Source organism: Periophthalmus magnuspinnatus, chromosome 20, assembly GCF_009829125.3.
Source record: "Periophthalmus magnuspinnatus isolate fPerMag1 chromosome 20, fPerMag1.2.pri, whole genome shotgun sequence".
Taxonomy (NCBI): domain Eukaryota; kingdom Metazoa; phylum Chordata; class Actinopteri; order Gobiiformes; family Gobiidae; genus Periophthalmus; species Periophthalmus magnuspinnatus.
Window position 1 is genome coordinate 21,752,103 of NC_047145.1, and position 248,981 is coordinate 22,001,083.

The 248,981-nt window shown below is 40.0% G+C and overlaps 5 protein-coding genes and 1 long non-coding RNA gene across 7 annotated transcripts; 2 read left to right on the top strand and 4 right to left on the bottom strand.

The window, feature by feature from the left end:
- Positions 1 to 10,619: 10,619 nt before the first annotated feature.
- Positions 10,620 to 27,676, top strand: txndc5 (thioredoxin domain containing 5). The gene is made up of 10 exons (XM_033985725.2): positions 10,620 to 11,032; positions 13,203 to 13,355; positions 15,718 to 15,823; positions 15,908 to 16,004; positions 20,444 to 20,559; positions 21,598 to 21,684; positions 21,762 to 21,911; positions 23,104 to 23,186; positions 23,346 to 23,475; positions 26,197 to 27,676. Exons 1-10 carry the CDS (start codon positions 10,851 to 10,853, stop codon positions 26,317 to 26,319), a joined length of 1,227 nt encoding a protein of 408 aa, XP_033841616.1. The 5' UTR covers positions 10,620 to 10,850; the 3' UTR covers positions 26,320 to 27,676.
- On the bottom strand, positions 27,506 to 133,245 carry bmp6 (bone morphogenetic protein 6). The gene is made up of 7 exons (XM_033985724.2): positions 132,467 to 133,245; positions 73,176 to 73,368; positions 59,276 to 59,424; positions 58,885 to 59,085; positions 32,107 to 32,183; positions 30,217 to 30,327; positions 27,506 to 28,827 (listed from the first exon to the last, which is right to left on the bottom strand). The coding sequence occupies exons 1-7, from the start codon at positions 132,876 to 132,878 to the stop codon at positions 28,678 to 28,680; spliced, it is 1,293 nt and encodes a 430-aa protein (XP_033841615.1). The 5' UTR covers positions 132,879 to 133,245; the 3' UTR covers positions 27,506 to 28,677.
- Positions 133,246 to 134,876: 1,631 nt separating this feature from the next.
- Positions 134,877 to 139,722, bottom strand: LOC129457247 (uncharacterized). The gene is made up of 3 exons (XR_008649159.1): positions 139,302 to 139,722; positions 136,243 to 136,334; positions 134,877 to 134,924 (listed from the first exon to the last, which is right to left on the bottom strand). It is a non-coding gene; the product is annotated as an uncharacterized LOC129457247 (long non-coding RNA).
- Positions 139,723 to 141,897: 2,175 nt separating this feature from the next.
- zgc:101569 (uncharacterized protein LOC449822 homolog) lies at positions 141,898 to 180,138 on the bottom strand. The gene is made up of 7 exons (XM_033985730.2): positions 179,780 to 180,138; positions 178,283 to 178,453; positions 169,834 to 169,931; positions 166,111 to 166,255; positions 146,212 to 146,361; positions 143,678 to 143,793; positions 141,898 to 142,422 (listed from the first exon to the last, which is right to left on the bottom strand). The coding sequence occupies exons 1-7, from the start codon at positions 179,922 to 179,924 to the stop codon at positions 142,315 to 142,317; spliced, it is 933 nt and encodes a 310-aa protein (XP_033841621.1). The 5' UTR covers positions 179,925 to 180,138; the 3' UTR covers positions 141,898 to 142,314.
- A 1,062-nt stretch (positions 180,139 to 181,200) lies between these two features.
- On the bottom strand, positions 181,201 to 222,545 carry pdcd6 (programmed cell death 6). 2 transcript variants are annotated; one of them, XM_033985739.2, is made up of 6 exons: positions 222,302 to 222,545; positions 215,489 to 215,550; positions 189,353 to 189,397; positions 184,942 to 185,100; positions 183,348 to 183,457; positions 181,201 to 182,039 (listed from the first exon to the last, which is right to left on the bottom strand). In XM_033985739.2, exons 1-6 carry the CDS (start codon positions 222,382 to 222,384, stop codon positions 181,941 to 181,943), a joined length of 558 nt encoding a protein of 185 aa, XP_033841630.1. In that variant the 5' UTR covers positions 222,385 to 222,545; the 3' UTR covers positions 181,201 to 181,940. The 2 variants fall into 2 exon arrangements, with proteins under 2 accessions (XP_033841630.1, XP_033841629.1); XM_033985738.2 differs by having other exon boundaries at positions 184,930 to 185,100; positions 222,302 to 222,532.
- Positions 222,546 to 223,268: 723 nt separating this feature from the next.
- rec8b (REC8 meiotic recombination protein b) lies at positions 223,269 to 245,020 on the top strand. The gene is made up of 18 exons (XM_055230291.1): positions 223,269 to 223,354; positions 223,537 to 223,605; positions 224,681 to 224,823; positions 228,028 to 228,103; positions 229,003 to 229,120; positions 231,856 to 231,931; positions 232,623 to 232,690; positions 235,028 to 235,109; positions 236,199 to 236,262; positions 236,795 to 236,951; positions 238,168 to 238,302; positions 240,620 to 240,695; positions 242,130 to 242,269; positions 242,511 to 242,550; positions 243,300 to 243,360; positions 243,681 to 243,761; positions 244,552 to 244,658; positions 244,947 to 245,020. Exons 1-18 carry the CDS (start codon positions 223,299 to 223,301, stop codon positions 245,018 to 245,020), a joined length of 1,623 nt encoding a protein of 540 aa, XP_055086266.1. The 5' UTR covers positions 223,269 to 223,298.
- The last annotated feature ends 3,961 nt before the right edge of the window (positions 245,021 to 248,981 follow it).

A 248,981-nucleotide genomic window follows, 5' to 3' on the forward strand; every position in this document is an offset into this window, starting at 1 on the left:
CTTTATTAATTGTCCTCTCCGACATCTCTCCGTCCCAGATCCGACTCGGGGCTGAACGTGCCACCTGCCCCTCAGCCCCGCCCCCTCCTCCGCACACACCTCGGGCGATTACGAACATAAACAGACGCCCGCCGCTCCCACGACTCTATTAATCTGTCTATTTTTCCTCTTACGGCGTGTTATTTTCGCGCTCTGGCCAGATGCCCGCTCCGGTCTCATTTAGCACGGCCGTACGACAGGTTAGCATGAAATAATGATGTGTCCCGCCGCAGTAACAATGGAGTCCAGATGGGGGAGGTGTAGAGTTTGTGGAGATTTTTTTTATCCTGCACAAAAGTCAAAGAAAAAAAAGGCAGTGTATCGTTTTCAACCTGTGTGAGGAAGGACAGGTTTGATATAAGATCTGAAATAAACCTCGGCCGGAGGGAGTTGGTACATTCCAGAAAAGACGGATTTTCGGATTTGACCTTTATATGATCAGAACTGTCACAACATTTTAGATTAAATTACCTTTGAAGACAAACTCAAACGTAAAAAGACACAGATCGGCTTAGACCTGTCACAATAATGTATTTTGAAGTTGAATATATCGCTGAAGTAAATATAAACTATAAAAAATAATACCCAAAAGCACATTTAAACACATAGACTGTAAAAATGAATGGAGCTAACTTGCGACGCGATCTAAAACAGGAAGTGAGCATGTTCTCTCTTCCTGCGCCATCGACTCTGGCTCCAATTCACTTTCTATTGAAAAACTGCTGCTGTCAGATTCATCATTTTGTTCTTAAATGTTCGTATTAACCCTCTACATGATCCTGGGGTTTTTATTTCACTATTGTGTCTGTAAATCAAGATCTGAACATTAATAACAGACGAATCAGGCCCTTACAGTAAATAAACAGCAGAATGAAACACTTTAGTCGCTAGTTTGAGTCTGTATTAAGTCAGAGAAGTTATTCGTTCAATATTTTATTGCTTAAATCCGATTTTATTGCCAAAAAATAGGCAAAATTTCCCAGTAGTGCAAAGTAAAAGTGCACAGGATAAATACTGACCCCAAAAATAAAGTTCCATGTGTCATTTATAGAATCATGAGTGAATAAAATGATCAGAGAAAAGACTTTAAAGCAGCTCGGCCTGTGACAAGTCTCATATGACCCAGGACTAAACCTGGACTAAACCAGGACTAAACCAGAACTAAACCAGGACTAAACCAGGACTAAACCAGGACTAAACCAGGACTAAACCAGGACTAAACCTGGACTGAACCTGGACTAAACCTGGACTAAAATTGGACTAAACCAGGACTAAACCTGGACTGAACCAGGTCTAAACCTGGACTAAACGAGAACTAAACCAGGACTAAACCAGGACTGAACCAGGACTAAACCTGGACTAAACCTGGACTAAACCAGGACTAAACCAGGACTAAACCAGGACTGAACCAGGACTAAACCAGGACTAAACCTGGACTAAACCAGAACTAAACCAGGCCTAAACCTGGACTGAACCAGGACTAAACCAGAACTAGACCAGGACTAAACCAGAACTAAACCAGGCCTAAACCTGGACTAAACCAGGACTAAACCTGGACTAAACCTGGACTAAACCTGGACTGAACCAGGACTAAACCAGGACTAAACCAGGACTAAACCAGGACTGAACCAGGACTAAACCAGGACTAAACCTGGACTAAACCAGGACTAAACCAGGACTAAACCAGGACTAAACCAGGACTGAACCAGGACTAAACCTGGACTAAACCAGGACTAAACCAGGTTTTGTTTAAATCTGGATCATTCTTCCTGAAGATGGGACTCAGACCTCGACTTTGACAAAGTTTAAATCCAGACTCATTTCTGTTTATCTGTGACTTAAAGGGGTTTATTCTGCACTTTTCTCTTTTAACGTTCAGTTTATGATGATTATTCATGTTTTGATTTGTCGTTTTGTGATTTTAAAGTCTTTCTTAAATCCTCTCTTTCAGGTGGACGTCTGTTTCTTGGGCAGGTGCAGAGAATTTCAGAATCATGTGAAACTTTAGCTTTTTGTAAATAAAAGTTTCATTACATTTGGTTAAGTTTTTCAAGCTGTGGGTTTATTCAGGACGTTTGTGTTCAGCAGTTTCACTTCTGGAGTTTTTGATTTTTACATTAGTTCAATTACACAAATGAAAAGAGTAAAATGTGTGACTCAAAATGTCACAGGGAGGAAAAGTTACTCAAATAAAAATCAAATTATCACATGGAAAAATCAACTTAAGTAAAAGTAATAAAGCACCTGTTTAAAAATGTACTTTAAGAGTAAAAAGTACAAGTATTTCACACAAATTTTGTTCATTTGTTTAAGATTAAATGAAGAAATATTGATTAAAATGATTCATATTTTGACCAATAGTAAAAACACAAATCTTTATTTTTCTCATGAATTTTGTGCATTTATTTTTGTTGAAGCTTGACGGTAAAAATACCCCCTCAAACCAGATGAAAAGTACTTTTTACTTTTCAGTCCTGTTCAAAAATGTAGTGGAGTAGAAAGTACAGATACTGCTCTCAAATGTACTCAAGTAAAGTACAGATACCTAAAAATTCAACTTAATTTAGCACAGATTTCTTAAGTTAAAGTACAGATATTGGAGCAAAAAATACTACCGAAGTAAAAGTATCACATGAAAAAATCAACTTAAGTAAAAGTATTAAAGCACCTGTTTAAAAATGTACTTTAAGAGTAAAAAGTCAAAGTATTTGATGCAGATTTTGAGTCTTTTAAAGCTTCAAATGTGGTGATTTTGATAAAGATTTGAGCAGAATCAATATTTTTTCTCTCTGTTTTTATTTGTATATTTTTGTTTTGCTCAAATTATAAACGTGTTAAAAATAAACCCTCTGCCTTTTATACTTTTACTTTTCAGTCCTGTTGAAAAATGTAGTGGAGCAGAAAGTACAGATACTGCTCTCAAATGTACTCAAGTAAAAGTAAAAAGTATCCACTGTAAAATGTACTGAAGTAAAGTACAGATACTGCTCTCAAATGTAGTGAAGTAAAAGTACAGATCCCTAAAAACCCTACTTAAATATAGAACTTTACTACTTGTACTTCATTACTTTGACCCACTGGAAGTAACTGAATACACTTACTGCAAATAAGTATTCTGAATATTAATTTTGCATACCTGTATTCTGGTACAGTTATTTTTTCATGTGCCAGTATTCAAATTACAATTTTACTTTTCTAAATTCAAAGTACACATGACAGTACTTCATGTAATTTAGGCTAATAAAATAAACCCTCAGACTTTTATACTTTTACTTTTCAGTCCAGTTCAAAAATGTAGTGGAGCAGAAAGTACAGATACTGCTCTCAAATGTAGTGAAGTAAAAGTAAAAAGTATCCACTGTAAAATGTATTGAAGTAAAGTACAGATACTGCTCTCAAATGTAGTGAAGTACAAGTAAAAAGTATCCACTGTAAAATGTACTGAAGTAAAGTACAGATACATTAAGTGCAGTACTTTACTACTTTTACTTCATTACGTTTAACACTGATCTTTTAACTGGTCAAATTGGTCAAAATGAAACAGGAAGTTGAAACACAAGAGCAGTTTTTATTCCGGTAAAAAAGTCTCAGTGTTTTTATTCCGGTAAAGTCTCGGTGTTTTTATTCCGGTAAAGTCTCCATGTTTTTATTCCGGTAAAGTCTCCATGTTTTTATTCCGGTAAAGTCTCCATGTTTTTATTCCGGTAAAGTCTCGATGTTTTTATCACGGTAAAGTCCCGATGTTTTTATTCCGGTAAAGTCTCGATGTTTTTATTCCGGTAAAGTCTCCATGTTTTTATTCCGGTAAAGTCTCGACGTTTTTATCCCGGTAAAGTCTCGACGTTTTTATTCCGGTAAAGTCTCGGTGTTTTTATTCCGGTAAAGTCTCGGTGTTTTTATTCCGGTAAAGTCTCGGTGTTTTTATTCCGGTAAAGTCTCGATGTTTTTATTCCGGTAAAGTCTCGATGTTTTTATTCCGGTAAAGTCTCCATGTTTTTATTCCGGTAAAGTCTCGACGTTTTTATCCCGGTAAAGTCTCGACGTTTTTATTCCGGTAAAGTCTCGGTGTTTTTATTCCGGTAAAGTCTCGGTGTTTTTATTCCGGTAAAGTCTCGGTGTTTTTATTCCGGTAAAGTCTCGATGTTTTTATTCCGGTAAAGTCTCGATGTTTTTATTCTGGTAAAGTCTCGATGTTTTTATCCCGGTAAAGTCTCGATGTTTTTATCCCGGTAAAGTCTCGGTGTTTTTATTCCGGTAAAGTCTCGGTGTTTTTATTCCGGTAAAGTCCCGATGTTTTTATTCCGGTAAAGTCTCGATGTTTTTATTCCGGTAAAGTCTCGATGTTTTTATTCCGGTAAAGTCTCGATGTTTTTATTCCGGTAAAGTCTCGATGTGTCGTTTTTTCTGTCGTTTTGTGCAGTTCAAATAAAAATATTACAACTTTTGGACAGAAAAAACTCTTCTCAAAATCCTCCAATCGAGCCAGGAACCATTTGTCGGAAACATCTCCAACACGATCATATTTAACCTGCTCTGCTCCTTTGTCCCGTTCCCTTTGTTCTGCTCTTGTTCTGGTAAAAGCAGCAGTGGGAGATCCTTGTTTTTATCCGCGCCGTTCCAGCCGTTGCCAGGGAACCTCGGGAAAAAAAGTCCCGACAGAAGCCGTGAGAGCGGGAACACTTCATAAACACCTCGGCGGGCTTCAAACGGCCGCGGCGCATGGTAGGCCCATTCTCACCCACGTCCAACTTCCAACATCCAGAACCAAGAAAGACCCATCTCAGAGCGTTCCCATGATGCAACTCTTCACTCCGTTTGGATCAAAGAGCGGCCTTAACGACGACAAATGGATTTAAAAGGTTTCACGTACAGTAGAAGAGACGAAAGACGCGGAATGAAAAACGAGCTGACGTGGAACGATATTTAAAGATGATGTTACACAAAATGGACTCGTGTGAGGTTTAAACCATGTTCTGATGTGTTAGAATCATCAAAAACACGCCTGGAGTTGTGTTTTTGTTTCATTCACACATGTTTAACGCACAAACCCTGCACATTTAGGCTAAGAAAACACTCCGTTCCACCTTGTGATGTCATCAAGTGGTGATACGGGAAGTGCTCCGCTGTGTTTTTAAACTCCACACACCTTCATTTGAATCATTTGGATCATTTCAGCTTCTGGATTTATCAAATTTCTACTGAACTAAAGGTAAAAGGAGCTGTTCACTTGAAAACTACCACTTGATGACATCACAAGGTGGAACAGAGCGTTTTTAAAAGGTCTTATATGGCACAAAACGGACTCTTGTCACTTTAAGTCATGTTAGAAGGTTGTTAGCGCGTCAAAAACAGACCTAGAGTTGTGTTTTGTTTCATTCACACATGTTTGAGTAACTTTTATTATTAGTCTGTAACATCTCCAAAGCTCAAAATGCTCTGTTCCACCTTGTGATGTCATCAAGTGGTAGTTTTCAACCATTTTAATATTTTTACCTTTAGTTCAGTCGAGATAAGTGGCGATAATTCCAGAGCTGAAATGATTCTAGAAATGAAGGTGTGTGGAGTTTATAAACACAGTGGAGCACTTCCTGTATCGCCACATGATGACATCACAAGGTGGAACAGGGTGTTTTCTGCAGAGTTTGTGCGTTAAACATGTGTGAATGAAAAAACAAAACAAAACACAACTCCAGGTCTGTGTTTGACGACGAAACAACATTAAAACATCAGAAAATAAAGTAATATGGGCCATTTAAAACAAAGTAATATGGGCCGTTTAAAATAAAGTAATATGGGCCATTTAAATAAAGTAATATGGGCCGTTTAAATAAAGTAATATGGGCCGTTTAAAATAGTAATATGGGCCGTTTAAAATAAAGTAAAATGGGCCGTTTAAATACAGTAATATGGGCCGTTTAAAAAAAGTAAAATGGGCCGTTTAAAATAAAGTAATATGGGCCGTTTAAAATAAAGTAATATGGGCCGTTTAAAATAAAGTAATATGGGCCGTTTAAAATACAGTAATATGGGCCATTTAAAATAAAGTAACATGGGCCATTTAAAATAAAGTAATATGGGCCGTTTAAAATAAATATGGGCCATTTAAAAAAGTAATATGGGCCATTTAAAACAAAGTAATATGGGCCATTTAAAATAAAGTAATATGGGACGTTTAAAATAAAGTAATATGGGCCATTTAAAATAAAGTAATATGGGACGTTTAAAATAAAGTAATATGGGCTGTGTTTTCTATCTGGTTTTACTTCTCTTTTTTTAATCTTAATAACGACCGGGGAAAGTGATCTTCAGCGGTGGGGGAAATACTCAATCTTGTTACTTAAGTAAAAGTACAGATACAGAGGTAAAAAGTTACTCAAATAAAAGTATCACGTGAAAAAAATCTACTTTATTTACTCTAATCTAAGTAAAAGTATTGAAGTACCTGTTTAAAAATGTACTTTAAGAGTAATGAGTAAAAGTATTTCACACAAGTGCAGTTCAAATTATTCATATTTTGTTCAACAGTAACAATAAATAATAAAAATCCACTGTTTTGATGCAGCAACAGCTAAAACCAAAGGAACTACATGGACCATGATCCTTTGCTCCATTTCAGCGCAAATTAAGTAACTATTATTGTGCATTTTTAAATCTTAATTCTTCGGATTATATGTCCTCCAAATCCGACGCCATGGTTCTCAAAAAGGTGTTTTCCTTCTTCGGGTGGAGGAGTTCAAGTATCTCTTGTTGAGGAAACGGCTCGGGGTCCAACCAGAGGAGCTGGAGGACATGTCTGGGGTGGGGGAAGTCCGGGAGTCCCTGCTTAGACTGCTGCCCTCGTGACCTCGGATAAACAGAAGAAAATGGATGGATTATGTGTAGATAAATACAGTTTTTCTCTCTTCAGAAGATCACAATCGGTATCGTACCATGACATTTGGATCTTGCTATGTCCCTCTTTGTTGTATGACTTTTTAAAATGGTACAATTTTACCGTCTCTGCAAAAACATCATGGGGATAAAACAGGACAGGAAGTAGTGACGCTAAACAGGAAGTAGTGACACTAACAGGAAGTAGTGACGCTAACAGTGAGGTTGCCAGGTGCTAAAATGGTACAATTACAATTAAAAAGATGCTAGCTGTATTGTGTACTTTCGACTTGAAGCTCAAAGCAGAGGACTTGGACTAGACTTGAACTTGTCCGTCTTTAATTTGAGACTTGACTCGGACTTGAGACCCAAAAACTTCAGACCTGCAAAACGACGCCTCGGTCCCACCTCTGCGTTTAAACCCAAACAGCATCTTGAATCGACCTGATATGAGCCTGGAGCCAGTGCAGCCGGAGCCAGACTCACTCAACTTAATAAATCCTCTTCATTATTTTTTCCTAAAATAAAACTCCCACTAATTTCCAGTTAAACAAAATGAGGAGGAAACAGTGACTCAGCTGACCTGGCCCTCGCTGAAGTACAACCATAGACTGTAAATGTAAATGGACATAGCTAACCTGCTAGCGACGCGCTCCAAACAGGAAGTGATCATGGACGCACTTTCAGCTCCATTGACTCTGGCTCCGATTCACTTTCTATTGAAAAACTGCGTCAAACGGCGTCTCAAAGCAGAGGCATGAGGCTCTTTAAATATGTCACTGTCATTACGGTAATGAGCTTATGATGTCACTCGAAGACGACCAATCAGAGCGCAGGTGCCGCCGAGATTCTCCCAGTCAGTTATTTGATGCGTCAAAAGAAAAATTAGGATGGATTGAGGTGTAAAATAGAGGTAGTTGTGTGAAAAAAGGCAAAAGTAAATGCTGATACTTTCTTTAACGTGATTTTTATGGCAAAAAAAGAGGAAAAAAAGTTTAGGTGAGCTGTACTGGTCTGGCTCCTTAAAGCACCGGTGTCAGACTCAGACAAAATAGTGGCTTTCAAAGGGGCAGATGTAAACGTAAGGCAGTATAAATATAACCAAATGAAATGTAAAATAAATGTAATTATTTTTTAATCTTGTTAATTAACTGTTTCTGTATTTATCAGTTATTCAAGTTACAAATATTACATATGGATTTGCATAGATATGAAAAAATGTCTGTGTAACTGTGTATCTCCTGAAAAACTGATACTTTAAGACAGTCGTACCTTATAATTTACCCTGTCGAGGGCCACATAAAATTACGTGGCGCGCCGCATTTGGCCCACGGGCCTTGAGTTTGACACATGTGGCTTAAACAGTTAAATATAGACAAATCAGGCTCCTTCTTTCCCTGCTAAACCAATGATGCAGGAGAGAAGGGGCAACAACGACCTCTCTCCTGATTGGCTCTTTGGTTGCTATGATACTCATGGCCAAAATTCCAAATATGAAACTCAGCTCCAAATTAGCCGCTATAACTGCTAGCCTCGATTAGCTTCATTTGACTTGAGCTGAACGCTGTGGGCGACGTCACACTCACTTCGTCCACGTCTTTTACACCTTTATCTGAGTCCAAAAGACCTGCAGCTATTTCTTTACTAATATTTAAGTATTTCATAAAAGTCTTAACACATTTATAGCAGCAGTATCACCGTGAGGGCAGCCAGTCTGTGAGAGAAAGGCCGGTCTCAGGTGCGGAGGAAAAACGCCGCCGCTGCCAGACGAGAGCAGCGGACCGTGGCTCATTGGACCATTTCAAATCACTCAGCAAACAGAGGACCGTCTCTTTACGCGGCGCTAATGACGGCTCGCTTTAACCCGCGCGTTATGACCTCACTCTGTGCTCCTTTAATGTTGAACTGATATATTACTTTTAAAATCGTGTTTAACTTCAGATCTGTCGCCGGCTGAGTTCAGGTGTTAGCAAAATAACAAGCGACGTGTTGAAATTGTGACATAATTTCATATCGTTCGGCCTAAATAAATAAATACAGAGTGAAGTAGAGCTAATACTGTGAACATGTTGGTCTGATTTATCTTTAAGCAGGTTTATTAAAGACAGGGTTTTGTGCGCAGCCGTATGCTAGCTAGCTCACTGTGCCTCAAAGCTAACAGTCGCTAACAGTTTATTAAAATCGGAAAATATAAAATAAACAAACTGTTAAAATTCAAATTAATTAAAATAAAGACTTCCTGGTTGTTTTAATGTTTATCATGACTCAAAATTAGCATTAGCGTTAGCATTCAGACACAAACATGTCTCTTGTGTCGTCTCGTATTCATTTTATTTGTGTCGTGTTTAACATGTTGTCAGTGACGCCCACCTGCAGCTGCCTGTCCACCGTCTGACCCTAACCCTCTAACCACTGACCTCTGACCTATAACCCACCCGCAGCTCCCTGTCCACTGTTTCATCTTTAAATATTTATTCATGTTAGCGTCTCTGCAAAACCCTCATAGGGATAAAACTGGACAGGAAGTAGTGACGCTTACAGGAAGTAGTGACGCTAACAGGAAGTAGTGACGCTAACAGGAAGTAGTGACGCTAACAGTGAGGTTGCCAGGTGCTAATGTGCACAGAGCTAATTTAAACCAAATTTATGAGAACAGCTTTATTTTTGTTGCACTGTTTGGTTTGTATTTATTCAATTCAATGTATTTTTCACACTGTTCAACATTATATAATGTTGAACACACACACACACACACATTTACACACTCCACATGTTTCAGTCACATATTTATTCCCGGTGTCTGTGGAATCCCTCAGTCGTCCAGGTTTGAGCCACAGTAAAAGAAAAACAGTCACCTGGTCTTTTGGCATTTTGTTTCTTTCTTTTGCCACTTGAGCCCCACATAATATTGTTTTTGTGATGAATTTTTTGAATTAGGTGTTGATTTCATCTGCAGTTGCAAAAGTTACATTTTGATTACATTTTCTCCACTTTTTAAACCCACACCTCTCACTTATTTTCCCCGAGATGCCCTTTTGATGGCACATACCAAGAAGAAAAAAATATATATAATAAAATAAATAAATACACAATAAGTATGAATAAAAAGAAATATAACAAACATAACAAATATACATATAAATAAATAACTACATAATAATAATAATAATAATAATAATAATAATAATAATAATAATAATAATAATAAAAACATGCCTAACAGACAAAAGAATTATTTAAAAAAATGCTATTTTATAAAGGAAGAGGGTTTTGAAAGAGAAAGTAAAAACACAATAAAAAGAAAAAAAAAATTACAATTTGAATAATAATAAAGAAAAAATAAAATAATAATACAATGAAATAAAATTAAAAATAAAGTAAATTAAAAAAAATGTTTATGACTAAGAATCAAGACACATCACAGTAAAATGTACTTAAGTAAACTACAAATACATAAATCTATGGAACCTTTTCATTCATTATCTTCCACTTCTGCAGATTAAACTATTAAATTAAATTATATTAGTCTCCAAAATGTGAAATTGTTGCAAATCTTGGCTTTAATCAGTATTTCTAGTGAGTCTATTTCCTCAAATCATCTCCATTTCCATCCAAACGCCTTTAAACCTTTTCTCAATCGTTAAAAGCTTGCACCAGTCGGGCTTCCGTATGTGTCCAAAGACTGGCACATGTGTGGACCTGTCAGAGCGCGCGAGGAGGAGTCTTTACGCACACGTGTCCAGCGGCTCTATGCAAACCCGCAGGTGTGTGGACGTGCGCGCCTGGTCCAGCTCTTCTATCACTTTACGCACGTCCAGGAAAGAGGCGTGCACTCCTCTGTCCACCCTCCTGCTCACTCTGCCGCTCACTCTGCCGCTCACCCTCCCGTCCTCTTCCATTTCCCACCGGCAGGAAGCGCGTCATCCCGCACAGAGCTCGCCATGGCCTCCCCGGCTCCCACAGCTCTCCGCTTCAGCTTCATCCTGTGCACTTTAGTGTTTTGTGTCGTGTTTTGTGACGGGGACGTGGAGGAGGATGAACACGCCGCGCACACGTACACTGTGGACATGTTTAACGAGGCTGTGCCAACCGCGCCGCATTTTGTCATGTTTTACGCACCGTGGTGAGTCCAAATCCCTCCATAACGACCACATCTGCCAAGACAAAGTTACAAACAAGGCTGTAATGTGTAAATAGCGCCAGTTTTGAGTTGTATTTTGTTGTTTTTTTGAGTCTAATCCAGCGCGTCATGAGTTGGAAGCTACCCGGCGTTTTAGCCACCGTGCGCCACTGCTCCATCCAATCCAATCAACTCCACTGCTTAGCTCCTCTGCTAGCAGGCTAAAACATGCGAGAACGCGCTCAAAGCAGTTTAATCTAATCTAGCAGCTCACTACTTAAGGAATAATCTGGATTTGTTGACGCATTTTGCAGGGACGTGTGGATAAAACTCGGATTCTTTGGGAAAATGAAGTTTGTGGAGCAGTTGCGCATACGTGGCAAACGCAGACTGAGCCTTGGCCGTGCCCTTCAGGGGTCTCTGACAACTTTACACAAATATTACAATGAAAACTGACAGTGTGCAGGTTTAAAACAGAGCGGGATGCGTTTGGATGGGCTGCAGGGAGGGAGAGGGGAGCTGGAGCCAGGCCAAGGAAACGTGCTCATAATGGGACAAATGATAATGTACTAATTGTTTTTGTGGCACAGTCTGAGCCGGATCTGACGTTACTTTACTGATAACTTTTACAATCGGGTTATTTCACTTTGTAATGACACGTATGAGCAGGTTTGGCCAACATGATATTAACAAACTAATTATTGTCACACCTGAACCTCAGGCACCTTCAGCCAGTAAAAGATGAAGTGAAGTAAAAGTATTAAAGTGTGTACTTAAGGAGACTTTTCAGGGATCTGTGCTTTACTTAAGTGCATGTTTACAGTGGCTACTTTTTACTTTTACTTCAGTACAATTGAGAGCAGTATCTGTACTTTCTACTCCACTACATTTTGGAACTGGGCTGCAAAGTAAAAGTACTTTTTATATGATTTGAGGGGTTATTTTTTACCATTTTTGTGGAAACATCCTGACTAAAGTTTGAGTTCAAGCTTCGGCTTTGGAGAAAAACAAAAATAATTCATAAGAAAAATTAGAAATTGATTCATATTGTTACTCTAAACAAAATATGTCTCATTTTGAATCTATATCACTACATTTACACTTTAACAAATGAACAAAACGTAAGTACTTTAACTTTTTACATTTTTAAACAGGTACTTAAATACTTTTACTTAAGTAGATTTTTCATGTGATACTTTTACTTGAGTAACTTTTTACCTATACCTGCATCTGTACTTTTAACAAACTGTAGTACTTCATCCACCAGAGTACTTATGAATTTTGTGTATTTATTCAAGACATTTATTCCAAAATATGAAAAAAGTTAAATCTATATCACTACATTTACAAACTTAACAAATTAACAAAACAAATGTGTGAAATAATTTAACTTAATACTGTGACTTAAGTAGATTTTTTCAGTTGAAACTAACTTTTACTTGAGTAACTTTTTACCTCTGTATCTGTACTTTTAATTAAGTAACAAAATGTCGTACTTCACTTCACCAGCACTTTTCCTCATAAGATAAATATTAAAGTTATAAGCAAGTTACGGTGGAAAATTAATGAAATAAACACGTTCTGTTTTGTATCCTATGTAATCCTGTCACGCGGAAGTAAATATAAACGATAATACAGAGGGTCACTCGTTCTAAAAATAACCCGCGAAGTATCAGCTGTATTTTTTTTACAATTATTCTCTATGTTTTTGTCTGTAAAACCCCTCACCACACACTTTATACACTTTTCTCACACAGGCGTTAACATTTTCTCACATTTCTCTCTCGTTTAAACACAAAGTTCAAACCTTCGTAGGCGTCTTTGTCGGTGCAGAACGTTTCATCGACATTGTGGGTTTTGTCGGGGAGAAAACAAATGGCAAACGTACAGCACTTCAGAGTCACACATGTTAAAAAATCCATGAAATAGCGAAACCGTGAAATGTGAACTGTGATATAGTGAGAGACGACTGTACTGAAAACGGTTACGCAGAATTATATCAAAACATGTTCTAAATGTGCAATATAACAGAATAAATAAACAGTCCCGGTGGTTAGTTTGCGTCTATAATGAGTCGGTGCTTCATAATCGACTTTCTACACCTCAGACCCAAACTTTTCCCATAAATCGATAAATAGTGATCATTTTGACGGGTCTAATCTGTTCTCTCCAGGTGTGGACACTGCAAACGGCTCCAGCCCGCCTGGAACGAGCTGGCAGAAAAGTACAACGGCATGGACGAGCCGCCGGCGTACGTGGTGAAAGTCGACTGTGTGCAGAATACAAAGTTCTGCTCCAACGAACACGGCGTCAGGGGCTACCCCACGTAAGTCCACGCCGTCCGCTGTAACCCGTGTGTTCACTGTGGCACTGGGTGTAATTCGACTTTTGTGCTGATTCACAGTAGTCAAGTAAAAAGTGATTTCTGCTTCGTCAACACAGGACGATGATAATGATTGACAGAAACGCTGCTCCGCTCATGTGACGGGGGTTTGTTGTGGTTGTGGTTGGAGGTTTTATTCAGTTATGACATGTGTGTATATTCTTTTTTATTATGGAAACTAAAATACATTGTGAAAGTGCGCTCGCCTCTCCACAGAGCTGCACCTTGGTGTGGTTAGGCCTGTCATAAGTTTGAACAATATTTTTGGTGTCAGTATTTATAATATGTAGATTTTATTTGCTCTACTTTGTGAATTTTTTGTAATTTTAGTGGTTATTTTTTTAAGATTTAAGCCATAAAAGTTTGAATTATTAACTTCTAAGACTCGTTACAGACTCAAACTAACGACTAAAGTGTTTAATTTAGCTGTTTATTTATTGCAACTCATGATTTTTAACAATATTGTAGATTTATAATAGTTTTTGTGGTTTAAATCTGCTCTTGGATTATTGTTTCAGTGACATAAATTAGTTTCAATATTACCATTTATTGTCTACTTTAGTGATTTATATCGAAATATTACCAAATGCTTGTCTCCATGGAGCTAAAGAAGTTTATCATCATATTGTGGAATATTCCAAGTAAAGCAATGACGGATGGAGACAAAATATGAGGCGAAGTGGCGTAGTGCAGCTTTAATATTCATTTATCACAAAGCTAGAGCGTTTTTTAAAGTTTTTCTTTTTGTTTTCAGTGGGAGAAAGTTTGTCTTGTCCCCATATTTTAAAATAAATTTCTACATTTTTTGGTAAACTGCAGAGTGAGTGTTTGCTGAAAAGACTCAAAAGCTCAAATTTACAAAGTTAAAGCTGTTCATTAACAAACATGTCAAAAACCATGTCCAAAAACTGTCCTGTGCCACTTGCCGTAACTTGATGCTGATTGGATAACTGTGTATTTTACTAGTTCTGAATATTTAAGGATACGTGCTCATAAACTATAAGAAAAAAATGCAAATTCCCTAAGACCGGTCACGAATCCACATTTTTAAGCTCGATAAACAGTAATATTAGCTGTCCATAACCTGGCCCCACCTCACATCTCTCACCTCCTCCACATCTCCATTCCCTCTCGCTCCCTCCGCTCCTCTTCCTCTCTCCATCTCTCTGTCCCCTCTGTCCATCTCATCACCTTCAGCTGCTCTGCTCCCCACCTCTGGAACTCTCTCCCTCCTGACCTCCGCAACGTTGACTCTCTTCCACTTTTCAAATCCAGACTCAAAACCCACTGTTCACACAATCCTACTCCACATAATCAGTCACTCTCACCATCATCCAGTTTTATCTGTTTTATATCTGTAAATATGTGTTTTTAACTTTGTCTTGTACAGTGTCCTTGAGTGTCCTGAAAGGCGCTTTCAAATAAAATGTATTATTATTATTATTATATTGAAACTACTTTATGTCACTGATTAAGAGTTTTGCAAAAATGATGCAAAATAATCCCAGTGAACCATTTTAAAATTAAAATTCATTAAAAGACATGAGCTGCGACAAATACACAGCAGAATGTACCAATAATTATCTGTAAAAGTGCCTTATTAACCCCTCCACAGCTCAAATGTTATCCTATCACATTAAATTAAAGTCAAAATTAAATTTGAACTTGGAGGGAAAGTGGAGATTTTTCACTTGACATGAGATGTGTTTCTGGAGTTTCTTTGACAAACAGGTGAATATGCAAGTGTAGAGTATGTATCCACCCCCTCCTTTTATTTATTTATTTATTTTATTCATTTATTTTTAATTCATTCATTTTTATTATTTATTTTGTCTTTTAAATTTATATTTATTAATGTATTTATATGTATTTATTTTATTCATTTATTTGTAATTCATTCATTTTTATTATTTTATTTATTTTGTCTTTTTTATTTATTCATGTATTTATTCATTTATTTATTTATATATATTTATTATTAATTATATGTCCTTATTTCTGCATGTACTTTGTATATTGATTTCATTATTATTCTTAGTATTTTACTTTTTTTACTTTATCAATTATGCTAAAAAAAAAAACTTTAATAAAAAGATAATTTGAGAAAAAAAAACCTTAAATCTCCCAGCTTCACAAAGAAACAGTCCTCATAGTAAATAGTTCATTTTTTGTCATGTTTTATTGTATTTGTATGTTTTTATCTGATTTTTGTCTTGTTCAGTGTCTTGTTTTGAAAGGCGCTTTTAAATAAAATGCATTACTCTTAAATACCGAGCCCCTAAACTGTATTTTTCCTGTTTTTCAGACTCAAACTGTTCAAACCGGAGCAGGAGCCTGTGAAGTACCAAGGCCCCAGAGACCTGCAGTCCCTGGAGACGTGGATGCTCAAAACGCTGCAGGACGAGCCCTCGGTGAGTCTTATCGTTCGTACGTGTTCTCCTGGTGCGACCCGCGTGTCCCGACGGCGTGACCTCACTGTGCCGTGTCACGTTTAGGAGCCGGAGAGCGAAGAGGAGCCGCCCAAAGCCCCAGAGCCTAAACAGGGCATGTACGAACTCAGCGCTCACCACTTCAAAACGCACATCTCCAAAGGTAACACTGTTTGTCACTTTTCACACACAAAAAAACATGAAAAACCTGATTTCAGCTGCGGCGGAACAGAATGTGCTGTTCTGGATCATTTTTACTTTTACTTCAGTACATTTGAGAGCAGTATCTGTACTTTCTACTACACTACATTTTTAAACAGGACTGAAAAGTAAAAGTATTTTTTATTATAGTTTGACACCTGCGGAAAAGGCTGAGGGTTTATTTTTAACACGTTCATAATTTGAGCAAAACAAAAATAGGTAGCGCTTTAAAATAAGACCCGGGACTTATGGTGGTACTTTGTAGATACTTAACTGGTAATTACTGTGGTAGTTACTGTGGTACTTTTTCTTGCCAGTACGTCATACGTCTAACTATAGCGTATTTGTACATTTTATACTTTAATAAATCTATTTTCTAGCTGCAATAAAACCACCACTGTACAATTTCACTATACGCCTTAACACAGACCCGTCCAAACTGGGGTCCGGGGGCCAAATGCGGCCCTCAGACCCATTTTTCTTGGCCCATATTACCTTAAACAGTACTTTTTACTGTACATTTCTGAAAATCTACTTTAACAAGCCCATGTCAAATATTTAATGTGTCCCATTGAGGATGTAAGCGTGAGTAAAGGTCTAGTGGTTCAGTTTAACTTGTAGTAATACACAGATTTGAAGTATTCACTGTATTTGTGACCAGTTTATGGCTTTAAATCGACCCTGAGCTTTGTTTTATGTTTTATATGTGGCTCTTAACGAGAAAAGTCTGGACACTCCTGATTTAACAGATGTCACTGTAACTAACACTATAATTAACCTCTCACTTAATACAACATATTACTGTAAGTACCAGTACTAGTATCAATAACTATTAGTGTAAGTACCACTAGAAGTACTGCTTTACGTACCACAAAGTATCAGAATTAGTTATACTGTATAAGTCCCAGCCAAAGTACTAGTAACTATCAGTATAAAGCAAAATTACCACAACAACTACCATTGCAATTACCAGTCAAGTATCTACTAAGTACCACCGTAAGTACCTAGTAAGTCCTGGACCTTATTTTAAAGTGCTGCCCAAAATTATACAAATATAAACAGCTGGAAAGAAATATTAATTCTCTTGTTTCTATTGAAAAAAATCAGCTCAAATCTGTATCAAAATCACCACATTTGAAGCTTTATAAGACTCAAAATCTACACGAAATACTTTTACTTTTTGCTCTTTAAGTACATTTTTAAATGGGTATTTTAATACTTGCGTGTTTTATGTGATATTTTTCACTTTTTACTCTTTCCTTGAGTATTTTTTGCTCCGGGATCTGTACTTTTACTTAACAAAATTGAGTACTTCTTCCACCTTTGGATTTCAGTTACTGTTTTTTACCATAATCACCGTACGTAAAGTGATAAAAATAAAAGTATCTGCCTCGCCACAGCCATTCAGAACAAAATATATTTAAATGGTGAAAAGTACTCAAAATGGCGCCTTTGAACATGCAGTGAAAGCCTATGAATAAACCCGTTTTGCAACTATAGGCAAATGTGAACCGTGTTCTGTTTAACTTCATAATTTACATATATTTTGATTATTAAATTTGAATTCCAGATAAACTATGCAAAAAAGTAAAGACCTTGAGTATTTCACGTCCCCGTCATGTCGTTACGGAGCCGCAAATATGAGAAATAATGTCCCTGTTACGACTGAAACTGAAACGAATTTTAAAACCACATAAGCTGGTGCTGGTTTGACGAGTGAAACGCCTCAGTTCTCTGATTTTACACAAAGGAAACGCCACAAACCAGGAGAACAAACGGGGCGAGGGAGCGTCCGAGTGTCAAAGACGCACTCTGCCTTTAAATGTCATTATCGAATCTGTTTAAAATGACGGTGAAATGAACCCGTTTGTTCCCCTGTGAACACGGGACGCCCCAAACCCAGAAACCGTCCACCGTGTCGGGTCAGTCTTTTCTTTCATACGTGTGTTTGTCTCAGTTCCAGCAAGAAATCTGTCAGATAAAGTTAAATATATTTGGCTTTATGTGTTTTTTATCAAGTCTCATGTGAACTTCTGCCGTCCTGAGTCACTCCACGCAACGTTTTTTAAAATTGTTTGTTGGTTTTCGTTCAGTGGTAGAAGAAGTACTCCATTTTGTTAAGTAAAAATATATAAACCAGAGCAAAGAATACTCAACTGGATTTTTTCATGTGATACTTTTATTTAAGTAAAAGTATTAAAGTACCTGTTTAAAAATGTGCTTAAAGAGTAAAAAGTAAAAGTATTTCACAAGTTCAAATGTGGTGATTTTGTTCAAGATTTGAGCTGAATTTTGTTCAACAGAAACGACTGAATCAATAATTTTTCCATGTTTTTATTTGTATATTTATTTATTTTTTCAAATTATGAACATGTTAAAAATAAACCCTCAGACTTTTCAGCAGGTCTCACACAATAAAAATAAATACTTTTACTTTTTCAGTTCAAAAATGTAGTGTAGAAAGTACAGATACTGCTCTCAGATGTAGTGAAGTAAAAGTAAAAAGTATCCACTGTAAAATGTACTGAAGTAAAGTAAAGATACCTAAAGAGTTTACTTAAATATAGTACAGTAAAGTATAAGACGCACCTGCCAAAAAAATGCATAATAATAAAGAAAAAAAAACATCACATCTGAGTGTAAGTCGCACCCCTGGAAAAACTATGAAAAAGGTTTGGGAAAATGCAGTAAACCTACTTTAAAATCCAGAAAAAACTGTTTAAACAAAGTCTTATTGTGCTGTTGTGTCTCTATGGTTCTCATCTGTGACACTCATGGATAATTCTGTCATAATTTATACATTTTAAATCACAATATTCATCTAAAACGACTTAACAAAGGAAAGAATCCGCTGAATTCTGCGTTAGAAAACCGCGGCGTCCAATGGGAGCTGTCGGCGCCCCCTGTGGACAGCTGTGAAACTGGTGGGCGTGGACCAGTGGAGGTGAAAACGGGGATTTATCGGCAAAATGGCGTCTCGAAAATATTACTAAAACGTGAATCACTCCAAAAAACAACTTCAAGAGGGTCAACGAGAAGGAAACGACTTTAACTTTGACTTTACTGCGAAAAACAAATGTGAGTCGTGATAATTGTCCGCCCACGTGTATGACTCTGCGATCTGAAGTGTTTTGCTTTTTAATGGAAAAAGAAATGGCTTGTTTGGGGCTGAAGGACGGCAGGAAATGACACACGTATGTTTAAAATGGTGTTTATAAGTCCCACCTTCACATCTTGGCAACAGCGCTCCAACTCCATTTGTTTTATGTAACGTCCACATAAGGGCTGTATGTTTTATTTTACTTTTTCACTAATGTTGTAATGTTGTAAATGGAAATAATCAAAATAATTGGAGAGTTTTTGAAGTTCAATGAGGTCTTAAAGGTCCCGTATTACACAAAACTGGACTTTTTTGAGCATTAATCCATGTTCTAATGCTGTTTCCTCCTCAAAACCAGACCTGGAGTTGTGTTTTGGTTCATTTAGTAACCATTTATTATTAGTCTGTTACATTTCCAAAGCTCAAAACGCTCTGTTCCACCTTGTGATGTCATCAAGTGGTAGTTTTCAAAGTGAACAGCTCCTTTTACCTTTAGTTCAGTCGAGATAAATGGCAATTCCAGGGATGAAATGATCCAATTGATTCTAGAAATGAAGGTGTGTGGAGTTTAAAAACACAGTGGAGCACTTCCTGTATCACCACTTGATGACATCACAAGGTGGAACGGAGCGTTTTCTCCACAACTTCAGGAAACGGTATTATAACAGGTCAAAAAATAGTGTAATGTGAGCCCTTTAACTACTTTTTTCTTCAGGCTTGGGATGGATGCAAGTATTTGTAAAAAAAAAAGTTTGCATTAGGAAGGGTTTTTCTTTCAGGTCTCCCAAAAAGATCACAAGAAATTGCAAATATGTTGAAAAAAGTCATTGTAATATGATTTTAATACTGTTCTAATGTTGTTTCCTCATCACAGAGTTGTGTTTTTTTGTTTCATTCACACACGTTTAACACAAATAAACCTGCATATTTAGGCTGAGTTCTTCTCTCAAACTGAAAACGCTCCGTTCCACTTTGTGATGTCATCATGTGGTGATACAGGAAGTGCTCCACTGTGTTTTTAAACTCCACACACCTTCATTTCTAGAATCATTTGGATCATTTCAGCCTCTGGAATTGCCACTTATCTTGACTGAACTAAAGGTAAAAGGAGCTGTTCACTTGGAAACTACCACTTCAAAACGCTCTGTTCCACCTTGTGATGTCATGAGCTTTGGAGAATGAAACAAAACACAACTCCAGGTCTGTTTTTGAGGAGGAAACAGCGTTGGAACACGGTTTAAAGCTCATAAGAGTCAGTTTTGTGTGATATAAAACCTTTAAACGGCTCCGTTCTTCTGCAGGTGCACATTTTGTAAAGTTCTTCGCTCCTTGGTGCGGTCACTGTAAAGCCATGGCTCCGACGTGGGAGCAGCTCGCCGGCACCTACGAGCACTCGGATGATGTCAAAATAGGAAAGGTCGGTTTGTCACACACACGTTTTTACAGACTGGTGTCATTTGAATAGACTGAAACTGAAACAGTCAAATTGAGAAACTTTGTTCAAATCCTCAGGCCCCAGAGACGCACAATAGAGATTCAGTTTGTTTCTGTCAGGCCCAAAATCACAGCAGCCGTCGCCTCTTGGGGCCCGACGAGGTCATGGATTTATGAACTTCCTGTTGGTTAAATCCAACAGTGAAACAGGCACCGGTCAATGACAGATTAACCAATATCAGTTACTATATTGTTTTATCGGTTAAACAATAACCAATAAAACAAGCACATGGCTGGACCTGGACTTAAACTGGGGCCTTTAAACCAGGGGCCGTTAAACCAGGGGCCGTTAAACCAGGGGCCATTAAAGCAGGGGCCATTAAAGCAGGGGCCTTAAACTGAGAACTTAAACCAGGGGCCTTAACCCGGGGACTTTAACCAGGGGCCTTAAATTGGGGACCTAAATCGGGGGCTCTAAACTAGGGGCCGCTAAACCAGGGGCCTTAAACTGGGGCCTTAAACTGGGGCCTTAAACCGGGGGCCTTAAACTGAGGGCCTTAAACTGAGGGCCTTAAACTGAGGGCCTTAAACTGAGGGCCTCAAACTGGGGGACCTAAACTGGGGGTTTTAAATCGCAGGCCTTACACCGGGGGCCTTAAACTTGAGGGCCTTAAACCGAGGACCTAAACTGGGGGCCTTTAAACCGGGGGTCATAAATTGGGGACCTAAATAGGAGGACCTAACCCGGGGCCCCTTAACCCGGGGGCTTTTAAACTGGATCCATTTGCAGATAAAGTTCAAACCTGTTGGCCCTGGTCCCACTCAAGACTAAGGGACATAGGTGGGCTTGTCCAGAACAGGGTGGGGGCTCATGGTGACCCCTGACCCTTGTCCCTGGGGTCATGGGGTCAGGTGAGGGAAATGGAGGATCCGCAGTAACTCATTAGTTGTTTTTAATATTCAAATTCATGACTTCCTTTACTGTCGTATTTAAACACTTCCGTCCGTTTCCTGTTTGCAGGTCGACTGTACACAACATTATGAAGTTTGCTCTGAAAACGGCGTCCGGGGATATCCCACGTTACTCTTCTTCTACAACGGAGAGAAGGTGTGAAAGACTTAACACGTGTTCATCTGTCCTGTGTTGGTGTAATAACAGTTTAATAAATATATTTGCTCGTTTAGACAGAGCAGTACAGAGGGAAGAGGGACCTCGACTCTTTTAAAGACTTCGTGGACAATCAGCTGAAGACCGTCCTCGCCAAAGACGAACCGAAGCCAGAGGAGCCGAGCGCCAACGAGATCCCCACAGAAGAGCCGCCCAAAGAGGAAGAGGTAAGTGAACAGTTTATGCTCAGAGATGGGACAGAACACAGAGTACAGCTTTAAAATGATACATGGACCAATCGGAGTACTGTATTCTGAATATTTGGAATACTTTTATATTGAGTTGCATTTAAATTATTGTGTAGGATTAAAAATGGCTTTAGTTTCCCCTTTTGTTTTGAACTTACTGCCACCTGTGCCCTTAGAGTTTTGCATTTTTCTCATTAAAACGCTGCAGTTTGAACCTAAAATTGTGTGATCAAATACTGCAGATTTTAGGAAAGTAACTGTATTCTGAACAGTGGTGGAAGAAGTACTCCAGTTTTTGTTAAGTAAAAGTACAGATACCGGCGCAAAAAGTACTCTAATAAAAGTATCGCATGAAAAAATCTACTTGAGTAAAAGTACTTGTACTTTTACTCTTTAAGTGCATTTTTAAACAAGTATTTCGTGCAGATTTTGAGTCTTAAAAAGCTTCAAATGGAGTGATTTTGATAAAGGTTTGAGCTGAATTTTGTTCAAAAGAAACGGCTGAATCATTATTTTATTATTATTTTTCTAGCTGGTTTTGTTTAGTCGAATTTAGGAACGAGACAATAATTTATCGCGATAAAAAGGGTCGACAATAATCGTTCGTGGGACATTTATATCTTAATAATCGGCAACAAATGTGCAGAAAAAAATGACTTATCCACAGGGAGAGTCAAAGGGGGGGGAGAAATGAGTCTGTTGTTCGGGGCCCCAGGGTCTTAGGGGGCCCAGAATTGGATCATCTTCTAATTAATTTGTATTACAGGGGGGCCATGTGAGGCTTATTGCCCTGGGCCCCCAAAATTTCAGTCGACGGCCCTGCTCATCTGTTAAAAGTCCAAATTATTCAAATCCACAACATTTTTAATCATCATCGTGACATAATCGTTAATTATTTTGGCCATGATAATCGTCCCATCTCTAATAAAACTGTAATGAAAATACTTTTACTTTGTACTTTCTACTTCTCTATACTTTGTCTGTTTAACTTAAATATAGTACTTTACTACTTTTACTTCGTTACGTTCCACCTGATTCTGAAAACCACCGAATGCAGTTACTGGAAATGTGTATTTTCGGTACTTTTAGTTACTTCCTAACACTGTTTATACGTGTTATTATTATCATGAATGTCCCGTGTATGTTTTCTAATCTCTTTATTTTCCTACAGTCCAAAGTATTGGTCCTAACAGAAGGCAACTTTGACGAGACCGTAGCCAAAGGCCTCACCTTCGTCAAATTCTACGCTCCATGGTCAGTTCTAATCCGTTTAATAGCATAAAAACGCCATAGTGCAGCTCTTTGCTCAACTGCTCTTAGGAACTTGTTGCATGCGAGAAAGATATTTACATAGTTTGACATGTATTTACCCAGGCTCTGAGTGGGATAATATGATGTCATTGTGTCGTGTAGGTGTGGCCACTGTAAGAACCTGGCTCCGACTTGGGAGGACCTCTCCAAGAAGGACTTTCCGGGACTCACTGACGTCAAAATCGCCAAAGTGGACTGCACGGTGGAGCGCACAGTCTGTAACAAGTACTCTGTAAGTATACGTTTGTGTTCCGTACGATTTAGGACGCAAGTACAGAGTGTCCATGAAGAAATCTTAACCTCCTGAGACCCGAGCATCTTAAACGTCAGGCTTTTTTTAATTTCTCTTTGTCATTTGGGCTGATTTGACCTGATGAGTGTAGAAATATTATCTTTTTACATTATGAGGACATTCGTTCTACTTTTTAATGATTTTTTAGAACAAAATAAAGTCACATTTGAATAATAATTTGCAGAAACTATTTATTAAGAACCTGAACACAGCAACGTTTGTCCTGAGTAAAAACAAAATGAGAAACTCTAGGAACAGTGCGTCTCATTTAAAGTGTTAAACGCACATGTTTTTCTGCACCTGTTTGAGCCAAAGTCCATCTTGAATCTAAACTTTAAAGTGTTAAACTCTTCTGTCGCCTTTAAGTGACAGTTTAATGACCTCATATGTCGACAAAAGGACAAAAAAAATGTGTATTGTGGCCTAGAAAACCCAAAAATGTGTCCTTGTTCTATTGTACTCAGTGTTTTCCAGCGTTTTTACCTCATTTAATCCACCTCTATATTTGCTCCATCAGGACGGGACTGGATTTCTCGCCGTGTTTCGCCGCAGCAGAGTCTCATCTATGTTTGCGATCGCGTCTGTATCTTTTACTTTAGTTCAGTAACGTCCCATGTCTTTGCTCGATACGACGTCTTTAACACGGCCCCATAAAACCCACGACACACACTGAGAGGTTCTTACGAGTTCACTCAAAACGACGCCTCTTTAATCAACAGGACGTCTGAAATACAAAAATGCAGCGTGATTAAAAAGTTTTATAATCACTGAGAACAACAGAACTAATCTAATTAATATATCTCATCAGTTGCTTTTGTAATTAAACTTTAAAATTGTTAAACTTCATGGACACACTGTATATTTATATCCCACATGATTAAAATAAAAATAAAAAATTACAAAGAGGCTAAGCAGAATCCGTAAATCCCTTTTGTCACTTTAAAATAAATCTATAAATTTTTCTGATGCTTTTGCTTAAAATCTGAGTCATAGCAGTTCTATAGAAACATAATTACAAATAAAACAATTTAAAATACTTGTAATATACAGTAATGCATTCATGTGGTGTATGTGTCGTTAAAAATCTCCCCAAATTTTAATTCAAAACCAAATCGATCATCGTAAACACGTTTTGATCTTTCTCTGGTCTCTATGGCAACGATTCAACTTCATTGTTGTATAAAGCAAACTTTTATCTTTTAGGAGTGTCCCAAAACAAACGGGCTTAAGTCGTTTTAGTATTAGTTTGTTTACGTGTGTTTTACAGCCAGAGGTGAATCATTAATCCCATTAGTCGCGGTTAAAACGTATATTGACATTTGCCAAAGTTCATCCTTTGGCTTTAGTCACAGTTTAACCAACGCTCCGTCACTGTCATGAGTCGAGCTGCAGTTTCCACCCGAAATGCCATGTTTTTAATACAGAAAGCTGCAGGTGTTTTTCACTTCCACATTGTGCACTTCCCAAAAATGCCCTTTTAGTTTTTAATACGGCCTTGATCACAAAATCCAAACTGAAACTTTAAACAAATTCATTTTCTAGATTAAAAAGCACATCACGCGCTAGCACCTGTCACGTGTTAGCATAAACGTTTGGGGTGGGATGTTGAGATTATAATGATTTCTTGCTTAAAAAAAAAGGAAAAAAATCCACTTTGTAATAAAATAAACACTTACGATTTTAAAATTATTTCAAAATTATTTAAAAAAAAATCACAATCTACTATTTAGGTAACACTTTATCATAACTACACTTTAATTAGCCTGAGAAAAGCACTAAACAAAGACTTAACAGGCTCTGTGCACAGTAGCACGCTAGCTAGCTCACTGCGTCTCAAAGCTAACGGTCACTTTTATTAAAATCAGAAAACATAAAATAAACAACCTATTAACATTCAAATGTATTAAAATAAAGACTGTGCAATTATTTTAAATGTAGAATACTTCAGTTTCTGGAGTTTTTAAAGTTTATTTTTCCTCAAAATTTGTGTTAGCATTGAGACACAAACATCTCTCTTGTGTGTCTAGTTAAGTATTTATTTTACTTGTGCAGTGTTTAACATCAGTAACATCCACCCACAGCTCCATGTCCATGATCTTTAAATATTTATTCATTTTAGCATGACTCCACAAAAACCTTTTTATAGAGATAAAACTGGACAGGAAGTGGTGACGCTAACAGTGAGGTAGAGCTGTGCACAGAGCAAGTCATAAGAAGAAATAGCCTCAACCTCACCTTTAATACATTTGTTCATTAATTTAGAGTTGGTAACTATGTACTTGACCAGCTCCAATTCACTTTCTATTGAAAAACTGTGGCCCCTCTTTCTGTACCTGCTGCTGTCAGACTCGTCGTTTTGGTCTTAAATGTTCGTATTAACCCTCTACATGATCCTGGGGTTTTTATTTCACTATTTTGTCCATAAATCAAGATATGAACATTAATAACAGACAAATCAGGCGCTTTCTTTCCCCGAGGTTGCTCCCGGTAGCGTTAGCAACAGGTTTGATTGACAGCGTTGCTAAGTGCCCACCAGCCTCTCTCCGGATTGGCTCTTTGGTTGCTATGATACTCACTTAGTCGACTTCTTTATACAGTCTATGTTTGAAAGCTAATCTAATTCTTGACTATAAACCGATTCTTGTTCCTCTTTCGGTGCAGATAAGAGGATACCCCACCTTATTCATGTTCCGGGGCGGGGTCCAGGGCGAGGAGCACAACGGCGGCCGCGACCTCGAGAGCCTCCACAACTTTGTAATGAAGCAGGCCCGGGACGAGCTGTAATCGAACCCACTTTGCCACTCACTTTCTACCACTTTGCTCAATCGAACTGCACATCGGGCCAAAGGGACGTCCACCTTCGTCCCGCTTCGGCCAAATCCGATCTTTTTCCTCTCGGGATTCCCGGTCAGCGTCACACCGGCTGTCTTATTCTTGGATACTGAATGTTTTTCACTGGGGGCGCGCGTGTTTTTGAAGTTTCAAAATGGTGGTTTGGTTGTGTTTTCAGGTGGGTATGTGAAGCAATCAGGACGTTTTGTAGCGGGAAAAAACATGTCTCTTTTGTTTCTGATCAAATTCTATGACCCTGATGCCGTTTTAAAGATTAGTTTTACCGATGGGATCTGGGTTTAAAAATGTATTGTCATTTCAGAGATTGTAGAACTTGTCATTGAGCGTTAAGTTGAAGGTTAAGGTACTTCTCTCCATTGTGAAACTTAACTCTCAGGGATCGGCGTGGTGGCCCAGGAGGTGGGATGGAGAGCTTTTTACATATCAACCCTTTGTCTTGTCTTTGTTTTTTATTTTATTTTTATGTCTTTAGTCTCTTATGAAGTGTAACTGTGATACCGATCAGACTCCATCACATCTCCACACACGAGCGCTCACTCCTGGACCATGTGCGGTTGGTGGATTACTACCACAAAAGTCCTTAAAATTATCTTAGAGACCGTGTTACGCTGTTTTCTGATCTACGTTATGTCGTTTCCTCGTCACAAACAGACGTGGAGTTGTGTTCCACCTTGTGATGTCATGTGGAAATACAGGAAGTGCTTAAACTCAATACGACTTCACTGAAATCATTTGAATTAATTGTCTATCTGACATCACAAGGTGGACCAGAGCGTTTTGACCTTTGGAGATGTAGACAGACTAATAATAAATCGTTACTGAAACATGTGCGAATGAAACAAAACACAACTCCAGGTCTGTTTTTGAGGAGGAAACACCATTATAACATGGCTCAAATCTCACAAGAGTCCATTTTGTGTAATATAGGACCTTTTAAATCGTCCAAAAGTAGGTCTAATCCCTTCAGAAGTATGGCGTTTCTGTTTTGACTGAACCAAAACTGACAGTGGTTCTTTCAAAACTTCAGATTAGTAATGCTAATAGTGTTTTAAGCTCACGCCCGCCTGGTACAGTCACATGAACACATCATGAGGCACTTTCAGACACAACACAAACATTATTTTCAGTATGTTCTTTATGGGTAGCACATGGTCTAAGGATCTCCAGTGACAAAGTATTTTCTTTATACGCCGTGGGCTTTCATCGCCCATGCATTTTGTACAAAAAAAAGTGTTTAATGGCAAGTTGTAACATGAGATTTCATAATAAAACTTTTTTCCAAAAATAATTCTCATTTTGTTCTTGCATCTGCCTGGTAATAAGGAATGTGATACATTTATATAAAGGTGCAATAAATAAGCAGAGAATGTATTTACAGTCTTAAACATGGTCACACAGACAGCAGCTTACCAGAGGTATATTTGATGTTGGTTAGGCACATTAGGTACTTACTACTTGTACATAAAATAAGGTCCCGTAAAGAGTCCGTGTTGTTCAAAGCTCACAGTTACAAGTGCGAGTGGAAAGATGTTGCCACTGCACACAAAAACTCGATATAATTTTACCTTTGGGCTGAAAAAGCAGAGGGCTAATTTCAGAAGACTGGCACAGCTGCCCCTCAGCCAACTGTTTTTGACTGGCTAAATGTTTTTCCACGCTCTCTTGATGGGTTGTCAGAGTGGAAGCGTTTGTTAACTTTGCGAGTGCAGTTACATGGAAATGGGCCTTTGCGGTGTGTCCGGGGGATAAGGCCGTATTCTGGACGTCTTTGGAGGAAAACATCACTTCACCCACAACATGATTCACGTAGAGGCGGCTCGGTCCGTCGTGGCCTGCAAATATTGACACGGAGGAGATATTTGGAGCAGCACGGCACTGAAATAGACTGCGGTCACTTTGGTTGAGTCTATATTCTGTATTTCTGGAAGGCAAATTTGAGTTGTGATGAAAATACTTGAAGGCAATGGGTTTATCGCGTAGGACGGATTGAAATGTGTCAAAACCGGTGATATTGTTCAAAAATTGCGAGCCCGTTGTGTTGTTGTAATGTGAAACGTGGACTTGGAGCGGCGTTTTGGCCCAAGTGGTGAGAAAGTTCTTCATCCTTAGTTCATAGTCTCTCCATTGACACATAATACACAAAACCGCTCAAGAGGTTGTCCAAAGTCTCTTCTATAAATTCTTTCCAACCGTTTATTTCTCATATGTTTTTTATTTTCCGTAACGTTGAGGTTGTTTTGCAGCCCTTGAACAAAATAACGTTGAGATTTCGTAGCGTTTTCGGGGGTATCAGTGGCAGCCGCACGCCCGCACTACCATGTTCTTGTATTTCTTCAGGATGACGTTGGAGTTGTCGTCGAAGTAGAGCACGGAGATGGCGTGGAGTTTGGTGGGAGCGCAGCACGGCTTTGGGACGTTTTCAGGATTCATCAGATGCACCTAAGAAAAATGAAAACAAAAAAACAAGTCGGTCAGAGGTCAGAGGTTAGGGGTTACGGTTGGGTAAAGGGTTAGGGTTAGGGTTGGGTTAGCGGATAGGTTAGGGTATGGCTGTGGTTAGGGGTCAGGGCACGTGTCAAACTCAAGGCCCGGGGGCCAAATGCGGCCCGCCATATCATTTTATATGGCCCACGAGAAGATAAATTAAAAGGCATGACTTACATTTTAAAATAAGTCTATGCTGCTTTAATGTGTGCACTGACAATAAACTAATGAGATTTTCCCAACAAGTGACACTGAGAAATATTTGCAAATAATAATCACAAAATGTACATGAAGAATTGTTGGCATGGAAGGAAGAAAGGTGAATCCAAGTTTGTGCTTTGAGGAGAAAAATCTATGTTTTTTGTGTTATGAGGCGAGGTCGGTACAATCTACGTCGACATTTTGACACCAAACACAGAGCTAAGTATGAAAATGTTAGTCTTCAAGAAAAACAATAAATTGTCCAATAATTAAAAGGCTGTAAAAGGCCAAATTTGAAGCAGAGCTGAAGGTCTGTGAGGAGGTGTGTCCCGACCAGATACACACTTTTAAAAATGTCAGTTTATCACAGAAACCGTTATTTAACAAGTTAAAAAGTAATTACATTTATTTTACATGATATTCTGTTACATTTAGTGACATTTACACTGTCGCAGTCACATCTGGCCCCTGATGGCCAGATGTGACTGCGACAGTCACATCTCGCGACAGTCGGTGAAAATGAGTTTGACGCCCCTGGGTTAGGGTACGTCTGGGGTTAGGGTTGGATTAGGGTATGGCCAGAGTTGGGTTAGGTTAAGGAATGGCTAGGGTTAGGGGTTAGGCTATGGGTAGGGTTAAGGTTAGGTTAGGGTTAGTGGTTAGGGTTGGGTTAGATTAGGGTATAGCTTTGGATTAGGGTCAGAGCAGGCGTGTCAAACACAATTTCACCAAGGGCCACATCAGCAAAATGGCTGCTGTCAAAGGGCTAGATGTAAAATAAATGTAAATACTTTTTAAAATTGTTAATTAACTGTTTGTGTATTTATTACTTCTTCAAGTTACAAATATTGCATATGCATTTGCAAAGATGTAAAAAATATGTCTGTGTAACTGCGTATCTCCTGATAAAATAACATTTTAAGACCACCGTACCTTTTAATTTACCCTGTCGAGGGCCACATAAAATGATGTGGAGGGCCACATTTAGCCCGTGGGCCTTGACTTTGACACATGGGTTAGGGATTAGGGGTTAGGCCTCATAGATCATCAAGAAAACTGAGCATTTCCACTAAAGCATAACTGACTTCTGGTCCGACTTGGTGAAATCTTGTCTGTTTTGAAGTATTTATACTAAAGTCGTACCAAAGTCTGGACGATGGCGTGGTTGGTGGCGTTCATGTGGGCGTTTAGAGGGAACGAACACTCGCCGTCGCAGTAGTTCGCCGCGTAGCCTTCAGGAGCAATGATCCAGTCCTGAGAAAACAGCCAAAAGTGACAATGTGTGAACTTTTGTACTGCACATAAATCTATTTAAAAAGATAATTGTGCAAGATTAAATGTCTGTGAACAAGTCTGCATTATATTTTTATTTCTGGACAACAAGATAAGACAGATCAGTGGACAAACGCTCTACCAACTGAGCCACCGTCACCTCTCCACAACATGAATCGTACCAGGTGAGCTACTATTTTTTAATAAATGGAAGGATAGAACAAAATTACACTTATCCATCTTATTTATTCCATTAAAGGTGTTTATAACGCAAAGAAAATCTAAACCATTCTTGCTGTGGGGGGTCGCCTCTCCACAGACGTGACCTGTAACTTGTCCTGGTTGTCTCCATGGAGATACATGCAGTGAGTTGCCATAGTTTGGGATATTCCAGGCAAACCATGAAGACAGGCGGGTGGCGGACCGTCCAACACGAAATTTAAGCACAATTTAAACCAGATTGACAGAAATTAGCTTTTTTGTCCCTTTAGAGCCACCGTAGACCCTTAAACTACTCACTCCATCTTGTTTTTTTAAAGCGAGAAAAGTGCTACTATTGTGAGCTCGCTGAGTTTATTATTTTAGCTGTTGTAGACAAATTTAGTTTGACCCCACGTCCCAGGACAGATCCCTGCTCAAAGTCTTTCGTCTGTGGAATCACTCAAGGAAACAATCCTTCTCTCCTCTTTCCTTCCTTCCTCGTCATTCCCGCGCCGTTCGTTTCGCTTTGACAAATTCCCCGCACGTTTAATCCTCAAAGTGCTTCAGTCTGATCGTTCGGTCTTGGCTCCAGTCTGAGGTCTGGCCGTGTTCTGTGCTCCTGCTGCCTCCCGGCCTCTAGAGGGCACTGCAGCTGTGTCAGACGCTCTCAGTTATGACTTCAACTGCTGTTTTTTCCTTTATTTTTGTGATTAGTCCAAACAATATCATTTAATTTGATGTAGAATTTCAAATCATTTCGAAATGTCCTTTTTGTAAATGTTTGTTCTACATTTGTCATTGGGCAGAATTAAAATATGAATTCGTTTTTTTTCCACTTTTTCCTCCTTTTTTATTTCTTCAAATGCACACGGCTCATTTAAAGCTGGACTGTGTAACTTTTCTGGTTCAGTGTCTGCCACCCTCTTGTCTCCATGGAGATTTTTTTTTGTTCCTGGAATGTTACACAGTATGTTTTAAATTTACCTAACTCCCATTTATTTATTTATTTATTTAGATTTTATGTTTATTGCTCAAAAATCTCTTCTCCACAGATCTGACCTGTGCCTTGACTTGTACCTCACCTGCTCATCTCCATGGCGATAGGTAAGTTTAATGCTATTTTGCGACATATCCTTGGCAAAACAGCTCCGTGGAGACAAGCAGGCGGCAGAACCTCCGTCAGAAAAGTGACATAGTGGAGCTTTATATGAATGATGCTCATATCAAAACATTTTCAAACTGTTTTAAAAGTTTTATATCACACAAACCTGACTCTTGTGAGGTTTAAGTCGTGTTATAATGTTGTTCCAAAGCTCAAAACGCTCTGTTCCACCTTGTGATGTCATGAAGTGGTAGTTTTCACGTTAACAGCTCCTTTTACCTTTAGTTCAGTCGAGATAAGTGACAATTCCAGAGGCTGAAATGATCCAAATGATTCTAGAAATGAAGGAGTGTGGAGTTTAAAAACACAGTGGAGCACTTCCTGTATCACCACACGATGACATCACAAGGTGGAACAGAGTGTTTTGTGTTTGAAAGAAGAGCTTTAACGTGTCGTACCTGCCATCCCAGTTCCCTGAAGCTGACGTAGAGCTCGTGTCGTCTGCAGGCCGTCTTCTGGTCACTGCTGTTATAATCTGCAAAACACAAACGTAAAACATAAATCTGAATCATTTTAAAACATCAAATTGAAAACAGTGTGAAAAGTTTACTTGAATGGCACAGATTTATTTTATTTAGTTTATTTTTATTTCTACACTGAAGCCCCCAGTCTCTTCTTCATGGACGTTCTGTTCAAATACAAAAGTTCATTTAAAACATAAAAACAGGAGCAGCTGTGATGATAAATGTTTATCTCAGATCATTAAACTGCTCCAGTTTTACACGTCCTTGGGTTTCATTTTTGTGAAACGGCCAAAAAACGTTTTTCCTCGACGTTGACAATCATGAGATCTTGGATTAAACTCTTTATTAAGCACATTTAATAAACACATTTATTAAGCACATTTAATAAACACATTTATTAAGCACATTTAATAAACACATTTATTAAGCACATTTAATAAACACATTTATTAAGCACATTTAATAAACACATTTAATAAACACATTTATTAAGCACATTTAATAAACACATTTATTAAGCACATTTAATAAACACATTTATTAAACACATTTAATAAACACATTTATTAAACACATTTAATAAACACATTTATTAAACACATTTAATAAACACATTTAATAAACACATTTATTAAACACATTTAATAAACACATTTATTAAACACATTTAATAAACACATTTAATAAACACATTTAATAAACACATTTATTAAACACATTTAATAAACACATTTATTAAACACATTTAATAAACACATTTATTAAACACATTTAATAAACACATTTAATAAACACATTTAATAAACACATTTATTAAACACATTTAATAAACACATTTAATAAACACATTTAATAAACATTTAATAAACACATTTAATAAACACATTTATTAAACACATTTATTAAACACATTTAATAAACATTTAATAAACACATTTAATAAACACATTTATTAAACACATTTATTAAACACATTTATTAAACACATTTAATAAACACATTTATTAAACACATTTAATAAACACATTTAATAAACACATTTATTAAACACATTTAATAAACACATTTATTAAACACATTTAATAAACACATTTAATAAACATTTAATAAACACATTTAATAAACACATTTATTAAACACATTTATTAAACACATTTAATAAACACATTTATTAAACACATTTAATAAACACATTTAATAAACACATTTATTAAACACATTTAATAAACACATTTATTAAACACATTTAAACACATTTATTAAACACATTTATAAACTCTTTTCACACAGTGTTGTTCTCGTGACAAATCTCAATGTCCATGTGACTTCTTCGCCGCACACGAGTGAACTTATTGAGTCTAACGCTGTGTCAGTTCCAGGTTGCGTCCGTTGTATTTGGGCGGAGGCGGCGAGGGCGTCGACCAAACCCTGAGAAGAGCCAGTGTGGAGCTGAACGACGCTCATTTACACCCAGCACATTTGATCCAGGGCCTAATTCTACGGGACGGTTTGTTCTTAATGATCCTTCCCCCTGTGAGACGGGGCGGGGGGGCGGGGCGGCTGCAGACGGTCCCAGGTAGCGCTCGTGGTCGGGGAGGTCACCGCTGGCATTCGGATCCAGAGTGAGGTCAAGAAAAGTGACTCAAATTTTTCCAAACCGGAGCCGAGTTTCTTGCCTGCACAGACGCGTTTATACTTTTTGATTATTTTCCTCGTCACAAACCTCCCGTAGAAAGATAATTAAAGGGAGAGACGTGGCCATTTTGCGCTGGCGGACGTAACGCAGAAGTAAACGAGTGACACGGTGGCCTCGCTGGAACTCTCTGCATCTGAACCGCGGGGATTTAATTAGAGCTCTGTGTCTGTGAAGTTTCACACTGCAGCTAATTATAAAAGCGTTAACCAACTGTTTTGGCCCTGGACTGTTAGCGGTTAGCAACATAGCATAGCGTTTTTGTCCCGTGTGTTATTATGTCGACGACTTGGCCTCTGAAATCCGCATTTAGACCAAAAGAGCTGCTTCGAAAAGACTCGTAACTTTGCACGTTTTGCAGAAGTCACAGAAACATTTGGGAACGTGAAGAAGAACTTTGTTTATTTCAATTTTAAAAGTCAAATTTCAGCGTTCACGTTTGTTATTTTCTGCGTTTTAAAACAGTTTATGTCCTTAAAGGTTCTACATTACACAAAATCGACTCTTTGAGCTTTAAGTCATGTTATAATGCAGTTTCCTCCTCAAAAGCTGGACTGTGCAACTTTTGTGGTTCTCACTGCCTGCCATGTTGTCTCCATGGATTTTTTTTTGCCTGGAATGTTACACAATATGTTTTAAATTTACCCAAATCCCCCTTTTTTTTTTTTTTTTTTTTTTGATGTTTATTGCTCAAAAATCGCTTCTCCACAGATCTGACCCTAAGTTTAATGCCATTTTGCGAAATATCCTTGGGAAAACATCTCCGTGGAGACAAGCAGGCAGCAGAATCTCCATCAGAAAAGTGACATAGTGGAGCTTTATATGAATGAGGCTCATATCAAACTCTTTTAAAGGGTTTATATGACACAAAACTGACTCTTATGAGGGTTAAGTCGTGTTATAATGTTGTTATTTCCTCAAAAACAGACCTGAAGTTGTGTTTTGTTTCATTCTCCAAAGCTCAAAACGCTCCGTTCCACCTTGTGATGTCATGAAGTGGTAGTTTTCAACAGCTCCTTTTACTTTTTGTTCAGTAGAGATCGGAAATTCCAGCAGTGAAATCATCCAAATGTTTCTATAAATGAAGGTGTGTGGAGTTTAAAAACACAGCGGAGCACTTCCTGTATCACCACACGATGACATCACGAGGTGGAACGGAGCGTTTTCTTTTCCTATCGTGTTTGTAGAAGTAGAAGAAGACGACGAAATAGGTCAAAATATGGTGTTTACAGTTATATAATGTGTGTAAGGTTCAAAATGCTGCAAGAAGCTGATCTGAAAACGAAAAAAACTCACTATTTTTGTTGACTTTTATGATTTAAATGTGCGATAGAAATAAACTTGAATTAAACTAGTCAACAATCCCCGCACTCTTCATCGAAAAAACTCCCTGAAATCCCAAATCCAGCGGCGGACGAGGCTGTTCACGTCCTCGTAACGTTTGCATCATGCGACTGAGTTAGCATCTCCCGTCCTGTTTAATGTGAGTAAATTGCAGAAGACGTGAAGTCACACACAGACAGGGATTTGTCAGTTTGAGCCTCCGCCCAGTCACTCTACAGCCGCCATGTTTGTTCAGCTGTCTCTCAAGGACGCAGCCTCTGGGGCAGGACTGGAACATGACCGAGTACACGCAGTAAAAGTACTGTACTTTAGTAGAATATTAGGTGTCTGTACTTTACTTAAAGGGCTCATACGACGCTGTTTCTGATCTGTGTTCTAATGTTTCCTCGTCACAAACAGACCTGGAGTTGTGTTTTTTTTTTGTTTCATTTGCACATGTTTAACACACAAACCCTGCAGAAAACACTCTGTTCCACCTTGTGATGTCATCAAGTGGTGATACAGGAAGTGCTCCGCTGTGTTTTTAAACTCCACACACCTTAATTTCTAGAATCATTTGGATCGTTTCAGCCTCTGGAAATTCCACTTATCTCGACTGAACTAAAGGTAAAAGGAGCTGTTCACTTGAAAACTACCACGTCATGACATCACAAGGTGGAACAGAGCGTTTTGAGGTTTGGAGATGTAACAGGAGATAATAAACGGTTACTAAATGAAACAAAACACGAATCCAGGTCTGTTTTTGAGAAGGTAACAACATTATAACATGATTTAAACCTCACAACAGTCACTTTTGTGTCATATCGGATACTTTTATTTGAGTAACTTTTCACCCTGTATCTGTACTTTTACTTAAGTAACAAGCTGGAGTACTTCTTCCACCGCTCCTCTAAAGTTCAGGTGGACAAAATCATCAACGTTGTGTGACATTAGTGTGAAAGACGAAGAATTCTGCACTTGTGAGTCAAAAATGTAGGTATAAGTACATTTTACAGTGTGTACTTTTAACTTTTACTTCAGTACATTTGAGAGTAGTATCTGTACTTTATATCCCACTACGTTTTTGAACAGGACTGAAAAGTAAAAGTTTTTTTAATTAAAGCTTGAGACCTGCTGAAAACCACATTTGAAGCTTTATAAGACTCAAAATCTGTGAGAAATACTTTTACTTTTTACTCTTTAAGTACATTTTTAAACAGGTACTTTAATATTTTTACTTAAGTAGATTTTTTCAGGTTATACTTTTACTTTTACTTGAGTATTTTTTTGCTCTGGAATCTGTCTCTTTACTCTTCCTCATTAGCTCGTAGTAACAAAAGATTCATTTTCAGAAGAAATACCAGAATCTGTTCATCATTTAATCCTTCGTCTAATTATATGAACTCAAAATCATATAGAGTATACTCCAAACACATACTTTTACTCGAGTACTTGAGTAACTGTCGACGTCGCTATAAACCCCTCTCTCCCTCACTGTAAACACTGGCCGTCAGTTTAAAGCGCTCGTATAAAGCGTCCTGAGGTTTATGTCTCTGAAAACTCCTCATAAAAACACAGAATTTACACTGGACTTGGCGAATGTTGCACCGAGTTTCATCATCAAATCTGATTTTACTCAGAGCAGACGCCACGCTGCACAGACGAGAGAGAGGGATGAGAGAGAAGAGAGAGAGAGAGAGAGAGAGAAGAGAGACGAGGGAGGGATGAGACAGAGAGAAGAGAGAGACGAGAGAGGGATGAGAGAGAGAGAAGAGAGAGGGATGAGAGACGAGAGAAGAGAGAGAGACGAGAGGGAGAAAAGAGAGAGGGATGAGAGAGAGAAGAGAGACGAGAGAGGGATGAGAGAGAGAGAGAGAAGAGAGAGAGGAGAGATGAAAGAGAGAGACGGGAGAGGGATGAGAGAGAGAAGAGAGAGAGAGATGAGAGACGAGAGAGGGATGAGAGACTAGAGAGAAGAGAGATGAGAGAGAGAGACGAGGGATGAGAGAGAAGAGAGAGACGAGAGAGGGATGAGAGACGAGAGAGAGACGAGAGAGAAAGAGAAGAGAGACGAGAGAAACACGAGAGAGAGAGAGAGAGAGAAGAGAGAGACGAGAGAGGGATGAGAGAGAGAGAAGAGAGATGAGAGAGAAGAGAGACGAGGGATGAGAGAGAGAAGAGAGAGACGAGAGAGGGATGAGAGATGAGACGAGAGAGAAAGAAGAGAGACGAGAGAAACACGAGACGAGAGAGAGACAAGAGACGAAAGAGAGAGAAGAGAGAGATGAGAGAGAGAGATGAGAGAGAAGAGAGGCGAGAGAGAGATGAGAGAGAGACAAGAGCGAGATGAGAGAGACGAGAGAGAGAGATGGGAGAGAGACGAGATGAGAAGGACGAGAGAGAGAGATGAGTCAGAAAGAGAAGAGAGATGAGAGAGAGATGAGAGAGACGAGAAAGAGAAGAGAGACGAGAGAAATACGAGACGAGAAAGAGACGAGCGAGAGACGAGAGAAACACGAGAGAAACACGAGAGACAAAAAAGAGACGAGAGAAACACGACAGACAAGAAAGAGACAAGAAAGACGAAAGAGAGAGAGATGAGAGAGACGAGAGAGAGAAGAGAGACGAGAGAGAAAGAAGAGAGATGAGAGACGAGAAAGAAGGGATGATGAGAGAGAGATGAGAGAGACGAGAGAGAAGAGAGATGAGAGAGAGAAGAGAGAGACGAGAGAGAAGAGAGATGAGACGAGAGAAACACGAGAGACAAGCGAGATGAGAGAGAGACAAGAGAGATGAGACAGACACGAGAGATGAGAGACGAGAGAAACACGAGAGACGAGAAAGAGACGAGAGAGAGATGAGAGACGAGAGAGAAGAGAGATGAGAGAGAGGGATGAGAGACTAGAGAGAAGAGAGATGAGAGAGAGAGAAAGAGAAGAGAGATGAGAGAGACGAGAGAGACAAGAGAGACGAGACAGACACGAGAGATGAGAGACGAGAGAGAAAGAGAAGAGACGAGAGAAACACGAGAGACGAGAAAGAGATGAGAGAGAGATGAGAGAGAGACGAGAGAGAGATGAAAGACGAGAGAGAGACAAGAGAGAAAGAGAAGAGAGAAACACGAGAAAGAGACGAGAGAGAGACGAGAGAGAGATGAAAGATTAGAGACGAGAGAGAAAGAGAAGAGAGAGATGAGAAAGAGACGAGAGAGAAAAAGAAGAGAGACGAGAGAGAGATGAGATGAGAGAGAGACGAGAGAGAGAAGAGAGACGAGAGAGAAAGAGAAGAGAGATGAGAGAGACGAGAAAGAAGAGAGACGAGAGACAAGAAAGAGATGAGAGAGAGACGAGAGAGAGAGACGAGAGAGAAAGAGAAGAGAGATGAGAGAGACAAGAGAGATGAGAAAGAGACGCTAGCAGGAGCGACCTCAGGGAAAGATGGCAGCTGATTACCTTCAACAGCCTCGCTCCTGATTGGCTCTTTGGTTGCTATGACACTCGTGGTCAAAACTCGTCTCTAAATTCGCTGTAACTGCTCTGGCCTCGATGGGCTTCATTTGACTGGAGCTGAACGCTGTGGGTGACGTCACACTCACTCCTTTATACCGTCTTTGAGCTGGGCAGGGGACGGGGGGACGGGGACGGGGGGACGGGGACGGGGCGGGGGGACGGGGCGGGGGGACGGGGCAGGGGACGGGGCGGGGGACGTGAGGACGGGGCGGGGGACGTGGGGCTGGAGCTGTCACCCGGTGTGAGTAAATTAGACAGAGCAGTGAGTGAAAGACATAAGCCACTGACAGGTTTGGTCTGCTGCTCAAATGTTCAAGTGTTTTACAATGAAAACAGTGTGTGAGGCACAAACGGCACCATAAATACTGAGAAAACATCATAAAACTTTATGAATAATGGGCTCGCTGACCTTACGTTTGATTCCCAACACTGTAGCTGTGTCCTTGAGCAAGACACTTAACCCATCTAGACCCAGTGTACTAATAAAACGCCAATATTACTCTATTTTCTGATCTGTTTTAATGTTGTTTCCTCGTAACAAACCTGCAGATTTAGACCGAGTTCTTCTCTCAAACTGAAAACACTCTGTTCCACCTTGTGATGTCATCGAGTGGTGATACAGGAAGTGCTCCACTGTGTTTTTAAACTCCACACACCTTCATTTCTAGAATCATTTGGATCATTTCAGCCTCTGGAGTTGCCACTTATCTCGACTGAACTAAAGGTAAAAGGAGGAGCTGTTGACCTGAAAACTACCACTTCATGACATCACAAGGTGGAACAGAGCGTTTTGAGGTTTGGAGAATGAAACAAAACACAACTCCAGGTGTGTTTCTGAGGAGGAAACAGCGTTAGAACACGACTTAAACCTCATGAGAGTCAGTTTTGTGTGATCTCGACCCCAAATTGCCTTCAAATCCATGAACATCCACTGAACAGCACGGCATTGTGTTACTTAAGTAAAAGTACAGATACCAGGGAAAAAAATACTCAAGTAAACGTAAAAGTATCACCTGAAAAAAATCAATTTAAGTAAAAGTATTAAAGCACCTGTTTAAAAATGTACTTAAAGAGTAAAAAGTAAAAGTATTTTGCAGATTTTGAGTCTTATAAAGTTTCAAATGTGGTGATTTTGATGCAGATTTGAGCCGTTTTTATTTGTATATTTTCGTTTTCTTAAATTCTGAACGTGTTAAAAGTAAACTCTCAGCCTTTTCAGCAGCTCTCAGACTATAATAAAAAATACTTTACTTTACTTTACTTTTCAGTCCTGTTAAAACATGTAGTGCAGTAGAAAGTACAGATACTGCTCTCAAATGTAGTGAAGTAAAAGTAAAACGTATCCACTGTAAAAAAGCAGTTAAGTAAAGCACAGATACCTAACTTTTATACTTAAGCCAGTACTTTACTACTTTTACTTCGTTAAGTTTCACCACTAATACAATTATTATAAAATCTGTCTGAAAATACAGCTGAGTGAGGCTTTAAAGTGTTTTTTTTTTCCTCTTTAAATTTGATCTAGTGGCCCATTTTTGCACTCCCGTTGTATAATTATATGTATATTTAATTATATTTTAAGTTATGAACCTCAGGAAGACTCGTTATTACCATGGCAACGACTAATGTGGATCTAAATAAACAAATAAACAAATAAATAAAGCGATAATATTTTTTTAAGCAGCAGCAAACACACAGTTTTCATCCCAAGCAAGAGCAAATACAGCCGCCGTATAATAATAATTTAAAAAAAGCTTAAAAAAAATGAGGTCAAAGGGTCAGTGGTAACCCTCGGATACGGTCAGGTGTTTCCGTGGTTACGCCCTGTTCCTGTCTGATAGGAAACGCACGTCACCGATGTGTTTAATGTGGAAATGGAGCGTTTACGGCGGCGGTGGGAGCGAACGAAACAGGTCACGTCTGGAGTCCGGAGCCGATTCTTTGGGCTCCGATTCTTCACGTTCAGCAGAGGCCGGAGTCAAACCCGTGAAAAAAAAAAACAGCCCGCCCGTTTCCTTCGGGGGTTTACGGTAGCGCCGGCAGTGTGTGAACGAAGGAGAAGAGGAAACGGCGAGTGGAAGAACAAAGCTGACCCGACGTGAACCCGAGCCGGAGAGGAAACGCGCCGGACTCAATATATTAGCTACGAAAACATCATTCGAGACCAAACAGACGCGTTTCACAGAGTTTGAAGTGCGGACGATTCTCTGTGACGCTAAACTACTCGCCACAGCTGCCCTGGGTCAGACTGACAGAAACGAGGATTCAAAACTGCCCCGTCGGCTCCTCCCAACCACAATTATTCACTCAAACGAAGCAAAATGAGTCGAGTGTTTGGCCCAAGAGCACAACAACAGAACCCACTCCGGTACCTCGTATTGTTAAATAAAAGTACAGATACCGCAAGAAAGAAATACTCAAGTAAAAGTATTAAAGTATCTGTTTAAAAGTGTACTTAAAGCGCACATATTACTCTGTTTTCTGATCTGTTCTAATGCTGTTTCCTCGTCACAAGCAGATCTGGAGTTGTGTTTTTTTTGTTTCATTCACAAACTCTGCAGAAAACACTCTGTTCCACCTTGTGATGTCATCATGTGGTGATACAGGAAGTGCTCCGCTGTGTTTTTAAACTCCACACACCTTCATTTCTAGAATCATTTGGATCATTTTTTCAGACATGGAGTTGCCACTTATCTCGACTGAACTAAAGGTAAAAGGAGCTGTTGACTTGAAAACTACCACTTCATGACATCACAAGGTGGAACAGAGCGTTTTGAGCTTTGGAGAATGAGATAAAACACAACTCCAGGTCTGTTTTTGAGGAGGAAACAGTGTCAGAACATGACTTAAAGCTCACAAGAGTCAGTTTTGTGTGATATAAGACCTTTAAAGAGTAAAAAGTAAAAGTATTTGTGCAGATTTTGAGTCTTATGAAGCTTCAAATGTGGTGATTTTGATAAAGATTTAAGCTGAAACAGAAACTATTGAATCAGCCATTTTTTCTCTCTGTTTTTATTTGTATATTTTTGTTTTGCTCAAATTATAAACGTGTTAAAAATAAACCCTCAGCCTTTTCAGCAGGTCTCAAACTATAATAAAAACACTTTTACTTTTCAGTCCTGTTCAAAAACGTAGTGGAGCAGAAAGTACAGATACTGCTCTCAAATGTACTCAAGTAAAAGTAAAATGTACTTACTGTATTTTCTGGATTATAAATCGCACTTTTTTCATAGTCTGGGGGTGCGACTTATACTCAAATGTGATTTATATGTGAAATATTTGTTTTTTTCTTCATAATTATGCATTTTATGGCTTATACTCCGGAAAATACACTAAGTAAAGTACAGTATACCTAAAATGTATACTTTAAATACAGTACTTTTACTTTGTTACAGGTGGTATTTACATTGTTAACAGTGAAATCTATTGAACCAAATGAATTATTAGCATGGATTTATGAATTATTCTGATTATTCTAAGCTCATATTGACCTTTGACCCATCACAGTCGATCAGCTGCTACACAAACTACTACAATCCATCTGTGTAAGTGAACAGATCTGACCTTTACCCTCCCAACGATCCCTCCCAGTCCGCATAAACCCATGTGTTAGCGTCATACCGTGTTAGCTTAGCGCTGTAAGTCTCATATTAATCTGTGGAGGTGTTTTTCCGCTGGTCTTGGGGCTTATTTAAGAGGAATAACTCTGATATTTACTATGGGTTTCATTGAAGCTAAAGGCTCCGATTTGTGGAGCTCGTAAACCACGTCTCCCCTTCCTGCCTGTAAAAGTTTAATGCCTCAGAGCTACTGCGGAGTCCATCACGCTCCCGTTCACCTCGGTTTCCTCCAGCGACAAACACAACAGACGTGGGAAAGTAGGTTTTTTTTCCACAATTTCGATTTAAAATATTAAAATCTGCTCACGTCTAATCAGGAAGAACCACAGACTGTTTATATAAATGGACATAGCTAACCTGCTCGCCGTCGCGTTACAAAACAGGAAGTGATCATGTGCGCGCTTCCTGCTTCGTCGACTCTGGCTCCAGTTCACTTTCTATTGAAAAACTGGCGACGTCACACTCACTTAATCCGCTTCTTTATACAGTTTATGTTTGAAACTGTCAGCTTTCGTAATAATTTAATGACTTTTGAGTCGTCAGTTTTTTTGGACTGAAGCAGAATTACTCAGAGCATCGGGGCCTTTGCTCAGAATATAAATATAAAACTTTCTAATTGGCCTGTCAATCTGCAGTTTTAATTTATAATGTCGGACAAGGACCAGCGTAACCAACATTTTGTGAACGTTTGTGGCCAAAGTTCTTGTCTGGGCAGGACTTTGACTGGAGACTGTTGGGAAAACCAGGTGCCACAGGGGGGCGCCAGTGGCAAAAACTGTCATTGTGTTTTCAGGCAAGACACAGTTTAAATCAGTCGTGTTGTGCTTGTGTCTCTATAGTCATAATCTCTCACACTCGTGGATCATTAGGTCAGAATTTGCACATTTTAAATCACAATATTCGTCTAAAACGACTTAATAAAAGAAACAAATACGATAAGTTCTGTGTTAGAAAACTGTGGTGTCCACTGTGAGATGATGTCACCGTAAACGTCATCACAAGAAGAAGTATGAGGAGGAGGAGGAGAAGGAGAAGAAGGAGAAGGAGGAGGAGGAGGAGGAGGAGGAGGAGAAGAAGTATGAGTAGAAGGAGGAGAAGAAGCAGAAGGAGGAGGAGGTGAAGGAGGAGAAGTAGAAGAAGGAGAAGAAGAAGAAGGAGGAAGAGAAGAAGACGGAGGAGAAGGAGAAGAAGAAGGAGAAGGAGGAGAAGAAGAAGAAGGAGAAGGAGGAGGAGAAGTATGACTAGAAGGAGGAGAAGAAGAAGACGGAGAAGGAGGAGGAGAAGAAGAAGACGGAGAAGGAGGAGGAGAAGAAGTATGACTAGAAGGAGGAGAAGAAGAAGAATGAGTAGAAGGAGAAGAAGAAGGAGGAGGAGGAGTAGGAAGAGAAGGAGAAGACAAACAAGAAGAAGATGAGGAAGAAAAAGAAGGAGGAGAAGAAGAAGAAAAAGAAAGAAGGAGGAGGAGTAGGAGGAGAAGGAGAAGAAGAAGAAGAAGCTGAAGGAAAAGAAGAAGTGCGTACATCACAGTGGGCGTGCACTGGTGGAGGTGAACACAGGGTTCGATCGGCAAAATGGCGTCCTGAAAATCGTTGATTGAAGATTAAACTCAAACATGAATCACTCCCAAAACAACTTCAAGAGGATAAACGAGAAGAAAACAACTGGAACATGGTCAAAATCTCTGAATAAAAGTCCATTTTACAGATCAGCTCAGATTTAAGTCTCATCCACGTGTCGTTCTAAAGCTCTGACACGTCCCACTTCAGTCGTGTTCCTGCCCTGGCGAGCGGGCGGCGTTCATTTCCCAGCTCTGTTCTATTCAGGAAAACTCAGCTCGAGTGAACTCCAGTGTCCCTGATCCTCGCCCTGATAGTGACGCTCCACAGTGTGTCCCATTCATCCACCTCCTCCAACGCTCACACAAAACCTGCACGAGGAAGACGCCGTAAATCACACCAACGCCACTCAAAACAGAAACACACCAATCACACGGAGCAGCGTCCGGCCGTGGAGGAACACGACCTCGGCTTCGACCTTTAAAACCGCAAATTTGTTGGATTCTAAAGGTCTGTGTTTTTACCTCTACACTTCCCTTTGGAGCCGTGTTTCCTTTTAAAGACTTATTTCCTCTCGTTTGGAATGGTCTCGGTTGGAAACGATTTCAAAATGTTACACCATCTCGAGAATCCCCAATCCCATTTGATCTTGGAGGTGAAGAAAAGTTGAGCCTGGTTGGGATGAGAGATCGGGAATGGAACTGGGAATACGAGTTTCCGTACTGGAGAAGTCAGCAGATTGGTTTATAAAGCTGCTCGATGCTCAAACACAGAAAGTAACGCAGTACAAGTAGTAAAATACGGCACTTAAGTAGAATTTTTAGGTGCTTTTTACAGTGTGTACTTGTTACTTTTACTTCACTACATCTGAGAGCAGTATCTGTACTTTCTACTCCACTACGTTTCTGAACAGGACTGAAAAGTAAAAGTACTTTTCATCTGATTTAAGGAGTTATTTTTACCACGTTCGTCGTAACATCCTGACTAAAGTTTTCGAGTTCAAGCTTCAACTTTACGCAAAACAAAAATAAATACATAAAATTCATCAGAAAAATGTAGAAACTGATTTGTATTTGAACAAAATATGAATAACGTTGAATCAATATCACTTAATTTACACTTTTTACTCTTAAAGTACATTTTTAAACAGGTACTTTAATACTTTTACCAAGATTTTTTCATGTGATACTTTTATTGAGTAACTTTTTACCTCTATATCTGTACTTTTACTTAAGTAGCAAAACTGAGTCCTTCCTCCACTGCTATTGGTCGGTCATAGTTATGCTCCGAGTGAGTGACAGGTGGATTAACCAATCACAGCGAAGTATGAACTCTCAGTTGTAGTAAGTTCCTAAATTGTTTTCTCTGAATCCTGGTTCGAAATTGTGATTTAGGCCGTGCAAAGTCGTAATATCATTGTACATTTTTGTCATATTGTTAATCAGCAGCTTCATGTTACAGAAAATATCTTTTAAAACCTCTGTATAAACTGTATAGAAGGTGGTTGGAAGGGCATCCTGTTTAACCAGATGATTGTGTAACAGGTTTGTTGGGACATGGAACAAGACAAACTTTATCCATGTGTTTAAATGGCCCATAATCACACTATTTTATGTTGTTTCTTCATCACAAACAGACCTGGAGTTGCGTTTTGTTTCATTCACACATGTTTTACACTCTGTTCCACCTTGTGATGTCATCAAGTGGCAATACAGGAAGTGCTCCAGTGTGTTTTTAAACTCCACACACCTTCATTTCTAGAATCATTTGGATCATTTCAGCCTCTGGAATTGTCGATCTTTACTGAACTGAAGATAAAAACGTGGCTGTTAACTTGATGACACTACCACTTGATGACATCACAAGGTGGAACGGAGCATTTTGAGCTTTGGAGATGTTACAGACAAATAATAAACACAACTCCACTCCACTTATAACACGACTTAAACCTCACAAGAGTCCATTTTGTGTCATACAGGACGTTTGCGTGTCTTTCCACGGAAACGCCCTCGTCCCGTTTGAATTATTCCCATCGTCGGAACCCGCTCGAGCGCAGACCTCGCCTCCTGCTCCGTCAGCGTCCGCCTCATCACCGTGAAAAATGCCGTCCGTGTTTTGTCCCTCCGCCTCCTCCACCTCCTCCGCCGCACTACTGGACTTTACCTTTCCTCCCGTCTTTCGTCGCCGCTCTGATGAAGTGTCGCTCTGGGTCTAATTGCTGTGACAGTAAACAAAAGGACGGCGGGCAAGGCGGCGGGCGGGATGGCGGGCGGGATGGCGGGCGGGACGGCGGGCGGGACAGCACCCACAAGAACAACGACAAGCTCCAGATTAAACACAACACAGCTGGCGTAGCGCTGTGTTATTATGATACTTGGAGCGATACAGTTAGCGCGCTCGGCCCTTTAGCTTTGAGGCTAATGACTGGCTATGGCTAATTACAGGCCGCGCTGTCCCGGGACGGTACTTAACTCCTCTGAGCCCAGCCCCACGACCTTTAAACCGACGGCCCGACGACCTTTAAACCGACGGCCCGACGACCTTTAAACCCACGGCCCGACGACCTTTAAACCGACGGCCCGACTTCTCCCACAGTTTGTCCTGAAGTTGCTGCTTTGTTCCGTTTGGAAACAAAGGAAACCGACTTTTCCACACGGACACGACACTAGTGACCCGTGAGGAAGGAACACACGGATACTACAGTGAAAAGTACTCAAGTAAAAGTAAAAGTATGTGAGTATGTGAGTACTGAGGAGAAAAAATATCACATTTATATTGAAGACTTTGAAGTATTACTCATCCCTGGAAGTACTCAGTTTTGTTACTTAAGAAAAGTACAGATACCGGAGCCAAAAATACTCAAGTAAAAGTAAAAGTATGTGAGTATATGAGTACTGAGGAGAAAAAATATCACATTTATATTGAAGACTTTGAAGTATTACTCAGGGGTGGATGAAATAATGTACTCAGTTTTGGTACTTAAGTTAAAGTACAGATACCGGAGAAAAAAAATACTCAAGTACAAGTATGCAAGTATGTGAGTATGTAAGTATTTTAGTACTGAGAAGAAATATTTCACATTTATAGTGAAGACTTTGAAGTATTACTCAGAGGTGGAAGAAGTACTGAGTTTTGTTACTTAAGTAAAAGTACAGATACTGGAGTAAAAAAAAAAAAAACTCAAGTAAAAGTAAAAGTATCACATGAAAAAGTCGACTTAAATAAACAATGTCACATTTATACTGGATATTTTTTGAAGTACTCAATTTTAAGTTGGCAAAGTTACTTAACCAAAAGTACAAATACCGGAGTAAAAAATACTCAAGTAAAAGTATCCAAGTATGTGAGAACTGAGTTGAAAAAATATCACATACTGAAGACTTTGAAGTATTACTCAGAAGTGCGAGAAGTACTCAGTTTTGTTACTTAAGTAAAAGTACAGATACTGGAGCAACAAAAACATACTCAAGTAAAAGTAAAAGTATCACATGAAGAAATCTACTTAAGTAAAAGTATTAATGTATTTGGTTCAAAATGTACTTAAAGAGTAAAAAGTAAAAGTATTTCTCACAGATTGAGTCTTTTAAAGCTTCAAATGTGGTGATTTTGAAAAAAATTTGAGCTGAATCAATATTTTTTTCTCTCTGTTTTTATTTGTATATTTTTGTTTTGCTCAAATTATAAATGTGTTAAAAATAAACCCTCAGCCTTTTCAGCAGCTCTCAAACTATAATATAAATACTTTTACTTTTCAATTCAGTTAAAAAATGTGAGGAGTAGAAAGTACAGATACTGCTCTCAAATGTAGTGAAGTAAAAGTAAAAAGTATCCACTTTAAAATGTAAAGTACAGATACCTAAAATGTGTAAGTATAAGTACAGGACTTTACGACTTTTACTTGATTATGATCGATTGAATTGTTTGAAAATCTGCAAAAATCTTTATCAAAAAGAATCAGAATCTGTGTGAAATACTTTTACTTTTAACTGTTTAAGTACAGTGCATTTTTGATGTGATACTTTTACTTATACTTTTATTTTTTGCTCTAGTATCTGTACTTTTACTTAAGCAACAAAACTGAGTCCTTCTTCCACCACTGAATTTGGAGATGTTATTGCTTTGTCTGGAATATTCCACTGTATGGCATTAAATTTACAGTATCTCCATGGGAAATAAAGCAGGTGATGTTCCCATGCCGTGTTACAGGTCAGATCTGTGGAGGGGCGACCTCAGTCACAGTAAAAATGCAGATTATTCAAGACAAATACGACACCTGAAAAACGCAGAGGGACATTTGGTAAAGCCATAAAACAACAATAACAAACGTTTCCATGGAGACAAGCAGGTGGCAGGAAAGTTACGTAGCGCGCTTTAACTCCAACCCTCGCCATTACTTGAGTAGTTTGGCATCTGTGCTCCACCCACCTCCACGAGAACGTCATAATAATCGCAGATGACTTTCCCCTTAAGATCCGCAAGACACAACAGAACAGCGGCCAGTGAGTAATCCCGACGATCTGGAGCTCGCACAAAAACACCGCTGATTTATGAGACACACAGACTCGCCATTATCTTTTGACTAAATGTTGCAGAAATATATTTGGCCAAAAGTGTCGTCGTGTCATCTGGAAGACATTTAGGATCACATGTTGTCCGCTCAGACGATGAAAACGAGAAAATAACAAGAGCCGAGTCTCAACGGGGAAGACGGGCTTGTTAAGAGCGCTGGGAAAAGTGGGAATATGAACTGTACGACAAAGGGAAGGGTAAAGGGGCACTGTGTAGCTTTTCTGCACCTCCTCAAGTCCACGCAGATGTCATTGCTTCGCGTAGAATGTTCCGCAGTATGGCATTAAGAGAATCCACCTTGCGTTTATTCAAATACAGGTGTTTATATTCATCAAAAGTACCTTGGAAAGCATGTGTTTTTAGAAGGCATGGGGTCGCCTCTTCGCAGATCTGACCTGTAACTTTTCTGGTGTAGGGTCTGCACCTCTTTGTTTCCATGGAGATGTCATTGCTTGGCCTAGAATGTTCCACCATTTGGCATTAAGGGAATCTGTCTTGCATTTATTCCAATGCAGGTGTTTATATTGGTGACAAATCCCTTGAAAAACATGTGTTCGTACAGTGAAAAAACACAAAAAATATGTAGAAATTCATAAGTCATTCATTTGTACAGTGAGTAGGGTCGCCTCCACACAGATCTGACCTATAACTTGTCATGGTGGTGCCACCTGCTTTTCTCCACGGAGATAAATAGGTGTTTATTCCATACTGCGGAACATTCCAGGCAAAACATTTCCATAGACATGACCAGTTGGCTGACCCTCCAAAGGAAAGATTAAAGGTGCACTATGTAACTTTTCTGGTGTAGGGTCTGCACGTCCTTGTTTTCATGGAGATATTATTGCTTTGCCTATAATGTTCCACCGTAGGGCATTAAAGGAATCCATCTTGCATTCATTCCAACACAGGTGTTTATATGGGTGACAAATACCTCGGAAAGCATGAGTTTTTACAGCAAATGGGGTCACCTCTGCACAGATCTGACCTGTAACTTTTCTGGTATAGGGTCTGCACTTCCTTGTTTCCATGGAGATGCTATTGCTTGGCCTAGAATGTTCCACCGTATGGCATTAAGGTAACCCGTCTTGCATTTACTCCAATACTGATCAGAAAAACCTTAAAAAGCCAACATTCTTACAGCAAGAGTCATCGCCCCTCCACAGATCTGACCTATAACATTAGACCAATAGATTGTATTCCAATTTGGATCGAAATAAATATAAAAAAAACAATATACTGATGGAGGAACTAATGAAAAAATGTGCTAACTGCATCACGATAACTGTCCACAGAGTTTGATTCAAGCCTATTTTTAGACAGCGGCTCTGCGTGAAACTGAAACATGCTCCTATGTTTCCTGAAGCCGCTGAAGCCCTCACAGTTTGCCGGACAGGCCTTACATTATTCCGATGGAGCGCTCCCACAGGTCAGAGCCCATCCATCGTGTCCTCTCCTCCCCGTCCTGAGCGGAGTGGTGCCGTATTGAAACCATATGCCCTCCTGAATTCCTCCAGGATCCTCCCGCTCGTCCTGTCCCAGCGACGGGGCGCGGGGGGCGGACACGGGGGGCTGTCGCGAGGGGGGCCTCCCAGCTTCCTGTGTAGGATCTAAATATTTACACTCCCCGCCGTCCCGAGTGGCGAGGAGGAGCGAGCTCGAAGTTTCGGGTTGTGTAGAGTCCAGTGCTGCGTTTTTAACAGATTGAGCTGCGTCTTAAAGCGGACGTATGACGCTGTGTTCAGATCTGTGTTATAAAGATGTTTCCTCATCACAAACAGACCTGGAGTTGTGTTTTTGTTTCATTCACACATTCACAACCGCCGCATATTCAAAATGAGTTCTTCTCTCAAACTGAAAACGCTCTGTTGCACCTTGTGATGTCATCATGTGGTGATACAGGAAGTGCTCCACTGTGTTTTTAAACTCCACACACCTTCATTTCTAGAATCATTTGAATCATTTCAGCTCTGGAATTGTCACTTATCTCGACTGAACTAAAGGTAAAAGGAGCTGTTGACTTAAAAAGTACCACTTCATGACATCACAAGGTGGAACAGAGCAACAGATGCCCTTCCAAAGTATCATCCAGACAGTTCCCCCACAGCAAGGGTGTCAAACACATTTTCACCGAGAGCCACATCAGCAAAATGGCTGCTCTCAAAGGCCCAGATGTTAAATAAATTTAATTTTTTAACTTGTAAATTAACTGTTTCTGTATTTATTACGAATTCAAGTTACAAATATTACATATACATTTGCCTTGATGTAAAAATATTGCTGTGTAACTGTATCTCTGGATAAATTGATATTTTAAGACCATCACACCTTTTAATTTATCCTGTTGAGGGCCACATGAAATGATGTGGAGGGCCATATTTGGCCCACGGGCCTTGAGTTTGACATAAGTGCCCTACAGAGTAACTTCGCATTTTATATTTTAGTATTGACCAGACAAGCGAAACATAAAACTTGTTAATCTCCAGACAAGCTAACACCACCAGACAAAGTTATAAGTCAGATCTGTGGAGAGGCGACCCTGCTAACAGTACAAATATATGAATTCCTACATATTTTTGTGCAATAAAAGCATACAAGATGAGTGTAATGCCATACTTTGGATCATTCCAGGAACAGTAGTAACATCTCCACGAAGACAAGTTAGTGGCGACTTCATCTCCTGAAATATAAACTACCTACATTTTAAAGCAGATGCCCTGCCTTTGCCTTTGTCTAAAACTTTAGATTCGCAAATGGAATAAAACGAATGTGCCTGAGGTTATGTTATCTCATTTTTTAAAAAAAACACGGGGTGATAAATCAAAATAAATGTAATATTTAACCACGATCTGTCAAACTTAAAGTGGAGCTCTTCTGCATGTGATGAAAGACGACTCTATGAAAAAAAAAAACCGCCTCTTCTGTCTGTACAAAAACAGGGATGGCATTAATAAAAGGAAGCGGGGGCCACGTTGCGAGCACATGGAGCGCACCTTCAGAGTCCCGGCTCCTCGTTCTCTTCAAAACATCTTGACGTGAGCCTCAAAAACAACGCGAGGATGTCTATGGCCAAAGGTGACAGCGGAGGAGACCGGAGCCAAAAATGAACATGTGGTCCTCTCGATGTGTCCCGCAGCACAACAAATGAGCGAGCTTTGTTCTCTGTTATGTCAGCCTTTGATCTAACGCAATTACTGAGAAGAAGCCCAGCGGGAATTTAACTTACAACCTCTTGTGCTAACATCATTAAGGTGCAGCCTACTGGGGAACGTGGGAGATAAAGTGAGCAAATAACGTTTAGAGCCAACAGTGGAAAAGGGGCTGGGTCAAATTATAATCATGATGTATTTATATATTTTGGGGACTAAAGAGTGAGCGGCTAAGTGAGTCTGACGCCTCCCGTAGCGTTCGGCTCCGGTCAAATGAAGCTCGTCGAGGCTAGCAGTTATAGCGGCTAATTTGGAGTCGAGTTACATGTTTGGAATTCTGTTTGAGAGTATCATAGCAACCAAAGAGCCAATCCAGAGCGAGGTAAGTGTTGAAGGTAACGCCCCTTTTCACCACGTGTACCCAAACCCCAGGGCTCAATGGCGTATGTCGCTAGTTTAGCCTTTAGCGGCTAAATACGTCCCACTTGATCCATGCCTGCACCACTGGTTTAGCAGGGAGCAGGCACTTAGCAACGCTGTCAATCAAACCTGTTGCTAACGCTAGCGGGGGGGACCTCTGGGAAAGAAGGCGCCTGATTTGTCTGTTATTAATGTTCATATCTTGATTTACTCATATGGTTAACCCTATAGCACACGTGTCAAACTCAAGGCCCGTGGGCCAAATGCGGCCCGCCACGTCATTTTATGTGGCCCATGACAAGGTAAATTAAAAGGTATGACTGTCTTAAAATATCAGTTTATCAGGAGATACACAGTTACACAGACATTTTTTTATATCTATGCAAATCCATAATAGTAATAAATATAGAAACGGTTCATTAATAAGATTAAAAAGTTGTTGCATTTATTTTACATTACATTTGGTTACATTTAGTTACATTTATCTTACAGTTACATGTGGCCCTTTGAGAGCAGCCATTTTGTCGATGTGGCTCTTTGTGAAAATGAGTTTGACATCCCTGCCCTGTAGCGTCGGATGCTATCGCCACCGATAAACTCGCGGTTGTGGACTTTCCATCACCTTAACTCCACAACCAACTGTTCTATGATGTAAATTCACACGGCGTCTCAAAGCAGAGGCATGGGGCTATTTCAATATATTACTGTTATTACGATAATTTGCTTACGTCACGCTCGAAGACGACCAATCAGAGCGCAGGTGCCAACAGGATTCTCCCAGTCAGTTATTTGATGCGTCAAAGAAAAAATACAGATGGATAGAGGTGTAAAATAGAGGCAGTTGTGGTAAAAAAGTCAAAAGTACATGCTGATACTTCATTTGACATGATTTTTATGGCTAAAAAAAGAAAAGTTTAGGCGAGTTATAATGGTCTATAATGTGCTCAGTCCTTAAAGGTTTAGCGTCAATACTGTTAGCGTCACTACTGTTAGCGTCACTACTGTTAGCGTCACTACTGTTAGCGTCACTACTGTTAGCGTCACTACTTCCTGTCCAGTCTTATCTCTCTTTGTCTTTATTTTAATTAATTTGAATTTGAATGTTACGCTTTTAATAAAGGTTAGCATAAGCTTTGAGACACAGCGAGCTAGCTAGCGTGCTACAGTCCACAGAGACGGTTGTATCGTTATTGCAAATGTTTAAAAATCTTTTCAGTTGTGATAAACATTTTGTGCCATATTACCTCAAACCAAAGTCGTGTCATTTTAGAAGAATTTCACGTTATAATCATGGGAAAAGTTTCATCACACATTTTTTCGCTCAGGCCTTGTCGTTCTGATCTCGTCCTGCACTCGATCAGATGGGCCGTTGCGTTGGTAACGACAGAAGTCCTAAGTCTCCACACCTGCTCTGCGTCTGCGATGATGAACGACCTGCCCAATGTGAACTCAGCTCCTCCAGCCACGGCTCCAGGGACTGAGCGCATTAACAACACTCTGCCACTGTCCCGCTAAATGCACTTTAAATGTCTCCACGCGCCCGGGCCAAAGCTGGCGCGCAAACACAGGCCTGAGCCGCCACTCGATGCCCAGCGGAGCGCCAGTGCCAGTCTGCATGACACACAGCTGTGAAGAGAGCGAGCGCTACCTGGAAACACAATTTACCTCTTTGCCTCGTCTCTGCAATAGTTTTACCATCTGCCGTGTTTACAAGGGCTTTCTCATGCTCATGCTAACGGCTATATTTAGATATGAACTCCATGTAACTATAGAAGGAACATTTCCACATGCACAACATTTATATTTTATCTACTCGAGTGCACATTTTGGCTACGCTCGCCCCCTTCTGGCCCAAAGTGTCAGTTCCCGCAGCCCTGCACTTGATTTTTCCTGAACTCGTTTTGCAGCGTGTTTCTAGTCCAAACTTATTCCTCACTTTGCTAACACCTGCTTCTAACCAGCATCCAGCAGTTTTCAGTTTTGTCATCACGCCACTGCTAACAACTAGCTAGCCCGCTAACAGCACACCTGCGTTCCTTCCTGGTTTGCTAACGATAAAAAACGCATCTTATTAGCGCACAGCTGTCTCATTTTGACCCCGCCAGCTGCTTTTACAATATACTGTATCTGTACTGGGGTAGAACGAGTTTTACTTTGTTACGTGAAAGTAAAAAAGACGATTTAACAGTTTAACAGGGGCGGCGCCAGGGGGGGGGCTTGAGGGGGCACTAGCCTTAGCTCCCACAAAGATTTTTACTCCACTTAAAAAGCACATCCAGGCTTGACTAAAATGTAGTTCTAAAATGAGGCTCCAATACTTTTGTCCGTGTTATTGCGGAATTTAGCTGTACTTGTCAACAGTCAAAAGACACTGGAAGCGCCGCTGCAGTAAAATAATATGGGTTTTTTGAGACGTCGCCATGGCAACGCCGCGCAAAATACAAACTTGGCCCCTCAGACTTTTTTGACGGGGACAACCTGAAGAGTCAGAATGTCAAATTTTACGTACTTCAATGAAGCTAAGTCATTATAAGACTTTGAAACATAGGGAAATTTGGGGGAAAAAAATCCATGTTAACTTTTCTAAATCACGACAGGAGCTAACGACATTTAAACTAAAAAACCCACAAGTGAGTCCCCAGTCTACTCACTGCACAAACTCACAAACTAAATATAAATAATTAAAAAAAAGTTGTTTATAATCTTCATATACAGACAATTTGCTGTGGCGCACCCAAAGAAAAACTAAAACTGCATTCATTTTTATTCATAAACCACAGTTTGCTGCTATAAGCTAACATCCTCCGTAGCCTGTAGCCAGATTAGCCTCCCCTACACCGGATCCTCCACCTCAGAGAAACACCACAACATTATGGATTGCGAATTACAACAGATGCCCTTCCAGAGTAGCATCCATACAGTTACACAAGTCAACCGGACTATTTGAATTATATATTATATTACATTAACCAGACAAACGGAATATAAAACATGTTAATCTTCAGACAAGCCAACACCACCAAGCCACGTTATAGATCAGATCTGTGGAGAGGTGACCCCGCTGAGTACAAATATATGGATTTCTAGGTATTTTTGTGTGTAGCTGTAAGTATATATATATAAAATCTTCATATGCAGAGAGGAATAATGGATAAACCGTAGTGTGCTAGCATAAACGGACATTCCCCACAGGCTGTAGCCACATTAGCTTCACGCACATTAGCCTGGTTTGTGCAGCGTTTCTACTGCGGCTCCGCTTACAGCTCTGGACGTCCTCCCGGTAAAACCCACAACAGGTGAAAGGTGAAGGGATTAAAGCTTGATTTCATTTGGAAGCGTCTCATAACATCCAGCTCCGAGTTCATTACATCAGCGTGCGGCGCGACGAGGGGCAGGGAGCAGTGATGAGGAGGGGGTCAGCTGTCAGGGCCCATTTACAGACCTCATCTTTACATGGTTCAGGTCCGCAGACGAGAGTATGGTTTTGGTTTTCCGGTGAATTATGATCAAACGAAGAACCAAAGAAACGGACATATGGAAAGATATGGAAACCGGGAAAAGCGGGATTCGAACTCTACCAAACTGAGCTACTGCCACTGTTAAAGATGCTCTGTGTAGCTTTTTCTGCTGGTCTCCATGGAGATGCTACTGCTTTGCCTTTAACGTTTCTCGTAGCTAGCGCCACAAGGCCAAGTTACAGGTGAGATCTATGTAGAGGCGACCAACTCGATGTGAAAATGCATGTTCTGGAGCAAAGAAAACACCTGCAATTGAGTAAATGCTCGATATGTAGGTTTAATGTCACACTGTGGAACATTCCAAGCAAAGAATAACATCTCCATGGAGACAAGGAGCTGTTATTAGCAGACCATCCATCTAGAAAAGTTACATAGTGCACTTTTGGGTGTTGTTATAATAGATGAAAGATAAAATTTGTCAATCAAACCTGTCGCTAACGCTAACAGGAGCGAATTTGCAGAAAGATGGCGCCTGATTTGTCTGTTATTAATGTTCATATCTTGATTTACAGACACAATAGTGAAATAAAAAACACATAATCATGTAGAGCGGGTTAATACGAACATTTAAGACCAAAATGACGAGTCTGACAGCAGCAGGTACAGAGAGAGAGGACAGTTTTTCAATAGAAAGTGAATTGGAGGTGAGTCGATGGAGCAGGAAGCGCGCACATAATCACTTCCTGCTTGGAACGTTGCAGCTAGCATGTTAGCTATGTCAATTTATATAAACACTCTACGTTTGTCACATATAAATCCTTACAATCTAAACAGAATGATTTGGCAACTACTGTATTTTTCAACCTATAAGTCGCACGAACTTTTTTTTTCATAGTTTGTCCGACTTATACTCAGATGCAGTTTATATGTGAAATATATGTGTTTTTCTTCATTAATATGCATTTTTGGCTGGTGCGACTTATACTCCAGTGCGACATATACTACAGAAAACGGAAAAATACGATAATAGAAATAGACTCAATCGACTAAACAAACTAAAAAAACAGTTTGAACCAGTAACTAATACAAAACAGTAATATTTGAACCGGGAGATAACGCCGTTTTGTCTAATATTCAAGACACTTTAATCCTTTTCTTTGATTATGTTCACAACCAGATGCCGAAAATAAATCCTACTCAAATTTCTTGGACGGCTCGGAGTGTTGTTTTTTTGGACACGTCAAAAAATACGGTTTCAAAGTACATCTTATTCATTACTAGACGTCTCCTACTTATTATAATTTGTGTCTTATCCAAACTGAAAGATTAAAAGAACAATACACAAAACCTGGAGAGGATTTTTCATATTAAGTGTTCTGATTAGACGAAGATTCTGCCAAAGTCAAATCCAATATTTCAACAAATAAAGCGACATATGCGGCCAATGGTTTGCATTCACATAACAGAATCTGATGTCATGGTTTCAGATGGAGGGCAGGGGCCAATGCAGCTCAATGGGTGAGTCTATGTTTTTGAAAGAAATGTCAAAACGTATGATCCAGAAAATTTGAACCTCATGATTATTTGTTTGGGATCGGCTCCATAAACTTGTCATATTAATCTTATGGCTTTAAGACGACGATCGCGGCTTTGGGGTTGAATAATGCCTCCATTTTCTGCAGCGTGTTGCGAAAAATACCTCACTTTTGTTTATTTATACAGAGAAGACGATGAACTTTGTGCCAGTTTTTGTTTCATATGGATTGGCCCAGTAATTACCGAGATATTATATAGACCACAATGCAGAGCGAGAGTCAGAAAAAACATCAGCATAACGAAAGATCTGGACACAACACGACTGAATGAAACAGACAAAAGCGCTGTTTATCGCACTATCGATCCTGATCCTATGAATAAAACACTTGTTATGGTGGAAAGTTGCTAGCGTTAGCCGTTTACCTTAGCTTGAGCTGTCAACAGAGCGATAATTTCCACATCTCAGGTTAAAAAAATGAATAATCCAGTCTGTTAACATGAGATGCAGCTTGACATAAACTTGTATGATCATTATTAGTCCAAAAAAAGACGTGTGCCAGTCCAATCTGACCATTATTTATGACAGAAATCAATTTTTTATCAGAGTTTAGGCTTTTTTTTACCCAAGCCATGGATCTATTAAAATAACTAGAGGGTCCTGCTGCTTGGAGCTGTGTCGAGTTGGACTAGTGGCCACTCATTGGTACTACAACGAAAAAATCCCTCCTGCCCAGTGGTACGACCCCAGGCCTTAAGTTCTTTTTAATGTTTGTACTATGTTTCGTGTGGGTGTCCCTGAATTTGTCTACCTTTCACACATCCCTGGCTGTGTGAGCCCTTGGCCGTGATTGGAGGATGGTTTTCCAGCCCGGCCAATCCTGGGGCCAACTACTAAAGAAGATTCGGGACACCTGCTCATGGCTGCTGGATTCTGTGTCTGAACCACATGCCACTTGTTACTCTGAATTTCTAAATTTTGAAAAGTTTGTCACCAATTCCAATTTAAAACTGAGATTGAGAAATTAGATATTTTGTGTTTTTGTTCTTACACTAGTTTTGTACTCTCTGAGCCTTCTCTCGTTGTTTTTTTTGTTTTGTTTGTAGTGTAAATTTAAGTTCATGGTCATTGTTCTTCTCATTCATCTCGATATTAAAGAGCTACTTATTATTTACTCTTCTTACGTCCTGGGTCGTGTTACTTCCCTTTTCTCTAAGAACAGTTTGTAACATATTTTTTCTCATGGAGCGCAGTGTAATCACAAACTGCTCGTGTTCGGTTGACAAGGACTGACAAAGGTTGAATTTTATGGCGATTTTTGAACCTATTTTCAGCTCAAAATCCATCTGTTGTCTTTAAAAAAACACTTTTTAACCGTTAGTTTCGGCTACGCTCTATGTCCACTTTACCTGGTTAGAGCGGTCACGTGGTACGACATGACCGAGCCTGTGAGAGATATGAACGAGCCAAACTGTCGTGTATGAGCCGCACGTTTTGAACATGGCTCAGAAGCTCCTGGAAGCATGAACTTTAGCATTTATGATTTGAAATGTATTTATTATTCCTTTGTCTCCTTCACGACCGCCCCACTTCGTTCGCTCTGGACGTGCAAAGTCACTCAACTGTGCGTAGTCTATGGGCAAGATCGGATGTACCTGACCACTAAAGACCCAGACCCAGAGTCACATGACCTGAAGAAAATGAGGAGCTAGGGACTCAGGTGAACATTCGGTCAACAAATCCGCAATCTGACAGTGAAACAGCAAACTCCACCGTAGAATTCTTACCTGTCGTCCAGCTCAGTTTAAACTTTAAGGAGTCTAGAACGTTAAGACGTCACCTGAACCTGCAGTTTAAAATAGCACAGTGTCCTTTTGTGTGGCTGACCTGCGGGGGCGGGGCCTCGTTGTGCGTCCTGCGGTTGTGTGGAGCGGTTGCGGTTCTGTTGCCGTTGGCGTTTGCCTCCGGTCGATCGCGCCGTTCTGATGTGCACTTCGCTGACTTTGAAAAACGCCACTAAAAACGGCTGCTTCTCCAGAGCGCCGTCTCGACCCACGAGCCCCGCCTCCTTGGAGCTGATGCTTTGACCTGCAATTCACAAGAAACGTTTGAGTTTATGGAAAATACTGTGAAATTCTGTGAAAGTTCTGCTAAAATCGACCGCGTTTATGTCGAGATAAAAGGACAAACACTCTTACAACTGAGCTACTGTTTATGAAGAAAAGCAGGTGGTGGATCCTCAATGGGAAAAGTTCCACAGTGTGCTTTAAACCCTCACCGTTGCTAGTCTCCACACTGATCTGCAGACCCAGGTTGTGCACGGGGCTCATGATCCACAGGTTACTCGTGGCTGTGATGTCAAACTCCAGCCAGCCCTCCTCAGCCACCCACAGTCTGCGGGACTCGAGCAGGAACAGGTCTGCCTCCCTGAAGATGACGAAGACACAACACATTTTAGAATTATGTTATGTTATGTTAATAATTATGTGATCGTGAAGAAAATGTGCAGAGTGTTGTGATTTTAATGTAAAGCCCTTTGAATTACTTTGTGGACGAGTTGTGCTGTACAAATGAACTTGTATTGCAGTAGTATCAGACACATCGTTCACACTTGTTTGGTTCTGGTTTAAGCCCAGTTCAGTCCTGATTTTTGTTTGAGTCTTGGTTCTAGTCCTGGTTTAGTCCTTTTCTAGTCTTGGTTTTAGTCTTGGTTTAGTCCTGTTCTAGTCTTGGTTTAGTCCTGTTCTAGTCCTGGTTTTAGTCTTGGTTTAGTCCTATTCTAGTCCTGGTTTTAGTCTTGGTTTAGTCCTGTTCTAGTCCTGGTTTTAGTCTTGGTTTAGTCCTGTTCTAGTCCTGGTTTTAGTCTTGGTTTAGTCCTGTTCTAGTCCTGGTTTTAGTCTTGGTTTAGTCCTGTTCTAGTCCTGATTTTAGTCTTGGTTTAATCCTGTTCTAGTCCTGATTTTAGTCTTGGTTTAGTCCTATTCTAGTCCTGGTTTTAGTCTTGGTTTAGTCCTGTTCTAGTCTTGGTTTAGTCCTGTTCTAGTCCTAGTTTTAGTCTTGGTTTAGTCCTGTTCTAGTCTTGGTTTAGTCCTGTTCTAGTCCTAGTTTTAGTCTTGGTTTAGTCCTGTTCTAGTCCTAGTTTTAGTCTTGGTTTAGTCCTGTTCTAGTCTTGGTTTAGTCCTGTTCTAGTCTTGGTTTAGTCCTGTTCTAGTTTTGGTTTAGTCCTGTTCTAGTCCTGTTCTAGTCCTGGTTTAGTCCTGTTCTAGTTTTGGTTTAGTCCTGTTCTAGTCCTGTTCTAGTCCTGGTTTAGTCCTGTTCTAGTTTTGGTTTAGTCCTGTTCTTGTCTTGGTTTAGTCCTGTTCTAGTCCTGGTTTTAGTCTTGGTTTAGTCCTGTTCTAGTCTTGGTTTAGTCCTGTTCTAGTCCTGTTCTAGTCTTGGTTTAGTCTGTTTTAGTGTGAAAACAGCCTAAATCTGTCAAAGTGCCAAACATTAAAATCCAAAGTATAAATTCATGCGACTTCAAAATAAAAGTAACTGTATAAAAACAAGGTCATTTATTGTAGTAAAAATTCAGATCTGTCACTGGACAAAAGTTTTAGAATGAAGACCTGGACGAATAAGAAAGACATTAAAATTGCAATACAACAAATCAAAACATAAGTAATCACAAATAATCATCATAAAATGAACATTAAAAGAAAAGAGGCAGAATAAATCCCTTTCAGTCACATGCAGCAAAACAGAAACGTTTGAGTCTGGATTTAAACTTTGTCAAAGTCGAGGCCTGTCTCACATCTTTAGGAAAAATGTTCCAGGTTTTAGCTGCAGAAAACTCAAACGCTGATTCCCCCCTGGTTCAGTCCTGGTTTAGTCCTGGTTTAGCTCCGGTTCAGTCCTGGTTCAGTCCTGGTTCAATCCTGGTTCAGTCCCGGTTCAGTCCTGGTTCAGTCCTGGTTTAGCTCCGGTTCAGTCCTGGTTCAGTCCTGGTTTAGCTCCGGTTCACTCCTGGTTCAGTCCCGGTTCAGTCCAGTTTTAGTCCTCAGAGTGTGAGCTGGTTCATGTGGACGTCTGGGAGATGTTCTTTGGTGCTGGTCCTTGGACTTGTTCACACACTTTACACACTGATGTTCTTCCTACAAGGTCAAAAAAACTACACATGTCACTTATAGAATTAAATTAGTAAAATGATCAACAGTCACATTTTTATACAGCATTTTTCCACCTTAAAGTCATTCAAAGCGCTTTACGTCACATCATTCACACACACATTCACACACCAGTAGCACACAGACACTGGGGCGAGGTGGGTTAAGTGTCTTGCCCAAGGACACAACAACAACATTCATCTGTGGGAGCTGGACTACAAAACTGTGGATGCCCTCTCAGCCGAACACGGGCCGTTCTAATTCCCAAAAAATGCATTATGTCTATGGGAAAATTCTTCTTGGGCCCAGACTCCCGGGAGCTGCAGTACCTGGAGCAGCCACTAGTCGATCTCTTCTGTTTGTACCGGAACAGAGGAAGATTATCTTATTCAGATCTTATTATAGGTGCATGAGCCAAAAGCACACAGCAGTAGTGGTGTCCTGAGTGTCCCGGGACCACAGAGGGGAGTCTATCTCTTACAAAGTCAAGACAAACCCAGCAGCGCTCCCCTGTATCTCAGTAACAGTATCATAACAGAATGACAGAGAGATGGATGAGGCCGTTAGCAGAAACACAGGGGGCTGCTGTCTGAGCTCCCCTGGAGGTTTGACCACAGAGTCACCTCTCTCAGGGACGAGACGAGGAACGGATTCAAATTCTGCTCAGTCCTGCATAGTGTGAGGCAAAACAGGTCCACGTCATCGCAAGAGGCGCTGAGAACATCTTTAAGTGGGTCAAATTGTTGATGATATCTATGGACAAAAATGTACAATCGTCCGTCGCTATATCGCAGTTCACCTTTCGTGGTCTCGCCGTTTCATGTATTTTTTAAGTGCGATGTTTCATGTTTGTTTTAGCAGTGTATGAACGTGCATTGTGTTCTGTGTCCTGATTGGCTGTTGGACTGTAGACCATTGTGTTCTGCATCCTGATTGGCTGTTGGACTGTAGACCATTGTGTTCTGCGTCCTGATTGGCTAAGGGACTGTAGACCATTGTGTTCTGTGTCCTGATTGGCTAAGGGACTGTAGACCATTGTGTTCTGCGTCCTGATTGGCTAAGGGACTGTAGACCATTGTGTTCTGTGTCCTGATTGGCTAAGGGACTGTAGACCATTGTGTCCTGTGTCCTGATTGGCTGTTGGACTGTAGACCATTGTGTTGTGCGTCCTGATTGGCTGTTGGACTGTAGACCATTGTGTTGTGCGTCCTGATTGGCTGTTGGACTGTAGACCATTGTGTCGTGCGTCCTGATTGGCTGTTGGACTGTAGACCATTGTGTTGTGCGTCCTGATTGGCTAAGGGACTGTAGACCGTTGTCCATCAGTCTCCTCTGTGCCATGTCTCCTGTTCGCGGTGTGACTCTGAAGTGCTGTCCGTTTGCAATTTGTTTCCCCCCCGACAAAACCCACAAAGTCGATGAAACGTTCTGCACCGACAAATTTCAGAAACGCTTTGGACTTAAGTGTTTCTCTGGCACGAGCAAAGGCCTGTGAACACCACATTTAAAGCGATGATCAAGGGGATCAAGAGGGACATAATATACAAAGGTTTACTGCGATAAACGAGGTACCACTGTATGTCTAGATCAAACGTGTCAAACTCAAGGCCCGTGGGCCAAATGCGGCCCGACACATCATTTTACATGGCCCATGACAAGGTAAATTAAAAGGTACGACTGTCTTTAAATATCAGTTTATCAGGAGATACACAGTTATACAGACATTTCTTCATATCTATGCAAATCCATAATAGTAATAAATATAGAAACGGTTAATTAACAAGATTAAAAAGTTGTTTGAGAACAGCCATTTTGTTGATGTGGCCCTCTGTGAAAATGAGTTTGACATCCCTGTATGTCTAGATGTTCTTCTTGGATTATTCCCATGACAATAATAGTTAAATGTGTCATTGAGGCTTGCATTTATAGTGGTCGAGTTCCATATTTGAAATTCCGACTGTGAGTATCATAGCAACCAAAGAGTAATGACCCTTAGCAACGCTGTCAATCAAACCTGTTGCTAACGCTAGAGAGAGAGAGACCACCTCAGGGAAAGAAGGCGCCTGATTTGTCTGTTATTAATGTTCATATGTTGATTTACAGACACAATAGTGAAATTAAAACCCCAGGATCACATAGAGCGGGTTAATACGAACATTTAAGACAGAGGGAGGGTTTTTTCACTGTGTGGCATCTTAAAACCTTAAAAATCTAAAAAAAAAAAATGAATAAATAAAAATCCAGCAAAAAAAAAGCCACATTTTACTGCGATCAAAATATGATTCCATTCCTCTTTGATCAAATCCACTATTTCCACTTATTTTCATTACAAATATCTGCAGCAGAGGAAAACAAAAAGCAAAAACTGAGATATTTGTTTTTGCAGTTGAAGTTTCCTCCTGCTCCTACTGTGCACTTCATGTGAGTTTTAATACAGTCCATTTTCTTATTGACATCACAGAAGAAGAAGAAGAAGAAAAAGAAGACGACGAAGAAGAAGACGACGACGAAGATGAAGAAGAAGAAGAAATAATAATGAGCAAAACAACCACATAACATCCAAAGACTTAGATGTTTGGTCTCGTTTTCAAAATTTGGGTGATACATTTTTTAAAACTGTATTATTTATTTATTGATCAATTACTTTTGGAAATGTAGAAATGATTGGATGGGACCAGACACTTCAGTCACAACAAACAAACAAAGTCTAATTAAAATATATTGCTCTGCTAGACTGTGGTTTTATGTATTTATTCATGAACATATAAACTAGTGATTCTTGTTTCATATCGGGTCAGTTCAAAATGTTAATAATTGTGTTTGTGCGCTCTATGGGTCCTCCTTAAATGTGTCGCTCTATGGGTCCTCTTTAAACGTGTCGCTGTATGGGTCCTCCTTAAATGTGTCGCTCCATGGGTCCTCTTTAAATGTGTCACTCTACGGGTCCTCTTTAAAAATGTGCACTCTACGGGTCCTCTTTAAAAATGTGCACTTTATGGATCCTCTTTAAATATGTGCACTTTATGGGTCCTCTTTAAATGTGTCACTCTATGGGTCCTCTTTAAACACGTGCACTCTACGGGTCCTCTTTAAAAATGTGCACTTTATGGATCCTCTTTAAACACGTGCACTTTACGGGTCCTCTTTAAATATGTGCACTTTATGGGTCCTCATTATTTGAGGCGTTACTGCGGCCCTATACTCCATCCAGAGCCCTTAAGCTTTTATGTGGCAGCTCCCAGACTATGAAACAGCGCCCTCTGCCTGTCAGATCCTCTCAGTCTTTAACACAGTTTAAGACTAGACTGAAAACCCACCTCTTCTCCCTGGTATTTAACACTAGACATGATATACAGGTGTTTTATTGTCCTGTATATCATGTATATTTGTCTTTTTGTTGATTTTTTATGTGACACACTTTGTTCAGCTGTAGTTGTTTTTAAATGTGCTATAGAAATAAATAAACTTGAATCATCATTTTAAATATTTTGTGCGTTGTGCGTCAGTGTCTCTATTAACAATCGTTGCGTCTACAGATAAAACAGGCAAACATTGTTCCAGTGTCTCTTCCAAACAGAACAGAGACAGGCTGAGTGATAAGAGGCGTCTCTGTCTCATTACTGCAGTAAAAATAACACAGCGCAGGTGGGACGTCCCGACACTTCAAAGCCTCATCCAGGTGTTTGCAGAATGCCCCTGCAGTCATGTGTGGGCAGCCCGCTCTATTAGCCATTAATGAGTGTTTGTGACGGCTCCCTCGCTCGCGGTTCACCCTCACACAAACAGAAAGGACGAGAGGAGTTCAGTGTTTATGAGCGCTGATAATGTGTGAGGAGAGAAAAAAGCCACAAGAATTCTCATCAATGTTTGGTTTTTTTAATCTATAAATAGACACAGATTTGATTGAGAATTTAAAGTGCCCATATTACGCCGTTTTATGATCCGTTCTAATGTTTCCTCCTCACAAACAGACCTGGAGTTGTGTTTTTTTTGTTTCATTCACACATGTTTAACACACAAACAAACCTGCATATTAAGGCTGAGTTCGTCTTTCAAACAGAAAACACTCTGTTCCACCTTGTGATGTCATCATGTGGTAATACAGGAAGTGCTCCACTGTGTTTTTAAACTCCACACACCTTCATTTCTAGAATCATTTGGATCATTTCAGCCCTGGAACTGTCAATCTCTACTGAACTAAAGGGAAAAAGGAGTTGTTAACTTGAAAACTTCCACTTCATGACATCACAAGGTGGAACAGAGCATTTTGAGCTTTGGAGAAGTAGACAGAATGATAATAAAAGTTACTCAAACATGTGTGAATGAAGCATAACACAACTCTAGGTCTGTTTTTGAGGAGGAAACCGCTTTAGAACATGGTTTAGACGTCTCAAGAGTCAGTTTTGTGTAATATAGGACCTTTAAACAAAAACACAACTACGCATTTTTAAGTATCTACTGTTATAAATTACGAGAAAACTGTATTACCTAAGTACATACATTGGTCCAAAATGTATTTAAAAACGTGGAATTGATTCTGTTCTAGTTCTAGTTTAGTCCTGGTGTACAGTTGTCCCTCGCTATATCGCGGTTCACCTTTCTTGGTCTCACCGTTTCGCAGATTTTTCACGTTTTTTTACATCGTCTGAACGTGCATTGTGTTGTGCGTCCTGATTGGCTGTTGGACTGTAGACCATTGTGTCGTGCGTCCTGATTGGCTGTTGGACTGTAGACCATTGTGTCGTGCGTCCTGATTGGCTGTTGGACTGTAGACCATTGTGTTCTGCGTCCTGATTGGCTGTTGGACTGTAGACCATTGTGTTGTGCGTCCTGATTGGCTGTTGGACTGTAGACCATTGTGTCGTGCGTCCTGATTGGCTGTTGGACTGTAGACCATTGTCCATCAGTCTCCTCCGTGCCGTGTCTCCTGTCCAGTACAGAATGTGTTCAGACAAATTTACATAAACGTTGGATCTCAGTGTGACTCTGAAGTGCTGTACGTTTGTGATTTGTTTTCTCCCCGACAAAACCCACAATGTCGATGAAACGTTCTGCACCGACAAAGACGCCTACGAAGGTTTGAACTTTGAGAGAGTTTAAACAAGAGAGAAATGTGAGAAAATGTTAATGCCTGTGTGAGAAAAGTGTATAAAGTGTGTGGTGAGGGGTTTTACAGCAAAAAACATAGAGAATAAGTAAAAAATAAAGCTGATACGGGTTATTTTTAGAACGTGGCCCCCGCGATTAACGAGGGACCAGTGTATACAGCCTATAAGAATACATTTTTAATTATTTACTATTATAAATGACAAAACTGCATTGCATAAGTACACACATTGGTCCAAAATTGATTAAAAACAATGTATTTAACCCTGATGTGGAATTGGTCCTTGTTTAGTCCAGGTTTAGTCTTGATTTAGTCTCATTTTAATGTGATAAATGCACAAGTTTGAACGCAGCCCTAGACTAGCTGACGGTAAAGGGTCACATGGTCACGTTTTTATAAAGCGCTTTCCCACTTTCAAGTCACTTTAAGCACTTTACATCAAGGAACCAGTCACACACAGACCGGGATTCGAGCCGCCAACCTCCAGATCAATGGACAAACTCTCTTCCGACTCACCTCTGACCCCAAGCCCACTCATAACCCCATATAAACCCTATACAAACCCTATAACTTCACATAAGTTTTCTTACGGATGTGAAAAATGACAGACCCGCTAAACATCTGCTAAGACGCACAAACTTCAACCATTGGCTTGATATTTGGAAGTTGCAGAATCCATCAGACAAATACAACACCAGTGGAAGAAATTAAGGACGCCAGAGCTCCTGAGCAGAAAATGTCCCTGGCTCCGGTCCAGCGGTGATATCATGATTTTTATTCTTTAGTCCTTGTTCTTGTCATCGCAGCCACCGTTCCCCCGTCGAAATGCAGCGGGGGTCCCACCAGGAGCCTCCTCGGGGGCCAAGGCTACGGGACCCTCTTTAAAACCCTCTTATTGACTGACTGCTTAAATTAACTGGAATAATAAGGTCAGGAGTCACGCCCGTGTCTTTTGCAACTGTAAATCTCCTTTATAAGCCTTGTCAGTGGTTCTAGTAAAACCCCATGTCTGTGTGGAAAACGGACTCGCAGATGGCCCGCTGATTCCCGCACTTTCATCCCGTCCTAACGTGGCATATTTTGGGGACTGTAAAACGCCAAGTGTGAGGGGGACATCTGGAGATAAAACATGCCCACGTTTATGTTACAAGGTCGCTTAAGAGCACTCAGAGCGACTCATTTTGAGAGAACTGGCCCCGTAAAAACGACGGGAGCAGCGTGAGCGAAGCTAAACCGGGCCAATCGAGGAATATTGAGCATCTAGACAAGTAAATGTAGAGTACAGAGGGATGAGCGAGGCGAAAGACCATAGACTGTGCATAGAAATGGACGTAGCTAACCTGCTAGCGACGCGTTTCTATAGGAAGCGAGCATGCGCCGTCGACTCTGGCTCCAGTTCACTTTCTATTGAAAAACTGCGTCCTCTCTCTCTGCATCTGCTGCTGTCAGACTCGTCGTTTTGGTCTTAAAATGTTCGGATTAACCCGCTCTATGTTTTAGTTTGGTTGGAGGGTACGCCACCTGCTGGTCTCCATGGAAATGTTATCGCTTTCCCCAGAGCAGAGGCGTCAAACACATTTTCTCAGAGGGACACACCGTGAAAATGGGACAGATGTAATGTGAAATAAATGTAACTACTTTTTTAACTTGTTCATAAACCTTCTGTATTAATGACTTACTCCGTTTACAAATATTGCACATGTATTTCCATAGATGTAAAAAGTACGGCTGTATAACTTGCCATCTCCTGATAAACTGACATTTTAAGACAGTCACAACTTTTAATTTACCTTGTGGGCCACATAAAATGACATGGTGGGCCACATTTGGCTCGTGGGCCTTGAGTTTGACACATGTGCCCTAGAGTGTTCCACAAAACGGTATTAAAATGCAGTGGTGGAAGAAGCACGCAATTTAGTTTAAGTCAAAGTACAGATAGTGGAGTAAAAAATCCTCAAGTGAAAGTAAAAGTATCACATGAAAAAATCTACTTAAGTAAAAGTATTAAAGTATCTGTTTAAAAATGTACTTAAAGAGTAAAACTTAAAAGTATTTCATTCAGATTTTGAGTCATTTAAAGCAAATGTGGTGATTTTCATGAAGATTTTAGCAGAATTTTGTTCAACAGAAACGACCGAATCAACCGTTTTTATTTGTATATTTTGCTTTGATAACAACGTGGAACATCCCAGGCAAACCCCTCCCCCACAGAAGTCCCACAGCGTAGCTTTAAAAGTATCTGTGTACCAAACCGTCCTTTTCCCACACTCAGACGCACCACATTTTTGGGATTGTAATCTCCACATTCCTCACCTGCTGCTCCCAAACCCGCCCAATCAAACGGTACAAAGAGCGTCGGCTCATTACGGCCCCTGTCATTACAGCGAAGACGACGCCTTTCATTACAACAAACTCTGAGAAAGTTTACAGGCTCCTGCTGATACAGAGGGAACTGAGACCAGACCAGGACTAAACCAGGACTTAACCAGGACTAAACCAGGACTAAACCAGGACTAAACCAGGACTAAACCAGGACTAAACCAGGACTAAACCAGGACTAAACCAGGACTAAACCAGGACCATGTACAGAGGGACGAGTGTGAGAGAATCAGACCGAGAACTGAGACCAGACCAAGACCAGACCAGGACTAAACCAGGACTAAACCAGGACTAAACCAGGACCATGTACAGAGGGACGACTGTGAGAGAATCAGACCGAGAACTGAGACCAGACCAGGACTAAACCAGGACTAAACCGGGACTGAACCGGGACTAAACCAGGACCATATACAGAGGGATGACTGTGAGAGTGTACAGGAGAATCAGACCGAGAACTGAGACTAGGACTAAACCAGGACTAAACCAGGACTAAACCAGGACTAAACACAAAGGAATGACTGTGAGAGTGTACAGGGGAATCAGAAAGAGCCAGGACCAGGACTAGACCAGGACTAAACCAGGACTAGACCAGGACCATGTACAGAAGGACGACTGTGAGAGTGTACAGGAGAATCAGAGAGAACTGAGACCAGGACCAGGACAAAACCAGGATCAGGACCAACTCAGGACTATATCCGTCAGCTTCAGAGAGAGAGAATAAAAACTACACCAGGACCAGGACTGGACCGAACTAAACCAGGCCTAAATCAGGACTAAACTAGGATAGATAAACCAACCAACATTTTGACACATTTTTATGCATCACCAGGTTAAACGTTATTTCAGAAGAGGTCGAATGTGTCGTTTGTGTCAATAAACGACCATTAACCTGAAGGTAAAACTCTGTCACCTACAATAACACAGACACTCCTGTAATCTTCACATATCTTCACATATCTGCAAAAACAACGGCTTTAACTCCACACAGACTCACACGGACACACACAGACGCACAAGGACACACACGGACACACACGGACACACACAGACACACACAGATGCACAAGGACACACACGGACACACACGGACACACAAGGACACACACGGACACACACAGACACACACAGCCTTTGTCAAGAAACAGGGATGTAGCGAGTTCGAGCTGATAACTGTAGGAAATGTGTGGTCCAGCTCCCACAGATCAATGCTGCTGTTGTTGTTGTTGTGTCCTTGGGCAAGACACTTAAGCTACCTCGCCCCCAGTGTCTGTGTGCACCGGTGTGTGAATGTGTGTGTGTGTGAATGAGTAGCTTGAAGGTGGAAAATCGTTACGTAAAAATGTGACTGTTTACCATTTTGTTGCTTTATCTGTGATGTTCAACAATATCACATTAAACTTATCCACGTCTAGGATTGATCAGCGGAGAGGCGAGCCCACTCATAGTGAACATGCATATTTTTCAAGACGTTTTGAGTATTTGATTAAACATATAGACTCATTTAAAGTTGTACTGTGGAACATTCCAGGCACAGCACATATAGCACATAACATCTCCATGAAGACCATCTGGCGGAGAATCAGAAAATCAGAACCAGAAAAGTTACAGTTGCACTTTTAATGAGTTTTTAAAATGTATTAATTATTTTTATTTTAAACATGTAGATTTAAATTTATAATAAGAATCGATCTAAAAATGGTGCAATCTCCGGGGAGAGCTGAGTTAAGTGTTTTCCCCAATGCCACAACGACAGCATTCACCTGTGGGAGCTGGAATCGCACCGTCAACCTGTGGATCAGTGGATCTGACCGCTCCAACAATGATGTTTGTGTCGAGAGCCGGATTTGAACCGCCAACCTTCGGATCAGAGGACGACACACACTACCAACTGAGCTTAGTGTAAACGAGGACTAAACCAGGTCTAAAATCAGGTTTAAACTAGATCTAAACTAGGTCTAAATCAGGTCTAAACTAGGTCTAAATCAGGTCTAAACCAGGACTGAACCAGGTCTAAAATCAGGTTTAAACTAGATCTAAACTAGGGCTAAATCAGGTCTAAATCAGGTCTAAACCAGGACTGAATCAGGTCTAAAATCAGGTTTAAACTAGATCTAAACCAGGTCTAAATCAGGTCTAAACTAGGTCTAAATTAGGTCTAAACCAGGACTGAACCAGGTCTAAAATCAGGTTTAAACTAGATCTAAACCAGGTCTAAATCAGGTCTAAACTAGGTCTAAATTAGGTCTAAACCAGGACTAAACCAGGTCTAAAATCAGGTTTAAACTAGATCTAAACCAGGTCTAAATCAGGTCTAAACTAGGTCTAAATTAGGTCTAAACCAGGACTGAACCAGGTCTAAAATCAGGTTTAAACTAGATCTAAACCAGGTCTAAACTAGGTCTAAATTAGGTCTAAACCAGGACTAAACCAGGTCTAAAATCAGGTTTAAACTAGATATAAACTAGGTCTAAATCAGGTCTAAATCAGGTCTAAATCAGGTCTAAATTAGGTCTAAACCAGGACTGAACCAGGTCTAAAATCAGGTTTAAACTAGATCTAAACTAGGTCTAAATCAGGTCTAAACTAGGTCTAAATCAGGTCTAAACCAGGACTGAACCAGGTCTAAAATCAGGTTTAAACTAGATCTAAACCAGGTCTAAATCAGGTCTAAACTAGGTCTAAATTAGGTCTAAACCAGGACTGAACCAGGTCTAAAATCAGGTTTAAACTAGATCTAAACCAGGTCTAAACTAGGTCTAAATTAGGTCTAAACCAGGACTAAACCAGGTCTAAAATCAGGTTTAAACTAGATATAAACTAGGTCTAAATCAGGTCTAAATCAGGTCTAAATCAGGTCTAAATTAGGTCTAAACCAGGACTGAACCAGGTCTAAAATCAGGTTTAAACTAGATCTAAACTAGGTCTAAATCAGGTCTAAACCAGGACTAAACCAGGTCTAAAATCAGGTCTAAATCAGGTCTAAATTACGTCTAAACCAGGACTGAACCAGGTCTAAATCATTTCTAAACTAGGACAAACACAACCAACTGAGCTAGATAAAATATAAGTTATAAATTACTTTTACATCTATAAAACGTCTTTTAGTTTAAGGGGCCCGACTGGACTGAGCCTCGAACACAAATATCATTCACAAATCTCTGAGTGTTGACCTGGACCTGAGTTATTTCTTTGCAGGGTGGTCTCTGCTGATCTTAACTTAGACCTGGAATCTAAAAGTAAACGTATGTCGCAAACGGTCCACTGACAGGACGGATTACCCAAAAATCCACAACACCGGGGGGTCCAGATAAAAACGGAACATTCTTAATATTATTCAGAACAACACTGCAACAGAAACATAACAAGACGGATCTGTTATCCAAGTATTCACCAAAAAGTCACTGTTTATGAAGCTAAAAGAAACGGTAAGACTGTGACGACTGGACTCTGGAATTAGCTTAAAACTGAGAGCAACGATCAGGGAATGAAAATGAAATCCAGCTTCCCTTTGAGTTACACTTAACAAAGACGATTAACCGGGTTTACCGTATTTTCTGAACTATAAGTCACACTTTATATGCAATTTAGATGTGAAATATGTGTTTTTTCCTTCATTATTATGTATTTTTTGGCTAGTGCGACTTATACTCCAGAAAATACGGTAAATAATAATACTTAAAAACGGACTGATGGCTACAAAAGACAGGCCGATATCGGTAAAAGTGTCAATATATCGGGCCGATACTTGGACTTTTTAGTGTATCAGCTATCGGCCTTAAATCTCCAACACAATCACATATTTTGTTTTGGTGAATCTGCTGCCTGAAGATACACACAAAACTTTATGTTAACACTTTAAATCAAGGAGGTCACTGCACAGAACGTGGTTGCACAGCTCTCTTATAAGTTTGGGGTTAAAAAAAGGGCTTGGGAGGAGTTTGTAGTGAATTAAAATGAACTAAATGGGGGAAAATAGTCAAAATTGGCCCAAAAGTATAAGCAGAGTATCATCCAGGGGTTGTTCTGGGGTCTAAAAAATCGGTATCGTCCATGAAAATATATCACATATTGGTCAGTCGCTAATGGCTACTGTTCAAAACTACAAACCAGGCGTAAAAATGGACACCCCCAGCACTAAAGAATGTCTAAATCAGGACTTAAAGGGCCCATAATAGGCTATTTTTTTTAATCGATGTTATATGGAATTGCCAATCTAATGGTAAAAAGAGCTGCTAATGACATCACAAGGTGGAACAGAGCATTTTGAGCTTTGGAGATGTAGACAGATTATTAATGCAGAGTTACTCAAACATGTGTGAATGAAAAAAACACAAGTCAAGTCTGTTTTTGAGGAGGGAACTGCATTAGAACACAACTTAAATCTCACAAAAGTTCAAGAGTTTTATGTAGTATAGAACGTTTAATGAAGCCATGTAAAAAACTGGATTAAATCAGGAGTAAACGAGGGTAAAACCAAGACACAGCAACATTATGTAACAGCGTAAAGTAGTGAGTTTCAGATTTTGAATATCCAGCGTTTCCTTTACCGGTCGGGATGCTCCTGGACGACCTGGTACACCTTGAGGAGGAGGGTGTCGTTGGGAAAGGCTCGGCTCACGCACTCTTTGTACAGCCTGAACTCCGCTGCGGTGACGGCCTCGCCCTCCGGGATCTGGGACAGGTTGAACTTAAACTCTTTGTGATGCCGCCGCTGAGGGGAGAGCTCCCTGTCGAACTCCACTGAGAAGAGAAACACAAAAGGAGTCAGAATATACAGTAATAACATTAAATCAGTCCTATTGTGTTTGTAGTTCTTTATAGTTATAATTTCTGACACTCGTGGATCGTTATGTTCTAATTTACACATTTTAAATCACAATATTCATCTAAAACACACGTGTCAAACTCAAGGCCCGGGGGCCAAATGCGGCCCGCCACGTCATTTTATGTGGCCCGTGAGGAGATAAATTAAAAGGCATGACTGTCATTTTAAAATAAGTCTATGCTGCTTTAATGTGTGCACTGACAATAAACTAATGAGATTTTAAGTGGAACTGAGAAATATTTGCAAATAATCATCACAAAATGTTCATGAAGAGGAAAATTGTTGGCGTGGAAGGAAGTTGGAAGGAAGAAAGGTGAAGGTGAATACAAGTTTGTGCTTTGAGGAGAAAAACCTGTATGTTTTTTGTGTTATGAGGCGGGGTCAGTACAATCTACTGCCGCACAGTTACACCTGGCCCTTCATGGCGGCCATTTTGCTGATGTGGCGCTCGGTGAAAATGAGTTTGACGCTACTGATCTAAAACATTGACAATTCACAGTGGGCGTGTCACAGTGGAGGTGAAAACGAGGATTTATCAGCAAAATGGCGTCTTGAAAATAAGCGATTAAAAGATTAACCAAACATGAATCACTCCAAAAACAACTTCAGGTGAGTAAATGTTAATGGGAAACAACTAAAACGTGGATAAAAGCTCTGAAAAGTCCATTTTGCAAAAGGGTAGTTGCGACTGCGTGCTGGGTCCAAAGATGAAAATGGTAGAAAAGAAACAAAAGATCCACACTGCAGTTCTTTGGAGCTTCCAGTTTTGTGTTATTTTTGTGTCATGTTTTAGTGACGTTCAAGCCATTCTTACGACAAGTGAGAGTGTAGAGACATTCAGCAAACAGCCATAGTCTGAAGGCGATAACACGAACACCAACAACCGCTAATGTGCGACGCCTTAAAGGACCAAACCACCGACCCGCAGAAATATGAGCGCTCTGTTCCTCATCTAATGTTACACTGCTTGGCCAAAAAAAAGTCGCCATTGGGATTTAACTAAACAAATATGTTGTTGTTGCTGCAGTTGGTTCGGTCGAGGTTCAGCAGAATGAGGTCAGCTGACACCTGAATATACTGAATGACCAGGTTATTCCATCAATGGATTTTTTCTTCCCTGATGACACGGGCATATTCCAAGATGACAATGCCAGGATTCATCGGGCTCAAATTGTGACAGAGTGGATCAGGAGCATGAGACGTCATTTTCACACATGGATCGTCCACCACAGAGTCCAGACCTTAACCCCATTGAGAATCTTTGGGATGAGCTGGAGAAGCTGCAGCGTCAGACTCGACCATCATCAATGCAACAGGTGAAGAATTAATGCAACACTGGATGGAAATAAATCTGTGACGTTGAAGACGTGAAATCGACCAGTGTATTTTTAGTGACTTACATACAGGCAGCCATGTAAAGTCCTTAGAGCAAAGTTTAACCCATACACTGTATATATAAACGGACATAGCTAACCTGCTAGCTGCTCCAAATAGGAACTGCTGCTGTCAGACTTGTCATTTTGCTCTTAAATGTTCGTATTAACCCTCTACATGATCCTGGTGTTTTTATTTCACTATTGTGTCTGTAAATCAAGATATGAACATTAATAACAGACAAACAAGGCGCCTTTTTCCCCCCGAGGTCGGTCCTGTTAGCGTTAGCAACAGGTTTGATTGACATCGTTGCTATGCGAAAGGGTGTTACCTTCAACAGTCTCGCTCCTGGTTGGCTCTTCGGTTGCTACGATACTCGTGGTCGGAGTTCCAAATATGTAACTAGCCTCGATTAGCTTCATTTGGAGCTGAGCGCTGTGGGCGACGTCACACTCGCTCAGTCCACTTCTTTATACAATTTATGGTTACGCCTTGATCTTCTACGCGATACAAGATCTTGTCTCATCCCTGCTCCTCATTTTATGTTATTTTTACATCAAAACAGACACGTAAAACCAGCAGAGCAAAAGCCGAGTTTAACCCAGAGCGAACTCAGTGTACAAAAAAAAAAAAAAAAGAGGAAGAAGGGTTGATAATAGTAGCTCTGCGATGGCACATAGACAAACACACACATCACCGATATCCGAGTTTCTTTCAGCCCGCGTGAGGTCGACCGCCGCAGCCTCTTTGACCCGCACATGTGCTTTACACTTCAGACTAAAAGCTCCTGTGGTTTCCTTAAATAAATCCCTGTTATCGTCAGTCTGAGGAAAAAAAAAAACATCACTTAACATCACTTTTCACTTAAGAGACACTGGCCACCGACCAACAAACCCACCACCGCTGCCTTTGAGTGCACTCTGCTCTATAATGATGTGAACACGCACGCCACAACGATGTCCTGAGACGAGGAGGCGGAGTCAGGTCGGCCATGTTGGAGGGAGTTAGAAGATGCATGAGCCGCAAGTCACAAGTTTGGACACAGCCTCTGATTTGTAGTTTTTGTTCTTTATTTTTACGACTTTCTGCATTTTAGACACAGAAGACATCAAATATATGAAGTAAGACATACAGAGTTATGTACAAAAGAAAAAAAAAACATTAAATAACTCCAGTAAAAGCCAAAGTTAACGTGTCAACTGGACAAAAAGTTGTAGGAGTGAAGACGTTTCGCTGCTCATCCAAGATACTTTTTCAGTTTTGGTCAGACACTGCGTTATATCTGTCTGAAGCGATTGTTTACAGTTTCAGCCAACCTTTAATGGCCCTACTCGCTCGCTCTATTGCTCTCTTTGTTTCCTTTGAGCAATCTGACCAAAACTGAAGAAGCGGCTTGGACGAGCAGCCAAACGTCTTCACTCCTACAACCTTTTAGTCCAGTTGACAGATTTAACTTTGGCTTTTATGATGGATCAGACCTGGACGACTGAGGGTTTACACAGACGTTAAATAACTCTAAATAAAACTACATTTTAAAAAAAATATATTTTACATACAAATTCAAAGTATCCACACTTTGCTTTATTTTTTTTATATTTACTAGAGTTATTTTTAAGCAGTTTTAGATGAATATTGTGATTTAAAATGTGTAAATCAGGGTTGTCCAAACATTTATCATCGAGAGTCGCATCTTAATACAGATTTGAAGCAGAAGGCCACACACCTGTAGTCGGTATGTTGAGTCATTCAGATGCATTTCGTGTAGTTTTGACAGAGCCGCTGTGTCTTTAAGGCTTAAACATTAATTTCAGGCCTGTATCAAAGTAAAATGTGATGTTCTTGAGGTGGTAGTGGCAGAATGACTTAATTATGCTGTAAAAAATACTGCCTATGACGGTCAAATGGGCCAGTTTAACACAATAAAAATTGGTTCGTGGGCCGCATTTGGTCCCCGGGCCATAGTTTGGATACCCCGGGTGTAAATTATAACATAACTTTTTTTTTTTCCTTCAGCTGAACAGGAAGCATAAACAAAGCATTTGACTTGTGTCCTGATGGAAGATAGAGGCGCAATTTGACAAGTTTTCTTCTTTTTGAGCTTGTTGAGATGTGCTTTAGGTGTACCTGTGCTTGAAATAAATTAATAAATACTTAAAATAAATAAATAAATAAAAGATCCACAAGTGCCGGACATTATAACTACAAAGACACACAAGCACAAGAGCTGATTTCAAACAAATTCCACATTTTTAGCACTTATTTTGACTGTATCTGAAGCTCTTCCCTCTATCACAGGTACAATAAACTAGCTCTACATTACGACTACGAGCGCCCAAACACATACATCACCCTCCCACACGCTCCGACACGCTCTCACACTATAGGCTAAATGCTTTCTCATATGCTCCGCGGGGCTTGGAGCGGATCGTCAGCTCCACTGCAGTTTTCCACTCGGCACAGTTTGAATTCTGCGGTTGGGTCGACCACAAAATGAAGCTTATTCCACTGTCTCACGCCTCCTTTACCTGCAGAGACCAGACCGGCCGTCCAAATGATTAACATTATAGCTGCAAATTGAAATTACGCAGGTTAGCGAGACGTCTGGCCACCATACGGCAAAAATTATAGTCATTACGAGCCCTGCAGTAACAAACACATCGACGTATAAAGCCTATGTATAGTTATATTTATTCCAGGTTGAGTCATGAGCCATAGGAAAGTTACATGGAGTATTTACACGTTTGATGCTCTTTTAATCTTCTCGAGTTATGTTTGTTGAACTTAAGCCAGTCTTCCTAAAACCCGTGCTGATTTTATGACGTATGGACCCACCCAAATGACACATTTTGTTCCTTAATGCACAGAGAGAAAAGTGTGGCACGATGAGGGAGCCAATCAGAGCGGCTCAGAGGGAGTAGCCCCGCCTCTCACACACACACACAGACACCGGTACACAAACACACACACACAGAAAGGTCATCCCTAGACACGACCGGAGTAAAGAGAGACCAGAGACAGGCTGTGTCCAGGAGGGTCAGGTTTATGTCCATCATGTTTGTCATTAAATGTAAAGATCAGACTAAAAACACAAAAAATGTCAAAGGGATTATCAGATTTTCATCGTTTCTTTGGCTAAATTTGTTTAAAAATATATTCTACTTTGTATATGTTTGTGTTTTAAGGCAAGAAAACATATAATTTAAGAGTTTTTAAATATGAGATTGTGGGTCCAGGACGTTTTAATAATAAATCAGACTGATGCACAGAACGAGACAGAACCGGGCGGTTTGAGATGAGACAAAAAAAAAGAAATAAAAATAAAAACATGAGTTTGTTTGTAGTGCGTGTGTGTGGGGTGTGTGTGCGTGTGTATGTGAGCGTGTGTGCAGCTATGAGTGTGTGTGTATGTATGTGTGTGTGTGTGTCTGTGTGCGTGTGCATGAATGTGTGTGTGCATATGTGTGTGAATGTATGTGTGTCCATGAGTGTGTGTGCATGGCATGTGTGTATGAATGTGTAGGGGTGTGTATGTGTGTGTCTGTGTCCATGAGTGTTGGTGTGTGCGTGTGTGTGCATGAATGTGTGCGTGTGTCTATGTGTGTGCGAGGGGGTGAGTGTGTATGTGTGTCCATGAGTGTTTGTCTGTGTGTGTGAGTGTGCATGTGAGCGTGTATGTGTGTATGTATGTGTGTGTGTGCGTTTATGAATGCGCGTAAACGTGTGTGTGCATATGTATGTGTGTGTATGTGTGTGTGGGCCTGTGTGTGTGTAGCTAAATCATGTTGAAGCTGAAGGGAGGAGAGTGAAAGAGCTGAAGTGGAAAAATGAAGAAAGGAGATAAAAATACAACTAAAAATAATTGTGATTAAACTATAATCATGTCCAAATGTAAAGAAACACGTCTGTAGAGCTGTGCCAAAGGCCTCAACAAACGCACAACCTCACGTTTGACTAAAGATCTGGTTCTTAACACAAACATGATCTTTGTAACTGTATTAAATCAATCCTATTATGCTTGTGTCTCTATGGTTCTCATCTCTCACCCCTGTGGATCATTTTGTTATAATTTACACATTTTAAATCACGATATTCATCTAAAACGACTTAATAGAAGAAACAAATCTGCTGACTTCTGAGTTAGAAAACTGCAGTGTCCAGTGGGAGCCGACGTCGCCGCAAACGTCATCGCAACAACGTGCCGTGTAGCAGTGAGCGCCCCCTATGGATACAGAAATGACTATGCGACGCTGCCGAATCCTACGAGTATCAGCGATTAAGAAAATAAAACTGGAAAACGGAGTGCGTATGTCACAGTGGGAGGGCACAGGTGGAGGTGAAAACAGGGATTTATCGGCAAAATGGCGTCTTCAGAATAAGCGATTAAAGATTACGCAAACATGAATCACTCCAAAAACCAACAACTTCAAGAGGATAAACGAAAAGGAAACAACTAGAACATGGTTAAAACCTCTGAAAAGTCCATTTTGAAGAATAGCTCTGATTTAAAGCCGGACACATGAGCCGGGGTCTTTATTTTGCGCACGGGGCCAACGCAGCGGGGGATATAAACTGTATCTTTTTCCTTCAATCAATCATCTCCGCCTCTTTATGTAACGGTTTGGTTTTTGTTGGTCGACATCGTCCTGACTACAATCCTAAACCATTTTTGCCACAAACTTTAACCGTAAAACAGTACGAATCCAACTTGAGGACTCGCGGACATCCAGAGTGGAACCACCTATGGAGACCTCGATGTTTTTCCCATCATGCTCTCTGTGACCTGTATCGGTTTTGACAGATCCTCCTCCCACATGAGCAGATGTACCCATAACTGTGATGTTAGGGCCCGGATCATAATGACAGGAAGCCAGAGGAGCCAAAAAACCTCTGCCTGATAGCTTTGCGTTTGAGGTCACGGCTCTGCAAATGACTTTACAACAGCAGCCGTCCTTCCAACACCCCCGAGTGTAACGAACGGGTTGAAATATTCTCCTTTTGGCGTGATATATTTTTAGATAAACTCACGCAGGTCACTTACGAGTTCATTTATTTCTGCAGAAAGTGCTCGGAATAGTTGGCCAGTTTGTTAGCGACGCTAGTGTCAAGCTAAACAAGATTAACGAGCGTCTGAGTTATCGCAGTGCGTACTTACAAAAGGCATGCGGTAAACTGTTTGGGTCGCTTCATATTTGAACAATCCGAGGAATTCTGTGTAACGTTAACATTTTTAACATGTTCCGGTCCATATACGAGATAAAAGGTCAACTGGAAACAGTGAGGAACTTTCTGCCAAGTCTAATCGCATTCCTAGAGCTAATCTCCATAGCAACGGCGTAACTTTTTAAAAATGACCAAACTTTTAAATACTGTCATAATATGAAAGCAAAACAAAACTGTCGCCCCGGTTACGGTTTAAGGAATGTAGGACATAGTTGAGCTTCATGACAGTTTTGGTCCTGTGTATTAATACTACTACTATTACTACTATTACTACTATTACTACTCCTGCTTTTCAAATGTAGTGTGACTTCTTTAATAAAATGTTACATCTTTTCTACCTTCAAGTCACTCAAAGCTCTTTACATCAAGAAACCACACACACATTCACACACCAGTGCACACAGACACTGGGGGTGAGGTGGGTTAAGTGTCTTGCCCAAGGACACGACAACAGTATTGATCTGTGTGAGCTGGAAATGCACCGCCAACCTGTGGGTCAGTGGATTTAACCGCTCTACCAACTGAACCCACATGTTCTATTATAATATTTCAACACATCATCCCAGTCCTTTATTCGCTCCATTGGCTTCCTGTTTCTTTTAGAGTTGATTTTAAAATTTTACTTTTTGTTTTTTCAGTTCTTAATGGCCTCGCCCCGCCCTAACTCGCTGAACTGTTGGTCCGAAATCCAAACCGGGCCTTGAGGTCGTCGAATCAACTCCTTTTGGAAGTTCCGAAAACTAAATCCAAACACTGGGGTGATCTTCTCTGTGACTCGACCCAAACTCTGGAACAAACTGCCTCCTGATCCTGATACTTTTTAAATCCAGGCTTAAAACATATTTATTCAGACTGGCTTTAACACTTAGTAATGTTGTGACACATTATCATTATTTATATTTTGTTGTATTAATGTATTTTATTGTATTTTATTCTCCTATTTTGGTATGATTTTAACGTGTTTTAATTTGATTTTACTGGAAAGCACTTTGGTCACCTTGAGTGTTGTAAATTGCTCTATAAATAAACTTTGATCGATTTCTGGTGTCTCCATGAAGTTGCCGTTACTTTAAATGTTACACAATACAGCATTAAACTTCTCTCCCGCATTTATTCTATTTCAGGACAATAAGTTGCACGTTTCTTCACAGTTTGGCCTGGGGTGTGACTTATATGTGGAGTATATAATTTCACATTTTCACATCTCACGGTCGCACGGACAAACTGACAACCCCGTTCTTTTCTTCATTATAATGCATTTTTTTGGCTGTTGCAATTTATAGTCCAGAAAATAAAGTACTTATAAAACACATCCTGCTCGTGTCCATGGAGATACAGAAGTTTAATGCCATACTTTAGAACATGCCGATAGAAAGTATATATAAATGGACATAGCTAACCTGCTAGCCGCCACGTTCCAAACAGGAAGTGATCATGTGTGCGCTTCCTGCTCCATCGGCTCCAATTCACTTTCTATTGAAAAACTGTGTCTTCTCTCTGTACCTGCTGCTGTCAGACTCGTCATTTTGGTCTTAAATGTTCGTATTAACCCTCTACATGATCCTGGGATTAATAGTTGTTTTTTTTTTAGGTATTTTGAGTTTATTTTAAATTTAATTACATTTGTTATTTTGAGGGGTTTTTGTTTGTTATTTTTATTATATATATGTATTTTTTTAAGTTATTTTGAGGTTGGATTTTTTTAGTTTATTTTCTTCATTTTTTTTGTTATTTTTCCTTTTTTTGTTACTTTGAGGGTTTGTTGTTGTTATTTTGAGTTTTTTTGTTATTTTTATTAAACTTTTTCGTTATTTTGAGTTTTGTTTTTTTTTCTTATTTTTCAATTATTTTGATTTTTTTTTTCTTTTGTTATTTCGACTTTATTTTTTGATAAACTGTGTCCTCTCTCTCTGTCTCTGCTGCTGTCAGACTCATCATTTTGGTCTTAAATGTTCGTATTAACCCTCTACATGATCCTGGGGTTTTTATTTCACTATTGTGTCTGTAAATTAAAATATGAACATTAATAACAGACAAATCAGGTCCTTCTTTCCCCGAGGTCGCTCCTGTTAGCGTTAGCAACAGGTTTGATTGACAGCGTTGCTAAGTGCCCGCTCCCTGCTAAACCAACGATACGAGCGGGAAGGGGTGTTATTTTCAACAGCCTCGCTCTGGATTGGCTCTTTGGTTGCTATGATACTTGCAGTCGGAATTCCAAATATGGAAATCGGCTCCAAATTCGCCGCTATAACCGCTCTAGCATCGATGAGCTTGATTTGACTGAACGCTGTGGGTGACGTCACACTCACTCAGTCCTCTTCTTTACGCAGTCTATGAACATTTCAGGCACAGTAATAACATCTCCATAGAGACCAGCAGGTGGACGGACCTTTGGCGAAAAGTTACACAGTAAAGCTTTAACATAAACCAGAACAGAGCGTTGGGAAGATGTTTAAAAAGTTAAATTCCATCTAAATTACATCCTAGCAGCAGTGTCCCATATAACTCAACTGCCCCGGACTCAACAGCTCCACTAAATCTGTGAAATGTCTGCTGTATTTCATTTTAAGTGAGGTGTTACAAATTCGAGAGCGTGGAGTGAAATACAGAGAGCCAACATTTTTCTTTAAAATGAAAAATGTGAGATTGGAACATAATGAAATTAGCAGGAAAAGGTTTGACACTTATCCGTTTTACAGCTGAGCTAATCCTCCTGGCTCCCGTCAGCTCACTCAACAAGAGCTAAAGTACAAGCACTTCATCTGAGCGAAACACACCATTAAACTCAGAACACGTAAGACGACTGACGACCTACAGCTCCATTATCAGAGTCACGTTTAAGTCTGAACCGAGTCTGAACCGGGTCTGAAACAGGTCTGAAACAGGGTCTGAACAGGGTCTGAACAGGGTCTGAAACAGGTCTAAACAGGGTCTAAACAGGGCCTGAACCGGGTCTGAACCAGGTCTAACCAGGGTCTAAACAGGGTCTGAACCGGGTCTGAACCAGGTCTAAACAGGGTCTAAACAGGGTCTAAACAGGGTCTAAACCAGGTCTGAACCAGGTCTGAACCAGGTCTAAACCAGGTCTGAACCAGGTCTGAACCAGGGTCTAAACAGGGTCTAAACCGGGTCTGAACTAGGTCAAACCAGGTCTAAAGTAGGTCTAAAGCAGGACTAAACAGGGTCTAAACCAGGTCTGAACCAGGTTTGAACCAGGTCTGAACCAGGTCTAAACAGGATCTAAACCAGGGTCTAAACCAGGTCTGAACCTGGTCCAAACTAGGTCAAAACCAGGTCAAAACCAGGTCAAAACCAGGTGTCAACCACCTCTAAACTAGGTCGGAACGAGGTCTAAATCAGATCTAAACCAGGTCTAAATGAGGGCTAAAGTAGGTCTAAACCAAATCAAAACCAGGTCTAAACTGGGTCTAAACTAGGTCTGAACCAGGTCTAAATCAGGTCTAAACCAGATCTAAACTAGATCTAAACTAGATCTAAACCAGGTCTAAACTGGGTCTAAACTAGGTCTAAACCAGATCAAAACCAGGTCTAAACCAGATCTAAACTAGATCTAAACCAGGTCTAAACTGGGTCTAAACTAGGTCTAAACCAGATCAAAACCAGGTCTAAACCAGGTCTAAACCAGATCTAAACCAGCTCTAAACCAGGTCGCAAACAAGTCAAAACCAGGTCTAAACCAGATCTAAACTAGATCTAAACCAGGTCTACTCCAGGTCTAAACCAGGTCTACTCCAGGTCTAAACCAGGTCTAAACCAGGTCTCTTTTAATCATCTGCAGTGGAGTTAGCTTAAGCTGCAGAGTTAGCCGTTTGCTAAGTAGCCGAGCAGCTGTCTCTCCACCTTCACGGCATGAAATTCAATTGGAATCCACAGAGATTTTCACATAGAGGAATCAAAGGGGAAGCGGCTGGAGGCTGCGCACAGGGAGCCTAACCTCCGCTTTACCCCGGCCCAACGTGAGCCAGACAGGAACCAGAGAGGATCCAGAGAGGACCAAGAGATTCAGAACTTTACCCCGGCCCAACGTGAGCCAGACAGGAACCAGAGAGGAACCAGAGAGGACCAAGAGATTCAGAACTTTACCCCAACTTGAGCCAGAGAGGAACCAGAGAGGAACCAGAGAGGAACCAGAGAGGAACCAGAGAGGACCAAGAGATTCAGAACTTTACCCCAACTTGAGCCAGAGAGGAACCAGAGAGGACCAAGAGATTCAGAACTTTACCCCAACTTGAGCCAGAGAGGAACCAGAGAGGACCAAGAGATTCAGAACTTTACCCCAACTTGAGCCAGACAGGAACCAGAGAGGAACCAGAGAGGACCAAGAGATTCAGAACTTTACTCTGACCCAATTTGAGCCAGACAGGAACCAGAAGAGGAAGAGGAAGAAGAGATTCAAAGTATTTTCCTCTTCACAGGGAGGAAGACGTAATTGGACGGATTATTTGACGCACAAAAGACATCACAGGCCTTTGTTGTTTTAAAGTTGTGACCAATGGTGTAACGTAACAAAGTAAAAGTAGTAAAATTTGAGGTATCTGTACTTTACTTGAGTACTTTTGGATTTGTTTTACTTTTACTTCACTACATTTGAGAGCAGTATCTGTACTTTCTACTCCACTATGTTATTTTTTTTTCAAAATCACGACATTTGAAGCTTTATAAGATCAAAAAACATTGTTAAACAGGTACTTTAATACTTTTACTTGAGCAGTTTTCTCATGCGATACTTTAGTTTTACTTGAGTATTTTTTGCTCCAGTAACAAAATCGAGTACTTCTTCCACTACCGGCTGTAACTGTATGACGTCCAGAACTTAAAGGTGCACTATGCAACTTTTCTGAAGAGTGTCCAACACCTACTTGTCTCCATTTCTTGGTTTGCTTAGAATGTAGCATAGTACGGCTTTAAAATTAAAGTCCATCTAGCATTTATTGGATCACAGATATTTTTAGGGCTAAAAACACCTTGAATAACACGCGTCGTCAGTGTGAGCGGAGTCGCCTCTCTACAGATCTGACCCGTGACTCTACCGGCTTGTTGTCATGGATAATGTGATAGAAACGTAGACCATTCCAAGTAATAGCGTTTCCATGGAGACACGCCGGGCGGAGCTGCTTATGTTTATTGATAAAATCCATCACTCTCTATGGAAAAGTGAACGTCACAATCTGTTCTCGTCCGCTGCGCCGTCAGACACTTTAAATGATAAAATGATAAACGGGCACATTTTTATCCATCTGTCCATTTTCTTCCGCTTATCCTGGGCTGAGTCACGGGGGCAGCAGTCTAAGCAGGGACTCCTCGACTTCCCTCACCCCAGACACGTCCTCCAGCTTCTCACCTCAAGGTAAATCGAGATCAGTCAATCTACGATCCCATTTTTATATTGGTGTTTTTTAGATTTCTTGAATATGGTGATATAAGAGACTGTTTTCTCTACTGACGACACTCTACTTGGAAATACTCATGAAATATCCAAAAAGTAAATAAAAAAAATGTTGAATCTGATCATTTAAATTAGTGGTCAAACCCAAAAACTCGCCGTAGTACAACACAAATCTGCATTTTCGCAATATTCATTCATTTTATCTGCTCCACATTTGTATTAAATATTATTCGCCAATGGAATGTTGCGATTTATTTTGAAACTTTTCCATCGTCAAGGCTCTCAAAGCGTTTTTACATCAAGGAACCACCTCACGTAAGCGTCTTGCCCAAGGAAACAACAAATTATTACTTATTCATTTGTGAAATCGCAACGGCAACTTGTGGGTCGGTTGGATTTGTCCGCTCAACCAACGATGTTTACGTTGATAGCGGGATTCGAACTGTCGACCTTTAGATCGGTGGACAAACGTTCTACCAACTGAGATACAAACACACAACAACACGACGGAATTGACCCATCAACCCTTAGATTACGCAACTGTTTTCTGATTTAAATACAGATACAGCATCATTTACATTGGCAATTCGCTTTTTGGTAAACTTTAAACGATCCCAGCCCATAGTAATCCATCTCCAGACCCCCTAAAATACGTGTGAGGTCGTAAACACATTGAGAACCACATTTAAGCTCAAACGTTCTCGTGTCTGCTCTTTAAGACGACGGCAGGTCCACTCGTCAGGCTTTAAACCGTAAAAACGCACTCCCAAATCGCTGCCAAACGCTACATATGGAACACACATTTGAAACTAATTAATTTCTGATTCATCTGGTCGTCCAAAAATAAATCTACTCGCAAACATTTCATATTTACACAGCCGCAAATCCGATTCCGTTTTCGTTCCTTTTCGTTCCAATCATTTCAACACTGTCGCTATCGCTCAAAATCAGAGGTCGTTTAGCGCGGAGGAGAGACCGAAATGGACCGAAATGATGCAGAAGTTCTGAAAATCTGACAGAACGACCTGAAGCGTTGAGTGAGAGAGACAGGTTTTCAGATTGGTTTTGATAGGAGCTGTTCTCACATTTCCACCTGCGCAACATCTGCTGTCGCTGCTGCTGTAGGTATTAAAGCGGCCCACATGAACCGGCCCATTTAAACCTCACGACCTCAGAATCCCCTCCACTACTGCATGGGATCAAATGGAGTTTACATTAACACAGGTTAGAAAACAGGTGTGGTATAAAAATCGCTCAAGCAGACGTTCTTTTCTGTACGGGATTATGTAGATATAATAAACCTGCGAACTTTATTTCCACCGTTTCACTCGGGCCCTTCGTTTCATAACAGCTGATGAACTGTGCACTCTGTCAGAAGCGTAGTCTCTTTATATAAATAGACATAGCTAACCCGCTAGCATCCGTGTTCCAAAAAAAAAAAAAAAAAAAAAAAAAAGGAAGTGAACGTGGGCGCGCTGCCAGCTCCATCAACTCCTGGTATTTTAATTTCCCTATTGTGTCTGTAAATCGAGATATGAACATTAATAACAGACGAATCAGGCGCATTCTTTGCCGTTAGCGTTAGCAACAGGTTTGATTGACACCGTTGCCAAGCTAAACCAGTGATGCGGGTGGGAAGGGGTGTTAACTTCAACAGCCTCGCTCCGGATTGGCTCTTTGGTTGCTATGATACTCGCAGTCTTAGTTACAAATATAAAACTCGGGTCCAAATTAGCCGCTATAACTGCTAGCCTCGATTAGCTTAATTTGAGTGGAGTCCAACGGTCTGTGGCATAACCTACTACTACCTCTATACACCACAATAATTCAGACTGATGAAAATAAAGCACTGTTACCGTAGCAATTAACTACGCAAAACTAAATATTCCATCTTTTTGAATGGTAAAAAGTCCTCAAAATGGCGGCTATAAACAGGAAGCTGACACTGATTTTATTTCTATGCCGCATTTAAAACGACGTCAGCTGGCCAAACCAAAGGGCTTCGGATAAAAGTCAACAAAAAACAAATATATAGACAACAGATACATATGAAAAGAACTTTAAAACGCTAATGTGTTCTGTGTAGCTAGTGTTAAATGCCAGGGAGGAGAGGCGGGTTTTCAGACTAGTCTTAAACTGCGTTACAGCCTGATCTCGTGATTGTTGACGCCTAAAAACTGGCTGCACTAGAACTGAAATGTGGAAAAAGCTTTGATTATTTGAAATACATTTGAAGGACATGTAAAACTGGATAGATTGGTGCCACAAATGCACTTTAATAAACATTTATACTCACACCTGCTCCTGTTTTTAATGTTTTAAACGGACCTGTGCAGGTATTTAGTTTGCTGTTTTTGTTTTTATTGTTCTGTAGAAATAAAAACTAATGAAAAATGCCTTAATCAAACTCAATTTTTTAATTTATACCATCTTCATTTTTCACTTCTGTCTATTTTAATCTGAACTCTCTCGGTCGTCCTGATTGGCTGATGCACCTGTCAGTCACGCCCCTTTGGACACCAGCTTTATCTCCACCTGTTCAGCCTACACATCTTGCGTAATGTAAAATACTGGAGAACCATATATTCTTGGCTTTATCTCGCCCTAATGAGGAAACTAACGCTATCTGCTTCTCCCGAGGGGTCACATGATCACACTTACATAACAGGAGTGTATGAGTTTACATTAAAGGTTATACATCACACAAAACTGACTCTTGTGAGGTTTAAGTCATGTTTTAAAGCTGTTACCTCCTCAAAAACAGACCTGGAGTTGTGTTTTGTTTCATTCACACATATTTGAGAAACACTTTATTATTAGCCAAACCTTAAAACGCTCTGTTCCACCTTGTGATGTCATGAAGTGGTAGTTTTCAAGTGAACAGCTCCTCCTTTTACCTTTAGTTCAGTCGAGATAAGTGGCAATTCCAGAGCTGAAATGATCCAAATGATTCTAGAAATGAAGGTGTATTGAGTTTAAAAACACAGTGGAGCACTTCCTGTATTATCACATGATGACATCACAAGGTGGAACAGGGTGTTTTCAGTTTGACAGAAGAACTCAACCTAAATCTGCAGGTTTGTTTGTGTGTTAAACATGTAAATGAAACAAAAAAAACCCCACAACTCCAGGTCTGTTTGTGATGAGAAAACAACATTCTAACAGATCAGAAAACGGTGTAACACGTCCCCTTTAATTTTAAAACCAGACTGAGTCAAACAGATTTCCGTCACTGAGGCAGGTCAGGTCAGATCTCGCTGTACGTCAAAGTTTTAATAGTTAAACGTAGCCCCAAAGACCTTAACAAATCAGGCCTGACCACAGTGAAAGCACTTCTTATGTGTGGACAGATATACAGGCTTTTTATAAATGGCGCCGCCCCTTTAAGACGGAGAGGAAGGAAAACGGGAGGAGTGATGAGAAGAGAGAGAGTCTAACCCACACGACCGAAAGGCTGGTTCCATATGAGAGGAACAGTGTCATAACCCGTATTTAAACTCGATTATCTGTTAAAACAAATCTAATGACATTTAAAACAACACTACGGAACATTTCTGCTGTCGGGTTCGCCCCCTGCTAGTCGTGTAGATGTTATTTTTACTTGAAATCTTCCACAGTTTGGGTACAGACTTATCTACCAGCCATGGAAACAAGCCAGCGTCGATACCAGACTGAGGTTACAGGTCAGATCTGTGGAAAGGTGACCTCATTCGTAGTAATAATGCAGGTTTTAAGGAGTTTTTGGAGCAATAAATATGTACGATGGATACGTTTAAGGCTATACTGTGGAACATTTCAGGAAAAGTAATAACAGGGAAGCATCAAATTGCGACTCCTCCAGCAGAAAAGTTACACAATGCAGCTTTAAAGTGCTCATATTACGCTGTTTTCTGATCTGTGTTATGATGTTTTGTTTCATTCGCACATGTTTAACACACAAACGCTGCACTTTTAGGCTGAGTTCTTCTCTCAAACTGAAAACACTCTGCTCCACCTTGCGATGTCATCAAGTGGTAACACAGGAAGTGCTCCACTGTGTTTTTAAACTCCGTAAACCTTCACTAGAATCATCTGACTTGACGATTCCGGCCCTGAAGTTGCCAATCTCTACTGAAATAACGGTAAAAGTAGCTAGAAAACTATCACTTTATGACATCACAAGGTGGAACGGAGCATTTTGAGCTTTGCAGATATAAACAAACTTATAAAAAAACATTACTCAAACATGTGAGAATGAAAAAAAAAACACATCTCCAGGTCTGTTTTTGATGAGATAACAATATTATAACATGATTTAAAGTTCACAGAGACTCCATTTTGTGAAATATAGGCCCTTTAAACGATTGTATTACTCCGTTAATACCAAGAAAAGTTACACAGTGCACCTTTAATCGCATTACCGCATTATTATAGAATGAACGGAAACGCTAGTCAGCACATTTTTCTTACGTAACTGAAATTTTAAAAACAGAACTGAATCATCGCGAAGGACACACTCAAATAAAGTTACCGAAAGAGTAGGCTGGGTCTGGTGTACGGCCGCAGGTCTGTGGTCAGCGGTCACCATTTTCCTCGCATTTACGACGACGTCCACACTCCCTCACAGTCCTGAAGGTGGAGATGACCCTCGCTCCTGTACAAGCCCAAAAAACCACACTGCAAAACAACCACAACCGGCTACAATACGGCCTTGTGCTCATCGTCCGCCTGTGGAAACTCACATTATGCCCCAGTGTAGACGAGGGATTCTGACACACACCGAGGAGCGAATGGAAAATCCTGACTTTTATTTTGATCGCGTTTCAATATAATTTTACTGAATGACTGTGGTCTTCCATATAAAGTAGGTATACAATCAAAAAACACCTGTTGATCCGTCCACATTGGCTCGTTCCACCTCCTATTACTCTAAGCACTTCCTTCAAGGTTAAACGCATGAACCCGAGCTGTATCCAGTCCAAAATAACAAAATATTGGAAAAACATTGAAACATGGAAAACGAAACGGAGACGCGAAATGCCTTTTGATGGAGCGGTGATGTAGAACGCAGAGAGAGCACCTGTGACCCAGATAAAAGATTCTCCTCGTCAAACCCGTCCAAGAGATTTTACTAAGTACCAGTTTGATGACAGACGCTCGAGAGAAGGAACACGGACGCGAGCGCTGCCAATTTAAATGGGCTTTCACACAGAGAGGATTCAGCGCTTCAGACAGGAGCTCAGACTCGGGCTAGAGGGAAAGCCAAAGGGACGAGTAGAGCCAAGGAGTGTCGCTGGGACTGCCAAGGAATCACATTGGCAAATCCAGACTCATATCTCTCTGTGCGCAAAGAAAAACGCGAACTGGTCACGTTTTTATACAGCGTTTTTTCCACTTTCAAGTCACTCAAAATGCTTTATATTCACACACATGTTCATACGCCGGTGTACGTAAACACTAGGAGCAAGGTCGTCAAGTGTCTCGCCCAAGAATAAGACGACGGCGTTCATCTGTGGGAGCTGGAATCGCATCGCCGACCTGTGAGTCTGTAGATGTGATCGCTCAACCAATGATGTTTATGTCGAGATTGGGATTTGAACCGTCAAACGTCAGATCAGTGGACAAACGCTCGCTCCACCAACTGAGCTAGAGAAGGATTTAAGTCCAGTCGCCACGTCCTCCGCCCTCCGCCGCGTCTCGAGTCAGAACCAAAAATGATCGACGCAGTTTTTATATATTCCTCGCTATATCGTGGTTCATCTTTCGCGGATTTTTTTTTAGCAATTTCACATGCTTTTTCACATCGTCTGAACGTGCATTGTGTCGTGCGTCCTGATTGGCTGTTGGACTGTAGACCATTGTGTCGTGCGTCCTGATTGGCTGTTGGACTGTAGACCATTGTCCATCAGTCTCCTCCGTGCCGTGTCTCCTGTCCAGTACAGAATGTGTTCAGACAAATTTACATAAACGTTGGATCGCAGTGTGACTCTGAAGTGCTGTACGTTTGCGATTTGTTTTCTCCCCGACAAAACCCACAATGTCGATGAAACGTTCTGCACCGACAAAGACGCCTACGAAGGTTTGGACTTTGAGAGAGTTTAAACGAGAGAGAAATGTGAGAAAATGTTAACGTCTGTGTGAGAAAAGTGTATAAAGTGTGTGGTGAGGGGGTTTTACAGCAAAAAACATAGAGAATAAGTAAAAAATAAAGCTGATACTTCACAGATTTTGACTATTGCGGGTTATTTTTAGAACGTGACCCCCGCGATAAACGATGTCAAACATAGGAAGGATATTTGTTTATATATTTGTTTCCCTGATTAGTTAATCCAACTGTCAATCACGCCCAAAAAGTCTCTATTGGGAAGCAAACAAATCCTCAATAACAGAAATAATTGATAAAAAATGTCATGATACAAAACATTTACTCACTATATTAGCAAAAAGAGCTCGCGTACCACAGTTTGAGAAGCGCTGGCGTGTGTGGAGGAAGGGGGTGGAGGTCCAGAGGGAGTCGTCAGGGTTGAACAGAGGGGGGCGCTGCTCTGATCCTCGTCTCTGACCCGTCATCAAAGCCCTCACACTGAGAGACTGACACGGGAGGAGTGAGGTTTATGTCCCTGTTTTATGAACGGACAAACACACACGGGACGAGCGCCGCACACACGCTCGGGTCACGCACACGACGGACTACTACGATGTGTAACGGTAGTATTATGTACTTAAGAGCCACATGTGCAAGTATTAGTTTAAAAATGACAATAGAATCACAGCTATAAATGGAGAATATCAAAGGAATGACCGAATTATTATAACACTTAAAGCACGTGTGTCAAACTCAAGGCCCACAGGCGAAATCTGGACCGCCATGTCATTTTATGTGGCCGTGACAAGGTAAATTAAAATGTATATATATAGATAGATATGTATAATGTCAGTTTATCAGTAGAGAGGCAGTTACACAGTCATATTTATTTTTTTTTTTTTACATCTATGCAAATTAGCCCTCGGTGAAATTGAGGTTGACACCCCTGACTTAAAGAGACAGTGTTCAGAAGGTCTGTTTCTATAAGTCTAATCTGGGTGTATATTTTAAAATTCAACAAGTTTTGTACATATATAAAGTGAACTTCAACCCAGAAACAAGACGACGCTCTGGTAAACTGCGCCTGTTATGCTAATTTTATGAAAATTAGATGATGATCAATAGATTAAAAACCTTTAAAGGTTCTATATAACACAAAAATATACTTTTTTTGAGCTTTAAGTCATGTTTTAATGCTGTTACCTCCTTAAAAACATGCCTGGAGTTGTGTTTTGTTTCATTCACGCATGTTTGAGTAACTTTTATTATTAGTCTGTTACATCTCCAAAGCTCAAAATGCTCCGTTCCACCTTGTGACGTCATGAAGTGGTAGTTTTCCAAGTTAACAGCTCCTTTTACCTTTAGTTCAGTAAAGATAAGCTGCAATTTCAGCGCTGAAATGATCCAAATGATTCTAGAAATGAAGGCGTGTGGAGTTTAAAGACACAGCGGAGCACTTCCTGTATCACCACTTGATGACATCACAAGGTGGAACAGAGCGTTTTCAGTTTGCGAGAAGAGCTCAGCCTAAATTTGGAGGGTTTGTGCGTTAAACATGAATGAGAAAACGCAACTCCAGGTCTGTTTGTGACGATAAAACGACATTATAATATAAAATAGATGAGAAAATAGTGTAATATTGGATTTTTAAACCGTATTTATTTAAGGTCAGTGATTTCTTCTTCACTGAGTTTACGTCCCGTGTCCACTCCCCTCTCGCTGCCTCATTTTCTGTTTATCTACCGTCTCTGGTCTGGAATAAAATGTCCCAAAATATCTGGGAATGCCAACTGAGGGCAGAGATTAGCGCTCTATAAAAACCTGTCAGTCAATAAACTACTTTTTATGTGCAGTATTCCTTCGTAACAGAGTAAATATACTGCGCAGATACAGTACTTCAGTCACGCACAAACTGAAGATATAGTATTCTGTAATTCCTCAAAATAGTGTCCAAAAAATTAACGACAACAACAACTACTTAACTTTGTAGTCTGATCCATAAATTAGCGTGAATGTACTGGCACGGACTACCACGTCTCCTCTCCCATAATCCTTTGCTCCATCACCACGGCCTTGCATTCCTCGACACAGATCTCTCTATTGTCGTTTTGGTTTCAGTGCGTCTTTGTGTGTTGTGCGTCCGACCCAAACGTGGGCGGATAATTCGAGCTAATAGCGGCTCCGGCGGGGCTATGCTAACAGATTTCCATAGTATCTGGATAGGATCAGCGCGGTGCGTGGACACAGACAGCGGCTCTTGGCTCCAGGAGTCGTCTGTGTCATACCTGTGTGTCAGTGCAGGGCTTTAGAGCGGAGCAAAGGATTATGGGACGATTCACAAGGGCCGACAGAGGACGGGAATGTGTTTGCAGTGCCGCCTACTCAAGTATGATACCACTACTACTACTACTACTGTTACTGCTACTACTACTACTAAAAGAGAGTAAGAATGTGTTTGCTGTGCCGCCTACTCAAATATGTTTCTACTACTACTTCTACGTTACTGCTACTGCTACTACTACTACTACAATAGAGGATGGGAATGTGTTTGCAGTGCCACCTACCCAACTATGTTACTACTACTACTACTACTACTACTACCAACAGAGAATGAGAATGTGTTTGCAGTGCCAGCTACTCAATTACGTTACTATTACTACTACATTACTACTACTACTACTACTACTACTACAGAATGGTATTGTGTTTGCCATGTCGCCTTCTCAACTTCATTACTACTACAACTAAAACTACAACTACTACCAATAGAGAAAAGGAATGTCTGTGCCGCCTACTCAACTTCATTACTATTACTACGTTACTACTACTACTACTACTACTAATAGAGAATGGGAATGTGTTTGCAGTGCCGCCTACTCAACTTTGCTACTACTACTGCTACTACTACCACAAATAGAGAAAGGGAATGTCGCCTACTTGACTTTGTTACTACTACTACATTAATACTAATACTATAATATTAATACTGCAGAATTATGACAGGATTTATAGTAGGAAATTAAAATATATTCAGTTTCCTGCTCATCATGATCGTGTAGTTCTGCCACGATAAAAAATATTTGTAACTTGATATATCGCTACAGACAAATATCCCGATAAACGATAATACTGAAGCTGCTTTAGGCGACAGTGGCTCAGTTGGTAGAGTGTTTTGTCCACTGATCTAAAGGTTGGCGGTTCGAATCCCGCTCTCGACATGAACATATCCAGATCCACTGACTCAGAGATTGGCAGTGCGATTCTAGCTCCTACAAATGAACGCTGTCGTCGTGTCGTTGAGCAAAACACTTAACCCAAAGTACGTAAAATAGTCCCAGTAAATCAGTTGTTAAATAATCTGTTGTTAAAACGCCTGAGCTGCAAGAAATGAGCCAAAAATGAGCCAGAGGAGTGATTTATTCTACGATCTACAGCTTAAATCTTATATTAAAAACGGCAAAAATCTCCACACATTTGCAAAGAAATTGTACACACCAAAACATATACTGTAGTTCCAGCTTTCAGATATTATAGCCATAGCTGCCGTGGGACAGAGTGACAGAAGTGAGGCTGTTAATCTGCTCCATCAGCCCCGTCATCCACACACAACGACAGAGAGACCGAGAGGGATTCAAACCACTGACCTTAATACGAAAAACTGAAAAAAACTGTCTTTGTAGCTTCAGTCCTAAGAAATAAACATAATGCTATATTTGTATTTTGTCATTTTTCTTTTGTAATGAGGTTGTAGGTTCAATGCTCCACTGTGTTTTTAAACTAAGCTCCTAAAGTGATACAAGGGAACTGTGTTTTCTCTGAATCCCGGTTCGAAATTGTGATCCAGGCTGCGCAAAAACGTAACATACATTTTTGTTAATTAGCAGCTTCTTCATGTTACAGAAAATATCATTTAAAACGTCTTTATAAACTTTACAAACCCTGCATATTTAGGCCTTCATTTCTAGAGTCATGAGGATGATTTCACTCGTGGAACTGCCTTATCTCCGCTGAACTAAAGGTAAAAAAGAGCCGTTAACTTGAAAACTTCCACTTTATGACATCACAAGGTGGAACAGAGCGTTTTGAGGTTTGGAGATGTTACTCAAACGTGTGTGAATGAAACAAAACACAACTCCAGGTCTGTTTTTAGGACGTAACAGCATTTAAACGTGACTGAACGCTCACACGAGTCAATTTTGTGTAATATCGAACCTTTAAAGCAACACTGTGTAACTTTCTGGACGCGGCATGTCACCTGCATGACTCTAAAAAAGTTGAAAGTTAAAACCACACTTCGGAACATTCTCAGATAAGTTTCATACCACTTTGTAATATCACAGCCAAAAAAACAACACTTCCATTGAAATAAACAGGAGGAGGCCCAGTTAAAGCCAAGTAAGAGTCGGGTTTGTGGAGATGCGAGCCCGCTCAGAGTAAGAACATGTGTTTTTTCTATGTTTTTCAGTGTAAAATAAACATCCAAAATGAAAAAAAAAACTAACGCTTTGGTTTTAGTTTGGCTTAAAAGTTGCATATTGAGGCTTTAAATCATGTTGTTGATCTAATGATAAAATATTTAATGACGTGAGCGTGCGCAGGTTGGTTTGGAGATGTAACAGACGAATAATAAAAGTTAATCAAACGTGTAAATGAAACAAAACACAACTCCAGGTCTGTTTTTGAGGCGGTAAAAGCATTAGAACACGAATCAAAGCTCAACAAGAGTCAATTTAGGAGCTTTAAACAAGGACTAGACCAAACAAAATCTCAAATGTTCAACCAAATCAAAGCTAAAACCAGAATAAAACAAGAAAACATTCAACGAAAATCAACCGAGCACATGAAGTAGAAACGGCTCTAGTGAATATCTGCATACTACGCACATACCTGCTCGCACAAGCCATAGATTTAGCATGCATTCCTCATTAGCAGACGGTATTCCTCACAGAGCGGATTATTTAAACCCATCTTTCATCCAAACAGCTACAGATTATTGATAAAGCTGCGCATTAGCGAAACCGGACGATGTTGTGACAGCTGCTGAACTGTCCATTTACATTTTTATTAACATCCCAAAAGTGAAAAAAAACACATCTACTTTGTTTATTCTCCAGTTCATTTGGGTCCTGATTTCTCGGAATTTCCTGAAAATTTGAAAAAGATGTTGCACTTTTTGGTCGCTGACAGCTCATTGGCCCAAAATGGCGTCCAATGAAATGAATACTTGTTTTTACATGGACTTCAGGGGGAAATCACGGCTGGCCATTAATGTCAACGATGTTTCTTTTCAGTCATTTAGCTCGGTAAGTGTTCAAACAGATAGGAACGCTGTCCAACGCAGTCAATATAACGGGTATTCAGAACTTTAAGGTACTAACGGAACGGTTTTGTGTTTACGGTGAACAAGAGATCAGCTGGAAACCTCATAATAATAATAATAATAAATCATCTATATTTACGAGATGGACGACAGTAGCTCAGGTGGTCGAGCGTTTGTCCATTGACCCGAAGGTTGGCGTTTCAAATCTCGACGTAAACATCATTGATAGAGCGTTGGTTCGACCCAATGACACACAAGTTGGCGGCGCGATTCCAGCTTCCAAAGACGAATACCGTATTTTCCGGAGTCAAAAAATGCATAATAATGAAGAAAAAAACAAGATTGTCAGTGTGAACGTAACGAAAATGTGACTTATATTTCGCATCTGAGTATAAGTCGCACCCCCGGTCAAACTATGAAAAGAAAAATACGGTTCCGTCGTTGTGTCCTTGGGCAACCCACCCCAATATCGATGTACTCCAGCGTACTTCATCGATCAACGCAATGGGGGTTTAGGGGGCAAAACTGCGTCTATCTCGTTTTAATCGTTCAAAAATACCTTGAAAAACGTGAGATCAAGTTCGACTGGACCTGTAAAATTCCGTGGTCGCGTCACCCGTTTGTCTCCACGGCGATAGATACGTTTAAAATGTTGTACTGTCGAATCAAAAGGCGCTGCGTATTAAAATTTCCAGTACTTCCACTATTTGGGAACTCATTCTTCTGCCGATCATGTGCTTTTCTAATCTGGTCTAGTCTTATTCCTGTGATTGATGCTGTGTCCTATTTCGTTTATTCTCCAACATCTTGTTCTCTTCTTTGGCAGCGAAAAACACGGTCCATTTGATTTGAACATGAATCTATAAACAGCATAGTCATAAACAGAACAAGTGACACCAAACAAACGGCCGAAGGAACGGGGCTATCAGATCCCTCGTTTCACACTCGACTAAAAACGCGTCTGTTTATGCTCACGCTCGCTTGGATTTGCTGTTCCTCGGTTACCATTGGTGAACAGGGTGGCCTGCGTGTGTCTATCTGCGGAACTTTCCAAAATGAAACACAAGACGCTGCAAATCCATCGTCAGCTTTTCACAATAAAAGACTTTTGACTGGAGTTTGGACCTAAACGTAGAAGCCAAAACAACAGGTGGCTCTATAACTCTCACATAACATTCAAAAACATTAAAGACGCTATTTATTGGGGAAGTCGGTGACCGTGGCTTTGAGCGGTTGAAATCTTTTGAAGGAATTTGGACTCAGGTTTTTCCCGCGCTCAGCGTTCTGCTCCGTTTACTTCTATGATTTTAATACGATCAAAGATGGCGGAGGTTGTGGTCGTGGACATTTGTCATCAGCTTTAAGTGAATGTTCCGCTCTGAGAAACGTTCTGTCCAGACATCTCCTCTTGGACATCTGCGAGGCTTCCTGCGTCAAAGCTCCAACCTCAGCGTCCTCCGAGCCACTGCCCCGTCTCCGCTCATTATAAAACGGTTCAATCTGGGCTCTCTGACAAAACACTTACTTTGCCGTAGATTTATTTCCATTTTCATTCATTTAAAGGTGTATTATGTTACTTTTCTGATGGTTTGGGTTGGACCGATTGGAATTTTACCCATTATGACAATTAACTGTTCTATTTTGCTTTTTTTTTTTTATGTCGCCTCTCCATAGATCTTAGAGACACTTATCTGCTTGTTTCCATGGAGATAGACAAATGGCACACTATGAAACATTCCAGACTAATCGAAAACATCTCAGACAAACTTGCGACGGGGCCTCCACCAGGAACATTTGCGATCAGGTGAGTCGACGGGGGAAATAAAGAGGTTTTTAGGGGCCCAGAATTGAACCTTTATCCTAGTAATTTATTTAGCCGGGGGCCCATATGAAGCGTCTTGCCCCGGGCCTCCAAATTTCTGTTGACGGGCCTGTTTGAGACGCCCAGTTATGGAGTGGTTTGTCTTTCTGTCTTCCACCAACATGGTTTAATCCAGATTTTTTCCTACCAACAAGAAAAATGTCCCATTGGTAGTGACTCCATGGTCGTAAGAACCAGTACGACTCCATATCATATGATTTAATCCTCTACAAAAGTCTCCAGTTAAGAGCAAACAAAGTGGTTTCTCAAACTGTGGTACGCGAGCTCCTCCAGGTGGGACTTGGGCAGGGCTTTAGTTTGTGGATTTGCCCAATTTAGAGTTTATTTTATCTACTTTTTTATCCTCCTTTGGGTCATTTCAAGTTTAGATCTTCAGTGGAAATGATGTAGTTCACTTTTAGACTCCTAGTCCACTTATAGACCTGGTTTAGTTCTAGATTAGACCTGGAATGGTCTTGTTATGGACCTGGTTTAGTTCTAGATTAGACCTGGAATAGTCCTATTATAGACCTGGTTTAGTTCTAGATTAGACCTGGAATAGTCCTTTTATAGACCTGGAATAGTCCAGTTATAGACCCGGTTTAGACCTGGAATAGTCCTATTATAGACCTGGTGTAGTTCTAGATTAGACTTGGAATAGGCCTAGATTAAACCTGGTTCAGTCCTGTTATAGACCTGGAATAGTCCTGTTATAGACCTGGAATAGTCCTGTCATAGACCTGGTTTAGTTCTAGATTAGACCTGGAATAGTCCTGGTTTAGCCCTAGATTAGTCCTGGTTTAGTCCTAGATTAGACCTTGTTTAGTCCTGTTATAGACCTGGTTTAGCTCTAAATTAGAGAGATGATTTAATTCTAGATTAGACTTGAAATAGTCCTGTTGTAGACCTGGTTTATTTCTAGATTAGACCTGGTTTAGTCCTGTTATAGACCTGGAATAGTCCTAGATTAGACCTGGAATTGTCTTGTTATAGACCTAATTTAGTTCTAGATTAGAGCTGGTTTACTTCTAGATTAGACTTGGAATAGTCCTGTCATAGACCTGGTTTAGTTCTAGATTAGACCTGGAATAGTCCTGTCATAGACCTGGTTTAGTTCTAGATTAGACCTGGTTTAGACCTAGTGTTCCTCGAAAAGCCTTTTTTGGTGTATCGCTGCATCGATCCAATACTAGTATCAAATATTGGTGCCGATACTGAAACATTTGCTGGATCAGATATCGCCTTCCAAATATCGTTTCAGTCGATATCTTTTTAGGCCATATAAGACGACGTAATAAGACTCAGAATGTTTGAACTTCTAGTTATGCAAAGTCGTTCTGTTATTTAAGGGATAACCAACAATTACATAACAGTTTTGTCGTATTTTATTTGCGTCTTCGCTCTGGTATCGGTTGATATCGGGGATCGGCAGATACTTAAACTGAAACAACCTGGATCTAAGCCTGACTCTAACCTTGCGTCGATGGTACTTTGATTAAACCGTTTCTCATCTTTCATCCTTCTCATAGAATTGTTCAAAACTTCCAATCCCAACGCTCCACTCCTCCGACATGGAAAACCAGTTTAACCCCGAGTGCGGAGTGTTTGTTTGCGCGCTCCGCTTCATTAGGCCGTGTGCGTGTGACGCAGCGGAGAGGCCTGGTTTTGAGATCGGCGTTTGGGCAGCTGCAGGTGAGCTGTGTGACTGTGCGTAACCACGGCGACGGCGGTCTGCTCTCAGATTTAGAGGAGGAAGCCGGTGTCAGGGCCGGGAGATGGATCTGTCCTGAGGGATCGGATAAACAAGGAAAAAATATCTTTGAAAAAGGGAAACGCAGCTGTTCCCAAAGTCAAAATAATAGTGGCTTTGCATTCCTCAGACGCAAGGTAAAAGACGAGTGACTGTTCTGATGTCAATTCGGTTTAATACAGTGTCCCACGTAGATCTGCAGGTGGGACAGGCAACTATGGGCTTTAGGTGGGACACTGTGCGCGCTAATGGTCGGTTACACAATGGCGAGATGGCAGAGACTCGTCGCTGACCGCAAAACGATTCTGGATAAAAGTTTAAATCTGTCAACTGGACAAAAAGTTGCAGGAATGAAGACTTTTTGGAGCAGCGAAACGTCTTCACTCCTACAACTTTTAGCGTTTACTCCGGATCAGACCCGGACGACTGAGGGATACACAGATTTGATTAATGGTTTCATGTGGAAAAACTTTTTTAACAGTAAAGGCGACAGTAGCTCAGTTGGTAGAGCGTTTGTCTATTGTTTTGAAGACTGTCGAAATAAACTTCTACATGTCAAAATGATCGAACGTCTTCCTCCGAAGTCTGAACTCTGCTCCAAACAACATGATTTTATAGCCAGAAGATTAAACCCAAGAGCACCAAGCTAATAACAGTAATCCGCAAACGATTTTATACGGTTTGTGTTCAAATTCCCAGCCTTACGTTTAGCGACAAGCTTCTTTAACGTACTATAAAACAACCATAGACTGTGTAAAGACGTCCACGCCGCTGGTTTAGCAGAGAGTCGACCCGCGATCACGTCCTGTTTTGAACACGGCGGTTAGCGGGTTAGCTATGTCCATTTACAACAAAACACGGTTAACAATAATGATTTAACCTGCTGCATCTCTGTTCAATATTATACGCAATAAGAATGTTGTGATGCCAATTTAAACACAGCGATATTTCAGAATCAGACTCAGAATCTGACGACTTTTATCGCCATTGTCAGAGAACACAGCTCACAAACTACGAACTTTCTTTGGTGATAAAGTGCAACATAAAAACACTGAATAAGTACAAATGAGGGCATGTACAAAGTTAAAAAAGATACGCTTAAAAATACAGTAAGTACAAATAGTTTTGTTTTTTAATTAATCTGCAATTTTAAAGCTTTAAACTGGAGATTGACCAATGTGAGGGTTTTTCATGTTGATATGTGGAGGCAGTTTTGATTATTTTACCCAAATTCTGTTTAAATTTACTCCAAACTCACCCCCAAACCTACAAGAAGTATCGTCCTGCGCTGGAGATTTAAGGCCGATAAGCTTAAAAAAGGCAAATATATCTGCCCATCTCTGCTTATAACACATTATAACATGAACAAGAACTGACATATTTGCTTCGTCAGTTCTGATAAAGCAACAACCTGGGTTTTTTCTGCATTGTACAAAGAAACTGTCCAAGAATGATGAAGGGAAAGACGTCGTATCTCATCTTATAGCAATAGTTACACTGTCAGTCAATGGTTTGGACGCACCTTCTCATTCAATGTTTTTCATTTTTTATTTATTTTTACTACTTTCTACATTTTATATACATACAGACATTTATGAAGTATAATATATGGAATTATATAGCATGTTTTTTATATGTATCTACCCTTCGCTTTGCCGAAAAAAAATATTTAGTAGTTTTTTTTGTTTTTTTCCTTTACTATATAATCCCATCCATCTTGTTTCATATATCTGACTTCTTCTGTTCGTATCTAACGTGTAGAAAGTAGTAAAAATACAGAAAAAACTCACAAAACCACTGGACGAGCTGTTGTGTCCAAACTTTTGACTAGTAGCCTACATTAGCAAGTGAAGGATTGGGATTAGCCGTTCTCATTCATATCTTTATACCTCTGTCCTGTCCTCACCTCTCCGTTTCAGGAAGAACCCCCCAAAACGCGCCTCTTCGGAGAGTCCAGCGGTGACCAAAGCACATTTCGCCGGCTTATTCCCAGACCGTGAGATCCGCTGATAAATCGGTCTGGCTCGCTCTCCGTCTCCCCCTGGGTGGACTTACATGTAACACACACTGCTTGTTTTACATACAGGCAGAGGTCCAAAAACAGCGTCAGAAACCAGACACCCGCCTATTTGAAAAGCAGGTGGGCCTCGAGCAAATCAAGAGAAAAATAATCATTGTTTCTAATAATACATCTGTCTGCCGTGTCAAGAGATGAAAGTGCGAGGAGCTTTGGATGGTCAGGACACTTACGAAGGCCAGAAACGCTGATTCAAGCTGCCATTTTGTTTTGAATTATGGGTATTATTGCAGCATGGGGGGCCAGATGGAAAACGCTCGCTGAATCATGCGTCACGAGACGGACAGAGCTGGGGATATGGAGTGTATAGAGTCTGTTAAACTAGAAAAAATGTAATGGGTAAACCTTACTTCATGGGACATTAGATATTCGTGTCTGAAGAATATTGTAATAATGTGGTGTAAGACGGAGAATTACACCGGACTGGGGTTATGGGTGACTGGGGACTCTCGATGTGGAGGCCCAGAGCGGCTAACAGCTACTGCGAGGTTTGAACTGTGAAATCCGCCAGCAGAAAACTCACTCACGCTGCGAAAACAACGGCCGTAGAGGTGTTTATGAATGAAGTCTATTATAAAGCTGCACTGTGTATCTTTTCCGCGGGAAGTCCTGCTAACTCCTCGTCTCCACGGTGATGTTTTAGGCGGGAAAACACAAGCGTACACAGTTGTTTTTTATACGTAGAATATTTCAGTTTGTGGTGTTGTTAGCGTTAGCATTGCGAAACAACTACTGTGCATTAAACCTGCTCTGGGTGTTAGCATTAGCTAGAGATGTCAACAGCGGCAGTGCTAGCATCTACGGGTTTTCATTCTGGAAAAAACAGTAGTATCGGATCGGTGATTTGGTCTGAGTACTCGCCGATACCAATAACTGAAAAAATGTGTGGTATCTGAGCTTTTGCCGCATTAAACCTGCTCTGAGCGTTAGCGTTGGCTACGGACTGTCAGACTCGTTTTTTGGTCTCGTATTAACCCTCTACATGATACTGGTGTTTTTATTTCACATTTGTGTCTGTAAATCAAGATATGAACATTAATAACAGACAAATCAGGCGCCTTCTTTCCCTGAGGTCGCTCCTGTTAGCGTTAGCAACAGGTTTGATTGACAGCATTGCTAAGCGCTCGCTCCCTGCTAAACCAGCGTTGCAAGTACTAACGGGCGTTACCTTCAACAGCCTCGCTCCGGATTGGCTCTTTGGTTGCTGTGATACTCGCGGTCGGAATTCCAAATATGAAACTCTGCGCCAAATTAGCCGCTATAACTGCTAGCCTTCATTCGGAGCTGAACGCTGTGGGTGACGTCACACTCACTTAGTCACTTCTTTAAACAGTCTGTGGTTAAAAAAAACAAACAACAGTAAAATATGAGGAACTACTAATCTGATCTTAGCATTTCTTATTAAACTAAAGTAAAAAATGCTAATATTTGCTCTGTAAGCCCAGGAGTCGACAGCAGGAGTAAACCGCGGTCTCTTCCTGTGTGATAGACGTTGATGTTCTACACAGTGAGATAAGGTCTGCAGGAGCCCGAGATGTGGAGAGGGTCCAGGAGGAAGGACTGGGCAGAGCTTCCCCTGAACATCCTCAGTGATAAGAGCCTTTTCATCCACACAGCAGAGGGAGGGGGACGTTTTACAATAAGGGACTTTAAAATATCACTGTAAACCAAAAACTCATTTATAGGGAGTTAAAAATGATGAGTTGTAATTGGAAAACTAAATTATTGCATGTTTCCTCGTCACAAACAGACCTGGAGTTGTGTTTTGTTTCATTCGCGCATGTTTAACGCACAAACCCTGCAGATTTAGACTGAGAAAACACTCTGTTCCACCTTGTGATGTCATCATGTGGTGATACAGGAAGTGCTCCGCTGTGTTTTTAAACTCCACACACCTTCATTTCTAGAATCATTTCAGACCTGGAACAGTCACTTATCTCGACTGAACTAAAGGTAAAAGGAGATGTTAACAGTTTTGCGTGCTAATCCAAAGAGGTTCATCTGGTTTTCTGATAATTTATTAAAAAGTTTATTTATTTAGACCATCACGTGACCACTCCGCGGCGCTAGTGAGCAGTCGAAACTGTCAGGTATGAAACCAAACCATGGTCTGAATAAATCTGTTCAAATAAAATAAATAGTTTCGCATGACGTTGATGTTCTGCAGGCACTGTCTAGTTCAAATATCTTCACTTAAAGCGTGGTCGTACAACACATGACTAAACGAGAACTCAACCTGGACTAGACTATGACAAAACCAGGAGTAAAACAGGAGGCTAAATGAGACCGAAACTGGATCAAACCGGGACAAAAACAAGGATTTTAAACGTTTCTTCCATCCCTATAAGTCTAACCTGTCCCATTTACCGATTTTGCACATTTTACCACTGAAAACACATCTCCCTCGCGCAGTTTGCCTGTGTTGATTAGTTACCCTGTTGGCAAGCTAATTTAAAGATGCGCTGTGTAACTTTTCTGGAGCATGACATTGCTTTACCAGGAAAATTCCACCATTATATGACATTAAATATTTCTACGTAGCGTTTAACTCATACTGATGTGTTTATTGCTCATACTCTCTTGCTGTGCGCGCTCTAACCTGTAAACTGACACACGTTTAATGCCTTACAGTGGAACATTCTAGACCAGACATATCAGACTCAGGCTCGTGGGTGAAATTTTGCACTCGATATGATTATATTTGGCCCACGAGATCATTTCAAATACGTATCAGAGCTGGTCCGCAGTATAGCACATGCACCTCTGATACTACAAATCCCAGAATGCTTTGCAGATGTGTTAGCGCCGGGCCCCACCGCTTCTGTTGACACTCATTAGCATCTGCTCCCTGTCGCCGAACTTAAATTTAATCCAACCCTTCTTTTTTTCAATAAATATTTAGTTTGTGTGAATTTGAGTTTGACACCTCTTTTTTTACACAAACAATAACCTCTAAACACACACTTGGAACACACTCCGCTACAAAAGTCACACAGTGCGTCTTTAAACAGGACAAACGTCTTCTTTCTAGGTAATTTAATGGAGTTTCCTGATCAGTTTCCTGGGTTTGGATCTCTCGTCGGATGTGGCGGCTTTATAACTGCCAGTCAAAACAAAACACAACGTGGAGTATTTTGTCTGAGCGGCGGATTGAGATACGTTTAAACTATTGGATCTTATCTGCGCGGGCTTCAGATCTTCGCAAGTTCACGCTCAGACACCAGAGCCGTGTTTACAGTCCGTGCGCGTTGTGATTCCCGCATGTTTTGCAACTATTACAGAGCTAAGTATGTGGCTTCTTATAATCCGTTTGGAGGACTGTGTTATTGCCAAAATGTGTATTAAAATCTGCAACTTCAACTGTGTCATGAGAAATTTAGTCACCGAGGATTTAAACAGGTCAGAAAATTCATGCAGAAAAGAACGGTCTGCAACACAACGACACAACAAAGGCTTCAAATATTATAAGACATTTATTTTTCTTTTCTTTTTTTTTTATGTCTAGAGCGGAATTCAAACTGCCAACCTTCGGATCAATGGACGAACAACCAATGCACTCTATCATCCGAGCTACTATCGCCCTCAAAAAGCTGTTGTCCCGGTTCCAAGGGGCCCAGAATTTGACCGTCTTCCTATTAATTTATATTAGAGGGGGCCCACGTGAGGCTTCTTGTCCCGGGCCCCCAAATCTCTGTGTACGGGCCTCGCTCTGACACTCGTAATAAAAATTTCCCGAGGATTAACTGGATAAGAAACTGCAAACTAGGCATGGGATGATATTGAAATTTAGTGTTACGATTATCACGACCAAAATAACTGCGATTAACGATTATATCACGATAATTATTAAGTTTCTGACAGTTTAAAATGTTCTGGATATGAATAATTATAGTTTTAATCTCATGAATAAGCTCCATGTTTAAAGAACTGTAAAACAACTACGATCTAGCGGAGAATATTCTGGATGAGCAGGGCCGTCAACAGAAATTTGGCGGTCTGGGGGCAAGAAGTGTCACATGGGCCCCCCTTGAATACAAATTAATAGGAAGAGAGGCCATTTCTGGGCCCCTAAACCCCAGGACAACAGACCCTTGTCCTCCCCGTCGACTCCCCTGTGGATAAGTCGTTTTTTTCTGCACGTTCTAGTGATATAACGGCGATTATCACAATTATATAAAATGTCCCACAAACGATTATTCTCGACCCTTTTTATCACGATAAACGATATTATTGTTTATTTTCCCATCCCTACTGCAAACCAATGTAGTTTAAAATATCAGTGACGGATGCAGTGAAATGGGTGCTGCCAGGGTGTAGTTGTAGTACTAATATACGTAGTAGCAGTAGTAGTATTGGAAGACTACTGACAAAGTGGGTAGTAATGTCAAAATTGCATCCTGCAGATAAATAAATAATACATTTGTGGAAAACGTAAGTACTTTTTTCAAATTCAGATTGATAACTGTGATGAGAAGTGGTGGAAGAAGTACTCATTTTGTTACTTAAGTAAAAGTACAGATACCGGGGAAAAAATACTCAAGTAAAAGTAAAAGTATCACATGAAAAAAGGTACGTAAAGAGTAAAAAGTAAAAGTATTTGAGTTATTAGAGGTCTTATAAAGCTTCAAATGTAGTGATTTTGGTACAGATTTGAGCTGAAGCTAGAAGTAAAAAGTATCCACAGTAAAATGTACAGTACTTTACTACTTTTACTCCATTCCGTTCCATCACAGAGTATACCTGAACTCCCTTCCTCGCTCACAAAAGGTCAAATACCACACACTCCCTTCGTCTTGTATAAACGCACAGAACTACGGGTGAAGTCTTGGGCCTAATGACACTGTCACTGAGAAACCGTCCCACCTCGGACTCTCACACGTCCCAGGCCAGAGCGGGTCTGCGGAGAGGACGTGCCTGAAACAACAAGCCGGGGTCCGGAGAGAAGGAGAGGGTCCCCCGTGAGAGGCGATGATCCCAACCCAACCGAAGCATGGCTGCCTCCCCTTTTAACTGCCCCGACGCTGACAAATTTACGAGCCCACCGCTGACCCCCGAACTGACTTTCCAAACAAGATACTGACAGGAAAACAGCCGGGAATCGGAGGGACCCGAGAGGGCGAGGTGGGAACAATCTCAGCCTGATGTTTTTGTGATTTTATCTAAAGACGCACAAGTTCAGAAAGTTAAAGTACACTGGCATTTAAGGGGGTCACAAGGTCAACGCCAACCACCCACCCACCGCTACAATCGACTAAAGGAATTCTTGAGCTGCTGATCGATTGGTTGACTAAAAAAGGGGGCGTGGCAAAGGCGCTCATAGCGATTACGTACTGGACCCAAACTGCACGCACAAGACGACACCTGCAGGGGGAGTTCATGCAAAAAACACTATTTAAGTAGTGGGAAAAAGTATTTATCACGAGTCGAATCATGAGTTTAATCTGCCTTTTTACATATAAATAAATACCAAATCCTCACTAACTCGCCAACTTCTGCCGTCATCCCAGATAAAGACTGTAACCAGGGCGACAGTGGCTCAGTTGGTAGAGCGTCCGTCCACCGATCCGTAGGTTGGCGGCGCTGTAAACCCACCTTAAAGCGCTTTGACTGACCACTTACTTGACTAAGACGCGATCAACTTTTCAACTGATTTCTTTTGTCAATTGTTTTATAAAGTTCCAATGCAAAACTTTACAAAATCTTGAACAATACAACAATCGCTTGACTTAAACATCAAGCTAATCTGGTTGAAGGCCAATGCTATAACGGACATAGAGAGCAAAGCTTGTGAACGGGGGTGAAGAGTGGGGAGAGACATTCAGCAAACTATTGGGATCTATACATGTAGCTCTTATAGGCCTAGTTCAATGGAAGTTCTTTACTATTCTAGGGACGACAGCAGATCAGTTGGTAGAGCGTTTGCCCACTGATCTGAAGGTTGGTGGTTTGAATCCCAAAATTCTATCCCGTAACTGGACAAAAGTTGGATTTGGAGTAGATTCGAAGACATTTTGCTTCAGTTTTGGTCAGATTACTGCTGGACACTGCCTTATATCTGTCTGAAAGGGAGGAGCTAACGACACTGAAGCTAACACGCAGGCCAATCCGCTGACCCACAGGTTGGCGGTGCGATTCCAGCTCCCCAGATGAATACCGTTGTGTCCTTGGGCAAGACTCTTAACCCACCTCGTCTCCTATTGTCTGCGTACTGTACGAATAAGGGCCTTAAAGGAGGAAAAGCGCTAAAAAAAACATGACTCTTTACCCGTGAATGCATCGTCAAAAGTGGTTTATTTTAGTTTGGTATGTGCATTATCGATTTATCCGAGTTACTTCCATCATATCACACTGTATTGTCTGCTCTGGACACACACACACACACACACCCACACACACACAGCCCTGTCCACATGTGTAAAAGCATTGTTCGACTGGCCACATTCGTTCTCTGACCTTTGACCCTGACCTCGAAGGGAAACTCCACCTCAGCAACACTTATCACTCCAAAACAAACAAGCCGCGTCTTCACCGAGTCCCAAAGATACCTGGGCAAATACCATAAATATCCCGCGCAGGTGCAGGCATAACTCACCCCCAAATAGGCTTCACTTCAGAGGGCCGTCTCCCAGAGCCCCGCTTCCATAAACTTGAGACGTAACGAGTAAATCAGGCCACACAAGCGCTCGACGCCTTCGACACCCGGAGGTCACGTGACTGTCTGTACATCCATACACTTTTAACGCAACGGGCTCGTCCTGCCAAACAAAATCCTTATCTGATCACTAATAAACAATAGAATGGACATGTTACGTGTGAAGCCAGAGGGTTCTGACCAGCGGAAATTAAACGCTCGACCAAAAAACAACATTTTTTTTCATATTTCAACAGAAGAAGAAGAAAACTTAAAGTGCACGTGTTACGCTGTTCTCTGATATATGTTTTAATGTTGTTTCCTCGTCACAAACAGACCAGGAGTTGTGTTTTTTTGTTTCGAGTTCTTCTCTGAATCTGAAAACACTCTGTTCCACCTTGTGATGTCATCATGTGGTGATACAGGAAGTGCTCCGCTGTGTTTTTAAACTCCACACACCTTCGCTAGAATCACTTGGATCATTTCCGCCTCTGGAATTGCCACTTATCCCGATTGAACTAAAGGTAAAAAAGGAGCTGTTAACTTGAAAACTACCACTTCATGACATCACAAGGTGGAACAGAGCGTTTTGAGTTTTGGAGATGTGTGAAATGTGTGAATGAAACAAAACACAACTTCAGGTCTGTTTTTGAGGAGATAACAGCATTAGAACATGACTTAAAGTTCACGAGAGACTGTTTTGTGTAATATAGGAGCTTTTTTGCACAAGTTTAACAAGAGAATGTGAATGTCCAGTGTAACTCATTAATCTCATAGAAAAAGTAAATTGGCTTATATTACAGCCCTGAGCCTTACGTTCGTTTTGTTATTTGTATTTATGTATTTTGTTTACTGTGTGTGCTCCCCAAGTCTCCTCTTCAAGATTTTGTTATTGTAAAATGTGTGTTTAGTTACTTTACCATGATTTATTTTGGTTTAATTCCTTGGAAGGTACGTTTGTTTATGTATGTTTAGTTCACCCCTATACACCTGATTAAATTTACCTTATTTTACCATTTTGGATTTCTTTTTTTTGTTACCTCCCTTCCCCACATGAGCTGGGTCATAACAGCTTAAACAAAAACTGCTGTAGTTAAAACTGACGGGTCATTAATGTTGCAGGACAATAATTTTCAAAAGTCAAAAGTCTGAATGTAGAGATTTTGGTAAGTGCCTCTTTTACATAATAATCTGACTCAGTGATTAAGAACGTTTCCCTATGACTGGAAAAGGGCAAAACAGACACGTTTAATGCCATACTGTGGAATGTTCCAAGCAAAGCAAGAACTTCTCCATGGAGACAAGCAGATGGCGGACCTCCCAGTTGAAAAGGAAAGTTACGTAGTGTCACTTTAAGTTTAAATGTTTCTATAGAAAGACCAGTATCGAAACTAACACAACAACATTCAGCAGAGAAAAATCCACCCAGAGCCACTCACACCTCACTCTTCTCTCTATCCTTTCTCTATCCCTTCTTCTCCTCCTCTCTTTATCCATTCTTTTCCTCTGCCATCCTCCTCTTCTCTCTTCTCCCTCCATCCTCTCGCTCCTCTTCTCTCTCTCTATCCCTTCTTTTCCTGCTCTCACTCTTCTCTTTGCTTTCTCAATCCCTTCTTTTCTTCCTCCATCCTCTTCTCTCTTCTTCTTCTCTTCCTCCAGCCTCTTCTGTCTCTCTATCGCTTCTTTTCCTCCTCTTGCTCCTCTTCTGTTTGCTCTCTCCATCCTCCTCTCTCTCTTCCCTCTATCCCTTATTTCCTTCGTCCATTCTCCTTCTCTCACTCCTTTCCTCTGTCCCTTCTTTTCCCTCTCCTTCCTCCGCTCCTCATCTCTCTCTCTCTTCCTCTATCCTCCTCTCTCTTCCTCCAGCCCTCTCCTCTTCTGTCTCCCTCATCGCCTCTCTCTTCTTCTCTTTTCTCTGGTTTTATTGAGCACAGATAAATGATGGTCAGACTCTTTCTCCTCTTCTCTCTCTCTCTTCTTCATCTATCCTTCCCTTCTCTCTCTCTCCATCCTTTCTTTTCCCTCTTTCCTCCCCTCCTCTTCTCTTCCTTCTTTTCTGCCATCCTCCTCTGCTCTTCTCTTCTTTTCTGGTTTTATTGAGCACAGATAAATGGTGGTCAGACTCTCTCTCCTCTTCCTCCATCCTCCTCTCCTCTTCTTCTTCTCTTTTCTCTCTGGTTTTATTGAGCACAGATAAATGGCGGTCAGACTCTCTCTCCTCTTCCTCCTCTCCTCTTCCTCTTCTTTTCTCTCTGGTTTTATTGAGCACAGATAAATGGTGGTCAGACCCTCTACTCTTCCTCCTCTGTTCCTCCTCTCCTCTTCTTCTCTTCTGGTTTTATTGAGCACAGATAAATGGCGGTCAGACTCCCAGCGGCTTCACGCAGGAATGTGACAGCAGGAATGTTTACGTGGTCATCTCGATTACCAAGACGTCTCTCTCTGTTCCTCTCTCGTTCATTCTTCCTTTCTTTTCGTCTTCCCTTCCCTCTCTCCCTCTCAAACGGAGCCAAACCAACAGGTCATTATGATAATAGATGGATTTGCGCGGGCACACGGGGGCCGGCGCGGTCCCAGTTCTGCGGTTCAGAAGTTCGTGAGCGTTTACAACTTGAGAAATTCCTCACAGACACAGAGAGGTCAAAGCTGGAGATTTACTCTGCTTTAATGAAGTCGAGCAGATGCCGCAGATGATGAAAATTGGACTTGTGTTGAGAAATAAGACAAGAGGGCGAGGGCTTTTTTCTCCATGTTTGCTTTGCTACAGCCAATACAAAAGGTTCTCAATCGGTGGGTCAAGACCAGACAACAAAATCTGAACAGAAGTGTCGAGGTAATTGGCTCAAAAATGATGAAGTCCATCTCGGTTATGTTCAGGAAATTGATAACGAAGGCCATTTTTTATTAGTTTTAAAAGGAAATATAATCCAATTTAACATCTTGATAAAAAAATAATGAGGAAAATCAAGTGTAGAGATCGACGGAAATGTTTTTTTCACGCTTGATGTCGATACCGATTGTTTAGAATCCAGGGGCGTCACGTTCAACAGGCTCTCTCCGGATTGGCTGTTTGGTTGCTATGATACTCGCGGTTGGAATTCCAAATAGGGAACAAGGCTCCAAATTAACCGCTGGCTCGATGTTTGTGTAATCCCTCTGTCATCCAGGTCCGATCCGTCGTAAACGCTAACACCACAGCCACACCTATTAGCATCCTGTTGTTCTCTTTGTTTCTTTTGTTTGCTTTGGGTCTGAGGATGGAGTTACAGATCAGGGAGATGCCCCAATAACTGCTTAAGGAAGGATTTTCTTTCCTAACAAAAAAGAACGTACCAACACCGTGGTGAGAGCTCCTCGGGGCCACAGTCGGCTGTTCAAATCCATCTAACCGCTCCTGTGAAGATTGTGGAGTTCAGATCTTAGCCAGACAAAAAAAAAAAGGTTTAAGAGGGGACTTATAGAAGTATTTTTTGTTAGGAAAGACAATCCTTCCTCACTTAGTCCACTTTTTTAACCAGTCTACTATGGCGTGGACCTGGAATTCCGGATAATACGGTTCATTTCATGGTCCTAAAAGTTCACGGTCGCTCTCCTTCGCTCAAAACCAAGACCAAACAGCTAAACAATTCTTTCTTACATCAGTTAAACCAGTTATTCAGGTGATATATTCAAAATAACAGCAGACAGATAGTCATTGTGATCTGCAGCCGTCTCCACGCAGTATCGACGGCGTCCGAGTCCGTCCTCTTGAGCACATACACCTGCCTTCGCCCCCAGTGACCTCGACTCAACCCGAGACGCTCTCCTTCTGTGTTATATTTTGGGAATTGTGTGTGTACGTGGAAACCAGGAAGGAACTCGGAAAATTAAAACATAGATAATTGTTTGTATAGAAATCTGCTCCTTTGTCTCGTTCGATCCGCGTAAACATTAAGTACGGGCTCGCACGCTAATCCAGGTGAACGTTGTCTGCTGTGAGGAGACGTAAACAGGACGTACGGCGAGCGCGGCTTCAGGGGAAAATGCATCCAAACAGACACGACCGTGCACTAAACTCCCATGATGCAACAGTAATGCTCTTTTGATTCCTAATTAGCAGCTTGCGGTTGAATAGATCGTCCTGTAGATCATCTAAAAAGGTTACGGTTTGTAATAAAAGTGTAATTATAAATAGATAAAGGTCATGTAGCTCAGTTGGTAGAGCGTTTGCCCATGGATTGGAAGGTTGGCGGTTTGAATCCCGCTCCCGAACACTGGTTTCTGGATGTTTGAGTGACTTTAAGGTGGAAAAACGCTATATAAAAATGTGAAGAAAACTGAAACTTGGCTAATCGTGACTACTATATTTGAAGTATTGTAGTTTTTAGGGCAGAGCAATGCGTCAAATTTCAATCGTTTTAACTGCAAGATCTACAGTCAAACTCTTTACGAAGTTCATATTTATTAAGTTTTAAACAAAAATGATGGAGTCTATCTCGTTTATGTTCAGGAAATTGATAACGAAGGCCATTTTTTATTAGTTTTAAAAGGAAATATAATCCAATTTAACATCTTGATAAAAATATTATGAGAAAAATCAAGTCTGGAGATCGACCGAAATGTTTTTTTTCACGCTTGATGTTGTTTAGAATCCAGGGGCGTCACGTTCAACAGGCTCTCTCCGGATTGGCTGTTTGGTTGCTATGATACTCGCGGTCAGAATTCCAAATAAGGAACATGGCTCCAAATTAGCCGCTATAACTTCTAGCCTCGATGAGCTTCATTTGACGGGAGCAGAGTCAAATATCGTCTAAAAACTGCAGAAAAAACTGAACAAATAACTACATATCTTAGTATCATAGGCGCAGTATCATGAAAATATTCTGTAACTTTCCCAGGCATTTTTCACTTTACCTCAGTCATTATGAACACTTTCTATAAGACCTGGTTTAACTATTGTATCTGAGAGTGACGGGCCAATATACGACCTGCTGAGTCTGAGATGAGCTCCCAGCTGGAGGGGGTTAAAATGTGATGGAGTAAAAGTGAAGAAAAACAAAAAAACTTGTCCCGTGTGAAATTTAACACAGTCAAAGCAAATGAGTTTATACTGTGAACAAGACTCTCCATGAACCAGCACCAAAGAACATCTCCCACATGAGAACTAAACCAGGACTAGACCAGGACTAGACCAGGACTAAACCAGGACGAGACCAGGACGAGACCAGGACTAGACCAGGACTAAACCAGGACGAGACCAGGACTAGACCAGGACTAGACCAGGACTAAACCAGGACTAGACCAGGACTAGACCAGGACTAAACCAGGACGAGACCAGGACTAGACCAGGACTAGACCAGGACTAAACCAGGACGAGACCAGGACTAGACCAGGACTAGACCAGGACTAAACCAGGACGAGACCAGGACTAGACCGGGACTAGACCAGGACTAAAGCAGGACTAGACCAGGACTAGACCAGGACCAGACCAGGACCAGACCAGGACAAAACCAGGACCAGACCAGGACCAGACCAGGACTAGACCAGGACTAGACCAGGACTAAAGCAGGACTAAAGCAGGACTAAAGCAGGACGAGGCCAGGACTAGACCAGGACTAGACCAGGACCAGACCAGGACCAGACCAGGACAAAACCAGGACCAGACCAGGACTAGACCAGGACTAAAGCAGGACTAAAGCAGGACTAAAGCAGGACTAGACCAGGACTAAAGCAGGACTAAAGCAGGACTAAAGCAGGACTAAAGCAGGACGAGGCCAGGACTAGGCCAGGACTAGGCCAGGACTAGGCCAGGACTAAACCAGGACTAAACCAGGACAAAAACAGGACTAAACATGTTGAATCAGTGCTTCAGTTTTGTTAAAACCTGGAACAGTCTTCCTGAAGATGTGACTAAGACCTCGACTTTGACAATGTTTAAATCCAGACTCAGATGATTCTGTTTATCTGTGACTGTGACTGAAAGGGGTTTATTCTGGACTTTTCTCTTTTAATGTTCTGTTTATGATGATCATTTCTGTTTATTTTGTTGCATTGTGATTTTAATGTCTTTCTTATTCTGCAAAGCCCTTTGAATTACTTTATGTACGAATCGTGCTATATAAAATAAACTTTCCTTGCCATGGAGCGGGTGCTTAATCGGACTTTAAACTGTGATTATAATCTGTTCTCAATAGATAGTTAGCAGCCAAAAACACCATATTTATGTATCCTCCATCCAACATTATCAGTGCAACCTGGAATGCATGAGGATAACTGAGCTTTGACGTGAAAACTCTCCACGGCGATGTGCGCAGAGCTAGCGTAGCGAGGAGCTAAGAGTTATGGTGTGAGAGGGACAGATAGCATCAGCAGAGTGTGTACACGGGTGTTAAGTGCACACACGCTGACAGGGATCAACTCTGTGATAAATGTCCATCTACTGAACTGTAGTGGAGCCTTGTGTGAGTGTGTGAACCACCTCCATAGACGCTAACAGTAAAGAAATCATATTTACGATCAGAAAAGTCTAGCCAAAGCACAGAGCCTATCACTGCTACAAGTTTGTATGCATGGGAAGACATAGGGTATTTATGTTGAATACAAACAGGGGAGTGGACAGAGGGGGACAAAGGGGTCTGTTGTCCCGCGGCCCAGATTTGGAGCTTATTTATTTATATTAGAGGGGGGCCCATATAAGCATTCTTGCCCCAGGCCCCCAAATTTCTGTCGACACGCCTGGATACAAATGTTTTTATAGTCGTCACCTGGATTTAACCAAGCAAATACGTCGTCTCCTCCTGCAGTTGGTCCGGTCGAGGTTCAGCAGAATGAGGTCAGCTGACACCTGAATATACTGAATGACCAGGTTATTCCATCAATGGATTTTTTCTTCCCTGATGACACGGGGCATATTCCAAGATGACAATGCCAGGATTCATCGGGCTCAAATTGTGACAGAGTGGATCAGGAGCATGAGACGTCATTTTCACACATGGATCGTCCACCACAGAGTCCAGACCTTAACCCCATTGAGAATCTTTGGGATGAGCTGGAGAAGCTGCAGCGTCAGACTCGACCATCATCAATGCAACAGGTGAAGAATTAATGCAACACTGGATGGAAATAAATCTGTGACGTTGAAGAAGCGAAATTGAAACAATGACGCAGTAAATGTGATGTAAGCGGAACAACCAAATATTAGAGTGTGTGACTTTTTTTTGTCCAGGCAGTGTATTTTCTTAATGGGTGATGGCCCTAGGATTCAGCGAGTGTCATAGATTATAGTTATATAGCAGACGTAAGCACAGTAGATCTTCTTTAATGCTGTAGTGCGGGACAGTCCAGAGTAGAAAACGAAATAACACCTCCGTGCAGACAAGCAGGTGGTACAGAACAAACCATAAATGTTCATATTAACTATTCCAACTCATGCTTTATGTTTCTTTTTAAAACAAATGTAAACTAAAGTAGCGTTGGAGCCAAAAAATTTACTTTATCCAGTTATTGTTCAATATTCGACAGATGGAACAATCATTTCTGGGAGTCAATATTTCTAGGGGGGGGATTAATTGGACTTTTTTCGTTATTTTGTACAACATTTTTTAAATTCAAAGCGATTTACGTGAAGGAACCACTCACCCATTCACACACACGTTTATACACCAGTGTACGCAGACACTGGAGGCGAGGTGGGGTAAGCGTCTTGCCCTGTGGGAGCTGGAATTGCACCGACAACCTGTGGGTCAGGAGATGTTTCACTGCTCGTCCAAATGGCTTTTTCAGTTCTGGTCTAGTGGGACACTGTCTGAAGAGTAACAATACAAACGTGAAACAAAAACGCACTTCCTTCACGAGTTTCACGAGTTTGAGAAATGGAAAAAAACAAAAATAAAACCAGTTCAGAATTCAAAGTTAACTACACTACAATCAGTACATGTCATTTTCTAGTGAGAGCTCGACCTACCTGTTTACATGAAGATGTTATTGCTTTCCTGGAATGTTCCACAGTATGGCATTAAACGTATCAACCATGCACACACACAAAAACATCTTACTATGAGCAGACGCACCTTTCCACAGATCTGACCTGGTGGTGTTACCTGCTCATCTCCATGGAACGTCACACTGTGTGGAACATTCTATGCAAAGCGCTAACATCGACATAGAGACAAGCAAGTGATTGGCTCTGGAACACCTGGAAAATTACATATTGTATCTTTAAATTAACTAAAAAATATTATTAGTCGGAAATGTACCAAAGTAAGCATTGTGTTACTTCCTTTAGCTGTCATATTAGCTTTGAAATAACTACTATTGTCCAACAAAACCTGCATATTTAGGCGGAGTTCTTCTCTCAAACTGGAAACGCTCTGTTCCACCTTGTGATGTCATCATGTGGTAATACAGGAAGTGCTCCACTGTGTTTATAAACTCCAAACACCTTCAACCAGAATCATTTGGATCATTTTAGACCCTGGAATTTCCACTTATCTCTACTGAACTAAAGGTAAAAGAAGCTGCTGAAAACTACCACTTCATGACATCACAAGGTGGAACAGAGCGTTTTGACCTTTGGAGATGTAGACAGACTAATAATAAAAGAGTTGCTCAAACATGTGAATGAAACAAAACACAACTCCAGGTCTGTTTTTGAGGAGGTAACAGCAGTAAAACATGACTTTAACAGCGACACATCCTGCAGAATAGATAGTACTGTATAACCTAACAATAGAAAAATGTTTCCACAGTTTGCTGTTTGGGACACGGGGCCATTGTGTGTTTTGCCAGAGCACTCGACAACCAATATAATCCAAACATGAGGAAAGGAAGTGGCTAAAAAACACTGTAACTGGATCAGCCCGATTATTTGTATATCTTGGGTCAGTGTTGAACATGACTGGGTTCAAGACATATTGTGGCCGCGCTAACAAATGTGATTGTGTAAACATGCACAAATAAACAGAGGCTTGTAGTTTGTTAATGTCATTTTTCTCACCGCTGCCTCCAGAGCGACGCCCTGCCAAGTTTATGTCTCAGAAAAAGATCTTTAAATCAGCAGAGCCATATTTCAAATTCCAGGCTTCACTTTTGGGTTAATGTTGTTTATCTGAGATTCAAACTAAACGGGGTGAGTTAGCGGGTGGTCCTTGTATAGGCTCATACGCTGTATATATAAATGGACATAGCTAACCTGCTAGCCGCCGCGTTCCAAATAGGAAGTGATCATGTGCGCGCTTCCGGCTTCATCGATTCTGGCTCCAATTCACTTTCTATTGAAACACTGTGTCCTCTCTCTGTACCTGCTGCTGTCAGACTCGTCATTTTGGTCTTAAATGTTTGTATTAACCCTCTACATGATCCTGGGATTCATTGTTGTTTTTAGGTATTTTGAGTTTATTTTAAATTTAATTACATTTGTTATTTTGAGGGGTTTTTGTTTGTATTTTTATTATATATATTTTTAAGTTATTTTGAGTTGTTGTTTTTTTTGTTTATTTTCTTCATTTTTTGTTATTTTGAGTTTTTTTTCTTTTTTTGTTAGTTTGAGGGTTTTTTTTGTTGTTATTGAGTTTTTTTTGGTTCTTTTTATTAAACTTTTTTCTGTTATTTTGAGTTTTTCTGTTATTTTGAGTTGTTTTTTTTGTGTGCTTATTTTTCAATTATTTTGATTTTTTTTTTAAAGTTGTTTTTTTTCTTTTGATATTTTGACTTTATTTTTTGATAAACTGTGTCCTCTCTCTCTCTGTACCTGCTGCTGTCAGACTCATCATTTTGGTCTTAAATGTTCGTATTAACCCTCTACATGATCCTGGGGTTTTTATTTCACTATTGTGTCTGTAAATCAAGATATAAACATTAATAACAGACAAATCAGGTCCTTCTTTCCCCGAGGTCGGTCCTGTTAGCGTTAGCAACAGGTTTGATTGACAGTTTTATATTGCATCTCTTATAACACACAAAAGTAGTGCATTATGGAACTTTTCTTTTTCTCCTTGTCTCTATGAAGATGTTATTACTTTGCTCGGAATGTTCCACAGTGTGAAATTAAACCTACATTTCAAGCATTTACTCAATTCCAGGTGTTTTCTTTGCTCCAGAACATGCATTTTCACAGTGAGTTGCTCGCCTCTATGTAGATCTCACCCGTAACTTCGTGTTGTGGCGCTACCTGCTTGTCTCCTTGAAGATATAAACATTTAAGGTAAAGCAATAGCATCTCCACGGAGACGGAAATGGGCGGGAAGGGGCGTGAACTTCAACAGCCTCGCTCTAGATTGGCTCTTTGGTTGCTATGATACTCGTGGTCGGAACTACAAATATGAAACTCCGCTCCAAATTCGCCGCTATAACTGCTAACCTCGATTAGCTTCATTTGACTGGGGCTGAACGCTGTGGGCGACGTCACACTCACTTAATCCACGTCTTTATAAAGTCTATGTTTCGGCTACGTTCATGTTCTAAGGAGTTGATGTCATAATTTATTTATTTTTGGAGCGCAGGGAACTATGGAAGTTTATGGGAGAGTCAGTGTAAAGAAATATCCAAACCATCCACATCTATCCATCTGGGGCCAGAACGCAGGGGCAGCAGACTGAGCAGGGACGCCCAAACTTCCCTCACCCCAGACATTTCAAGCTCAACTCAAGCTTGCCACGTTCATCAACCAACAACAATTATGTTTTTGGTGGTTGAATAACGGCACCGCACTGAATCTAAACGTTGGACTTTGAGCTTGTTTTTGTTTCGTGTGATTAGACCCAGTAATTTCAGAGATATTCACTATAAACGAGGTCAACGCATCTTCAGTCTGACCGTTACCAAAGAATTCTGACTTGCTTTTAGTTCAATTTTAATCTATATCGTCACATTTTTATATAGCACTCTCCACTCACCTGTTCACAAACGAGTGTTCACAGACGATGGAGGTGAGGTGGGTTAAGTGTCTTGCCTAAGGACACTACAACAGCATTCATCTATGGATCTGACCGCTCAACTAATGCTATTTTTATGTCATTTTGGGATTCGAACTGCTGACCTCCGGATCCATGGGCAAAACAATTCAATTTTTACTGTAAATGTACATGATGGATTGTTAGTTTTATGTTTCCAGCTGATCTTTTGTTCACCGTAAACACAAAACTGTGCAAAATAGTACTTCATATTATACTGAATATCAATCTCTATGATGTTGGGACGGGATTCGAACCTCCAACCTTCAGATAAGTGGACAAACACTCTCCTAAACTGATCCAAACTGATCCAAACTGAGCTTTTATTATATCCAGCCTATTGCACTGTTCACAATGAGGGCTTGAAAACACTCGGTGGCATTTTTGGTTCAAACAGTCACCTCTTTGATAGCAGCTTCGGCTCATTATTTGATCATGCTGAGGGCTTTGGGACACGTTTCAGTGCAGAGGAAGTGGCTTACCTGGGCTAAGACCCTGAGAAATGCAGCCGGCCCCAAAGACAAGCCAAACACCGTTTAATAAGGGCACTCTATCTGAGCATAAGTCCAGCGCTGTCTGAACCCGGATAATCCCCCAAAAACCAGCTTCTTAAGGATTCTGTTTGCCTTAAAAAAGTAAGACGGAGCTCTGTTGTGGACTTAGGAGAGAGGTGAGGAACAGTGGAGATGTGGAGAAGATAAGAACGAGGTTTATTTGTGTGAGAATATTCATCTATTCTACCAAAGAAAGAGAGAAGTGATTGACTGGCAACACTATGCACAAGGTATTTTAGATTCTGCTGTTAAACTACCACATAAAAGACTGAAAACTACAGACAAGCTGATATATTGGGCCGATATTTGCACTTTTTAGCATATCTGCAATCGGGCTTAAATCTCCAGCACAAGCCGATATTTTGTCTCTGTTGACCTGCTGCGTAAAAAGTACATATAAAGCTTTATTTGAACAGTTTAGCGCTAAAAGATAACTGTACAAAACATGACTCCACAGCTTTCTGACATGTTTATGGTAAAAAAAATGGGCTGTGGGTGAGTTTTTAGTACATTTAAAGTACAGAATTTGGGGAAAATAATCAAAATCGACCTTAAATATCGGACAAAAACATCGGTAGATCTTATTAGCCATCGGTTGCTCTGGATTCTAAACGATTGTCATGTGCCGTTAATGTGTTTTAAGTGTTAAAATGACACATATTTTATTCAACAGCAACATTTTGTGCAATTATGAGAACTGTGCAATGAATGTAATGTGCAATGTGGGGGATGTGCAATTTTTATTTTGACCCTTTTGTGCCCCCAGCCCTTTGGAACAACATTTGGAAATTAGAGTTTGGCTATAATCCAATGTGTTAACTTTCATAAACGTGCATTGTCCCAACCAAATAAATAAATAAAACAGTATCAATATGACCCAGTGTCTCAGTTTTTCTTATGAATTTTGTGGATTTATTTTTGTTTTGCTCAAAGTTGAAGCTTGAAATCGAAAAATTAAGTCAGGTTTCCACGAACATGGTAAAAAATAACCTCTCAAATCAGATGAAAAGTACTTTTACTTTTCAGTCCTGCTCAAAAACGTAGTGAAGATGAAAGTACAGAGTAAAGTAAAAGTAAAAAGTACCTACTGTAAACTGTACTTCAGTAAAGCACAGATGCCTAAAAACTGCTTTACTGCTCATACTTCATTACATTCCACTGCTGATTATTACCAGAACAACTCTTTTTTGCGGTTTATCGTGTAACAAAATGAAACCGGATCCGTTCTTAAATAGACTAAACCCACACGAGGCTTTGCCCAGATTACCCCAGGACCTTTCCCCTCGCACCTGTGTGTGCTTTAGCCCGGTACAGGACAGCTCTGCAAAGTTATCGCAGTCGTAGTTAAACGCAGATGACAGAGGAAAACATTTGGACTTCCTGTTCTGCAAACCGTCAAAACCAAACCCCATTTCGGTGCATCCACGAGTGTGTACCCAAGACCCCGCCCACTGCAGACACCCCCATAGGAATAGCTCATTTTCCACTTGCTCTGGTATTATTTTTATCCCAGTGGTCGCAGCGTTTTGCCCAAAAACATGTCACTTCTGCTTAATTAGGTGTGAAGTAGTGTTGGTTTTGCAGTGATGGGATGCACCTTGACTAAAACTGGACATAACGACCTCGTCACGTTCGCTGCAGAGAGCAACGAGGGCACAGTTTGGAGCGAGAGAGCAGGAAAAACACCGGGCGGGATGAGTTTAAATCAGACATATTGTGCTTGTGTTGGCTCTAAAGTTATAATCTGTGACACTCGTGGATCAATGTGTTAAAATTTGTACATTTTAAATCACAATATTAATCTAAAACGACAAGAAACAAATCCACTGACGTCCGTGTTGGAAAACGTCTGTGTCCGATGTGAGCTGACGCCGCTGTAAACGTCACAACGAAGAGACACGGAGCTGTCGGCGCCACCTATGGACAGATGCACATCACACGAGCGAGCAGCGGATTTTTGTCTCTCTCACTCTGTCTCTCTCTCACTGTCTCTCTCTCTCTGTGTCTCTCAGTTGCGCTCTCTCTCTTTTATTCTCTCTTCGTTTATCCATCTCTCCCTGTCTGTCTCTCTCTCTATCTCTTTGACTCTCTCTTCGTTTATCCATCTCTCCCTGTCTGTCTCTCTCTCTCTCTCTCTTTGACTCTCTCTTCGTTTATCCATCTCTCCCTGTCTGTCTCTCTCTCTATCTCTTTGACTCTCTCTTCATTTATCCATCCCTCCCTGTCTGTCTCTCTCTCTTTTACTCTCTCTTCATTTATCCATCGCTCCCTGTCTGTCTGTCTCTCTTCATTTATCCATCGCTCCCTGTCTGTCTCTCTCTCTCTCTCTCTTCATTTATCCATCTCTCCCTGTCTGTCTCTCTCTTTTACTCTTTCATTTATTCATCTCTCCCTGTCTGTCTGTCTCTTTTACTCTCTCTTCATTTATCCATCTCTGTCTCTCGCTCTCTCACACTGACTTGTTCTGTCTCTCTCCCTCTGTCTGTGTTTTACACTCTCTCTTTCTCTCCTTTTCAGTCTCGGTCTCTCTCTCAGCCTCTCTCAATCACTCTGTCTGTCTCTCTCACTGTGTCTCTCAGTTGCTCTCCTTCTCTCTCTGTCTCTCTCCCTTTATCCATTTCTTCCTGTCTGTCTCTTGCTCTCTCACACTCACCTGCTCTGTCTCTCTGTGTCTGTGTTTTACTCTCTCTGTCCCAATCTATCTCGCTCTCTATCTGTCTCTCTTTTACTCTCTCCCTTTATCCATTTCTTCCTGCCTGTCTCTTTCTGTCTCTCTTTTACTCTCTCTCCCTCTCTGTTTCTGTCTCTTTCACTCTCTCGCCAAACATCATCATAGCAAAGTGCCGTGTAGCTGTCGGCGCCCCCTGTGGACAGACGCACATTACACGAATTCTACGAGTATCAACGATTAAGAAAATAAAACTGGAGAAGGAAGTGCGGACGTAAACAAGAAGGAAACAGCTAGAACTGAATTAAAAGAAACTCTGAAAAGTCCATTTTGCAGAACAGGTCTGACTTAATGATTTAAACTAAACGCAGCTAAAACACAAAGACAAAACCAAACACATCAAAAGCACAAAAGTCTGGCATCATACAGCTCCCCCTACTGGTACAACGCACTGTACTGCATCCAGCCTCAGTATCGGTGGTATTTCTCATAAAACCCTTTGTGCTGATTGTCTCGGTGTAATATTTAGTGAGATAAACAGGTTTGAACAGTTTGACCAGTTGTAGAGGCTGAATAAAGTTCTATTTATGAGAATAACCTGGTTCCATAAACACAAGTCACTGAAAGGATTGTTTATTTCCACATAATTTATGAAGTTAAAGTTACAAGATGGAATGATCAGATGTTTTCTCTCTCTCTTTATCCATGTGTCCCACTCTGTCTCCTTCTCCCTCACAATCTCTCTCTCTGTCTCTATGTCTCTCAAAAACAAAGACAAAAATGCAGCCTTTTCTATGAAGTCAGAGTAAAAGAGCTGAGAGTCACATAGTTGAGTCTTGGACAGAGCTCAGGTCTGTAATCTACAGAGAGGGTTTGTTTGAGCGGAGGACAGGGTGACAGGGGGACAGGAGGACAGGGGGACAGGAGGGCAGGGGTATTTGAGAGGAGGACAGGAGGACAAGGGGACAGGGTGACAGGGAGACAGGAGGACAAGAGGACAGGGGGCGTTGAGAGGAGGATTTGAGAGGAGGACAGGGGGATTTGAGTGGAGGACAGGGGCTTTGAGTGGAGGACAGGGGGACAGGAGGGCAGGGGGACAGAGGGACAGGAGGACAGAGGGACAGGAGGACAGAGGGCTTTGAGCAGAGGACAGGAGGACAGGGGGATTTGAGAGGAGGACAGGGGGACAGGGAGCTGTGAGCAGAGAACAGGAGGACAGAAGGACAGGGACAGAAGGACTGGCGGGATTTGAGAGGAGAACAGGGGGCTTTGAGTGGAGGAGAGGAGGACAGAAGGCTTTGAGAGGAGGACAGGGGGCTGTGTGCGGAGGACAAGAGATCAGGGGGCTTTGAGCAAAGGACAGGGGGATTTGAGTAGAGGACAGGAGGTTTTGAGCGGAGGACAAGAGGACAGTGGGCTTTCAGAGGAGAACAGGAGGACAGGGGGCTTTGGACAGTGTCACATGACTCATCCAGACACTGTCCCTTCACCCGAGAGGACAGAGGGGGACACAGAGGGACGCAGAGGGACGAAGAGGGAAGCAGGACGGCCGCGAGGCAAACAGTGATGAACGTGCTATTCCAGGAATGAAAATTAAAAAGGAGCTGGAAACTCTGTCTCTAAAGTCTCTCCTTTTCCTCCGTCACAAATTAAAAGTATTTTTTCCTCACACTTTGACTCAGTGGTTTATTTTAGACCAGGGCCGTTCGATTATGGAAATTATTCTGAATCATGTCACAGGTAAAAGGGATAAAACTGTTTCTGCTCATGTCAGAGTCAGACCAGACGCCCCGACCGACACAGGACAGTCCCAGAGATGAGCCCCGTGTCCCCCGTGTCCCCTGTCCCTGCACATCTATACAACACCACTGATCTGTCTCAATCTGATACAAGAAAGGAATAAACCAGGACTAAACCAGGGCTAGACCAGGACTAGACCAGGACTAAATCGAGACTAAACCAGGACTAAACCAGGACTGCTCAAAAATACCTGCATTCTTAGTTTCAGTGGGTTCACCTCTCCACAGATCTGACCTGTAACTTAGCCTCCTGCTTGGCGTCACCTACTTAACTCCGCGAAGAAATTGAATGCAATACTGTGGAACATTCCAGACAAAGCAATAAAACCTCCATGGAGACGAGCACTAAGGAAGTTACATAAAGCACCTTTAACCTTTACAGGATGTATGGACTTATCTTTCATTAGTCATGTTTGGTGATTCACGTTTTAAAACCCAACGGAGATTAGACGAGTGGCTTTAAAGGGACACAATTATTTTCACTCCGTAGAATTTAAAAGGTTCTGTCTGAATCTCCAAAGCTCAAAACGCTCTGTTCCACCTGGTGATGTCATGAGGTGGTAGTTTTGAAGTTCGCGGACACATTTAACCTTGAGTTCAGTCGTAGAAACGAGCTGAAATGATCCAAATGAGTCTAGAAACGAAGGTGTGGGGAGTTTAAAAACACAGTGCAGCACTTCCTGTATCGCCACATGATGACATCACGAGGTGGAACGGCGTGTTTGCAGTTTGAGAAGAACTCCTAGCGTGAATATGCAGGGTTTGTGTGCTAAACATGTGTGGAAAAAAAACAAAAAAAAGATGAAGAAAACAGCATAATATGGACATTTTAATTAGCGTTTATGTAATTAGTTGAAGTAATAAGTCCTTAATTGCAAAGGCGTGTTGTGGACTTTTGGTGACGTTGACGCTTAAGGAAAAACGGCTGGTTGAACAAGTGTTGGACATGAATCACGCGGAGACATATGGCCCGCAGAGCGCTCACTGGAGACTCCATGTAACTCTGGGGCTCTTAAATCTGTCTGTGCCCCTGGAGGATACAGGCCCAAAATGAGCTCTCTATCTGAACTCTGGCTGCGAAACACATCAGGATCAGACAGGAGGCGTAAATCACTGCCACTGTCCCTCTGCCCTGGGCTTTTAATTTGGACGTGTGTGAGGAAAGTAACGAAGTACAAGTACCTGAAATCAGAACTCACTGTGTGTAACTGCGTTTAGTCAGACCGGGTCATGTCTAAAAATAATGAATCGTAAATGGTCACGTGTTTTTATATAGAACTTTTACACCTTCAAGTCACTCGAAAGTGTTTTACATCAAGGAACGACACACACACATTCATACACAGTGCGCACACACACACACACACACACTGGGGTGAGGTGGGTTAAGTGTCTTGCCCAAGGACACAATGGACAGTCTTCATCCAACCGTCCATCCAACCTGTGGGTTAGTGGACCTGACCGCTCAACCAATGATGGTGTCTCTCTGTCTCTCTCTCTGTGTCATGCTCTCTCAGTCTCTCTCTCTCTGTGTCATGCTCTCTCTGTCTCTCTCTCTGTATCATGCTCTCTCTGTCTCTCTCTCTCTCTGTGTCATGCTCTCAGTCTCTCTCTCTCTGTGTCATGCTCTCTCTGTCTCTCTCTCTCCGTGTCATGTTCTCTCTCTCTCTGTGTCATGCTCGCTCAGTCTCTCTCTCTCTCTCTCTCTCTGTCATGCTCTCTCAGTCTCTCTCTGTGTCATGTTCTCTCAGTCTCTCTCTATATCTCTCTGTGTCTTGCTCTCTGTCTCTCTCTCTCTGTGTGACTCACTCTATGTGTAGCTTTCTCTTTCAATCTCTCTCTCTCTGTATGTCTCAGTCTTTCTCTTTCGTCATCTCTGTGTCCTGTCTGTGTCGTCTCTGTGTCCCCTCTGTGTCGTCTCTGTGTCCCGTCTGTATCGTCTCCGTATCGTCTCCGTTTACACTGGTGGAAAACTTCTAAATAAAAACATGACTATTTTCCATTTAAATAAATCCATTTTCAAAGTCTTTTTCCCAACACTGGAGGAGGATGTTGTAACGCTCTAATCCAGGTAATCCAATTTCTCTCTGATTAATACTGAGGAATGTCCCGGATACATTACAGCAGACCCCAGCTCCTATTTGTCATTAGTTTAGACAGATTCCTTGGCTGCGTTGCCATTTCACAGTTAAATTTATCTTGATTTTCTAATTTGTAGCCCCCACATATGACATCCAGATTTAAGACGGACCACCCACTCATGAAAACAACCAGAACTCTATCAACGTTACTTTACCCAGTTGGAGCGAGAGGTGCATTAAAAACCAATTGGGCCAGTGATGACACACAGTAGTCGTGCGAGGACTTATTTGCAAAGCAGATGGGGATCCTTGGCCCCGTCTCGCATTAATTACAATCACATTTGTGGAGGAAACAGTCCCTGCTCCAAAACAGCAGCTAGGTTAGGACTATGTGTACAGGGCTGAGGAGAAGGCAACGCAAGACCCAGTCGCCGCGAGAACGAAATGTGAGATCGATCGACGCGAAGTGGAACAGATGTGTCAGAAGTGTGGGGTATAAACTCGAGTCGCCAGAGAAACAAAGACTCATACTCAAACTAGAACTCATCTGAGCAAGAATCAATACAATTATTCTATGTTTTTTTGTCTGTAAAACCCCTCACCACACACTTTATACACTTTTCTCACACAGGCGTTAACATTTTCTCACATTTCTCTCTCGTTTAAACTCTCTCAAAGTTCAAACCTTCGTAGGCGTCTTTGTCGGTGCAGAACGTTTCATCGACGTTGTGGGTTTTGTCGAGGAGAAAACGAATCGCAAACGTACAGCGCTTCAGAGTCACACTGAGATCCAACGTTTATGTAAATTTGTCTGAACACATTCTGTACTGGACAGGAGACACGGCACGGAGGAGACTGATGGACAATGGTCTACAGTCCAACAGCCAATCAGGACGCACGACACAATGGTCTACAGTCCAACAGCCAATCAGGACGCAGGACACAATGCACGTTCAGACGATGTGAAAAAGCGTGAAAAATTGCGCTAAAAAAAAGGAACCACGATATAGCGAGAGACCACTGTATATATAAATGGACGTAGCTAACGTGCTAGCCGCTGCGATCCAAATAGGAAGTGATCATATGTGCACTTCCTGCTCTATCGACTCTGGCTCCAATTCACTTTCTATTGAAAAACTGTGTCCTCTCTCTGTACCTGCTGCTGTCAGACTCGTCATTTTTGTCTTAATTGTTCGTATTAACCCTCTACATGATCCTGGGGTTTTTATTTCGCTATTGTGTCTGTAAATCAAGATATGAACATTAATAACAGACAAATCAGGCGCCTTCTTTCCCCGAGGTCACTCCCGGTAGCGTTAGCAACAGGTTTGATTGACAGCGTTGCCAAGTGGCCGCTCCCCGCTAAACCAGTGGTGTGGGCAGGAAGGGGCTTTACCTTCAACAGCCTCGCTCCAGATTGGCTCTTTGGTTGCTATGATACTCGCGATCACGATTCAAATTATGCAACTCAGCTCCAAATTAGCCGCTATAACCGCTAGCCTGGATTAGCTTCATTTGACTGGAGCTGAACGCTGTGGGTGACGTCCTCTGCTACTACCTCTATACACCACAATATTTCAGACTCATGAAAATAGAGCGCAGTTACCGTAGCAATTAACTACTCAAAACTAAATATTCCATCTTTTTAAGTGGTAAAATAGTGCTCAAAATGGCGGCGATAAACAGGAAGCTGAAACCCCTGAACGCTCACACCCCCACGCGGGAGCCAACATCTGAGCCCCAACAAACTGCCCCGCTCCCGTCTGCAGATCTGGTTTTCATCATCACATGTTGCAACACAAATACACAGAGGACCAATAAGAAGCAAGAAGCGTTTGACTTCTTCTCCGACCGGCAGCTTCACTCTTCTTCATGTGTGGCATTGCGCGGCTGCAGCAGTGAGACCACACGAGCTGGGTCCGAGCCATGATATAGACTTTACAGGTGCACTTTGTAAAAACGCTGGACACGATGGAAGACGTGGGGTTTGGTTTGTGGTTAGAGATAATACGTAGTTTGCATTTGTGAATCTAAACATTTAAAGGTCAATATGGAGGATACTTGGAAGATTTTAAACCGCAAAATCGGCTTTTCAGAATAATTGACAGGGATAAAACAGGAAGGAACCTTTACAATGCCAAAAAAAAAAAAAAAAAACTAAACCAGGACTGAGTCAGGACCATAGACGGTTTAAAGACGTGGACTAAGTGAGTGGAGACTTAGCAACTGTCAATCAAACCTGTTGCTAACGCTAGCGGGAGTGACCTCAGGGAAAGAAGGACCTGATTTGTCTGTTATTAATGTTCATATCTTGATTTACAGACACAATAGTGAAATAAAAACCTCAGCATCATGTAGAGGGTTAATACGAATATTTAAGACCAAAATGACGAGTCTGACAGCAGCAGGTACAGAGAGAGGACACAGTTAAAAAAAAAAAAGAAAAAAAAAAGAAAATTAAATTTAAAAAAAACCAAAAAAAACCCAAGTCAAAATAACAAAAAAAAAATTAACTAAAAAAAAAAAAAAAAACTAAAAATAACAAAAAATAAAAATAACAAAAAAACTAAAAGAAAAAAAAAAATCAACCTCAAAATAACAAAACTAAAAAAATAAAATAAATAATAATAATTAAAAAAAAGAACTCAAAATAATAATAATTAAAAAAATAATAATAATAATAATAAAAAAAAGAAAAAAACCCTCAAAATAACAAAAAAAACAAACAAAAACTCAAAAATAACAAAAAAAAATTAACCCCAGGATCATGTAGAGGGTTAATACGAACATTTAAGACCAAAATGACGAGTCTGACAGCAGCAGGTACAGAGAGAGGGGACAGTTTTTCAATAGAAAGTGAACTGGAGCCAGAGTTGACGGAGCTGGAACGCCGCGGCTAACAGGTTAGCTATGTCCATTTATATAAACAGTCTCTGGTCAGGACTAAACAGGAAATAAACCAGAATGAAGTCAGGACTCAGCTGGGACTTAACCAGGTGTCTCCGCCCACAGCGAGCACTTCACCACGATTTGACTGACAGATACAGTGTAAACACTATCTGACTTTGGGACCAATTAAATATTATGAAGAATAACTAGATTTTTCCACAGACCACAGCATGTCCCTCTTGGGCTCCTGTAGGCGTTTAAAGGGCCCATATTACACTATTTTCTGTTATAATGGTTCCTCATCACAAACATACCTGGATGTTTAACACAAACTCTGCGTATTTAGGCTGAGTTTTTCTCTCAAACTGACAACACTCCTGCTTGTCTCCATGGAGATTTTAAAGCTTTGAAGGAATGTTCCATGGTATATCATTAAACAACTCATATTACACTGTTTTCTGATCTATTTCCTCATCACAAACAGACCTGGAGTTGTGTTTTTTTTTTTGTTTCATTCGCACATGTTTAACAGACAAACCCTGCAGATTTACGCTGAGTTCTTCTCTCAAACTGAAAACACTCTGTTCCACCTTGTGATGTCATTGTGTGGTAATACAGGAAGTGCTTCACTGTGTTTTTAAACTCCATACACCTTCATTTCTAGAATCATTCGGATAATTTCAGACCTGGAATTGGCTATTTCTACTGAACTAAGACGTAAAAGAAGCTTGAAAACTACCACTTCGTGACATCACAAGGTGGAACAGAGCGTTTTAAACTTTGAGTAACTCTTCATTATTAGTCTGTTTACTTTTTCAAACATGTGTGAATGAAACAAAACACAACTCCAGGTCTATTTTTGAGTAGGTAACAGCTTTATAACATGACTTAAACCTCACAAGAGCCAGTTTTGCGTAATTATAGGACCTTTAACTCAATTAATTCAACTAAAAATGTCACTTAAAAACAAGACCGATCTAAAATTACACCACAAAAGCTTCAGACGTTTTCACATGACAAAACCTTTATGTTCCCAACGTCGTCTCCATCCATCTCCGTGGCCCTGGTGTTTATCCGATGCCGGCCTGTTTATAGTACAGCAGTAAACAGTGGACTTGCTAATGGAAGGAAGGGCTCTGTGCTTTCATGTTCCTAACCCATTGTAATTAAAACGTTCCTCTTTATCGTCACTAGAGCTAATTACAGCCTATCTCCTCCGCTAACACAAACATCACAAGAGAATTTACACACTCAAACCGCAAGTCCAAAGTAGGAATAGCGCTTTAACACACAAAATACCAGTGGTGGTGTGAGATGCGAGATGGTTTGGGAATCATTTTTTCCCCATATGGATGTAAATCACGGGGAAATGCAAAGGAGAGGGGCTGACCGCAGGCTTTGGGGACAAGAAATGAGCCATGGAAGACGGGTATGTAAGAAACAGAGCATGAATTACTGTGGGATTGAGATAATCAAACCGAATTATGCAAAAGGAACAGTTTAGGTTGGAGATTTACGAGGCTGGACTACATCTGGTGTGCGGCGTTTTTAGCTAATTCAGTCACAAATATGGACGACAAACTGCGGAAAGTGATGTAAACTGCTGTCAGTGTGAAGTGTTGGTGCTTTTCCAGTTAAATATGTTTAAAAGAAGAAGAAGAATCAAATCAGATGCTCTGGAAATGGTTTGTCTGGGCTTGAGACGAGGGAAAAGTACGACTAGTGTTGGGAAGTAACCAAGAATACGGGCTCAGATTGCAAATTTTGAGTACTTTTTTTGAGTATTCCAGTGCAGTTCTTCTTTCATTTGGCAGTATTCAGATTACAGTTACTTTTCTAAAACCAAAGGAATACATGGAGGTGCTTAATCACAAAACTTAGGCTTCAAATACATATAATTTTCTAAGTGTTTTTATCAATGAAGCGAGTACAAACCATCATTTCATCAGTACCAAAACGGACGAAAACACTCAAATATCACCTTTAGACAGTATACCATCATTTATGCCAAATCTAAGCAGGATTTAATAGGTAATAAAAGATGTAAAAGTCACAAGAGGGAGAGATATTGCTCTTAAAATGAACTTAAAGGACTGAACAGTGATTTCCACACCACGTAGCTTCCACTGAGACCAGCTGTAAACCACAAGCTGCTGTAGAACTGACAGAGGAAAGAGAAAAGAGGCATGTGTGTGTCTGACAGAGGAAGAGAAAAGAGGCATGTGTGTGTCTGACAGAGGAAGAGAAAAGAGGCATGTGTGTGTCTGACAGAGGAAAGAGAAAAGAGGCATGTGTGTGTCCGACACCTGTTCCCACTTTGAGCTCGAGACAGCCGCGGACCAGAGCGCAATTAGGCACGAGATTTGAAGAAGCTGCCGTGGATTTCTTACCTAAATTGACAAAGCTCATCACCATATCCGCGTCATTTAGGAAGGCAGTTTCCTGGAACGTGGCCATGTGCGGACTTTGCGTCGTTCTCATCGGGCTGTACCGGTCCAAAACTCCTTCCACTTGGCTTTTCTCCTCGCTCGATATAGTGTTGTACAAGTCCAACATGAAGAGCGGCGCGGAGTTGAACTTCCCGTGGGACAAATGCGGTCTGGGTCTGTGCGGGAGCCCCAGTATGGATAGAATCTCCTTTTGCATCTCCCGTTTTTCGTGCGTCCTCAGTCTCCTGTGGACAAACCCCGGGTGAACCTCGTTGGTCCCATCCAGAGAGAAGTTGTTCCTCCCGGAGACTGGCACGCTGCAGTAGTACGCGCTCCACCACAGCCCGAGGACGCAGAGCCAGCAGCCTCTCATGGTGACGGCCCAAACGGGGGAAAAGTCCGAGGAATTGAAGCCAAAGTCCGGCTGTTATCTGCGGTGATCAGACGCGAAGAAAGACTCGTGCGTCAAGCCATTTGGAAACCTCCCGTAAACAAGATCTACACAGGAGCGACGCACTTGCTTTCATTTCTTACCCCAGCTGCGCGTTTTTGGCACGTGAGGATGAAACACGTGAAAATGTATCAAACTTTTACCAGTATAAAATCCAGCGGACGCACAGAACTCCTGCGTAAAGAGGCCATTCCTGCTGCGTTTTTGTTTCCTTTTACGCACAGACTCGGGTTTCGTTATTGCCCCTGTTGGTCCAAGTGACGGTCTCCTGCCACTACAGGCTCCACTCAGAGGAATCAGCAGGTTGCAGTCCATAATATGTTGCGTGCGCCGCGTGCGTAAAAGTCCAGAAACCGCCCACTCCGCGCGCAACGACCAGAGGTGGAGCTCACAACTGCCTTAAAAACGGGAACTCTGACATTTCTACGCTTTAGTTGTGGTTAATTTGTGGTTAAATGACAAATATCCGCGCAGTTTAACGTCGTCTCACGAGAATATATGAATATAAATCGCAAAAATGTGGAGTTTAAATGTAATTTGTCTGTTTGGGGGTAAATACAACTGCGTTAAACATAAAAACAGTTGGAGTGAATATGAATTTCCAGTCGCTGAAGGTGTTTAAGTGTCATATCTGTGGAGTTCTCCGTCTGTAAAGGGTCTGGTCACTTCAGCTCAATGTCCAAACAGTTTGACCGCTCCGTGTTTCCTCAGTTGAGGCACGACCCCTGACGATGGACTCGAAAATAGCAGCGGATTCCAGCGGTGGATGAAGTACTCAGGTATTTAAGTGAAAGTATCACATGAACAAATCTACTGAAGTAAAAGTATTAAAGTACCTGTTTAAAAATATACTTTAGGAGTAAAAAGTAAAAGTATTTCACACAAGTGCTGTTCATTTATAGAGATATATTTTGGTCACAGTAACATAATGAATCAATGTTTTAATTTTTGTTATGAATTTTGTGTATTTATTTTTGCTGAAGCTTAAACTTTAGTCAGGATGTTTCCACGAACATGGTAAAAATAACCCCTCAAATCAGATGAAAAGTACTTTTCAGTCCCGTAAAAAATGTAGTGGGGTAGAAAGTACAGATACTGCTCAAGTAAAAGTAAAAAGCATCCACTGTAAAATGTACTTAAGTAAAGTACAGATACCTGGAAATTCAAATTATGTAAAGTAAAAATCCATCCATTACTTAGACAATGGAAACACTAAACAAGTTCAACTGTTTGACAGGATTTGTCAATGAAAAATAATACAAATTCAAAATTAAGCATCAATATGTAAATAAGAGTTTTTATATGAGCAGAGGGCTGGTGTACGTTTGTATTATCCTGGTTCAGTCCTGGTTTAGTCCTGATTTAGTCCTGATTTAGTCCTGATTTAATCCTGATTTAGCCCCGGTTTAGCCCCGGTTTAGTCCTCATTTAATCCTGGTTTAGTCCTGGTTTAGTTCTGGTTCAGTCCTGGTTCAGTCCCGGTTTAGTCCCAGTTTAGACCCGGTTCAGTCCTGGCTTATACTTGTTTATTCTAAATCTCTTCGGGACAGATTCATTTGTTTGTGAATGGGACTCTTTCAGTATCGATTCCTGCTCAGATGAGTATCTAGTTTCGATACTAGTTTCAGTATTGGTTCATATCTGTTTCTTTGATCCTTTTCACAGCTTCAGTCCAGATTTCATTTCCGTCCCAGTTCAGTCCCATGTTTCTGTGACTGTGTGAGCTAAACCAGGATATATAAAACTCCCACTATCAAAATTCTTTCGTTCTTTTTTCTTTTCGTCTTTCTTTCTCGAGGCCTGACCTTTGTTATGTCTTTTCGTCTCTTTCTTCCTCTCTGACCTGTTGTCTCTTCTTCTTCCTCTCTGACCTGTGTTATGTCTCTGTCTCTGAAGTCGATGGTCTGATAAACTCTTGAGGTGGTGTATTTGCTCCACCGCGGCGTCTGCTCCGACTCTTTATCTTATCTGTGAGTGAAGAGTGAGGAGCAGCATCAAAGCCCCGCATACCAAGGGCCCTACACCCTCCACCCGGCACCTCCACCCTGCACCCAGCACCCTCCACCATCAACCAACGGCTCTGCACCATCAACCATCCACCCTGCATCCTCAACCCTTCACCCTGCACCCAACACCCTCCATAATCAACCAACGGCCCTGCACCATCAACCATCCACCCTGCACCCTCCACTGTCTATCCTACACTCCCTATTTTCTAACCTGCACCCTCAATCCTCCATCATCCACCAATGGCTCTGCACCATCAACCATCCACCCTGCACCCTGCACTGTCTATTCTCCACTCCCTATTCTCTAACCTGCACCCTCAATCCTCCACTGTCTATCCTCCATCCTCCACTGTCTATCCTCCACCTTGCACCCTCTACCTTCCACCCTCCACTGTCTATCCACCACCTTGCACCCTCTACCCTCCACTGTCTACCCTCCACCCTCCACTGTCTATCCTCCACCCTCTACTGTCTATCCACCACTCTGCCCCCTGCACCCTCCACCTCTACCCTCAATCCTCCACCTTGCGCCCAGCACACTCCATCATCAACCAACTGCCCTGCACCCTCCACCATCAACCATCCACCCTGCCCACTCCACTGTCTATTCTCCAACCTGCACCACACAACCTCCTCTCTGCCCCCTGCACCCTCTACCCTCCACCTCTCCCCATCCAGCATCCACCCTGCACCATAATTCCACCTCTGGAATTGCCCAACTCTACTGAACTAAAGGTAAAATGTAGCTGAAAACCACCACTTGATGACATCACAAGGTGGAACGTCGCATTTTGAGCTTTGGAGATGTAACAGACTAATAATAAAGTGTTACTCAAACATGTGTGAATGAAACAAAACACAACTCCAGGTCTATTTTTGATGCGGTAACAAAATTATAACATGTCTTAAACCTCACAAGAGTCAATTTTGCGTAATATTGGACCTTAAATAGACATTAAAAAAAAAACAACAGTGTGGAACATTTCCGTCGTCCTTGCTTTTATGGGTTGTTCTAATAGAATACTCCGCACACCGGCCTGTCTATAGATGTACTTCTACCGTAACAATTCAAGCATCTGACAGAAGCACTACGCTCACAGAACCAATTCATTTCCTCTTTTTAGTTTAACTTGGACCACAATCCCCCATTTATTTGAGTAAGAGCTCGCGTCTGATTTACAGTTATGCTTATGCAGCGAGCCTCGGTCTGTAGCATTTGAAATATTTCTTTCCTTGTTTTAATCCCACCAAAAAAGTAGATTGAGTTTCTTTATTACCCTGAGATCTCCTGCTTCCTGTCTTCTGGCGTTCGCGTCAAACCTCGGGCAGGTCTTTGGGGTTGGGAAGAAACGTGAAATTTGAAGCAGCTCTGTAACAAACAGCGTTGAAGACATGTTTAAACATTACACAGGTCAGCGGCGGCGCTTGTCGTGCTAAATAAATGTACAAGGAATTTGCTGCTCCACACCAGGCAAACCAATTTAAGATTTAAAGGGCCGGTATTAAACTACTCTCTGATTCTGTGTTTCCTCGTCACAGAGCTGGAGTTGTGTGTTTTTTTTTTGTTTCATTCACACATGTTTAACACACAAACCCTGCAGATTTAGGCTGAGTTCTTGTCTCAAACTGGAAACGCTCTGTTCCACCTTGTGATGTCATCATGTGGTGATACAGGAAGTGCTCCACTGTGTTTTTAAACTCCACGCACCTTCATTTCTAGAATCATTTGGATCATTTCAGCTCTGGAATTATCACCACTTATCTCGACTGAATTAAAGGAAAAAGGAGCTGTTATCTTAAAATAAACTACCACTTCATGACATCACAAGGTGGAACAGAGCGTTTTAAGGTTTGACTAATAATAAAGTGTTACTCAAACATGTGTGAATCAAACAAAACACAGCTCCAGGTGTGAGGTTTTGAGGAGGTAACAGCATTAGAACATGACTTAAAGCTCACAAGAGTCAGTTTTGCGTAATATAGGACCTGAATCTCATCACTATGGAACATTTCAGGTGTCCATGGAGATGTTATGATTTTGCCTGGAATGTGTCACAGTATGGCGTTAATCTTAATCATTCACTTCATTTATTTAATTCATTTCGAGCACATTTGTTCCTGTAGAAGCTCAAAAAGGAGTGGAAGGAAAAAAACGTATTAAATCTCACTTCTATCTTCCATTAGAACATAAATTAAATGCTTTGTTTAAACTTCCCATTCAGCTGAAAAAAGAGAAAAAATACATATATATATACACAGACATACATACATAAATTAATCATAATCGATCTTTTTATTATTGGTGGTTTTCAGATACTAGAATGTGGTGGTGTTATACTTCCAGATGGGGACAAGAGACAGTTTTTAAATTCACAAATGTTAAACCTGACGAGTTCTTTCAGCGACTAAACTCAAAACGTCCCTGTGTTACAAAATATATCTCCATTTTAACAGTATTCATTTGATCTTTTCCCATCGGTGTTAAATATAATAAGTCGTGATGTCATCTGAAACCCAGTAATTAACTCACAGGTGTTTCTCTTGCGGAGACGCTGGGAACGAGACGGGTCAAGTGTCTCGCCCAAGGACACGACGACAGCGAGAGAGCGGAATTCGAACTACCAACCTTCAGATCAACGGATAAACACTGCCGCCCTATAGATACAGTAGTTTTAATGCCAGACTGTTAAACTCTCTGGAGCAATAACATCTCCTTTTAAAATCCACAAGTTTTAATTAAAATGTGTGTGAAACAAAACACGAACATTACAATAATTTCAATGTATACGCAATATATCGGCACTACTACGATTACGCAGTTTTAACACGCTGTCTATTCAGTTTTACGTGATGGTAAAACTAGCTAAAACTTTGTAATTACTTTCGTTTTCTACATTCATTCTCTCCCCTTCTGTCGCTTTAGGGCAGGAAACACGAGGGGCCTGAGAACTGAAATGTCAAACTTATCGCTACAAGGCAAAAGTGTGAACCGATCTGCCATTACGTCACTCATTAGTTATATATTTTACTTTATGAAACATTTCCGGAGCACTCAAACTGGTATTAGACAATTTACTGATGCCACAAATGTAAAAAGGGGGCGCTAGAGTACATTTTTGATCTCCTTAAGGGAATTTATCTTCTGCATTTGACCCAATGTTACTCCACATCTTGAGGTTTGAGCCACAGGACCACAGACTGTTTAAAGAAGTGGATTAAGTGAGTGCGACGTCACCGACCGCGTTCAGCTCATCGAGGCTAGCAGTTATTAGCAGTTTCATATTTGGAATTCCGACCGTGAGTATCATAGCAACCAAAGAGCCAATCAGGAGCGAGGCTGTTGAAGTTAAAGTCCATTCCTGTCCGCACCGCTGGTTTATCAGGGAGCGGGCGCTTAGGAACACTGAAAAATAAACTCAAAATAATTAAAAAAAAAAATAAAAAAAATCTCAAAAAAAAAAAAAAAAAAAAAAAAACACCTCAAAATAACAAAAAAAATAAAATAAAGAAAATAAAATAAAAAATAAACCCTCATAATAACAAAAAAATACAAATTAAAAGAAACAAAATAAAAAAAACAACTCAAAACAACTAAAACAAAAAAAACTTAAAATAACAAAAAATAAAGAAAATAAACTAAAAAAAACCAAACTCAAAATAAAAAAGTAAAAAATTACTTAAAAACTCCCCCTAAAAAAAAAAACAAAAACAAAAAAAAACAAACTCAAAATAAAAAAAAAATAATAATAAAAAAAAAAAAAAAAAAAAAAAGTAAATTAAAAAAAAAATGAACCCCAGGATCACGTAGAGGGTTAATACAAACATTTAAGACCAAAATGACGAGTCTGACAGCAGCAGGTACAGAGAGAGGACAGTTTTTCAATAGAAAGTGAATTGGAGCCAGAGTTGGCGCAGGAAGCGCGCACATGATCACTTCCTGTTTGGACCGCGCGGCTAGCATGTTAGCTACATCCATTTATATAAACAGTCTATGGTCAGCAGCACTATTGTTGCTACAGCTTTTTCAGATTTTATTACATTTTTTTTGCATTATGGTTCTGTCCACGAATAAAAAATATTAAAACTTTGCTCAACTACATTAAAATTGTTACATTATGTGTCATCAAACTGGTCATTTTATTTCTCTTTGTCTCTTTATGTGACTTTGCCTTCCTTATACGGCCTCTCCTCATGACGTCATCCGCTCCTGAAACCGCTGCCGCTGTTGTCGCCGCTACTGCCGCCGCTACCACTGCCACGCACCTCATTCCAAAACAGGGAAGAGGAAGCCCGACTGAAACATTAACCAAACACTTATCCATGTGCTTTGACTCACTTCCCTGGCAGCGGAGGGCAGGTGGTGTGTTGTGGAAGCTCAGGGAGGAGTCCGCAGCATTAAACAGCGGTGTGTGTCCTGTCATCACACTGTCTAGACGGACAACTCCTCAAACTCATGAGGTCCTCGTCTGGCTCTGGACTATCTCTCCCCTGTGCACAAAATACGACAACGCAGCAGAAAGAGTGAAAAAATAAATAAATAAATGCAAAATAATCAAGGTAAAACGTTTGATCAGTGTTGTCATGTCGTTTCCTCGTCGCAAACAGACCTGGAGCTGTGGTTTTTGTTTCATTCACACATGTTTAACACACAAACAAACCTGCATATTTAGTTCTTCTCTTAAACTGAAAACACTCTGTTCCACCTTGTGATGTCATCATGTGGTAATACAGGACTCCACACACCTTCACTAGAATAATTTGGATCATTTCAGACCTGGAATTGCAAATCTTTACTGAACAAAAGGTAAAAAAAAAAAAAAAAAAAAGGAGCTGTTAACTTGAAAACTACCTTTTTAGTTTCATTTTTCACACAGACCTTGAGTGAACAAATACAAAGAGCGTCACAGATTAAATAAATGCAATAAAAAGTAAAAAACAAAACAAGCACAGAAAAAAATAAAATAATAAAATAAAAAAAATAAAATAAAAGGTATAAGACACACACACAAAAAAACACAAACATATAAAATAAAATAAATAAAAATAAAATAAATAAAATAAAATATAAAAAAAATATAAATAAAATATAAAAAAAATAAAATATAAAAAATATATACAAATAAAATATAAAAATGTAAAATAAAAATAAAGGGAAGGGGTTGGCTTCTTGGAATACCTAATCTTCTCTTCTTTCATAAAGGACATAATCTCATTAATCCACTGAGGGCAAAAACTACCACTTGATGACATCACAAGGTGGAACAGAGCATTTTGAGCTTTGGAGGTGTAACAGACTAATGATAAAGTGTTACTCTAACATGTGTGAATGAAACAAAACACAACTCCAGGTCTGTTTTTGATGATTATAACATGATTTAAAGATCACATAATGCAGGAGCTTTAAGTATGAAATAAATAATCAAGTTAAAATCCATGTTCCCAAAATCAACTTCACCACAGTAATATTAGAGCACATTTGTTACTTTGACCTGTTATTTTTGGTTCCCTTTCTCCTTTCAGTGGGATCTTTTAGAAGCAACTACACGGCGGCAGAAAGGTCAAAGGAAAATCACGTAAAAAAATAAAGCTTGTGTGCATTTGGGGAGGTGAGTTTCCAAACAGAAGGACCGCCCACACCTGGCACACATCAGAGAAAAAAGCTGATCCTCCAAAACAGAGGAGGAGTTACAGCAGGGTCACAGTCACACGTGCCCCGGGAAAGACTGGGTTTCAACGACGGGACTTAGAAAAACAGCCACACTCTTCATATGTGTGTGAGGAGAATCTGAAACTCAAGAAGAAGAAGAAGAAGAAGAAGCTGGAGGAGGAAAGACGCTGCTGACGTTTACAGAAAGAAGGTGTTTATAGCATAGACTGTATATATAAATGGACATAGCTAACCTGCTAACCGCCGCTTTACAAACAGGAAGTGATCATGTGCGCGCTTCCTGCTCCATCGACTCTGGCTCCAATTCACTTTCTATTGAAAAACTGGCACACCTCTCTCTGTATCTGCTGCTGTCAGATTCGTCATTTTGCTCTTAAATGTTCATATTAACTCGCTCCACGTGATCCTGGGGTTTTTATTTCACTATTGTGTCTGTAAATCAAATCAACAGACAAATCAGGCGCCTTCTTTCCCCCGAGGTCGCTCCTGTTAGCGTTAGCAACAGGTTTGATTGACAGCGTTGCTAAACCAGCGGTGCGGACAGGAAGGGGCGTTACCTTCAACAGCCTCGCTTTGGATTGGCTCTTTGGTTGCTGTGATACTTGTGGTCAGAATTCAGCTCCAAATTCGCCGCTATAACCGCTCTGGCCTCGATGAGCGTCATTTGACTGAAGCCGAACGCTGTGGGTGACGTCACACTCACTTAGTCCACTTTTTTTATACAGTCTGTGGTTTAGAAATGCAAAAAGAAAACATATATAGATCTGTAATACGTGACAAAACAAAATTCTATTACAAATAACTTGAGCTGATGTTTAAAGGCCCGTATTATTTCTAAAGTTGTTTCCTCGTCACAAACAGACCTGGAGTTGTGTTTTTTTTGTTTCATTCACACATGTTTAACACACAAACCCTGCAAATTTAGTCCTCTGAGTTCTTCTCTCAAACTGAAAACACCCTGTTCCACCTTGTGATGTCATCATGTGGTAATACAGGAAGTGCTCCACTGTGTTTTTAAACTGCACACATCCTTCATTTCTAGAATCATTTGGATCATTTCAGTCCTGGAATTGCCACTTATTTCGACTGAACTAAAGGTAAAAGGAGCTGTTAACTTGAAAACTACCACTTCGTGACATCACAAGGTGGAACGGAGCATTTTGAGCTTTGGTGATGTACAGACTAATAATAAAGTTACTCCAGGTCTGTTTTTGAGGAGGTAACAGAATTATAACACGACTTAAACCTCACAAGAGTCAGTTTTGCGTAATATAGAAACTTTAAAAACATTTATACAAGATTAAACAGAAAAAGCAACATTTTTTCTTTCGTTTGCAAATGAAACAGAACCAGCAGAGGAGCCTTTTCATTAAACACAGAGAAAGAAATTCTGCTTTAAATGGTTTGTGACAGAGCTCGGTTTAAGAGTTAGCTTTAATATCCATCTGCGCATTATTACTACCACCAAAAGAATTGCAAAAATGGATCACTGACATATTAGCATGCACTTAGCCTTGACTCGTTCGCTGGTAATGTAATCTCCAGATCCAAACTGTTCTCGTAACAAAACTATGTCATAATTACATGTTTTTTAGCAAAGCGCACAAGGCCGCTTTGTGGAGACAGTCCATTAGAATATCATTATCATAAATGAAAAACAATCTGTCCTGGAATCTGAGCCCTAAGAGAAGGTTCCTCCTCGTCCGGCTCCAGAACTGAACCGGGACGCTCCGGCTACGCTCTCCAACGGGACGACGGGGAGGCCGCGGTCCACCTCAAACTGCATCGCCTGAACACAAAACAGTTTAGTTATTATTATTATTATTAAGTTAGAAAAGATGTTAATGTGCTCGTCTTTAGCAGTGGAGGAACAAGTACTCAGTGTAGATACTTAAGTTAAAGATACAGGTACTGGAGCAAAAAAAATACTCAAGTAAAAGTAAAAACAGCAAAAAAAATCTACTTACGTAAAAATATGAAAGTACTTGTTTAAAAAATATACTTAAGGAGTAAAAAGTAAAAGTATTTTGTGCAGATTTGGAGTCTTTTAACCTCCCAGGACCTGGCGAACAAACAAATTTTGGGTCTAGGCCACAGTGCAAATTTTTAGAAGAATAGAAATGCAAAAATGTTCAATTTAGAATATTTTTTAAGAGTTTAGAATGTTCATGTTTTGTAAAGGAACGTGTCTTCCTGCACCAGTTTTTGCAAATCATTATTTAAATGTTCTATCACAATAATTAAAACATAGAATGAATGTCCTCATATGTGGACATCATTTTTATCATAATGTAAAAAGATAATTATTTATTTTTACACTGATCAGGTCCAATCAGCCCAAACAACAAAGAGAAATTAATAAAGCCACACAAGAGCTCAGGTCTCAGGAGGATAAAAGTGTAAATGTAGTGACTTTAAAAACAATTTTGCTGAATTTTGTTCAACAGAAACAACCGAATCTATGTTTTTATTTGTATATTTTTCTTTTGCTCATATTATGATCGTGTTAAAAATAAACCCTCAGCCTTTTCAGCAGCAACACAATAAAAAACACTTTTACACTTTTTCAGTCCCGTTCAAAAATGTAGTGGAGTAGAAAGTACAGATGCAGCTCTCAAATGTACTGAAGTAAAAGTAAAATGTACCCACTTTAAAAAGTACTTAAGTCCAGATACCTAAAGAGTTTACTTAAGTATTGTGCTTTACTACTTTTACTTCATTACATTCCTCCACTGATCCTTAGTAGTGGTACAATCGTCTTATTTTGTCACCGTCTTTAAACTTTAACTAGAAAACTCCTTGTTTAGTTGTGTAAAAAGTTGGCAAATCTCAACAAATCCTCACAAAATGAGTTTAGAAGGCTTTACAGTTTTACTTTTTATGGTTTTGTCTGAATTATTCCAGTGTAATTACAGACTGTGGCCAAATCCTCAAGTGTTAAAACAGTCTCACATGATTAAGTTTATTATTCTTATAAATGATCTGTATTATCTACTCGTCTAAATACTTTTTTCATACATTATATAAATCTAATATGTCTGCACCTGGGTGAAGGTCGGTGCGTCGTAGCAGCTGTAGACGGCGGAGGCTCGGTCGGCTCTCAGACACTGCTGAGGGAAGGAGCTGATCTGTTCAGCCAACTGCAGCGCCACCTCCAGGGCTGTGGAGGAAACACACACAGGTGCAGGAAATCACATAACACAAACAGATACAGATTTAACAAAAAAAAAGTGATAATATTGCGTATGTATCATGTATAAGAGAATATATATTTGTACAAAGCTGCAAAAGGAGGTAATAAAACATTTTCTGGTTAATGTTCATGTGTACACAGTGGTTTTCCATATATATTTTTTTTAAATCAAGTATTGAAGTCATCTGCAGTTATAGAAGTTAGTTTAATTGCATTTTTTCCCCCTTTTTAAACCCCACACCTCCCACCTTTTTACCCCGAGATCCCCTTTTGATGGGCATTTATAAGAAGAAAAAAAAATACACAATAAGGATTAAAAAATATACAAATAGTAACAATACAGTGTAATATAAACAAACAAACAAATAAATAAAATCATGCCTAACAGCTGGGCCTGGTCAGGACCTGGACAGGAAAACGCTGAGATTTCCAGGTGCCACAGGGGGGCGCCAGTGGCAAAAACTGTTGTTGTGTCTTTAGGCAAGACACTTCACTCACATTGCCAAGTATGAATGTGGTGTGTGTGTGTGTGTGTGTGTGTGTTGGTGGTGGCTGAAGGGGTCAGTGGTGCAGACTGACTGCCTCATTTCTCTCAGTCTGTCCCAGGGCAGCTGCAACCGGCAGAGTGTGGAGTGAATGACTAATGCACGAAATTCTAAAGTTTTTGTTTATTGTTGTTATTATTATTATGTATTTATTTTTATTTTTCCATTGACATCATTATTACGACTTTTACAGTCGTTCTTTCTTTACTTTGACAACTGCCATTCCCTCACTTTTGTAAATCCACTTAATGTTCCTTTCCCACTTGTAAATATGAACTCTGTAAATATTACAGTTTGCAAAATAAATAAAAAAAGTAAAGTGACTTGAGCGTCTGGAAAAGTGATGTATAAGACTGATGCATTATTATATTACTGCCCAAGGACACAACAAAAGCTGGAATCACACCGGCAACCGGTGGGTCTGGTTTAAAGTCCAGTTACACTTTTTTGTTTTGTTTTTTATTTTATTTTGTTTTATTTTATTTTTTTATTTTATTTTTATTTTATTTTATTTTTATTTTTTATTTTATTTTATCTTTCTTTTTTATCTTATTTTTTATTTTATCTTTCTTTTTTATTTTTCTTTCTTTTTTATTTTTTAATTTTTCTTTTTCTTTTTTTATTTTCTTTTTCTTTCATTTTCTTTCTTTTTCTTTTTTTTTTTCTTCATTTCTGTATTTTGAGCACATGTATCGGGTTCACTTAAAGCACATTTCACAAATTAATCCTTATATAAGTTGGAAGAAGAAAACGTATTAAAACATAAAACATAAATTAAATGCTTTGTTTAAACTTCCACTTAAACAGGAGCTTACAGACACTTTAACCCTGTAGCGTCGGACGCTCTCGCCGCCGTTAGACTCGCGGTTGTGGACTTTCCATCACCGTAACTCCTCAACCAATTGTGCTTCATGTAAATTCAAACGGCGTCTCAAAGCAGAGGCATGAGGCTCTTTAAATATGTTACTGTCATTACGGTAATGAGCTTATGTCGCCCTCGAAGACGACCAATCAGAGCGCAGGAGCCGCCGTGATTCTCCCAGTCAGTTATTTGATACGTCAAAGGAAAAATACAGATGGATAGAGGTGTAAAAAAAGGCAAAAGTACATGCTGATACTTCATTTAACATGATTTTTATGGTTAAAAAAAGAAAAAAAAGTCTATGTGAGCTATAACGGTCTATAATGTGCTCAGTCCTTAAAGGGTTAAACACATTTCTGTTTGCAAAAAATATATATATTATTGATAATTCTTTGTGTCCACGCTGCTCATCTCTACACAACAGTACAGCACATGACAAGAAACGATTTAACAACCTTAAGTTTCCATGAACTCTTTGGAATAGGGCGACAGTGGCTCAGTTGGTAGAGCGTTTGTCCACTGACCCACAGGTTGGCGGTGCGATTCAAGTGACTTCAAGGTGGAAAAGCGCTAAATAAAAACATGACTATTTACCATTTACTTTACTCTAACGACTTTCAGACAAATAAATATGTATTGTTACTCATATTATTCAAAAAGACACAAGTAAAACTGATCACAACCGGTAATTGTTGCAAATTTTTACGCCAAAATCTCACACATGGGAATGATTTTTTACACATTAAACAATATAAGGGAGGCTAGACGTTTATATAACAGGAAATGCCCCATTGAAACACCTGCATAACTTACTACATCTTGGCAAACGTCTTGAATGAAAAAGAAATTAATGACGACACAACCTGAAGCAATGTGTTGAAGCCAAAAACTGAAAATTATTGGAGTACATTTGACGCGTCTGATCCAAACTACTGCAGTAAACATTTTAAAACGCCTGTGTTAAAGTAATGGTTCTACCTTGTCCATCTGGGACCACTCTGTTTGCCAGTCCATAGGCGAGAGCTTCGTGCGCTCCAACGGGACGTCCGGTCAGGATCAGGTCTAGGGCCCGAGACAAACCAATGAGACGAGGAAGACGGACTGTGCCTCCATCGATCAGAGGGACGCCTATGAAAGATATGAGAGAATACACAATAGTTATTCATAAAACACATGTACTCATTTAGACAATTAATGAGACTTTTCCCACACAATTATGGTTCACTAACACGGCAAGGAAAGTTTATTTGTACAGCACAATTTAGCTTTACAGAATAACAAAGACATTAAAATCACAATACAACTAATCAAAACATAAAATATCATCATAAAATTTATATTAAAAGAGAAGAGGTGGAATCAAACTCTTTCAGTCACATTCACAGATAAACAGAACAGAGTCTGGATTTAAACTTTGTCAAAGTCGAGGCCTGAGTCGCATCTTCAGGAAGAAGAAGAATGTTCCAGGTTTAAACTGAACAAAACTAAAACACTGATTCAACATGTTTAGTACTTGTTTAGTCCTGGTTTAGTTTTGTTTTCTTCCTGGTTTAGTCCCGGTTTAGTCTTGATTTAGCCCTGGTTTAGTCCATGTTTACTCCTGGTTTACTCCTGGTTTAGCCCTGGTTTAGTCCTGGTTTAGTCCTGGTTTAGTTTAGTTTTTTTCCTGGTTTATTCCATGTTTAGTCCTGGTTTACTCCTGGTTTAGTCTTGATTTAGTCCTGGTTTAGTCCGTGGTTTGGTCCTGGTTTGGTCCTGACCCTGAGCACACCATTAACTCCTCAAATTGTGAGATGGTTCAAATGGCACTAACATGTGGGAGATGTGTTTGGCCACGGAGAGAAAAAAACTAAAATGACTCAGGCTGAGTTCACTCTTAGACGTGGCAAACAGAAACTGTAAACAAACAGGTGTGTTAGCTTCAGTGTCATTTGCTCCTCCTTCAGACAGATATAAGGCCGTGTCCAGCAGAAATCTGACCACAACTGAAGACGAGCAGCCAAACGTCTTCACTCTAAAACTTTTGTCCAGTTACAGAATTGAATTTTTCTTTTGCTATGGATCATAACAGGACGACTGAAGGATTACACAGACATCAGTTCAAGAAAGGTTCATATCTCTCCTGTGCATGGACCTTTTTGGTAACGATACCTGCTCAAACGAGTATATAAGTCGATTAGTGTCTGATTTTAACAACCCGAGTCACAACTGATGTTAGTGGGGATACTTTGATTTATGTATAAAGTTGATTTTTTGACCTGTTTTTGTGTCATTTATACCATCGTGTTATTAATCTGGTTTGTATGGGCACTTCATTTTGTTACAACTTGTACTTGGAAAACTACGGGGTTGATATGTTGTGTGCAGTGAAACTATATCTAAAATCTTCAGATGGCATAGCTAACGTGCTAGCCGCTGTGCTCCAAACAGGAAGTGATCATGTGCGCGTTTCCTGCTCCATCGACTCCAGCTCCAATTCACTTTCTATTGAAAAACTGTGTCCTCTCTCTCTGTACCTGCTGTTGTCAGACTCATTTTGATCTTAAATGTTCGTATTAACCCGCTCTACATGATCCTGGGGTTTTTATTTCACTATTGTGTCTGTAAATCAAGATATGAACATTAATAACAGACAAATCAGGTCCTTCTTTCCCAGAGGTCGCTCCCGTTAGCGTTAGCAACAGATTTGATTGACAGCGTTGCTAAGCGCTCGCTCCCCGCTAAACCAGTGGTGTGGTGCAGGAAGGGGCGTTAACTTCAACATCCTCACTTTGTATTGGCTCTTTGGTTGCTATGATACTCGTGATCGGAATTCCAAACATGAAACTCAGCTCCAAAGTCGCCGCTTTAACCGCTCTAGCCTCGACGAGCTTCTTTTGACTGAAGCCGAACGCTGTGGGTCACGTCACACTTGTTTACACAGTCCATGTCAGTCAGTAAAACCATATCTAAACTCTTCAGTGTGCGATTTGTAAAGGCAGTAGTCGGAGTATTACACAGGTGCAAACGGGGAGGCTGTGAAATGTAACTTACTTTCACATAAATTAAACCAGGAGAGGTGTGATGGGGGCTGTAGGCCGCAGTGCCAGCGAACAGCACTGGGTTACTTAATCTGTGTGAAAACATTTAGAAACACTTAATGCACTCCCAACATTAATCTCAGTTAGAGCTGTCAGGGGAGCTACCCTCGCTCCGCAGCTCCGAGCCGGCTCTGTACCTCCTTCATCTCGAGTTTACACCAAACACAAACGGTAGAAACATTTGCGTTTGTACATAAGTTTTTCAGCTCTATAAATCGGGAAATGATCATAGAAAAATAACAGAGATGTGCCATATCGCTTTTCTAATGGGTGATCTGCTACCTGCTTGTCTCCATGGAAATGTTAAAGCTTTGACGGAATATTCCACGGTATATCATTAAAGAGGACATATTACGCTGTTTTCTGACCAGTTTCCTCGTCACAAACAGACCTGGAGTTGTGTTTTGTTACATTCACACATGTTTAACACAAACAAACCTGCAGATTTAGGCTGAGTTCTTCTCTCAAACTGAAAACGCTCTGTTCCACCTTGTGATGTCATCGTGTGGTAATACAGGAAGTGCTCAGCTGTGTTTTTAAACTCCACACGCCTTCATTTCTAGAATCATTTAGATCATTTCAGCTCTGGAGTCGCCACTTATCTCTACTGAAATAAAAGATAAAACGTAGCTGTTAACTTGAAAACTACCACTCTGTGACATCACAAGGTGGAACGGAGCATTTTGAGCTTTGGAGAATGAAACAAAACACAACTCCAGGTCTGTTTTTGAGAAGAAAACAGCATTAGAACATGACTTAAAGCTCACGAGAGTCAGGTTTGCGTAGTATGGAACCTTTAACTTTATTCTTTACTAAATAATTCCATATATTCGATGTAAATAAAATGTAAAAAGTCGTAAAAAAACATTGATTGAGATGGTGTGTCCATGTAAACGCTAACCATGCAAGCAGTCTACATTAAAATGACCGATCCGAAGTGACTTTAAAACCACCCTGAGTAAAATCCAAAACAGAAACCTCTCTCTGAAGCGCGCGGCCTAAGCTTCTGGCATCTGTCCTAATTTCTACAGAGCAGCCGCTGGTACTGGATCCTGGACTCCCTAATTCCTGTGAGCGGCTGATTCCTCCTGACCGCCCCTTATTGAGAGCACATGTTTTCGGACATGTTTTCATAACCCCAAATCATCATGTGAGTCGGGTTTTTTTTCACCTCCGCGCTCCCTGGTCCTGTGGGGAGCACTGGAAACACTAAGATCCCATTCATCCTACTCTCTTTCTCAAATAAATTAAACTGGAATACATGGAATACCAGTGTGAAACCATTCGGGACACTCAGTTAGCACATGTGGGAATCTGACGGCGAGAGCTACGAGGCCGGGATTGAGGAGGAGGGAAACAGTAACTGGAATGTTCCACAGTACGGCGTCGCACTTTTCGATGTTGCGTTTATTCAATTACAAGAGGTTTATTGGTAAAAAAATCCACTGGAAACATGCATTTTTACTGAGACGTAGGTCAAAGTTCACGTTTTTGGGGTCCAGAAGGATTGACAAAAAGACTGAAATATGAAACAACAAACTAAAATAAGAATCAAACTGCGAGGTTAGCTGTTTTTACGCAGAATAAAACAGGAGATTTTGTTGTTTGTGGAGGAAATTACGGAGCGTGCATCGTGTTGTGCGTCCTGACTGGCTAAAGGACTGTAGACCATTGTCCATCAGTCTCCTCCGTGTCGTGTCTCCATAAACGTTGGATCACAGTGTGACTCTGAAGTGCTGTACGTTTTGCAATTTGTTTTCTCCACCGACAAAACCCACAATGTCGATGAAACGTTCTGCACCGACAAAGACGCCTACGAAGGTTTGAACTTTGAGAGAGTTTAAACGAGAGAGAAATGTGAGAAAATGTTAACGCCTGTGTGAGAAAAGTGTATAAAGTGTGTGGTGAGGGGTTTTACAGACAAAAACATAGAGAATAATTGTAAAAAATAAAGCTGATACTTCACAGATTTCGTGTATTGTGGGTTATTTTTTAGAACGTAACGAGGGACCACTGTACTTCAAAAGTTACAGTATTCGTAGTTTGAGAATAGACTCTGTGGAAGTATTAATTTTATTTGTGTAGTGTTTAACATCAGTCTGATCTTTAAACATCCATATCCTTAAATCAAATGCTAATATCCACCATTATTTAAAGGTGTATTGTGTAACTTTTCTGCTCGCCTCCATGTAGATGTTATTGTGCAGTTTGTCAACAAAAACAGGAGGTAGTGACACACAGAGACACTTGATTCTATTTGATAACGAGTGACCTCTCGGTTCTTCTGAGTGGGGTGTCCTCTCCACAGATCTGACCTGTAACATGCTGGCACTGCTGGTCTCTGTGGAGATTGGTGAGTTTTAATGCCGTACAGTGGAGCATTCTTGGCCAAGCAACAACATTTCCACGGAGATAAGCAAGTAACGTAAATTACAGAGTGGAGCTTTGCAGACGTCACCTGAATCCCTCTAATTAAACAGTGACACACACATCTCTGAAGCACAGGTGTGAGGGGGGGGGGTGTGTGTGTGTAGGTGTGAGTGTGGGGGTGTGTGTGTGTGTGTGTGGGGGGGGTGTATGTGAGTGTGTATGTGAGTGTGTATTTATTAATTAAGATAAGATCTGCCTTCATTAGTCCCACAGTGGGGAAATTCCAATGTTGCACCGCACAGTTAAAGAACAGAAGGAAAATGGCACATGCAATAAAACAAGATAATAGATAAATAGCTTAAATAATTTTAAAAATAGACTTAAAAATAAACTAAAAATAGACTATTATGTGTGTATGTATTTATGTGTGTGCGTCTGTGAGTGTGTATGTGACAGTGTGTGTATGTGTGAGTGTATTTATGTGTGTGTGTGTATGTGACAGTGGGGGTGTGTGTGTGTGTGTATGTGAGAGTCTGTGTTTGTGTATGTGAGTGTGTAGGGGTGTATTTGTGTGTGTATATTTATGAGTGTGTGTGTGTATGAGTGTGTGTATTTGTGAGTGTGTGTATATGTGACTGTGTGTGTGTGTGTATGTGAGAGTCTGTGTTTGTGTATGTGAGTGTGTATGAGTGCATTGGGGTGTGTGTGTGTATGTGAGAGTGTATATTTATATGAGTGTGTGTGTCTGAGTGTGTGTATGTATCGGAGCATGTATATTTATATGAGTGTGTGTGTGTATTTATGTGAGTGTGTATATGTATGCATGTGTGTTTATGTGTTTATGTATGTATTTGAGTGTGTGAGCATGTGTGTGTGTGTATATATTTATGTGTGTGTGTGTACGTGTGTATATATTTATGTGTGTGTGTGTACGTGTGTATATATTTATGTGTGTGTGTATGTGTATATATTTATGTGTGTGTGTGATACTGATAGTCCTGTCACGATGACACATTTTGAAGTTCGACGTTCGATATATCGCTGAAGTAAATATAGACAATAAACAATAATATTAAAACTCATTTATACGTCCCCAGGGTCAGATTTAAACCACAAAAACTATTATAAATCTACAATATTGTTAAAACTCATGAGCTGCAATAAATAAACCGCAGAATGAAACACTTTAGTCGTTAGTTTACATCTGTAATGAGCCATAAAAGTGATTAATTCAACCTTCTACAGTTCAAATCATGTGTAGTTTCCCAGTAGTGCGAAGTAAAAGTACACACGATGAATACTGACCCCAAAAAATACAGTTCCAGCTTCATGTACAGAACGAGAAGTCGATATAGTGATAATCGAGACAGATACAGAGCAGAGTTCAGACAAAGCAGCTCTGTGTGTTTGAACAATACGCCCACGTGTAGCACATCGACCAGGGCGTTTACACACGACTCTGAACGCTCCCGTCGCACAAGAACACGCTCTTTTCTACACTGTCCTATCAACATGTTTAAGTCACATCTGAATATTCTGCAAATGTTTTGTTTTGAAAAAAGGACTTGACAGTATTTGCAAAGAAACAAACAAAAAATAAGAACTTTTTTTCAATTTTAATCGCATTTTATTTCTTCTTATTTAAATTACTGAAGACAGCTTTCGATTTGAATTTCAAACTTAAAAATTTACTTTTATTCGGTACAATTTAAAACAAAAATAGTCCATTTTTTTCCTCCAGCGCCTGAAACTTTGCGCGAACACAATTTGAACATTGTCTAGAGACGATTTGACGATAAATTTCATCTTGATATAAAGTGAATTGGAGCCGGAACGCTATAAATTGAAAAATGATCATAGAAAAATAACTGTTAAAGGTGTACAACATACTACTATACCATTGCCTGCTTGTCTCCATGGAGATTTTAAAGCTTTGACGGAATATTCCACTGTATATCATTAAAGGGCCCATGTTACACTATTGTCTGATCTGTTTCCTCGTCACAAACAGACCCGGTGTTGTGTTTTTTTGTTTCATTCACACACGTTTAACACAAACAAATCTGCATATTTAGGAGTTCTTCTCTCAAACGGAAAACGCTCTGTTGCACCTTGTGATGTCATCATGTGGTCATACAGGAAGTGCTCCGCTGTGTTTTTAAACTCCACACACCTTCATTTCTAGAATCGTTTGGATGATTTCAGCTCTGGAATTTATCATCTCTACTGATCTAAAGGTAAAAGGAGCTTGAAAACTACCACTTCATGACATCACGAGGTGCAACAGAGCATTTTGAGCGATGAAATAAACGCGCGAATGAAACAAAACACAACTCTGGGTCTGTTTTTGAGGAGGTAACAACATTTTAACACGATTTAAAACCTCACAACAGTCAATATAGAACATTTAAACGTGCTATATAAATAAAATCTTTATTTACATATTTAGACAGCAAATTTCCTTCATATTCCACATTAACACAACACTGGCGCTGTGCTAGTGACACAGGTCCGTTTGTTTTACTACTACACAAAACACCGTGCAGCAGGGGCCACACACACATCCAAACCAAACAATGGGCTGATTAGATAGAACAGAGAGCTCCATCCAGCCACTGTTGATATTGGACAAAAAATAAATACAAAAAATAGTGAAATGTGAAGTTTGGGAGTAAAGCAGTAGATTAGATTAAAAACAGCTTGTTTGACCTCCTGCGTGTGCCTGTCTATTGTGCTACTGTTGGCACCATCACTATCAGTTACCGGAAGGCTCTCCCCTCTTATCCAGGCCCCTTGTCTGCGGCACCTCTCCCCCACCTCCTCCTCCACCGATAGTCCCGTCTGCCATGTGTCCTGTTTGAGAATTACCACAACCTGTGCCTCGTCCCGCATGAATAGACTGGAGAGGTTTAAGGGTTTTGAAAGAGTCTGGGCTTCTGATCCCGATACGAGATAGTCATTCAGGACGCTAAGATGCTGAGGGATTTATCTGACTGACAATTTGGACCATATCTCCATTCAAAAACGCGCCTTTATGCGTTTGTACGATGAGATATCTTTTACATTCTGGTAATTATTCAAGTGTTGTTGCAATCTTAAAATGTGCACGCGGTTTTGTTTCTTGCAGCAAACTTACTGTGTTTGTGTCTCTATGGGTTATAAGCTCGACACCTGTGGATCGTTATGTTAGAATTTGCACATTTTAAATCGCAATATTCATCTAAAACGACTAAATAAAGGAAACGAGTCCGCTGATTTCCGCGTGGAAGCCGATGTCGCGGTAAACGTCACCACAATAAAGAGCCGTCAGTGCCTCCTAGACGGCTGCACATCACACTAGTGAGAAGCGGATTTTTCTTCATTTGTACCACAATAACTACGTGACGTTGCCGAGTCCTACAAGTATCAGTGGGTGTGTATTGGTGGAGGTAAAAGCCAAGGATTGATCGGCAAAATTGCGTCTTGAAAATAAGGATTAAATATTACTCAAACATGCAGGAATTACTCCAAAAACAACTTGAAATGAGAAGAAAACAACCATAATATAGTGAAAAGCTCTGAAAAGTCCTTTTTGCAGAATAGGTTTGATTTTAAATTGTATTTGACAAATGCTGGATATTACAGTGTCCCTGATATGACAATGAGTCCTATTTTCTCAAACAATAATTCAACTTCTAGCCTAAAGTTCTTCGATGTGAAATGATCTTTCTTCAGTCCATTCTCCAAAGTTCAGGTGACGTTTTTCCAAAAATCTGCCCATGTGACAATTTCAATAACTCATTTATATTCATTACAATGTATTAATGTATTAAAATGTGCATTTCCCAGCTCTGGAAGTCACTCCAACCCGACTTAGGCAACATCGACTCCCTTCTCGTGAAATATGACTCAAAGCTGACCTGTTGAGACAATGCTACACCACATTTTTAATATATTTTTTAACTTGTTCTGTATAAAATTCTTCGGGGTTTAAAAAGGAACTTATAAATGAAAAGTATTATTATTATGTAAGTATTATGTAAGTGTTTGAAACCGAAAATCTATGTAAAATCACTTCTAATATTTGAGAGGGGGGAAAAAAAAAATCCACTGAGTCACTAAAACCTGTGAAACCTGATGCACTGCAGTGTCTGTCTCCCACTTCAAAGACCAGCCCACCACAGCGGCCTCACGTGTGGGCAGCACCGTGACGTTTGATGTGGGTTAACCATTTCCGGGCCACTTTAGACCAAACTGAGGAGGATGGGGAAGGGGGTAGGGGTCACTACTGCCTGAAATGTTCCAAAGTACGGCATTAAATGTGGAGATCTTTTTTTAAATTGCAGATGCTCTTTGGTTCGAAAATGCATCTGACTCAAAGATCCAACCTTTACGTGTCTGGGCCTGGTTCCTCTTTGTCTTTGGAAATCTGCAGGTTTAATGCCGTACTGAGGAACATCTTCGTGGAGACGAGTAGACGACAGACCCACCGCAAGAAAAGTTACACAGTGCGCCTTTACGTTTGAAACTGCTCGCACAGGAGACCACCAAGACGGAGACTGATGGATCAAATTATAAAAATAGCCGAAGAGGAACTAAACACTTGAATGGGTTTGAAGTGTGGCTTATTACCGAGGAAACCATTTTAAATTTGAAAAAATGGAGCAGAACTTATTGTAGGCTTTATCTGCTGTCATTGTAGCGTGCCTGGTGGAGAGCGTAGTGATGTAATCTCTGGACACGCTCTTAAACTCAGAGAGCAGGTGTTTGCATTGGCCCGGCGTATGTCAGCTTTGGACCGAGCCACGACTTCCATGCAACATGTGGCTTCTTCCTTTTGGCACCCGCCGACTCTCCCACGTCCAGGTAAAAGAGGGCTCTGAGAGGGGAGACGGGGGGCGGGGGGAGAGGAAGGGGACGGACACGACAGGGTATCTTGGGACAGTGGGTTAAAAATATTTCAGGTCACACTGCAGAAATGAATTGCTCTACTGAAGCTGATCGAATTGATTCAAAGATCATGTGGGGTTTTTATGTGGAGTTTGCGTGCTAATGCTAACCAGACCTGTAACAACTTAAATCTTAAACAGTAGGATAATATAAGCTACAGTTAGCGCTGGCTCATTGCTCTTGATGTTTCCAGCCAGTACGAGTATCCATTAATAACATGAGAAGGTCGAACTTCCTCTACTTAAGCAAAAAGGGTCAGGGGCAGGGGAGTCGACAGGGGGCGACAAAGAGGTCTGTTGTCCCGGGCCCTTCCTCTGTCTTCTGTCTTCTCCCTTAAACCCTGGAGTCTTGGATGCCATGTGGGGAGCCTTCTTGCCCCAGACACCCAAATTTCTGTCGACAGGTCTGTGAGTAGGTCAACCTTTCTCTGACTAACTAACAAGGGTCAGGGGTGTAGTATAAAATTCTGAGTCCTCGGTACAAATCATCTTGGTGGGCCTTTACTACATGTTCTCTATATGAAGAAGGCATTTTATTTTGTGAGGGGCCTCTCTCTGCATTCAGTGAACAATACTCGTTTTGAATATTTGACCAGCTAAATCATAATTATTATTGAGGAAAATATATTTCTCGTCTCATTTTGAATTAATAACTGTGCTATATTCGCAGTTCTTTTTTGTTTGTCTTATTTGTTTACCTGCTTTACATGTTTCACTTCCTATATCTTCCTCAGAAGCGTCACGTGATGGTGTAGTAATGCGTCTGCTTTACTTGTATTTTCAGACAGTAGAGGGAGCTTACGCCACCTACTGTCTGAAGTCTTCTCCAGGACTGAATCCCATGTGTGTGATCAGGTGTACGCTCCCTCGTCACAATTCATGTTCCTTGGACCTCGTCTGTGGATCTCGTCGGCCTTTTTGATCCAGCGCTGGTGTTTGTTTCTTTCAGCACAGACGACCCTTGACATTGTTCAAGTCCACGGTTTTGTCTCTTGCTGTAGTCAGATACGTGGAGGTGTCCACTGACGTAGGGGGCGTAAGCTTCTGCTACTGTCTGGGAAAACCAAGTAAAACAGGCAAAAATACACGTCACTACATTATCACTACACCGTCACTACTACACTGTCACAACACCATCACTACTAGATGTCACTACACGGTCACTAATACACCATCACTACTACACTGTCACTACACCGTCACTACTGCACATCACTACATTGTCACTACTGCACCATCACTGCTACACCAACACTACTGCACATCACTACATTGCCACTACTACACCATCACTATTACACATCGCTACACTGTCATTACTACACCATCACTGCTACACCACTACTACACCATCACTACAGCGCCACTACTACACATCGCTACACTGTCACTACTGCACCATCACTACTCCGCCACTACTACACCATCACTACACCATCACTACTACTACACATTACTGCTACACTATCACTACACCGTCACTACTACACCATCACTACACCGTCAGGTGAGGTGGCTACATGAAGGGAAACATGTAAAGCAGGTAAACAAAGGCTCCTGTAGGACTGTCACGGTAACATTTTGAAGTTTTATATATCACTGAAGTAAATATAGACAAGCGATGATACTGAAACTCATTTATGCCGCTGACAAAACAGCCCGAGAGTAAACCACAAAAACTATTCTTAATCTACAAGATTGTTAAAAAAAAACATGAGCTGCAATAAAAACAAACGGAAAATAAGTACTTAAGTGTTTCATTCTGCTTTTAACGAGTCGTAGAAGTTATTTATTCAACCTTCTACAGCTAAATCTTATGATACGGACAAAAAATACCCCGAAAAGTAGCGCAAAGACAATGTACAAATGATAAATATTCACCCCCAAAAAATATTGTTCCATGTGTCATGTATTGAAGTTTTAACTGAAGACAAATGAGCAATATTTGAAAACCGATTTTAGCAGCAGCTGACATGTGTTATAGTGTTTTTACACTCTGTAGCGTTTAACGATTATAAACAGTCAACAGTTATTTCCGTATTCGATTTCGTCACGACTCTTCAGATCAATGTCTGCAGCCTAAACGCTCTCCATCCATCACAACAGATCTGCAAAAACATGTCTGCCCTTTTGTTCAAATGCTGTCATCCATTCTCGTCGATCTGTATTTTGTTTCTCAGGGATAATACAATTTGTTCTATTTAGTTTTGAATTCAGTGCAATATGTTGAGACCTACTTAAACAAATAACCGTAATAATGTGAGACAGTGGACTTGGATGACACACGCAGAATCCGCTCATAAAAAACAAAAAGAAAACATTATTGCCTTAAGACTTATGATGAGAGGTCAGACAGTGTGTAATACGAACGCTGGTTTACTTCCAACAGGAAATTGCGAACAATAAAAGTGAACAACAGCCCATTATCTGATTTAGATTTGCCAAATACATTATAATCCCATTACAGCGTTTCCAGTCTGGGCCAACTCATCCCATTTCTCGTAATCAGATTTATGAAATTGGGTGAATCTTGAAAATTAATTTGGGAGTAATTGTGTGTGGGGTGATGTATATAAATAAGTTATGAGCGGAGGAGGTGGAGTAGCTGTAAATTGTACTTAAGAAAGAGTAATGTCACAGTGAAACTTAGAATTAGAGCTTCTTTTTGAGCGTCGTGTGATGGTGTAGTGACGTAGTGTCTTGTAGGCTGCTTTACTTGGTTTTGCCAGACAGTAGAGGAATCCTACGCCCTCTAGAGTCACTACACTGTCACTACAACACCATCACTACTACACCTACATCTCCTACACATTATAATCCCATTACAGAGTTTCCAGTCCAGAAATTGGGTGAATTTTGAAATATATTTTGGAAGAAATTTGGTAGAGTGGCCAAAAATTGAACTAAAGTATGAGTAACGTTACTTCAAAATAATATTACTCAAGTAGAAGTACGAAGTAGTGGTCCAAGAAAGTACTCAAATAACTAAATTACAACTCTACATGACCCTGGGGCTTTTATTTCACAAGATATTAACAATGCCTTCTTTCACCAAGCTCCTCCCGCTAGCGTTAGCAACAGGTTTGATTGACAGCGTTGCTACGCACCTGCTCTCTGCTAAACTAACGGTGTGAGCGTGGAGGCCGTTACCGTCAATAGCCACGCTCTAGATTGGCTCTTTGGTTGTTGTGATACTCGTGGTCGGAATTCCAAATGGCCGAAAAAAAAATAAAATGGAACTCGGCTCTAAATTCTTTAAAAATGTTGTGGATGTGAATAATTACAATTTGAATATTATGAACAGGTTCCATATTTATATAGTTATTATAGTACTGTACTTTATTATAAGTGAAAACAACAGTGAAGATACATTGTCATCAGGGAGAAGTAGGTTTGCTCTGCACATTCTGGTGATGTAATGCTGATTATCTTTGTTGGCGATTCTCACGATTATGTAAAATGTCCCACGAGGGATTAGTGTCGACAAAGAGTTACAGAGCAGCTTTGTTCCTTCAGCAGCTCCTTGTGAACGCTGAAGTTAAATCTGTCAACTGGACATTACGACATTCTGAAGGATTATGCTAAGTAGGTCTCAGGCACAGTGCACACTTACTGTAGCTCAACAGACCTGGCCTACATACAGAAACTGCAAACAAAAGCTGTTTCAGTGTAGTTAATTCCTCCCTTCAGACAGATATAAGGCAGCGTCCAGCAGTGATCTGACCAGAACTGACGAAGAGGCTTGGACGAGCAGAAAAACGTCTTCACTCTTACAACTTTTTTGTCCAGTTGACATTAAACTTCGGCTTTTACTACAGATCAGACCTGAACGACTGAAGGATTACACAGACGTCCTTATGAACAGCATTTTTTAGTTGTTTTTATATTGTTAATGTATTATTAATTATTAGATTGTGACTCTGAGCCAGTGTGAAGGTTTAAATGTTTAATTATGAGTCTGTATTGTCTTAAATCAGCCCTATTGTGCTTGCGTCTGCTCTAAAGCTATAATCTAAGACACTCGTGGATCCTTATGTTATAATTTGCACATTTTAAATCACAATATTCATCTAAAACGACTTAATAAAAGAAACAAGTCGCCGTAAATGTACCAAAAATGATGACGAGATGCTGCTGAGTCCTACAAGTATCACAGATTAAGAAAATAAAACTGAAAAAATGAAGTGCGTATGTCACAGTGGGGAGGCGAGAACGGGGCTTGATCGGCAAAACGGCCTCTTAAAAATAAGCAATTAAAGGTTACTCAAACATGAATCACTCCAAATACAACTTCGAGAGGATAAACGAGAAGGAAACAACTATGACATGACTGAAAGCTCTGAAAAGTCCATTTTGCAGAGTAGGTTTGATTTAACGTGTACTGATGCCAAACCTAAAAATTGCTGCTAAACAAATCTACCTTCGATACCCACCTAAGTCACCTGAGCCTGAACCACGTCTGCAGTTTAGGGAGGATTTCATTCCAAGTTTGAAATATCTTGACAGAAATATACGAGTGATCGAGTGGCTTGGCGGATATTTGACGAGCTTATTTCAAAAAACCACACTATCTCTGGGAACCAAAAACAACACACCTGAATTAGTTACGCAGAGCACCTTTCATTCACATCTTTTAACACCGAACGCGCGGCGGACAGGACCAGACTCGTGACGCAAACCTCCGCCCGCCCTCTCATTTCCTCCACAGCGGGACACGGGGGCCCAGACGGGAAGCCGCGGGTTCGACGGCCAATCACGCGCCAGAAAACTTGTGGTCGCGATTGGGCCCACATCAGAGCGAACCAAAGAGTCTCTCAAGGGTTTTTCAAATGGGATTCCCTCGGGCTGCTGCCATCTGCGCCCGCCCAAAAACTGTTACAGGATTGAACTATTAAAGGAAATACTCAGGAAGAAATGATAGATCTTTAAATAAACTACGCTGCCCACAGTACAGGGAGGCTTGGGACGGAAATGTGGGCTGTTCATACTGTTTATATAAAAAAAATTGCAAGGCTGCTACCAGTGTGAGGTTACAAGATTTAAACTTTACTAATGAGGACTTGAGTAACAGCTACAAACCTGACCACAGAACTCAATACATTAAAAAAACTAAGGATGTTGCAGCAATCCAACTTTTCAAGAAGCTAAAACTGATCAAATTAGCTACTAGCGTTGTCATATGATAAGTGTCTTGCCCAAGGACAGTATTTAAATGTGGGACCTGGAATCGCACCGCCAATGATGTTTATGTCGAGAGCGGGATTCGAACCACCGACCTTCGGATCAGTGGACAAACATGATTAAATACAAACATTTCAAACTCAATTTTCGATTCTAAAGAACAGGCTAATATTGTAATTTTCAACACAAAATAACCGTTTGTTTATTACAGCACTGTTCTGATAAAACTCAAGATGAAACTGTTCAGAAAAAGGTCAAAATGCATCCAGTTATGTTTTGTTTCAGCGCTGACACCTGCTCAAATGAGCATCTCGTTTCCATGCAAGTTTTAGTATCTGATTTTCCATATTTTTGACAACCCCATTGGCTAAAAGTCGCATCTTGGGCAGCTTGGACAGAGCAGTTCACCAGTTGGACAATAAATGGAGGGGGAGACTAAGACCCTGTTTCCAGAAGCAGGTTTAAGCCAAACTCAGACTTTGTCAACCCTGAAAAGACGTGAACTCACAGACAGAGTTAACCTAAACCCTGAGTCAGTCACTGTGGTAATCTGAACGTAATCTGATCCAGCACGTTTTTTTCCCCACTCTAACCCCAAATTGGGATTAAACGACGTGCTCTTCCATTTTTCTTTTGTATTAAACCTGACAGATCCACCGTTATATGACTTCCTGTCCCTCTAAAGTGGAAGACTTCTCTTGACTGTGTCCGAATGTCCACTCTAATCCCTGACCCTTCATTCACGACAAAGCCTCTTTACTGGACTCTACAGCGCCCTCACTCACACAGAGAGTCGGACACACAGCTCACTGCAGTCCGGTCACGTGACTCTGGGTCTGGGTGAAAAAAAAAGTCAGATAAAACTTGATTTCTGTCATAAATAATGATCAGATTGGACTGGCACAAGTCTTTATGGATGAATAATGATCATAGAAGTTTTTGTAAAGCTGGATCTCATGTAAACAGACACGAGATTATTCATTTTTTTATCCGAGATGTGGCAATTATCGCTTTTCTAACAGCTTGAGTTAAGGTAAGCGGCTAATGCTAGCAACTTTACACCATAACAAGTGTTTTATTCATAGTCAGGATCGACAGTGTGATAAACCGGTGCTTTTATCTGCTTCATTCAGTCGTGTTGTGTCCAGTTAAAGTCCTGTCGCAGCGCTGTTGTTTTTCCAACTCGCAATACACTGTAGTCTGCAATAACCACTGATGCCCACTACTTTTCAAGATGCATTGTGGGAAATTTTGATTCAAACACCACTAAAAATGGCGTGACCTCTAAATAGTGCCCCCTAGAATAGAGTGGTCTGTCTCAGGGAAGATTAACTCTGAATTAACTCTTAAACTCAGAGTTAATTAAACCTTCTTTGTGAAACGGGGCCTAAATACTCAACTTTTGGTCTGACGAGAGTTTTCTTTACCTTGTTTTCATCGTATTTATTGTCTGCCCATGAATAAATAACATTTTGGGGCATGGGGTGAAGACAGGTCGAAGGCACTTTCCATGATGCGCCCCTTTAAATTACAGAGCACAGACGTGTTTACCTCCAAACGGAGCTTTGACTAACGTTATGGCACAACACTCTACTTAAGGCACTGATGAGATATTTTTAGCCTCAACTATGACAAATTGTATATGAAAAGTTACGAGAAGGTGCTCCGAAAAACAGACTGAAGCTGTGTAATGATCAGGATTAGGCAAAACATTTACAAAAGTGCCCTTCAAAAGTAGAAGACAGAAAGAACTGGACCAAACCAAAACAGGAAACGAAATGTGGGCAGTAATGAGTCATGTAACTACTGCAGTAAATATTTAGTTACTCGAGTATGTCACAGTTACCTGGCAAATCCAAACTGATCTCGCTCTGTATTTTTTCTACAGATTGATACGAGTCTGGTCCATGTCCTCTGTGACGTCTCAAGTTCGGTCAAACGTGATCGTCCAATCAGATCCGTTTATTTCTGTGACATGTGTGAAACGAAGGAGCTCATTGGTCGCCTGTGATTCACAAATAAAAATCACATTTCTCTCACCTCAGATTAACAGAGTTTAAGATTTGCCCATCGATTCTGCAGAAATCCACCATGTTTTTCTGCCAACTGTGATATTTTTTCCCAATTATTATTTCCGATTTGAACCATGCCTGTCCCTGATTGGCTAGTCCACCTGTCAATCAATCACATCCATTTGCAAACAGTTGATTCACCGCTGACTCACATCTTCATAAAGTATCGAAGACATGTGTGTTCTGGATCCTAGGCAACAATCTTCCTATGTAAAAATACTGTTGAAAACACTTTTTGGCGACTGATCCTGAGGCGGTGCAGTTAATCAAATAAATCAAGATGGAGGTTCAGTCATTTCTAATTGAGAAAAGTGGTTTGGAGAAGTGATGTGAGGCTTTTTATTGGCGTAAGTCTGTGTAGTTTATGTTCAGGAAATGAATATTGGAAGCAGTTTTATATATGTTTTAGTAAGGGAAAAAAAAGCGATTAATCGATATGAGGAAAAGACATTTTTCTGTCATATCTCGCAGCCCTAACTCATCTCATTATGTGTCATCTCATATGTGGGCTCTCTTTTTCATGGGCGCCCTGTTTAAAATACAATACAAGCAAACAAACAAAAAAAAGAATGTAAGTCCATCAAAACGGGGGCAGTTGTGTGTAAAAGTTTGTTTGCAGATTATTAAAGTGCGATTGTGTCACCAGTTTTGCGTTTCCTTGGAGCGTATTCCATTTTTTCTATCTCTTCTCAATATATTGTTTATTTTTAATGTTATTTTACAGTTTAATATTTGGATAAATCTGAATTTGAGCAGGAGTTTCCATTAGGGATTCAGCTTTTTCAGTTCGGATGCCGATTTTCGATACTTTGGCTTTAAGTGTCAACCGATACCAGGGCAGAGACTGAAAAACAGTTTATTTCCTTTAAACACAAACAGCGTGAGGTAAAAATGATCTGAATGTGTTTTGTAGCTGTTATTTATCATTTAAAGTAACAACAGAACAGCTTTTAAAAAATAAAAGTTCAATATTATGAGACGTTCAGGTCCAACATTGAGAAGAACATTGGAAAGAGCGGGATTCGAACCGGGAACCTTTGGATCAGTGGGCAAATGGTCTACTAACTGAGCCACTGTCGTAATATTTCATCAATACTGTTCAAACAATTATGAAATAGCATCCTTACTTCACCTTTTCCTTCAAATAAACCAGAAAATAGAAGCAAAACTGCCTCTCCTCTGCCTGCTCTGTATGTGTGAGGTGCTGCCCTGGAAACCTGGCCGTTTGCTACTTCCTGGTTGGGCTTATCAAAGGTCGTAGGTCACGGTCGGCGGCGCTATCGGGCGGTGACTCCATCCTCGCGCGCAAAAAAACAACAAGAAGCAGAAGAGATAACAGCGGAGAGAGTAACAGCAGTCAGAACAGAGCTGACTTCCCGAAACATAGATAAGTGTATGTTCTGACACAGGGGGATACACAAAGAGACTCTTCACAGATATAATTAGACGAGCAAACACACAAGACAGACAAAAGGTAAACAAACACGTACCAGGAAGTGTATTGTAATGTCAGCTATGAAGAAAAACTCTAATAACTGTACTGAAAAAGTGATTTATGGAGGTTTTTGGAAATAGTATGGCAAGAGGTTAAATCCAATCCAATTTATTTATACGGCACGTTTCACAAACAAATGCAGTTTCCAAAGTGCTGCACAAATACATTATAAATAAAAACAACTGGTTAAATAAATCAACATTTAAACTAAAATCAAACAGCAAAATTTAAATAATAAATGTATGTATATAAAAGCAATAAAACAATTACCAATAAAACAATAAAATCAAATAAAACAAGGTTAAAGGTCGTATATTACACAAAATGGACAAATGGAGGTTTAAGCTAATTTATAATGTTGTTTCCTTCTCAAAAACAGATGTGGAGTTGTGTTACATGTTTGAGTAACGCTTTATGATTAGTCTGTCTACATCTCCAAAGCTCAAAACGCTCTGTTCCACCTTGTGATGTCATCAAGTGGTAGTTTTCAAGTTAACAGCTACATTTTACCTTTAGTTCAATAGACATTGGCAGTTCCAGGGCTGAAATCATTCAAATGATTCTAGAAATGAAGGTGTGTGGAGTTTAAAAACACAGTGGAGCACTTCCTGTATCACCACACGATGACATCACAAGGTGGAACAGAGCGTTTTCCGTTTGAGAGAAGAACTCAGCCTAAATATGCAGGTTTGTTTGTGTGTTCAGCGTGTGTGAATGAAACAAAAAACACAACTCCAGGTCTGTTTGTGATGAGGAAACAGATCAGAGAATAGTGTAATATGGGACTTTTAATGATATACCGTGGAACATTCCGTCAAAGCTTTAAAATCTCCATGGAGACAAGCCGGCAGCGGATCACCCATTAAAATTAAAATAACAGAGTTGTACTATATCGCTTTTCTATCAGCATTTTTCAATTTATAGAGTTGAAAAAGTTACGTACAAACGCAAATGTGTTTTACTGTTTGTACTAGTTGTTTCTTAAATGTTTCTACTACCTTAAATCTGCAGGTTTGTGCGTTAAACATGTGTGAATGAAACAAAAAAACAATTTCAGGTCTGTTTGTGACGAGGAAATGACATTAGAACAGATCAGAAAAGTAAAGTAGAGTAATATGGGCCCTTTAAGTTTCATGTTTTAAATGCAAAACAGGGACTTGAGGTTTTGCATAGTCGTGTCAATAAAAAAATGTATTAAACCGAAAAGGACATTGTCAAAAAAATCATATTACAAATTTTAAAAAGTCTATGGTCGAACACAGAAAAATTACCCCACATTTTAAATCACAGTATTCATCTAAAACGACTTAATAAAAGAAACAAATCCGCTGAGTTCTGTGTTAGAAAACTGCGGTGTCCAATGGGAGCTGACGTCGGCGTAAACGTCATCACAACAAAGCGCCGTGTAGCTGTCGGCGCCCCCTATGGACAGCTGCACATCACGCTAGCGAGCAGTGGATTTAAATTTTTTAATTTGTATCAAAATGACGACGTGACGCTGCCGAATTCTACGAGTATCGGCGATTAAGAAAATAAAACTGGAGAACGATGTAAGTACAGTACGTCACAGTGGGCGTGTCGCGGTGGAGGTGAAAAGTCGATTGGCCAAACGCGTCGATTAAAGCGAACGCAAACACGCACGAATCACTCCAAAAACAACTTCAAGAGGGTAAACGAGAAGGAAACAACTAGAACATGGTTAAAAGCTCTATTTTACATAACAGGCCTGGTTTTATACACGTTTGACTTACCAAATCTCCGGCAGAAGACTCCCATCACCGCACTCTCCTCCACCACCCTCAGATCGGCCAACAGAGCCAGCTCCAGACCTCCAGCCACAGCAAAACCACTGACCGCTGCAATGAGAGGCTTGGACAGCTGCAAACGGGACGGCCCCTGAAGGAACAAAACAATGGCACCTTTGAGAATACTTTAATAGTGATTAAACCACAACAATACACACCACATCCTCAAACTGGCTGTGTCTCTGCGGCCTGGATGAATCAGAGGTGGGCAGTACTCAGGAACATTTACTCAGTTACTTTTACTTGAGTAACTTTTTGAAAAATGTGTACCAGTACTCTTAAAAGTCCCATATTACACTATTTTCTGATCTGTTTTAATGTTGTTTCCTCGTCACAAACAGACCTGCAGTTGTGTTTTGTTTCGTTCACACATGTTTAACACACAAACCCTGCAGAAAACGCTCTGTTCCACCTTGTGATGTCATCATGTGGCGATACAGGAAGTGCTCCACTGTGTTTTTAAACTCCACACACCTTCATTTCTAGAATCATTTGGATCATTTCAGCTCTGGAATTGCCAATTTCTACTCGAACTAAACGTAAAAATTAGCCGTTTAACTTGAAAACTACCACTTCATGACATCACAAGGTGGAACAGAGCATTTTGAGCTAGACAGACTAATAAAGAGCTACTCAAACATGTGTGAATGAAACAAACCTCAACTCCAGGTCTGTTTTTGAGGATATAACAGCATTAAAACATGACTAAAAGCTCATAATTTTGTGTAATACAGGACTTTGTACTTCTTGCGCTACTCGTTCAGATAGTTTTTGCTAAATTTTTGTGGTCTATCACTTAAAAAAAAAAGGATTTTACAATTACAATTACTTAAATAAATAATAATAATAACAAATATCAAACAGTACAGCTACTACTATTTCCCACAAATGCGTTCTGGATCACTACTTTGTGTGTGTACTTCTACTCGAGTATATTATTCTGAAGTAGCACTACTCTTAAGTACAATTTTTGGCCCCGTTAGCCACGTCTGATATAAATAACCTCTGGCTTTATTAAATTTTATATGCATAGCTCAGCACGAATGTATGCGCACGGGTATTTTTTACATTTCATGCTTTTCTAACTTTTAAAATTTCCGTGAAGTTTATCGTCCAGGTTTGACTTCCTGTTTCGTTTGTCAGACTGAAAGAGTAACAAAGAGCGGGTCACGCTTTGGCCGCTGCAGCAGGGAGATACAACGCTATATATTACACTGAGGAGGTCTTAAGATCCTGAGGCTTTAACATGCAATCCAAACAGTTTTTATAGAGTCTCCCGGGTTTATGGAGCTCACTGACTGTAAATCTATTGTGTTATGATCTCTATCCCGTGACAAGCGGAGGATGGGGGTCATTCGGTTTCGCCTACGCACTCCTTATTCACAATTTCGCGTTTTATAGAGTTAGCGTCACACCAGGTCGGCTGTGCTGTGGACCTGCTCGAATCATTACAAATATATCTGAAGAAATTGTTCTGAAGCGAGCAGTTGAAGCTTTTGTTTTTACATTTCTTGAGCGACTAATTACGCTGCGTTCTGCGTTATACGTCTTTTAAATACATTGTTGAATGCACGTAGAGTGTATCTGCTTTTAGACAAATTAGGCAGTAACAGAAATTTGCCGGCGGTTAGCAGGTTAGCTAGGCCGATGCATTTTCATTTGTCGTTTTTGGCAGTAGGCTCAACCGTCAACCTCACTGTTAGCGTCACTGCTTCCTGTCCAGTTTTATCTCTGAGGTTTTTGCTGAGTCAAGGCAAAATGAATAAATATTTAAAGATGAGGCAGTGGACAGGAAGCTGCAGGTGGGTTAGGGGTCAGGGGTCAGAGGTTAGGGGGTTAGGGTCGGACAATGGACAGGGAGCTGCAGATGGATGTTAAACACTATACAAATAAAAGTAATACTTTAATTGTGTTTAGAAAGACAGGGTTGTGTTTCAATGCTAACGCTAATGCTAATTTTGAGGCATGATAAATACCAAAACAGCAGCACAAACTGAAATATTCTACATATAAAAATAACTGGGTCATCTTTATTTTAATTAGTTTGAATTTTAATAGGTTCATTGTATATTTTCTGATTTTAATAAAAGTGACCGTTAGCTTTGAGACACAGTGAGCTAGCTAGCGTGCTACTGTCCACAGAGCCTATTTCAAATGATAAAAATGATATCACTTTATTTTGATTTTTGTTATGGGGAAGCAGTGAGTTGTCATTGAATATGTTTTTAAAATTGTATAAATTCAAGCTTACATTTTGAGAACGGCGCTTTTAGATATTTTCGAAATTTTGTGCGATAAACAAAACCAGAGCAGAAATGGGTCAAATGTTTAAGTTTTGATATTAGTAACTGATGCTTTCGTTCAGCCAGTGCTTCCAAACATAATTATAACATATACAGCAAAAAATGTGTGCTTTTTGTGTGTTTTTGACAGTAAATAATGTCCACTGATGTGAATTTTGATGGTTTGAATCCCGCTCTTGGCATAAAACATCACTAGTCAAGCGGTCAGATCCACTGACCCACAGGTTGACGATTGCGACTCCAGCTCCCACAGATGAATGCTGTCGTTGTGTCCTTGGGCAAGACACTTCACGCACCTCGCCTCCAGTTTCGGCGAATCTCAGACTGTATAAAGAAGTCGACTAAGCGAGTGTGACGTCACCCATAGCAACCAAAGAGCCAATCCGGTTTAGCAGGGAGCGGGTACTTAGCAACGCTGTCAATCAAACCTGTTGCTAAGGCTAACAGGAGCGACCTCGGAGAAAGAAGGCGCCTGATTTGTCTGTTATTAATGTTCATATCTTGATTTACGGACAAAATCGCGAAATAAAAACCCCAGGGTCATGTAGAGGGTTAATACGAACATTTAAGACCAAAATGAGTCTGACAGCAGCAGGTACAGAGAGAAGACGCAGTTAAAAAAACAAAAAACAAAAAAAACTCAAAATAAAAAAACAAATAAAAAAAAATACTCAAAAGAACTAAAAAAAAAACAAAAAAATAAAGAAAATAAACTAAAAAAGAAAACCCTCAAAATAACCAAAAAAACCAACTCAAAAAACAAAAAAAACCCAAAAATAACCTCAAATTAACAAAAATGAACAAAAAATTAAACCCTCAAAATAAAAATAACTAAAAAAAGCAAACCTCAAAATTAAAAAAAGAAACAAATAATAACTCAAAATAACAAAAAATAAATAAAAAACAAACAAAAAACAAACAAACAAAAAACTTTCTAAAATTAACCCCCAGGATCATGTTAATACGAACATTTAAGACCAAAACGACGAGTCTGACAGCAGCAGTTACAGAGAGAAGACACAATTTTTCAATAGAAAGTGAATTGGAGCCAGAGTCGATGGAGCCACATGAGCACTTCCTATGTCAAACGCAGCAGCTAGCAGGTTAGCGAGGTCCATTTATGAATATAACACGGTCTACGGTGTGAATGGATGAGTGGTTCCTTGATGTAAAGTGCTTCGAGTGCCATAATGGTGGAAAAGCGCTTTACAAAAATGCGACCATGTGACCATTTACCATTTAAAGCCTGTAAATGATCCATGTTCACCGGACTGGAAAACTAAACGATGTCATTTGTAACATATGAAGCCCCTACATCACGTGAGAATACTGTATACAGTGTAGACACATAGGGAACGGCTCTCACCAGCGGCCCGGGACCCTTGGTGACATCTTGCTCCAATTTGAGGGAGTCTGTGTGATTGGCCAGTTCTTTCAAATCATAACCAGCGCAGAAATTCCCTCCTGGAACAGACCACAAAATTATAAAGTACGGCAGATGGAAAGTCAGAGAGGAAGGGAAAAAGATGAGGAGGAAAAAAACAACAAGTTGAGCTGGAGTCCGAGGGCTACAATTTGGGTCGCAGTTTGCTTTGAGCTGGTTGGCACATAAACGCTTTGCTATATCCCAGAAACCAAAAGGATTATTGATGTACAGGGATCTCCAGTGAAGCCGCAGTCTTCGCTTTGGATTCATGTGGTCGTCACTACATTTCCCAGCAAATAACAGTAACAGTATGTCAAGTATCAAATGTCACAATATCACTGCATCAGACTACGGTGAGAACATCATAACGGTTTTATGATTAGACATGAATATTAACGAGATCGCCGCACAAAAAGTCCCTAAATCACTTTTATTTACTCTAATAGATCACTGTTGTTTCCAGCTTTATGAAATCAAACTGTCTGACTTAAAGTTCATGTGACAAACAGCGAGAAAAAATAAATATGACATTAACTTCTACTTTTAAGGAGAATAAATTCAATTGAAATTCACTTATTTTTGCTCCTAAAAGGGCAAGGTAAGTTTATCTGTATAGCACAATTTATACACAAAGTAATTCAAAGTGATTTACAGAATAAGAAAGACATTAAAATCACAATAAAACAAATCAAAACATAAATAATAACAAATAATCATCATATGGAAGACTGTTTCAGGTTTTAGCTGTAGAAAACTGAAACGCTGATTCAACATGTTTAGTCCTGGTTTAGTCCCAGTTTAGTCCCGGTTTAGTCCCGGTTTAGTCCTGGTTTAGTCCTGGTTTACTCTTGGTTCAGTCCTGATTTCGTCCTGGTTTAGTCCAGGTTCAATCCTGGTTTAGTCCTGGTTTAGTCCCGGTTTTGTCCCAGTTTAGTCTCGGTTCAGTCCTGGTTTAGTCCCGGTTTAGTACTGGTTTAGTCCTGGTTTAGTCCCGGTTCAGTACTAGTTTAGTCCCAGTTTAGTCCCAGTTTACTCTTGGTTTAGTCCTGGTTCAGTCCTGATTCAGTCCTGGTTTAGTCCCAGTTTAGTCCTGGTTTACTCTTGGTTTAGTCCTGGTTTCATCCTCCTTTAATCCTCTTTTAGTCCTGGTTCAGTCCTGGTTCAGCCCTGGTTTAGTCCTGTGTGTGAGATGATTCTTTGGTGCTGGTCCATGGAGAGACTTGTTCACACTGAGCTGCTTTAAAGTCTCTGAGCCACAGGAGCCAGAGACCTGAGCCACAGGACACATGTGTGAAGTACTTTCTGGTTCTAGACCTGAGCCACAGGACACATGTGTGAAATCGGCTTGGATGGGATTTGGTGAATAGATCGGGCAGGTACAGCTAGACCTCAAGGGTCAAGGTTACTTTATTGTACCAACAGGTAAATTTAGTTTGGCAGTGAGTCATTTCATTCATTCACACATTTACACATCATCTGGAAAAGTGACATCAGTGCATAGAGCAGACTAAAAGAATTAAAACTCTATTGGAAACAAAATATGGCACATGTACAAAGGGGCATAAATAAAATATATATAATAACGTGACTCGTTCGGGGCAGTGGTGGCTGCTGGGACAAAGGTTTTACAAAGAACCTCCGTCGTGATGGGGGCAGTTTGAACTCATGATTAAGACGCCTGCCACAAAAACCACTGTATGGACTTATCATTCAGTATATGAGGAGGAACAGTCATTTCTCAGGGTGAATATACATCGCATGCACTTTTTCTTTGTACTAGTGGGAAAATGTTGGTTATTTTTCTGTTCTAGAATAAGATTTGAGCTGTAGAAGTTTGAATTTTGAGCTCCTATGACTCATTACAGACACAAAACAACTACTTAAGTGTTGTGTTCTGTCCTTTATTTCTTGTAGTTTATATTTTTAACAATAGTGTATGTGTAGTTTACATTCAGAACACTTTTTGGGGGATAATTCTGCAGTTTAAACACAGACTGAGGAGACTCTAAACCAGTTAAACATTATTAATAACAGAGATAGTATTTGTTTTACGTCTGCCATGTCTTTACGCAGTCTTAAGAAACTGAAAATGAAACTTTGGACAAATCGTGGCGGAGCAAAGCTGAATGTGCTTCAGGCTTCAGTCTTTGTACAAGCCTCAAATGTGAATAATATGGAGAAATTTCACTGTCTTAAGAAACAACGAGATTAAACATCACCTAATGTCTCCGTTTCTGTGTTCTGAAGCTGCTGTCCACGAGTTTAAAATGTTGTTTAGACAGTTTGAAGTCAGCCTTTTTATATCTGATAATACTTTTATTCTGGGGCAAATTTGAACTATTTAAATCCAAACTATTTATAAAGTCACAGTCGAAATTGTGTACTGTATTTTCCGGACTAAACGTCGCTCTGGAGTATAAGTCGCACCAGCCAAAAAATGCAGAATAATGAAGAAAAAAACATATAAGCATAGTCGCATTTGTTTATTTTACAAAATCAGAGACCAAGAACGGGCATTTTATCTTTAAAGCCAAGTTATAATAATAATAATAATGATAAAATGTGGACCAACAGGCTGAATATCAGTACATCACGCTAACGTAACACATTTATATTTATTCAGCGACATGAAGCACAGACAGAACTGAACACGTGTCTGGTTTGTTAACGTAAGATATTAACAGTTAATCAGATAAATAAAGCAGAAAAAACAACGAGTTTACTCTGGATCTCACTCCAAATCAATAAATCCACTGAATTCTTCATCCTCGGTGTCGCTTCTGAACAACTGAAATTCTATATTTTAATAATTTCATATATAAGTCGCATCTGAGAATAAGTCGCACTGGATAAACTATGAAAAAAAAGTGCGGAAAATACAGTAAATAAAATGAAAACATCAGTATCGGGATGAGATCGGTGTAGGGATTCGCAAATATTTTTAAAAATCAGTGTTGGATCAGGAGCCAAAAACACCGACTCGAGACATCGCTAGTCGTATTGGCTAAAAGACGAAATTTGTCTATATTTGGAACGCAAAAATCTGCAAAAGAATCTGATGAAAAGTCGAGAAACAATACGTTCTTGCGCATTTAATATCGATTACTAACATATTATCTCATTAATGTTGATAGAAGTCAATATTAGCCCCTCCTAGCAAAGCGCGTTATTGTCAAACAGGGATCTCCATAGAAACCGCACCTTTTTTCACACTGTCATCACCGCATTCCCAAACGACAGTAAGTTTGTGAAAGGCTTAGAGCGAAGACATAATCATATAAAGTCTGAAACCAGCGAAACGAAAATGAGTACAATGAAAGTATTTGCCTGCAACACCCAGATTACAGTTTTGGGTGAACGCAGAGCAATTACAGCAGGAGTGTGTCATGATGTTTATGGGAAACTGAGATGGGACGGAGGGGCTCAAAGGGGCTGCGGCCGCGATCTGTAGGAAATGAGTTATGTCAGTGATGTACAGTGTGAAAACCTGCTGGTGCCTCGTTGAGAAACAGTGTAATCAGTTTATATTTGCAGATTGTGGAAGAACAGGGACATGTTTAGGTGTTGAAATGCGAGATACGAGAGAAAAACTGTTACTTTTTACTCTTTAAGTACATTTTTAAACAGGTTCTTCAATACTTTTACTTAAGTAGACTTTGTCATGTGATACTTACTTTTACTTGAGTATTTTTTGGCCCTATGTACTTTTACTTAACACAATCGAGTACTTCTTCCACCTCTGTTTTTTAGATACACTTCTGCTTTTGTGGTTTTACCTTAAAGTTTTTTCTTCTCCTTTTCGAGTTTAAATACAAACAAATTTGTGCTTTAAGTGTACCTGATATATGTGCTCGAAATAAATAAATAAATGGAAAAAATGAATTAAATGCTAATTATATATAGCAAATTTCAAGTTAGAATTCCAGTTTTGGGTGTAAGAGTCTGTGTTTGTAATCCCTGTACGTCGTATTTAACAAAAATCAAAAAAGAAAACCCATAAATGTTGAATTTGTGTGATGATTTATTTCCTTAAACTGGCTATTTACACCCAAATACGCTCTGTACACGTTAGCATGCTAGCTCACGGCGTCTCAAAGCTAACAACTTTTATTAAAATCTGAAAACAACCCATTAAAATACAAATTAAAATAAAGATGATATGATTTACTACCCATTTTATATGTTGAATACTTCAGCTTATGGTGTTGTTTTAATATTTAGAGCACGGCCCGGCAGCTACGTGGCGATTTGTTGCGACGACGTTTACGGTGACGTTAGCTCCCATCGGACGCCGCAGTTTTCTTTAATTAAGTCGTTTTAGATGAATACAGCGGTTCCTCGTTTATCGCGGGGGTTACGTTCTAAAAATAACCCGTAAAACCCGAATTTTTACAACTATTCTATAAGTTTTTTGCTGTAAAACCCCACACCACACACTTTATACACTTTTCTCACACAGGCATTAACATTTTCTCACATTTCTCTCTCGTTTAAACTCTCTCAAAGTTCAAACCTTCGTAGGCGTCTTTGTCGGTGCAGAACGTTTCATCGACATTGTGGGTTTTGTCGGGGAGAAAACAAATTGCAAACGTACAGCACTTCAGAGTCACACCACGATCCAACGTTTATGCGAAAGGTGAACTGTGTTGCGATTAAAAAAAACACAATGATCCTCGAGTGTCAGAGATTATAACTATAGCGCGACACAAAAATGATACGTTTTCTTTAACTTTACCTATAACGAGCTCTTTTTCTCCAACTGGACTCGGAACAACCCCGAGTCAAACCAAATCACTCCCGTCCTGTTTTTCGTTCGGAACATCAAAACATTGACTTTGACTTTGTTTAAATGCCAGCTCAGCTCCGCATACCTCTGGAGTGACACACTTTCGTTTGCCATCAAGATCGACCGCAAACGTCCACCGAAACCCGAAGCCCGAAAGCTCTCAAATATTCAAAACCTCCAAGTGCAATTACTCTTAATTTCACATGTTGAAAAGAAAAACAGTTTGACGCAGAAAAATGAGCGCTGGGAGAGTGGTCGTGTTGGCGCTAATTTGAGCTAAATTGATTCCTCATGCTTTTATAAATATTACATCCAAACTAGCCCCTCGCTCCTTGTCATATCAACTCAAAGACAAGACGTTAACCCCCGCGAGAGGTCAGCCATCTTGTTTTGAATCGAACCTGTGGAACTACAAACATGGCCGACAGCTCCTTCTTCAAACGTCGGTGAGAATCGCGGGTTGATCCAGGTTGAAGACATTACGCTGAATGGGAGACAGAACTGTGAGAACGGTGATTATTTTAAAAGTTATTAGGCGCTTGGCACAATTTTGGCTTTGGCGTGTGACGGAGAGCAGGGCCGGCCATTTAAATGTCTTCACGACCACTTCACTTTATAAAATGCACTTAATTCAAAACAGATATTTTCCATGTCTTGACTCATGTAAAGTATTTATGAACATACAACACAGAACAGATGAGTGAGGCTTGAATTCTAAAGGCAAAATTATATTATTGTTACCAAAGTCTTAAAAGGAAAAGATATTTTTTAAAAGGCCCATGTTACGCCACGTTCTGATCTACGGTATAAAGTAGTTTCACAAACAGACCTGGAGAGGAGGAGAGAGGGAGGAGAGAGACAGAGAGGAGAGAGGGAGGAGAGAGACAGTGAGGAGAGGAGGAGAGAGACAGTGAGGAGAGGAGGAGAGAGACAGTGAGGAGAGAGGGAGGAGAGAGACAGTGAGGAGAGGAGGAGAGAGACAGTGAGGAGAGAGGGAGGAGAGAGACAGTGAGGAGAGGAGGAGAGAGACAGTGAGGAGAGAGGGAGGAGAGAGACAGTGAGGAGAGAGGGAGGAGAGAGACAGTGAGGAGAGGAGGAGAGAGGGAGGAGAGAGACAGTGAGGAGAGGAGGAGAGAGACAGTGAGGAGAGGAGGAGAGAGGGAGGAGAGAGACAGTGAGGAGAGGAGAAGAGAGGGAGGAGAGAGACAGTGAGGAGAGAAGAGAGGGAGGAGAGAGACAGTGAGGAGAGGAGGAGAGAGGGAGGAGAGAGACAGTGACGAGAGGAGGAGAGAGATAGTGAGGAGAGGAGGAGAGAGACAGTGAGGAGAGGAGGAGAGAGGGAGGAGAGAGACAGTGAGGAGAGGAGAAGAGAGACAGTGAGGAGAGAGACAGTGAGGAGAGGAGAAAAGAGACAGTGAGGAGAGGAGGAGAGAGAGACAGTGAGGAGAGGAGGAGAGAGGGAGGAGAGAGACAGTGAGGAGAGGAGGAGAGAGAGACAGTGAGGAGAGGAGGAGAGAGGGAGGAGAGAGACAGTGAGAACAGGAGAAGAGAGACAGTGAGGAGAGAGACAGTGAGGAGAGGAGAAGAGAGACAGTGAGGAGAGAGACAGTGAGGAGAGGAGAAGAGAGACAGTGAGGAGAGGAGGAGAGAGACAGTGAGGAGAGAGGGAGGAGAGAGACAGTGAGGAGAGGAGCGAGAGAGACAGTGAGGAGAGGAGAGAGAGAGACAGTGAGGAGAGGAGAGAGAGAGACAGTGAGGAGAGGAGAGAGAGAGACAGTGAGGAGAGGAGGAGAGAGAGACAGCGAGGAGAGGAGGAGAGAGGGAGGAGAGAGACAGTGAGGAGAGGAGGAGAGAGGGAGGAGAGAGACAGTGAGGAGAGGAGAAGAGAGACAGTGAGGAGAGGAGAAGAGAGACAGTGAGAAGAGAGGGACAGTGAGGAGAGGAGGAGAGAGACAGTGAGGAGAGGAGAAGAGAGACAGTGAGAAGAGAGGGACAGTGAGGAGAGGAGGAGAGAGACAGTGAGGAGAGGAGGAGAGAGACAGTGAGGAGAGAGGGACAGTGAGGAGAGGAGGAGAGAGACAGTGAGGAGAGGAGGAGAGAGAGACAGTGAGGAGAGAGGGACAGTGAGGAGAGGAGGAGAGAGACAGTGAGGAGAGGAGAGAGAGAGACAGTGAGGAGAGGAGAGAGAGAGACAGTGAGGAGAGGAGAAGAGAGAGACAGTGAGGAGAGGAGGAGAGAGAGACAGTGAGGAGAGGAGAGAGAGAGACAGTGAGGAGAGGAGAGAGAGAGACAGTGAGGAGAGGAGAAGAGAGAGACAGTGAGGAGAGGAGGAGAGAGAGACAGTGAGGAGAGGAGAAGAGAGAGACAGTGGGGAGAGGAGGAGAGAGGGAGGAGAGAGACAGTGAGGAGAGGAGGAGAGAGGGAGGAGAGAGACAGTGAGGAGAGGAGGAGAGAGACAGTGAGGAGAGGAGGAGAGAGAGACAGACAGTGAGGAGAGGAGGAGAGAGGGAGGAGAGAGACGGTGAGGAGAGAGAGACATTGAGGAGAGGAGGAGAGAGAGACAGTGAGGAGAGGAGGAGAGAGGGAGGAGAGAGACAGTGAGGAGAGGAGAAGAGAGGGAGGAGAGAGACAGTGAGGAGAGGAGGAGAGAGACAGTGAGGAGAGGAGGAGAAAGAGACAGTGAGGAGAGGAGGAGAGAGAGACAGCGAGGAGAGGAGGAGAGAGGGAGGAGAGAGACAGTGAGGAGAGAGAGACATTGAGGAGAGGAGGAGAGAGAGACAGTGAGGAGAGGAGGAGAGAGGGACAGTGGGGAGAGGAGGAGAGAGGGAGGAGAGAGACAGTGGGGAGAGGAGGACAGAGGGAGGAGAGAGACAGTTGGGAGAGGAGGAGAGAAGGAGGAGAGGAGAGAAGGAGGAGAGAGAGACAGTGAGGAGAAGAGGAGAGAGGGAGGAGAGTAGAGGAAGAGAGAGGGAAGAGACAGAGAGTGAAGAGAAGAGGAGGAAAGGGTGAGAAAGAGAGATGTGAAGAGATGGAGGAGAGGGGGAAAGACAGAGAAGAGGAGGAGAGAGGAAGAAAGACAGAGGGAGGAGAGGAGGAGAGAGAATGAAGAGAAGAGGTGGAGAAGAACTTTTAATACAAGATCTCATGGTTGTCTACGTCTAAAAACTGAACAATGGAGAGGAGGAGAGAGGGAGGAGAGAGGGAGAGGAAGGAGAGGAGGAGACGGAAGAGAGGGGGAGAAAGGGAGAGGAGGAGAGAGGGAGAGAATAACTTTTAATACCAGATCTCATGATTGTCTATGTTTAAAAACTGTCCGCACTAGAACTAAAATGGGGAAAAGCTTTTGGTTATTTCTTCCCAAAACTGGACATTTATAATCACAGCTGCTCCTGTTTTTAATGTTTTAAATGGACCTGTGCCGTTATTTGTTTTGTTTTTGTTTGTATTGTTCTGTATTTTACCAAAGTATTCTCACTGGACTCTCCCTGTAGAAATAAAAATACATAAAATGAAAGAAAAAGCCGCTCGAGTTTGGAAAATGAAGTTGTGATTATGTGACGGGCCAAAACAGAACGGCGTGTTACTTTTGTCTGCTCCTCTGACCTTTCCCATGGAGGACGGCCACGTTTAGCCCCGGGTCCCGGTCAAAGGCCTCCAGCTCCTGTAGCAGACGCCGCGCTGTCTCCTGGTTCACCGCATTTCGCACCTCAGGACGGTTTATCGCCACGGTGACCACAGCCCCCCTCCGCTCCGAGACCACGCTCTGTCCCGCCACTAATGCAGAGGAATGAGAGAGAGGGACCAAACAAAACACAACACAGGTCCAAACAATGTGAAAAGACGACTGTTCAAGACGTTTGAGGTCGTCAGGTTAACCGCAGTGGGTGATTCACATTTGTACTGGTTTAGTGCTGGTTTGGTCCTGGTTCAGTCCTGGTTTAGTCCCAGTTTAGTTCCGGTTTGGTCCAAGGTTAATCCTGGTTTAGTCCTAGTTTAGTCCTAGTTTAGTCCTGATTTAGTTCCGGTTTAGTCCTGGTTTGGTTTTAGTTTAGTCCCGGTTTAGTCCCAGTTTGGTCCTAGTTTAATGCTCTTTTGGTATTGATTTAGTCCTGGTTTAGTCCTAATTTAGTCCTGGTTTGGTCCCAGTTTAATCTTGGTTTAGTCCTGGTTTAGTCCCGGTTTAGTCCCAGTCTAGTCCAGGTGAACTTCCAATTTTAATGTGGATGGATTTATTACATTGTGGAAACTGAAAAATAAACCTTCAGCCTTTTCAGCAGGTTTCAAACTATAATTTAAAAAAAACAACAACTTTTACTTTTCAGTCCAGTTCAAAACTGTAGTGAAGTAGAAAGTACAGATACTGCTCTCAAATGTAGTGAAGTAAAAGTAAAAAGTACACACAGTAAAATGTCCTTAAGTAAAGTACAGATACCTAAAATTTCTACTTGAAACTTGAACGTACTTTACTACTTTTACTTTGTTACATTCCACTTCTGATTAGATCAACATGGTTTAAAATTAAAAGTATGTGGTGAAGTAATGTCCCCAAAGCACACATTAAATTAATTCATTGGAAGGACTAACAGCCATCTCATAACAATATAATTATAATTTTTGCACAGTAAAATCATAGGAGTCCCAAAATATGATACTAAAACTGCAAAATTAGTACTTATTGCAGTGTTTTTCAGGTGTACTTTATATACTTTTACTTGTGTACAAATTTTGCAGCAGGTAATTGTACTTCAGTGATGGAAAATTAAGTTTTCCCCCCTGTTATATTTGCAGTATCTCCAATAACAGACCAGACTGACACATGTACATAAATATGATACAAGATTTAACTGTATATCAGGCTTTTTTGTGCTAAAATGAGCAAAATTGTGCATAAATCATAATTATATTGCTATAAGTAGGCTGTTAGTCCATCCAAAGTAAACATTTAAACTAAATTAAGCAGTAATTTCCAGATTAAACCTATTGTTTTGTTTCTTTTTCACAAACTCGTGGATTTGCTGAACTTTGACTGAGTTGAATTATGGTGTACTGCCCCCTACAGGCGATAAACTGCTACTACAGGCTAGATTATTGTTCACAAACCTGCTTCCGTGTCTCCATTTCTCTTCTCTGAGCAGCTGAACGGTCTTATTAGCTTTAGTTGAAGGAATGTGGCTTGTTTGGTCGTTTTACTTTGATAAAATGACCTCAAAACCGGTTTTAACGTTCGCAGAAACTGAAACGCCATGATGAGGACGAAAGAAATATCGCGGAAAAAGTCCCGTGACAGACTTACAAACGCGGTATTATCGAAGTAATATGTCTAAACACAAATAATGTGTTCATAAGTTGGTTAAAAGTTTGAATAACAATCAAAAAGAGACAAAAAAAAACATGAGGAGAAACGAAACTTAGCCACTAGTGATTTTGGCGCGCTGCAGTACTGACACACGCCACACAGCAGGGGGCGACAGAGCGCTGCGGCACAATTAGGTCAAACTGGGTTGCCAGATAATACTGACATTTATAACTTACAAATACTCATTTTATTGTAATTAAGTCGATGTTTTGGGTAATTTTACTTTATAAATGTGTAATATGAGTATTGTTCTACCCATATAAATAAAATAATATAGTAAAAGTCCCAAAATACGATACTAAAACTGCATACCGTAATTAGAATTTATTGTTGTACTTTTCAGGTGTACTTTATAGTTTTACTTGCGCACAAGTTTTGCAACAGTGTAAATGAGTATAATTTTAGCCTGGTAACTGTACTTCAGTGATGGAAGATGTTCACAATTTTGTTACTTGAGTATTTTTTTTTGCTCCTGTATCTGTATTTCTACTTAAGTAAAAGTATAACACCAAAAAAATCTACTGAAGTAAAAGTATTAAAGTATCTGCTAAAAGTGTACTTAAAGAGTAAACAATAAAAGTGTTTCGCACGGATTATGAGGTCGAATAAAGCTTCAAATGTAGTGATTTTGATAAAGATCCAGTGGTGGAAGAAGTATGCAATATTGTTATTTATGTAAAAGTACAGATACTGGATCAAAAAAAATACTCAAGTAAAAGTATCACATGAAAAAATCTACTTATCCAAAAGTATTCAAGTATTTGCTACAAGTGTACTTAAAGAGTAAACAGTAAAAGTGTTTCGCACAGATATTGAGGTTGAATAAAGCTTCAAATACAGTGATTTTTATGAAGATTTGAGCTGAATTTTGTTCCAAAGAAACAACTGAAAAGGAGATGCTTAAAAAATTCACTTAAATACACTTTAAATACTACTTTTACTTTGTGACATTCCACCACTCCTGTACTTTTACTCAAGTACACATTTTGCAGCAGTACTTCTAATTTAACATAATTTTAACCCTGTAACTGTACTTTTACTTGAGTACAAATATTCAGGAGGCTCCTCTTTCCCCCATTTTGTGTTTACACTAAACTGAGTTATCTTAAAGTAAAAGTATCATTAAGAGCAACTTCTGACGGTCAAAAAAGCCAAACACATCAAACACATTTTGTCTTTTTTAATAAAAGATTAATCTTCTTTTGTGTTGCTCTTTTTTACACAGTTTAAGGCATCATGCACAAAAAATAAGCCAAACTAAAGGCAAAAGTCTTACACCTACCAAAATGAGACTCTAACATCTGAATAACTGCTGTTAAAAATAAGTTTGTACAAATATGGCATGTAAGCTGGCATGTGAGTGAATCTCAAAGCAGAACATGAGCTGCTTTCACAGTACTCGTAAACATGGCTTTGAGCAAATCAGGGTTTAAGAGAGAGGGAACGCATGCTTAGACCTGGGGCTACACTTCCCTGAAAAGCATGCAACGCCATTCAAATCATACTTACAATGCTTATTTTACTCTCAAATTAGACTTACTTTAACTTGAATTAAACGTAAGACATCAAAACTATTTTTTTTAAAAACATTAACAGACAGAAAGATAGTTGTGTCCATCATTTCGCCCCATCCCAGAGTCACATCACGTCATAACGGTGCGTTTGGTTATCCTAAAAACACTGCAAGATTTTGAATACACAAGTTCAAGTCTTTTCCAGATTCACTCCTGGAAGTATTATTTTAGCGCTGATAAAAACAAGTACCGTGAATAAAGGTACGGTTTATGTGTGAGAGACGTTAGCAAAGGTATTGAAAATGTTGCAGTGACGGTGGTAGAGCTCTGGGTGGCGCCTGTAGCTTTGGCACAGACGGGTCCATTTGTGCTTCTCCGTGGACAGTGTGCGTTATACGATGTTGAAGACCATAGACAGATACTGTTCATACGATACTTGGATCCAGCCGTCCTGATCTGTGTCGTACTGTCTGAAAACGTCAGTCAGCCTCTGCAGAAAAGAGACGAGGAAGTTTAGACTTAAACGCTGGAATAAAAGTGTGAAAAGTTTGGTTTTGGAATCTGAAATCCTCATAATGTTTATCATAGATTTAAAAAGATACACGCAATAATTCAGAGTTTAACGTGAACGGAAGATTAGTTTAATGTCATACGGTGTAACATTCAAGGCCTGGCGACAACATCTCCATGGAAACAAGTATGTAGTGCCTCCCCATATCAGAAAAGTTACACAGTGCACCTTTATTAAGTCAAATCATCTAAACACATAACACATACATCTAAACAAGTCAACGCTACTCAAATTTAAATATTTTGATTTTGATCTGTTCTAATGTTGTTTCCTCATCACAAATAGACCCGGAGTTGTGTTTTGTTTCGTTCACACACATTTAACACACAAAGTTCTTCTCTCAAACGGGAAGCACTCCGGTCCGTTCCACCTTGTGATGTCATCATGTGGTTTATACAGGAAGTGCTCCACTGTGTTTTTAAATTCCACACACCTTCACTAGAATCTGTCATAGATCATTTCAGCTCTATAGCCACTTATCTCCACAGAACTAAAGGTAAGACGCAGCGGTTAACTTGAAAACTACCACTTCATGACATCACAAGGTGGAACAGAGCGTTTGGAGCTTACTCAAACGTGTGTGAATGAAACAAAACACAACTCCAGGTCTGTTTTTGATGAGGAAACAACATTATAACATGATTTAAAGCGACAAGAGTCAGTTTTGTTAATATATGTTTATATATTTTTTTTATTTATAAAGTTGCAGAAATTGATTTAAAACAGTGTGCATTGAGTTTTATTGAACAAGTCTATCCAGCTTTAAAACTCTAGTCTTAAAAAAGGCAGTAATCTGATTGTTCACATGCACTAAAGTCAATTTTTTTGCCACAGTACAAATGTTTAGCAGCTCTTAGGGTCAAAACGAGGTCACTGTCTGTATCAATTGTCACGTTCACTTCTAAGAGGCAACTGCTTTTGTGATTTTGGGCTTTAAAAAAATAAACTGATTTGAACTGAATGTAGTTTTACAGCGTTTTTCTCATTTGTGAACCAGGAAGTCAAGCTGGTGCGCTGACAAACTTTTGGCGTTGAATAATTAGGATGCAAGGAATGCGTTAAGGAAGTGGAAAGTGAAACTAGTTCTGTTTTGCACGTTTTTAAGATGGTAAAACTCAGGTACAGGTACAGAGCTTTAAATACATCTTTTGTCTCTGTCTATGGGGGAAAATGAATGAGAATCGCATTGAGCCTGTCCACAGTTTGTATCGTCGTCATGTTCTTTACCTGTAGTACGATACAGCACTGGATGAAGTCGTCAAACGCCACCTGGCTCTTTCTCTGACGGTCGAATTTCTCTATCAGCGTGCCGTAGAACTGGTCTGACAAACGGTAACCTGCCAATCACAGAACAGTTAGTTCAATCTGAGAGCTGTGAAACCTTTTACTCAAACACAAAATACAACTAAATGTTCCATAATGATAAAATTATATAATTCTACTGATAAAACAATGTAGTGCGGCATGATACGAACACATAAGAACAACAAAACTCACAGCAAACAGGTTAAACGGCCCATATTACGCTGTTTTCTGATCTGGTCTAATGTTGTTTCCTCATCACAAACACACCTGGAGTTGTGTTTTGTTTCATTCACACGTGTTTGACACACAAACACTGCAGAAAACACTGTGTTCCACCTTGTGATGTCATCATGTGGTAATACAGGAAGTGCTTTATTGTCTTTTTAAACTCCACACACCTTCACTAGAATCATTTGGATCATTTCAGCTCTGGAATTGCCACTTATCTCTACTGAACTAAAGGTAAAAGGAGCGGTTTACTTGAAAACTACCACTTGATGACATCACAAGGTGGAACAGAGCGTTTTGAGGTTTGGAGATGTTACAGACTAATAATAAAGTGTGACTCAAACATGTGTGAATGAAACAAAACACAATTCCAGGTATGTTTTATGAGGAGGTAACAGCATTAGAACATGACTTAACCCTCATAAGAGTCAGTTTTGTGTAATATTGGACGTTTAAGGCTGAAAAGGAAAGACTAAAGAGACAAGACAGGTTATTAATTTTACCAGAATCCTCTAACACCAAATACTAAACGTACAGAAATTCACAGATATGATTTGTGGTTGGGTTTAATTTATACTAGATGCCGTTCCCATTCAATCCTTTCAATATCTTACATTAAATAACAAGGCTTGTGATTCGTGTGGCTGGATTGGGTTAAACTGCCATGTTAGCATTAGCTTTGACTTTGCCAGTGAGGAAATATTGTTTATATACTGTATAACTACACAATTAGAATTCTTACCCTTTTTTAATTTATTTATTTTTAATTATTTTATTTTTTTATTATTTTTTTTATTGTAATATTTTTGTATTTCATGTATTTATTTTTTATTTTTTTTATTTTTTTATTTTGATATATTTTATTTTGATTTGATTGATTTATTTATTATTATATTTTATTTATTTTTTATTATTATTATCACATCTAACCGGTTCCAACCAGGTAACATCTATATAAAATTGTGAAAGAAATGAACATGTGACAACACGTAAAAATCTTACTGAACAGCTTATTAAGAACGATTCAGACTTAATCACTAATTAACACATGGTAAAGTGGTCACATTTTTTAGATCAGACCTTAACCTCTTAATGAAGTTTTTACAACACAAAGCCTGAGTCATTTTTAATAAACTAAACTGTTCTTGTTTTATAAAAGTGGAATGCTGGTATTTTTAAGATTAAGAAAGTAAACATGCAGATTTGTCAAATCACTCACTGCAGCAGAGCCCTCCACCCCTGCACAGCACACGAATGTTAATATGGGTTAGCATACTTTGCTGCTCACCGAATCCAGTTAGAGCCTGTTTGAGCTCGTTTCTATCAATGAACCCGGAGTTGTCGCGGTCGTACGTCCTGAAGATGTTCTGCCAGTCGGTGATGTACTTCCACACTCCGGCAAACTCGTTAAAGTTCACTCCACCTTTGTTTTCTCTGTCGAACATGGCTGAAACAGAGAAGAGGAGAGTATTACACCTTCATCTTAGTAAACACCGCAGACTGGATAAAGAAGTGGCCAACGAACCCAAGTTTATTTGAATTACTTTGTGTACGAATTGTGCTATACAAAAGTGTTTTACAGAATAAGAAAGACATTAAAATCACACAAATCGAAACATAAATAATCACAAATAATCACCATAAAATCAACATTGAAAGAGAAGAGTGCAGCCCCCCCCACCAACAGCGTTCAGCTCCAGTCAAATGAAGCTCGTCGAGGTTAGAGCGGTTATAGCGGCGAATGTGGAGCGGAGTTTCATGTTTGGAATTCCGACCGCGAGTATCATAGCAACCAAAGAGCCAATCAGCAGGAGTGAGGCTGTTGAAGATAAACGCCGCTTCCCACCCGTTGGTTTAACAGGGAGCGGGCGCTTAGCAACGCTGTCAATCAAACCTGTTGCTAACGCTAGCTGGAGTGACCTCGGGGAAAGAAGGCGCCTGATTTGTCTGTTTTTAATGTTCATATCTTGATTTACAGGCACAATAGTGAAATAAAAACCCCAGGATCATTTCGAGCGGGTTAATACGAACATTTAAGACCAAAATGACGAGTCTGACAGCAGCAGGTACAGAGAGAGGACATGGTTTTTCAATAGAAAGTGAATTGGAGCCAGAGTCGCGCACATGATCACTTCCTGTTTGGAACACCGCGGCTAGCAGGTTAGCTATGTCCATTTATATAAACAGTCTATGGTTTATACAGTGCTTTTTATAAATAATGATACACTTTTTTTCAAGCATTTTTTGTCAGCTGGTCTCAAACAATAATAAAAAACATTTTACTTTTCAGCCTTGTTCAAAAATGTAGTGAAGTAGAAAGTACAGATACTGCTCTCAAATGTAGTGATGTAAAAGTAAAAAGTACACACTGTAAATGTATTTAAGTAAAGCATAGATACCTAAAAATGTGTACAGTAGAGTATTTTACTACTTTTACGTTCCACCACAGCTTTTTTTAGTTTGAAAAGTCACAATCATGAAGTGAAACACAAATCATGCAGCTCTAGTGGTACATGTTTCTGCTTTATTCCACTGTACTTCTTCACTCTAATCAGACTACGTTGGCAAAGAGAGTATGCCGATCCTTTAAAAACACCTTTAATCATCTTTTCGGACCCCGGGGTAAACGCTAAAACAAAGAAAACATTGAGTTTCTGTTGCAACTTGAGGCAGGCTTTCATTTTATGCATTTTCCAACTGAGATATTTCCAGTGTGTCCAACGGTCCGTGAACGCGCCATAACTGCAGTGTATATAAAAACTCTGGACCCCTCACTAAAAGCACTAAAAGTACACGGTTCCTCCCCATGTGATTCAATCCAATTACCTCCCGACAAAGGGAGTGTGATCACAGGATACGCTTCTGGCTCAGAGACAATCTGACAATGGACTTAGTGCAGACAGTACAGTGGGAAAGAGAGGCACTGGTATTACGGGATTAACTCTGGAAAGTAAGTAAGTACCCTGGGCTAAAGTAAATGAACTTAGCCAACAGTGATGGGAAGAAAAGCAAAAAAAAAAAACGTTTTACTGCTTATTAAGTGTGTAAAGCGCCTCATTTGTTTGTTATTAATGTTCATGTCTCAATTTACTGACACGAAAATAGAGAAATAAAACACAAGGATCATGTAGAGCAGGTTAATACGAACATTTAAGACTAAAATAACGAGTCTGAATGTACTTTAAGAGTAAAAAGTAAAATATTTCACGCAGATTTTGAAGCTTCACATGTAGTGATTTGGATAATGATACTGATTTGTGCTGAATTTTGTTCAGTAGAAACAACTAAATCGATCGTTTGACCCGGTTGAGTGATGTCGTTCATATTTTGCATAATCGTCCCTAATGTGAGCTCTCACAGTTGTTAGCATAAGGCTACACTATTGTTTTCCTTCTTTTGATAAACAACAGAGATATGACTCAGGTGTATTAGCTTCAGTGTCGTTAGCTCCTCCCTTCAGACTGATATAAGGCAGTGTCCAGCAGGAATCTGACCACAACTGAAGAGGCTTGGATGAGCAGCCAAACGTCTTCACTTTAAAACAGGCATGAACAAACTGTGGCCCAGAAGCTAAACGTGGCCCTCAGACTAAATTTTCTTGGCCCTCAAACTTCCAGATGAACGGCCCATATTACCTTAAACAGTACTTTTTACTGTACATTTCTGAAAATCTACTTTAACAAGCCCATGTCAAATATTTAATGTGTCCTGTGAGGATGTAAGTGTGAGTAAAGGTCTAGAGGTTCAGTCTAACTTGTAATAATAACGCAGATTTGAAGTATTCACTGTATTTGCGACCAGTTTATGGCCCTAAATCGGCCTCAGCTTTGTCTATGTTTTTATATGTGGCTCTTAATGAGAAAAGGTTGGACACCTCTGATCTAAAACGAATTTGAATTTAAATTTTTCCTTTGCTATGGATCAGACCTGGACGACTGAGGGACTATACATGACGGGAAGAATACTTTGAAAGTGTATTTTGTAACGTGTTCTGAATACTTTTACATCAAGCTGCATTTAAAATTATAGAGTAAAGATGCAACATATGATAAAAAAAACAGCTTTATGTTGGTTTCACTGTTTGTTTTGCGTTTCCTGTCACTAATTGGAGAAGAAAAAATCTCACCTGCCTCGTCATAAGAGCAGAGCAGCAAACACGGAGCAGTTTGAGCCTAAATTACACAATCAAATACTACAATATATTCCTGTGAGAAAAGCAACTGTACTCCGAATACTACAAATGAAAGAGTAACTGTACCAGAATACAGTTCTTGGTACATGTATTCAGTTACTTTCCAACACTGGTATCTAATTAAAACATGTCAGTGGTTTATGCATAATAAGAGTTACATAATCACTCCCATGATATGAAAATGATGTTAAACTGGGTTAAATCAGACTCCATTTCATTTCTGCCCTAAGGTTTGTTTGTTTTTTAATATTCCTCTTCCATGTTTTGTCTTATCAAACAAAATTACAGACAATCCAACATTAAATTAAGCAAAGTTCTACCATCTTGGCCGTGTTTTAAAGGTCCTATATTACAGAAAACAGATTTTTTGTGAGGTTTTAGTCATATTATAATGTTGTTAACTCTTCAAAAAAAGACCTGGAGTTGTGTTTTGTTATCACCAAAGCTCAAAATGCACTGTTCCACCTTATGATGTCATCAAGTGGTAGTTTTCAAGTTAACAGCTCCTTTTACCTTTAGTTTAGTATAGATTAGAAATTCCAGGGCTGAAATGATCCAAATGATTCCAGAAATGAAGGTGTGTGGAGTTTAAAAACACAGCGGAGCACTTCCTGTATCACATGATGACATCACAAGGTGGAACAGAGTGTTTTCTGCAGGGTTTGTGTGTTAAACATGTGTGAATGAAACAAAAAAACACAACTCCACGTCCGTTTGTAATGAGGAAACAACATTAATATTGTTTCCTCCTCAAAAACAGACCTGGAGTTGTGTTTTGTTTCATTCACACATGTTTAAGTAACTTTTATTAATAGTCTACCTACATCTCCAAAACTCAAAACGCTCTGTTCCACCTTGTGATGTCATGAAGTGGTAGTTTTCAAGTTAACAGCTCCTTTTACCTTTAGTTCAGTCGAGATAAGTGGCAATTCCAGAAGCTGAAACGATCCAAATGATTCTAGAAATGAAGGTGTGTGGAGTTTAAAAACACAGTGGAGCACTTCCTGTATCACCACTTGATGACATCACAAGGTGGAACAGAGTGTTTTCTGCAGGTTTGTGTGTTAAACATGTGTGAATGAAACAAAAAAAACACAACTCCACGTCCGTTTGTGATGAGGAAACAACATTAAAACAGATCAGAAAACAGTATAATATGGGCCCTTTTACTTTATAAAACAGCTCAAGACAAAAAAGTCAGTTATAATTTCTCTCAGCTTTCGGCCATCTTGGATATTGTCTCTATCTTTATTTAACTCAACAGTGAACGGATCAATAGTTGGACGTCTGAGGCTGTATCCGTGAACGCCGTCGGAGTTTAGTTTTCATCGCTCTGCCTGTTTTTACTTGTTTTTCGAGTCGCAGCTCAACATTTGCTGAGGCTAATTTCTCCAGAGCTAATACAGTAATGACTTAATGCGGTCGCCATGGTGAGGGCGTAAACAAACATTACGACACATCAGGAAGCGGAGTTATTTCAGCGTGATCGCAGTCAGCAGACACTTACAGATGATGGAGCGCACCGTCACTGGGTTAAAGGGAGTCCACGTGCCTGAAAAAGAGGAAAAAACAAACATTAGAAAAGTATTTGTATTGATATTAAAGTCTATTAAAGTTCATTTTCTTCCCTCACCCCAGACACGTCCTCCAGCTCCACCGCGGTGGAGCTGGAGGACGTGTCTGGGGTGAGGGAAGCCCGTGAGCCCCTGCTTATAAACTACCGCTAGATGGATGCATTAAAGTCCAGAGTTGAACGAGAACACATATGTCAAACTCAAGGCCCGGGGGCCAAATGCGGCCCGCCATGTCATTTTATGTGGCCGCGAGAAGGTAAATTAAAAGGCATGACTGTCATTTTAAAATAAGTCTATAATGTGTGCACGGACAATAAACTAATGAGATTTTCCCAGCAAGTGGAACTGAGAAATATTTTCAAATAATCATCACAAAATGTTCAGGAAGAGGAAAATTGTCGGCGTGGAAGGAAGTTTGGAGGAAGAAAAGTGAAAGTGAATACAAGTTTGTGCTTTGAGGAGAAAAAATCTGTGTGTTTTTTGTGTTATGAGGCGCGGTCGGTACAATCTACGTCGACATTTTGACACCAAACACGGAGCTAAGTATGCAAAAGTGAGTCTGCAAGAAAAACAACAAATTGTCCAATAATTAAAAGGCTGTTTTTGAAGCAGCGCTGAAGGTCCGTTATTTAACAAGTTAGAAAGTAATTACATTTATTTTACATGACATTTGGTTACATTTAGTGATATTTATACTGCCGCAGTTACATCTGGGCCTTGATGGCGGCTATTTTGCTGATGTGGCCCTCGGTGAAAATGAGTTTGACGCCCCTGAACTAGAATAACACGGAAAAACAAAGAGTACGGCGTCTTTGTTTATGCAAAAAACGTGAAAACCTCGTGTCAACAGCCTGAGGTCCTGCTTCTGTTGTGATTCATGAACAGCGCCCTTCATTTCAATTCAAGTTTATTTCTACAGCGCGTTTAAAACGACTTCAGCCGATCAAAGCCGTTCACGTAAAAGTCGACAAAACACAAACACGATACAGGGAAAAAAACAACAAAACACCAAGATACTGTAACTTTATAAGCATCTACTTATTCTACAGCATAGTATAAAGTATAATAAATATTGTTATTGATTAAAAAAAATCAAAAATCATGTATCAAATAGTAAGTCAATATACTAATTGTCGTGAATTGGCTGAAATTATTGGTTGATTTTCAGTAATTCACACGTAAAGGTTCGATATTACACAAAATTGTCTCTTGCAGCTTTAAGTCATGATCTAATGCTGTTACCTCAACAAAAACACGCCTGGAGTTGTGTTCGTGACGTGAGGTTATGTTACAATAATAATCATTTATGACGTGGTTCAACCCTCTGAGACTTTTGGTGTTTCCATGGGTTTATTTCTATGACACATTTAAAATGACTTGAGGCGACGAAACAACAAATACACACGACACAGAGGAAAAGAAATACAAAACAACAAGATATCCTGTTGAGCTAGTGTTAAATGCCAGGGAGGAGAGGTGGTGAGGCTACTACTACTACTACTACTACTACTACTACTACTACTACTACTACTACTACTACTACTACTACTACTACTACTACTACTACTACTACTACTACTACTACTACTACTACTACTGCAACTTCTGTTTCTGCTACTACTACTACTTATACTACCACCACTACTACTACTACTACCACCACTAGTAAGACAACTACTGCTACTACCACTAGTTCTACTGCAACTTCTCCTTCTACTACCACCACTAGTACCACTACCACTACCACTTCTGTTTCTGCTACTACTACTTATACTACCACCACTACTACCATTATTGCCACTACTACCACTACTACCAATACTACTACTACTACAACTACTAGTAAGACAACTACTGCTACTACCACTAGTACTACTGCAACTTCTGCTTCTACTACTACCATTACAACTACTACTTATACCTATACTACCACTAGTACCACAACCACCACTACTACTGCTACTACTGCTTATACTACCACTACCACCTCCATTTTAAATATTTTAATTACAACAGAAATCATATTACATTCAGTAGTTTTTAACATAAACATATGAGGATTGAGATTAAAGGTTGGACACATATCAGTTCTATATCAGCCTCTCAAAATGCTTTAAAACACGAGTATAAAGTGATATATTTACTTTTGTCACTAATTCTACACTCCTTCCAAATGTCAAACTATTTATCGTTATAATAATAAAAAATAAAAAAAAGATTGTGTTTTTCTGTCAACATTTCAAACTCCTGCCGTAAACAGTGAATAAGCAAAAGCAGCAGATATGTCTATAATTATAACACTCAAATACACATAATTATCACCGCGGTTACACCATTCAACCCACAGCGACAAACTACAGGAGCCTCAGATGGACAAAACTCCCACTGGACTGACACATGTGCGTAAACAGCTGTCGCACTGTTTTAAATCAACATTTCACGCTTTAAAGGGGCCATATGACGCTGTTTTATCATCTATTTTAACGTTTCCTCATCACAAACAGACCTGGAATTGTGTTTTGTTTCATTCAGCGCACAAACGCTCTGTTCCACCTCGTGATGTCATCATGTGGCAATACAGGAAGTGCTGTAGTGTGTTTTTAAACTGTGCACGCCTTCATTTCTAGAATCATTTGGATCATTTCAGACCTGGAATTTCCATTTTTTTCTGAATTAAACATTAAAAAGCTAGCTGCTAACTTGAAAAACTACGACTTCATGACATCACAAGGTGGAACAGAGCGTTTTGAGCTTTGGAGATCACGTGCGCATGAAACAAAACACAACTCCAGGTCTGTTTTATGATGATTGCAACACATAATAACAAGGATTAACGCTCACAAGAGTCAGTTTTGTGTAATATGTGCCCTTTAATATATTTTTAATCTGCTTTTTAGCCGCTATGACCTGTTATTTATTTATGGACTAATTGAGACAAATTCCCCAGCGAAGCCACTCTGATTTCCAATAGTCTCATAAACAAGGGCGCGCTGGCTGATAAAAGCATCTGAACAAAAAATCACATTAGGGACGCAGCGTTTGACAGATGAGCCGCTCTTAATGGGAAAGTTTGGAATAAACCACAACGCCGCTGCACTCAACGCAACTATTACACAACGAAACAATCAAAACTCATAAAAAAACACAGTGACGGAATTATGTTATTGAACGGAATCACTCCATTGTTGACATCTTAACCATAAATATGAATTATGTAATGCGGGGGTCTCAAACACGCGGCCCGGGGACCAATAGCGGCCCGCGAGATGATATTTTGTGGCCCGCGGGACAATGTGAAAGTGTAATGTTAATGTGGCGTTACCGTGTTGCGTGTAGAAGGTAAACCCCCCAAACACATGTGTCACTTGCGCTGTGTACTCGCAAAAGATTCAATGAATAACAATGTATATTCGTAAAATCCACAAGAATTGGCGTATTTCGTCATGTACGTTGAAAACAGCGATGACGTTTGAGAAGATTTTGATAAAGCTTTTTTTTGTACCTGATAAGCTGAGACAAGCCCAGACTCTGCCCCCAGATAATTTGAGTTTGAGACCCCTGATGTAATGTAGTAATAATAATAATAATAATAATAATAATAGTAAAAATACTGCATTTTCCCTATACAGAACCACCAACACTCATGAACGCACCACTTTCACACTCATTTCCTTCTTCCCACTCCTTTTCAAGCTTAAATAAGAAAAGAAAAGTGAAAATGTGCGTTAATCGTCCTGGACATATGTATACTGCCTTTATGTGTTCATTAATCTGCTCAAAATAAATACAAAATGAACACAGTGGTCCTTCATTATGTTCTAAAAATAGGCAAAATCCGCGAAGTATCAGCTTTAGTTTTACAATTATTCTATATGTTTTTTGTTGTAAAACCCCTCACCACACACTTTATACACTTTTCTCACACATTTTCTCACATTTCTCTCTCGTTTAAACTCTCTCAAAGTTCAAACCTTCGTAGGCGTCTTTGTCGGTGCAGAACGTTTCATCGACATTGTGGGTTTTGTCGGGGAGTAAACAAAATGCAAACGTACAGCACTTCAGAGTCACACTGCGATCCAACGTTTATGTAAATTTGAAACAGCACGGAGACTGATGGACAATGGTCTGCAGTCCAACAGCCAATCAGGACACAGAACACAATGCACGTTCAGACGATGTAAAAAAAGCATGAAAAATTACACACAAAAATCCACGAAACAGTGAGACCACAAAAGGTGAACCGCGATATAGTGAGGGACAACTGTACTGTCTTCTTGTGTTCATTAAACTGCTCGAAATAAATACAAAATTAATACTAGACACTGTGAGTGAAGTGTCTTGCCTAAGGACACAATGACAGTTTTTCTCACTGGCGCCCCCCTGTGGCTTTCTCACTGGTCTCCCATTTAACAGACTTAAAATTATGAACTTTCTGAAGTACAAAAAAAGACACGTTTCTCCGTCATTAAGAAAAACGCCAGATCAAAAACAATTTACAGAGGCTACTTGCTAAAATGTTCATGATTACCCTTTAAAACGTAAAATTATGAATCCATAGATAATCTTACAACCCTTCTTAAAACTAAAGTACTTTCTGGCAGTGTGGAAGAGTGCAGTACTGTTCACGTCACAACCTGAAGAGTTTGGTCGAGGCTGGCGAGGCTTTAGCACAAAAGCAATAAGAGAAAAGAGCGGGAACGACTTTACAAGCGCGGTTTTATTTGGAGTAAGATGAACGAGCGGCTTCAGTTTCAGACCTGACACCGGGTCTTTGTGCAAAAAAAGAATTTTACACTCCACTTCTCCACACAAGCCCTTTCGTGTCTTTGTAGTAAACAGATTGAAACTAAAAGTACAAGAAAAACGTTAGCTTAGGCCACAACTGCAATCAACGCTACGCTTTCTGTACAAGTTATTATAAAGATGCACTGTGTAACTTTTCTGATAGCGTGTCTAGTACCTGCCTGACTCCATGGTAAGGTTATGCTTTGAATGGAATGTTCTACAGTACGGCATTAAACGTATCTATGTCCGTAGAGACGCCAGCGAGCTAAGTTACAGGTCACATCTATGGACTGGCAACCCCGTTTACAGCTACAATACATGATTTTTAAGGTATTTTAAAGCCTGAAAAACACATATAAAGGAATAAACGCTCACTGGATCGCTTTAAAGCCATACTGCGGAACTATAGACTGTATAAAGAAGTGGACTAAGTGAGTGTGACGTCACCCACAGCGTTCAGCTTCAGTCAAATGAAGCTCATCGAGGTTAGAGCAGTTATAGCGGTGAAAATGGAGCTGAGTTTCATATTTGGAATTTCGACAGTAAGTATCATAGCAACCAAAGAGCCAATCAGAAGCAAGGCTGTTAAAAGCAACGCCCATTCCCGCCCGCACCGCTGGCTTAGCAGGGAGCGGACGTTTTGCAACCCTGTGACTCAAAACTAACGCTAGCAGGAGCGACCTCGAGGAAAGAAGGCGCCTGATTTGTCTGTTATTAATGTTCATATCTTGATTTACAGACACGATAGCGAAATAAAAACCCCAGGATCATGTAGAGCGGGTTAATACGAACATTTAAGACCAAAATGACGAGTCTGACAGCAGCAGTTACAGAGAGAGGACACAGTTTTTCAAAAGAAAGTGAATTGGAGCTAGAGTCGATAGAGCAGGAAGCGCGCACATGATCACTTCCTATTTGGATCGCAGCGGCTAGCACGTTAGCTACATCCATGTATTTTCCGGGGTATAAGTCACACCAGCCAAAAAACGCATAATAATTAAGAAAAAACATATTTCACATATAAATCGCATCTGGAAAATACAATATACAGTCTATATGTGGAAGTCTATGTAAAAAAAAACTTACATAGTACAGCTTTAAACACCAAATTTGAACAAAATGGTAGAATCGGTTCAGAAATAGTGCTCCAGTTTTGCCTCGCAGTCTTCCACGTCTCCTCACTCGCCCTGGTGCTGATTTATTGATGGTTCTGTCCTGTCTGGAGCTGAGGGAGTCAAGGCCCGGGGCTAAAGCCGGAGCTAGAATCTATATCCCTTCAGTGTCGTCCTGAGCTCCATCTGAGCCTCTGTGAAGCACCACAATATCGACTCATTTGTGGCTCCGCTTACATGCTCCACTGCCCCACATAATGGAAACTGTACTCTACGTGCACATTAAGAGCAGATGTTACATCCTAAAACTAAATATCACAAATGTTATCTTTGGAAAGTCATATCGTTTGTCTTTGTTTCATTATCAATACGAAGAAGAACAAGAATACGAAGGACAAGAATACGAAGAACAAGAATACGAAGAACAAGAATACGAAGGACAAGAATACGAAGAACAAGAATACGAAGGACAAGAATACGAAGAAGAACAAGAATATGAAGGACAAGAATACGAAGAAGACGAATACAAAGACAAATACAAAGAATATGAAGAAGAAGAATACGAAGAATAATATGAAGAATATGAAGAAGAAGAAGAATACAAAGAAGAATATGAAGAAGAAGAAGGATACGAAGCAGAAGAATACAAAGAATATGAAGAATACGAAGAAAAAGAATACAAAGAAGAATACGAAGAAGAAGAATATGAAGAACACAAAGAATACGAAGAAGATTCTTGTTTCTAAGTTTATCCTTAAATCGATTGGACTTGGATCAAATGTTCTGGTGTGGACAGTCAAATATGAGTCATTTAAAAGGCGCTGTACCTGTATTATGGCCTGTCTTAAAAACAAGTTCATTTTTATAGGTCCTATATCACACAAAACATTGACTCTTGTGAGCGTTAAGTCATGTTCTAATGCTGTTTCCTCCTCAAAAACAGACGTGGAGTTGTGTTTTGTTTCATTCACACATGTTTGAGTAACCCCTTTTCTTAAAACAGAACGAGTTTGGTAGAAACGTTTACAGTGGTCTAACTTACGTTATGCATTTCGAACACCCTAATTCTTCAAGCCGATGAGTTTATAAGCACTTTTCACAACTTAGACACCAGACCATGGCAAAAAAGCTAACAACAACTAGCATGCTAACACACACTTCCTGATGCTGAGCTGCTTATGCAATATACTGGGGCAAGACGAACTTTCCTCAAATACATGGAAAAAATCTGGGTCACTGCCACCTTGTGATGTCATGAAGTGGTAGTTTTCAAGTTAACAGCTCCTTTTACCTTTAGTTCAGTAGAAATGTCAAATTCCAGGTCTGAAATGGTCCAAATTACTTTAGTGAAAGTGTTTTTGGAGCTTAAAAACACAATGGAGCACTTTCTGTATTACCACATGATGACATGAGTGTTTTCAGTTTGAGAGAAGAACTCGCCTTGTGTGAATGAAACAAAACACAACTCCAGGTCTGTTTGTGACGAGGAAACATTACAACAGACAGAAGATAGTGTAATATGGGTCCAAAGTTATTCCTCACTGACCTTATACATTCTGACCACAAAAGTTTATAAGCACTTTTCACAACTCTCATAAACCAGTGCAAAGGTTTGCTGTGACGATAAAGCTAACCACAACTAGCCTGTTAACACGCACTTCCTGATTATCAAGAAAAATAAGATGCTTTCTAATAAGATCGACTTATTTTGACCTTATTTTTACTTTATTTTGAGCTGTTTATAGAATATATCTGTAGTGAGGTGAGGCAAATGCAGCTCAAATACACTGGGAAAACTCATGCAACGTCCAAGAACTCATGGGATACCGAAAAAAATTGTTTTTGTATGAGCTAAGTGCTGATGAGCTAACTGCTAAAACAATCATTAGTGACAAACCCAGTGCAATACACACCGGTAAAACCGTACAGAAAACTACTCGTCCACTCAAAAAATAAGACAAAAACGGATCACAAACACAATGTCATACACAAAATACCCTGCAGCTCTTGTCGTAAAACATACACCGGGGATTGTGATGTGACGTTCATGAAGTCGCCTCTTTTGAACAGTTCCTTAACGTGAGCAACTGGGATCTCATTTTTAAAAATAATTCAATCTTTATCTTTCTAGTTTGCGTGCATTTTTACACTAATTAACCCTGAACCGACACAAGAATCAGCACAGAAGCAAAGCAGTAAACTAGATTTAAAGATTTATGAAGAAAAAAAAGCATATTTGGCATCATAATAACAGATTTTTTAATTATTATCATTATTATTATTGTAGTGCAATGTTTTATTTAGATTATTCATAATTTCAAAGGGTAAACACTCTCCCGCTCTCAGTTTGATCCATTTTAAGCACATCTGAGCCTTGGTTGTTTCTCTCAGTGGTTATTTTGTAGTTAAAATGAGTTCTCACATTGGTTTCTGTCATATAAATACATATTAAAAGAGCCAGTCTTTTGAATGGCTCTTTGAAATGAACAGATCCCCTAAAAGAGCCAAAAGAGAGGGCTTTCAGTACACGAATAAAGGAACATAGGACAGAATGGGACAAAAAAAAAACAGCAAAGGCGTACAAAATCTGCCATTTCTGACCACTGGAAAAGAGAGAACCACATTATGGACCGGGATGTCGCAAACATCATTGGGACAGAGGACAACAAACATCGTCGAAATCGAAATATATACGGAAACGCGCCCATGGGACTTTAAACCGGGACGAGGGGGGCCTTTTTACTCTCACACACCTGGGATACTGTCCTGAAGACGTCGGACTGCAGATGGCGCTGACGTCCTACTTCCACCGGTAGAAAGACGGCGCCAAAAACAGTTTAAATCAGCTGAACGCACACGTCGCAGTAACATCATGTGACCACTCTTAGATGGGGGCGCTAGTGAGCAGTCGAAACTGTCAGGCATGAAAACAAACAAACTAAACCTTGGTCTGAACAAAGAATCTACTAAAATAAACCAGTATAATATCAGTAACTTCATCAGCGCCATAGAAAAAAGTATTTATATTACCGGTACATTTATTTATTATGTTTTTAATATCGTAACGTCCAAACAACCCAGTCTAACGCAGCTTGGTACTGAATCAGAAGCACAATCTAATTACACATTTTCTTGCACAGGATATTTCCAAGCCTCTCACATCTAATACGGCTAATCAATAGGGTCAGCTGTGGTCAGCAGTTTTAAATTACTCAATGTTTTACAGCATCAAAGAACAAGCAGCATCCAGCACAAAAACATACGGTGCACGAAACGCTGAAGAAGCCAAAGGACTTTTGTTTTACATTTTTAAATACGTGACTTCACCGGGCGAGTGTGCACAAAGCCAAGAGCATAAACACTGGAGAGAACGCAACAGAAATATTAACTGGTGAAACTAATACAAACTAACAAATGGATTTTAGAAGAAGAAAAAGTAAGTTTCCTCGTCACAAACATGACTAGAGTTGTGTTTTGTTTCATTCACACATGTTTAAATCACAAAACCCTGCATATTTAGGCTTCTTGAGTTCTTCTCTCTGACAGAAAACACTCCGTTCCACCTTGTGATGTCATCTAGTAGCAATACAGGAAGTGCTCCACTGTGTTTTTTAAGTCTATAGACCTTCACTAGACTCTTTTGGATAATTTCAACCCTGGAACTGGCACTCTCTACTGAACAAAGTGTAAAAGGAGCTATTAATTTGATATCACAAGGTAGAACAAAGCATTAGAGATGTAGACAGACTTAAAATAAACGGTTACTGAAACGCGTGAATGAAACAAAACACAGTTAACGACATTATAACATGACTTAAAGCTCACACGAGTCCATTTTTTGCGTAATCTCGGACCTTAAATGTCACCGCTGCATCTACAATAAGCCGCATTCACTCAACCAAGGTTATTACACTGAAAAAACACGCTTTGCCCTTTCCCCGCTCGCCCCACGTACACAAGGCTAACACAGTGCGCACAGCAGGAGCCTCCTCTAGGGGTCAGCGGTGAGGCCAGACTGAGGTGGGCCGTGTGGTTTGTGAGTCAGTGAGTCTTTGGGACAATGCGCTCTCTGTCCCATGAACACACCGCGCTCTGTACAGACGCCAACTGCCAGGAAGGCCAAGGAGACGTGGGGGGTGAGGAAAGAGTCGGGGGAAAAACTTATGGAGTTAGAGGAGTGAGGTAAAAATGTGTGTTAAAAATTCAAATGTACGTGAAAAGTACGTCTGGCGTGATAATTAGTATAAATGTGTGAAACGACTGTTAGAAAATACAAGAAAACACTGAAAAATATATCTTTTTGTGCCCGTCCCAAGCCCAAAAAACTGCAAGAAGGACATGAAGCGCCTCTGCAATAATCCCTTTATTGTTACATCGTAGTATAATAAATGTTTTTTATTGGGTTTTACAGTTTTGAATTATCTCCATAACGACTCAATAGAAAACATTACTGGAACATCGAAAAAAAGCCAGTGTTAGTAAAAGTATCACATGAAAAAATCTACTTAAGTAAAAGTATTGAAGCACGTGTTTGAAAATGTACTTAAAGAGTAAAAAGTAAAAGTATTTCACGCTGATTTCGAGATCTAATAAAGCTTCAAATGTGGTGATTTTGATAAAGATTTGAGCTGAGTTTTGTTCAGTAGAAACAACTGAATCGACTGTTTTTTCTATCCATTTTTATTTTTACATTTCCGTTTGCTCAAATTATGAACGTGTACGATACTGCTCTCAAATGTAGTGAAGTAGAAGTAAAAAGTATCCACTGTTAAATGTAGTAAAATGTAATGTAAGTAAAGTGCAGCTCCTTAAAATTACATTTAAGAACAGTACTTCTTTTACTACTTTTATTTTGTTACATTCCACTACTGTTTTGAGGTACAGTGGTCGCTCGCTATATCACGGTTCACTTTTTCACGGATTTTGAATATTATTTACTATATTATGATGGACACATTTACTTTCTTCATAATAATATTGGTTCCTACTTATTGTTGCGGTACAGCACATTTGAGGAGCGCACCAATAAAACTGTAACAAGGACTGAGTACATTATAGACCATTATACCTCGCCTAGACTTATTTTAGCCATAAAAATCATGTTAAAGAAAGTATCAACATGTACTTTTGTCCCTTTTTCACACAACTACCTCTATTTTATACCTTTATCCATCCTTATTTTTCCATTGATGCGTCAAATAAGTGTGTGATACTAGTTTAAGTAGAAGAAAAATATAAAAACAAATGTACTTTTGAGTAACTTTTATGCAAGAAAACAATTCCGCCATTACGGAATAAATGAATCTTCGGTTTGTCTCTTAAAGGAGGAGGAAAATAACATAAGGACGACAGCAGAAATAAGTTTTAACAAGGAGCAAAAATGGTTGTAACTATAACAAGACCATCGTAAGGACGGAGTCTGCTTTAGCTTTAAGGATCAGTGACTGCAGGAAAAATTACGAGACATTTCAGCGGAGCGTTCAGAGGAAGAGGCGCGGTCAGAGGAAATGTGAAATACACGTGAGTCACTATTAATCATTTCTAATGTGTCCAACCTCGTAGATTGATCATTAAAATTCAATTTGTTACAGTATTTCTCAAAGCTGTCATCTTTATTTACAGCACATGTGTCAAACTCAAGGCCCGGGGGCCAAATGCGGCCCGCCACTTCATTTTATTTGGCCCGCGAGAAGATAAATTAAAAGGCGTGGCTGTCATTTTAAAATAAGCCTATGCTGCTTCAATGTGTGACTGATAATAAACTAATGAGATTTTCCCAACAAGTGGAACTGAGAAATATTTGCAAATAATCATCACAAAATGTTTATGAAGAGGAAAACTGTTGGCATGGAAGGACGTCGACATTTTGACACCAAACACAGAGCTAAGTATGAAAAAGTTAGTCTGCAAGAAAAACAACAAATTGTCCAATAATTAAAAGGCTGTAAAAGGCCGTATTTGAAGCAGAGCTGAAGGTCTGTGAGGAGGTGTGTCCCGACCAGAAACACACTTAAAAATGTCAGTTTATCACAGAAAAGTAATTACATTTATTTTACATGACATTCGGTTACATTTAGTGACATTTACACTGCCGCACAGTTACATCTGGCCCTTGATGGCGGCCATTTTGCTGATGTGGCCCTCAGTGAAAATGAGTTTGACGCCTCTGATTTACAGTATAGTATAATATTTGGTTTTCTACGAAGGTTAGAGCTTTGAGAGTGTTTAAACAAGAGAGAAATGTGAGAAAATGTTAATGCCTGTGTGAGAAAAGTGTATAAAGTGTGTGGTGAGGGGTTTTACAGCTGCAAAACATAGAGAATAATTGTCTGATAACTTATACTTCGCTGATTTCGCCTATTGCGGGTTAGTACACATTTCCTTACTCCTCAGGCTTGTAGAATGGTCAGATACGCTGTAGAGTAAATGGTCAGTGAATGCCTCTCCTCTTTAATCTTATAGTCGGGAAACGTCTCTGAAGCAGCTCACACATTTGGTTCATTCTCTCCTCGGTGAATGTAAATGAGCCGAGGTGCGTTCATGGCTCTCCAGGTAAAACGTGTACCACATAAAACCTGCCATGGTCCACTCTACGGGCTCCAGGTCATTTTACAAGGACAGGGAAATGTACTAGACTTTCTAACAAATGCTCTAGACAAAGTTCTTCACAAAAATTATAATCCAACTCCATTTGAGGACATTAAATGCATCAGATGTTTAAAGGGCTCATATTACACTATCTTCTGATCTGTTCTACTGTTGTTTCCTCGTCACAAACAGACCCGGAGTTGTGTTTTTTGTTTCATTCAGACATGTTCAACACAAAAACCCTGCATATTTAGGCTTAGTTCTTGTCTCAAACTGAAAACGCTCTGTTCCACGTTGTGATGTCATCATGTGGTGATACAGGAAGTGCTCCACTGTGTTTTTAAACTCCACACACCTTCACAAGTAATTTGGATTATTTCAGCCCTGGAATTTGATATCTCTACTGCATTAAAGGTAAAAGGAGTGTTACGATCCAGCTCGGGTGGGGACAGGGAAGTAACAAAAGAAACAAAGATGAAAAATGGTAAATTAAGAAGTAATTTCATTGAACATTAATGTTAAGGGTAAACTAAACAGAAGAGGTCTAAAAATATTGAAACAAACAGTACTGTGCAAGGTTTAAAACAAAAAAAGTAAAGTTCACGAAAACACAACACAGAGTCAGTTCTGACGGCCATGTGTCTCAAGACACAAAGTCACTACCACCGTAGTGACACACAAGAGAGGCACGCTGCACATACAAAATGGCAGACTGGCCACACACAGGCCCCAGGATTGGCCAGGCTGGAAAACAGTCTCCAGTCACAGCCAACAGCCACGATTATAGGGAAAGTACAGATTCAGGGACACATACATACTAAAAGTAATGGACAAATACAAACAACGAAAAGAACTAACAAGGAGCTGTTAACTTGAAAACTACCACTGCATGAGCGTTTTGAGTTTGGAGATGTAACAGACTAATAATAAAGTATTTCTCAAACATGTGCGAATGAAACACAACACCACTCAAGTATGTTTTTGAGGAGGTAGCAGCATTCTAACGTGGTTTAAAGCTACAAGAGTCCATTTTATGTGATGTAAGACTTTTAATAACCATCTGTGCACTTAAGGCAGTGACCCAGATTTTTTTCATGTATTTGACCAAAGTTTGTCTTGCCTTGTATACTGTATAACAGCTCTTGAGGTCAAAAGATGTCTGCTGTGTTCTGCCTGCAACTAATTAGAAGTATTTTATTGTATGATGATTAAGAAGTGTTTGTTAGCATGAGAGTTGTTGTTCGCTTTTCCGCCATGGCACAACTCCACACTGGGAGTTGTGAAAAGAGCTTAAAATGCTCTGAATCCACAAGGTACGTGAGGAATAACTACCGGAGTATAAGTCACACTTTTTTCATAGTTTGTCAAGGGGTGCAACTTATTCTCAAATGCGATTTATATGTGAAATATATGTTGTTGTTGTTTTATTATTATGCTTTTTTTTTTTTTGGCTGGTGCGACTTATACTCCTGAAAATATGATAGTTCTGTTTTAAGAAAAAACTCAAAAATGTGGTTCTGAGCTTTTAACATAATGCAGTATAAAGAGCATTTACCAGATGTGCTTAGACCAGTGATGGAACGCAACAAAGTAAAAGCAGTAAATTACTACAGCTAAGTAAAAATTTTAGGTATCTGTACTTCCTACTCCACTACATTTTTGAACTTGACTGAAAAGTTAAAGTATTTTTATTATAGTTTGAGACCTGCTGAAAAGCCTGAGGGGTTTATTTTTTTTTATCAAGTTCATAATTTGAGCAAACAAGAATATACAAATAAAAACAGCTAAAATAAAAATATCCATTCAGCTGTTTCTGTTCAACAAAACTCAGCTCAAATCTTTATCAAAATCACCACATTTGAAGCTTTATGAGACTCAAAATCTGCGTGAAATACTGATATTTTTAACTCCACGCACATTTTAATGCTTTAACACTGTGATACTTCTACATTTACTCCATTTGTTGCTCCTTATCTGTACTTTTACTCAACAAAATGGAGTACATCTTCCACCACGGAGTTAGACTGGTGATACATTTGAGAGGCAAATGTAGTTATCTCTGTCTCTGTCCTGGTTCCACTGCGTCGCATTAAGCCGTCAACAGGACCAGCCATTTTTAAACCCAAACAGCTGAACACATCCAAAACTGAAATATAAATCACTCTCTGTCATCTCAACCAGAGTAGACAAAAATACCTCAAATGTTGACTATAGCTTTACATTGGTGGACCTGCTCTTTCTGTCCAAGTCGGAGCCAAGACTCCAGTCTGCACAGCCAGCGCCGCGCACTCACTCAGTCACGTCAGCAATTTCAGAGGCTATTACTTCTCCAACACTTAAATAAATAACTGGGAGAACATAAATCTGTGTGCAGAGGGTATAACGCACAGCCAGAAGGAGCGCGGTTTATGGAGGGAGGCAAAACTCTACTATTACATCTTAAAGGGCCTGTATTTCAACGTTTTTTTTCTGATCCGTGTTATAATGTTGTTTCCTCGTCACAAACAGAGCTGGAGTTGTGTGTTTTTTGTTTCATTTACGCATGTTTAACACACAAATTCTGCACATTTAAGGCTGAGTTCTTCTCTCAAACTGAAAACACACCGTTCCACCTTGTGATGTCATCGTGTGGTAGTACAGGAAGTGCTCCACCTTCACCTGAGAACTGAACTAAAGGTAAAAGCAGCTGTTAACTTGAAAACTACCACTTCATGACATCACAGGGTGGAACAGAGCGTTTTGGCATACTGTATTGCGTAAGAACATGTGATAGAACAGAAACAAATACTTAAATAAGAGTCGCGATACTTCATAATAACATTACTCAAGTATAAGTACAAAGTAGTGGTGCAAGGAATTACTGGAGTGTGTCTAAAAAATATTTGGGAAAACTGCGACTCAAGAGTAAAACGCAACATCTGATTTATGATTTGAAGTGAATGTGAATAAAAGAACAGTACATAAAATGATGCACTAAATCTGGTATTTTCTAAGGATGGACACAACAATGAGAAAAACTACATTATATCTGAAGGAGCGGTGCAAGAAACACAAATATTCAAATAATTTCATATTGTCAACATAAAGCGTTTGTCATTTATAGACTGACAGTGTCCAGCTTTGGAGATGTGTGGAGATAGACTAAAAAAAACACGACTCCAGGTCTGTTTTTGAGGAGGAAACAGTGTTAGAACATGACTTAAAGCTCACAGGAGTCCATGTTGTCTTTTATGGTACTGCGATGAAGAGGAGGAGGCAGCGGAAACGGAGTAAAAGTGATGGAGGGCAAAGTGAAGGACAAACAGCAGGCTCTGCGCTGGTGTCTCTGGAGGGAGAGTGCAGAGAAACAAGAGAGGGGAACGAAGCTAAACAAAGGCTGACTGATTGGGCTGATCTTACTGGAGTTTCTCATTTAAAGGTGCATTGCGAAACTTTTCTGGCAGGTCAGGAGAAGTCACTGCTTTGCCTGGAATTGTCATGGATCATGTTTTGATTTGTTGTTCTTCATATTTTATTCGTTTTCCTGTGTTTTTGAGCTTTACTTCCTGTATTTTAGCCTCATTTTTGGTGCATTGTCAAGAAATATTCCACAGTATGACCTTAATCTTATGTATTTCCATGGAGACGAGCAGCTGATGGAACCAGTACAAATTACAGGTCAGCTCTGTGGAGAGGCGATTCTCCTCACAGGCAGCGTGCATGTTTTTCAAGAGTTTTTTTTTTTAACAATAAAACAACACATGATTAAATAAATGACAGACAGATATGTTTAATGCCATACTGTACAACATTCCAGGCAAAGCAATAACATCTCCATGGAGACGAGCCGGAAGCAGAAAAGTTACACTGTGCACCTTTAAAAACTGGTGTGAATTATCCCCAGTTTACACCAAAAGCAGCAACAGTGCTCAATTTTTCAGCAGGAGAACAACAGGAAATGGGAAAATAATAAACTTCCGATGCCCTTTCAAAATAAGATCTCTAAACTACAGTCATGTGTCACATCCAGAAGCTCAGGGAATGAACAAAAGTTTATAGTCGTGGGGGATAATTCAACACAGTTTCACAAGGACAAGTTATGAAGGAAAAGGCAGATGGCGCAGACACCGAAACTTTGATGGCAAGTCGCCTCATTAATGCGAGCGCTGAGCCATGGTTTGTTATTGCTCCAAAGCACCGTCCCTCTTGTTAACGTTGCTGTAGTTTCAAAACATAATTAATCCGATGTAAGCAATATAAAACAGTTTGGTGTTTTAACATGGGGATATACAGAGGTTAGCGGAGCCGGTGCAGCTTTGACGCTTTTAAAAATCTGCGGGTTTGCGGCTTTGCTTATGTTACTGTTCCGGATTAACTTCTTCTGTTATATACGTTATACATATGGATTTTTGTTTTGTTTGGCTGTAAAATGCAGTTCATAGACACAAGTTTAAGTTTTTAAGAAGTGCTGAATGAATAAATAAAAGTTAGTTCTCGTTCAGACTGTTTAGCGCTGTGATAAAATTGAAAATCCACACATGTTTGGATTTATCATAATCTGTCCATAAAGTTCCCAAATTAACCTTTTGGCTTCATGTTCTTCGATCTGAAAAACACCCCACCTGTCCGGCTGAATAATGCCACCAGCCTCTGACCTTTTTGCGTGATGCTGCTCAAAAAGCCAGTTTTTTTTTAGTCTTTTTTTTTACAAGGTTGTACGAGCAGCACTGATTTAGAGAGTTTAAAACTGCAGAATGGTTCACTCTAGGACAGCCAATATCTGACTGACAGAGTTCATTTCATATTGTGCTCGGGGACATCAATTTTCCCCAAACTATTTTTCAACTGCAATTTTGTGAGCCACATCAGAGACAATTGAAAGAGACTCACGGCTAGAGAAGGGCTAATATGGATTTTTTGAGCCAATAAATGGATAAAGCTAACCTGCTAGCCGTCGCGCTCCAAACAGGAAGCGAACTTGGGCGCTCTTCCGGCTCCATCGAGTTCGCTTTACATTGGAAAACTGTCACTCCTCCGTCTGTAACTGCAGCTGTGACCCGATATATCACCCATTCCTACTCACCGCTATGACTTTTAACGAAACAATTTGAAGTAAAGATTGAGGAGCTGGTGGCGCGGTGTCGGTTGTCGTCAGGATGTGAAAGTAAACAGCATCTGCATTTGTTTTCCTCTGCAGCGCCGTCAGTAGGAGATCGCACACGCTCTGCTCCATCAAACAATACGAAAAACCTCAATAACTAACTCAAACGGTGTAAGAGGAGCGTTAAAATGAAATAAACGCAACAAATTAGGCTTGACTTTGAAAAGGAAACAGTGATTAATAAGACAAGAGCTGCTCGTTTACGCTGCTGAACAAAAAATGTCCGCTGGAATTTCAAAAGTTTAGTTTCCTGTAAAATCATAAAGATAAATGTACCACGACCGAGCTCAAAGAATAACTAATTAGATAAACTTTCAAAAAAAACCCACAACACTAAAATAAAGAGGCATTATCTTATTTTTAAGACGCAAAAGGATGAAGTAGAATATCATAAAGTTAAACATACAAGAAATTAATCAGAAAGAGCAGAAAGAAGAGTAATCTTACGTTATCTGCCCCTTTTCCAGACAGTACTTCAACAAAATATTTCATTACGTTTCATTTAAAATCACAAACATTAACATAACATTAGCATAAGATTCACATGAGGGAGCAAACTCTTTGTGGAAGATAAAATACTTGATGATTAGATGCAGACAGAGCGCAGCAGTCTAGTTTTATGTGCTGCTTTTACGATATACTCAAAGGGGGAAACACAAAATGCAGGCATTAATAAGAATAAATGTTGTAAATAAAAATATTGTAGTGTTCTGGTGTAGGGAAACACACTGAATTTCTTCTGGATGTTTATTTTCAGAACAGAAGGGCCGTGACGCACGACAAAACAAGAGCAAAACAACAGCAGTCTCAACCGTAGACTGTTTATATATATATATTTATATATAAATGGACGTAGTTAACCTGCTAGCCGCTACGCTACAAATAGAAAGTGATCATGGGCACGCTTCCTGCTCCATCGACTCTGGCTTCAATTCACTTTTTATTGATAAACTGTGGTCCCTCTCTCTGTAACTGCTGCTGTCAGACTCGTCATTTTGGTCTTTAATGTTCGTATTAACCCGCTCGAAATGATCCTGGGGTTTTTAGTTCACTATTGTGTCTGTAAATCAACATATGAAAAAAAATAAAATAATAATAATTAAAATAAATAATAAAATAAATAATACATAACAATACATAATACATAATAAATCATAAATAATAATAATAAAAATAATAAAAAATAATAAAAACTGTCCCCTCTCTCTGTACCTGCTGCTTCAGACTCATTTTGGTCTTAAATGTTCGTATTAACCCTCTACATGATCCTGTGGTTTTTATTTCACTTTTGTGTCTGTAAATCAACATATGAACATTAAAAATAGACAAATCAGGTCCTTCTTTCCCTGAGGTCGCTCCTGTTAGCGTTAGCAACAGGTTTGATTGACAGCGTTGCTAAGCACCCGATCCCTGCTAAACCAGCAGTGTGGGTGAGAAGGGGTGTTACCTTCAACAGCCTCGCTCCAGATTGGCTCTTTGGTTGCTATGATACTGTGGAACTTCCAAACTAGCCGCTATAACTGCTCTAGCCTCCATGAGCTTCTTTTGACTTTTTACAATCTATGGTTTCAACTCACTCGACTCACTGGTCGCCAAAACGTACCAGTAACTGACCAATCGAACCTTCACGTTAACTTGTCGTCATAGCAACCAAGTGTCACATACAAAAGCAGTTACATAAACAACATATAAACAGTCACAAGAACAACGACTACACACAAAACACCAGATCATTACAACACTCAAACTAAACCCTATGAAAAACCCGACTAACAGATGCCTGAGCGTGAAAATAAAACCACTAAAAGAGTCGGCAGTTCCGCCTCTAAAACACAAACTGCCCTGTGCCCTTTGCCTCCAGCGCTCTGACTCTCTGTGCCTCACTGCCCCGAGGGAGGAGCCGGAGGAGGCAGATAAACGTCCAAAATGGATGACCCTTTTGCAGGTCAATAAAGCCTTCACACAGGCCTGGAGGCTTTAGCGAGAGGACTGCGAGACAGCAAAACGCCGTCCTGCTCCACTGGCTCCATTTCATATCACACTGAGTTTAATGAAGTGACCGAGATAACGCCAAGGAAACCGGTCACAACAAGATCTGTCCTGGGGAGCGCTAAGGCGAGGAAAACGTCTACTTAAGCACATTTATTATTACAAACAGAGCCGTGGGAGTTATTTGGGGTAACACCATATGGGCGTTTTAAAAGGTGAAGTGTAGGCCTATATTTTACCGACCAAGAACACAAATAAAATAAAATAATGGCATCTAAACATAGCTAAAAACTATATATTTATGTACATATTTTAAGTTAATAAATGCAAAACAAAACAATCTCGGAAAAATCTGATATATATTTTGAAATGAGAGTTTTTTTTTATATCATACAAAGGCAAAGGACACCACTAAATACATCAGATTTGATTAAATTACACCTGTTAATTTACAGTTTTGACAGAATCTGCAGTGATTTCTTAAAACAAACGTCTTCCAATGTGATCAAAAACCTACCAAAAATAAGTTATTTCTTCTTTTGACCCAGCATTTGACCCTCCAAAGCTCTTTTCAGTATAAATTCTTGAAAGGAGACATGACAGACCAGTATAATATAGTGATCTTGAGAGTTCACGCTTCACAGTGACTTGTTAAATCCACCGGTCAGACCACGACAGAGGCTGACCAATAGGAAAAAAAAGTTTGTTTTTGAGCGTTACGGACACATAATATATATTTTACTAGCTGCATTTGCCCGTAACAGGGACGCACCAACCTGATATCCCAGCTGGGCATAGACGCTGATGTAATATGACTATTTACTGGCTCAGAAAGTCTCATGATGTTTGATTTTATTATTTATACAAAGGACAAAGGTGTTCTGTAGTTTCTTGAGAGGTCGATAACAGCTACATAGCACATTTGAACCAGTTCTGTCTTATTTTATCTTTAATTAAAGGGAATAAATGCTGTTTTCGGATCCTCTCTTCCCTCACCTGGCTGGAATAACCCACACCTGGCTAAGATGACCCCCACCCTGCCGTGGATAAGCCTCTCTCTGTACACTCCTGGACACATCTGCAGCCTGCCCGTCCTGTTTCAGCCCTGGTTCAGCCCTGGTTCTGTCCTGGTTCTGTCCTGGTTCTGTCCTGGTTTAGCCCTGGTTTAGCCCTGGTTTTGCCCTGGTTCAGTCCTGGTTCAGCCCTGGTTCAGTCCTGGTTCAGTCCTGGTTAAGTCATGGTTCAGTCCATGGGAGTGAATCTCTCCTTTACTGTGCTTCTCCTCGAGGTTTCTCTTTTTCCCTGTGGGTTGTTTTGAGTTTTTCCTCACCGAGAAGGAGGGTCTACGGACAGGGGGCGCTCTGGGGCAATGGTTCCTGCAGGACGAGGGTCTAAGCACAGGGGGCGCTCTGGGACCCTTCTCCATTTGCTCGTCTGTTTCTGTTTTATTGTTCATTTTCTAACTTTCTTTTGCTTAAATCAATTCTCACATTCAGCCCTAGGAGGCGACGCTGTTGAAATTTTGGGCTTTACAAAAATAAACTGAATTGTTTTCAGTCTCAGGTATCAGCAGATATTTAAATATTTATAGTATCGAAATTGGTATCGTAACTGAAACGCTGGATCGGCACATCGACATAGGCACATTTAGAGTGTTTTTTATTGCTTTGTGCAGCAGCTTGTTCATAAAATGTGCTCTACAAAAAAGTTGGCTTTGATAATATCACCAAAATATCTAATCTTCTTCCAATTTCATGCAGTTAACCTCAATGTTATCAGCCTCACATCGTTTCATGTAGATGTGTAGCCTGGCAGCACATCCCCGCTCCGTCTCATCAGTATGCCGGGCCAAACCACTGCGTCGTTTGATAAGTGCTTTCTCTCTGCTGCGGCTGCTGTTGTCCCTGGTTTACCATTCTCATTCTGAGTCCACAAAAGAGGAGTGATCTGTTCTGAAGTCTCTGCACAGCTTCCCCGAGTTTTGAGGAGATTTCAGCCAAAAATTCAATGGAAACATGCTCAGAAATTAATGAGAAGGCAAACATTATCAGCTGCTAAAATCTCTGATGTTCAAAGCCCGAATGGTCCATCATAAATCTTATATTAGTTTATGCAAATATAAAGCAAGGTCAAGAAGTAACTCCCTGAACTATGTCGATCCTCATTTGTAATTTGAGAAGCAGGTCCGAGTCTTAATGGATCTAAAGCCAGATTTAGTCTCTTTAAGGGTTTAGGCCTGGTTTAGTCCTAATTTAGACCTGGTTTAGACCTGGTTTAGTCCTAATTTAGACCTGGTTTAGACCTGGTTTAGACCTGGTTTAGACCTGGTTTAGACCTGGTTTAGACCTGGTTTAGACCTGGTTTAGACCTGGTTTAGACCTGGTTTAGTCCTAATCTAGACCAGGTTTAGACCTGGTTCAGACCTGCTTCAGACCTGGTTTAGTGCAGATTTAGACCTGGTTTCGACCTGGTTTTGAGCTGGTTTAGACCTAATTTATATCTAAATTAGACCTAATTTATACCTGGTTTAGTCCTAATTTAAATCTGGTTTAGTGCAGATTTAGACTTGGTTTCAACCTGGTTTTGAATTGGTTTAGACCTAATTTAGACCTGGTTTAGACCTGGTTTAGTCCTAATTTAGACCTGGTTTAGTGCAGATTTAGACCTGGTTTAGTGCAGATTTAGACCTGGTTTAGGCCTGGTTTAGACCTGGTTTAGGCCTGGATGCATTCATACTAGTTCAGCGTTCCGCTTAGTTTGATCTTCATGTGGGCTTGGGCTGGTCCTGGTTTAGTCCTGGTCTGGTCCAAGTTTAGTTCTGGATTAAGTTCCATCTTTGGTCCCAGTTTTGATCCCACTTTAGACCTAACTTTGTCCTGGGCTGATTCAAACCTAGTTTAAACTTGGTTAAAGAAGACATATTGTGCTTGTGTCTCTATCGTTCTCATCTCTGACACTTTTGGATCATTATGTTATAATTTGCACATTTAAAATCACAATATTCATCTAAAATAACTTAAAAAAGAAACAAGTTCGCCGACTTCTGCGTTAGAAAACTGCGGTGTCCAATGGGAGCTGACGTCACCATAAACACCATCACAACAAAGCGCTATGGACAGCTGCACATCACACTAGCAAGGAGCATTTTTTTTTCATTTGTGCCAAAATAACTACACGACGCTGACGAATCCTATGTGTATCACCGATTAAAAAAATAAATTAAAGAAGGAAGTGCGTATGTCATAGTGGGCGTGGACAGGTGAAGGTGAAAACAGGAATTCACCAGCAAAATGGCGTCTTGAAGATAAGCAATTAAATCACTCCAAAACAACTGCAGACAGTAAATGAGAAGGAAACAACTATAACATGGTAGAAAGCTCTGAAAAGTCCATTTTGCAGAATAGCTCTGATTTAAATCCTCGCCCTATACTTAAAATCACTATTCTAGTCTATGGGTGAACCCTATAATGATCGTGTAGCCTTAGCATGGACAATGACCTGTATTATTATTCCAGTCTGCTCTTCAGGCTCACTGCTGAATCGTAAGTGCCCTGTATTTTTCTATCTACGCCCAGACGAGAAGTGAACCTAATCCCGTTTGAACCATCCTCCTCTCCAGCTCCACAAGATTAAGAGCTATTGCACTTCCATCACAGCGGCTCAAATCCCCGGGTCACGAGTGGAGCGTTTCAAGTTAATTTTCACTTTACTCCTTTTTCTCAACACAAAGACACAGCGGCCTTCAAGAATCATTTTTGTTCAATTTATAATCACAAAGTTTCCTGACAAAGTTCGAAAAGGGGCTTTACACAAGTGCAGAGACATTGGAAGAAGCAGTAAGGTCATCCAGGTAATATTAAAATAGCAGTACACTAGTAATAAACTCAGTAAGTAGTAAGTAAACAATTCAAATTACATCTGCTGTAGTCAAGTTAATGTATTGAGTATTTATAGTTTGAAGTAGCAGTACTTTCTGAGTCTTCATAATAAGGTCGTTCAGTGAGCCATTTCTGCGTGGTAGCTAATATTTCTTATCTGCTCACTGACAAAAGCCTGGGCTAATAGACTGAAAAGTCACCCATCAGCAGTTTGTCATGGTAACAACCATTTATGGAACTACAAGCGGGTCTTCATTAATAATTATGCATGAGCTATCAATCACTGTCAGCGCGGGTACAGGGCGTCGTCCAATTTGAAGATCACTGTTATTTTCAGGTCATCATTTTAGGTTTAAGTGAAGCAATCGACTCCTGACATGTTTTTGTAAATGCAGTATATATGTTTCCATTGCAAAAGTTAAAGAAGAACTATTTGTACTTGTCTCTGGTGTAGAGTTACAATCTCTGACACTCGTGGATCATCATGTTACAATTTGCACATTTTAATTCACAATATTCATCTAAAACGGCTTAATAAAAGAAACAAATCCAATGACTTCCGCGTTAGAAAACTGCGGTGTCCAATGGGAGCTGACGTTGATGTAAACACTGCAGAACTCTACGTATATCATCATTTAAGAAAATAAAACAGAACAAAGTAAATACATCAGAGCGGATGTGTACTGTTGGCGGTAAAAATGAGGATTCATCAGCGATATGGTGTGAAAATGAGATGAAAGATTGCTCAAACATGAATCACCACAAAAACAACTTGAGAGCGTCAATAAGAAGGAAACAACTCTGAAAAATCACTTTAGCAAAATAGGGCTGAAGTGAAGTAATGAAATCCCATGTTTTCTTATATATGCTGTAGATATATTTCCATTGCAAGAGTTAAGTTTCAGTGCAAGTTGCGTTTCAACAGTTTCATGTTTTGGACTCTCACATTTAACCAGAGATAAAGCGATAAAGCAAATAATTATGTTTTTACATGGGTTTCAGCTTCCTGTTATAGGCAACATTTTGAGGACTTTTGCCCATTCAAAAGATTTTAGTTTTAATAGTTTGCATTTTTCTGAAGCTCGCTGACAGTGACATAATGAATGACTCCATACAGTCACTGCTGGGGTAATTGTCTGGAAAGAGGCACTAAAACGGCTTTAATGTGGGATTATAGCATCAATAAACCACTGGTCCCTTGAGGACAGGTTTACACTTGTCCTGGTTAGAGCCACATTTAGTCCTGAGGTAGACTTGGTTTGGTCCTGGTCTAGTCCAGGTTCAGTTTGGTGTTTAGTCGTGAATAATTGACTTTTAAGAATAGTCTCAGGTAGTTACAACTCAACTTCCAATGGTATCAAGTAAAAATAAAAATAAAATCCTCATTATGGTGACAATTATGGTCTTAAATTTCCAGCACAGGCCGATATTTTGTTTCGGCCGATCTGCTGCCCAAAGAATCCACAAAAAGCTTTACTTGGACACTGCGGGTGAATTTGGTGTCAATTTAAAAAAAATAAAAAAATATGTGAAATAAATAAATAAAATGATAAAAACAAAATAGTAAATATTAAATAAAATAAATGATAAAAATCTGTCCTACACATTGGCTCAAAAATATCGGCAGATCTAATTAGCAATAGGTTTCTCTGGATTCTAAACAATCGGTATCGGCATCATCCATGAAAAAAACTCACATTAGTCAATCTCTAGTACATTATAGTATATAGTAAACGCTCGAGGTGCACTGTGTAACTTATCTATTTTGGATTTATTCCATCAAAAATACTGTAAACATGCATTTTTACTATACTTTTGTGATATTTTTTCAGACCAAGGTTTAGTTTGTTTTCATTCGTAACAGTTTGAACTACAACATGAGAAGGAAACGAGCAACAAAGCACAAAACAGAACCGGACCAACTCAAATCGGCCATTTCTGTAAAAGAGAAACCACATTATGGACTGGGACGGAGCAAATATTATTGGGACAGAGGACAAAAAACAAATACGGAAACGAATGTGCCCAATGGACTTTAAACTGACACGAGGGGCCTTTTTACTCTCACACAACTGGGATACTGTCCTGAAGAAGTTGGACTGCAGATGGCGCTGTCGTCCTGCCTCCACCGGTAGGAAGACAGCGGCGAAACCTGTTTAAATCAGCTGACCGGACACGCCGCAGTAACATCACGTGACCACTGTGAGGAAGAGCGCTAGAGAGCAGTCGAAACTGTCAGGTATAAAAACAAACTACACCTCGGTCTGAAAAAAGAATCTGTTATGATAGATTATTGAAAAAAACAGATTAACCTCATTGAACGGTGCATCTTTACTGCGAATGGGGTCACCTCTCCACAGATCTCACCAGTAACTTAGCCTGCTTGTCTCCATAATGGAAAAACATCTCCGTGGAGACTTGCAGTTACACAGTGCACCTTTAATGAGCTACAGAGGCAGGTGGATTATGTAAAGGAGAACATGGTTTTAGACAGCGGGGTCAGGACACTTGAACGGCAGAGTTAAACGTTGCTAAAAGGAACAAAGGTAGTTAGCCACAGCCGGAAATGATACTCACCATTCGATAGGGCCTGCTGCAGCTCTGAGTCCGATATCACTCCACTGCGGTCTTTGTCGACCCTGGGGACAGAAAGCAAAGATTAGATACCACTTCACACGCCCGCTCCCTCTCTCTAGACACAAAAGCCACAGGTACAACAAGGCACTCGCCATTTGTAATTTAATCCCAAGCCGCGTGCGTTCAGGTTTCAACACTACAGGCGAATGAATAGGGAGTCTATGAGTGGAAATTTGTAGCCTCACTGCTCCCCTGAGACGCACAGGCCAAATATCAGCGTGAGGTTTGATCCCGGGACACTGAAGCGAAACTAATGTGGGGAATGATGGCGCCCGTGAGGTGTCGGATTACAGAGAGCGTAGTGTAGCATTTTTACACAGTGATTTAGATCGTATGAGGATAAAATCAAACCAGCCCAGTCCAACTAGGCTTAAGGTTAAGGCTAGAGATGGGTTTTTTTCATGGCTGATGCTGATACCAATTGTTTAGAGTCCAGAGAAACCAACGGTTGCTAAGATCTGCTGATATTTTTGGGTTGATATGTAGAGCTGGTTTAGATTATTTTGCCTAAATTATGTCATTTTAATTCACTCCAAACTCCGCCCAAGCTCTTTTTTTTTTAACCACAAACCAATAAGAGAGCTGTGTAGACATGTTTTGTGCAGCTATCTCTTCATATTTAAGTGTTACTATTAAGCTTTGTGTGTACTTTTTAAGCAGCAGATCGACCAAAACAAAATATCGGCCTGCGCTGATGATTTAAAGCCGATAGCCAATACGCTAAAAAGGCCAAATATCGGGCAAACATCGGTCTATCTCTAGTTAAGGAATGAACTGTGACTGTCAAAATCCAAATATTAAAGATAAAATGAATATATAAAAGTACAGATGGATAGATTTTTTGTCTAATCACCAAATAGCCACAACTTAAAAATATTAAACAAATTGATCAAAAGCTGATAAACATTTATAATTATGGTCACATTTTTATATAGCGCTTTTTTCCACCTTCATGTCACTTAAAGCTCTTTACATCAAGGAACCACTCACACATTCATACAACAGTGTACATAGAGTGTGTTGCCCACGGACACAACGGCAGCATTCATCTGTGGGAGCTGGAATCGCACCGCCAGCATGTTTTGTTTTCTTTTTATAATCGAGAGTGGGATTCGAACAATCAGCCTTTAGCTCAGTGAACAAACACTTTACCAACTGAGCTACTGTCGGAAACCGCATTGTTGATAATTATGGCAATAAAAGGTAAGATAATATTAAATAACTTATCACGGGCTGATAAAAGCGTAGTGGATCATTGTCATTATTATATATTTATTTACATAGACCTGAACAGTGTGGCCAAATTAAATGAACTCATATGTCAAATAAGGAAATAGGTAATAAAACAAACACAGTCGTCGATCATAACAGGACCAGTGCAAACAGCTTCTCTTGCCTCTGCACGCATATTGAAGATGAAAGTTTGGCAATATAATCTTCAGGTGATGGCAATTTATAATAAAAAAAAACACTTACAAACTACAAAATCTAGAGATCTAAAGGTCATTTAGCTGCTGGACTCTTTTCTATAACTCACACTGCTAAATTAAGCGCTTGTTAATAGTTACTCATAATCAGGCACGTCGATAGAAATTTGGGGGCCCGGGGGCAAGAAACCTCTCATGGGCCCCATCTAATATAAACAAATAGGAAGAAGGTCCAATTCCGGGCCCATAACACCCTGGGGTAGGCCTGTCTCTATAACAAATTTTGAATATTTGCGATATATTGTTGAAGTAAATATAGACGATAAACGACAATATTGGAACATATAAAGCAAAATGACCCACCTAAAAAGTATTCTAAATGTACAATATTGTTAAAAAAGGTGAGCTTTAATAAATAAACACATAAATAACCAAATTTATTTATTTAAAGAAGTTATTTTGCATCTATAATGAGTCATAGAAGTTCATAATTAAACTCTCAAAAGCTCTAATCTCATTGTACTACAGAAAATAAATAAATAAAAATGTCCAAATGGTACAAAGAAAAAGTACCCACGATAAATATTGAGCCCTGAAAATGTGTCTATATAGTATTTATCATGACAGGCCTACATTGGGGCCCGGGACTATAGACCGCTTTGTCCTCCCCTGTCGACTCCCCTGCTCATAATAACAGCCCTGTCCATTTGAACAACAAGAAACTAACTGTATGAAGTAAAGTTATGTGCCTGACTTATCACAGAACCACACCCAAGTCATCATCTTGCAGCTATTTGACCTATGTTCCCTATAGGCTAAGCTAACATTTAAGCTTATGTAATGATTCGCAACAATAACTTCAACCTGTTTCTATGTGCTTTCCAAATAGGTCAAGATTTCCGTATCCTTTTCACTCCAGGGCTGGTCAGCGCCAAAAATAACAGGGTTTTGTTAATGCAGCACGGTCAAAAACTTCCCGTGACTCAGTTGTTCCTTAGCAACTGCCCCGGCCCAACCAGTCCGCTCGAACGCACACACGAACATAAAGCGCATTCCTGTACAGAGAAAACATATGGGAGGGGCTGTGAGCGGCGAGGGATTCCCCCAGTGAAAAAAAACAAAAACGTACGACCAAATCACTGCGTACTTAGTGTTTTTTTAATGTGGACTTAAGTCTGTCTGTCAGTGCTAGTAGCCTGAGTTTTCCCATAGTAAAATAAACATAAAGATGCAGAGGTTAACTGGCTGCTTGCTCTCCCTGCTTGAGAAAACATTACAGGCATAAGGAGCGCTTTATAGCAAAAAGGTGGGAAGTTGTACCACAAGCGAGGGCACCCAGCCTTCACCAAACACTGATTGATTAACCCAAAAATGCACACACAGTATCGGCTCTCTCCTGTGTGACCTTGTGGTTTTCTATGACGGTTTTATCCCAGTGAAGGTAGCGTTAGCGTCGCAAAAAACAACACTGTATGAAATGTATTTATGCAGGACGACTTCATAGACTGTCTGGATGTCTCACTTAGTTGTAAATCATTGATACGGGAACTTTTAAGACAAGATCACCTGTTTGTAAAAGTCTAAAGGACTAAACGTGCTAGAACTGAGATGGGGAAAAAAGGGGGTTTGGCTGTTTAGCTTCACAGAAATGGAATATGTTTCAAAGACGAGCGCAATTGGATACTTTAGTGCCACAAGTGTGATATAAAATCTGGTAATGAACTTTTAAAATCACACCTGCACCTGCTTTTAATGTTTTAAATGTATGTACTTACTGTTTTTGTTTGTATTTTTTCTGTAATTTGAACAGGGCAATCATGAAGAAGAGAGTCTAAGTGCTCTCATTGGGTCTGACCATATAAATAAAGATGAAATTAAATAAATAAACATAGACGAGGTGCTATAAAAACAGCTTTAGCCAGTATCAGCGTAGGCCCGCAGCAAACTGTTAGCCATCTGGATATTCACGCCTCGAGAACAGAACCAGCCTGTAGTGCGCCGCGCAGGTTTAAGATGCAAAACACATGCGGCGGACATTCAAAATTTCCCATGTTTCACTGTTTCCAATGAGCAGAGGTTGGAATATGAAGTGGAGCACAAAGTCTGCACCAAGTTTCCACATAAACACGCCTCTGTGTCGTCATAACGGGGAAGATATGAGAGGAAACTTCCAGCTGCAAAAAACAGGCATTATATACACTATAGGTATGGATGTTGTTAAATGTGCTATACAGAAAACAGTCTAATCGCAAACAAATAAAAACTGTATTCAAATTAATACTGGTCAACCCTGTAGTTTACTTTAGACTTCGACAAATTGTTCTGAAGTTAAAAAGGTCCTATAATGTGCAAAACTGACTCTTGTGAAGTTTAAGTCATGTTCTAATGCTGTTCCCTCCTCAAAAACAGACCTGGAGTTGTGTTTTGTTTCATTCATTTGTTCATTTGTTTGAGTAACACTTTATTATTAGTCTGTCTACATCTCCAAAAGAGCTCAAAATGCTCTGTTCCACCTTGTGATGTCGTCTGAGGTCAGGTTAACAGCTCCTTTTACGTTTAGTTCAGTAAAGATTGGTTCTTTTTATACTCAATTATTAATGCAATGCCCTTACACATGTTTAAAGTCTTGAGTTTAAAACATAAATCTCAAAACTATCAGATGTTTCTGGATGCTGGTCTCATTTTGAAAGCTCTAAGGGACTTACCCTTCTGTCTTTCATCCATTTAATAAGTAAAACACATTAGAATAAGCAGCACAGCATTAACTAGAGGAGACTGCGCTGTGCAAAGGTGTAGAACCAAATTAAACCAAACGGTGACGTCTATCAGAGGCACAAAATCATAGAACACACTGCCGGAGCACGTCAGAAACTGTGACAACTACTTAAATTTCAAAAATGTTCTTCAAAACTGGTTTAAAAATAACCAGCTGTGCATTCATTGACGATCCTCTGTTTGTTTCTTGGGCTGTTTTAACTTCCTTAATGATGTAAACAGACTCTATTCTCATTTTGTTGTTTAATGCTTTGCCTTAGGACATGAAACGTAGCTATTGCAATAACTCCTGCATATTTTTGAAGCTGCTTAAATAAATGAAATGACTTTTAAGGTTGCTTATAAATGGTAAATGGTCAGACACAAAGCTCTTTACATCAGGGAACCAGGCACCCATTCGAACCGCCAAACTTCGGACCACCGTTCGGACAAACACTCTGACCAACTGAGCGACTCCTGCACACTGTTTAACCCCTGTAGATATGAAAGGTGTAACTACTGACACAATCTCTACACAGCCATTGTATTTCACATAGCAACAGTCTAATCTAGACATATGACCATCTAATCTGACTCTAAAGGGACAAAGTGCAAACAGACTGGTCATACCAACGTCATACTTTGAAGAGCTGTCAATTCATGAATCATGTAGTGCCAACTTCCAAGCTATCGAGTACGGACTAGAAGACAGCTTTACGGGAACTAGAGAGTCTACAAACTGCACTATTTACAACAAACTGAATGGCACTGAAATCCAGCAGGAAAAAGAGCAGTGGTTTAATAAAGATTTATAGAGAGAGATGGTGGAGCCACACAGTAGAGATTGAAAGATATGGGTTTTTTTCATGGCAAATGTCGATATGATTGTTTAGAATCCAGAAAAACTGATGGCTGATAAACTCTGCTGATATTTTAGGGCCAAGTTTGATTATTTTCTCCAAATTATGTCATTTTAATTTACTACAAATTCCCCTCAAGCCCTTTTTATAACCACAGACCTATAAGAGAGCTGCATAGTCACGTTTTGTGCAGTGATCTCTTCATATTAACAAGTTTAAATAAAGCTTTGTGTGTATTTTTTAGGCAGCAGATTGACCAAAACATAATATCAGCCTATGCTGGAGATATAAGGCTGATAGGAATACACTAAAAAGCCCAAATATTGGCCGATATATATCGATATAACGGTCTATCTCTACCACATAGAGTCTAAATAAAAGCAAGTTTATCAAATTAAATGTAAGAGTCAAGGTGCTAATTTTAATAGCGATAACTGATTTGTTAACACCTGCAATCGTATTGAAGGAAATTATTCACAAGGGGTTGTTTATACTGTAGAAACCTATGGGAGAAAATGAAGGGCTTCGCTATATAATTAGAAAGCCAAGTGACAAGACAATTGGATTAAACAAATTGGTTTCTCAGTGTGAGGGTGAGTCATAGGCTGGTAGGTGTATGTTTATCACATACAAACATTGAAAGGCCTCTCGCTGCGGCGCTCTGCTCTATTGACTTGAGGTCACATGACCAAAGGGAATTCCAGCACAGCTCTGTCAAGATTGTGACCCAGAGGCAGCGGAAAACCAGCTACCCAAACTCACGCTCCTCGCCCTACATCTCCCATCTGTCGGACCGCTTCTATTTCTGAAACATGGGCAAAATATGAAACCTATTAATATATACGGCTGTAGTGTATCTGAGAGGTCGCTCCCACTCCTCCACATAAATAATTTGTAAGGGTGTTTCAAAGCGTGCAATGATGCCTGCAGCATTTTAATGTGATGTGAGAATGAAAGCAGAGGGAAAAATCCTCTGCAGTATTACATAACGCATATCATATACTTACCATCACCAAAGGCCAAAACGACAATTTCCATATTGCTTTGTGCTACCGTGACGCTGGCACACTTTGGAGCGGGAGACTGTGAGAAGTGATGCCAAGTAAGCCAAGGATAATGTGAGACGAAATAACGCTGGCATTATGCAAAGATTCCTACTAAATACTGAAATAAAATTCAACATATGCACATAATTTGACTCTAAAGTTTTATCAAGGGACTTTTGGCAAACTCTGTCTCCTCTTTTACCTCTTACATTCATTAATAAAAGATACGCATATTTTTAGTTGCTTCAAAACTTGCCTAAAGATTTTCAAGGGCATTTGGAGTTTCTACCACACAGAACTGAAATATGTTGTAATGTATGTAAGCTATCCTGGGGCACTTACATGTCTGTGTGTGAACATGTACTAAATCCTGAGAATGAAGTATATATTAATTGCCGTATGTACATTTTAAGTAGAAAATTTAAGCTAAACTATAGTCACCTTTGTGAAGCAATACTATGTAATATCCAGGAAGCCAAATGACACAATAACCTTACACAGAATTCACAACAAAGTAAGATTATTGTTTGTGGTAGTAACTTGCCAGATCAATTGTCTCATAGAATAACAAAATTTGATAGAGATTTGATAATTAGAAGCATGTTTTTTTCTGTCTGCAATACCATCTGACAGCGTTTGACAGGAGGAGAAAACGAAACCACTCACCTCTGAAAGATATTCCATAGAAATCCCTGGTCAGGCGGGTGGTTAATATGCGGCGGGGGTCTGTACGGGCTGTGATAGGCCATGTTTTAAAGGGAATAGCGTCTCAAAATGTGCAAATGTTCAACACCAATGCGCTGTCTGTAATCGGTTCCTTCTCGTCCCGCTGTAGTTGCTTCTTATGAGGCTGGTTTTTGCTCGTGGAGTCCTCTCTCTTGCCTCCTCCGCCTCTCCCTTCAGAGGGGCGTGGCCAAAAAAAAAAAAAATCATTCACCACTTCCGTAACGCGGTGACGTCACATTTTCCGCCGTAAAAATAAAAATAGTTTCGAGTTCGCCACAAACACTGCTTGAAAACTGTCAAAATGTATTATTAAAAAATAGGCATGTACTAGCAAAAGTGTTGGGTTTGTCGCGGTAGTTTTTAAATGTAAGCCTAATATGTCTGCTTCTATAATAAACTTAGATGACTCGTTAGTAAAACTGTATAAATAAACACTGGAACACTATGCTTATTTTCTTAAATGCTTTCTTGACACTCCTAAAGCATGTGGATTGCCTTTACAATGACTACACGGCGGAGAATTAGAAAGACTGGCCCTATTCACTGTCAGTGGTATTCCACAGCTCCTCGAGTTTCATTGTTTGCTTGTTACGTTTAGAAAGACCGAGACCTCTGCGGTAATTTGTCCAATTAAGGCAATCACGTGAAGTACAGTGACTGGACTAGTGTGTCAGTCAGCCACTTGTAAATATCCAATTTCTCTGAATGTTTTAACAGGAAGAGAGTTCGCACAAGTTCACAGGTTAACGATGAGTATTAATTTTCCTACCGTTATCTAAAAGTAAAATGCGTCATTGTTTAGTTTTTAAATTTTGTAATGAAGTGATTTGATTGGTCCAATTTGGTTTGTGGCGGGAAATCTGATCTGTCTGCGTTGACGTTTTTAGATCAGATCGGCCACTTGTCACATTTATAAGTCATTTTTTGACTAATCAAGATGTTTTACTACCCAAATGTCCTCCAACGCCATTCTGGCTGTTTCTCCACAATTTGGTGAGTACAGATTAGATTATATTGGCATAAATTGAAACTGATGCTTCTAGCCGCTATAACTCTGCGGATCATATACAGTCTACAGCAGATTCGACAATGCTCAGATTTACATTAACATTTTTAGTAAATTAAGTTTGTTTCCCTATTTATGATTTATACATTTGTTATTATTTTATTTCCAGGCTGGCAGCTACAAAAGGCGTCAAAGTGACTCGTAGGGAGCTCCTCAGAGTAAATGTGAAGAAAACATGGTGAGTCATTTTATTTTACCCCAAGTGTTCAACCCAATACTGTGTAAAACTACTGCTGTACTTGAATCTTACAGTCATTATTTCATCAAGTTTCAATTTGTAAGTAGATAAAGCAGTTTACCCATGATGTAATAGTACTATTCACTGAAAATGAGTCACCTGCCAACCATCATCAATTGTTATTAGAGGGTCAGAGTTTACAGAGACTTTGTGATTTTCTTTGTGATTACATAACAAAGAAAACATACAATCCATGTGTAGGTATTGAACTAATTAGCTTAAGGCTTGAACTTTTTAGCAAGAATGAATTACCTCTTTATATTATCCATTATATTAGCAATTTAATATGGTATGGCTTTTTATTTGTACAGGGAAAGTGCACAATAATACATTAACTAAGACAAACGTCAGGAAAGATACTGGTACTAGGTTATAACATGAATGCTAATTTACACATGTACTCCCTGAGCAGGTCAATGGAAGTACTGAAAATACGATCATTCAATGTATATAGATAAACTGACTGTAAATGAATTAAAACAAATATTACATGGGGTCACATTGTTCAATACTATTTTAAAAATGCACACAGCCAAATGCGTAAGCACATGCGCTCTTACCCGCTCACCTTAGCTCCTCTACCCTTTATCAAGATCCAATATATACACACACACACGAACACACACACATTCTACTGATCATTCAAATAACATTCATTTGTACAAACATGTTTAAAGGTCAGCCACTTTTTTATCAGTTAGAATCTCGGTTGCTCTAAGTCATTGGAATAATTTGCCAACAGAGGAAAAAAGCTGATTTGGTGAGTGCGGTCTTACATTTGGGGACACTGCACTCTCCCCTGGAAGATGAGCGTGTCACTCGAGATGTTTTTTTCTGAGCTCAGTGAGACAAAACCTTTTAGAGGAGGAGCATCGCTTATACTATACACCATTAGATTTTCAATTTTTTATAATATACGATCATATGAAAATCTTTACCATCCTAAGATCTAAAAATGTGTTGTTATTTTCCATATGTCACACCCCTAACTAAGTGTTCCTCTTATTTTGTTTAGTGTGGACATCTTGAACTACATCACAGCTCAGGTCCCTCCTCCGCAGCAGAACCTCCCAAAGCCACGATTCTCCCTGTATCTGTCGTCTCAGCTGCAGTACGGCGTCGTAGTGGTTTATCACCGGCAGTGCGGCTTTCTGCTGGGTAAGAGACAACGCATTAACATCAGGCCAAACTGTCCTTGAAGTGACAATGGCTGTGAACGATGCACCGGGCACCATCTGGGAGCTTGTAAATGAAGGAGGAAGTCTGAAGCAGAAGTGGAAAAATATTCAAAGTGACAAATGCATAATAATGAATGAATGATTCATTTTTTGCACAGGCTAGGTTAACTGAAGAATCTGCCCCTATATATATATTACCAGTAAAAGGTTTGGACACATCCTCTCATTCAGTGTCTTTTTTTACTACTTTCTACATTTTATATACACACAGAAGACATCAAATATATGAAGTAAGATATATGTATTTGTGTAGTAAAGGAAAAAAAGTTGGATAACTCTACTGTGGCAAAATATATATATAAAATCTGTCAACTGGACAAAATGTTGTAGGAGTAGGACACTGCCTTATATCTGTTTGAAGAGAGGAGCTAACTACCCTGAAACTACAAACACCTATTGTTTACAGTTTCAGTTTGTAGGCTAGGTCTATTGTGGTACCCTAAATGTGCACTGTGCCTGAGTCCTACTTAACATAGTCATTCAGGCCCCTCATCAGTGATTTCACACCTATTAGCATCCTGGCTAGCCCTGTTGTTTTCTTTTTTTGCTTTCGGTCTGAGGATACAGTTATAGATGGGGGATAGATGATGTCTGAGGCCAAATAACTACTAAATATTTGTTCTATATTTAATATTAAAATCCTCAAAATAGCCACCCTTTGCTTGTTATTTCATTTTTATTTTTTTTACTACATAATTCCATATATCTTACTTCATATATTTGATGTCACCTGTATGTGTATATAAAAGGCAGAAAGTGGTAAAAATAAAGAAACATTGAATTAGAGGATGTGTCTATAGTTTTGACTGGTAGTGCATGTCCTCTATCTGAGCACAAGAAAAACTTTTCATATATCAGTCACAAAACGTCTATCTCTTTTTATTATTATTACTGTATTAGTTCCATTGAAGTGAAACAAATAAGTGATAGTGAAGCGGTATTAACAAAACTGAATCACTTTCGGATGTTTGCTCATCCCAAAAATGACATTCAAACATGTAAATATCTTGGTTGAGGTTCAAATATCGCATAAAACTTGAACGGAAGGTAAAATTAAGCTCTGAAGTTCTGAAAAATCACTCTGTATATCCTTGTTTGGAAGATCACAATGGAAGTATCGGTTCTTCTTATTTTGAATCAGCATTTCATCCATTAGGGGAATTTTTATGGACAATTACCTTTTTTAGTATACGTTTTTTTTATACGTATACGTTGCAATTGCAAAATATCCACCATCTTTAATAGCAGATGCCACAATGTAAATATATAAAAAAAAAAAAAAAAACATTTACTTTTTATGTCGTCCTTGGACCTCTTGAAATGAGTCAAGCTTAAAATTTATTGCATTATCATAAATAAAAAAGAACACAGTTTAAAGGGCCCGTATTACGCAGTTTTCTGATCTGTTCTAATGTTGTTTCCTCGTCACAAACAGACCTGGAGTTGTGTTTTGTTTCATTCACACATGTTTAACACACAAACCCTGTTCTTCTCTCAAACAGAAAACACTCCACTCCACCTTGTGATGTCATCATGTGGTAATACAGGAAGCGCTCCACTCTGTTTTTCTGTTTTTAAACTCCATAGAGTTTCACTAGAATGTGGATGTGTTGAACTTAAACTACCACTTCATGACATCACAAGGTGGAACAGAGCATTTTGAGCTTTTGAGATGTAGAAAGACTAATAAACGGTTACTCAAACATGTGTAAATGAAACAAAAAACAACTCTGGCATGTTTTTTGATGAAGTAACAGCATTATAACATGACTTAAAGCTCAAAAGAGTCCATTTTGCGTCATATAGGACCTTTAAAACAGATCTGAGCATAAAACCATCACTCTGGATGTGGTTGTCTTTGCGAAAAAATTCTACTACAGTACAAACAACGAAAGCTCTTTATTTGCCTTAATAAAACCTCACACAGTGCATTGGTTCATGACAAAACAACCTTGCTCCCACAATATGTTTCACTAATTGCTTTGTTAAGTTTCATTCAAAATCCAATAGTGGCCCGATGAAGCCATTATCTCCCCTCACCGCCTCTCAGCCTCCTTTAATTCAGTCTTAAATTACGCCTCGACATTGATATTGGCCCAGGACAGATTCACAATCGGGCCGTTGTCATGGTTGATGTAAAACAGTGAAATTCAATGCAGTGTAATACGCAGGGGTAGAGCCCGAGAGGATGTATACGCCACGGCCCGCTGTGAGATGACGGTGAGGATTTTATTTCGTTCATGCATTTGTAAAGCGGTAACTGGGCTGTTTGTCGTGTGAAATCGTGTAGAAATTAGGCATTTTACGATAACAACAAATTTTAAAGTGCGAGATTTTGCTGAAGAAAATATAGATGATTAATGGTAAGGAAATTATCCCCAAAATGATTCTACAATATGAAAAATAAAACATGAGCTGCACATAACGCTATTTTCTGATCTATGTTCTAATGTTGTTTCCTCATCACAAACAGACGTGAAGTTGTGTTTTGTTTCATTCACACATGTTTAACACACAAACCTGCATATTTAGGTTGAGTTCTTCTCTCAATCTGAAAACGCTCTGTTCCACCTTGTGATGTCATGTTGTAACACAGGAAGTTTTTCATACACCTTCACCAGAATCATTATTTGGATGATTTCAGCCTTGGAATTGCAAATCTCTACTGCAGAAAAGATAAAGGCAGCTGTTAACGTGAAAACTACCACTTTATGACATCACAAGGTGGAAACATGTTATACATATTATATTTCCTGGTCATATACATCTAACATGAGCCAAACCCAGAGCATTACATAAAGAGAGGTCAAAACGTGGTTGAGGATACACCAGAAATTTGTGTTTACACTAGCTTTAGCTGTAGCCACGTCTCACAGCACCACAGGCTTATAATTACAAGTATAATACAGATACAATTTACGATTTTATTTATTAAGAATGAAGCAGAGCCCTGACGCTTCAAGGCCCAAGAGATTGGAAAAACTGGAAAACAACAGTAAAGATTAATCCCAGGTCCTTGCATAGAAACCTTTATCACAAGCTGATTCTTGCAGTGGTAGGCAGTATGGATGTTATTTATTGCATGCCACCGCCTCAATCCATGAAACATTGTCCTGTTTTGCAGATGAGATCCAGCAGATTATCGACCGCCTTCTCCGCTCCAAAAAAAGTGTCCCTATTGACATACCGGCGTCCGACAGGTGAAACTCAAATGCTCTGTTTTAAGAATTAGGCGTGGGACGAGACACAAGATTGGGTCCACGAGAACGGAGATTTTTTGCATAATTTGTTATAAATAAAAATAAAATTGTGGGGTTCTGTGAGAGGTCTAAACTACAGGGTTCGCAGCTTTTACACAGAAAAAGACCACAGGGAGATACAGGGAGGGCATCTGACACACAAGGAGGGCTCACACAGGCATTTCAGAACATGTTTGCAGAGGTTTAAACTACAGGGATTGCAGGTTTTTACACAATAGGACAGATGTTTTATGGTTTGGAGAGGAGATCCTAGATAATCTGTATATAGTCTTTATAGCCTTTGCTAACGGCACCCGCTGGCTCTGTTCTATATCAATAATGAAGATTCGTGTAGTTCGCAGCTTTAACCACTGCAGAGCATTTTGAGCTTTGGAGATGTAACAGACTAATAATAAAGTGTTACTCAAACATGTGTGAACGAAACAAAACACAACTCCATGTTTTTGAGGAGGAAACGGCATTAGAACATGACTTAAAGCTAGCTTAAGAGCCAGTTTTGCGTAACACAGGACCTTTAAAAATCAAAATCAAATAACCTCATTGATTTTTTTTTTTTAGATAAAATATTAAAAATGTCTTGGGTGATTAGAAAGACGGGTGCAATATTTATTAGAGCAGTTGTTTGAAGCACTGAAAGAAGAAGGTGTGGTTTACTGCGTGAGTGACGGCCTGAGCTACTTCTACGTTTTAAATATTAAACACGTCCCTGTTATGGGGCGGTTGTAATGCAAGAGCTCCGATTCCACCTTGTGTATTATGTTTTTGTATTCATAACAACAATCTCACTGTAGTCTAATGAGCTCCCTGGTGAAACAAACGCCTGTGTGTTTGACTGGCAGGTTAGCGCTGGATCTCCCTGATAACCTCTGTATGATGGAGCAGGCCGAGGGAGCGCTGGACCCTTTCTTTGGGTTAATGGAGTCTCATCAACTTCCAAGTCCATACAAGGTCAACCAGGTAATTAGAACGCCAGTGCAAAGCTATTCAAATCAGCCAAATTAGCAAAGTCTCATGTATCACTCAATGGTTAGCCACAACAAAGGTTACGATCATTGATTTGTTTTAAAGGTGTACGCATAGACTGTGTAAAGAAGTGGACTAAGTGAGTGTGACGTGACCCACAGTGTTCAGCCCCAGTCGAATAAAGCTCATCGAGACTTGCAGTTGTAGCAGCTAATTTGGAGCCGAGCCCGCACCCCTTGTTTTAGCGGGGAGTGGCCGCTTAGCAACGCTGTCAATCAAACCTGTTGCTAACGCTAGTGGGAGCGTCCTCGGGGAAAGAAGATGCCTGATTTGCCTGTTATTAATGTTTATATCTTCATTTACGAACAAAATAGTGAAATAAAAGCACCAGGATCATGTAGAGCAGGTTAATACGTCCCCTCTCTCTGTAACTGCTACTGTCAGACTCATTATTTTGGTCTTAAAATGCTCGGATTAACTCACCGCTATAAACGCTTTAGCCTCAATGAGCTTCATTTGACTGGAGCTGAACGCTGTGGGTGACGTCACACTCACTTAGTCCACTTCTTTACACAGTCTATGTCTCTGACCTATAATTTTGCCTGCTGGCGTCACCTGCTTGTTTCAGTAGAGAACGTTTAATGCCATACTATAAAACATTTTAGGCAAAGCAGTAACATCTCTATGGAGACAAGCTGTTGTATCGTGCACCTTTTAAGATGAAGGTTCAGTTCACGGAGTACTTTTAAACTCCATCAAGACCATTAGAGCAGACTGAAAATACAGCCTCATAAAGAGATGTACAGGCCGTGGGAAGAATGTGCTGTATCTGCATTTGTGAGACATTCATAGGTTGTAAATGGCAGGAGTAAACAACATCAGGGGCTCATTATAAATCAAAAATAGTACTTTACTTTCTAGTGAGCTGGACTTTGATCATAAAACAAATTTGATAACGAACCTCACCTACATTTTTATAAGATCATAAGGTATTAAATCAGGCCCATTGTACTTGTGTGTCTTTATAGTTATAATCTCTGACACTCGTGGATCATTATGTTATAATTTGCACATTTTAAATCGCAGTATTCATCTAAAATGAGTTCATAAAAGAAACTAGTTCTCAGACTTTAGACTTTTCACTGACAAGTGTGGTGTCCAATCGGAGCTGACGTCATCATCACTACAAAGCACCGTGTCGCTGTCAGCGCCCCCTATGGACAGCTGCACATCACACTAGATAGAAAATAAAATTGGAGAATGAAGTACGTACGTCACAGTGGACGGTGGAAGTGAAAACGGGCCTTGAAAATAAGTGATTCAAATATGAATCACTCCAAATACAAATTCGAGAGGGTCAATGAGAATAAATCAGTTATAACATGGTTAAAACCTCTGAAAAGAATAGATCTGTTTTAATCCAAGGCTGTTGCGTCACTAGTAACATTGACCAGAGGAGACTGTGACAAACAGAGACGCAGGACCAAATTTGGCCAAACGGTGACGTCTATCAGAGGATCACAGTCATGGAACACATGACCTGCCCATGTCAGGAACTGTGGGTCCTTTTCAACCTTCAAGAACAAGACTCTGAAACATTGGTTGAAAAATAATCAAACATGCTCACACAGGTAGATTATCTTCTTCTTGGGGCGTCTTAAACTCAGAGAATGGTCTATTGTGGTTCACTTTCTGTCATGTCTATGTGCACTTTTGTCTCGTCTGTTTCTTTAAATGTTCTGTTTCTGACCTGCCTTAGGACGACGGATGTAAACGAGCTATTGTGCTAATTCCGGCATTTTTACATTGATGCTGTTTGTTGACATGTTGATGAATATGCACTGTCCTAATTAAAATAAATAAATTAAATAAAATGATATTTCAGTGCAGTACGGTGGGGCAGACCATTTTCTTCCCCTTCTCTGTGGCAGATTGTTTATCTTTCCTGCATTTTACAACTGTCCATAAGATTTGGTGTAAAAACAGCACAGAGCAGTTAAAATGCTTCCTGGCTGAACATGAACACAGAGTTTACTGTTTAAATTTGCTCAAAGGTTTTAAAGTGGTGCAAATATAAAGTGTTAGATACTGAGAGCAAACAGAAGTGGTCAACATGAGCCAGGACCAGACGCACTGGAGCCTCGAAGTGGAAAATCTCACATGAGAAAACAAAACCTGCTGGTCATTTTAGTAGTTTCTTAAATTTTTATTATTAAAATTATATTGTGCTTGTGTGTCTCTGTAGTTATAATTCATGACATCCGTGGATTGTTATGTTCTAATTTGCACATTTTAAATCACAATATTCATCAAAAACAACGTAATAAAAGAAACAAGTCCGCTGATGTCGCTGTAAACGTCATCATAACAAAGCGCCGCCTGCTGCTGGCTCCTCCTGTGGAAAGCTGCACATCACACTCACGAGCAGATGTTTTGTTTTTACCAAAATGACTACACAATGCTGCCGAATCCTACACACATCATTGAGTAAGAAAGTAAAATTGGAGAACAAAGTGTGTACATTACAGTGGGCGTGTAACTGTGGTAAAAAACGGGGATTAATCAACAAAATGACGTCTTGAAAAGAGTTTAACTCAACTCAAACATGCACAAATCACTGATCTGATCTAATTCTGAATCGGATTTAATTCTTATCATGTTTTATTCATTCATCGTTTAGGATGATAATGGTTTAATGCGCTAAAGTCTAATCAGATTTGTATTTTTAGCCAGGTTTGATGATTGAGGACCTCAGCGCTGAACTCTCCCTGGAGCCAAGTTCCCACATCACATCTGAGGCAGAAGGTGACACACTAATCTATGGAGCGATTCGTGTCTTCATTTACTAAAAATATAGATATAAATAGACAACCAGTCACAAGTTTGGACACACACTCTCATTCAATGTTTTTTTTTTTACTACTTTCTACATTTTATACACACACAGAAAACATCAGATATATGGAATTATGTAGTAAAGAAAAATATATATATAAATCCACGCTTTGCTTTTTCAAAAATATTTAGTAGTTATTTAACTTTTTTTTTCCTTTACTACTTCATTCCATATGTGTTACTTCATATATTTGATGCCTTCTGTGTATATAAAATGAAGAAAATAGTAAAAAATACTTTGAAATAGAGGGTATGTCCAGACTTTTGACTGGTAGTGCAGCTGTTATGAAAATTTTTTGATGTGTAATCTTTTTAACCGTCCCCATATATTCCCCATATATTGTGTCTTTCTCAGAGGAACAACAGCTTTATGCTCAGTTGAGTTTTGAACCAGCAAACGTCTGTAAACACTTAACCCCGTGTGGCTCTGATGCCCCAATCACAAACACATACATTTCTCTAACTGTATATCGTTTTGATGTTACTCGAGCTCTACTCTTTACCTTTATGTTGGTAGAAACATCAAAATGGATCATGCCGTCTTGAAACCACACTGAATCGTCCTTTTGTGTTTGTGTTTTGTTTCTCGTTTGTCCCTCAGGGTTCAGGTCCCCTCCGACCTCCATCACGCTGAGGGAGAAGGAGCAGTTTGTCCTGGGCAGTGCTGAGGTACAGGGTCTGTCAGAGCCGCTCACACTAAACACATCGGTCATTTCACTTCCTCCACAGACGCCGTAAATCAGAGTCAACCGCGTGACCTCCCGTTACAACAGAAACCTCCTGCTGTTAGTGTGTAAACTGCATGAGACAAGATGGGCTCTCCTGTAGTATTCATAGACTGTTTATAGAAACGGACATAGCTAACCTGCTAGCCGCTGCATTCCAAATAGGAAGTGATCATGGGCGCGCTTCTGGCTACATCAACTTTTGCTCCAATTCACTTTCTATTGAAAAACTGTCTCCTCTCTCTGTATCTGCTGCTGTCAGACACATTTTGGTCTTAAATGTTCGTATTAACCCTCTACATGATCCTGGGGTTTTTATTTCACTATTGTGGCTGTAAATCAAGATATGAACATTTGACTTTGGCCTAACACTATGGATGACGTCACATTCACTTAGTCCACTTCTTCTTAGTCCACTTCTTCTTAGTCCACTTTGTCTTTTGTAGTATTGGTGTTGCTACCTGGCTTTTAAAGGACAACTGTTTAACTTTTCTTGAGAGAAGTCTGCTGCTTACTTGTCTCCAGGGAGATTGCTTTGTATTAAATTTTCACTCTCCATTGATCTGACCTTGGACTTGTATGTCCCCCATGAAGTATAAATATTGACATTGGCAGTTTTCCTCGTTCAGAATATAAACTCTCATATGTGCCTTTACAAGTCTTTTGGTCCAGACTTGAAGTTGACTTGGTCTTGTTGTAGTCCAAGTTCACTTTCAGGACAATTCTCACACCCTAAGACAAGAGTTGCCCCAAAATCGAATCAAGTAACACAATGAAATCATCTTTTTCATTATTTTATAGGGAGATTATGAGCTAAATTAAAAATAAATGTTTGAATATATTCAAATATTTGAAACAGAATACTCATAAAACCAGATGAGTCGTCACTGTCCCCACTTCACCTCTGTGTCTGCATCAGTACAGCGGTGAAAGAAGTATTCAAATTTGTTAAGTAAAAGTAAAGATACTGGAGCAAAAAAAATACTCAAGTAAAAGTATCACATGAAATAAGCATTTTTTTTTATGTCCTATAAAGCTTCAAATGTGGTGATTTTGATAAAGATTTGAGCTGAATTTTGTTCAACAGAAAAAAATGAATTGATCTTTTTTTTTCCAGCTGTTTTCATTTGTATATTTTTGTTTTGCTCAAATTATGAACGTGTTAAAAACAAACTCAGACTTTTCAGTCCAGTTCAAACATGTAGTGGAGTAGAAAGTACAGATACTGCTCTCAAATGTAGCGAAGTAAAAGTCAAAAGTATCCATGCTAAAGTACAGATACCTAAATGTTTTACTCAAGTACAGTACTTTACTACTTTTACTTCATTATAACATCTCAGAAGTTGATTGTTTTGTGACGTGCGTGCATAGCATATGTTAGCGTAGCATGCGGCACACTCATTCTGTCACTTATCGTCTGATAAAGCCTCCCTCCTCCACCGCTGTGAGGGCTCTCCGGGCGAGATACCATCTGACTTAATCACATCAACTTGTTCTCACTCAAGATTTACAGGGAAGACGAGTATTTTCAATGACTGTGCCTCATCTGTTACTTTTGGTTTTGCTTTGTTAAGGAAATGTCAGCCGTACTCAATGCCTTTTGCAGTTTGATTAGTGCGGCACAAACCGAAAATGTATTTGCTGAGTCAGAACTTTGGGCACACCGTCTCATTCAATGCTTTTTTTTTTTTTTTTTTTTACAATTTTCTACATTTTATTTACATACAGAAGACATCAAATATATGAAGATAAAGGTAATTATATCTTACTTATATATTTGTTTGTATTTTATTTACATTCAAATCCTCAAAATATCCACCTTTTGCTTTGTTGCAAAATATTTAGTAGTGTTATTTAACTTTTTTCTTTGCTATCTAATTCCATAGATCTTGCTTCATATATTTCATGTCGTCTGTGTAAATATAAAATGTACAAAGTGGTTAAAAAAAAAAAAAAAACATTGAATAAGAGGGTGTGTCCAAACCTTTGACTGGTCATGTAAATAAAATATAAATAGAATAACATGTTTCTGCATTGACTCTAGCTAAATCAAATGAACTAGCTAAAATATATAAACTACTTAACAAAATATGGCTGGAAAAACAATGAAAAACCAAAAAAAACCATTAATTATATTATGCAAATTATAACATAATGATCAGAGTGTCAGAGATTATAACTACAGAGCAGATATAATCACAGTCGAGCTGATTTATTGGGTGTATTTTAACATATTGAGTTTGATATAACTGTGAATAATATGTTTATGTTTCTGTCACAGCATTTTGAAGGAGCAGATCTTCCTGAAGCCACAAACCGAGAGTTGGACTTGTTGATGGACGAGCGAGACCAGTTTAGACACGGTGCGTTTTTGTAAATCTCAAAGTGAAAAGATTCAACCAAATTTCTGCCAAACCCATTGTCGCCCATTCGATCTTTACTTCTTGATACTCGTCTGGCCTCTGCTTAATACTTCACATGTGGAGTCATCATGATGGAAATAGATTACATTACATTTCTTGTAAAACTACTGATCCGTTTATGATACCGAAACTAAACCATGAAGCAGAATTATTCACAAAACGTATTTTAAATGTACAAAATCGTTAAACATTGGTAAGCTGTGCAATTGAGCAGCAGAATGAAACACTTAAGTAATGAGTTTGTGTCATTTTAATTCATAATTCAAACTCCCACAGCTCAAATCTTATCATATTGCAGAAAAAATAACCAAAAATTTCCTACTGCTGCAAAGAAAAAGTCCCGACAATAAATACTGACCCCAAAAATGATTGTTCCATTTGTAATATATAAAATGATAAGTCGGTGTAGTGATTGTGAGAGACCTGTTTCATCGTCACTACATCTGTGAGATTTGTGACGACAGTATAGTCCACAGTAAACACAGCACAATATGAAGAGCGACTGGAGGTCACTGTTTGTCCACTCATCTGAACATTGGAGGTTTGAATCTCGACATCATTGATTGAGCGGTCAGATCCACTGACCCACAGATGAAAGCTGTCGTTGTGTCCTTGGGCAAGACACTTAACCCCCTTCACCCCCAGTGTCTGTGTACTCTGGTGAATGTGTGTGTGAATGGGGGAGTGGTTCGTTAATCTAAAGTTCTTTGAGCCTTGAAGGTGGAAAAACGCTGTATAAAAATGTGACATTTACTATTATTAATTTAGGAGATGAGATGATGGATAAGGTCGACATTTAAGTTTAAAAATGTGCTTCTTTAATATTACAATCGTTGAATCTGCTGTTAAGGTTGTAGTAAAATATATTTGATGAATTTGTTTTGCTAGTGATGGTGATGAAATGGTCTGGGATGGATTTCTCAGTTAAACCTTTGTTGGTAACCACTGCAATGATATCTTAAAATTGTTGCAGAATTGATTTTGTTTTATATATGTTTGTTTGTATTATTATGATTATTATTATTACAGATTTGGAGGAGCAGTTGGGAGACGGCAAAGACAGGAGCAGAGACCTCATGTCGTCCATTGACCAGTGAGAATCTAAACACTTCCATTCTTCACAGAGTGTAGGGATGGACGATATATCGGTTCCGGCATCTGTAATGGCCAATATCGATACGGTTTATTTGATGTCTGTATCGGCTGATGTCGATATCGATATCCAATGCTGATGTTTTTTTGCGCTGCCCCAGTCTCCGTGTTCCCTTTCTGAACAAACTAATGAGTCAAAATGGAAATAGAAGAGTGTTATATGTCTGTATGTGACACCAGCAAGTAACAAATTATTTTATGGCCCAGATAAATATTTTTTTTTATTTTGTACAAACGTGAAGAGTGAATCTGATTGTGAATTTAACTTGAGATAAATTTGTGGACCTCTCTGGATTTTAAAAGCTAAATATCGGCCACAGGAGCAGGACAAATATCAGATATTAGTATCAGCTCAAAAACTCCATATCGACCCATCTGTACAGTCTTTGAATTTCACTGAATCTGTCATTTAATGAATTAAACTGTAAACATTCTGTTGTTGTTCTTAAACATTGGCCCTTCGTGTCTTGTAGGTTGAGGGAGTCCGTGGTGGGGCCACATCGGGACAGTGTTTGGCTGCAGGACGAGGACATGGGTCAGACAGAGGAGCAGCCAAAGGCCCCTCTGCCCCAAGAGATGACCCCCGTCCACGTGAAGATGCCCAGCTCCCCCACCACCGGGGCAGAAGAGGTGAGAGACATCAAGGAATAACTGGACTTTATTAATGAATATAAATACTGTGTATACAGAGTACCAGTCTACACATCTAGTAAAAAAAGAATGAATTTGTTGACAGGATTATTAATTGTGCACTATGTAACTTTTCTGGAGGTATGTCCACCACCTGCTTAAAACAGTGGAGTTGTTATTGCTTTGTGTAGAATGTTCTGCAGTACGGCACTTAATGCATCTGTCTCCATAGAGACGAGGAGGTGACACCAGGTCATGTTCTAGGTCTAAGCTCACACTAACAGTGTTTGTTTTTTCAATAATGCAATAAGTGAATAAATGCAAGATAAGGTTTAATGCCATGTTCTGGAAACTCCAGGCAAAGCAATAGAATATCTATGGAAACAAGCAGGTGATGGACCCCAACCAAAAAAATTCCATACTTCACCTTTAATAACATCTTAATTATCTGACTTGTTTAAAGGCTGTATTACACAAAACTGACTCTCATAAGCTTTAAGTCACGTTATAATGCTGTTTCCCCCTCAAAAACAGACCTGGGGTTGTGTTTTTATGGAGGTAAGAGTAACACTTTATTATGAGTTTGTCTAAACCTCAAAGCTCAAAACGCTCTGTTCCACCTTGTGATGTCATGAAGTGGTAGTTTCCAAGTTAACAGCTCCTTTTACCTCTTAGAGTAGAGATTGGACATTCCAAGTCTGAAATGATCCAAATGATTCTAGTGAAGGTGTGTGGAGTTTAAAAACACAGTGGAGCACTTCCTGTGACATCACAAGGTGGAACAGAGTGTTTCCTGTTTGAGAGAACAACAGGGTTTGTGTGTTAAACGTGTGTGAATGAAACAAAACACAACTCCAGGTCTGTTTGTGACGAGGAAACGACATTAGACCAGATCAGAAAACAGTGTAATATGGGACTTTTAATAATATTTCTTGTATATTTGTCTGACCTCATATCGTCTCTGTCTCATGTTCTGGCCTGAGAGTCTGTAGCAGTTTGATAATGAACAAACTTGTAGTTATGAATATAGTTTGAGTGAGTCAGTGCTTTGCTGTGGCCCTGTCTCTTTACATTCCTCAAAGTGACTCACGACCTGCTCCAGTCACTTTGGAAACAGGCTTACCTCACACAGGCGTGTCCGTCTATATTAACCCATCAGAGTTTCCTTTATATCACATTATCTATCATTAAAGCTTTTGTTTTTCTTTGTCCTCAGCTCATCGCTCGTCCTGTTCAGAAACCGGGCGGACCTCGCAAACGTCAGCTCGTTTTTGCCGATCCTGAAGTCCAGATTTCGAACAAAGAAATGAAAGAGCGGATAGAGAATCCTCAGGCAGAGACCCTGAATCTGGTGAATACACATACATCAAGATGACAGTAATTTTTATATTATACAAATGATTTATGATGGGTTTTAATCACAGAAGGAACTAGGAATAAATATGTTAAATTTTAATTCAGTCTCAGTTACACCCAGAACTAATGACTGGACTAAACAAAGCCGTCTGAGCTGTGCTGTGTGGTGAAAAAAGGCAAATTATGTTACAGAAGAACAAAGCACATAAATCAGTTTTTGTGTCTAAAATCCTCACTCTTATAAAGTAACATCAGTTTTACGATGGAGCTCCACAGTGAACGCCCAGCCCGCGGTTCTGGAACAACATTTTCCATTCATTTTTCTCATAAACACTCCCAAAAATGTATATTAAAAGTTTGAAAGTTTGCTCAGCTACGTCAGCTAATGACCACAAGACCTATCATTTAATTTAAAATCTGTTACTGAAACTTTATAAACAACAAAGTTATTAAAACATTTTGAACAATTTTGCATTTTAAACGGGCTTAAAACTACTGCGTTATGGATGTTAGTTAGCACGTAGCTGGTTAGCCTCCTTTGAACTCTTAATATTTAAACTTTTTGAAAGGTCTATGGGAAAAATAATGGAAGGTGCACTGTGCAACTTTCTGGTGACGGGTAACTGCTTGTCTTCATGGAGCGATGTTAAATCAGTCCTGTTGTGCTTGTGTCTCTATAGTTCTCATCTCTGACACTCGTGGATCATTACGTCAGAATTTGCACATTTGAAATCACAATATTCATCTAAAACGACTTAAACAACCTCAGATCGTGCTATTTCTACACCTAAAATACAATGAAAAACCCGCATTCTTACTGTGAGTGGGGCCGCCTCTCCACAGATCTGACCTGTCACTGATCTAGTGGCTCCATCTGCTTGTAACCATGGAGATAGCTGTTGAATGCCATACCGTGGAACATTCCATTAGACACAGTGCAGCCCATTTTCACTTTTAAGAATAGCAACAATAAACCGGGGCCGACCTGAGCGACAGAGTCGGTCGAGTGTTTGTCCACTGAGCAGGAGGTTTGTGGTTCCAATCCCATTCTTGACCTATAAACATATGATTAAAACCATTAGTAGAGCCACAGGGCGGAGGTGCAATTCCAGCTCCAGTCTTGTGCAAGACACTGCTCGCCCTCAGTGTCTGTGTGAATGTGTGTGTGTGAACTGGTGTGTGAACTGGTGTGGGTGGGGGGGGGGTGTGGGTGTGAAGGGGTGTGTGTGTGTGTGGGTGAACTGGTGTACGAGGGGGTGGGTGTGTGTGGGGGTGAGTGTGAATGTGGGGGTGAACTGGTGTGTGTGTGTATGTGTGTGTGTGGGGGGGTGAATGTGGGGGTGTGAACTGGGGTGTGAATGTGTGGGGGTGATGGGGGGGGTGTGTGTGTGGGTGGGGGTGTGTGTGTGTGGGGGTGGGTGAACTGGTGTGTGAATGTGTGTGTGTGTGTGTGTGAACTGGTGTGTGAAGGGGTGTGTGGGGGTGTGTGTGTGTGTGAGAGTGTGAATGTGTGTGTGTAGTTTCTTGTGTCTTGAAGGTGGAAAAACTCTATATAAAAATGTGACATTTGCCAATAACTGAATATTCTGTTTTTAAGCCGTTTCGTGTTCTTTAGATAAACCAACTTCAGTCTGAAGTTCACTGACCTGTTGAATATTCACTCTGCACTGATGTGTGATCAAACACAGCCCTTCATCAGGCTCCTGATTAAAAATACCAAGTTCCTCTTTATGTCAGTTTGATTACTCCTCCTGTGTTTTATTTTATTTCCTTTGAGACGACAGTTTGTGATTCGTTTGGTCAAAGCAAAATGTGGGGCTAAACCAGGACAGTCACATTTAAAGGTTCAGACTAATTTTCCATGTAATAAAGAAAAATGTGTCTTTCCCATAGAAGAATTTTTATATAAATGGAGGCAGACGTGCGCCCATGACAGGTTCACTATGTCCATCGATTCAAAAGCTGCGTCTCTTCTCTCTCACTGCTGCTGTCAGACTCGTCATTTTGGTCTTAAATGTTCGTATTAACCCACTCTACATGATCCTCGGGTTTTATTTCACAATTTTGTCTGTTATTATTGTTGATATCTTGATTTACAGACACATCAGGTCCTTCTTTCCCCGAGGTTGCTCCTGCTAGTGTTAGCAACAGGTTTAATTGACTAATTAGTAGAATAATTTGGATGTTAGGAATGTGTTAGGAAAGCCAGGACCGCTGAAAACCTTTTAAATGAACTAGTTTGGGTTTTTTTTTTCATGTTTTTAAGGAGGTAAAAATCTGGCATCTTTAATGTTTTTCCTCTCTGGTTTTAGTCTGACGTCTTGGTGAACTTGGCCTTTGTGACCAAGTACTCCACTCCTGCAAAACTCTTCAGCGCCCCCTGTGGAAGTGAGTATTACTACACTACACAACACTGCTGTATTAGTATAAATACATTTGGCTGCATTACCTTCTTCACCCATATCACAAAATGCCAAAACAGTTTTAAATTGGTTAAAATATATCAATCAATCAGTTTTATTTGTAGAGCACTTTTCATGCACGCAGACAACTCAAAGTGCTTTATACAGAATTAAACCACAACAATTGGCGAAACACAAAAGTTCACATTGTTAGAAAAAATATGAATTTACATAATTTACTCATAACTAACACAAAACATTCAAATTCAAAGGCAAAATTAAAAAAAAACGTGTCTTTAATTTAGATGTAAAAATATTAGACGTTGTTTGAAGGTGCAGATTTTCCAGTAAATACTTCCACAGTTGATCAGGCCTCGTTTGGTTTGTGCGTGTCCCGTGTTTGGTCTCGTTTGTAAAGCAGAGCCGACCAAGAGCCTTTTGCCCCAGAATTACACAAAAGACAGTTGTGTTTCCCTGTGACCTGCTGCGTTTGTGGTGGTTTTGTTTTAAGAAGCTGAATCCAGAGAATATCATGTTCTGTGATGCGTCGACAGTCGATATTTGCACTTTTGTGTGTTTGGGCTTTTGGCCTCAGTTCTCCTCCATAGAGCGATATTTGGTTTGGACTCACAAACTGCTGCATAAAGGTTTATTTTAACACTTCACAAAATGAGATTCCACAGCTCCATGATGGGTTCGTAGTAAAATCAGGGCTGTGGATGTTTAAAAAAAAAAAATTCTAATGAGATTTCTTATTATAATTTACAACGATTTGTCGAGTTGACAGATTTAAACTTTGTCTTTTATTATACTTTTTACTGCTCTGCATGATTAAACTATAGATAATATTTATTGTAGCGACCCTGAGCCTTTGTCGCGAGGAGTCTGGGCCCAGTACCTTGGTCTGACGTGCTGCTGTTTGTAAGAAATAGACTCGCGTAGAGCATTTTCTGGTGGTTTAATCAAACAGTGGCTTAAGCAGGTTACACACACACAGAAGGTGAATTGTAGGGCTACACAAAAATAGTACGGTAACGAGCAAAACGAAGCGGTCAACGAAAAATATGGCTACCCGGCGTCTCCCCTCTCCACCTCCCAGACAGCAGGAAACCCAGTGTCTTTGAATCCACCTGCACGTCACCTTTGTCCACGTGAACCCCGCCCCGCACGCATTACCATAGCAACCAAATTACCCATATGGCTCCAGGATCATGTGGAGCGGGTTAATACGAACATTTAAGACCAAAAATGACGAGTCTCTAGTCAAAAGCTCACGTTAAAGTTGTGTTTTGTTTTTTTTGTTGTTGTAAATTCTCGGTTTACTTCCAGTTAGATTCTCCATTGAAAAGTAAACTCGTCCATCATTGTCTCATAACTAAACGCAGAATATTCGTCTGTTGTTTTCCCGTCTCCCGTTCAGACCTGATCCACTTTGACCTCAAGGCTCTTTGGAAAACCAGCGCCGTGCTCACGTCCATCACTGAACCCGAGGAGGAAGAGGAGCAGGAGAGAGAGATCATGATGACGGAAGGGAAGAAGAGGCACTCAGCCATGAAGGAGGTTGGGGGAAGTGTAATTGTTTTAGTTTTTATGTTGTGGCCAAACCTCATTTTGTGTCTATAGGCAAGACACTGCAGTTTGTGTAGTCTGGGGCAGTATCTCAGTGTGTGTGGGTGTGTACTCTGGTGTGTGTGTGTACTCTGGTGTGTGTGTGTGTGTGTGTGAGTGTTTCCTTGATCTAAAGTGCTTTGAGTTGGCGGTCAGAGAGGATAAAATAGATGTTTGTGTCCTTGTCTCTCAGATGTCCAGTGACTCGGGACTTCAGCCTGTGGACAGATCATGTAAGACTTGTTCAACTCTCTGTTTTGAATCCATAAGAAAAAAAAAAATATTTAAATGTAAGATTATGTCTGGAAATGTACTTTTTAATGAATGAAACTACTTCCTCGTATTGACAGAGGTCTGACGATTGCCCAAAGTCACAGTCTTGTAATTATTAGTAACTTTATCATCATTATTATTATTATTATTAAGTAACTGAATTATAGTTTTGACAAATTGAGTTGGGTCCCCACTGCTCTGGACAGGACACATTTCTCTACAAGAAAAAATAAATACACTACTAAGCTTATGATTCTTAAACTAGCTGATGTAATAAGTGGACCAAAAATACCAAAAAGATGTGTTCAGAATACTACTTTTGAGTGCCTGTTTTCTGGTACAGTTACTCTTACATTTCTACTTCAGATTACAGTTACTTTTCTGGATTAAAATGAAAACATGACGGTCCTTAATCCTGTCATTTTGGCTTTGAACTCTACCGTATAAACTGAAAACACGGCTCTTTTTGTCTCTAGTTGGACATAAATTAATGCAGAACAAACAGCAACAAAATTAAAGCTGTTTATAATCACATGCCGTGTTTTTTTAAACTATAATATAAAGCAAATCCATGTCAAAGTATTCCAAGTGTTCAGAATACAGTAAGTACAGTAAGTAAGTTCAGTATCGTGTCCTGTGCTGAGTTTCCCTCAAACTGTGCCTCATAAACTGCTGTTTCTTTCTGATGTTCATGTGTTTTGAGCAGCAGCAGCATCAGACCTGGTGCTGGACGGGTCTAAAGAGGACGTCTTCACCCCTGTGAGCCGATGGTCAGTTTTAATACAGCACTTTGACACAATGAGTTCTGTCAAAGTTTATTTCAGTTACGTTTGTCAAATGTTGTTAAATGTACAGTTCAAAAACAGATGAAATCATTACATCGACTCATCTCACGACGTCCAGCTCAGTGTCTCACGACTCCCACTGACAGAACCAAACACTTCAGTTTGTTTGAAAAGTGTTTAGTTTCAAATACGCAAACGTTGTCATCTTTGGCTGTAATAACTCAACAGTTTCTTGTGATATGGACATTACATTATTATAAACGTGGAGAATATACAGTGTTTAGCTCTTTGTGTCTCTGCTGGAGGTCGCCTCAGGAGGAGCTGCAGCTCGTGATGGAGCCCATCGCAGAAGAAAACATCGAGATGCCTGAGGAGCAGAGGGAGGAGCAGAGGGAGGAGCAGAGGGAGGAGCAGAGCAGCGGCACCATCAGGTCAGAAACATGAACAAACACCACCTTTACAAACAGCACTACACCTACAATTATTACAGATAAATATACTTAAATAGTTAGTAGAATGTAATGTTTGAATGTTTGCTTAAAAGTGCACTGTAACTTTTCAGGTGGAGTGTCTGCTACTTGCTTGTCCCCATGGAGATGTGATTTATTTATTTTTATTGTTGAAATGTTCCACAATATGGCATTAAACTTGTGTTGAACATCTAAGTGGCGTCCCCAAGTCCAACAGTTCAGATCTATAAAGGCAACGCCCTCATGAAAAATAAATGTGTTTTTAAAAGTATTGAAGATAGACATTCTGTGGAACATTAAACAGACAAAGAAATCACATCTCCATGGAGACAAGTAGACATGTAGGTTACATAGTGCAGCTTTAATGTATCTGGTTCGGGTCTCTGTTTTCTGAATCAGAAAGAAGAAGTTATGCTGTCATTTTCTGAATAAAAGTAACTCAAGATGTGCTGTGGCAAAAACAAATGTAAGAAATAATAGTAAAAAAGTGAGAGAAAATAAAAAGCAGCAAAATGACGTGTTATAATAAAAATGGACTTTGACAGAATAAAGCAAAATACACATTGTAGAGAATAACAGACGTCCCAGTGTAAATGTCTCAAACACACGTCTCCAAACTCCACAGTGACACCGACAGCCGCACACACAGGACTATTAATAGAGCTCAGTGGACGCTCTCTTTGCTTACTCATGTTTTGTTTTGCAGTTGGATCTGTTCCCATCTGCAGAGATCTGGACAAGTCACCTTTGACTCACTGCTGCCCCCAAAGGCCGACCGCAGCACTGCAGCTCACACACTCTGCAGGCTCCTGGGTAACACGGTTTATTTTTTTTACTTGTTTTGACTTGTCAGAGTCCAAAGAGAATACGAAAATATATGCATTCATTTAAATCTGTATTTCAGTACATACATAAATAAAATAACTTCATTTGATGAAGGTATAGTACTTTAGTATAGTATTAGTGACCAGGGTTATATTGTGTAATTATATAAAGCCAATATGAGCAGGCCCAGTGCCACATTTTAAATATATTTATACACTTGTAAGTCATGTCTTCATTGTAGTTTTTGCTGATTTGTGTGTTTGTGTGTTTGCTCAGAGCTGCTCTCTGCTGGACGAGTGAAGGCACAACAGGCCGAGCCGTACGACCAGATCCTCGTCTGCTCATCATGAACTGAAACAATGGGACTTTTTTAGATCAAATATTTTGATGAGTTTTGACTATGACTTCATCTTTTTTTTTTTACTTAACTGTTTTTATTGTTAACTTATTCATGGATTCCACTTTTATCTGCTGTGTCGTTTAAAATTGTTTTAATGTTTTTAATCTTGTTCAGTGTTTTTAAAGAGAACTTGACATCAACATGAACTGTTCTTAGTACTGTCGTTTACATTTTGTATTGCACAATGTTTTATACAGTATTTATAATAAAATAATTATTACTAACTTGTTATGATTGAAACACATTTGGAAATAGACACAAATGACAGACTTTGAATGGGAAACAGCTTTTCATTTTAGGGAATAAAATCTTCTGTTTTTGCTTCTAACTATTAAGATTTATACTTTTGAAAATGACTAACTGGTTTGGTAAATCTGGGACTCTTAAATTAAAATGGAAGTAAAGTTTTGTGTTAGATATTTTCATTTAAATCCATGGGTTTGAGAAAGATAAACAATTACCTCTGTTAGCAATTAATGATTTAAAACTAAATATTAAATCTTCTGAATGAGAAAAAGTGCTCAAAATGTTGTATTTAACAAAAATTTAAAACCCTCGAAAAAAAAAGCATTAAACATTAGTATGAATAAAAGTTCTCCTTTGAATCGAACTTTGAAATACAGTTACTCGAGTGACTGGTCCACGTGAAGCTGCTGCTCTGCGTCGACACTGAGGCCTGAAAACAACACAACTGTTTCCTCTGACCTCACGATGAAATGCACCGAAGGAAAGAAGGAAAGAGGGGGAGCAGAGGGAGAGAGATGGAGAGGGAATGAAAGGGAGCAGAGAGGGAAAGAGCGAGCAGAGGAAGAGGAGAAGAGGGTGGAAGCAGAGGGAGTAGTGGGGGAGAAGAAGGAGCAGAGGGGGAGAGAGAGGGACAAAGACAAGAGGGAGAAAAAGAACAGGAGCAGAGGGAGCGAGCAGAAGAGAACAAGAGCAGAGGGAAAGAGATGAGAGTGAGCAGAGGAAGAGGAGGAGAGTGGAAGCAGAGAAAGAGGGAGAGAGAGCAGGAGCAGAGGAAGAGCGAGGGAGCAGAGAGGGAAAGAGATGAGAGTGAGTAGAGGAAGAGGAGGAGAGAGTGGAAGCAGAGAAAGAGGGAGAGAGCAGGAGCAGAGGAAGAGCGAGGGAGCAGAGAGAGGGAAAGAGAAAGAAAGGGAGAGAGCGAGCAGAAGCAGAGAGAGGGAAAGAGATGAGAGTGGGCAGAGGAAGAGGAGAAGAGAGTGGAAGCAGAGGGAGCAGAGAAAGAGGGAGAGAGAGCAGGAGCAGAGGAAGAGCGAGGGAGCAGAGAGAGGGAAAGAGCGGGAGCAAAGGAGAGAGGAAGAGCAGGGGAGAGCGAGGGAGCAGAGAAAGAAAGGGAGAGAGCGAGCAGAAGCAGAGGGGGAGCAGAGAGAGGGAAAGAGATGAGAGGAGCAGAGGAGAGAAGAGGAAGAGTGAGGGAGTAGAGGGAGAGAGAGGGAGCAGAGCACATGGCACCTCTCTGTGACCGAGGTAGAGCTGAGGTCAGAGCTGCCGTCACTGTCCAGAAATCCTCATTCACATCAACACAGAGGAATGAGCAGATTTTCACCTGTAGAGACAGAACCGCACACTTTACCCAAACAGAAGAAGCACCGAGCAGCATCCAGGGTCTGAGCCAAAGACGTGGAAACGTCAAATTCACTGTTATGTAGCAGTTTAACACGACCTGCCACTGGACTAGAGATGGAACTGAGCCTTTACCTTATTGATATGGGATTATTGTTTTCATCCACACATTTAACACACAAACCCTGCATATTTAAGATGAGTTTTTCTCTGAAATTGAAAAAAAAAAACACCACTCTGTTCCACCTTGTGATGTCATCATGTGGTGATACAGGAAGTGCTCCACTGTGTTTTTAAACTCCACACACCTTCATTTCTAGAATCATTTGGATCATTTCAGCCTCTGGAATTGGCCATTTCTAAATCTAAAAGGAGCTGTTAACTTGAAAACTACCACTTCATGACATCACAAGGTGGAACAGAGCGTTTTGAGGTTTGGAGATGTTACAGACTAATAATAAAGAGTTACTCAAACATGTGAGAATGAAACAAAACACAACTCCAGGTCTGTTTTTGAGGATTTAACAGCATTATAACATGACTTAACGCTCACAAGAGTCACTTTTGCGTAATATAGGACCTTTAAATAAACAAATCCGTAGCATAGATTAGTGCAGGCTTATTTTTTTCAATACATTTTTAAGCTTTTATTTGTGCGTTTCAGTTCTTCATGTTTTGAGGGACTTTTTTCCAACCTTTTTTTTGTTTTTAAATGCGAGACAAACAGCATCCAATCATACACAGCGGTGACAAGACAGACAAAAACAGGTGCCATTTTGGTTTGATTTTGAATTTAAACCCACAGATAAAAAGTACATTCTAAGCCGGTGTAATGTGTAAATCAGCAGCCTTTCTACACACCTGATGTATGGCTCTTTGCTCTATATAAAGTCCACCTATGGAATCTAGCACAGAGCTGAGTCAACGTCTAATCCACAACACCCCTCTGTGTCTGTCCTGTTACTCTGAGCTTTGCTGATGTTATTAAACACATAAACGACCACATATTTGTCTAAGGCAGAACATGCAGCACTGACCCGTGAACTGCCATTTAACAGAAATATGACCAGCTCAAGTATTCAAAGAACGAGAGGGCACGTCGAACACGCGTCTACACACAATCTCATGAATCCTGCGCAAACTTATGTAGCCTGTCGTTTATGTGACGTGGTTCAATCACAAACGAACTACAAGGGAAACTGTCAAAATGTGGAACTGTCTGAAGAGCAGCACAAACAAAGCACAAGAATTCACAGATTTAAGAAAAAAAAACAATCAAACTGTGCTGCAACTGCTTTGTTTTGGATATGTACATCTGGATCTTGGTGAATATTAAGAGATTTGTGTGACTTTATAAGGAAACATGCCAGAAATGAACACGAGAGATTTAATATATATGATACGGTCAAAGTGGATTCATGCATTTTTTTCTCCCTTTTTTAGATAAGTATGAAAAATTATCCTACATCAGTGCTCGATTTAAACAAAATCATCAGCAGCAGCATCATCATCAATCGAATTCTTGTGATCAAACTGTGGTAAAGATGTAAAATGTCCAAACTGCTCACGTATTGTCGGTGTTAACTTTGGTTCATTCCTCGTGTTCTGTCAAAACATTTTGGCAGAATTAAAAAAAATACTCTGAATACTTTGTAAATAAATGCACAAACCTTCATGAGTTACTGGACCAAGCTACGAGGCTGAACCACTAAGACAATGAGTAATAAAAAATGTAATGTGCATTTGACTGAACGGGTTTTATTCTGCCTCTTCTCTTTTAATGTTAAAGTTTGGATGATTATTTACGTTTTGATTTGTTGTATTGTGATTTTAATGCGTGTCTTATTCTGTAAAACACTTTCTACAATATATGTTCTTCCCGAAAAAAAACAAAATTAATGAAAAAAAAGCAAAAACGGACACATTTCTTCCACTTCAAATATAATAAGTATCATATGAAACAGGCATTATTATTATTCAAAGTCCCTTAAAGGTGATTTTCATAGATGTGCCATGTTCTTTGGTCCTACCCTGCTTTGGTTTATTAAAAGAGTAAAAAGGAAAAACAAAACTATTTACAACAACCGGGAGCTTACAAGAAAAACAAAATGCAATCAGTCTATCTGCATTGTACAGTAAAATGCAGTAAATTTCTTCACCCGAAATGGAAAAGTCACAAAAAATCAGTTCTAGTTGAAGTGAAATACTTGATCCACTTGTTCCAAACACTATAAAATTAGTTTTTTTGGATGTTTATTTATTTTTTGGATGTATATTAGCTTTTCCATCCTAAATATTTCTCTGTAAATCACTTAGAAATACTTTGT

Excerpts from the sequence above, each read along its gene's own strand:
- txndc5 (XM_033985725.2), top strand. The coding sequence starts at position 10,851 with ATGGCCTCCCCGGCTCCCACAGCTCTCCGCTTCAGCTTCATCCTGTGC. Across the intron at positions 11,033-13,202 it reads GTCATGTTTTACGCACCGTG|GTGTGGACACTGCAAACGGC; the intron begins GTGAGTCCAAAT and ends TGTTCTCTCCAG. Across the intron at positions 23,476-26,196 it reads CAGTCTGTAACAAGTACTCT|ATAAGAGGATACCCCACCTT; the intron begins GTAAGTATACGT and ends CTTTCGGTGCAG.
- rec8b (XM_055230291.1), top strand. The coding sequence starts at position 223,299 with ATGTTTTACTACCCAAATGTCCTCCAACGCCATTCTGGCTGTTTCTCC. Across the intron at positions 232,691-235,027 it reads TTGTCCTGGGCAGTGCTGAG|CATTTTGAAGGAGCAGATCT; the intron begins GTACAGGGTCTG and ends TTTCTGTCACAG. Across the intron at positions 236,952-238,167 it reads CCACCACCGGGGCAGAAGAG|CTCATCGCTCGTCCTGTTCA; the intron begins GTGAGAGACATC and ends CTTTGTCCTCAG.
- zgc:101569 (XM_033985730.2), bottom strand. The coding sequence starts at position 179,924 with ATGGCGTTTCAGTTTCTGCGAACGTTAAAACCGGTTTTGAGGTCATTT. Across the intron at positions 169,932-178,282 it reads GGCCGTCCTCCATGGGAAAG|GAGGGAATTTCTGCGCTGGT; the intron begins GTCAGAGGAGCA and ends GGTCTGTTCCAG. Across the intron at positions 146,362-166,110 it reads AGTCTTCTGCCGGAGATTTG|GCGTCCCTCTGATCGATGGA; the intron begins GTAAGTCAAACG and ends TATCTTTCATAG.
- bmp6 (XM_033985724.2), bottom strand. The coding sequence starts at position 132,878 with ATGAGAGGCTGCTGGCTCTGCGTCCTCGGGCTGTGGTGGAGCGCGTAC. Across the intron at positions 32,184-58,884 it reads ACGAGGCCCCGCCCCCGCAG|ATTATAACAGCAGTGACCAG; the intron begins GTCAGCCACACA and ends TGTGTTTTGCAG. Across the intron at positions 28,828-30,216 it reads ACGCCATCGTCCAGACTTTG|GTGCATCTGATGAATCCTGA; the intron begins GTACGACTTTAG and ends CATTTTTCTTAG.
- pdcd6 (XM_033985738.2), bottom strand. The coding sequence starts at position 222,384 with ATGGCCTATCACAGCCCGTACAGACCCCCGCCGCATATTAACCACCCG. Across the intron at positions 215,551-222,301 it reads CTATGGAATATCTTTCAGAG|GGTCGACAAAGACCGCAGTG; the intron begins GTGAGTGGTTTC and ends TTCTGTCCCCAG. Across the intron at positions 182,040-183,347 it reads AGTGCTGTATCGTACTACAG|AGGCTGACTGACGTTTTCAG; the intron begins GTAAAGAACATG and ends TCTTTTCTGCAG.